The sequence below is a fragment of the Miniopterus schreibersii genome, assembly GCF_964146895.1.
Source record: "Miniopterus schreibersii genome assembly, chromosome: 13".
NCBI classification, from domain to species: Eukaryota; Metazoa; Chordata; class Mammalia; order Chiroptera; family Miniopteridae; genus Miniopterus; species Miniopterus schreibersii.
This window is the reverse complement of record NC_138113.1, coordinates 23564906-23843575: the sequence shown is the minus strand read 5'-3', so window position 1 is coordinate 23843575 and position 278670 is coordinate 23564906. Positions and strand designations below refer to the sequence as shown.

At 47.3% G+C, this 278670-nt stretch overlaps 6 protein-coding genes, 1 long non-coding RNA gene and 1 pseudogene across 11 annotated transcripts; 2 read left to right on the top strand and 6 right to left on the bottom strand.

Moving 5' to 3' along the window:
• Window positions 1–8696: 8696 nt before the first annotated feature.
• LOC308566612 lies at window positions 8697–17099 on the bottom strand. The gene is made up of 3 exons (XR_014000201.1): window positions 16694–17099; window positions 10012–10203; window positions 8697–9118 (listed from the first exon to the last, which is right to left on the bottom strand). It is a non-coding gene; the product is annotated as an uncharacterized lncRNA (long non-coding RNA).
• Window positions 17100–29732: 12633 nt separating this feature from the next.
• CRIPT (CXXC repeat containing interactor of PDZ3 domain) lies at window positions 29733–36809 on the bottom strand. The gene is made up of 5 exons (XM_081157082.1): window positions 36674–36809; window positions 34411–34476; window positions 33576–33630; window positions 30370–30473; window positions 29733–30091 (listed from the first exon to the last, which is right to left on the bottom strand). The coding sequence occupies exons 1-5, from the start codon at window positions 36687–36689 to the stop codon at window positions 30027–30029; spliced, it is 306 nt and encodes a 101-aa protein (XP_081013208.1). The 5' UTR covers window positions 36690–36809; the 3' UTR covers window positions 29733–30026.
• A 136-nt stretch (window positions 36810–36945) lies between these two features.
• Window positions 36946–52723, top strand: PIGF (phosphatidylinositol glycan anchor biosynthesis class F). Of its 4 annotated transcripts, none has more exons than XM_081156887.1 (6): window positions 36946–37018; window positions 38613–38858; window positions 39461–39552; window positions 40802–40918; window positions 46590–46694; window positions 52419–52723. In XM_081156887.1, the coding sequence occupies exons 2-6, from the start codon at window positions 38631–38633 to the stop codon at window positions 52645–52647; spliced, it is 771 nt and encodes a 256-aa protein (XP_081013013.1). In that variant the 5' UTR covers window positions 36946–37018; window positions 38613–38630; the 3' UTR covers window positions 52648–52723. The 4 variants fall into 4 exon arrangements, with proteins under 4 accessions (XP_081013013.1, XP_081013012.1, XP_081013010.1 ...); XM_081156886.1 differs by having other exon boundaries at window positions 46590–46698; XM_081156884.1 differs by lacking the exon at window positions 46590–46694.
• Window positions 49840–84849, bottom strand: RHOQ (ras homolog family member Q). Its single transcript, XM_081156888.1, has 5 exons — window positions 84624–84849; window positions 84022–84080; window positions 56720–56884; window positions 56325–56420; window positions 49840–53082 (listed from the first exon to the last, which is right to left on the bottom strand). Exons 1-5 carry the CDS (start codon window positions 84763–84765, stop codon window positions 52927–52929), a joined length of 618 nt encoding a protein of 205 aa, XP_081013014.1. The 5' UTR covers window positions 84766–84849; the 3' UTR covers window positions 49840–52926.
• Window positions 84850–98996: 14147 nt separating this feature from the next.
• Window positions 98997–99677, top strand: ATP6V1E2 (ATPase H+ transporting V1 subunit E2; the record flags this gene model as incomplete). Its single annotated transcript, XM_081156737.1, has 1 exon — window positions 98997–99677. One exon carries the CDS (start codon window positions 98997–98999, stop codon window positions 99675–99677), a length of 681 nt encoding a protein of 226 aa, XP_081012863.1.
• Window positions 99678–123680: 24003 nt separating this feature from the next.
• On the bottom strand, window positions 123681–127903 carry TMEM247 (transmembrane protein 247; the record flags this gene model as incomplete). The annotated part of the gene is made up of 3 exons (XM_081156154.1): window positions 123681–123869; window positions 126775–127104; window positions 127787–127903. 3 exons carry the CDS (start codon window positions 127901–127903, stop codon window positions 123681–123683), a joined length of 636 nt encoding a protein of 211 aa, XP_081012280.1.
• Window positions 127904–152834: 24931 nt separating this feature from the next.
• On the bottom strand, window positions 152835–187011 carry LOC308566009 (large ribosomal subunit protein uL11 pseudogene; annotated as a pseudogene). The gene is made up of 3 exons: window positions 186859–187011; window positions 186440–186560; window positions 152835–153358 (listed from the first exon to the last, which is right to left on the bottom strand). The product of its transcript is annotated as a large ribosomal subunit protein uL11 pseudogene (transcript).
• Window positions 187012–188698: 1687 nt separating this feature from the next.
• EPAS1 (endothelial PAS domain protein 1) lies at window positions 188699–267213 on the bottom strand. Its single transcript, XM_081156243.1, has 16 exons — window positions 266663–267213; window positions 223746–223936; window positions 216642–216793; window positions 216130–216214; window positions 213578–213696; window positions 213280–213485; window positions 203999–204105; window positions 198947–199094; window positions 198086–198300; window positions 196771–196961; window positions 196128–196238; window positions 194145–194635; window positions 193015–193141; window positions 192647–192764; window positions 192190–192363; window positions 188699–190950 (listed from the first exon to the last, which is right to left on the bottom strand). The coding sequence occupies exons 1-16, from the start codon at window positions 266686–266688 to the stop codon at window positions 190799–190801; spliced, it is 2613 nt and encodes an 870-aa protein (XP_081012369.1). The 5' UTR covers window positions 266689–267213; the 3' UTR covers window positions 188699–190798.
• Window positions 267214–278670: the final 11457 nt, after the last annotated feature.

The following is a 278670-nucleotide window of genomic DNA, read 5'->3' as shown; positions in this document are numbered from 1 at the left end:
ACCACCCCAATTTTTTAGAAATTACAAATGGTGCTGCAGTGAATATATATCTTTGCATATTTCAGTGTTTTATAGACTAGCAGTGGAATTAACTAGGTCAAAGGATATGTGCATTTAAAATTTATAGCCACTTTTTATTATAAAATAAAACAAAAATACAGACAACCAAACAAAACAAAGGCAGAGCTTAATGGATTGTTATACGGTAAGCACACCCTTAACTGTCACCCGGGTCAAGAAACAGAACTTGGTCAACCATGTCAGAGCCCTCCATGTGCTCTGTGGTGATCACAACTGCCTCCCTTCCCCTGAAAGTAACTGCTCTACTGACTTCTATAGAAATCACTTCCTTCTAATTTTGGAGGTTTTGCCAGCCAAGTGTCCACTTTTTAAAAACTTTGATATGTCTTTAAGATCTCTTTAAATCTATAGTTTCCCCTCCAAACTTTCCTTTTCCATACCATTTCTCTGTTGAAGAGCTCAGGGCATTTGACCTGTAGAGTTCCCTGAAGTCTGAGTTAAAGACGTGATGAAGTGTATAGGGAATAGGAGAGGATTTGTTGTTTGGTATTTTGCAGAAGGAAAGGAGGGATATATATATTTTTTTGCATGGTTGTTTGTTGTTGTTTTGAGCACATAGATAAGTGCTTAAGTGTGTACAGAAAACCAAAATTCACAAAAAGAATGCAGCAGCAGGTGAGGAATTTTTAAAGGAAAGTTCAAGACAAGTATTTGCTACAGCAGAGCTGTTTTTGTTTGTTTTTGCAGTAAGGAAGTTCATACAGCAAGGAAGTGTCTGGATAAAAATATGGATTGATGACAAACGGTTGTGTGAAATGCTGACTTGTTTATTATTAAAGAATTATGTAGACATCAACCTGGATATATATAGAACCATGGTAGTCTATCGTCTACTCTTTTGTGTGCTTATCGCCTACTCTTTTGAAAACCATACAAACATCAATACAAACGTGAACAACTAGAAAAATTCCAGAAAGGCCTCAGAAATGATTTGAGGACCGGTGGCTACTGCAATGGGTAAAGCACTTTGTAAAGTCAGACTGAACAAAAGCATGATTAAATTTTATGAAAATATGAAGTTTATATACTGTGTAATCAGGAATGAGTCACCAGATTATCCAATACTAAAAGGGGAGAAGGAACACCTGGACTTTGAAAGAAGTAATTTTAGGACATGTAAGAGGAAATTCTACTTTATTCCTTGAGTTATAAATTTGTAATACCAAGAAGTGCTAGAGACATGAACAAGATAAATGCTATAGGAATTTAGGTAAAGCATAGATAAAGAACTCAGGGAGCTAGAGCTGCTTAGGATATATCTATAATTTCTTAAAGATGATATACTTATGATTATTTATATCTTTCTACAAAAACATTTCTTGGTTTGTCTGTCAGAGTATTCTGAACGAACCTGCTAGGTCTACCTACTGTGGCATCTAGTACCTAGCACAGTACCTGATGGAAACTCAGCTACTGGTCTTTGCTTGATTTGTTGAACCCTTCTCCTACTTGAGAGAGGTATGGCTTCAGAAAACTGATGTTGTTGACTTAATATCTGAGTGTTTATTTGGATGAGGAAGTCATTTGAGCAATGCAGATAATTGTCATTAATAAATAAACAAGTTGAATGAACTGCTAATAGCAATGGGATGTGAATGTGTAGGATGTAATACTAGGTTAAGACCCCTGAGTTCTGTTGTGGCTTCTGCTACTGCCCACGAAATGGTTCATTACCTTTGATAAGTAAAATGACACAAACAAAGCTACACCAAGACAGACAGCTGCCTCATAGGCCAATTTGGTATTGCTTCATATCCATATTCTTTAAATATGTGCTTAATATTTCTTTAAAGACTGCCTGAGAACCACGGGGAAAGAGGATAGGCTCAGTCTCTTCTCTGTTGGCCTGAACAATGTAGTTCTGACCCACACTTGTACTCTCTGCTCAGCAGACCTCTGTAGTAACCACACTGCACCCCTCTCTGAAGGCCGGTGAGTGACCTTCTGTTGTTACTTGACCAACTCTCTTTGGAGTCTCCCACCCCAGGAAACTTCCGGAAAGGGTCCCAGTAAGCATGACGATCTCTATTTCGTTACCTTTCAGCACACTTATTGACTTAGCATACAGACCGAGTACACATTTCACGTACAGAATGATGCCTGGGTTCCGCCCTTACTTCAACTCTTCAGATGAAACAAAAGGAAGAGTAGCTGCTACTGCCAAGGCAGGGGCCATAGATGGTCACCAGGCGGGCACTGCACGGGGGTGGGGATTTTGTGTTGCTTCTGTATCCACAGCATCTAGCTCAGTGTGGGCAGACGGAGGGTGCGGTTACTCAGTGCTGATGGAAACAGGGCATGGGTGATTGAAGGAAGATTACACTGGGTCACTCTCCCACTCTCCTCTTTGTTTGGTCCATGAAGACACCTTAATGACCACCATCTTTTGTTATTACACTGACTCATGGTGAGAATCAATTCATATTTAGGAAAGGAAGGGGCATCCTTGGGAGAAGGCTACTCATTTCATGGTAGCCAAAAGCACAGGAATTTCAGTTTTTGAAGCCCAACCATTTAAACTATTCTGTTCTTTCTGAACAGCTCAATATGCATTGTATTAGATTGCGCTATATGAAAAAGCTTATTTTCAAACATTTTTGACCTACAAAGAGGCTAATCATAGTGGAAACTGCATTGTTTCCAGCATGACTTGGTGGAAAATAAACAAAGATCAGATTCTGGAGTTCCGAATTAAAATCCCAGTACTGAGAAACTTCAGGGAAGCCACTTAGCCTCCCTATGTCCCTGCTCATTTGATAAACATTGAGCTTCTATTATATGCAAGACTCTGTGGGGAACACTAGGATGTGTGAAACACAGTTTCTGCCTCTTTTAGGCTCACAGTTTACTTGGGGAGATAAAAATTCACCTGCAAAATATTATAATTCAAAGCAGTATATGATGGCATCAAAGTTGACTTTTTAAAATAACTTCATCCCCAGCAAGAAATTACTTCCTGCTGCAATAATCAGGAGAGAAATATAGGAGAGGACAGTTGAGCTTGGGCTTAAAGGGTGATTAAGTTTCATGAAGCAGAGAATTGGAGGAAGGCAATTCAAGCAAGTCACATGGCAGGAGCAAAGGTGCAGAGGCTGAAAACACCAGCTATTTTTGTGTGGCTAGACAGATGGTTTGTGTGGGTGGGCTGTGGGCGATAAGACTAGAAACCTGTTTCTTCCATGGCATGTAGTAGGCACTTTTTCATTTTAGCTGCTACATTGAATAAATGAAGTAAGGAAAACTGGTAGAAAGAACCCCAGAATGGGAATCAGGAGGCCAGATGTCAGTTTTGTCACCAATTCTCTGACTTCCTCAAACAAGTCACTGTGGGGCTGCGTCGTTTTCTTCTGTCAAAGGGAGGTAATTGTTTAGTCCCCTGGGTGGTTCTGAGAGTTACAAGGGTGAAATGAACAGTCGGAAGGAAAACCTTTGGAAAAGGAAAACCTCTGTGCCTTTCCCCTAACATAAATTGCTATGGATTAAAGTACATTTAGATACTCTTGGTAACAACAAATCTGTGTACCTTCTTCCTAAAATCCTTATTGCAAGGTAATCTCATTTCTCCTAAGTAAAAGAAGTTGGGGGTGGGGTGGGGAAAAGCCCAGACTCTTGGACCAACCAAGAATCCAACAAACTCTCTTAGATAGAGGCACGAACATACCCTGTGGAAATAACTGTTCAACATCAAATGAAAGGCCCATCACCTCACCTGAGAGAAGCCAGGGGAGGAAGAAGCCTCCTGGAAGCAGGAGATCAGAATATCACCCGATTGCAAAAGCCTCCTGGTGTCCTTCCAGTTGGACACCGTGCCCTTGCTCCAGCAGCTCGTGACCCACGCACAGGTTTCTGACGCAGAGCGGGGAGAGGTCTTCTTCCCTTTGCCAGTGGCTTCCCTGGAGCCATCTACGCTGGCAGCCAGCCGCCGGGCAGGGTGGGTGGGCCTCCACCCTGCGTCTCGGGTGAGTCCTGCTGTTTCCAGCCAGGTTCCTCAGCCCTAGGACTCAGAGCGGACTCTGCCAGGCCAGAGGCTAAGAACAGCCGCACATCTCCCCAGCGATATTTGGTTTGATAGGGTCTCCTCTGCTGGCTCAGAACAGGTTAGATGCCCCCAAGGCGTCCCCTAGGCAGATCTCAGGGGCATGGCTTCTTTTGGTGGTTATATGCTGTGGGCATGAGAAGGCTGCCGGTGGGCAGACCATCCAAGTGGCACTGCCACCAAAGCCGCAAGGAGGAGCAGCAGTTTTCTGGGGAGTTTTCACTGGCACTCCTGACCGGAGTCATTGCCATCTGTCGGGTCCATGAGCAGTTGAGCTCATTTCCCAAAGTGCAGCGAGTTCTTCTAGAAAACCTAGACCAAACCTCTATAGAGCAGAGCCTCAGGGACTCCGGTTTTCATCACGGAGTAGTTTCCCAGACGCCTTCCTCCTAAGCAAACCCTGGAGCCTCCATCTCAAGTTGAGCTTCTGGGCGGTTCCGGGGAAGGAAACGAGGGCTGGTGGCCACGAAATTGGGGCTGGACGGAGATGCCCGGCGTCTCTGCTGCTGCTCCTCAGGCAAGACGATCTGGGGCGCGACTCAGGTGTCTCTGATCGGGAAGACCCTGATCTCCTCCGTCCATCCTGTCATTGAGAAACACAAGTCACAAGGGGAGAGATCCAGTGTTAATGGGAAAGCACCTAACTTCGTGCCAGAGAGCAGTGCTGCTGGTTACCAGGTGCAGACAGGGTGGAGACTAGCCTTGCTCCGCATGGAGAATTAGGGCGACACTTGTTGGTACCCTCGAGAACGTTTCTCTTAAAGTTCAAGTGAGCAAGAAACATTCGGTCCAGGGAAGCTCTCCACCATGTAAGCCTCTGGGTCTGGGAAACAATATCAAACACCCCCGTTTAAATCTGGAGGTAAAAATACCTGCCATTTCCTTGTGTGCCTGTCACTTACATCAATATTATTCCGGAAGGATTGGCTGGTGCTCATGACATGTGTCAGCTACCACAAGATGGATGAGTTGCAGGAAATTATTGTTTATGGCATTTGAGAGTCTGTCGATGTCCTAGTTTCGTAAAAGAAGATAAAGGTTAGGCCTGAGGTGTGATTCCAAGAAGACAAACACAGAGCCCGGTGCTGAGCTATCGCAGGACTGGCATTTCGCAGCGGAGCCGCCATGAGCGACGTCAACAGTAATTAATAACACCTCGGGTGCCGCAGGGTGGTGTTTGGCTGCCCGGGAAGCCCTGTCAAGACAGGCGAGGGGCTGAGCCTCAGGTGGGAGATTTGCACGCTGAGATCCAGGGGGACAGGGTCAGCCCAGGTCTCTGAATAATGGGGTAAGGACGTAGGAAGGGTAAGTAGTGAGGGACATGCATGTCCCCAGAAGTCTGCAGTGTGTAGATTCATGCGTTTGATTACTCATAACTTGTTTTGTATAATGATATATATTTACAGTAGATTTATGTCATGAACATTACTAGTTTCTCCCAGTGTGGATTGTGCTGAAAATGTTAGGAAGCATGCTTTTAGCATCAGAGGTAGTTCAGAGAGTTGGGAGATATATATATAGAACACGTTTCCACTCTTCAAACAAGGCGACTCTGGGGGATTAATTGGATGTGTAAGATTTTAATTCTCTGATATTTACCTTCTAGAAATGTGTCCAAAAGAGTTTCAGTAAAGCGCAGTTCCGGAGGCAGCAGAACAGACACTGGAGCGCTTGGGCAGGGGTGTACCGGGCCTCTTGGTGCATGAGTGTTGGGTCGAAAGGGTATTCTCTCTCAGCAACTCTTCTTCCAAATTCCCCAGCCCGTTCTGTTCACCCCCTCCCTGTGTCCCCTCACTATTGACGGGCTCATTTCCTTGGGAATTGCTTCGTGCTTGCTGCTCGGTGATAATTCTTTTCCAGGAGGCCTGAAGTTCCCTAGCACTGGGACCTGCTGTCTCGTTCTCCAGGATTCTCCCAGAGCAGGACTGGCTCTCTCCCATCCATCCTTGGACACTCACCGAGCAGGAGCCCGGTCTTCACCGCCTTCCTCCTCCCCAGGCTTCTTGGAGAGGGGTCTGCTGTTAACTGATGGCTTCAGATGACCACCCAACCATGTGGTTACAACAGGACCACCGGCAAATAAGCCTTTTCACAGTAAAAAACATTCAGTCACAGCCGAAACTAATTCACAGACCGCGGAGTTGACCAGGAATTGTCGGGTGGCTCATCCATGGAGCCTGCCCTCCTCTCTGTTCTCTCACATGCCCTCCCTGCCCCTACCCCTCTCTCTAGCTCATGCTTATTGTCTGTAAACTAGTCAGAAAGCCTTGAACGTGGAAGAAAATCTTCTACATCTGTCTTGTACATTTTGTAAGCGCTAAAATAAACCAAAACCAAAAACGCAAAATATACTGCCCTGGCTGGTGTGGCTCAGTTGTTGGGGGTCAAGGGTTGGACTCCCCGGTCAAGGGCACCTACCTGGGTTGCAGGTTCGATCCCCTGCCTGGTCGGGGCGTGTTTAGAAGGGAACCAATCCATGTGTCTCTCTCACATTGATGTTTCTCTCCCTCCCCCCCCCCTCTTTCTCCTTCTCTTTCTCTCCCTCCCTTCCTCACTCTCTTCCACTCTTTCTAAAAAAAAAAAAAAATCATTGGAGAAAATATCTTTGGGTGAAGATTAACAACAACAAAAAAGCAAAATCTACCATGAAGCCCTGACCTTGCCCTTGAGTCTTTGTAGTCAGTGGGTGGTGCCATAGCTCATGAGCTGATGAAGTTGGGAGGTGAGCATGGGTGGGGGTGGTGACTGGACGCCTATTACAGAATGTCGGAGCCCTCCTCTGAGCTTCACCATATAGTATAGCCCGAAATTATTAGGATCCGTTTTGGGGCAACTGCTTGGCCTGGAGTTGTCCCCTGAGTGCTTTTTTTTTTTTTTTAAATGAATTGGCTGTATTTAGCAGAGTAGAGTTAGTGTTTTTAATAGCCTGAAAAATGATATCCAGATGCTTCACACAAAGGAGGGAGCCCTTCCTCCAATTCCGAGCCTGCCACAGTCATCCCGACCCTGGTCCCTCCCACTGGACAATTGCCCTGAGCTCCCTGGGGGTCTACCTTGGGAGACCGCCCAGGAGCTCCAACTGGTCCCAAACCCAAGGAAGGAAGGAGAACCATCTGGAATGCATTGTCCAGATTGGCTTCACATTGCCCAGGCACCCTGACAGCTTTTTGGGACTATTGGAGGCTTGGATTTAATCCATCAGACTCTCCAGTCAGAGGCCTCCAGACCTCTCTTTGTCTCCTTCCAGAATCTGGATTCCACAGAGGCACAATTAGACCTGCTAGTCACTTCCAAGTTTGGCCTTCTCAGGGAAAGGACCAAGGTGTGCTCTGAGAGACACTTTCCAGCAGTTCTTGGACTAGGAACAAATAAAAGAAAGGGAATGGGTTCAGCAAGAACATTTTCCTCTCCACTCTTTCTATTCCCACTGCAATATCCTGCCCATCACTAGCCCTGATGATTGACACTTGCTTGGAGAGGAGAAAGAAAACTTGCCCCTAGGTTCCAGCTTCCTATTCTGTCATTCGTGCTACTCGAACATTCTCCAGGACCCTCTGTGTATTTGTGCCTTCACCCCCGGTATCTGGCAATTCTTTTTGCAGAGTAATTTAGCCAATTCTTTGGCTCATTTTAGACCATGCGTTTGGAGCATCACCTTCATGTGAAAAGGGGACTCTAAAGTACTATGTGGATGGGTCAGTGTATCCTGTCCCCATGCTGGGGAAAGACTGCAAGTGCTTGCCCTCTTTGACATCTCTGATCTCGCTTGGCAAATGAAGGAAGGTGACTAGGATGAGATGGGGCTGGGGAACTGATCCAATGCAGAAGTTGGCTCTGGAAGTGCCAGTGTAGACAAGCATCCCAGGGCCATGGAAATCTCAGCTTTGATTTCTTACCAGGACAAGCCTGGGGTTTCCAATTTGGCAGCCAGAGTGCAGCCTTAAAGAATTCAAGGGAGATTAAAGATGGCAGTGAACTGAGTGGAAGCTACACTGACACTCTCCCGGGATCAAACTGGAATTACAACTAAATTATAGAAAAAACATCCTGAATAAAGAATTTGAGAGGCAGTCGGTGCTCAGAAATCCTCTGGCTGAGCAGACAACATGTAGGAGGTTTGCCCATGGGCTGCAGGACCCAGCCACCAGGTTTGCGTGTAGGTCAACACTCCAGCCCAGGAATGGGACCAAAAGGAGCACAGTTCCCCACCACTGGATGGACATTCTAGTGGAACTCCAGCCTCAGGAGGGGACTTAGGTGGTAGGCAGGGTAAATGTCAAACACCAAGGTCAAAGATCTGGTGAACATCTATGTGGAAAGAGCTATAACTCAGGGCCAATACGTACAATCATTGGTCACTGAAGAGGCCCCAGATCTCCAGTTTGTTTACCAGCAAGAGTATGAAGGGAGTAAAGTAGGCACCAGGCCTTTGGGAGTGGGCACCTGGCTGTGGGAACAGGCCCTGATTCTAAGTCCCACTGGATGATGGGGTGAGTGGGCTGGGCTGAGCTATTTATGTACGGAGCCAGCAGGGCCAGTGATGTTGGACTGGGGAAGGCAGAGGAAGAGTACACAATGTAGAGGCTGGTAATCTTCAGCCATAAGGGATAACATGTTTATTATTAGAACAGCACCAGCCTGAAGTGGTGGGAGAAGCACCAGACCAGGAGTCAGGAATCTCTGTCCTAGTCTGGCTTTAGCCAATAACCAGTGTGCGCCATCGGATGCATGCTTTCGTTAACTGTTGGGCTTCAGCGTCCTCATCTGTGATGACATCAGGAGGTAGCCTAAGTCAGTGGTTCTCATCAGCGTCACTTGGTAACTTATGAGAAATGCAAATTCTCAAGTCCCACCCCAGAACCACTGAATCAGAAACTCTGGGAGTGGGACCCAGCAATCTCGGTGTTAGCAAGGCTCCAGGTGACTCTGATGGACAGCGGAGTTTGAGAAGCACGGAGCTGAATAATTTCTAAGTCACTGCATGCTCAGATGCCTTCGGATCTGTTAGGAGAGATGAAATCAATCTATCTGTCTCTGTTTCTCTTTCTCTGTGTCTATGTCTCTGTCTCTCTCTCTGTCTCTCTGTCTCTCTCTCTCACACACACACACACACACCCCTCAAGCCACACAGAACTTGGCTGCCCCTAAAATACGAGTCTCCTGATTTTGTTAAAAGCCCCATGAGCAGGTCTTCACTACATGTCCCAGAAACCCAGTCTATGTCCTTTTTGTCCTCAGCTTGTCACTAAAATCAGAGCCTCCCGCTGAAATGGATACACTAGTGTTCTAGTCAGCAGGTGGCAAATTGTATAATAAATTCCTCTCTCCCTACCTCCTGCCCAATTAGCCAGGGATGAGATAGGAAGATTTACTCCTTCCACGGGCAAGGTCACAATCTGGAGCCGTGATGGAAGCCAGCTTCCAGCCTGACGCTCGGGGCTGCCGCACGATTGGCTCGGCGGCAGCCGGCTCTGCCTGGTAGCAGGGATATAACAGGCAAACCGGGCAGGGAGGGGAGCCCAAAGGAAGAATAGCTGCGCTAAGCCTGTTGCCTTCTAGTTAAAAAAATTATACATCTATTTATAACCTGTCTTGCTCCACAAAGGATTTGAGGCACTGCCTTCTTCTTGGAAAGCCCCTGATGCCAATACCTGGCATCTGAGACTGTGGACTTCCTGCCCAGAGCAAGGGGCCAAGTTTGTTCATACGGCCTCTGTGGAGGGTACCCAGGCAGCCTGTTCCCAAACACCCCTCTACCTGCTCACCCCTTCCTTCTGCCTGCCCCCAACAGAGAAAATGTGGCCACCATGACCCTGTTTCTTTTTGTTTTTAAACCGCATAACCCGACTCCGGGCAATACGTTTTCCCATTCAGAGCAAATAAACGAGACCCACCAGGAGCGTGTTCAGAAGCCCAGTGTGAGGAGTGGTTGCCAAGGTCTATGCAGAGGGGCATTCCTCACCTTCCCCCAGTCCCCTCTTCCGCAGGGAACGCGCCAGTCGATTGATCACTCATCGGTTGGATACATTCTCAGTTGATTTGGGTTGAGACAGCAGAATTTAAATAAATTAATACATGGTAAGTGCCTAGAAGAGAGCCAGGTTCATGGTAAATGCTTAATAAATATCAGCTAAACGAACTAACAAGCAGAAATCCTAGTAATGGACATGGATTTCCTGGGACCACCTACATTCTCTTTGGGAGGAAACTGGCTGCTGCTATGGGTTCCCCTGGGTTTGTCTCCCTGTGATCCTAACGGACCCCTCTGAGTCTGAATCCCCAACCCTGGCCTGTTTGTACGTTTTCACTTATCTCCTTAGCCTAGAAGAGTAGTCAACAGTTAAGTCTCTGCTAGTGTTTCTCTTTTTCACAGTACATGATTCCAGTTCCTAGGTTTAGTACCTTCAGGATGTCCCTGGGCCGCGGGGCTAATAAAAACAAGCAGAGACAGCCTCACGTCACTTCTGACACTGGCTGAGCTTCCCCATACCAGGTGGTCTTGTTCTGGCTCCCGAGGCCTTGGCTCCTGGGCTTCACCCATGAGCTGGCCGCTGGCACCACCTTTCATCACCTGCTCTGCCCCAAGCGTCCCTCCCTGCTCTGCGGTAAAGGCTCCTCCCGCTCCTGCTGTTCATCCGTAACGTTGCCTGCTCGGGTTCTTTTCGAAACTTGACAAGCCATTTAAAAAATTTTACAGGAAAGACCCAAGAGCAAAGAATAGGCAAGACATTTTTAAAAAAGAAAAGAGCCTTACCTTACCTTATCAAGACAATAAGCTATAGAAATTAGAACTGTGTTATTGGTGCAGGAATATATTAACCGACCAATGGATATAAGAAAGAAAGTATCCAGAAAGATACCTACACACATAAATATATGAACGAGAAGACACTAAAGGTAGAGAAGGGAGATGCGGGTCTATTCAACAAGTGGTACTGGAAAATTGGTTTCAATAAATATGGGGGGAAAAATGGATCCCTACTATGTATGAAAAATAGTTTCTGTTGGAATAAAAATTTAAATGTGAAAGGGACAATTTAAAAAATCCCTTAAAAGAAATTACAGAATAACTTTATTAACTCAGGATAGAAAAGAATTTCTCAAATAAGCCACAAAAGGTACACACCATAAAGGAAATGATTAATACATTTTTCTACATTAAAATTTAAACTTTCATTCATCAGAATTCACCTTAAAGAGAGCAAAATACAATCCAGTTTAGGAAAAATACTTGTGACATATGTAACTGGTAAAGGGTTAGTGTCTAGAATATATAAAGGACACCAAACGTTCCATGCTCAACATTTCATTTGTTTTGCAATGAGATGCCTGTTTCATACCCACCAGATCAGCAACAAATCCAAGGTCTAACAATAACAAATGCTGGAAGGAATGTAGAGAAACCAGAACTCTCGAACCTTATCAGTGTGGGTATAAATTAGCACAGAGACAGGAAAGCAATTTGTCGTTTCCTGGTAAGGGGCAAGATAAGCGGCCCCTACCACCCGGCTACTTACGTCCTGATATGAACCCTGCACTGTCTATAGCCATGTCCATACCACACGTGGGACATGCACGGGAACATTTCATGCCACGTTCAGAATAACCGACCCGCATGTCCATCGCCACTGAGTGAACGCGTACGTTTTGCTGCGCTGACCCCATGGGAAAATGAACCATCACCACACACATTAATATGGAAGAATCTCACAAAGCAATATTGAGTGAGAAAAGCAAGACAAAGAAGAATACACTGTGTTGCTTCGTTTATGTAAAGGTCAAACCCCAGAAAAACTAGAAATTATTGTCAGGGACAAAGATATGTATTAGTCGGTGCTCTGGCAGGAAAGAGACGGACACACAACACGATGGCTGTGACCGCTTGTTAAAGGGCCTCCACGAAGAGTTCGGTTAGGCATGCAGCCCCCAAGGAGGGCAGCGTCGCCCCCAAGGGGGTGAAATTGGTTCTTGGGGCAAAAAATACTCTTTTCAGGTACAGAGCACAGAGAGATGAACAGTACACAAACAGATACGCAGTATAGTATGTCTGTGGCATTAACACTTCATGGTGGGGAAGACAATTAGGGGGGAAAATCTGAAAAGGCTACTTAGTGGGAGGTGATAATGGGAAAAAATGATTGAGAAACACTAGGTTTGGGAAACCAACGAAGAATGGGACAGAGCTATGGGGCCAACAAGAGTCAGGGAGCTTTCCCATCCCCAGGCCTGCAGGGCAAGAGGAGGGGAGGCGGGAACAGCTGTGCGGAGGGGGCTGCCTGCCGCTGGGAGGCTGTCCCCACCAACTGCCTTTCCGGTGGGTGAGCCAGCAGGGAGGGGGCCCGGGGACAAGCACCCCGACCTCATTCTGGCCTTCAGATCTCCTGTGGGCACTTCACTTTGGCCAAATCCACTGGGAAGCCAGGGATCAAGGGTGCCCCTGGTGGAGCACAGGGCAGGGTGGAGGAGATGAGAATGGGTCTGGAGGGACAAGTAGAAATTACCCAGCAAACACATGGGGTAAAATTCTAAGGGACAAAGGAATGATCGGCACACATTTTAGGATTGTGGTTGCCTCTGCGCAGGGAAGAGAGGGGTAAATGGGGGCTCTAATAATATTGGTGATATTCTGTTACTTAAGCTGGGTGGTGGGTTCACAAGTGCTTATTTTATCCTTCTTTAACGATACAGATATATCATTTATATTCATTTGCATATGTACTCCATTTCATACAATATTTTTAGAAAGTTAACATGGCAGTGACTAGGTAGGAAAGGTAAAATGAAAAGAAGCAGTCATTGGATCTGGGCACAGAAAGACGATTAGAATCTAGGTTTTACCACTAGCCAGCTGTTTGAGATTAAGCAAATAAGGTGGCTTCTTTAATGCGCCCCGTTAGAGGCTGAGGAACCCCAGCCCCACCTACTCAGGGATTTTAGGATTAAGTAAAATTATATGTAGTATGTGAAATCATGTGATGCACTAACTGGTGCATAACAGAATATATTTCTTCTTTCCTATTCTATCCGTACAATTCTGTCCTACTGTCTACTCTCTCACAGGTTCCTGTGCTTTAGCAACCCCGTCTCCTCCCTGACCCGGACCCTGGCCCTACGTCCAGACACAGCTCCATGCCCTGTGCCCTTCCCCAGCCTGGTCCTTCCTCCTGTCAACCAGCCTGGCTCAAGCCCTGCCCTAAGCCTGCCCCTCCAGGAGGATCTCCCTTTGGCTCCAGCATTGTCGTCTTAAACTTTTATCAACTGTGGACATTAATAAATACAGGAATTAAGATATTATCATAGAAGTTCTTATCAAATGTAATTGGGACAATTGTTGATCAGTTACTTGAAAAAGTTGGTTAGAGCTGATAAGACAATGAAACACCAGCCTTGAGTGTCTTATTTTAACTTAAAACATACGGATATGGGTTCATTTGCCAGTCTTTTGATGAGAAGCCTAGGCTTTTCGTTTGAGCAGGAGTCCCTCCTCATGTTTCTTGCATCATTTTAGTTTCTCTAAGGTGGAGCAAGAACACGGTCACTTGAGAAGCCCAAGGCTGCAGAGCCCGCAGCAGGCCTGGTACCGGAGGCCTCTGCGTTCCCGAGCGCGGCGCCTGGTTCTGTAAATGCAGCGGAGCCGCACAGCGCAGCTTGGATAGGTGCCCGCGGAGGGCTGGGCTGGGGACAGAGACTAAGCTGTGAAATGCGGGCGGGCGCCAAAGAAAACTGGGCTGAAATTACTGTAGCACAGCCTCTGGTGGGCTTCCCAGATCAAGTACGGGGCACAGCTACACTGGCGCACTCCCGTGGGCACAGACGCACGCACACAGCTTCAACCCGTCTTATACCCCGTTGCTCTTTCTGGGACTTAACTCTTTTTTTGGGGGGGTGTTGGAGGGTGGGCTCGGGAGGCTGGGAAGAAGAGGGGCCTGGACGGTGAGAGGGCCAGGAGTGGCTTCCCTCCTAAACTCAGCTTCCCTGGCATCTTTGTCTGGTCTGTGCTCCGAGGTCAGAATCTAGTCCACAGCTATTTAAAAGTCTTGCCTTGACTCTGGAATGCTGGCAAACTCTAGCGGAATTAAGAGTTCAAAGTACAGTTTCCTAGGGCTGTTGATGCGTCATAGGAGAGGCTTAGCAAATCCCAAAGGTTTACATACATACGTGCATATACATATACATACATGTGTGTGCGTGCTCATATATATGTGTGCGATCCTTCCGCCACCTAGGCCGGGTGAGTACAAGTTGCACAGGGAGTCGGGAAGTGGCTTTCCAGCTCATGGCTCCTAGAATTTCAAGGTGACATGCTGCTGTAGATTTTATTGTTTCTGATAAATATTGTCTTATTTCCCCCACAGGGGCAGTGCTCCCCCAGGGTGCAGGGGAGTCCATGCAGGTCCAGTCTGTCTGTCTTGGCCAAGCCTGCCCAGAGATGAGCATGGTGGGCCCTGGCCCTTCCCATGGTGCTGGCAGCCGGGGGGGTGGGGGGGGACACAGGCTACAGAGGGAAGGATGGCAGGGCTGAGCACACTGGCTCCAGTTGCTGGGACAGAAGGTGTGGAGGAGTCGTGATGGGGAAAGCTAGGTGATGTGGAAACCTTTTCGAGCTCGCTGTGTTTCCCACCTTTCTGCCCACTGGCAGGCCCCGATTTGGGAGCGAGAGCATGGCCCTACAGCTGCTGCCCCCTGGGAGCAGGATGGAGTATCTGACGCGCTCCGGATTAATACTCCGTGAGTACCCATCATTCGTTTCCTGTTAGTGTGATTTAGGCTCTTGAGAGAGCTGGGCTGGGCAGGAAGAAGTCCTTCCTTTAGAACAGGGGTGATTAATGACTGGGTCGGAAGCTCCTAGGTGGCAGGTCCCTGATTTCATAGATGTCCAAACTGTAGCCCAGAGAACTTCATTGATTTACCCCCGGGTCGCACAGCTCATCTGACGGCACACTTCATGAGACCTTTCTCTTTTTAAGGATTGAATCATCCAGGAAATGCTCATTAATTTTTACACAAAATGAGAGCAAATTAGCAACTGGCTTCTCTTCACCAGCCCTGCTACTTTGCGCAAGTTATTTACCCTCCGCTTCTCCCTCTGGTGGTGGGACAACCAACACGGCCCAGGCCCCTGGGAGGCCGAGCTAACGTGTGCGAAGCGCCCACCTCGGGCACGCCAGGAGCTCGGCGAGTGCCAGTCGCCTTCTCCTCCCTGCCCTTTAAACTCACAAGAAAAAAAATAAGTTCACACTTATTTCATGGACAGGCTCACCTCAAATCCATGTTGTAATGAAATGTAAATAGAAATGTCCCAGCCAGCCCAGACAAGGCAATGACATTGTGACAGGTATTGTGGGAAGGACACGGGGAGCAGGCTGAGGGTGGGGTGGGTGTGGATCTGCTGAGCAGGAAAGGCCTCCAGATGGGAGGTCAGAGATACTCTCTTCACAGTTAAAAAAGGAAATGTGCTGAAGGAGGAGAGGCCTCCGAGAGGGAAGGGAAGATGACAGTGACCACAGAGATGACTAACGATGCGCCCTTCCCTGGTGGGGACTCGGAACGCCATCCGTGGGAGTTGGATTAAGGAGGCCAGTGACGACTGAGCAGCCCACAGATCCCAGGAGGGCAGCAAGCAGGGCACTCAGTGTCCACAGGAAGGGACGGGAGTGTCAGGAAGGTGGGGGCTGCCTGGCCATGAAGGCCAAGGAAAGACCCCTCCCTCCTCTGCAGCACCATGAGCTAAGGATAAGTCTTGGGTGGCACAGGTACAGAGGAGCTGCCAACTTCATATCCCAGCCACCAAATCAGCGATCCTACGAACAGTTTTACGCATTACGCTGCTTCCTCTAGCTCCTCTGTCCGAGGCGTGTGGCAGTGGAAAGCAGACTGCTTGATCTGTGTAATAGTTACTTTCACATACGGCATGCATTAAAACAAAAACAAAAGTGCCATAAAAATATTAATCTGGTCTTTTCGTAACAGCAATAGGAAGCACAAAGATTTCATTAGCATGCTGTGTCCGATAGGATCTGTAGAACAAAACAGAACATTCGTGGAAAAGTGTTACTAAAATGTAAAACTGGACGTAGAGTCAGTCACTCGGAGCAGAAATGCAGACCCGAATGCACAGTATGGATGAATCGCCCTTCAGCCCAACTGAATCCCGGTTCCAGTCTCGGAAGCTTTCTTAGCAGAACCTTAGAGTCACATGATGACTTTAGCTGAGTTTCCCCAGAAAACATCTGTCTGTGGGAAACAAGTCAATGGCCTTTGCCCACCAGGGTTCCCAGGCGCTTATCTCTGCCCACAGAGGCCTCCCCCACCATTACCGGGGATCTTCCCGTTGCGTTCCACTCCGCCACTGGGGGCTCCACTCGGCAGCATCCCGCCCACGACCCACGACCCAAGAAATCGGGTTGAGATGCCCGGCACCAAGGTTGCCACAGCCTCCATCCAAATCCTCCACCCCGGCGAGGGGCTCCGAGGCACTGGCCTCAGCAGGGGGTAGTGTGGGCTTTGCCAGTACTAGATGCCAGTGATTTGAGGAGGGCAGCATCCAGGGGAGAAATAAAAATGAAAAGTAAGTACCTTATCCAGCCATCTACCCAAAAGGGCTCAGAAGAGGTGAAGAATCCGTTTGGAGGCCAAGCAGTGCAGCCTGGAGTAACTGCCTGAGCCCAAGAGCACAGCCCAGCCACTTTTCAGGAGATGAGAGAGGAAGGAAGGACTTGAGGCTTGGCTGGACAGCCAGTGTCCACTCAGTGTTTACTGCCCTTGGACCTCGCCCTGGAGAAGGGCTCTCGCTCTCTTTCTGCTACTTACAACCCTTACTAGGTTTCCAAAATGTAGCTAATGCCCCCTCTGGTCAAGAAGTTGGGGTGAGCTCCGGGACTGGGCCAGGAGTCGCGAGCTGTTTGTGTCACCACCACATCTCTTGTTGGAGAGACTCCTCTCGCCTCACCCATCCCTGGCCAATCCTCTGCCCTAAAGGTCCCTCTGCTTAGGGCACACAGAGTAACGTGCCTTGTCTGGAATCAAAGGGCACAGTCAAAAATAGAGCTGGAGGAGGAAGAGGGCTGATTTTAGTGAGTCGGAGATGAATCTAAATGCATGAAGCCAGAGAGCTAAGCCAGCACAGCAGTGGTTTCGAGGTGGCAACTGGAGGGCGGTCCCGGTAGGAATCTGGAGCATGCGCGAGAGCCTGCCCCTGCCCAGGCTCCCAACGGCGGGGGGCGAGGATGGACCGCCCGTAGCCACGCAGCTGCGGGAGCCCCAGGCCCAGGCTCCTTACCTGTCCTACCTGCAGACCTCCTGGAGGCGGGGGCTGGTTTGTTGTCTCTCTTAGTTCAGACAAGAAAAGCCTGGAGTTTTGGGCAACGGTCAATCCTTAAAGTCCCTTCACCATTCCCCCCAAAGGCCTACAAGGTCTCAAATAGGATCTGCAGGCCTGTCGTCCTGTTCCTGAGTTCAGGGCATTCTATGTACCCGCTCCACCCTGGACTTTCGCTGCTTTACTCATTTTGCCACTTCCTTAAACTGCCAGTTATGTTTTTGATAATTATAGCAAATAATATATGCACTGTCATTGCAGTCAGGTAAGGTACTTTATATTTAAGTATCCAGCACTTACCATGTTCTACCTTTTGCGAAGGGCTTTATATAGACTATCTCATCTAATCCTCGTCACAGCCCTAGGAGGTAGGCATCATAATTTATATCGCTGGTTTTCTAGGGCAGCTGGGGAACAGAGATGTCAACAAACCTGCTCAAGGTTCTGGCTCCTTGTGTGAGTTCAGCAAGTTATAACCTCTCTGTGCTTCAGTCTCCTCATCTGTAAATGGGATGAATAATAAAAATACCCACCTGGTAAGGTGGCTGTGAGAATCGAATGAGCTGGTATGTGTCCAGAGCTCAGAACAGTGCCTGGCCTGTACGTGCTTGCTAAATAATGAATGAGCATCTAAATGGCGGAGCTGGATGCGACCCAAGTGGTTTGATTTCAGAGCACCCATTCCTAACCGCTCTCCATTTCCTTCTTGATTGTGTCCTGTGCTGTGTCTTCTGAAAGCTTTGGCAGAGCTTTCGATTTCCGCTTTAAAAGGAGAGGGGAACAGCTGTAGACGGTGATCGGTCCAGGACGACACACAAGTTTCTCTTCCTGAGAATTACAAGGTGACACTTTATGTATTGTCCTGGCCAGGCACTGCTCTGAGCACTTTACATGTATTAACTCATATAGTTCACATGGAGTCTTAGGAGGTAGGTACTCTTATCCCATCTTACAGATGAGGAAACTAAGGCACAGGCCAGCCTGGCTCTGCTGTCCTACCTGCCCTCTACCCAAGCCTGCCCTCAGGTCCTGGAAAGGAGCTCTGGGACAGTAATCCAGGGTCTCTGCAGGAAGGTAGCTTACATTGTCCCACCTTTTCTGTCTTGGTCTATGACCAAATCCCCAACTGGACCCCGGGTTTCAAAAACTGCCACAGTTTAACTTCCATGAGTATATCAAGCTTCCCAGTCTGACCATTTCTAGGGTATCCAGCCATCATGATTTGCCCAGGCATGCCCCAGGTTTAAAGCTGAAAGTCCTGTGTCATGGGAAATGTCTCAGCCCGGTGCAAACCAGGACAGCTGGTGACCCGCCCACTGCACAGGCCTGCAGCCACTTTCTCACCCAGGAAAGTTTTGTTCGTGGTGCTGGGTAATCCTTGCATCTTCCCACAGATCTCCATAGAATAACCTCTCTTCTCCAAATGACACCTCATATCCCTTCAATTTGGCAACAACTGCATCACATTTCAAATCACAAGAGCACAACGAACATTATCAGGGAGGCTTTCTCTCCTGGTGGAGGAGATCTCCCGGGTTCACTCTTCTCTCAGCACTGATGGCGCACAACCAGCCACGGCAGGGTTTCCTCTCTGCCTTCCCGGATGACCCCCAAACACGTCTCCTAGTGGTTTCCTTTCAGCCACACGCAAGCAGCAGGGCATAGAGATTTGGGCTTGGCACTGGGGCACAGCACGGGGAGAAGGAACCACGTGGGCCTCGAAGGCAGAGCGTCCTGGGTGCGAATCCTGCTCTGCCGTCATTTCGTGTAGGTCACTTAACCTCCTGAACGCCGCCTCTAAAGGGCTAGTCTGGGCGCGGCGGTGGTGTGGGCACAGGGGCCTGTAGGGGGGCACGTGGGAGACACTCAGGGACAGTGAGGGGGCCGTGGGAGACACTCAGGGGCCTGCAGAGGGGCACGTGGGAGACACTCAGGGGCCTGCGGAGGGGCACGTGGGAGACACTCAGGGGCCTGCGGAGGGGCACGTGGGAGACACTCAGGGGCCTGCGGAGGGGCACGTGGGAGACACTCAGGGGCCTGCGGAGGGGCACGTGGGAGACACTCAGGGGCCTGCGGAGGGGCACGTGGGAGACACTCAGGGGCCTGCGGAGGGGCACGTGGGAGACACTCAGGGGCCTGCGGAGGGGCACGTGGGAGACACTCAGGGGCCTGCGGAGGGGCACGTGGGAGACACTCAGGGGCCTGCGGAGGGGCACGTGGGAGACACTCAGGGGCCTGCGGAGGGGCCGTGGGAGACACTCAGGGGCCTGCGGAGGGGCACGTGGGAGACACTCAGGGGCCTGCGGAGGGGCACGTGGGAGACACTCAGGGGCCTGCGGAGGGGCCGTGGGAGACACTCAGGGGCCTGCGGAGGGGCCGTGGGAGACACTCAGGGGCCTGCGGAGGGGCCGTGGGAGACACTCGGGGGCCTGCGGAGGGGCACGTGGGAGACACTCGGGGACGGTGAGGGCACGTGGGAGACACTCAGGGGCCTGCGGAGGGGCACGTGGGAGACACTCGGGGGCCTGCGGAGGGGCACGTGGGAGACACTCGGGGGCCTGCGGAGGGGCACGTGGGAGACACTCGGGGGCCTGCGGAGGGGCACGTGGGAGACACTCGGGGACGGTGAGGGGCCGTGGGAGACACTCGGGGACGGTGAGGGGCCGTGGGAGACACTCGGGGACGGTGAGGGGCCGTGGGAGACACTCGGGGGCCTGCGGAGGGCACGTGGGAGACACTCGGGGACGGCTTTTTAGAGCTTGAACGCAAAGCTCACTTGGGGCAGGGTGTGCTTCCTGGCTTGTCCGCGGCCCAGAAGCGCCCAAGGGCAGCGACCGGTCCCTCTCGCTCCGCCAGCTCGGCCGCCGGGCGGTGACCGCGGGCGCGGGGGGCGCGGGGGGCGCGGGGGGCGCGGGGGGCGCGGGGGGCGCGGGGGGCGCGGGCAGGGCCTCGCCACTAGGCGGCGCCCCGCCCGTGAAGCACCGGGGTCCGCAGAGGGACTCGAGTCCGCGGCCGGGCCGCCGACGCCGCCACGTCTCCCGGGCACCTTACCGCGCGCCTTCTGCAGTCCCGCGACCGCGCGGGGGGCGCCCCACGCCCCGGGCGGAGACCACGTTCCTGGGAGCTTCCAGGGAATATGCTGGCCCGGCCGGCGCCCCCGGGTCGTCAGTGTCCACGCGGGCAACGACGCGCCGTGAACTGGCTTCCGGGCCCGCGGCCCCGCCCGGCCCGCTGCTGGGGTTTCTGTCAGTTTTATCCTGTGCTGGCTGCGGGGTGCAACTCAGCCGTTAGACAGTCACGCACTTCACGGCGTGCCCGCAGTCGTCGCGGGGCTCGGCGAGGACTCCCCGCGGGGGGGTACCGAATGCCCTCCGACCCGACAGCTCTGTCCCGAGCCGCCGGTGGGAAGGAGACGATCTTCAGCTTGCCCGTCAAACAGCTCTCCCTTCAGCGCCGCGCTGCACGCGTGGGGCAGGGCGGACGCGGGTGGGCCTGCGCCCCGGGGTGTGAGACATGCGAAGGACGCGCACGGCGGAGCAGGGCCCACGCGGGGGGCGGGGCGGGGCGGGGCGGACGCGGGTGGGCCTGCACCCCGGGGTGGGAGACACGCGAAGGAGGCGCAGGGCGGAGCAGGGCCCACGCGGGGGGCGGGGCGGGGCGGACGCGGGTGGGCCTGCGCCCCGGGGTGGGAGACACGCGAAGGAGGCGCAGGGCGGAGCAGGGCCCACGCGGGGGGCGGGGGGGGGCGGGGCGGGGCGGGGCGGACGCGGGTGGGCCTGCACCCCGGGGTGGGAGACACGCGAAGGAGGCGCAGGGCGGAGCAGGGCCCACGCGGGGGGCGGGGCGGGGCGGGGCGGACGCGGGTGGGCCTGCACCCCGGGGTGGGAGACACGCGAAGGACGCGCAGGGCGGAGCAGGGCCCACGCGGGGGGCGGGGCGGACACAGGTGGGCCTGCGCCCCGGGGTGGGAGACACGCGAAGGAGGCGCAGGGCGGAGCAGGGCCCACGCGGGGGGCGGGGCGGACACAGGTGGGCCTGCACCCCGGGGTGGGAGACACGCGAAGGAGGCGCAGGGCGGAGCAGGGCCCACGCGGGGGGCGGGGCGGGGCGGACGCGGGTGGGCCTGCGCCCCGGGGTGGGAGACACGCGAAGGAGGCGCAGGGCGGAGCAGGGCCCGCGCCTCGCGGGGGACACGCGTGAACACGGGAGGGCTGGGGCCGGGAGGCCAGCAAGGCTCTGACGGGGGTCACGCCCCAACTCAGAGCCCACCTCCGGGACGCGCGCTTGGGCAGATGGCGGGCACACTGCCCCCTTCTACCAAGGTGCGCACCGAGGACCAGCGGCGTCAGTGCCGCCTGCGGCTTGTTAGAGATGCAGGATCTTGGGGCTCATCTCAGCCCCTGAACCCGAACCTGCATTTAAACAAGACCCCCAGGTGATTCTCACACATTAAAGACTTCTGGAGACTAAGTATTTGTATTCACATGTCCCTTAAAATAATAGTCTAACTAACACATTCTTTAATTTCACTGTTTAGTGATAACTTTGGATTTTGATTTGGTTTTCAAAGGATAGTACTAAATATTTTAAGCTTCTGCCATTCCTCCCTACAAGAACCCGTGGCAATGCCTAACAGTTCAAGTCTGTGCTCTGGAAGGAGAGCTCTTACCCAAAGCAACTTTGCATATATTATGCAATGGGAATCGTTCTTCAAGAAACTAGGCCTTGAAAAATCCTGAAGGATAGTTTTTGAATCACTACAGTAAGTTTACCTTATGTTCAAAATGATTTCGGTGCATTCTAGTTCTTTGCAAACGGCTCATCTACATATGGTTTATGATGGAACCATGATCACGTCTCCTCAGATCACTCCCTACCCGCCCCCACTGTCCTTCCATCCATCATTCTACGTAAATGAAAGTTGGAATCCATGAAAACTCAGATGGAGAAAGTTATATACGTAAGACACCAGCATATCAGTAACACTTGGTTTAACCTCTCGATAAGAAGTGATGGTGGCCCCATGTCTCACCGTGGTCCCATTTCTCTCACCCAGTCATGGAAGGGGAGTCCGTTCACACAGGTAGCATGGTGTAAAGAAACGAGCACTGGAAAACAAAGTGAGGAAACACGGGCTCAGGTCTGACACATGGTAGCTGGGTGGCGTCACTTCCGCGAGTCTCAGTTCCCCATCTATAAACCTGGGAGTTGGAAGTAGGTGATTGCTAAGGTTCCTTCCAGGTCTTGCATTATATGAGCCCAGTTAACTAGGGGTTAGAGCATGGTAGTTAGTCATTAAACCCAGATTATATACTCCCAAATATAAGTGGCCCACACTAACCTTACTTACATAAAAGCTGAGAAGGCTGGTTTCCATAGCAAATCACCTTCATGAAGCCATTTATAAATTCATTTGTGTAAAGTGACAATATTACATACTGGCACCTGCAAAACTCCCTGATGTTTCCTTTGCTTCCATTCTTGCTCCATGCTACGGTGCCAAGAGCTGTGCTAATCTGGAGAAGCAGGCAGGGCTCTCAAGCTGCCCGTCGGCCTGCAGAACAGAAGGTGCTGGCGGGCCGGGTGGGAGTGAAAGCAGGCCTCCTTGCAGTTGACTTATTCTGCGGCTGCCCTTCCCAAACGTCAGCAAATATTTTGTGATGTTGCAAGGTGTTACGAGAAGCGAAAAGCAAGCTGTGATTCAGCTGGTGTGAAGACTTTGCAAACAAAAAGGAGTGATCTGTTTTGCAGCAAACTATTATTTCTACCAGAGCCCACAGACTGGAATACTGAAAGAAATATTTATGCAAGACATTTCCTTCCTACATATTGGATTTTCTAACTAAGACCAATTTCAAATTAATTGGCCCAGCAGGTCCTAACCTGTGCACCGCAGACCCCTGGGAGCTGCATACCTCAAGGCATCTGCAAACCCATGAGCATGTTCTGACTGTAGACGGGATGAAAAATGTGCTCATTCATATGGATTACTTCTCAAATATGCATAGATGTTGCGATGAATAAAAGAAACTAACTTACAATGTTCTGAATACATCTTAGCCTTTTCTTGTGTGTTTTCTTAATCAACTGACAGTAAAAGTACAGTTAATATCAAACTGAAAAAAAATTTTTTTTTGATGTCCAAACGTAGCATTCACACTTGTCATCATGTGACTTCATTCTGAGCCCAGGGAATGTGGACATGGTCCCACCAGGAGAGAACCTTTCCCCCGGTTACTGGTTCTGCGCTCAGGGCATATGTTGGATAGCATCTCACCATCTGGATTCTAGAACCTCAAAACCAGTTAGGAAAACATTTAAGTGGCCAGCTGAGCCCTGCTTCTCTATGGGAAATGCCATCCTGGAATATAAGCTGTAAGCAGTGGGTACCTTTCGTAGTCCACACATTTATATAAAGAAATATAACCTGTTTTGATTTCAAGCTTCCGTTTCTTTGCATTGTCAGAAACTCTCAGTGAACTTGACTTCAGCCCCCCCCTTTCGCTAGGCTGGAGCCTAGTTCCTGGGAGGCGCTTAGAGGTGCCGAGGTGCAGGAGGGGAGGGGGAGGGAGGGAGGAATCTGCCCTCAAGGGCGTCTTCCTCCCACACTGGTATTTACTGGCCCATCCTTCACTGTTTGCCTGACTCCTCAGGTCCCCGGGCACCCTCCATTTCTCCAGTGTCCTCTTGGGCACTAGGAGACATGCTTCAGTGTCTCACTGGGGCACGCAAAACTTTGCAAACCTCCTAAGGCCACTTCAGTGGGGACCTACCATGCGCCCATTTCTTCTCTGAGGTCTTGTAACCTTCCTGGGGCTCCACTGAGGATATGGGAGATTAACGTGGTTGAAATTGAAGTTTACGTCAAGGGTCTTGAGAGATCGGAATACAATAAATAGATACGGTGGGATCAGATTAAGAAGCCTAAAATACTGGTTTTAAGAGATCAGATGAGAAGGAAATGAAGGCTGCATCTGTCCCCTTCTACCTGGCAGTCTACATTCTGAATAGTCAGTGTCTGGTGACCATTAGAAACATGCCATGGTTTTGTCTTTCATGGGTGTGATGCCCTTTAAAATAAGGCTTCAGACCCTGGGGGATTGGCAGATATTCCTAAAGGCAAGCACTGGCTTTGGTGTCAGTTTACCCTTTGAATTTGCACTTTCCCTTTGTTTCTGGCTTCTGAGGATCATCATTACTTTCTTGCCAGTTTAATTATATACATCAAAAAATATATTTTTTTATTCATTTCAGAGATAGGAAGGGAGAGGGATAGATAGAAACGTCAATGATGAGAGTCATTGATCGGCTCCCTCCTGCATGCCCCCTGCTGGGGATTGAGCCCGAAACCCGGGCATGTGCCTTGACCGGGAATCGAACCCAGATCTCCTGGATCCTAGGTCGATGCTCAACCGCTGAGCCATGCCAGCTGGGCTATATTTTAAAATTATATACATATAAAAATCTTGTATACTTACATGCACGTGTGTATATATGTATTTTCTAGGATTTTTATTGTTGTATGGTCTTGTCTAGCTTGTTCACAATGTTGTTGGAAACCTAAGTCCATCTATTGTTGTTGTTGTTGTTGACACTATTACAGATGTCCCCCAGATCCCCCCTCTATTTGATCTTCAAGTTGCTAAAACTGTAAACCTTTCAGCAAGATGGAAAACCAAGACCACCACTGCCCTCTGGTGGAGACGCACACTACTACACCTAAATGAGATCCACTCGGACTCACCTGTCTTCTCGTTCCCCCCAAATTCAGTCAACAAATCCTGCCAGGTCCTCTTTTATCAGGTCTAAATCCCCCTTCACTTCCATGTTCCTAGTACCACCTTAGTCTTGTTCCTAGTTTATTTTGCTAGAATTATTGCTTTTGAACCAGCCTCTCTCTTTAATCACTATTCTTTCAATGTATTTCCCTTGTTCCTATTGTCACACCCTACTTTTACAACTTTACATTAATTTAATGGGCTACTTATCAATTTCTTGCTTATAAGCAAAAGCTGTAGGACCAGTAACAGCACTCTGACTAGATGAGAACAAAGCAGAGTCCAATAAATGTTAGATGAATTGAAAGAAGTATTTAGAACCCCATTTGTTCATTTGCCCAGTTTATCTGGGAGGCAGCAAACGTACAGAAGTTTCCAAGTTTTTTCTGTAATAACAGACTGATGAGTGACATTTGCGTGTGTAATCCTTCTGTGGGCTAACCTAGATTTTTAAAAAAACTTAAAATTATATTTAAAAAATACATGACCAATATGAAAAATGAGAAATTATATTGATGATGTTGGGAACTAAGGTTGCTACTGTGGAGGAAGCCATAAATGTGGGATGGGGAAAGGAAAGGGAGAACCCTGTGGGGGTGGATTGGAATTGGAGATATCAATAAAACTTGTAATTTTTAATATATATGTTTTCTTGTTCTTTCATTGAAGAGGCCTAGAGGCAATGGCATCCCAGCAGACCCAGATCTCTGGCTCTAAACACCATTCTCTACTAAAAGAAACTAGGGAACTTTAGAGAAATGGCTGATTCTAGGGCTAAGTGGGAGAAAAGAAAAACAATAAGATAAACTTAGAACACTTGTGCTGGAAAATAAGGAATTTCTCAAGAAATGGTAAGAACGTGCCAAAAAGACCCAGGAGCCAGCTTGAAAGGCTTCCCACTGGCCAAATCTGGGACAATTTGACATCAAAACAAATGAGAATAAAAAGGAATCCAAGTTCATACTAACATAAGTGATAAAAAGAAAATGCTTTTCCTTACAATAGAATGCCAACTAATAAGTGTACAAGGAATGATACAATTGGAAAACCACCATTTGACAATAGTCGGAATAACAATTAATTAGCCAAGAACCATTACTGGATGCAATATAAGGCTGTGAAAGTTTGCTGAGAAATACGAGTATTCAGTCTCAAAGTATCTCCCCACAAAATGCTTAATAGAAAAAGAGAAACTTTATAGTAGAGAAATCCAGCAGATGCCATATAAAACAAGTGATTAAAATTAACACCTTGAAATGGCACAACTGACGCCATGATGGTGCACTGAAACGAACACATCACTTCTATGACATCCCTGCCAAAAATGCTAAGCTCAATCTAATCATTTTGGAAACATCAAAGGATCTAAGGTTAAGGGACATTCTATAAAATAACTGGCCTATATGTTTCATGACCTTGACATTTTTAGAAGACAGATTGAAGAATTGTTCTAGGAGACTAGAGACATGGCAGCTAAATGTAATGTGTTATCCTGGGTTAGATCCTGGCCCAGGTTTAAAAGAAAAAAAAGGCCATTAGTGGAACAACTAGTGAAATATGGAAAAGATAACAGTACTGTATTGATGTTAATTTTCTGGTTTTGATAACTGGGCTATGGTTATGTAAGAAAATATCCTTGTTCTTAGGAAATACACAAGTATTTGAGGCATCATATCTGTAGCTAACATGCAAATGGTCAGATAAAAAGCATTTACACTGATAAAGGGAAACCTCTTTTTTAGAGTAGAAGGACAACTAATAAATACACAAAGAATAATGTAGTTAGAAAAATCACAATTTTGTAAAATCACAGTAAAAATATTTTTCAGGTAAGAATCACCAAAGAGTGCTCATCTAGGAGGGGCAGGTTATTCCTCATCAAACCTTCCCCTCCCGTTCAACATGGTCTCAAATGTTCAACATGGTCTCAACAATTTCTCATGAATTAACCACTAACCGCAAAGGAAACACAATAATTACACAGCGACTGGCCACATCTTACCTAAGTGACCTAAGTGAACATTTCCAATAAGGTACAAAGGGATGTTCCACGAGTCTGGATGTGACACTAGAAGACACATCACTCAGAGTATTTCAGCCCACACTGCACAACTAGAATTTAAACAAAGAAACAATGGAAAATGCCCAAGTGAGGGATGTTCTATGCTTTAACTGTCCTATATTCTTTTTGTTGTTAATCTTCACCCATTATATTCCCATTTATTTTGAGAGAGTGGAAGGACGGAGAGAGAAAGAGAGCGAGATCGATGTGGAGAGAGACACGATTGGTTGCGTCCTGCACGCTGCAACCCAGGATGTGCCCTTGACCAGGAATTGAACCCTCGACTCTTTGGTCCACAGGCTGATGCTCTAACCACTGAGCCAAACTAGCCAATGCCCTATATTCTTCAAATACATTAATACTACAAAAGACAAAGAGAGCCTGAAGAGTCATGGTAAAACAACATATAATACTGGGCTAGATACTGTAACAAAACAAACAGCTGAACAAATGAAACTGAAGGAGGGACTGTAGATGAGGGTATTGTTATCAATGCTAAGTTCCTGAATTTGATAATTGTACTCAGTCTGCTTGTGCTTATGAAGTACAGATACAGCACTGAAGGGTAAAGGGTGTGATGTCTGCAATATACTCTCAAATGGGTCAAAAAATATATGTAACAATAGAAAATGGTAAAGCAAATATGAGAAACATTAAAAAAAGTCAAAGTGCAGAATAATATATGTACTTCTATTTAAAATTCTCAAAACAACTTACATATGTATATATAAATATGTATTTGTAGGATACTGAAATTATTAGTACTCTCCTACTTCCTAGCTAAGGAAACTTGGAGCTAAAAAGTATTAGGTGGTTGGCATGAGGCTATAAAGGGTTAAGTCTATCTCTTCTTAACCCTAGTTCCACTCCATAAGGGGGGAAAAACAGTAATAATAGCTTTCAGATGTTTCTATGTATATACCCAAACTTCTGCATATATAGTATATAGAATTTTTATATCATTTTGGTTACATATTCTAATAAGTGTTCTGAAGTGTTCTATTGATATTTAAGTTGTTTCTAATACATATTTGAATCCAGTCTGAGATTTAAAAAAATATCTCATTTCATCACTTTAACATTTACTTTAAAACGTCTGACCTTAATTCTGTCATCTTATTTAATGTTATAGTTTCTGTTGATATGCCTTCTTTTAAAAAAGTATTTTGTGTCCATGTTTTGTTTTGGGATTTTCCTTCTTATCAAATAAGTTCTATTCAATGTATGACAGTCATATTGTTATTTCAACAATATGAAGATTTATAATACTTATATTCTGATCTGAGGTTTAACACTAACAAAAATCTTCATAGCAGAGCCTATGGATCACTGGGTCATTTATGGAAGGAGGCTACTCAAGGCATAAATATGAAATGTGGGTTATGGAAGTCTAGATCCCAGTTAATACCTAAGATATGTACCTCTCCCAAAGTTGGCCAACCCAACTTTTAACGTATCTGGACCACTCTCTAACTGGGTCCTATTATGAGTCCCTTTTGTTGATTTTAACTAAAAGTCCCAAATTGATTAAAGCATAAAAAGATACTTCCTTCCTTCACAGGTATTATTATTTATTATATTTTACATTATCCTTGTGATCTTTCTAGATATTAGTAACGTATCTCAGAAATACTATTTTAAAAACTTATAAACAGTTAAACTTTATTTTCCATAATTTTTAAAATGCAATATCTATACTACGTATATCATCATATTATCTATTTTACATATTTTATAGTGGTAAGTATTTATACATACTGTACTTAGCAATAGGGAATACTTTTTTGGTCTCCCCTAGCAGACTGCAGGTTTTCAAAGAAGAAGTCCTAAACCTCTGAAGGTAGCATTAAAAAAATCTTTCTTTTAAGATATACATACATACATAAATACATATATATATTTTAAGAATCAAAACGTTTGCTTTGTTTTTTTTCTTTTGTGTGTGTCTGTGGTGGGGGAGGCAGGTTATAGAAGTTTCATTTTTGCTTCAAAGAGCTTTCCCAGAGAGTGGTGATTCATTTACATTCTACATCATCATAATGAACACTGTTCTCCTGGCTTTCATAATAGTGTGAATTCAAGGTCATGTGTGTAACATGCATTTTCCTGAAATCCAGTGTATTTATTTGCATATACATGGGGTGTCCCCGTGTTCTTATTTTCATATGAAAGGTATTATTAGCACTATGGCTTCAAGAACAAATTTTTAAAAATCATAAATACAACTTGTGTTTGATTTGGGTCTGGGCTAATTTCTAAGGAACCATTCAGCAATAATGGTCTCAGCTACTTAAATATCCTGTTAGCTGAAACTAATTAAGGGCTGCTGATTCTAAGAACTAGGCAACCAACAAGGGAATGAGGGGAAAATTATAAGTCTGGATGCCAAGTTCTGAGAAAATATCAATAATCCCCTTGTCGCTTTTGCAATATATATAAGTAAGTAGAGGGAGAAGATAATAAGAATTATAATTCTTATTTAATGTTAAATAAAAAGTGCATACAGAACTGGGACAACATTTTTGTTGTTAAATTTGCCACTTCTTCTAGTTAAGTAAGATGCTTGGAAGGCAGACTAGTTACATTGCTGCTATTCAGAACTTCTACAGAGCAAAAGAATGAATCCGTTTCCCTGCTTTAAACTTAATTGTCTTAAAACATGTTATTTTGTAATTTGAAAATCTATGATATGCCTTGAAAATTTAAAACAGAAAGCAAAATCACAGAAAGCCAGAAACTTCATCAATACATCTAGACAGATGTTTGCTTGTAGTTCTTGGTATCCAAAACCTTTTTTCCACACATTGCACAGATGCCTAAAACGAAAGAAAACATGTGAACATCAAATCACAATATCAGCTAACTACTAAGACCAATAAATATCTAATACCAATGGTTTGGTTAATTTAAGTCAATTCTGAAGCTAAAACCGTAATTTTACAGCATCAGAAAAGAAAATATATACTTTTAACGATGAACAAGTTCTATTTTGCCTTAGGAAAAAAAGGATTTGACGATTCCTTTTTCTATATTATCCAAATTAGTACCAAATAAAATAGATTTGATATGAATAGAAAAATGGTATTAAACTTACCCTTTTTGTAGGCACAGCCCTGGCAGTAATTAGAACCCGGTTGATGCACAGAACTTTTACAAATTCTGCAAGTGGAAAACTTATTCTTTCCATATGGATCAAATCTAGAGAATTTTTTTGAAGAAAGAAAAATGTATAATACCATAGAAACTCTCTTAAATAACCTCACTTAAGCAACAAATGGGATTAATCCATGCTCTCCATTTCCTCTATCAAACTCTTTCAGTTGGCTACTCTATAAAACGCCTGCACACTTCTACCCCTTCCATGCAAGCTGTATGCTTATAGAGTCAGTTGTACTTAATCCTAAACCTGTTTATAGCCAATGTATTTGTCAAGCTATGTCTGATAAAAATATTATGGAAGCTAATAAAATGTGAGTGCAAAATGAGTGACTGAGTCCATTAAAAACTAAGTGAATGCTTTAGGATGACTAGTTAAGTGTGAATCACTAAAAGTGCTATTGATTTAGGTATGGGTAAGACAACTGTTAAAAATTGGGGAAAAGGCATTACATGGGACGATCTGACACTTTGCAACTGTCAGTTCTAGCTCCACTTTAAAGATACTGGAAATATATATTCTGGTTATGAATTATATGAGGAAAATATGAAGAGCTCATACTCAAAAAGCTTTGTCCTGATACCAAATGACTGATGAGTATATGTAGAGTTATGTGCTTTAATTTAAAAAAAATAAAGTATGTGTATTTTTAAAGATTGCCTACTTTCATTGGTGTCTTCAATTAACTGATCTAATCTCTTTGGATAAAAAGGATCATACTCCATAAAAATGCCACATTATAGTGACTGAGTGCAAAATAACTTGTCACTTTACTCTCCACAAGAGAAGATAGGCACTATCCTTTTCAATAAGCTCAATTTGTTTCAGCCTGTATGTCTGAGATTACTTTTTCTTAAAACCATACTTTATCATTCTAAGATATACATTTTAATATCTCTGAAATCTTCACAATTAACTGGCAGAGCTTTTTCTTTCTTAATGATGCATCTTATAAATGATGGTATCTTAGATTCAATGCAATACAGTAGTACACTTTCCAAAGTGAGATATTTAGAGAACCCAAAAGTAATAGCTCCTTTTTAATGATATCGCAGTAAATTTGGGAGCATAAAGGAACTGCAAGTATCTAAATTCTACAATCTGTAAAAATAAAAATGTAGTCAATATAACTGAATGGTCTTAGAAGACATCAATAAATCAGTCAACAATACATAGTATGACACTGCTCATCACTTAAAAGATTACGTCTATTGTGCTATTTATGTGCCAGGCACTGGATATAATAAAAGCTTTAGTTTTATTTCTAATCCTTGGGATGTCATCAAACAGGTATTTATTTATAGCAAATATATACTGAGTGCCTACTATATGCCTGCTACTGTTTTAAATACCAAAGATGAACTTGACAAAGCCTCTGCCCTCATCAAGATGACATTCCGGTGAAAGGAGACGGACAATAAGCAGTGAAACAAACACACTTTTCTGACAGTAATACGTGTTGTAGAGAAAATTCAAATGGGAGACTGTGGCAGACACGAGGGGAAGGAGGGAAGGCATTACTGTAGATGCTGGTTAGGGACCCTCTCTGAGGAGGTAACATTTCAGCTGAGACCCAAGTAACAAGAAGCAGCTAGCTATGGAAGTTCTGAGGGGTGAGCTCTAGAAGAAGAGAGCAGTAAGCACAAGCCTCTTCCAGTGGGAGTGGGCTTGGCACATCTGATGCAGGGGCTGCTGTAACAGGAAGCCAGAGAGGTGGGAGGGGCCAGGTCAAGGAGAACCTTGTAAGAACATAGCAGGGGGCTTGGATTTTACTCAACGTAACAAGAAAACCAATGGAGGTTTTGAGCAAAGAAGTCACATACCATTTAAAGGACAGTTCTGGTTACTATAAGACTTAACAGTAGGGAAATAGAGAGGAAGCAGGGAGATATAAGGTTATTAGGTATCCACGTAGGAAAAAACAATGGCTTGGAACATGGTAGTAGCAGTGAGATGGACAAAAACAGGTCGATTCAGCTATATTTTGGTTGCAGAACCAAAGAACTTGCGGATGGGTACGGGAAGTGAGGAAAAGGAGGGAACCACTGAGGCAGTCTGGCTTTTAGGCCTGCACACCTGGACTGGACAGTGGTGCAATGATGAGAAAACTGATTAGAAGGCTGAAAGAAAAAGAGGTTACCGGCTAGACATCGACTGGATAAGTCAAGTAGACAGCTGGATGTATGTTTGGAGCTCAGAGAAGTCAGAACTAGAGATAGACATTTGAGAGTCATTAATAGATAGTTTGAACTTAAAGCCATTAGACTAAAGTCAATGAGGAGAAATTATAAATTTATAAAAGGGAAAGAAAAAGTCTAGGATTGAGTCCAGGGGCATTTGACTGAGAAGAAACAGCCAGTGAGTTGGGAGAAAAGAAGAGTGTGGTATCCCAGAGCCAAAAGAATAAAGGGTCCTAAAAATAAAGAGTTGTTAAAAGGTTAAGTAAGGTAAGAATAAAGAAGTAGACATCAGTTTTAAAGGTCGTGTGTGATCTTAGTAAGAGCAGTTTCAGGGGTGTAGCTGGGATAAAGCCTGAATAGAATGGCTGAAGGAGAGGATGGAACTTAAAGACAATGAGAAAATGTCTAGATAAGGTTTTTGAAAACTTTTGCTGTGAAGGGAAGCAAGAAAATGGGGTGGCAGCTGGAAGGGTTCATGGGATTTTTAAGACTGGATATAATAAAGCTTGGTGTCAAAAACTGTTTTTAAGGTACGAGATATTTTTATCCCCATTCTCAGATGAAAAGTAAAGTTCAGGAAAGTTAAGAAACTGGCTTAATTTGTGTAAGGTCACAGAGCTTGACAGGGATAGAGTCTAGATTCAAACTGAGGTCTGACTCCAGAACTTATGCTCTTTCCACATTTCTCTGTTGCCTAATTTGCAGGATAATTAACAACTAGAAAAAATAAAGGTCATGCTTTCTGGTGAAATTATAAAAAGAAACTACCATAGCACTAATATCTTCATGTACAGACACAGTGAGGAAGAACAGGGTGAAATCAGCAAGTTATAAGATAGCTTGGCTTTGCATGCTAGGAACTACCTGTTTTATCACAATAGAATGATGTACACTTCAGTAAGCTTAATGTTAAAAGAGTGGTAATTTTATGTATTACTGCTCTATAGGTGCTCTTATACCTACCTTGCTTTTTTTGAGGTCAAAGCTTTGTTTTCATTCAGCTTTCTTCCACCACTTTCTGTATCGAAACATACATGTATTTCAGTGAGTTATTTCTACACATTTCCCATATAATACATACCTACAATTAAAAAGTTCATTTTTTTACTTCTTACCACTAGACTAGCCTATATCAAAATTTTCAAAATTCTTCATTTAATAGCCAGGTTCTTAAGACATTACTTAATAAAAAATTATTAGGAAAACAATAAAAAAATAAAAATTTAGATAAAACACCATCATTTTATTTCTCAGACTCAAAGCAGGACTTTAGGAATGGACCTACATTTACTTTATCCACTGTAAAATCTAGAAACCACTTCTTTGGTGCCATTGACCTTAAACACAGTGAAAATGTTTCTTTCCTTCCCTTTGACATTTGCACTGTATTTAATGCTTAGGAAGGTGATACTGGATAGCCTATAATAAATTATCTTACACCAAAAAAATTATTAAGAGGGTGAAAACATTTAAGTGATTTAACAATATAAAAATCAAGTAAGGAGAAGGGGAGTAGATACCACCTGTAATTAAGCTGAGTCAAATCAATTACTATGATATACTCATTGCTTGAAAATCTAATTATTGTACTAATTCCTGCCTACAAAATTAGGAACCCCAACATGTAACTGAGAGAACTAAATAAGATATTAAATTGTTGGGGGATCGGGTATAATTTAATGTTTAATAGATGAAATATTTTGTACATAGAACATTTCATTTTACAAATAATTTAAAGCTAAAACATTATTCACAAGAAGTATTTGATCCAACTTCTGTGTTCTGAAAGGAAAAATACCTGTGGTATTCCTTGCACCATCTTTCCATGTGTCTGGAGTGATAACAGTGCCAAGTTTCTTTTCACCTGGTATAACAAGATAATAAAAATAAAGCAATTAGTATTTACTATCTAATAAATATACTATGTTGTGCCAAAGTTCACAATGGTATCAAAAGTCATATTACAGTAGGGGCCTGTTAATGCTGGGGTCGGGGCCAGTGAACTGAGACTTAAGATACTAACTGTGGGCAATGGATAACTGACTCTTAGTAAAATTTGTAGTATAATAGGCTTACAATAGGCTTCCTCTGTATACTTTAAACAAATCAGGTAAAAATATCTGGTAAGTCTGTTCATTCCATAAATATTTACCAAACATCTATAAATCATTTATACCATGTATAGACCATTATACAAAATACAGAGGGAAAAAACCTGAGGAGTTAAAGTTCTAAATTTCAAGGAGCTTTCTGATTTCTCTAACAGCAGTCCTTAATTTGCATTGTATAGGTGGTCCTTAGGAGACGCGTGAACTAGATGAAACTGTACACAAACCTTCTGTATATATTCCCTTTATTTATAGACTCTGGTAAGAGTCTATAGCTTTCATCAGATTTTAAAAGGGTTCAGAGAACAAAACAAAAAAAGAAGTTAAGAACCATTCAACAAAAATATAAGCTAGAAAATAAAAAGTCTAATAACTGAGAGCTAACATAATTTGAGAGCTAACATACTAGGAGAAATTCCATGGAGAAAGAAACACCTCAGCTAGGGAAATCCGGGAAAGTTCCGTAGGACAGGCAACAGAGAGGGTATGTGGCAATGGGGGTGTGAAGAGAAACGGAGGAAAGGAGCTGAGACAAACGAGAAAAAGGACACATCCTGGGGAAGGGCAGGAGAGCTCAGTGTACACATGAGCATGCAAAATGGTTCGGCTTGGCCCAGGTGTGAAAGGAGTAAGGTGAGTGAAAATGAAGTTGGAAAGATAAATTGTGGAGGGTGGTCCTGAATGCCAGCCTCCAAATACAGAAACCCAAAAGTATTCTCTGTACACTGTGAATTAATTAATTATTTATTTAAAGTATATCTTTATTGATTTCAGGGAGAGGGAGAGAGAGAGAGAGAGAAACATCAATGATGACAGAGTCCTCACTGATGAGCTGCCTCCTGCACGCCCCCTACTGGGGATGAGCCCGCAACCCTGGCATGTGCCCTGATGGGGAATCCACCCCCATCTCCCGGATCCTAGGTCGGTGCTCAACCGCTGAGCCCCGCCCCGCCAGGGGAGAATTTATTAAACTAGCTTGTCCATGGACAGTCTCTTATCTAATGTAAGATCTGTGATTCAAACTCACGGGTGTCTGTGTTCAAAGTTTTTTCTACAGGGAGGATATAAACAAAATGGATTATGTTAGACGGTAATCAGGACTAGAGGACTTGAAACCTTGTCACAGACGTGCCAGATGTGTCCAGCCTGGGGAAAAAGAAACTTGGGCATATGACAGTTATTTTTAAACATATAGACAGTGTGCAAGGTCAGAAAATCCTGTCTTCTAGATTGGCATTAGAATCCCTGGACGGCAAGGATAGAAGACGGAATCTTCTAAAAGCCGGTGACCTCTGCGCTGAGGCGGTGAGACTCTCCTGCCACCCTGCCTCAACACAGCACATATTCATGCAAAGCGCCGGTGGCCACTGGGTGGGACGCTGACTTCGGGTTGTCAGATAAAATATAGGGTGCCCAGTTAACTTTAAAGTTCAGATACACAACGAATACTTTGTTTTGAAAGAATGTCCTAAAAGTAAGTGCTTCAGGACAAAGCACTCCTTACAATAGTAAGGAGCAGCAAACAGAACCAAGTCCTAAATATTGCATGGAATATACTTATACTCAAAATTACTCGTTGTTTACCTGAAATTCCAATTGAATTGGGGGTCGGTATTTTTATTTGCTTAAACCTGGCAAATGTAGAAGTGGCTTTTAAGGTTCATTCCTACCTCTCGGGTCTGTGGGGGAGGGAGCCGGCCAAGAAGCTGTATGGGATGAAATCCGGGGTTGGGGGGAGCAACCCAAACAGACAAAGAGGCGCACAAGCTGAGAGCACTCTAAATGCAACACAGAACAATACGACGCTCGGGGTGGGCAGGAATGGTCAAAGGACAGGGTAGGGCGGAGGCTAGACCCAGACCCGCGCCGGACGAGGAAAAAGAAAGGGCGCAGTTCCCGGGGGCTCCAGTCAGGGGCTCCTCCCGCCTCCCGCAGGCACGGCCCCTCGCTCACATTTCTCGCACACCATCCTCCCGCGAGGCTCCCTCCGTCGCGGTGAGCGGCGGCTGGAAAACAGCAATACGGCCGGGGCCGGAAGCCCCTTCCGGGTTACACACAACCTCTTCCGGCCTCCCCGCCCCCCGCCCGCCAATCCGACACCTGGAAAGCCGAGGGCGGAATACACTCGGGCGGTAGGCGGGGCTGCTTCCTTTGCCCGCCTCCCCACCTCTGCGATTGGCTGCGCGGCCTCGGGTTTCCGCCCCATAAGCCTGCGCCTGCGCGAAGGGTCGCCGGGCCAGGCGCGCCAGATGGTGGGAGGTGGTAGCGCCCTCGCCGTCCTCCTGGCGGGAGATTTCGGTAAGCCCCGCCGAACAGTCCGGCACGCGGCCTCCGGGGGCGCAGGCGACCACTGCCAACTGCCCGGGGGCCGCGAGCCTCCGTGCCCCTGGCCCACCCGCGCCAGCCTTCGCGCGTGACCAGGGCCCCTCTGACGGACCGGCTCCGCCTTTCGGTGTCTGTCCGTTTGTCCGGGTCCTCACGCCTGGGCTGTTTCAGCTCGTACCCCGCTGCCTCGCTCCCGCTCGCTGAGCTTTGGGCGGAGTCCCGCGCGACCCAGCTTATGTTGGGGCCGGGCGAGTCCCGCGAAGTCCCCGGGAGCCGGCCGGAGGGGCCTTCTCTCAGCCCCGCCCAGCCTGCGGACCCGGGCCAGGTGTGACCGTGGACTCCGGGCCGTAGCGCCCCCCGCCCTTGAGGGGCGCCTAATGGGTGCCCTCCGCTCGCTCGCCAGGACCTGACGGGGCTGGTCTCCAGAGGGGCCACCATTTGACCCCCTCTCCTTTGTTTTGGTCCCTCTTTCATTCATTCATCCTTCCGTTCATTCATTGACTCAGTAAGCACTGGGATTTGGATACTGCTCACTGGATTACAGCCGAACCTGCTCATGTCAGTTGGGATTCTGAGAGTGGCCCAGAGAAAAATGTACGGGGGGGGGGGGTGTTTGTTGAATTAATGTATTGCAGACCTGCTTCCCCGCCCCTCGGCTGAGAGTAGGATCTCTGAGATAGTTTTCCTTTCTCCCTTCTTGGCATTCATACTCTTCTGGACCCCTAATGTGTGCTTTTATTTGAAATGCCGGTAGCAGGTGGAAGCTTACGACCTTGGGCGTGTTCCCTAACCTGTTTAGCCTGTTTCCTTATCAGTGAAATATTTGTCTTTGAAAATTACAGTGCGAATTAAAGGAAAGCTGTTAGGATAAGGCATGGGCCTGCCCTTTTGTGCTAGAGATGTAAAATATATTCTGGAGTAACCACAGTTACATGTGGACTATTACTTTAATAAGACCCTTAACATTAGTGCTATGTATAAGCTCTCTGCTAGGTAATTTATAAAGATGTGTGTGTGTGTAATATAGAAAGTAAATTATTTTCTTCCATTTGTGTGCTCCTTTTGATTGGAATCTAGCATCTGTAACAAACATTGTCATTTTGGTATTTCTGGAGCGCTAGGATCCCTTAGTTTAGCATAATGTTTTTTGAACTCTCTTGATTACACTGGCCACCATTTGAGTATTCAAGTGTGCACTTGGTGTCACTTGGCATTTGCTGGATGTTGTGAACTACTGTGATTATTAGACAAGGATCCACAATGGTAAAATTGCCAACAGGTTAGCCAAAGTGTATTCATGGGGTTTCTAGAATGTATAGGTTATATTTCCAACAGGGACAGATCATTAATCCATGCAGTTTGTTTTCACCTCTGACTTTGACCAAAAAAAGAAAGAAAGAAGAGAAAAGGAATTGCTTATTTGGTACTAGTACATGCGCTTTTTGCAGAAACTAGTCACATATTTAAGAAATTAGAAAATTTGTCCTTTTAGGCTCTGAGAGCTGTTTACCATGTTAGTCTATGTGAGCATTTATGCATATGCTCTTCTTAATTTGTTTTTCATTAGACAGCCACTAAAGAAAACATGAAAAATACTGATATCAAGAGACTGCTGTATACCCATCTTTTATGCATATTCTCAATTATCCTAAGCATCTTCATTCCATCATTCTTCTTGGAGAACTTCTCAATATTGGAGACACACTTGACATGGTTGTGCATCTGTTCTGTTTTTGTAACTGCCGTCAATCTAGTATTATATTTCGTGGTGAAACCAAATGCTTCAACTAAAAGAAGTTCATTATCATACAAGGTAAGGCTCATTTCTTGATAAGTGATTTTTAGATAGAGATAGTGTTTCTTTTAATGAAAAAATAAAGCATTAGTCAAGTACTCAGTTGCGTTATTTACAGTGACGACAGAGAACCTGATATTTTTTTCAAATTAGTAGCCTGTTACTTGCTGGAAGGCTGTCCACAACATTTGATAGATCCTTGCCATGCATCAATTGTGAAATTAATAATATAGCAAATATTTCATGTATCATCATAATAAGGACCATGTTTGTGTTTTGTAATATAGCAGTTATTGGTAAATAGTTCATAAATACTGATTAACAACATAGCTCAATACATACCATAGAAACAGAAATCCTTTTTGACTATAGTGCTAGTTGGGTGGGTAGAATATCGGGGAGCCGTAATACTTGCCTTGTAAGCTTTTCTACTGGGCTGTATTGAGTGCTGTGCACCTGACTGTGCACAGGACGTGATCTGATCTCTGGATACCCAAATCCAAAGAACATTCAGTTGTTCACACATGGGAATAAGTTATGTTTATAAATAAAATGGAAATATGTCCTGTCCTTTAGGCATTCTCTTGAGTCTTCATTCAGTTTTTTGTTTTTGTTTTTAGGTAACCAGATTTTTGAAATGCTGTATCTACTTTCTTATGTCTTGTTTCGTCTTTCATGTAATTTTTGTTCTATATGGAGCACCATTAATAGAGTAAGTCTGAAATTTCTACCTGAAGGCAATTATATTTTAAAACACCCATTTACTAAACAAAGGACTAGTTCTGTTGATTAGAGAAAGACTGCAGTGTGTTTGATTATTGGATCATGGAAGGATACATCATTGCCCTTCCTTAGTGGTGTTATTCTTTTATAAACTGAAATAACTTAATTCATCAAATGCTCCCTTTACCTAGCCTTCTATTACACAATTGCATGTGGGGGTGGTGGGAGGTAGATGAGAAACTATACTATACCAATAAATGTGTGACCCTTAGAGCCTCTAAGGGAACTTACTATAGTGATAGGGGTAAGTTAGGTACTATTAGCCTATCAGTTCTTAGTAGATGTGATTCTGAAGTGCTTGAAAAAAGTGCTTGTTTTCTTAAGAAAAGTCAGTAGATTCCTGTATTTAAATACTTAATAAGCTAATGTTTATAGTTTAAAGGTAAAATTTAACTCAACACTTTTTCAAAACTGACCAATTTTAAATTAGAGCAAATTAAATTTATGAGTATTTCTTACATAACATTCATTATAGTTTGGGAAACTTTAGCAGTGATTGATGATCATGGTGAAATGAGTGATGATATAAATATATACACACAAATATAACTATGTATATAGTTATGTGTATTTACACATCTTTTTTTATATATACACATTAAATTAACAGTTAATTCTTTTCTAGAGAAGGGAGGACGAGACCTTTGTAATGGTAAATGGATATTTCTATCTAACCATTTTAGAGTAGAAGGAATGTTTAGAGCAATGGTGCTCAAAGTGTGGTTCCAAACCAGCATCAGCATTTTATTGAAATGCAAATTCTCAGGCCTCAGGTTGTCAAAAACTCTAGAGGTGGGGTCCCCCAATCTTTAGTTTATCCAGCTTTCTAAGTGGCTCTGACATAAGCTAAAGTTGAACTGGCTGCAGAGAAAGTTCCAGAGACTATTGAGGAAGAAAGTTAATTATCTAGAAATAGGGTTTACTTGCCTTGAACAGAAAGGATCATAGGATATTTAACACTTCTGAACTCTTATCATTAAAACCAGATATTTGCTAGATTATTTTTTATAGTTTATATTTGTCATAGTCATCATTTTGGTAGGACTCATGTTACCTTTCAAAGTAAAGTACAAGAAAATATTTTTATATTAAATCTATTTAAGTAACAAAGATTATGTATTTGTGTATATGTACTCCTTTAATACTTTTAAAAAAACAATGACTTTTTTTCCCCCTAGGTTGGTGTTGGAAACATTTTTATTTGCAGTGTTTTTGTCTACTTTTACTACTGTACCTTGTTTGTGTTTGTTGGGACCAAACATCAAAGCCTGGTTAAGAGTTTTCAGTAGAAATGGGTAAGTTTTAATTTTAATTTTATATTTTAGTGATGTTTGAAAATTAATGTATTTTTCTGTTCATGGCAGCTAGATAATTGTTCCATGAGTCTTCCTCAGCTCTCTATGGCTCTCAGACGTGCCTTAAGGGCCCACTGCAGTTGGGGACTGGAGAGAGGGAAGGAGTTGTATGCACTTGAGGGGGATCCAAGCAGGGAGAACTACAGTCCCCTCCCTCTACTTTAGCAAGATCAGCTCCGCATTTTTCGGTATGGAACAATTCCATTTAGCCTTTTGTTTGAAAACAGGTTTCTGCTACCAAAGGAAAGCTTTGAAAACCACTTCTCAGGGATAATTTGTCACTGTGATAAAACTGTAACAGATAAAATTACTTCCATACATCTTATAATGTGGAATTGGGGTTGCAATCTAAAAATGTTTAGTGTCACAACTACCATTTCTTGTTTAGCCTCTTTTGTGGTGTGACATCTGAGTGCAAGTTATATAGGATTTTATTTTCTTAGCAGCCATATATGTTTTCAGCATAGCTAAATTAAAATTTTAGCTTCTTAAAAGGCATTGAGATGATTTGCATCAGAAATGGTTGAGTCGTAACTAATAAAACTAGAAAGTTCCTTGGTGCCCATAATTTTGTCCTGTTTATCACCTAGCAGCAAAAACTCTTGAGCTCCTACTCCGTGTGCCATGTTGTGCAAGCTGTGTGTGGATTCTTTGTGTGTGTGTGTCTGTGTGTCTGTGTGAATTCTGAAGTGTTAGCCATGATTGTCTCCTTGAGGAGCTTGTATGGCCAAAGGACAAGAATGAAATGAGCAAACAATGTGAGGCTAAAATTGTGTAAATCAGACAGTAAGTACTGTAGGAATCCAGAGGGGTAGGAAACCACTGAAGAATGAGCTGGAGGTGGGGTGATCTGTGAAGGACTTGGATCAGGAGTATGAGATTTGGTGAGACTAAGGGGAAAGGGAAAGATGCCTCATGCTGGGGGAATGAATGAAACCATAGAAAATGAAGTGAACATGTTTTTTGTGTGATTTGGAAGGGAATGGCTCAACCAGAGCAGAGGATGCCTGATGGGTAGTGAGGCTCCATAAGTTACTTTCTCTTTTCCAAATGAACACTGTTCCCCCTTTAGAACCATCTAGTGTTCATAAAGTCTCTAGAAAACAAAGTGTCATTATTGAAAAGTTTTCCCCACATTTTTACCACAATATCCCAAATGGCATTAATTTCTTTTAGCATTTTAGTTTGAAAATTCTAAAGAGTGAAAATTGGTTGAAACCTTATTGGTTTCGATGGGTGATTTATCCAGCTTTGAATTCTATTTCTGTGATAGTGTAACTGGGGGAAGATACCTGATTTCTATATTTAGTTCTGCTATAATATGGCATATGCAGCCCGAAAAATCCCTGCACTATGCAAACTTGAACAATAAAAAACACATAAAGAAAAATGGGAACTTAATAAAAATGGTGGGGCAGTTTTATGCATGTTAAACATGTTAAGAAAGACATAAATATTATAATAAATATAGCACTTTTCCTTGGAAAAAACCTGAAGTTTGCTTTTGGTAGTAGATGTGGGAAGGGTTGCCTCTCGTAAGCTATTATAAAGTGGTAAAGGAGGGTTGTTGGAAATCTAACAAAGTTAAGACCAGATGTGGAGGTTGTGGCTCATACACAGGAGGGGAACTGAGGTAACTGGGAGATGAACTTTTTAAATAATATTGAGATAGAACTCAAATACAGTACACTTCACTTATTTAAAGTATACAATTCAAGCCCGGCCAGGCGTGGCTCAACGGTTGAGCGTCCACCTAGGATCCAGGCGACTGGGGTTCGATTCCCAGTCAGGGGACATGCCCGGGTTGTGGGTTCGATCAGTGACTCTCTCATCATTGATGTTTCTGTCTCTCTCTCTCCCTCTCCTTTCCTCTCTCTGAAATCAATAAAGATACAGTTAAAAAATATATATATACAATTCAATGGTTTTTAATATATTCACAGATATATGCAGCAATCACCACGGTCAGCTTCAGAACATTTTCATCACCTCTAAAAGAAACTCTATACCCTTTTGCTATCACTTCCTGTCCCCTCTTCTCCATCGCTAGGCAACCACTAACCTATTTACTGTCTCTATAGATTTGACTATTCTAGACACATCATAAAAATGAAATCATGTAATATGTGATCTTTTGTAATTAGCTTCCTTTCACTTAGCTTAATGGTTTCCAGTGTCATCCATGTTGTAGCATGTATGAGTACTGAATTCCTTTTAATGGCTGAATAATATTCCATTATGTGGATATATACCACCATTCATCAGTTGATGGACATCTGAGTTGTTTCCACTTTTTGTTATTATGAATAAGCTGCTATAAACATTTGTATACAGGGTTTTGTATGGACATATGTTTTCATTTCTCTTGAGTGGAATTACTGGGTCATATAGTAACTCCATGTTTAATTGTTTGAAGAACTGCCAATCTGTTTTCCAAAGTGGCTGCACCATTTTACATGCCCATAGCAGTGTATGAGGGCTCCAGTTCCCCTACATCCTTGCCAACAGTTGTTTATCTGATTTTTTTATTATCGCTATTGTAGTGAGTATGAAGTGTTATCTCATTGTGGTTTATTTGCATTTCCCTACTGACTAATGATGTCAGACATCTTTTCGTGTGCCTATTGGCCATTGTGTATTTTCCTTGGAAAAATTTCTCTAGATCCTTTGCTCATTTTTTAATTGGGTTATTTGTCTTTTTATTATTAAGTTGTAAGAGTTCTTTATATATCCTAGATACAAGTCCCTTATCAGGTACATGATTTGCAGATATTTTCTCCCTTTCTGTGTGTCATCTTTTAACTATCTTGATAGTGTCCTTTGATAGTGCCAGTGGGAATATAAATTACTATATCTTAATCTGTAAGTAAAGGAAAACTTCAGTTTATAAGGAAACGGATTATCTCACATACTAAGCTGTGTGGTTCTAGATACAGATAGTCAAGGTGTGGCTGTACTTCTCACTGGTGCTCCTGGTTCTCATTCTTGGGCTGGCAGCAGCTCTCATCTTTGAGTTTCCCTAAACTAATTATTGGGAAGGAGAATGGGATTGCCAGTATTTAATTAGTCTAATCATCGAGGATGAGGTGAATGTTGGGCAGTTAATCATTATTACAGGTATTTCATGTACCATGAGTTATATAACTGGTTTACTATTGAAGGTTATTATCACGTTTTTGTGATTATAAATGATATTATGAAAATCTTTGTACCATGTAATTTTGCATACTTGTGCAAGGGTTTCTGTAGACTAGGTTTTTGGAATAGAAGAATAGAGTTCATAGATCAAAAGAAGTTGATAGACGCTGCCAAACTAAAGTTCTAATTTGAAGAATAGGTATACACACACACACACACACACACACACACACACACACACACTTAAGAGTGACAGTTTCCCTGAATCCCCATCAAGGCTTTTTTTTCTTTTTTTTTAATCCACACTCAAGGATATGTTTGTTTTTTTTAATTGATCTTAGAGGGATATGTTTGTTGGTTTTTTTAATTGATCTTAGAAAGGAAGGGGGGGGGGGGAGAGAAACATTGAAGTGAGAGAGAAACATCAATCTCTTGACTACCATACAAACCCTGACTGGGGATCAAACCCACAACCTTTAGGTGTGCCAAACAATGCTCCAACCACCTGAGCCCCCCCGGCCAGGGCAGGGCTGTTTACTTTTTATCAATCTACCAGGGCTACTGCCTAGTGGGTTCTGCCAAGGGGGCAGACTATGCTACAGTAGCTTCATCTGATTTCTAATGGGATGCATAGCCCTGGTCAAAATTTTTTAAAGTTTGATTTATGGAACCATCATTTATTAAATTTCAGCTGAATATTACTGATTAAATTGTAGAGGTAGCATTTCCCTTTCCCTGCCTCCATTCTCTCCTCCTCCATGTTACAGAAAACTGGTTAGAAAATAACGTACAATCCTTGAAATGCATCTTCAAGACAGGAAAAATGGTGCCAGTTAAGATGGGATGACAGCTTCAAAGATAATTCTCTCATTGTATCTGAGCAAGTAGGTGGTGTGGGCAACCTGCCCATGTGAAGTGTGAGCAAGGTGAAAAGAAATGGCAAGGCAGCCCTAAAAACTCACTTGTCAGCCACATAGAGTCAAAAGTTACCTTAGAAAATCCTTTAAATTGCCTGAACAGTACAATTCTCTTTTTACATTCAATTCACCAGTTTTTTCCTAAGCTTGGAACATATCTCTGTTCTATTGAATGCTAGTTGAAGAAAATGACTTGCATTTGTAGGTGTTACCTAAAATAAAGAACAATAAAGCCCATCAAGTAATACAAATTTGCATATATGATGATTAGCCCCAGCCTTCTTCCAGCCCCTTTTCAACAAGAACAAGCTGAAGCTCTTATTTTGTGTAGGTGAGGGAGGGGAATAATGAGATGGCCTGTTGATGGATTGGCTTATGAACTGACTTGTCATTTGGGGCTTCTTTAATTCAGTGAACATTTTGGTGTAATAATTGGCTTATTTTTAATGAAAGAAACCATCTCACAAAACATGTTTTTCCCTTGTATCACACTAGCTGAAAGAAACTGCTCTTCATAAACTTTATAACAGTCCTGCATGTTAAACAATTGAATATGTGGAGTGCACTTACTGCATTGTGGTGGGGCTTCACTCTCCTGTGACCACACTGATGTTCCACACAGCGGGCTGAAATCAAGACCTACTAAGAGACTGGTAGTTTTGTCTTTCTGCCTTCACACTAAATAAAAATGGGAAAATCACGGGGTCCTATGTTGGAAAACACACTGTAGTTAATTTTCCTGACATAAATAAATATTACATATCTACAACTATAGTGTACATGTTTAAGTCCAAGGGTCACCTCTCATAAACAGTGTGTGGCAAACAGTTAACACATGGTCACACCTATTCAGTATAAATTTAAAATTGCTATAATACATATAGAAAACTTTTCTGTGAAATGAAACTTTTCATACACACTTAATTTTAATTACACAAACATGTCTACATAAGTAAAAACAGGTAAACTAATTTGTTAATTTTTTAAAATACGCATTCAGAAAACCTATTTTATTATATAACGGACTTTCAATTTTAATGGACACCCCCTCGCCCAAATTAGTCTATTATATCGAGGTTTACTGTACTATTATAACTATTAAGGGATAACAACAGCAAAACCGGGTTTATATCACGATGCTTTGAGTTTTGTTTTGAAGGATATATACATATGTGTGCATATATGCAAATATGCATATATAATTCTAGACAAAATTTGTGCATGCATAAAATATTTCTGGAAGGATATATATAATAAGTTGGTAATAGCAGTTTGTAGGGAAAGGAACTAGTAGTGATGATAAGGGCAGGAGGAAGACTTAGATTTCACTGCAATGCTCTTTAATGTCGTCTGATTTTACTCTGTGCATATGGTTAGCTTTCCAACAGAAAAACGCTTATCTTCTTGCCAATTAATTGTTAATAGTTCATGGTAAATATATGTTAGTTTGAGGTGTCTGTTTTAAATGAACAGAATATGTATGCATAGTGTTAATTTGTGCTTCTGCAGCAGCTGAGATATATATCACCAGTGATTTACATGTTTGTGTTTTACAGAGTTACATCCATTTGGGAGAATAGTCTCCAGATCACTACACTTTCTAGTTTTCTAGGAACATGGCTTGGAGCCTTTCCTATTCCACTTGATTGGGAAAGACCATGGCAGGTTGGTTTCAGCTACTTAAAGCAACAAAATAAATGTTTGTACAATAATAAAATTGATGGCGCTAACAAATACATAGCATATATATATATATAAATATTTGTGTAAATTGTTTTGTTGTTCAATTAAGTAGTGATACCAGTTCCCTTTGTCACTGTAATCTAGGTGATTTCTTGTTGGAGCCTGTCTCAGTGCCACAGGCATCCAGACCAGTCTGGTTCTATCTTCCAGCACTGCTTTTTTCTACATATATAGGTGAATAAACAAGCTTAGGTTGTGGATATGTATAGGACTTTTTAAAAAACAGGCTACAAGTTGCAGGAATTCCCTATTTTCAACTTTGATATTCATTGCCTTTGTGGCCTTAGAGTCATATTTTTGTTAATGTGATTGATGGCCAAATTGAATGTTGATCTTGAAATATTTTTTAAAAGCATGTAGCAATGTGGGTTTTTAAAAGGGGCACATATGAATGGAAACTCATTAGCATAAGTTTTTCATTTCCTATCACAGTAAAAATAGCTAAACAAGCTAGGTAAAGCACTAGATCAGTGTTCTTTTAATCCCCATTTTACAGATGAGGAAACTGGTACCAAGAAGATATGTAATATTTTAAAGTTCACTGAGCTAGTAATGCATATATCATTGTCTTAATTTTTAATGGCTTAGTGGTATGCCATTATAGTTATTCCAAAACTTATCTAACAGATTCACTATTGACAACTGTAAACCTACTGTTGCCCCACCCTGTAGGTAACCCATTAGGAATATGAACTAAAAGATTATTATGAAGTATAGCTCACATGTGTTAGTCACTTGTCCTGTGTGCCAGATACTGTAGTAGGTATGGTTCTAAGTTCCACATAGCGCATTCTTTCATTTCGTCATTACAGCAACCCCAGGAGGTTAGTGTTATGATGATCCTCATTTTGCAGATGAGAAACCAAGGCACACAAAGGTTAGGTGACTTGCCCAGAGTCACATATTTAACAAATGGCAGAGCTGAGATTCATCCGGTCTAATACAAAAATCAGTGTTCTTAATCCCTATTCTTTACTACTCAGAATATGCTTTGAAAAATGTCAAACATTACATAGATATAGTAGTACATTTTCCTTTCCTAAAATGTAAGCAGAGTTATAGTAATGTCTGATTGGAAGAGAGCAGTGTGGTTTTCAGGGGAAATAAGCTTGTGTATTTTTGAAGTGCCTTTCAACCAGAAATTATTAAATTTTTTTAGCTTATCAGGATGAAATTGTTTTATGTCTGAGAGAGAAATAATTTATTTCCAGTTACCATGTACCCAGAACCTATACTATTAGGCCTTTGTTAAAGCTGATTATTTTACACTGACCTTTTTTTTTTTTTTTTTTTAATATATCTTTATTGATTTCAGAGAGAGGAAAGGAGAGGGAGAGAGAGAGTTAGAAACATCAATGATGAGAGAGTCATTGATTGGCTGCTTCCTGCACGCCCCCAACTGGGGATCGAGGCCGCAACCCGGGCATGTGCCCTGTCTGAGAATCGAACCCCGATCGCCTGGATCCTAGGTCGCCGCTCAACCTCTGAGCCACGCCTGGCCGGGCTACACTGACTGTTTTAAGTGATGAAAAATGAGTCATTTGGTATAAAGGGTAATAGTACACTAAATAAGATACTTTCTTCACATGATGTAGCTGTTCATTTTTTTAATGTTTTTCTTTTTAACAGTAATTTTAATAATTTCACCTAATTGCATTGTATTATCTTTTGTTATGCAACAGGGGGGGCGTTATTCTATTACGTCATTTAAACTTTTTAAAAAATATATAAAAATTGGATGAAAAGACGATTGTCATTTTGGTGGCAAACACTTGTGAAAGACTTCCTTTACATGAATGTCTTTGAGTTTTCTGTTTTCCTTAAACAAAACAAGATAATTATACAAAGCCATCTCAGATTACTACAATTGGGAGAAATGTTTGTACCAGTGCAGTTGAGTCCTCTGTTCAGTAGATGATACCATGTGTTCTTGTGTGTGTGTTTTTATCCTCTTAGGCATGAAGAATGTTAAACAGAAATATCTTTGTATGTGAGACAAGTAAATAGTTTTAAATATAAACTTCAAGATCTAATTATGAAAATAGACAATTAAGCTAGGATTGTTTGACAAGTCAATATGAATTCTGTTGCCATAGTATAGGTTTAAATGTTTTAAAACAATTATAAGAAGGTTAGTAAGAAATTGCTTGAGGAAGAATTATTAGTGAGCATTCTCCCTCAACTCCCTTCAACTACTCCTTTTGCCATTCCCTGTCTTCGTCTACAAAAATCAGGGAAGTTACCCTTGTGTAAAGAAATTCTCCTTGCCCAGCTGGCGTGGCTCAGTGGTTGAGCATCAGCCTATGATCTAGGAGATCGAGGTTCGATTCCTGGTCAGGGCACATGCCTTGCTTGCCGGCTCGATCCCCAGTAGGGGGTGTGCAGGAGGCAGCCGATTATGACTCTCTCATCATTGATGTTTCTCTCTCTCTCTCTCTCTCACTCTCCCTCTCCCTCTCCCTCTCCCCCCCCTTTCTCTCCCCCTCCCCTTCTCCCTTCCTCTCTCTGAAATCAATAAAGACAAATTTTTAAAAGATTATTTTTAAAAAATTCTCCTTAAAAAATTACTGTGTTATAATTAAGTCCCACTCAGGAAAGCCTGATCCATCACTAGGAAACAATCTCAAAGCCAGTCCAACATTTTAATTTGCTGATGGCATGGATTTCTTGAGACATTTAATAATAGCAAGTGTTCCAAGAAGCCTTAATTGCTCATTAGACAAAAACTTTAACCTATATTTATTTCACTTTTGGCATTCCACTGGAGATGAAGTATAGCAGCTGTTTAAAGAATGTGTATGTGAATGTGTGTATGTGTTTAGAAACAAAGAGCCACAGTGAAATTACAAAGTGATTAAAATAGAATTTAGTAACCCAAATTGGAATTTGGCTGGGATTCCCTAGGGATTATTACTCTCCCTACTCTTGGACAGCATGCTTTTTAACAAAGTGCAGATGCTTACACTCGGCTGATGATGAGTAGACACAGCATGAGAAACAGAGGAAAGAGTATTATCCCAAATGTTTACACAGGGTGTTAAATAAAAACTACTACGGTAAGAATTCGATGCTTTACATAGTAAACTATGCATGTTATTTTATTTGCAGCCCCATGTGTTAAGATGGGACACTGTTAAAGTAACAATCACTTAAAAAGCAACAACCAACAAACCAGTATTTAATTTGGTACTTAAAATGAATAATTGAAAATCAAATGGAAGCAGTGTCTAAAGTAACTAATTCACAATAAAAACCATAATTCAGGCTTTGCTTATGGAAATATGGTAATTCGAAATGGGCAAACCCAAAATATACCGTGAGAGATAGAATGAGGGTGTAAGTTAGCAACGTGTTAAATAAGATTTCAGGGGGCCTCTAAAATCACTTTTAAGAGCTTCAGAACTGATTATATAAAATATTAACTACAAGTTTACGTTCATTCATACATGACCTTACTGGAAGCAGTGTATCTGCACTCACTAGCAAAACTGATGTCAATAAGATATTTCTTAAGTACTTTATTTCCCAGATATCTCACTACTTTGTACTAGTTGTTGAGTGACTAGTTTGAATTTCTGTTGAGACTTAAACCTTTAATGAAGCCGGCTTTCTGAAAATAAGGCAATTTTCTACAATCTGCGTATGAATAGGAAACAAATCTTTGGTTTTTAGTTAAAGTGGCCAGAAGGATTTTGCAAAAAGAAATTTACTAAAGAACCAAAGCAATGAAAAGGCTCTTAATAAGCAATGGGAAACTCCAAACCCCATGAAGGTCAATAGAGTACCTAAGGCACTTCAGGTTCAGATGATGCAATCATCTTTGCTTAGAGTTCTAATAATCTATGTACAGGGTTTTTACCATCTTATGAATGTGAATCTGAAAAGGTAATGTCCAACCATGATTGTGCAAAAGAAGAGAATCATAAGAGTTGATATAAGGGAGTGACATTGGAGATCAACAGATATCTCCCATATATCTTCCACATTTATAGATGAGAAAACAGAGGCCCATTCATGAAACAGGTGATACCAGAGCTGTGTTTCCAGATTTCTAGTCCATTTCTCTTAGGGTAGGACAAATTCTAGATTTTGACTTTCATTGGCTAGTAAAAACAAGTGTGAAGAGTTCAGAGATGTGAATTTGAGAAAAAATAAATTCCCACCAAATCCCCAAAGACAAGTTGGAAATGTATAATACTTTACTGTCTTAATTCCTTTATACCATGTGTTGGACAGCTTAGCTAATATACTAATTGATTTATACAGTTCCTTTCAATTTTATCTAAAAATAGCAGACCAAAATTAAATGAGAACATTACATGAGATTTCATTTGAGCATACATAGGCCATGGTACTTAATGTGAACCACCACTTCAGGGGAGAAAGCAAGCATCCACTGTCCAGTTCAGAGAGGAAACTCCTGACTAGTTATCCAGTAGACTCTCCACTCTTCAATGGGGAAGGTGATACTTATGTTTTAAAAAGTCTCTACAAAGCTCACATACAAGACAGTCCATCCTAGATTTGTGACTGATAATGAGGATTTAAGGCTGTCATTTTCAAGTATAAAAGTTTAGTGTTCCATTACCCAATCAGTGCAATAGATATAGCTATAAGCTCAAGTCATGGAAATTAACAGGAGCCTACCAAAGACATAAAATCATAATTTAGGCAACAGCAAGTTTAAATGTAGGAAAGGGGGGGGATGTATGGATGAGATTATGCTTCTCTGAACTGCACTGGTCTGTTCATACTGTAACTGTCTAACACTGTGGTCTGTTGCATGGTATGTGGAATAAGGCAGATCCAAACAAGGAAGTAATTAGGTAACAGAGCTGGTAATTAAGATGGTTCACCTCTAACACAGTTCTATGGCCTGTTTCCCCCAGAGAAAGACTATAAGTGCTCTAGTATACCAGATAAGCTTCACAGGTAATGTGAACGGGGCTTTCACCTAGGGACCAACATGCACTGCTTGTGGATTATTTACTTCTGGCTTGGTGTAATATTGTGAAATGTAATATGGCTGGGGGGGAAATGGGTACCTGGAAGCCAGTATTTTGTTTAACTTACACTCTAGGTGTTTGGCTTAAGTTGTAGTTCTATAACTTCTGCTATGGTTCCAATACTGTATCTGAAAGATGGTATCAGTTTTATAATGGAAGCAATTGCTTCGTTATAAGTTCCATGTAACATGCTTGAATTCTAGGTCTTTTCTCTAACACAATTTAGTTTCTTGTGGTTTGGTCATCATACATACTTCTCATTTCATTTGCTATACAAGCCAATGTGGAAATTCAAAAACAAAATTACCAACTTCAGAGAGCTAAACTGAGTCCAAGATTATGGCAAAGTCTGACCCAAAATTTTAATTTGTAATTTTAGCATGTCTCTCATGCAGTTTGGGTAGCATCAAACTAAATCTACAGTCGCCAGAAGCCTTGTTACAGTTGAATGCACATTAACTAAAACGTGTACATTTTTAGTGTTCATGATAAATGCAGTTATGGCCTTATTACACTTTTGGCATTCTTTAAGAAAGCACATTAAGCTTTAATATAGAAATATTTAGGTTACACTTAACTTGTGCTCAAGTACTAATAAAACATTTGTTCTCTTGATCTCATACATTCTCTCCTCAGGTATGGCCCATCTCCTGTACGCTTGGAGCGACCTTTGGCTACGTGGCTGGCCTTGTTATTTCACCACTCTGGATATACTGGAATAGAAAGCAACTTACATATAAGAACAATTAATTGGAACAAAGGAAGATTTTCTTGTGCAGATTCCATAAAGACTGTGCAGAAATATATGTGGTCTAAGCCAGGCAGTTCCATTTACAGCACTGTTTTTTTTAATGTAGTTACATGATGTGATTGTACCTTTTTAAACTATGAAACCCCTGAGAGATTGTACCTTCTAGTTGAAATAAAGTATTTATAATAGATTGTGGCTTCAGATGCCGTTTACTGCTTCTTGGACCTTTAAGAAATATTCTTAATGAACTTTATAGAATTCTGGTGACAGTTGTTTTTGCCTTTCAAGTTTTGAACTGCTTCAGTATTTATAAGAGGTCTGGGTATAGGTGTAGCATTTCATATGCTTGCTTAGAGAGAAATGGACAGTTTCCTTGGCCACTGAAGATGTTTCTCACGTAATCAAACAACAGTTTATACATCTTGATCCTATTCTTTTTTTTACTGTGTGTTTCTTTGGAGTTAAAATGGCTATGATAGCCTCATCAAAAACAGTCTTCAATCCCTTCTGGGTTAAAGCTGAACATTCCACGTAGCAGCACGCTCCTATCTGGGAGGGAGAAAAAACACACAAATACATAAAATCTTCTTACACAACTGGTATGACCCAAAAACACCATTATAAGGAACATGAAATACAACTATGCAAAAAGAATGAAATCATCATAACACCCAGAGATAGCTAACTGTTAAATTACTAGTATATATCCTTCCAGACATTTTGGGCAACAATTCTTTCATCAGATATTTACTGGGTACCTGCCATATGCCAAGCACTGCTTTAGGTGCTGGGGACAATGTCAATGAACAATGCAGCAAAGTCCCTGCTGTGTGATGCTCACATTTGCTTAAGTTCTGGGGGAGGGACAAAGGAGGATGGTGGGACATGCCCTGGAGAAAAGTGAGGAAGATGGGGAGAGCAGAGGACGGTGGCGGCGGCCAGGGAAAGCTCCACAAGGCGAAGCGTGAGCAGTGAGGAAGACCCGGAGGAGGAATTTCTAGGCAGACGGCGCGCCAGGTGCCAAGACCTTGATGCAGGAGCTTGGAGCGGTCCAGGACCGGGAAAGAAGCCAGAGTGGCAGGAGAGAGGGCGCGGGGAGGGGGCGAGGGAAGGTCGGCAAGAGGAGGTCAGTGAGGTGGCCTTGAGGCCACGCTAGACTGGCTTCTGCTGTGAGAGGGGACCTATTCTTTCATTCATTGAAAATGTACTGAGCCTTTTTATTTGCCAAATGAAGGAATACAGGAGGAACAAAAGTAAGTCTCTACTCACGAAGCTTACGCTGTGGAGGGACAAGACCATGAATTAATAAATATAGAGGTAGCATGTCAGGGTAATATGGAGTCTGCAGGGAAACGGAGACGCGAGAAAGGTAAGGAGTGGGGACAAGATCAGGCAGGGTCTCACTGACAAAGTGATGCTTGAGCAGAGAGCTGAAAGGAGTAAAAGAAAGAAGAATGTTCCAGGGAGAAAAACATTCCAGGCAGAGGGAGCAGTGCAAGTTCAAAGCCCTGAGGTAGAAGACAGACGGGAACAGCAAGGAGGCCTGGGCCTGAGGAGCTGGGAGCCGCGGGCGGATTCTGCGCAGGGCAGTGACCCGACGGCGCTTACATCTGAAAGCCTCACTCGGGATGTTGTGCTGAGCACAGGGCAACATGGGGCACAGACAGAAGCAGGAAGGTGAGTTAGAATCTCCAGTACCCAGGCCAGAGACGGAGGGGCCCAAGGCCCGACTGAGACGGTATGGCGCGAGCATTTGGACTCTGGATCTATCATGAAGGTACAGCGATATGTTTGGCTATATTATATAAGAACAGCAAGGTCAAGTGTGACTTCAAGGCTTTTGACCTGAGGAACTGGGAGGACAGGCTTGGAAGATAAAATCCGGAATTGTTTTGGACATTTTAATTTTGAGAGGCTTAGCCAAGATGGACTTGTTGGGTGAACGGCTGGATGTCCAAGTCTAGAGTTAGGGAAGAGGTCCGGGCTGGAGGTAGAAATTTGGGCATGTTCAGCAGAAGATTGTTCCAACCACGAGACTGACAGGAGCTCCCCTAAGCCTGGAGGATGAGTGTGGACATAGAAGAAAAGCTGTCCGAGAAGCTGAATGCTGATCTCTGGAGCCTCCACCATTCCGAGACAGGGAGATGAAGAGACAGAGGAAAGGCAACAAGAGGGAGACAAACCAGAGGGCATTCGAGGGCGCCAAGAGGGAGTATTTCATGAAGGAGCCAGCTGTGCCAAATGCTGCGAGAGGCCTCAAAACGGGGTCATGTTGTTTTGCAAGCACTTTTTTAAACTACATAATAAATTTGAACATCTCGATATAGTAGCATAAATTTTTAATAAGTGCAAGGTTTTTTATTTTTTGCCTTTATAAACAATGCAACAACTTTGTAGCCACCTCTTTAAGCACATCCAAATAATTTTCTTAGGATAAATTCCTACACATGCAATTGCTTGATCAAAAGTGTGCATGACTTTAAGGCTTCTGCGTATCGTCAAGGCCGCTTTTACTCAAAGACCAACAGTACAGTAGCGTGCCCATTTCCTTGCACCCCTGGAAGAAGGGCTATTATAATTCATTTCTCTTTTTTTGCCAACTTTGTAGGTGGAAATTGAACTGACATTTGACTACGAAGGAGTTTAAATATATTTTCTATCTTCAATGGCAATCTGCATTTTTTCAGTGAATTTTCCATTGATATTCTTAGCCCATTTTTCTTTTGGAAATGTATTTCTTTTTCTGATTCATATGCAAGGGGTTCCTGTGTACTAAGGATATTTATTAACTCATTTTTCTGCCATATGTGTCAAGTTTGTTATATGACTTTTAATTTCATTTCTGGCATTTGATGTATTAAACTTTTATGTAGTTAAAACATCAATATTTTCATTTATGACTTTTACCTTTATGGCACTTAGAAATTCCTTCTCTCCCCAAGATTACAAAATTGAGTATGTGGAATTTCTAAAATGATGTGTTAGTGAAGCTATTCATATTTTGCGTTAGGAAAAGCTTCCTCCCAAAAGTTTTCTTCCTTTCTTCTGCCTCCTGATAGTACATTTTAAAGGACCTTATTAGAATCTGTTTCCACCAAAGTCCTATTAAAGTCACATCTAAAAAATAGAATCTAATAATGTCAGGGCCCAACAGAGCAAAACATAAGCCCAGCTTTGGGGTGAGGAGAAATATAAGTTAAAAGATATTATGCGCATCATAGTTATATATTTTTTAGAATGCTATTTCCTTTCTTTCATAAAAAGATTGGAAGAAAATTCAACTCATTTCTTTTCAATCCGAGCCATAACTTTTTTTTTTAACTGCAGGTTTAATCTGTCACCTGATGCCACTCCGCTACCTATTCCAGGAGTGTTCACTGAAGACAGAAACCTGATTTGGCACAGTACAAATGTTTAAGTGATTAAGGAGGCTTAAAGATCAGCACCTTATTCTGATGCCTCTTTCTACACGGGACTTATTAGGAAAATACTGGTGGTGCTATAAGAGTCTGGGATCTGGAGTCAGGCCCTGCTTGACTGAAACCCAGCTCTGTCATTTATTACCCACGGGGCCTTACAAGTTACCTGACATCCCCATGTCTCCGTTTCTGTTCTGTAAAACGGGACTAGTCAGACCCACCTCAGAGTCGGTGCAAGGATTAAATGAGATAATGCATGGAGAGCACTCGGCACAGTGCCTAGCATACAGTAAGTGCACAAAAAATGTTAGCTTCTAGTATTACTTTAGCTGCTTTTACACTTATTTATAAAGTCTGTAAAGGTTCCATTACCTCTTTTGCTAGTTTCTGTCCTTGTTCCACACATATAGGTTTTTCTTTCATATCATTCAGTCTTGCTAAAGTTTTGGGGTCATCTCGGAGATCAATCTAATTAAGAAAGGTCAATAATGTCCCATAATAATTACAAGTCTTTAAAGATGAATCAAAGCATGTAGTCCCACTTAATCCCCACATAACAGCAAAAGATTAAACAAAGGAACTTAATCTTTAAAACCAACTAATATCATTGCTTTCTTTCAGCACTACTTTTTCCAAAAATGTGATAGAATTTATAATAGCTTACAACTGAGCTTAAACACGTATATCATTTGCTAAGACCTTAGGGCCGTTTGTCTGAGGGCCACGCCACAGGACGGGCCAGGGAGAGCATTCCGAAGCACACGTACCTGAGTTCCTATTAATAAAAAGGGTACATTCGGCGCGTATTCCTTCAGTTCCGGTACCCACTCCTCTTTCACATTTTGAAATGAGGCTGGATTCACCACCGAGAAGCATATGAGGAAGACATCAGTCATTGGGTAAGATAAAGGCCTCAGACGATCATAGTCTTCCTAAGGAAGGAAGAAAAACCTCATTATTTCTCCTTCCATTTCTTCCGTTTACTAGTAATATGTACATTAGATTAGCTGGCCAAAGAGGCAGAGTCAGGAGTATTCCGCAAATGAAATGCATGGCCCTCTATGGAAAACAAGAGCATCCCGTTTGTTTGTGTTATTTTTCCTTTTGAAGTTCTGAACACCAGTGGGGTAAAAATATCACAAGAGCATTGACAACTACAATGAAACTTGGAGAAAATCTATCGTGCTTACTAAAACTCACTGGAAACATTTTTCGCTGAAAAGTCTGCACAAAGAATTGATTATAGCTAGATGTAGTCTAAGTGTAATCATTTATAATAACCAACATATACTTAGAGTTTACTGTGTCGGGTTCTGAGCCATATGTTCTCCTAAGCATTACTTATTAAATTCCCATAACAACATAAGTACCAGTATCCCTTCCATTTGAGTAAACTGAGGCACAGAAGTTAAATAACTTGTGTAAGGATGTACAGCCAATAAGGGAAAGAGATGGGGTCCAAACCCTGGCAGTTATACTCCAGAACCTATGCCTTACTTACCGTGCATCTTCACTAAGACCTTAAATCTTTGCTTTCCCTGTTTATACAGGTTTTATGTGTGTGTGTGTGTGTGTGTGTGTGTGTGTGTGTGTGTGTGTGTGTGGAGCCGTGGCATAGAAAGATGCCTCAGGTGTTGGCTATTATAGGACAAGACAATTTGAAGACGGAAACATACAGGGGAAATTCACAAAGAAGCCCTTTCCGTTCCAGGTGCCATCCCGTCCTGAAGCGGAGACTTCCCACGCGTGTCTCCAGCTCCTCGCCTGTGCGCGTGCACACCTGCACCCCACGCACTCGAATACCCCCCTAGACGAGGCCGTGCGTCCGCACTGCCCTGACCCTTCAGTGCGCCTCGGAGACGTCCCCAGGCCAGAGGACCTCAGCAGCCTGGGCCGCTGCTCTGCAGTCCACGGAAGGGCTGTGCCAGCGGCAGGTTAGCATCCATCACAAAAGGCGGCGGAGGTCCCGTGTGACAGAGACTATTTTCTATGACACAGATTCTTATGTACCTTCCAGTGAGTTAACAGTCAGGATCCTGTTTTGTTGGGCCAGCCCTTCACCTGGCTTCACGGAAGCTTTACTTTGGGCCGAGGCCACCGCCCCTCTTACACGACCCACTTCCCTGCTGGAACTGCAGTGAACATGGCCTAGAGGGATAAGCAGTAAGAACACCTCCCACTCAGAGTTTCAGCAGCGGAAGTTCCCTTGTGGAATGCCATCCTCTAACACCTCTCGGTGTAAGGTTCACTCAAGCACGTCACCGTCCACAGTCCTGACTCGGGAGTCAGCCCCTCCGTGTCCCCGCGATGCCTCCGAAGTGCCCCCTACCTCCTGGGGCCGTGGCGCTGGAAGGCGTCTGGGGTTGGCCACTGCAGGGCAGGAAGGGAGATGCCCTCCCCAGTCTCCTTTACCCTGTGTTTTAAAGAGTGGAGGGCTCTAATTGGTTTTCAATAAGGCAGAGCTCCGCTATTAAGAAATTAATAAAGAAATCAAGCAACGGGGCCTGAAACACGTGCTCCAGACAGTTACCGTCAGAGGACGCCTGTCAGAAACAGAGCCGTCTGTCTCTCCAGGCCAGCTCCTGAGGGCTGCGCGGGACGAGGCTCTGCCGCCCTCAGCGAGGGGCCCAGGGGCAGCGCTTAGCCTCAGGGTCCGCCCAGGCCTCCGCATTCCCAAGGGAACACTTGGCCCGGCCGGGACCGGGACACGCTCACGAAGAATCCCTCCTCTCCACATTTAGATCTCCGGTTTCAGAGAATTGGAAATGGGGGTGCTGGCTCATAGGATTATGAGGAACAAGTGAAATAATGCAACTAAATCCCTCAGCAGAGCGCCAGGTGCATAAACCCTCCGGCGCTTCCACGTCCGCTCTTCATCCCGCGGGAATCGGATTCCCCTGTTCTCCCCTAAACCCACGCAGGGTCCCAGCCGTCCGCGCCAGGCCTGTTTCTGCGTCTCCCCCACCACAGGGAAGACACTCCTGTAGTGAGAAATAAAAAGTTCAACCCTGGCATCAGAACACACAAATCAAACGCAGGCCTCGTGAGGACAGTATAATTTTCAGATTAATAAAAGAATATTATTACTGTGCTAATTAGTCACTTGGGGACTCAAGAGCCTTGTAACTATATATATATAATTTCTAAGAAAATCAAATAAGATTTTTAAATGAAGTTTTACTTTTCAAGCATGTTTACCTCATCAGGGAAATAGAAGATGCACTCTTTCTCTAGGAGAGTATTGCAAAGAATAAAAAGTGAACGCAAAATTCTCCAGATATGCCTAATAATATTAATGCAAATCTTCTACAGAACACAAATGTTGAGTGGACTGCTTTCATAACCATACTGAAGACTGACTTGCCTCATTGAGGGACATGGAAAGGAAAGAAATTAGACTAATCATTTCTAGATATTTGTTAAATTGCAGATTTTATTGAAATAATTAAAATGTGAAGGGGTTTGGGTTACAAAAAAAACAAAACAAAGACAAGTATGTTTAGAACTCCTTAAAAACAAATGTTACCTCTTCAGTTTAAGCTACCTAAAATGAACTTCTTCTGCCTGTTATTTCAAACTAAATAATTGGCAGTTATTATAAGAATGAGACCTCTCTGCTTTCATCCAGCCTGAGTAATTAGAAGTCTAATAATAGACAGCACATTAAGAAAATAAAGTATCCCTATGCATACTGTACCCTGCATGATATAAAATTATTTATAGCCACTGTGCAGTATCTTGAGTGAACTTAATGTGGAATTCTGGATTTGGGGATAAATTTCATCTTCAGCTATATAGTTTGAATTTGACAACACAGAGAAAGTTAAACGTGGAGCAATTGCCCTTAATTTTAAATAGCCATTTATCAAAGTCAGAACTTCTCAAAGCCAACTCTCTCGTGTCCTCTTAATTAACAAATCAATGATATTTTAATTCTTTTAAAAAAGATAGGCTTTTAGACATTTCACCATGGTAACTGGAACTTTCTCAGGAGTAGAGAAAACTATATTAAAGACAACTGTCTTACATCAAAACTATGAACAACAATCATGAGTTTGATCAATAGGATTACTGGGGTGTTTACTAAAAGTTTTAGTTTCTGACCAACTGGCCAAGTACCAGAAGTGTCAATTTTTTTTGGAAGTGTCTTCTGGTAGCTTAGGGAGTAAGCTCTCTGTTCTTGTCAGGAGTCTTTGATCTGTGATGATGACAACCTTAACCCTAGAAAAATATCACACACTTACAGCCTGTCAAGGATCCCCAGACAAAAAGAGACTGAATAAAAGTGCTCTGAGAGGAAAGAAAAGACCTTCAGGTGCAATAAAACTGCAGCAAGCGGGCATCAGGTGGGAGACCCCTTTTCACATACAGCTCAGCCAGCAGTGCCCATGACCATCCCTAATTCTAAACAACCTTTGTCCCCTTCATGCGAACCTGGTGCTCCCTCCTACTTTAGTGAATTCCCTTTAAAATACATTTCAGCGTGTGTATGCCTATTTAAAATAGATATCCAAAACATGGATTTTAAGCAAAACCACTCGCATTGGATAGTACCAGCCCTGCCATGCTTTGTTAACTGGTATGCTATCACACACTGGTCACTTAACATCAATTAGCAAAAATTTATGGAGATCCTACTGCATGCAAGATGTTTTAGGGATACACAGGCACAAATACAAAAAATAACCGTTCTCTGTGGAGCTTACAGTTTAGTTGGGAGTTCAAGACATATACATATAAAAAGATAGTTGTATACAATAATGGGAGAAAGAAAAGTGTAAAGTGGGCAGGTGAATATATAAATGTGAATATATAAATGCTTAATCCAAAAAACATTAATAAGCACCTACTATGTATCCAGAATAGGGAAATGAAAGAAGGCTAAGATTCAGATCATATTTGACTTATATGACACCTTATAAACATGTGTAAAGCTCTGTCTTAAGATATCTGCATGTTAAAAACAAGGCAATGAGCTTAAATGAGCAATAAGAGTACCCACTATGTGCTCGTGCACCTCGGTAGAGCTTTGCAGACTTCAAAGCCACAGCCTAGAAGAGAGGAAGAAATTGCAGTGCTGTTGGGGGAACATGCATAAGGTTAGCACAGGTGAGGAAGAATTTGACACGTGGAGAGACACACAAACATTTATAACAGTCCCTGCTCTTAGGGAGTCGATGGTAAGGGAGATAAATGTATGTGAACACTGTATTACAAGTCATAATGTGGTAAATACCAGAGTGGTAATTAGGGGAGGCTAAAAGACTTCTTACAGGAGGTGACTTTAAAGGACGGAGAGGATTGGCGCATATATGACCTCCTAGCAATGTGGCCTTAGTCAAGTCACTTCTCAGAGGCTTAGTTTCTCTGCCTGTAAAATGGGAGACCATCAGTGACAAATGCTTTGAAAACTATAAAGTGCTATAAGAACGTACTATACTCCCAAATAATCCAGCATGCTACTTTAAGAAAAAGTCATTTATCAAAACCTACAAGAATTTTCCTCTGTAACAACCTTGAAAGATAAAATGTGGGACCACAAGTGAATAATTCTTTGACAAGTCCCAGACCTCTAAAGTCTAAAACAGCTTCTAACTACTTTAAGAGATGCATAAAATGTAAGACAATGAAGATGCCCCTGACAACTGGTGGCTTGTGGTATACGAAGGAACAACTCTGCCACGTCCAAAGCACACAGTAGTAATCTCCATCTGAAACATCTGCTTCTCGTGAGAAGCCCAGAGTAGGTATCAGGCATAGCTCTTGAACAGTGGGACCCCAAAAGGGTGCTGTACTGAAGTCAAGAGGCCAAAGTTAGTTTCTGAAAAGGAAAAATGTTTTCTCATAAGTCTAATATAAATTATAAACAATTATGTTCCTACATTAATTCTTAGTAATAGTAGTCTATAAAAGATTATTTCCTTTATGTAATCATTTCTGTCCCTTTTGAGCTCATTTTATATTTAACTTTGTGAAATGAAAATATCACTTTTCACCCCTTTAACAATAATTGTGTTTTTCACAGAAGCTGGGTTGGGTATCTTTTGGGAGCATTTTGATAAGTTTGGTTCAAAATACATCAGTGATGAGTTTATTGAATTTGTTTACCACCTCTTACTTATGCTGAACTAAAGAAAACTTAAAGAGGAAAAGGAATTTTTTTAAGTGCTATAAATTCCTAAGAGGTAACTGTTTTTCAAAAACTTTTCAAGTATTTGGCTTTTTTTCATCTTCAGTTCAGTTGTGAGATGGTATTTATATACATCATCGGCCTGATTAGCTCTCAGTAAAAGAATTCTTGAAATTGAAGATTTAGCTTCCAACTTTCAGCAACTGTCATCTTGATATATTTTGATTTATAATAAGTCAGGCTGCCAACTGATTTACCAGTTATTTAGGAGCTAGTGAACCAAATCTTTCACTTTCCCATCACTATCTTCCTTTGACTGCCTGACTGGTCATAACTCCTGGGTAGGCTGACTAGAGGGAAAGGAAGGTTGAAATGCGCTATAGCAGAAAGCCAATCCGCCAGAGCACTGGTCGTGCCCTTACCCAGCCGTGTCATTATGAACCAGCACTTCCTCCTCTCTAACGGGGGCTGAGCCAGATCGCCTCACTACATGGTTAAAAATGCTCAAAAGAACACTGTGCCCTGGTGAGCAGCCCTCGTAAGAGATTTAATGTGTGAGGAGATTTAACCGACGGGGTACAAATCAAGCTTTAGGATTCCGTTGTATCTAAACTGACCCTACAACGCAGAGGATGAAGACTTAGCTAAATATGGCCCGCAGGCAAGCTGTGGTTCCCCATCTGCGAGGGATAAATATAGCATCCACATGTTAAGATAAACCAGAGCGGGCCAAGTGTTCTGAGCTCTTCAACAGACAAGCCTGCCTTTCCAAAAAAAGCCAAACCACAACTTTGGAGCCAGCGCAGTTCCTTTTGTGCCTGGTGAGATGACTTCCCTCATTGTAAAGGATTTAGAACTGAAATTCTACACTGTCTGGAGCTATAATGACAAGTCTCTTTTGCTAAAACAGAGGTCAGCTGGCCTAAGGAGCGCAGAGAGAAGGTAAATGTCAGGTCACATCTCCACGCGGTCTACTCCTTTTCTAACTTTCTTGGCACAAATTCATGTTGATGGAATATTCATTCATTCGCTTATTCTAATAAGTATCTGGCGGCTCGGGGCTGAGCACTGTGAATGCTCTAGTGCAAGACAGACAGGGCCCCTCACTGCCCCAATGGCAGTGCTACTGTGTCCCCGGCTGTTTTGAAAATATGGGAGGTGTTTTTGATTGTCAACATGAATGAAGGAGGAAAACTTGGGGAGGAAAAAGAATTCTCTTTAAGTGCTATAAATTCCTAAGAGGTAACTGTTTTTCAAAAGCTTGTCAAATGTTTGGCTTCCCCCACCCCCCATAATCTTCAGTTCAGTTGTGAAATGGCATTTATATAGCACGCCTACTGGCGTTCAGGGAGCCAGGGTGTGTGCTCGAGTGGCAAGTGTGCTGCCTGGCACTGATGAACATGAAAACCCCCGTTATAATTACCCAAGTCTAGGACTTAATTCCGGTACATAAAAAAGCATAAAGTATTTTTTGTACTGTCTTAATGAATTTTCTAGGAAGGCAATTTCAGTGCAAATTGAAGGAGAAAAATAGACTGTACTTAATTTTGTTCAAAACACTACAGGAGTTGCTTACCATTGTAGAAAACTGCACACCACTGGCAATATCTGAATTACCAATAAACCACAACTACGTCATTCAACATTTGTAGCTGTTACATTCACGGTAATTCTACCTCTAGGTGTAGGCACCCGACTACTTCATTATGATTTCTGGAGAACTCAGCTCTGAGAACTTAGGAATTTAATACTGAAATAAATATTTTGATGAATCACTTTTATTTCTCCTTCATATTACTGCTAGGATGTTATATTGATTTAAAATTATGTGTATAGAGAGGTTATATTACCTATAGGTTTCATTTGAGGATAAGTAAGGGAGAAACATTTGTTATAAAGGGGGGATGAGTTTGATTTGGTTGAGGCACTGAGCTAGGCATTCAACACATTGGGACAAAAAGGACTGTAAAAGTAAATTGCGATACGTGAGATGAAGGAAAAGATCCAGGTACTAGGAGAGAGAGTCACCAGGATGACCCCTCAGAGGGAATGACGTCTAACCTGAGCTCTGAGGGAGGTTTACAGAGCCAGATACAGGACCGCGGGCAACTGCCCCGAAGCAGAAACGCCCTGGCAGACACTGGGAAAGGGCCCGGGTGACAACGCGGTTGGAGGGCTAGCGGTCCCGTGTCATCAGAGCCTAATGCAATGGAAAGTCACTAAAAGGTTGAGAAAAGGGAGTCATATAAATTGGTGGGGGGGTTTTTGTGTGTTTTTTTCAAAAGGCAATTCCGGCTGCTTTGTGGAGAATGAATCAGAGGTGGGAAGGAGGATAAGGAGAGAATGACAATAACTCTGGTGAGAGAAGGTGGAGGCTTGGACTGAGCAGTAGCAGTTCACAGGTAAAGAAATGGTGGTTTCTAGATATATTCTGGAAGTAAACCCAGGCTTGAGTGATGGGCTGGATGCGTGGCTAGAGGTCGGGGAAGTCTCTGGAATAACCTGGGGCTCAGCTGCATGGATAACGTCTTCTTCAGGGGATTAGGAAGACTGAGGGTGGAGAAGCACACTGGGGAGAACATTCAGGAAGTCGATTTTGGACGTGTTAAGCTTAAGATGTTGAGAAAACTGTTGGAAAAGTGTACCTGAAGGAGCTCTCTGCCTCTTGAGTTTCAGGCCCCGCTCCGGACTCCTCCTTTTGGCTAAACCAGAAGCATCTCAAATTCAACATTTCTGAGCTAAACTCATTTATTCCCCCTCAAGTCTGCAACTCCACCTGTGTGCACAATCTCAGTAAAAGACATCACCACTGATGATGTCAGTAAAAGCCGGACCCCTGGAGGTCCCCAATGTCCCCAGACACACAGCACATCAGTTAACTGCCCAGCCAGTCTCACTGTCCTTTCCCTCCCACACTTTCATACCTGGGCAGACTTCAGGCTCTGGCTAGAAATCTCTTCATCCAACAAATCTTCCGTTTAGGTTAAGCACCGCGCAGTACTTCTGTAGCAGCCGGGCTTTTCCTGTCATTCCCTTTCTCACACTGGAATAGGATTGCTCTGTTATCTGTAATCTCCACAGGCCTCCCGGAGAGCGGGGGACTGCTCTTCAAAGCCGGCGCATAGTAACTGCTCACTAAATTCTTACTGCGTGAACGCGGGTGGCACGTGGGACAGTGAAACCAGAAAGGTCAGGGGCGGCCTGCGCAGGGCTGGCCAGCACCTCCTTCACCGGCGACAAAGCTGGAGAAGGTGAATCAGGTGTCTGACTTCCCCGGGAGCAGACTAATTTCTCAAGGTGCCATCACCACATTCAGCCAAGAATGAAACTGCCTCCCGTGGTCAGGGCGATTCTGCGGTGCCTCAGTGGGCCCGACCCACCTGCCTGAAGGACCGGAGCTCTGAAGGGGAGCCTCAGCCGGGCACACTGTCAGCATGGAAGCTCCTGCAGCTCTTTGCACCACTGCCTTTTTCTCACTGTCTTGACATTTATTTTACCGACATGAAGGATATTGTTGACTGTCTACTGAACACCCTTCTCTACTGAGCATCCTACTCCTGTCCTCCTTCTTCCCCAAACTGATCTGGTTCAGGCCCCACCCTCCTTCACCCACACACACCTCCCTGGGGGACCTGAGCCCACATTGAGCTAAAAGAATTCCGGGCTGGATTAAGCCAATCATGGGGTTTCGTTCCACATCCCCTGGCCAAAGTCACTGGCTCTTGGATGGACACATGACCTAAGCAGTCCATTCAGAATGAAGTATTCCCTAGACGACCCAGGGTGGCCCCTCACTCACCCCTTTCTCCTTCTGCTGTTCCTGCCTTCTCTCTTCCTCCCTCCTTTTCTCACTCAGTATACAGTTGCCATTCACTGGGCCCCCCTCTGTGGCTCATGAAGACTGTTAGGGACCCCCTACGTCAGCCACTGCTGTGGTCCCTGTGTCACACTGGAGTGCATACTACTCAGGACTAGCTATTTTAGGGGGAGGCACATATAACAACCAGGCCTCCTGCTTCCTCCTGCTTTCCAACACTTGGGCTCCTGAGGACCCTTGGGCATTGTGAATGCAGGTCTCCTGGGCTTCCCACGGTGGGGCCAGGGGAGGGGAAGGGCCAACACAGAATTGTAAGTAATGGATGGGCCAGATCTGGGGGAAACACCATTCTCCTCAGCTGCGAACTAACACCTGCCCTTCTCTGCCTCTGAGGCTGGGGAAGAGGCTTATGAAGACTGACGCCTCTCACTGGCCTGTTAATACACCAAGAAGAGGCCAAGCAGTCGGAGAAGATCCCAGGAACTACACCCTGATTAGGCCTGAAATGCTGGTTTTCTCCATTCCCAGATGAGGCAGCCAAGCTGCATGGAGGAGTTAAACCATGACTAACAAGCCCATTTGGAATCTGGGTACTTAAATCACACTCCTTGGCCAAACATACAGTGAAATCTGCCATCTGAAGGCCGGGAAGGCTTGTCAGCAGGCAAGCAAAACCAGGGTGACCTAATGCAGTTCACAAATACGCTTTCACAGGACAGACCCTTCAAAAAATACAGTTTCTGTTGGAACTCGATCAAGGTGTAGATTGTGCAACATTATGAATGCCACTAAATTATACACTGCATTTTATTCTTTATTTACTTTTTATTGATTTTTTTTTTTTTTTTTTTGAGAGGGAGGAAGGGAGAGAGAAAGAGAGAAACACTGATGTGAGAGAGATACATCCATCGGTTGCCTCCTGCATGCTGCCGACTGGGGACCAAACCTGAACCCTAGTCCCAGGAGAGGATGGCAGAAGCGAGGCAGAATACTAGCTGTGCTGCCTTGTCTTTTCTGTTTCCTTTATCTATAAAATGAATTACCAATACGTGCTCCTCTTCAGCTGTCGGAAAGATTAAATGAGCTAAGGTATGAAAGGCACGTGGCAGACGTGGTGGCTGCTAGCCTGTAACCACACCCAGCGGCTCGCCTCCACTGAGTTCCAGCAGATTTGGGGCAGAGGAATAAATGGGCGGAAAATGAAGACTGAGGGGGGAATCAACAGTGAAAAACACTCTGAGAAGTTTCGCTGGCTCACTAAGTGCTTATGTTTACATGGCAGGCAAAAACCGAAGTCAGGTATTTTATTAAGAACATAACTCAACCAATGTACCTCAAGTATATTTTTTAAAGAAATAATGGTTAATGAGACCTGGGAAGTTTAAGACTCAAGATGCACGGGGACTGGGAAGTGGCCGCCGAGCCCTGGCTCGCTCGCATTGCACACAGCCACGGGACCCTCCCCGGCAGCCCCAGAGCTGAGGGTCTCCTTCCAGTCCGCCAAAAAGTATAGGAGAACTATAGTAAGACGCCCGAATAATTTGACTACCCTAATAATAAAGCTAAATTTTGAGGATTAAATTAATGAAAATCACACCATAATAATTAGTCATCCGCAGTGTGGGCCATACTGAGATGACAGAGACAGTTGAAAACCCCCAAATCTAATCAAGGTAACTAAAGTGTAACTAAAGAAAGCTGTAACTTAACAGAGTATGTTTTGGCATGTCTGAAAAATATTAACTAAAAAGTCATTGTCTATACAGACTCTATACAGAGTCTAGCAAAGGAGAAATTGCATACTTAGAATATTAGTGTCCATCCAGCTCTGCCCGATGGGAAGACGCTGAGCCTGGTAGACACACACGTCCTGGTGGAATGGAAAGTTCGTCACGTGGTTTCAGGACCCAGAAGAAATGTAAATCTCCTCTGAGACTTCTAACTCCTTTTGCTCCAAAACCTCAATCCCTAATAGGCTTCTTACTAACTCATTTTTTGGAAGTACTGTGATGCTACGGAAAGGTACACAGGACAGCAGGCACTGGAAAGAATATCCATCCCTGTCACTTTGTTCTTCATATTTGTGTTTTCTAATTATAAAAAAAGTGTTAAATCTCAGCTGATTGAACACATGCACTTGTTTCTGATCTCCCCAAAATTCTCTAACAGGTACAGTAATCAGAAAAAGGAAAAAGGCATAAAGTCACAGGACAAAGCAAACAGGAAAGGAGACAACAGCAACACAATTTTTAGAAGCTAGAAGGCAAAAGAACAAGTTGGAAGTGATTTAGCAGACTTAGGGGGCCAAATTCTGGGCCAGCAAAGAGGGGGAAAGTTAAGAAGCACCTCCTTCCACACTGCAGAGCCCCCAAAGGTATGGGAACAGAAGCAGTGCGTTCTGCAATTGGGCTGAAGAAGGAGCCACACACAAGAGGGTGGACTGACAGTCGGCTTAGGAAGCAGTTTAATCCCAGGTCTCTTCTCTATCATGGTAAACTCTCTCCCCGACCCTGATGAAAGGCAGAAGTTATTGATTCTCTGGAAAGAGAAGAATAGAGGGTTCCCTGGATGGCAGGACATAAGGCCCAGTTGAAAATACCAAACACACAATGCCAGGATACATGAAAACTGAGACCCCTACCCTGCTTCCTCCACGCACCTCCCAGAAACTGGCAGCCCAGGGGGAATCCCTCAGGCAGGAAAGTGAAGATTCTTTTCTGGGGACTATAACCAGCCCAAGAGGAAAGACCAAAGTCTGACATTACAGCTTCCCCAAAGAAAGGCCCAGACAGATCACCCTAGAGCAGTGGTTCTCAATTGAGGGAGTGAGGGGTGATGTTGCCTCATGGGAGCATCTGGCAATGTCTGGAGAGATCTTTGATTGCCATGACTGCGGTAGAGCTGCTATAGGCATCTAGTGGGAAGAAGCCAGGGATGCTGCTAAACAGCCTACAATGCATGGGATAGTTCCACAACAAAGAATTATCCAGCCCAAAATATCAATGGTGCTGAGGTTGAGAAACCCCCACCTATGGTCAAGGCAAGTCAGCCAGCCTCACACATACACCAAGCTTCCCACATGTTCCATGACACTCTCGTAAATACCAGTAGACACTCAAGGAACTGCCATGAAAGACAGAGATCAAAATGAGAGACACACAGGGAAACATAAGCTTCAAAGAACTATCAATATCTTCAGAGAAATTAGAGAAGACATTCAATCAAAAAGCAAGCCAAACCCAACTTAGAAGATGCTGAAGAAAAAAAGAAAGGAACATCCAGAGAGCAGGAAAAGCCTCTTGAAAATTAAAAACAGAATACTAAATAAATAAATAAATAGAAGGGGTAGAAGGTAAAATTGAGGAAGTCTCCCAAAAATAGAGCAAAAGATGCAGAGAACAAATACCTCTATAAGGAAATTAGAGGACCATCCCCAAAATTGCAACATGGAAAATACTGCGAGTCTTAGTGTAATAGAAGAGATGAACTGGGAGTGAAGACATCAAAGAAATAAACCAAGAAAATTTCTCAGAATTGAAGGACACGAGTTTCTAGATTGAAAGGGCCCACAACAGCCAGCAAGCTACCACAAAGTCCATGCTTGTGAAAGTTCAGGAGGGTGAAATGGCACACCCTAAATGTTTCCAGGGAGGAAAGCCAGGTTCCTGACAGGGAATCAAGGATCAGATTGGCATCAGACCTTGTAACAGCATAAATTGAAGCTAGAAGACCATGGAGGCTTTTTTCTTCAAAGTTCTGGCGAAAAAAGATGATTTCTGATCTATTTTCACACTGCCAATCAGGTATGAAGGAAATGAAAACATTTTCAAACATACTACATGTCAGAAAGTTTTGTCTACAATGCAACTTTTCTCAGGAAATTAATAAAATATATGCTCGACCAAAATGAAGGAATAAACCAAGAAGACATTAAAAATCAATGTCATAAATAGGGATCTAATACGAGGGATATGGCCAAAAGGAATCTCAATAACGAAGAAGGGAAGTCCCAGGATGACAACTGTGTGGCAGGCCACACGCAAGCAACCAGCCCATACTGGAGCAGGTCTGGCTCAGGAAGGATGCCTCCAAGAAGAAACCGATAGAATACTTATATGCTGGGTCACATGGAAAAGATAAACTGTTTAAAAAAGCAAATGGCAGCAAAGAGAACAAATATATAACCACTGCCCAGTGACCAAACTGCAATATAACTACTGGGAAAGAGAGGATGGGAAGTGGAAGGTATGTGTGAAAGAGAGCTGAAGCCTCATCATGCTGGTTTAAAGTCAATAGAGGATATTTTTTACCAAAATAAACAGCTAAGAACTGGAAGTGGTTGCCTCAGGGGAGCGGGAAATGACTTTACTACAGGGGAAGTGGAGAGGGAACTTTTGTTTCTCCAAAATAGAATCATAAAATTGTTGACTCCTTAAGCTATCCAAGCATATAACTTTAATAAAAATAAGTGGCTTTTTTTTTAAATGGAGGAAAACAAAATAATGTATAAAGAAGTAAATTACTAAAAATATTCACTATCACCACCTAAGCTAACCACTTGAACATTTTGACAATTTTGTTCCGATTTTTTCCTTGCACATTAGACAAAATGCATATTCTTCAAAGTTGTGATCATGCTATATGTAGTTTTGATTTCTGCTTTTTTCATTTAGCACATCATTAGCCTTTTCACGTATGTTTAAATATTTGTTGAAAGCAGTTTTTACTGGCTGCGATTATTCTAATTCACATGCTATCATTTAACAAATCCCTTTTTACTAGGTATTAATGTGTTTATAAATTATCACTATTATAAATATTGCCTGGAAGAATATAATTTTATGTAACTATTTGTGTACTCTGAATGTTTTGGCATAAATTCAAAGAAATGGATCATCAAAAGTTTAAGGGTTTTTGCTAAATTAACCTCTGTGATATTGAGATTCATAAGAAATACATATTTGGTCTTGATTCCCCTTTCTGGCATAGAGCCCCTAAAACCTTTGACATGTCCTGAGTGATGACACTATAAAGGTGTCGCTTGTTAGGTTAATGAGGTAGCCTCTGGACCCCACCTGAGGATGGGGGCCAGTTCCAGGAGACCCAACCATATGATTGGGGGGTTGGAACTTAAGGGGCTGAAGTTGAACCAGTTACCAATGGCCAATGATTTACTCAGTCGTGCCTTGCACTGAAGCCTCCATAAACACCCAAAAGGACCTGTTTGGAGGCATCGGTGTTGGTGAACTCGTGGAGGTGCTGGGCGAGTGGCAGGCTCGGGGGGGCATGAAAACTTCGTGCCCCTTCCCACATACCTCGCCCTACGCGGCTCTACAGCTGGGTGTTCCTGAGCTCTGTCCTTTGACAGTAAGCTGTGATCTAGTCAGTAACATGTTTCTCTGAGTTCTGTGAGCTGCTCTAGCAAATTAACAGAACCCCCTGAAAAGAGAATCATGGGAAACTCTGATTTATAGCCTGTTGGTCAGAAGTACAGGTAACAACCTGAACTTGAAATTGGCAACCTGGGCTGGAGGGCATCCTTGGCACCTCCAGTCTGTAACTGGTTGGTCAGAAGCACAGACAGATAACCTGGGCCTGAGACTGGTGCCTGAGGTGGGAGGGGTGGGGAGGGTGGAGGGAGAGTCCTGGAGGACTGAATCCTTAACCTGTGGGATCTGACGCTGCCCTGGGGAGGTACTGTCAGAGCTGAGCTGAATTCTCAGACAGCCCTGTTGGTGTTTGCTTACTGTATGGCAGGGAACACCTGCCCCCCTCCACACACACTCACACTGAGATCGAGTCTCAGGGCCCTAAAAGAACCTCCAAATGCTTGGTGCCCTTTTTACTTCCAACAGTGGTGCACAGAGCCTCCACTTCCCTGGCTCCTAGGTAACAATTTTTTTCCATCTTGTCCAAGATGACAGGTGAAAAAAAAGTTTTTATTTGCATTTCTTAGCATATTGTGTGTTCGTCCACTGACTATTTGCTTTTCTTCTTCTGTGAGCTATTGGTTTATGTCCTGTGTCTATTTTTCCACAGAGACCAATGGTAAATTAATGGTAAATTAATCCTTTGGCAACCTCATTTATATCTGGATCTCTTATGAATCAACACAGATCAGACTTGAGGACCGAATGATCCGTGAGTGTCTTGATAAAATCAAGTTTCTGAATCTAGATGACCCCACTGAGGCCCTGCCGATCTGTGAGGCTCTGGGCGAGTAGCCAGGCAGTTGGGCACCTTCACGACACTCCTCACACTTCACCATTTTCACCTTCTCATGGGATGTCCCCTTTTGTACTTGCATTTTGGTCATTTCCTCTCCCACTGGGCTCTAAACTCCTACAGGGGAAGAACCCTACTTGATGAGTCTTTATGTCCCTCACTCACCTCCCTTGTGTTTAACAGATACCCATGGATTTGATGAGTAAAGATGTGAGGGGGTCAGAGGCAGGGGAGGCTATGAACAGAGGCACCGAGAAAACTAGAAAACTGGAAGGGCAGAGGGGAGACCACGCCCAGCCCTAGCAAAGGCCGGTGACACAGCACCAGGTGCGCATGACCAGCAGAACCTCGCCCTCGGCCTCAGAACCTGGAAAACGGTTCCCAGAGCCTGCGGCAAAACGTACATGAAATAAAGACTGACAAAAGCAAATAAAAAGGCAAGACAGGGATTATTCAGTCATAAAAAGAAATGAAGTATGAGACACGATGACCCTTGAAAACACGATGCTAAGTGAAAGAAGCCAGGCACAAAGGGTCACATGCTCTATGATTCCATTTATATGAGATGTCCAGAATAGGTAAATCCAAAGAGACAAAAAGTAGATTAATGGCTGCCAGGAGTTTGGGGGAAAGGAGAACAGAGTGACTGCTAACAGGGTTTCTTTAGGGGGTGATGGAAATGTTCTGGAATTAAACAGGGCTGATGGCTGTACAATTTTGTGAATATATAAAACCCCTGAATGTGAGTTATAGCTCAATTTTTAAAACAGGAAAGAGGAGCAGACTTATACATCAAGCGGTCTGGTGCACCAGGAATTCTGAACGATCACTTTCTCCAGTACACCAGCCCGCCCAGGCGTGGCTGCTTCCGCACTGGCCTGCTGGTCAGGCAGCAGGATGTCAGGGCTCCTGCAGGGCAGCAGGCGGCGCGCGGGTCGCCCCTCTCATCAAGGCAGAGTGAGCCTGTCAGCCCATCCTCTGCACCTTCTTTCCCTTGCTTCCAACAGAAGGCCACGGGACACCCAGAAGGGGCACCTGCCATCAAACACACTGAAGGATCCCTAAAGATCCGGACTTGCTAGGGAACAATACACACCCTCCTTCCAGACGAAGCCCTTCCCCATCCCTGCAGGGTGTGTATTGTTATCCAAACAGACCGGGCAGCCTTTCTACTAATGAGCTCCACAAGTGAAGAAATGAGTGTTGTGCTTAAATGAGCAATGCATTAAAATGACCACCTACGACCTGATTTTTTTATTTTTTAAATTTATTGATTTTTAGAGAGAGAAAGGAAGGGAGAAAGAGAGAGGAACATTGATTTGTTGTTGCATTTATTCAATGGTTGATTCTTGTATGTGCCCTGACCAGGGATCAAACCCACAACCTTGGCATATCGGGACAACGCTCTAGCCAACTAAGCCACCGGGCAAGGGCTATAATCTGATTTTAAAGATCTCCAGGAATGCCCAGAAAGATCAGGATTCCCTTCACAGTGAGCTAATAAGAAAGCCAATGTGGAGATGACGTAAAGTCATGGGAAAGGCTCTTTCCATAATAATTTTTCTGACAGATTCCCCTAAATCCAACATAAACCTGATTTCTTTTTGGGACCCCTCAAATCTTGTGCTAAGTGCTATGTGCCACATTACCATCTAGGTGCGGAGTAAAGATTTACATGTGAATAAAACCAAATGCTAGACTATAGGCAACACACAATTTGCTCAGTTGAAACTGAAAGAAGGGGTTCAACCTCAGGAGGGCTGGAGTCCGGGAGGAGGAGTGCCTCAGCCTCAAAAGGACCTTCTCACTTTCTGCAGCTGGATGGAGACCAGAAGCTACCTCCTTCCAGACGAAGCCCTTCCCCATCCCTGCAGGGCCAAGGAGCCCGCAAGAAACACTGTAAGGAAGTACATGTGAGCCCGAACCAGCTTGTTGGGGGGGAGAGCCCTTTGAAAATTAAGCTGGGGTAAATGGAGTTTTAATTGAACTGGACAATCAGAATTAAATGCTCTTTCTCAGCAGTGGCTCTTAGAGGAAGCATACTTTGAGCCAACTCATTTGTAATCCCAACCATTATGCCATTTGAAAGAGGATGGCTTTTCTACGCTGGAACAGTCTGGAAGAGAGAGAGGGAGATGGAAAGAAGAAAGAATTTTAGAGTGGGGTATGTGAATGTGTGTGTGCATGTATGTGCATGTATGTGCGTGTGTGTGCATGTGTGTGCCTGTATGTACAGGAGAATGGAGGACGACACACAGAAAGCTTGGATCTGCCAGATAAGTAATTCCTGCCAAGATGAGTGTCTGAGTAACAGCCCTTCCTCCAACCTTTCCTGGTGACCCGCCTGAGGAGTTTTAATACCAAAGGACCTCATTGCCCATCTGTTGCTTTGGAACTAATTTAGCACAAACCACACTGGCATCTTCCTCAGGGGCAGGCCTGTCACCACCCAGAGTGCTAACCTCAGCTACAGTGAACAGAGAAGGGCCCAGGCCCCAATCTGTCTGGTTGCTTAATGCATAGGCGAGAAAATAGCTCATCAAAGAATACACATGGAGCCTACTGTGTGCACAGTCCTGGGACCGACAGCATGTCAATGGAGCCCAGGGAGGCTCAGAAAGTTCTACTTCGGTTTTTTTCTGAGAGTGCCTTGGCCCCAGCCCCACCAGGAGAGCTAGGAAGGCAGAACCAGTGGCTGAGTGCTTCAAATTATTCCAACAAATATGCAGGGTCAGAACCATGCGCAAAGAGCTACAAAGGAGGCGTGTTTGGTGGGGCAGGGGTTACAAATGAATAAATCACATACTCTAGGGAAGTGTGTACAGTGAGGGTGCGTGGGTGTGGGGGTGCGTTGCGTGTGTGTGTTGCAGGAGTGGGGAGGGAAGGTGGCTTGCTAAGAGGAGGTACGTAAGTGCGCAAATATTCATTAACTCCCTCTGTAGCTCTGACATCTCCACCTGCATCAGAATCACCTGGAGAGTTCATTATAACAGAGGTGTCCAGAAGTTTCTGATTCAGGTCTGAGGTGGAGCCTAAGAATACGGACTTCTAACAAGTTCCCTGGAGATGCGTGTTGAATTGCACATCGGAGAGCCAGTGTAGTAATTCAAACCCTTCTTAAGCATCTAGTATGTGTAAGAATCCATATCTGAGCAACTTTCTCTATCAAAAATCAACCTGGATGCCCGGCCGGTGTGGCTCAGCGGTTGAGCATCGACCTATGATTCAGGAGATCAAGGTTCGATTCCTGGTCAGGGCACATGCCCAGGTTGCGGGCTCGATCCCCAGCAGGGGGAGCGTGCAGGAGGCAGCCGATCAATGACTCTCATCATTTGCGCCTCTCTCTCTCTCTCTCCCTCTCCCTTCCTCTCTCCGTAATCAATAAAGACATTAAAAAAAAAAAATCAACCTAGAGAGAACCCCTTGGTCTGCTTAACTGTTAGGAGCAGTTCATCTTTCCTTGGAAGGAAAAAAATGGCCTCCTCTGTAACCCCAATGAACAGGCACTGCTCCCCCCCCATCACTCACTGTTGGCCCCTTTGATGAACTGAGTTCCTGGGGGCACAGCCTGCGCCTCACCTGTCTTGTAAGCCCTGCCCCTGGGGCACGCTCAGCCCAGATTTAGAGCTTGGTGCTGACTGACTGTATGAATATTTCCATCTGGTTCTGACGGCAGAGGTGGTGCCGATGGAAGGCAATGGAGAGCCCGGGAAGGCAAGCAAAATGAGTAGCAGGCGACAGAAAACATTTTGGGTGCATCCAGGGCATATTCAAATGGGAGAGAGACAAACAGATTTGAAATGGCAGTTTTCACCTAAATAAGAAAACTCCGGAGAAAAAGGTTTGGAACAGCTGTTTGGGAGAGAAAAGACACCTGTAATTTGTAGGACAATGTTGTCCTGCCAGCACCCCCAAAAGGCAAGCTAATGTCAAGCAAAGGCTGGCAGGCAGAGCAAGGGTGAGAGCTTAAAGGTCAGGGAGGGAGCCCTGCCTCCTCCGCCTGAGGAGAGTCAGCTCATGTCAACACAGAAGGGTCCCGGGTCCTCCTTCCTGGGAAGGGGCTACACCTGCACACAAGTGGCACCCAGCCTCTCCCACACCCTCATCAGCAATGTGGCCACTCCGGCAAGTCTCTTTTTAAGCAAGAGTCAAGGTTAATGAACAAACTGACAAAATACCCTTAACTTCCCAGGTGGGGGGGCATTTTTCCAGAGCCATTTTAGCAGCAGCCCCTACTATCCCATCTATAGATACCACTCCACCAACTCTTCCGTCTGCAAAAGCCATGCATTTTTCACATGAATATTCAACAACAGAATATTTACAATTAAAGGAGACACCGAACACTGTCAAGCTGCTTAGTGTGAGTAATTTAACATAAAGAACCCAGGACTCGCGTTGGACAGCCTGCCTGTAACGTTGGTGTTGCCTTTTATCAGCTGTGTGGTCTGAAGCAAGTCACTCAACCTGGCAAAACCTACAAAATGAAGCAACCACTTGCTAACCGCTCTACTTGTGGAGCAGGTGAGAGGCCTCAAGTGCAACATGCTTTGCGATCTGTAAAATGAAATGTGCTTTGCACTCTGTAAAAATGCCACTCAATGACCAGTGTGTCATTTACTAAACCCAGATTCTAACCTGAGCCTGGAAGGGCTGGAAGTCTGGGGATGGGCTGGTTCACTACGCCCACCAGCCACCCGAAAAGAAACAGCAGCAACTATAAAGGCCCCTTCCCCCACTTTTTGTTCTTTTTATTTAAATCAACAAAGCAACACAGCTCCAGATTAATATCTCCTAATTACTAAGGTGTCAGTTACTGGATGAAAAAACTCCATAATTTAGTTATCAACCCTACTCCACATGCTGACACTGATAGCAGGGATCTGAGATCCATCAAAAGACACATTTGGGACATTCCCATGCCTGCACTCCCTGTGCTGCTCCTCCCCACCCAGAACATGAGCTCCCGTGACCCTCTGCCTGGCCTGATCTCATTTAGTCCAATGTTTCCCAAGCTTGCACTTCATGATACAGAGGAAAGAGTTTGTGTTCAGCACACAGCGGGTGGGGTGGAGGGGTCATGGGTAAATTGCCTGAGGTTGGACTGCTCAACTCAGGAGGGACAACCTGAACCCAGGACTTTGTCCCAGGCCCTACCCAGCCGCCTTGAGCCTGAGAAAGTCCATTATCTGGGAGCTGAGGCGCTCTGATTTCATCCAATGACTATAATATACAAATAAAGAAACTGAGGCTTTGAGAGGTCAAGCTCCTTGCTGGGAACTGGGCCCTGGCAGGTCAACGTGGGGCCACAGAGGTAACCAGGATCCTCTACCGCCTCATCTCTTCCAGAAAGCCTAGATCTTCCAAAAAGCTCACCCCGCCACCCCTTCCTAGTTGGGACCGCGCAGCGCTTGTTTTCACATAATGAGCTTTTCCAGTTGCACAGGTGGACCTTTCTGTGATCTGATCTCCCCCCCCCCTTCTTCTCCACAGAAGATCAGAACACAGAGCAGGCACCAAATCCACACCACCTGAAATGAAGCGGTGTGGGGCTCCCCAGGCTGGTCGGAGCCATCACTCTCAGTCACCACAGGCTAAGCACCAGGCCATCCACGGCAACTACAACTCACCTCTAACCCTCACAGCAACCCTGCAAGGCAAACATTGTCTCCTGTTCACAGGGAGGGCAGGAGCTCCCAGAGGTGAGCTGGCCCACAGTCTCTCACCTACAGAGGAGAACCTGGGATTCAGCGTTGGCCTGGAGACTAAAACCCACACTTTCACTGCCAAGATGCCTCCTCAGGAGATCTGAGACTGAGAGGTGTCAGGCAAGAGGCAAAGGCCTGAGCCTGAGAGACAGCTCCGGGGGCCCGGTGGTGACCACCCTGCCCCAGGTTCTGGGTGGGGGTAAAACTGTGCCCCGCGGCACACCTCCATACCACCCCCCCTTTCAACTCTGTAGACTTCTACTGGATTAACAAAGCTTTTCTCAAGAAAGGGGTTGTGTCTGAAGCTATTCTCTAATAGCTATAACCCTAGGCTTTGGTTAACCTTGTAGCAAAAACGACTTGACGGCCAAATGAGAGTCAACTCCATCTAAGGAATATGTGCCCTCTGCCTTCCACACACCAGGCTCCGGGCGAAAGCTGGAAATGTGGGGAAAACAGACACAGTGGTCTGTCCTCGTGGAGCTTAGAGAGCAAGGGCTGGCCCAGGAGGTGCTGGCAGGCAGCGGATCTGGGAGATCTGTACTGCGATAGCTCCGACAACCCAGCCACGGCCAATCTGCCACCCCCTGCAGCCTCCCTGGCTGGGTGTCCCCTCGCTTCCTCATGCAAAGCAGCTGCCTGCCCAAAACTAAAAGAGGAAGAGCGAAGTGCTGAGGGCAAGGAAAGCTGCTCCTTGACCCTACCATGCCAAAGTAGGGCAAAACCAACCCCCTCCGAGTGAAAGGAAAGTCAGAGGAGGCTCACGAATTTGAGTTTCTTAAAAAGACATGTGCAGCCCTTGGCTATTGTTTCTTTGTAACTGCTTTTCTTGTCTCCTCCTTGCAGTATTGCTATTCTGCATCTCAGGCCCCTTGGTAGGGCCTGCTGCTGCCAACACATGTGTCATTGCTAGAAACTGATACCCCCTGGAGAGCTGCTTTGTTTTGTTTCCTTTTAATCCATTAGGTCTCATCTCCTGAAACCCCAAATTCCACAACAAAACCACAAAAACCCAGCTCCTCATTAGGCCTCTGACCCAGGAGCTTTAAAGCCATGCTCCCCACCTTTCTGATGTCCTGGCATATGCAGAGAATGGCCCCATGACCATTGCCCCACCCCCAGCAGCACTCCAGTAACATCCATTCCTGATACACCTGCTGGAAAACTTTCCCAGAGTGTAAATGTCATCAAACCTCAAGAGAATCATAACAGAAGTGGAGAAGCCGGATGGATCAGAGTCAGGAAGGGGATGGACCCACCTGAGGCACAAAGAGAAACCAGGTCCCTGCCTGCCTATCTGAGCCAGCACATCCCAAACCCACATCAGAGTCCCGAGAGAGGGAAACACAGGGCAGTCAGTCACTGCAACGGCTTTGGAGTCGACAAAGGCCTCTACCTTCCACACAGAGGAGGAAGCCAGCATTCCATGTGACGTGGTGCAGGCAGAAGATATAAATAGCTTCCAAAAAGGTTAGCAAAATGCACAGATGACAAATCTACAGTAGGTTACTAAGGGAAACCAGGATGCTTAGTGCCAGCATCTCACCTGTTGCAGCTGATGTCTGGAAGAAACCCTGTGGCTCCTCCTAAACTCTGCTCCCTGGGCCACTTATGGATGTAATGTGGGGCTGCAGGGAGCTGGAGCCTGGGTGACACGAGCGGGCACTTCCTAAGGCCTACAAATGGTCCCTGCAGGCCCCCTCCAAAGTAAAGAAAACTTTTTTCCTAATCACATCTCTGTCTGCTTTCCATAAGCCCACTCACTCTCAATTTCCTCATCTGGGAAAAGTCTACCTGGGAAGGTATCGTGAGGATCACTGCCTGAAGGTGGAAGGAGCTCGCCCTGGCCCTCCCCTTTCCCCCTCCCCATTATACAGGGCCCTGGGGTGCTGCCCCATGAAATGCAGAAGGCGGGGCATAGCTGGGAATTCTGAGGCTGCCTCCCACGGAGACTTCCTTCTGGAGGGGAAGTGCTTCCCTGGGTGCCCAGAGGGCTTGCAGGGCAGCCACAGCTGCTGGGCTATGTCAAATGAGAAACAGATCTTGCTTGTCACTAAAAAAGCAACCCCAAAGAATATCTGAATTAAGGGTATTTATAGCGCTCATGTATGCGCCCTTGAACTTGTGTGAGTTTAAGTTAACAGACATAGCAACAGCATGCCCAAAAGCACACATATGGACTTCCACACACAGTGGCAGTGGCTAAATCTGGAACTCTAGGGAACCCAAACTCACCCCAACACACCCTCCTGAGTGTGTGTATTCTAGGACCTGGGATAAACTGGGCGTCAGTCCCCTCTCTTCAGTGTATCAAGTTCTGCCTTCCTGCCAAGGATTAAGAGATCAGCCTGGAGCCAGCAGCTCAAGAGCAGCTTGCCAGGCAGGTCCCCACCGCTCATCGGCACAGACTGAGAGCTCTTCCCACTTCCCATGTGCTTCCAAACAGTGCAGAGGCAGGAGGGAAAGTCTCATCTCTCCAGCCCCTCCCTGAGCAGACAGTGGGCTGCTGCAGAGCCTACACAGAAGTCCTGAAAGCTCAGCAAGAAAGGAGAAGCTGCACAGAGGCCCAAGAAGGAAGCCAGGCCCCTGCAGAAGGCACCAGTGAGGAGGAAGGCACTGCCCTCACTGCCACTCCAAAATGTTTGGCAGTCAAAATGTCAGCTGCTCCTGGACCACCCAGGGGCTCAGCCAGGAGACGGGGGGCCCCCTTTGGCAGTTATGCTAGTAAGTGTGTCGAGGATGTTGAGGGATGCCCCCAGGCAGAGCATGTGATGGGGACTAACAATGCCCACCACACTCACTAGCATTCATATTTCTTCCTCTCTCTCCCCCCACCTCCAGTAGCAGCAGAGGTCAGTAGCGCAAGCAGCCTGCTCTGTCTTGCCTTCCATTTGCACAAAACGCACTATCTGTAAGGCACAAAAAAGCAAAGCACAATGAAATGAGGTATGTCTGTACAGTCATCTCCTGAGTTCCCTAATACATAAATTGGGCAAATGTTTGCTTATGGCTTTGAACTTCACTAGGGTCAGAGGCCAAGAAGAATAAGCACATAGACTAGAAGTTCTAACCAGAGGGAGGTAGTATTGCTGTTATTCAAACACAGTGAGTGCCCATGTGCATGAGGGAAGTTGAGAGCAACTGCTTTCCAGGGCTGTGAGCAACCCCCTCATGCCATCTCCCCTCCCAAAGTGGAATCAACTAAAACCTATACACCCCACTGGTTTCTCAAATTCTACACTGAACTCTGAGTTTTTCGAAGAGTTTCTTTTACATCACTGAGGGTGCAGGCTCTGATTCAGAAAGAAAACGATATGACACAACAGGGCACTTAGAGCAGGAGCACTCGACTATGTCCATGGGTCCATGATGGGCACTGTGGGAATCATAAAGTGCAAAGCTGGCTCCACACCTCTGCTGAGAACAGTATAAGATCTGGAATCCTAGTGGAATTGCTGTCAACTCCAGGCATAATGCACTGTCCTCTTCCACCTGCGATCCTTTCCTCCCACAAAGCTGCCCAGGGTGGAATACAATAATTTTTCATAATATATGAATGAAGTACAGTGTCCATGCTTTTACTATATTAAACAATATAAGCTGACCTAAAACACTGCAGTATAGAGTCTAATTATCCATATTTTTACTAGATCACAAAGACGGAAAATAACTTAGCTAGAACCACATGACTAGTAGAGGAAGGGAGAGATCTGAGCTCCAGCCTCGTTGGTTTCAGAGCTCATGGGCTGTCCTCTACTGCCCACCAGGCATGGGGTCTTAATGACCAAACACAACACAGAAATCTCCTACATAACATGCATAAACAGGCACCTGATCCAGGCACTCTCCCCTGTGCTGTCATCAGCCATGGCAGATCCCTATCATAAATATATTCTTTTGACCTCCCAGGTGCCTAGCACAGTGCTAGGTATACCGTAGGCACTTGCCATCTAATCTCACTGATGATTACTTTGCTAAGATTGCTTATTAGTAATAAACCCTTAGATGCTGAAAGATGACTTATCACCAACTTTTATCCAAAGACAAAAGTCTCAGACATTGAGAGAAGCATCATCTTAGCCAACCGAGGAGGTGTCCCACCACTGGGCAAAAACAATAATATCTGAACCTCACTAATAGGTTGATCTCACTTGGTATGTATCTTACAATCTCCACAGGAAACAGCAATTATGATGACATATGGAAAGCCCTGGTTTTGTGAGTGGGCCCTAATTTGGGGTGACTCTTTGGATCTTGGTTCTGTACTCTGTAAATGCGGCACACACCCCCACCTAGAGAATGGCTGTGAAGATTCCACATACTACGTCTACAGACACACAGTCAACCCAGGTGGTCTCTCAGCAACTCCCATGGCTTTCTGTGTACATAACCACCTCCAAGTAGGGTAGATTAAGCCCCATGTCCTAAACCCAGCAATACCTTTCAGTAGTTGTGACCTTAGGTCAGCAACCTCGCCTCTCTGGGTCCCATTTGAGTTTCCTCATCTGCAAAGATGGAATATCACCTATCTGCAAAGATGGAATATCACCTATAAGGTTGTTTTGTGGAGAAAGTATAATAATATTTGAATGTTGTCACCCCATGCCTGATATACAGAAGAAACTCAGTAAATATTAGTTGGATTTGAATGTGCACAGAACAACTCTGACATATGAACATCCTGCTGAATGGGGCTCGTGGTCAAAAGCTGGTCATGGTGACAAGTAAAGGAGAAAAGGAAAGAAGGTATAGTACAGAAGTTAAAAATAGAGACTGTATTTTAAAATCTGTCTCCTTTCAACTAATAATTTCATCCTGTTTTTTAAAAGTTAACTGTACTGCTTTAAAGTTGGTCTCCATGCATTCTGATAGCTGGAAGGAATAACAACTATAAGACAGGCAACCAAAAGGGGCCCAGAAGAACTGGTTGTACTGACTTGGGTCAGTTTGGGGAAAGGGGGCAGCCTCAGGCACTGCCCAATGCAACAGTTTCTGAAACCTCAGGTCTCCTCTAACTTAACAGTTTAGAAACCAGAGGTCACATCAGGGAACCCGCCCCCCCAAACAAGACATTTTTCAGAATCTAACCTGGTACCACAGTTTTGAAATCCCAAACTAGAAAAGCCACAAAGAACAGCTCCGCTTTATTGAACACCTACCTAGTGCGTGCCAGACTCAGTGCTAAGCCCCATTTTACAGATAAGAAAGATACTACTGGACATCCCCCAAAGCCCCTCACTAAGCCCCTCAGCTGCTCACATGTCCTGGAGGACCCAAGTCTGCATGACATGTGGAAACTTCTACCCAAGTCTTCAGGTCTAATCACAGGGCTGGATTCTGCAAAACTTCATCATACAATCCAGCCCCACAGCCAAAGTGGGTCTGGGAAGAGGGTGGAGCTGGGATAGAGGAAGAAAGAAGAGACCTTAATCCTTTAGGAGCCACCTCTAATTTGCAAATAATGGTCAGAGGCTGCCAGGAGAAGTGTTCATTTTCTTTCTACACAATAAGCTATCCCAGAAAGAAGCCAGTCACCTGGCCTTCCTCAGACAAATAAATAAATAAAGCCCTTCTTCCAGGATTCACACTGAACTCCTAACCCTTCCACGCCCTCCCGGCCGCAGGGCGTGGCTAAATGGTTGTTGTTTCTTTTCTTTTTTTCCCTGCGGTCCCCTGGTAACACCACAAATTATGTTTTCAGGGACTCCGGTCCCAGGGTGCAGTGATGTTGTAATGAACACAAGCAGGACCCAACGCCTTCCCATCATATTAGATGATGCCATTTCCCACCAATCAGGCGCCTCGGGCAGGCCGCCCACTCGCCAATGAGGGGCCCGACGGAGGCTGCGAGGGGAGCCTGGTCAGCGGCACCAAAAATAGGGGCGCTTCCCGATTGGCTGCTGCCACTTTGCAACAGGAGTTGGGACCCACGCACCGGGCACCGTACGGAAGGCGCCGGCAGGCAAAAACTTTCACAGCCCAGGCGTTCCCACGGGGGCACTGGGCTGAGGTTTGTTGTTGGGGTTTTTTTGCGTTTCCTAATTTGCTGACTTGAAAAGAGAAATCCAGACTGGACCCCGGGCAGCCCCTCGCGGACACGCCCTCCCGCCTCGGCACCCCCGCGGGAAGAGGCCCTCCCCGGGCGCTCCGAGTCTGGGAAGGGAAGGGGGCAGGGGCCAAGGCACTCACCTGTCCCGCCGTGTCATAGAGTCCCAGGAGGTACTGCTTGCCCCCCACGGTGACGCTGACTGCAGGGCAGAAGTGGGGGCGGGGAGAAAGGCCCACAGTTACTTAGACTCCGGGACAATTTCGCGCCCCACCAGGACCTTCCACTCCCAACCCAGCAGGAGGGCGCACGAAGGGAGATGTCACCCCTTGGCTCCTGTGCCCAGCTCCCTAGGAAGTGGCGTGAGGTCGGGGTGCGATGTGGCCCCCAGGGACAGCCTACTCCGTTCTCCCGCGTCTCCCAGGCCCCGGTCCCCCAAATGTTTCCCCGGGGTCTTAGGGCAGTAGGGGAGGCGGTTGGCAGGGAAGGTCAAGGAGGTCGGCCCGGGACGCCAGGGGGTTGGGAAGCGTGCGAAGCGGGCCCGGGTGCGGGGTAGGGAAGTGGGGTGGGAAGGGGGTCCAGCCCGCGGCGGAGGGGGCGCCGGAAGCTGAGCCGCGGGTGGGCCGGCGGCCCCGCGGGGCGCGGGGGCAGGGCGGGGAGCGCGCGGAGGCGCGAGGGGCTCCGCCAAAGTTGCCGCAAAGTTCGCGGCCGGGAGCAGCCCCGAGCCCGCCGTTCCGAGGCGTACCTGCGTAGTGGTCGAAGACGGTGGGCACGTACTCCTCCGGGAAGGCGTCGTTGGCATAGCTCATGAGTAGGCACGTCTTGCCCACCGCCCCGTCGCCGACCACCACACACTTGAGCATCAGCGCGCCGGGCCCGTGAGCCATGCTGCGGCCGGCCGGCCTCCGGGCATGGTCCCCCCGGAGCCCCCGCCCCGGCACGCGGCTCAGCCCCAGCCCGCCTGGGGGGCCCGCCGCCGCCGCGCCGCGCAGCAGGGCTGTGCCCCCGGCCCCATGCAGCGGCGCCCCCGGCCCCAGGGGAGGGGGCGGCGGGCGCGGGGCGCTGTCGCCGCCTCGGTCGCTGCCCGGATCCCCGCCCGGGCTCCGGCCGCCGCACCCGTCCGCCGCCCCAGCCGCTCGGCGCCCGCGCCCCGTCCCCGGCCCGGCCTCCCCTGGAGGATCCGCTGGATCATAAGACTGTCGGGCCCCGGGGGAGACCGCAACTTTGGGGAGGGCAGAGGGGAGGGGCCAGGCGGCTTTCCCCGCCCCTAGCGGGTCCCGGGCCCTCCCCGCGGCCCCGGAGGAGGGCGGGCCGAGGCGCCTCCCCCGAGTGCGGGCCGCCCGCCCGCGCCGGCCCGCTCGCTCCCGCGCCCCGCGCGCAGCCGCCGGGGCTCCGCCGGCCGCCCCGCTGGACTCCCCGCCGGGCCGCGGCGCGGAGGCGAAGGGGCGGAGCGAGGCGGGGGGGGGGAGGGGGGAGGGGGCGCCGGGGAGGAGCCGAGGGCTCGTCGCGAAAGTGCCCGCAGCGCCCGGAAGCGTCCAAAGGCCCCGGTGCTGGGAGAAGATGAGGCCTCTTGGGGAACAACGACGACTCCGGCGATGACGCAATACTCATGCAAAATTATACATTTATATTTAAACTCCACCCAGAAGGCAGGATGCATCGGCCTCTGAGTGCAGAAAAGAAATAGAAATCGGAAGAAAAGAAAGACCAAGAGGGTTAAAAAATTTTTTTATGGCGCGTGGAGTGACGGGGGAGGGGGGGTGGTGGTCCCTGGGTGGAAGGTTAACTCCAGGTAATGCCCTGCGCCCCCTTTCCACAGCCACCCATGCTGTTCACAGCAGAAGCTTGAATCCTTTACTATGAAACTGGTGACTGAGGGAGGTGCAGCATCTTCAATCACTGAAGCACCCCATAACCAGACAGAAAAGGGAGACGTCGCTGGCTGTGAACCCCACAAATGTACCTTTGTTCCCCCTGGAGGAGACTTTCCCTGAGGCCCCCTGGTAGTCCCCGGTGCCCCTCAAAGGTGTTAGGTAGTGATCCTTGAGGAGTGATGCGCTGTGGTGCTCTAAGCCTGGTCTGTGACCCAGGCAGCAACCCCTGTCCCCCTGCCTGGGCAGAGCCGAGAAGCCCCTGGCTGCCCAGGTCCCATTCACTGACCAGTGGTGCTGCTTTGAACATTAGGCACCGCGGGAGAGGGTGGAGGAGAGTGGGTACACTCCACACTGACACTGCACCCCGCCTCTGCTGACACGCGATAAACCACTTCCTTTCATTGATTCGCAGGGTTAGAAACGCTGTGTTGAGAGGCAGTACAGAAGTCGGCTGGACCATCTTTCTTAGACTCCCTTAGGCTGTAGGTAAGCAGCAGACCTAAGGAGGTGAAGCGGTTATACCAAAGGCTTCCAGCTAATTTCAGCACTCAAGGACATTTCACTTTGGGAAATGTTCATTATGTCCCTGTGCCTCACTTCTGAGGCCTCAACTCTCAAACCCCAAATCTGATTTCTATGGTCCCAGGAGGACTTTCTGGATCATTGGTAGTTCCTTGTGGAATCACACTCAAGATCTCACCAGACTCCTCCAAAAGCGTCTAAGTGTGGGCGGGCATTTGCATCGCCTGCTGCTGTAGTTGATGCAGTGAACCCTGAAGACACTTTGTGTGCATGACAAGAAAGGCAGCCTTGAAGTCAGATCTTGGTCCAAGGCCACGTCTGCCACTTAAAGGGGAAGAAAGGAGACTTGCTCCCTTTGCCTAGTGGACCATTTCTTCGGGCAGCATTTGCTGGGACCAGTATTCAGAAAGGAAGTTCTATTAGAAGAGGTTAGGAGCTACTGGAGTGTACTGGGCCAGAAGAGTGCATTTGGTCCCAGCTCGGATGCTAGTTAGAGGCACACTTCTCTGGGCCTCAGCTTTCTCATCTATAGATGTGATTGCATCTGTAAGAATGAGATCAGGTCTCACCCTTGAGAACTCGAGTGCTTCAGAATGTGTCATGAGAGCTCCTGGTAACAGCTTTGGAGCAAGAGGAGAAGCAGTTGCTGGAGACATGGGGAAGGCCTTTAGGAGAGATGACAAGGTCTGTCCCAGGACTGGAGGAGAGAGGCATCCCCAGTTCTGGACTCTGGCCTTTCAGTTCTTATTAGGGCAGACGTTTACTAGGGCTCCAGGGAGCTGGAGGATCAGTTCCAGAACCTTGAAAAACGTCAGGGACTCCAGGTTCTGGATGGTCTGAGAGAAGCTCTGAAAATGTGAGAGCACTTCACGTGGTGAACTGATGTCAGATGAATCATGCAGCGGTGACTTCATTGGTGATGGTGACTTCATCCCTTTGGCCCACAGAAAAGCCAAAACTGACTGCCAGGAACACTTAGAGCTCTGGGCTGATTCCACTGGTGTGTATGTGGAGTGCGAGGGGGGAATTATCCTGGATGCCCCAGGTTAGCCCACAGATGGGTTAGCTGGAAGGGCCAAATAGATCTTAGCAGAAATCTCTTTCCTATGGGCAAAGAGGATAATGCCTGAAGTGGTAAAAACAACAACAACAATAATTCTCAAATTTCAGGGATTTGAGAGACAGAAATCAACTTTGTTTCTAAGCATCCCATAGGCTCTGTGTTTGCTTTTCTCCTTTTGTGTCAACCACGTATGTCAAAACACAATGATCTGTGTGAGAGCAGTGAAATCTCGACTTAGCCTTCTCTTTTTCCTGTAGTTCCTACTCTTCGTTGATTCATCCAGTACTTTATGTAACAGGCATTTATTGGGGTTTATAGATGCCAGGCTTTATTCCTGGGCAGGGGACAAAAAGCTGTAAAGCCACAATCGCTGGAGGGGGAGGCGGAAAGGAACTGATGAGCAAATAGATAATTACTCTATAATGTGATCAGTGCTGTGGTACAGGATAAAGAACAGGCTTCTGGAAGTGCAGGGGAGGCTGTTGGTACCTCGCTAACTCTGGGTGTGCTGTGGGAGGACTTGCAGAAGGGTGTCATTGGCCTTCGGTATAAGAGGCCAATAGGAGTAAGATAAGAGTACCTGCGAAAGACAGCCCCACACCAGGGCAAGAAGGAACAGCACACAACTTCTTGGGAATGGTGAGCCATCTAGGGCGGACAGGGTGCAGGATTAGTGGTGCAGGAGAACTAGTTGTATTTAATTGGGAACTATACTATTGATTGTGCTTCATGCAGAGGCTCCCATTTCTGCCATACCCAAGTAACTGATACTATACCTACCTTCTGTCTTTGTTCCAGCTGCTATATCAATACATCACAGACGGGGTAGCTTATAAACAACAGAAATATATTTTGCATATTTCTGGGGGCTAGAAGTCTGGGATCAGGGTATCGGCATGGTTTGGTGAGGGCCCTCTTCTGAGTTGCAGACTTCTTCTTGTGTCCTCACATGGTAGAAGGGATTCGGGAGCTTGGTCCAGCCTCTTTATAAGGCCACTAATTCCATTCATGAAGGCTCTACCTTGGTGACCTAATCACCTCTGGAAGGGCCCACCTACTAACACCAATACTTTGGGCTTCAGGTTTTAACATACAAATTTAGGGGTGTACATATTGAACCCATAATACCTTCCTAATGTAAGTAACTTGAAAATTGCACAAAATATATGAAACCACTGTTTCCAGAGATTGAACACCACATAGCATGGGACTGTGATTCCTGAAAGAAGAGAACAAATGAGGCAAGCTCTACTATCACCCTAACTTTCTGTTGGAAGTACTTTCTGAATTGTAGCATAGTGAGGGGGAACCGAAGTAGACCACAGTGACTGCTGAATTGAGAAGATAACTGAGAAGACTTTTCCAGATGGACAACCAGAGTGGAGGAAGGATAGCAGCATGATCCTCTTGAGCCTGCTGATGATACCAAATTGTACATTCCTGGAGTGAAAACTCCACAATGCTAAGCAAAGAACTGCCAGGGAACGTGAGCTGGTTGGTTTCCAGGGCTCACCCAGAGCTGGGAGTTGTTTGAGTTTCAACAGGTCAGTAGGAAGAAACCTTGTAGAATGTCCAGAGGATTCAGTAGAAACTCCAGAAGGGTTATGCATTTGAGGAAGGGCTAAATTAGCCCTACGGTAAAAGTAACTCTAGATATCCCCCCAACAAAGTTTATAAACAAGTCTCACAAAGACCACGTTCATCCACTATTACCATAAATGCCAGCAAAATGAATTCCATCATTTCTTAAAGGACAACAAAATAGAGGCATTAACAACATGAAATTCAGGATGTCAAGAACTAGACATGCAAATAAGTAGGAAAATGTAATCAGGAGAAAAATCAGTCAGTAGAAGCAAACCCAGAAATGAGAGAGAATGGAATTAGCAGATGAGGATTTTAAAAGGCATTATAAATATACACAAGGATTTAAAGAAAAATGTGAAGATGGGGAGGTGGGGAATGGAAGATATAAAGAAGAACCAAATTGAACTTCTACAATTGAAGAATACAGTACCTGGCAGGAAAAATTCACGGGCCCGTGTAGGTAGCAGATTGAACATTGTAGAAAAAAAGCTGTGTGACACTGAAGACATAACAATAGAATCCATCCAAACTAAAACACACAGAGGAAAAGACTAAGGAAATCAAACAAATAACAAACACAATAGCTGTGTCCTAACCTGTGCATCTTTAGGCCTATTGTTAAAGGTAGGAATATCCAACAGGCTCCATAGGGGGCAGGGCTAACTTTCAACCCCTTTACAACAATGTAGGAGGACAGATTGTAAAATAAGTGAAATAATTTTAAGTTGGTAAATGCTTCTTGCCCTGAACCCTCCTCCCCCAGGTGCCCCAGTCGCCTCAGGCCTTTCCCTGGTTCTCTCTGACCTACTGATTCAACATAAAGGGCTAATGCCTGGTAGAGCAGGGGGCCTTTAGGACCCTGTTGCAACTGAGGCGGGACTACTCTGGTCTGTTAATTATGTTGAGTGTCATCTCTGATTACAGGATATGTTAGGACTATAGGAGCCTTCTTTGGCTTTTTAAATTTTTTTTTAAAAAACACATTTTTATAGATACATACACACGCACACACACAGAGGGGGGGGGAAGGGAGAGGGAGAGAGAGAAACATTGATGTAAGAGTGAAACGATGCCCCCTCCCCCATGGAGCCCACAACCCAGGCATGTGCCCCAAACTGGGAATCGAATTGGCAACCTTTCAGTGCATGGGAAGGTGACCAACTGAGCCACACCAGCCAGGTCCTTCTTGGGCTTTCAAGTCACCTTTCTGAGTAGAATAGACTCAACTAGAGGATCCGGGGAAATTCATTCAAATAACTTACATTTTTAAAGTTCTATTGAGCTCTGTGCTCTAGGAGTGTGGTCAGGACAGGAGGAAGTATCCCTCTGGGGCAGGCCATTGCAGCACTCTTCCCATCTTCCCATTCCTCTCTCTCTCTTCTGAAAGAGGGTTGCAAATCCCTAAAGTTGTGGCAGTCTATAGGGGAGACCATGCATCTGTTCATCTATAGGTCCAACTATAATTATTACTAAATGATTGCTGTGTTCTGGACTCCTTGGGAAGTATTAAGATGAGTAAGAAATAATACTTTCCCCAAATAAGGTCATTCTGGAAGTCTCTTTACTACGGCGAGGGACAGAGTTGGATGGATGCATTGTCTTCCTTGTGTCAGGCGTTGAGATGTGTCTCTTAGCAGTTGAGGCCAGCCAGGACCTATCACAGTGAGAATTAAGTCAACAGTAAAGCAGTTTGGCATCTGAATATGTCCCCTGAGCTGAGGACTGCGTGTTTCTGAGCAACCAGAGCATCTGCAGTCCCTTGGGGCTGTTCCTGCCCACAGTTCACGTGCTGGAGGACTGTCCTGGGGCTCCTTGCTGACCTCATACCTACTCTCAGCCTTCAGGAGGCTTCCTGGGCTCTGGCCTGGACCCACCTACTCGCAGGCAGCTTGAGGACTGTGGTTCTAGGAAGGGCAGGATGAGGACAGGGTGTTTTTTGAATGGCATCTGACATTTACCTAGCACATCACAAAGCTTGTTCACTCCTTACATCATTTGGCTTTCACAGCTCCATTGAGAGGGCGGCAGAACTCCTCATTAACATCCTTATTTTACAGATGAAGCTTTGTGTCTTTATCCAGATGGGATTCAGGCAGATTTTAAACCTTTTTCCAGATTGCCCACCCTATGAGTGACCTCAGGACCCAAACCTGAACAGAGAGGGAGGAAGGGAGAGAGAGAGCAAGAGAAACATCGATATGAGAGAGATACATGGATCCGTTGCCTCCCCTATGTGCCCTGACGGGATCAAACCCGCAACCTAGGTGAACCTGAAACGTAGGTATGTGGCCTCACTGGGAATAGAACCTACGCCTTCTGGTGGACAGGATGCCGCTCCGACCAAGTGAGACACATGGGCCAGGGCAAGGTGTGAATTCTTAATGTAAATTATTTGAGGAGAAATGTTTCTTACCCTGCCTCTGGCCCTACAGGCGTTAGTTTTCTCCTGCCCTGACCAAAGCCTGCTTTGCCACTGGGGGTGGAGTTCTTGGATTAATATTGTCTGTGTCCCCTTACTCATCAGCACTGAAAAAGAGATGAAGCTTTCTGGGCACTTTTGCTTTTCTCTCTGGGTGTCTGTTTACTTCCAGACCAAACGAATCCCTGGCTCATGCTTTCCTCCCTCAGCTCGCTCTGGAGGCAGCAGGGCGCATGGTCCCTGCCTCCCTGCGTCTCACCAGGAGCCGAGCCGCTGGGCTGTGTGAGCTGCAGCGCTGCGGGGCCTGACCCTGACTCATCAAACCCGCCAGCTGGCTCTGTCCCACATCTCCTTCCAGCCCCAGCGCCGTCCTCGGGTTCCTGTCCAAGCTCATCCATGCAGTCTCGGCCTGGCATTTGGCTTCGAGCCAGGCTCTCCTGCCTCTGCTAATCCTCCTAAACCAAGATTTGGCCAAGATCCAAGCCCTGCTCAGAAGCCTTTGACGGGTCTCCTTTGCCTAATGCCCCGATCTCAGTCTGACATCTCCGACCTTCCCCAGCTGAACGCCAACCGTCTTTCTGGACACTGCCCACTTCCACGGCCACTGCAGGCCTGCTTGCTGCCACCAAACCAATCTGCTCTCTGCACCCAGGCTCCTACACATCCCCATCCCTGCGCCTTGGCCCAGAGCATTCTCCCCATCTAGCCGATCTCTCGATTATCACCATGATCGGTCCCTCAATTTCCGTCTTTACTCCTCCCTCCTAGCTTGACCCCTTGCCCCAGGACCACTCCTTCAGCTGAAGCCTGCAGCCACTCAACCTGTGCCTTTCCTGGCTCTTATCCTGTCCCGTGTTGGATGCCAAATACTTTCCACATTTCTGAACCAAGTTTCTCTCAGGAAACCCCAAGGTACTGCATAGAGTCACATATCCATAAAGACTCAATCGATTCTTGTCTATTTGGATAAATTCTCCTAAATGAATATTACCAACTTGCTACTTTTGCCAGGTGACTTGCCTCCAAGTTAAGGCATCTGTTGTCAACGATGGTATGTCTCAAACCACCCACTACAGGGTTTACCTGTCTGTAGGGCAATGCATTATAAGAGTCCATGATGAACATGGAATGGGACTTAGAAACTGGATCCCTGCATTCATCTAGTTTCCTTGAAACTGTCATTTCCTAACACCCCACATTGTCAAGTGATTACCTGCTTGCTGGTTCCTCTCCCCCATCACTCTGTGGGCTGGGTGGAGAGGCAGGGCTGGTGTCTGACTTGTCTCTCCTCTATCTCCAATGCCTATACAGTGCCTGGCACATAATATATGGTCATCAAGCATTTGCTGAGAGACAAAAAGGAGGATGCCCCCTTCCCACATATTTAGCATTTGAAATCCCCCAAAAGAGTATTCCTCTAAATTTCTTCACCCACTTCCTGGGGTCTGTAAGCTGCCCCATGCTCCAGGCTCTGGAAAGCCCCCTCCCTTCCTCTCTCTGCAATCTCCAAGTGCCTGGAGGCCCAGGGGTAGGAAGCCCACACCCAGACGTCTGCCCTTACACATGCTTACAAATCCCAGCTGGAATGAAGACCAGTTGCTTCTGGGTCTGGGCAGGGCTCCAAGTTTACGGACACATTTTGCCCACCAGGAATTCCTGCCAGCCCCTCCTCCCTCAGTGGCGGTGTGGATTCACACTTCCTTACCCAGGCCTTACCCAGGCTCACTAGGTAAGGGTGAGGGCCAGAGAAGAGAGACTTCCAGGCCCACACTTCCTCTAAGGACCCCCTATGCCCACAAATACAAAATCATCAGTTTTGAAATGTCTTCCACGAGTCATAAGGAGGGGCTTCTGGGGAGCTGGCAATGTTCTATTTCTTGATCTGGATGGTAGTTATAGGATATTTGTATATCTTAGTAAGTCATTAAGCCATACATTCACGTTCTATACACTTTTTCATATGTATATTATATTTCACACACAAAAAAGACCAAAAAAGAAAGAAATAAAAGAAAGGAAGTCCTCCCCCTTCCCCAGCTCTTAATCTGGTCAACCCATTTTGAACCCATGCCTCTCGGCACCCAGCCCCTGCCAGAGGAGATACTTGTCTTCGAGGAATTTCTTGGAGAAAGAAAAGTCACTGAGAAAGCAAGACACTGAACTCAGCTCTGATTCTATCTGGGAAATATCCATGTTGTCATTATTTTGAGGAGGAGTCCAGAGGTCAAGGAGGTGGTCGGGCTCAAACTGGGCCTGAAAATATACGTCAGATTTAGGTAAAGGGAGAGCAGCAGAGGAGGGCATTTTAGCTGAGAGAATGGTCTGAGCAGAAGGTGGTAGTTAGGTGCAGCAGAGCCTGATGTGTTTGGGAGGCAACGAAAAGACCCTGGTACTGAATAGTTTATGGGCAAAAGGCTGTCTTAAAGAGCCCTAGATGGTGCCCCCAGTCCCCAACGTGGGCGAGGTGGATGCCGCTCACAGCGCAAGCCTGCCTCATCGGAATGGAAGGGCATGGGCTCTCACGCAAGAGCAGGCGTGTGGGATTCACATTTCTCGGTTTGTTTTTGTTGTTTTGCTCAAGCCACAGACCCATGTAGCCTCCTAATCCCCATCCCAGACAGACTAAAAGTTACATCTGTCAGACACATTACACGGACACCCACACGCCTGCAGAGACACTTGCTCAGTCCTGATCTAACCCTGCCCCACCTTGCAGCTGCCTTCAGGTCCCTGCACTGATCAGCTGCCTAGAAACAGGCGTAGAAGAGGGGCAGGGAACTCAGAACTGAGGTTCAGGACCGTGATTCCACCCAGCCTCTGAGCCCTGGATCCGGGAACCTCACCCACCATCACTAGGATGTGACCGGCCACCTGAGACTGCGGGTGAAGATGCTATGAAGGGCTGGGAGCTTCCCAAACTCCAGGCAGGGCTACTAAGTGTACTACAAGGAGGCAAGACTAGGCTGTGTTTGCACTTCCTTTAGGGAGTGGAAGCCAAGTCAGTTACAGGCACTCTGTGTTCACAGAGTGATTGTGAGGAGGATGAGGCCCTAAGCAGAGAAGAGAGACTAATAATAGTACGGTAGAAATGATGATAATAACTACCAATTATGACAATTAACTATATGCCTAGCATTATACTAAACATTCATTTCTTTTATTTCATTGTCACAATAATCCTATGATGGGGATGCTATTGTTTCCATTATACAGATGAGAAAACTGAGGTTTCAAGGGCTGAGCTGCTTTGGCAAAGTCATACAATGGAAAGTGCGGCACTAGGATCTGACTCCAGAGCCCATGCCACGGGAGCCCGCGACACCCAGGTCAGCCTCGCACGGGCCTAGGCGGGATGTCCTCCCTCGCCACTGGAGCGGGCCAGCCCCTGCAGTGGGTGTGGCCCCCTTAAAGACCATCTGGCAAATTTTGCTTGCTCTGGTTTCTCATTAAACCACTTTTGGATCGCCTTCCCACGTGACTCACATACAGGGGGGAAAAGGCCAGGATCTGCCAACACGACAGCTGTAATTCTCATTAGTAAATTAATAAGCTGGCTGCCCGGTTCACACACATATCCATCTCTGATGGCTTTGTTCAGGTGAGCCCATCCCAGACCTGAAGCCCACCATATGCCAACTTAATTGAGATTCTGAGCACGCAGGGGGAGCCCCCAGCATGGCCTGTGTGCCAAGGAAATCCCTCTTGGCCTCCTCTTGCCGACTTGGCCAGCCTTCCCCAGTGACAGCCTGGCTCTTTGGATCAAGCTGCCTGGGCAGCCTGCGAGGGTCGTCTGCACAGAGGAGAACACTGCCAGGTCCCTGTGTGTGTTCCAAGTTCCACATTCCGCCTGCAGACTCCAGGCGCCAGAGCAAAGGCTGGCCCTTGGCAGCGGACTGGTAAGGGTTCGTCTGGTACATTTTCCCTTCTATACACATAACCTTGGGCTTCCTAGATCTCCTACTCTCTCTACTGCCATTGACAAGTGGCTCCCAAAGCTGGTGACAGCAGGGTTACCCAAGGAGCCTTTTAGAAAATTAAAGAACAATTTTTTTTTAATCCTTGCCCCGCGGATTTTTTTCCATTGCTTTTCAGAGAGAGTGGAAGGGAGATAGAAGACCCGATGTGAGAGAGACACATCGATTGGTTGCCTCCTGCATGAGCTCCGACCAGGGCCGGGGATCAAGCCTGCAACCGAGGTACATTACATCATGCCCTTTGGCCGGAATTGAACCCGGGACCCTTCAGTCTGTGGGCTGACACTCTAACCACTAAGCCAAACCAGCCAGGGCAGGAAGCCTTTTATTTTTCTAACCATTTAATTGACCTGTCTTATTTAGCAGCAGAGCATGTTTTGCTCGTTTACAGAAGTGCAGTTTTTAAAAAATTACATCCTAAATTAATGAGACAATTTTCTTTTTAACTTCCAATAGCAGTTTGCAAGGCTGAACCCAAAGTCCTGGTCTTTGTCACCATCACTGGGTCATTTTCCACCAAGCTTGGTGAGTGGTGCATCTTTCTGGGACAGCATTCTATTATTTTTATTGTGTTAAAAGACATAACATGAAATCTACCGTCTTAACAAATTTTTAAGTTACAGTACAGTATTGTTAGTATTGTAAACTGTATGCTCATTGTTGAACAGCGAATCTTGAGAACATTTTCATCTTGCACGACTGAAACTCTGTACCAATTGACATCAACTCCCCAACTTCCCCTCCCCTCTGCCCCTGGCAACCACGATTCTATTTTCTGCTTTTAAGAATTTGTCTACTTTAGATACCTCATGTAAGTGGAATCATGCAGTATTTGTCCTATGACTGGCTTATTTCACTTAGCATAATGTCAAGGTCCATTCGTGACGTAGCATGTGACAGGATATCCTTATCATATTTTAAGGCAAAATAATATTCCATTGTATGTATATAGAGCAGTTTGTTTGTTTTTATCCAGTCAGCTCTCAGTGGCATTTAGGTTGTTTCCACCTCTTTGCTTTTGTAAATAAGGTTGCAATGAACACGGGGGGAGGGGGGCACATACCACTTTGAGGTCCTATTTTCAGTTCTTTTGGATGAACACCCAGAAGTGGGATTGCTGGATCACATGGCAGTTCTATTTTTAACTTTCCAAGGAACCTCGGTGCTGTTTTCCATAGTTGCTGCACCATTTTACATCCCTACCAATATTGCACAGGGGTTTCAGTTTCTCTGCACCCTACCCAACACATTATTTTCTGTTTTTTGGGGGTATGTGTGTGGAAATAATGGCCATCCTAACAAATGTAAGGTGATATATCATTGTGGTTTTGATTTGCAGTTTCCTGATGATTAGTGATGTTAAGCACTTTCTCATATACCTTTTGGGCTTTTCTATGTCTTCCTCGAAGAAATGTCTATTGTTTAATTTTTTTCTTTTGAGTTGTAGGAGTTTCTTATATATTTTGGATATTAATCCCTCATCAGATCTATGATTTGCAACTATTATCTCCCATTCCATAGGTTGCCTAATTGCTATTCTGATCATTTTCTTTGCTGCATAGATTTTGAGTTTGATATGGCCCCATTTGCTTTAGTTGCCAATGCCTTTGGTAACATGCCAAGACGTCATTGCCAAGACCAATATTATGAAGACTTTCCTCATGTTTTCTCCTAGGAGTTTTATAATTTTAGGTCTTATGTTGAAGTCTCTAATCAATTTCAGTTGATTTTTTTGTATGTAGATATTTAATTTTCCCAATGCCAATTGTTGAGGACACTATCCTTTCTCCACAGTCTTGGTACCGTTATCGAAAATCATTTCACTGTATACGCATGGGTTTATTTCCAGGCTCTGTTCTGTTCCATGGGTCTAATATGTCTGTCTTTATTGTGCTATACTATTTTGATTACTGTAGGTTTGTAATGTTTTGAAGTCAGGAGTGTGAGGCCTCCAGCTTTGTTCTCTTTCAAGATTGTTTTTGACTATTCAGGGTTCTTTGTGGTTTCCATATGAATTTTTAGGGTTGTTTTTTCTATTTCTTCAAAAGATGCCATTGGGCCTTTGCTAGAAATTGCATAGAATTTGTAGATAGTTTTGGGTAGTATGAACATTTTAACAATATTGTCTTCTAATCCATTAACATGGGATGTCTTCCCATTTATTTGTGTCTTCTTTAATGTCTTTCAGCAGTGTTTTGTAGTTTTTAATGTACAAGTATTTAGCTTCCTTAGTTAAGTTTACTCCTAGTATTTTGGTTTTTGGAGGTGATATTGTAAATGGGATTGTTTTCTTAATTTCCTTTTAGATTATTCATTGTTAATGTATAGAAACACAACTGATTTTGTATCCTGCAACTGCAGAATTTATTAGTTCTAACATTTTATTTTTGTGTAATTCTTAGGGTTTTCTAGATGTAACATCATGTCAATTAGGAATAGAGATAATTTTACTTCTTTCTTTTCAGTTTGGATGCCTTTTATTTCTTTCTCCTGCCTAATTGTTATAGCTGGGACTTTTAATACCATGTTAGTAAAAGTGGTGAGAGTGGGCATCCTTGCTTTATTCCTGATCTTAGAGGGAAACACTTTCAGTTTTTCATTGTTGAGTGTGATGTTATTTCCTTTTATTCTTAGTTTGTTAAGTGTTTTTTATTATGAAAGGGTATTGAATTTTCTCAAATGCTTTTTCTGCATCTATTGAGACGACCATGTAATTTTATGCTTCATCCTGTCAATGTGGTGATCACATTGATTGATGTTTGTATGTTGAACCATCCCTGCATCCCAGGGATAAATCTCACTTGTTCTTGGTGTATGAACCTTTTAATGTGCTGTTGAATTCAGTTTGCTAGTATTTTGTTGAGGATTTTCACATCTGTGTTCACCAGGGATATTGTCTTGTAGTTTTCTTGTAGTGTCTTTGTCTGGCTTTGGCGTCAAGGTGATGTAGGCCTCATAAAATATATTTGGAAGCATTTCCTCCTCTTCATTTTTTGGGGGAAAAGTTTGAGAGGGATTGGCATTAATTTTTTTTGTTAGTTTTTGGTAGAATTCTCCAATGAAGCCATCTGGTCCTGGGCTTTTGTTTGTTGGGAGGTTTTTAATTACTGATTTAATCCCCTTACTAGTTATAGGTATGTTCAGGTTTTCTATTTTTTCATGATTCAGTCTTGGTAGATTGTATGCCTCTAGGAATTTACCCATTTCTTTTAGGTTTTCCAATTTGTTGGCATGTAATTGTTCATAGTAGTCTCTTGTAATTTTTATTTCTGCGGCATCAGTAGTAATGTTTCCTGAGTATTGAACCATCACTGACTAGGAAACTTCTGGACTAGGTCTGCCCTAATTGTCTCATTATTATTTGATGACAAAAAGGTGGTGAGTTAATGAAGAAAGAACTGTGGGAACAGAGATTCAAGTCTTTCTTCTACGGTGTGCCCTTGGGGCAGGTTACTTTCCCTCTCTGAGCCTCGGCTCCCTCATCCGGGAAATGAGAGGTGGATAGGGGGTCTCCAGGCTCCCTTCCCTTGGATGCTAACTCTCCCCCCCCCCCCCCCCCCCGCGCATTCCACAGCTAAGGAAGCAGAACTGGAGACTCTCCTGAAACCCTGCCCGAATCGAATCGGAGCAACCAGAGGGTCTGCCAGCTCGCCCTCCACCTCCGCTTCCAGGAGCAGCCATGGCCCTGAGTGACGCCGATGTACAGAAGCGGATTAAGCACATGATGGCTTTCATTGAGCAAGAAGCCACTGAGAAGGCCGAACAAATAGATGCCAAGGCTGAGGAAGAATTCAGCATTGAGAAAGGACGCCTGGTGCAAGCCCAACGACTGAAGATTATGGAGTATTATGAGAAGAAGGAAAAGCAGATAGAACAGCAGAAGAAAATCCAGTTGTCCACCATGAGGAACCAGGCCCGGCTAAATGTCCTGAGAGCTCGCAATGACCTCATCTCGGAGCTGCTGAATGACGCCCAGCTGAGACTCGCCAGGACTGCGGCCGACCCAGAGGTCTACCAGCGGCTGCTGTATAAGCTGGTGTTCCAGGGCCTGCTCCGGCTGCTGGAGCCCGAGGTGACTGTACGCTGCAGGCCGCAGGACCGCCTCCTGGTCGAGGCTGCGGTGAAAAAAGCCATCCCCGAATACATGACAGTCTCCCAGAAACGTGTGAAGGTGCAGATCGATCGAGAGGTGCACCTGGCTGTAAATGCAGCGGGAGGTGTGGAGGTCTACAGTGGCAATCAGAGAATAAAGGTTTCCAATACCCTAGAGAGCCGACTGGAGCTCTCAGCGCAGCAAAAGATGCCAGAAATACGAAAGGCCTTATTTGGAGCCAATCCCAACAGGAAGTTTTTTATATAACCTCTGGGAAATGAAGCTCATGTTGAACCACTGAGCCATAAAAGCATAAGTTATTAAGGCAAAGGACTACTTATGTTTCCTCCTCTTTGTTGCTCTGATATTATTCTATCTTCTTTTAAGAAATACCCTCTGAATAGCTAAAGGCATTATACTTTGGAATAAAGTCTGACTTAATGCTTAGAAATCTAATTCCAGTTCATCCATACATGCCACAGATCTGGTCAGTTCTGTGGTCTGGGTTGAAGGGAATAAAGACGAGACATCTGTTCTTTAGCTCATCCTCAAGGTGAGATGTCTGGTATTTTTGGCTTATGGATCTGAGTGCTCTGAATGTCTTTAATATGTATGTGAAGTGTGTTTTCCTTCTTTTGTTTCAACTTCTTGTACTTATGCTGTTTAAAGAGATTTAGGGATATTCCTAGTGTGTACAGGGTCAACTCCATGGGCGTATGTAACCAGTGTAGTCACACAGGGTTCCATGCTCAGAAGAGCTCGGTGCTTGTGGTTTAATGCTCTGTAGCCACTGCCTTGAAATTCTTAATTTAAGTTTGAATGTGTGTTTTGTAAGTGAAGCCCCATGAGACTTTGGAGCATGCACCACCTGCTTGGAGCCTTGACTCACACATGGTGCCAACTCCCAAAGCCTCCCTCCCTCCCTAGGGTTCTTGGCCACCACCACCCAGCACCCTGTGCCCCAGCCTTCCTCTCCCTCACCCAGTGAACCCTGCTGTACTCTGACCCTAGTGAGGGCCTGGTGTGCATGCAGGGAGGGTCTGGGTGAGGTGTGCATGCTCTGCAGAGTCCTATGACTGGGCAAAATAATAGTGGCCATCTGCTCCTTGGCTGGCAGCTCCGTGACACATTCAGCAGGTGACTCAATGAGAGTGAGTATCTCGCCCACTAGAATCTGAGCACATCCTGGTGTGGAGGCTTAAAGACCCTGGGGCTCACTTGTCTGCTGTGGGGTGGGTCAGCCAACCTGCTGTAATGGCAGATGCCTAGCTGGACCCCTCAACCCCAGCCAGGGCATGGCGTGTAGCTCTGTGGGAAGGAGTCAGCAGTTGTCAAGCATGCTGGGCCTGAGTCTCAGGGCACGAACTTCAGAAGCTTATGAGGGTCTGTACTTGCCCTGTAAAGTATCCCGTGCCTGACAGAATTCTCCATCAAACAGCTCAGTCAGTGCCCCAGGAGACTTGGGCTCATCTCTTCCCTCCAGCTTGATGAATATTCCAGGAGAAGCCAAGAAATGCAGACTGTAATTTTGGTGACTCTCCATATGGGCATTGCACAATAGATAAATAATAAAATTCATGCTTATGATTTAAAATTTTAATTTTTATTTACTTAGACATTACATAGCAAATAAACACCATGACTAATCAAAAGAGAGACTGCAGAAAAAAGGAAAAAGCTTTATAGTTAAGTACCTTTCACTGTACTTTTTGAACAAAGGAAACCACATTTTCATTTTGCACTGGGCTCTGTAAATTGTGTGGCAAGTTCTGCATGGGTATGGTAATTTAAAGTCTGATCTATGCCCCTGTGTAATTTATGTATTAAAATCAAAGTGTTTTGAAGAGAAAAACCCCAAGTAACTTTGCCAATGGCAGAGGTTGGCTAGTGCGGTAAGGACTGTATAAGGAACAGAAATTTGAGGACAGGTTATTGCTAAACAGGGGTGTCTCCCAGAATCTAAGGACAGGACTCTGTCATGGTCTCGGGAGAGGTTGTACTTGGGAATCAGAAAACCATCTGAAATTCCCTGTCGGGCCACTTCATTTTCTTTCTTTAAAGAGTGACTTGCTCTACTGTCCAGTTTAAACCATGTAGTAAGCTTGCCCACAAAGTTCACATTCCCAAGTTTACATGTTGTGGTTCCAGAAATAAATTTGCTTCTCTTGGAATTAATTCCACTTTCTTGAGAATCCATTTGGCCCAGTTCAGGTCAAATGTCTACCTATGGTCCGGTTGGTGTTTGGGGGCAGTTCTCAGAGAAAATGGGTCTTGGTCAGCTAGACAGAGTCCCTGAGGGTGTCTTCTATGTGGGCCCTTTTGAGTTACAACTTCTGTCATTCAATAAACATTTTCTGAATGCCAACAATGAGCTAGGCCCTGTGCTAGGTACTGGGCTCCAAAGAATGCGATCTGGCCCTATCCGTTCACTAGTCAGAAACATAAAGAGATGAGGATCGTGGTAACGATACGACGTGGGAGGGCCGGCCTAGTGCTATCTACGAGGTACTGGGGGAATAGAGCAACAGGAAGAGATGGGCATAGAAGGCTTCTGGGGCGTTGGCAATGGGCGGAGTACTCCAGGAAAAGGGGGAAAAGCACATGCAGAGGCCCCAAGGTGCGAAAAGCAGGTGGTGTTAAGGGAGCTGTGTGTAGTTCATTGTGATGAGTGGGAGGGCTGAGGGAAGGTGACCACGGATGAGGCTGGGAAGGGGGACAGAGCCTGATTACATGAGGAGCATGCCCTGCTTAGGATTTACACGAATTCTGGTTTCAGGGGTGTGAAGGGTCATTGAAGGACTTTAGATAAAAATGAACCCATGGGAACTGGACTTTTCAAAGATTATTTTAGTGTCACTGTATGTGGAAGACACATTGGAAGGAGGGAGAGACTGGAGGTAGAAGCCCTGTCAGGGTCAATTTATCAGCCCAAGTGAGAGGTGGTAAGTCTCTAGCCAGCTCTTTTGTGAAGTCGGTCAAATTCATTGGTACATAGACTGGAAGATGGGGGCCTGCACTGTAGGCCAAGGATGGTGCTTGACAGGAAAATCCTTCTCTACTGCTCCCAGCAGAAGGCTATGGGTGGGCCGAGCCTGAACTCAGGCAGGACTGTGCCCCTGCCTCACCTGGGTCGGGGCTTGGTTACCCCCTGGACAAACCTCGGGCTTTATTGCATCTCTTCCTCCCTCTGAAATAAATGGGGGAGGAGCTTAGCTTTGGGCGTGGGTGCAAAATTAGGGGCTGGGTCATCCTTAGGGGCCTCAGCCATGGAAGGCGAACCTTAGCCCTGACCTTTCTGTAGCACCCAAAGCTAGTCACCATTCTGACAGCTGCACTCCCGAAGGGGCCTCTGCCTTAGGAATGCACATTAGTTGACTGGTACAAACATACAGGATTCTTTATTAGCATGACTCTCCTATGCTCAAGAAGGCACCTTCCTCCTCTAAGCTCCTCAATCCCCTAGAGACAAAAGGGGCAAACTGTTAACCGCAGGCAGGCCCAACCCTTCCCCACCGCTCTCCTCATTAACACTTCCTCCTGAGGTGCGAGGGAAGCCGTTTGCTGCTCATGCAGACAGATGCTGGGCCTGGTTAGGGAGAGGCTGCTTTGGTAGGTTCACTCCCCGCTGGGGGAGGGCTGGCTGGGGGGGATCTGAAAACCCAGGCAGGGCCCCCTCGCTGAGGGTCCACCCCAGGAATCCTGTTAGCAGGGGTGACTCGGTGGAGGAAGGGTACAGAGTTAGTTCTGGTTTTGAGCTGCTTGGAGAGCCAGAAACAAAGGGCTTGCTTTGAGCATGGGCTACCACCTCAGAGAAAGGGAGAGCAGACCAGCCTAACAGAATGCCACAGGGCTTCCTCTCCGTCCCTGGGGTCCCAGGACCCTGGAAGTAGGTCAGCAGGTCTACTCTGGGCCAGTCAAAACCCCCCGCACCTCTAGAGAGCAAGTGCAGTCCCACACGGAGCTCTCCAGGGGAAACTGCTCAAGTCTGCGCCTTCCTATGCTTTCTTCTGTGTCTATCCCTGGACCCTTCCAAATCATTACCTCATCCTGAAATCATGTCTGTTTTTGACAGTACCGGGAAAGGAGCTTGTCCTCCCACCCCACCTTTCTAAACTGTTCTAAAGCACCGCAAACTTTCACTCTCATAGCACCCAAAGCTTTTCCTCACAGCTCACTCAGCGGCCTTTTCCTGCAGGCAGCAGCCCTTTCATGGGGCGGCAGGCCACTCCACTTTCTCTGCAGACACAACTAAAGAAAGTCCAACTCCGAGAGACAGTCCTGGCAGACACTTAGCCCAGTCACCGCACCCTCCCACACACCCTTGGGATGATCGAATTCAGCACATTCTTTTGTCACTGGGAGACGAGCCCATAGAGGGTGATGCTTAACTCATCCTGGTGGCTACGAACCTGAGTGGATTCACATTCTGGAGGCTCCAGAATGTTTAGAACTCAAAGGGATCTTTTTTTTTTTTTTTATTAAATCCTCACCCAAGGACATGCTTAGAGAGAGGAAGGGTGAGAGAGAGAGAGAGAGAGGGAGGGAGGGAGGGAGGGAAAGAAATCGATGTGAGAGAGAAACACCGATGGGTTGTCTTCTATACTGGGGATCAAACCTGAAACCCCGCAGAGCACAGGATGACACTCAACCAATTGAGCTCAAAGGGACCTTGAGAGCCAAAGGTTCATTTGAATCTGAAGCCCAAAGGAAGCAAGGATAAGGTCCAGGGTCATTATCAGCTAAGACACTTGAGACTGCAAAGAAAAAACCTGAAAAGACCGTGTCGTTATTCATTTTATGAAAAACGTACTATATAGAAGCTCCAGAACCTTGGCTCCCTGCAAATGCATGGTCATAGCTGGATCCTTGGAGAATCCTTCATTTCTCTTTCCCAGGGTATTCTGGCCTTAGGGCTCGGTCATAAAGAAGGCCCACAGAGAAGGGGTACCAGTGGATGACTGCACGAGGGATGTGACTTGAGAGGACCCAGGGAAAGACTGGGACCTCGTGGGAGGTCAGGGCACAAGGGGAGTGTTGGGGAGCAGAGTGGCTAGGAACGTGGCACAGTACCTAGGCCAGAGCTGGCACAGAGCAGGTGCTAATGGGGTTCTGTGAAAGAGAGGAGGGGAGGGAGGGAGGGAGGGAGGGAAGGAGGGAGGGGGAGAAAGTGGAAGCAAGATGCACTGGGGCTCAACTGGAGGACAGGGAACAATGAAGAGTTTGAAGATTCTTGTCTTTCTTGGTTTGGCATTTGAGCCCTGGGTATTCACTTGGTTCCATTCCAATCAGCGGACCTCTCATTCATTCACTCAATTATTCACTCATTCACTCACTCATTCACTCTCTCACTCATTCATTTGCTCATTCATTCATCCATCCCACACATATTCGAGTGGTTATCAAATGTCAGGCGCTCTGCCAGACAGCTGCATCCCTTGCAGTGAACAGGCCATTTAAGGCCCCAGCTTTCACGAGGGAACATTCTAATGTGGATGGATGGAGGAGGGCTGGGGGAGGCATTAGGACTGCGAGGATACACCAAACAAGTAGATAACGGGTGAGTTCTCAGTGCTATCGCGAAGTCAAGGGCTATGGGCAGTGAGGCCTTCCCTGACCCCTGCTCAAGTAGGGCCTTGTGCACGTAATGCCTGAGAAGGAGCCGTCCATGCAAACAGCAGGGGAAGAGGGTGGGAGCGGGCAGAAGGGAAGGACATTCTGAGCAGAAGGAGCCACAGAATAGGCAGAAAAAGGTATTCCAGTTTGAGGACAAGAGAGGGCCAGTGGAGCTTCACTAAGTGAGTGATGGGGAGAAGGAAGGGCCAGGGCCAGATCATACAGGGTCTTGTGGACGGCACTTGAGGAACTTAGATTTATTCTATGTGCAGTGCAAAGCCATTGAAGGCTTGCAAGCATGAAAGGGTCATGACCTCATTTTACTGTGTAAAATGCACCAGCTTCTCTGTTAGGTCCCCAGTATAGCACTTGACCGTCCCCTTTTGGCACAAAGGAAACCACACTGACCCCACAGGAATAGCAAAGCAAATCAGCTGTCATAAGCCAGCTCAGACCAAAGCACAGGTCTCTTCATAGGCAACACTTTTTCCCCAGAAGAGCCCCCTGTAAAATAGCATTTGGGGCCAATGACATCCCTTTTCTTACAGAAAATACCATTAACTTCACTTTATCTTTAGTAGCAGGAGCTGCTAACATTCAGGTACTCCATGGTTTCCACTCCAAAGTGGGAACAAACACTTAAATGCAGTATTTACAAAAATCACTCCATCCAGTCACTGCCACCTCCCTTTCTCCTTATGAGGAACCCCCCTGTCATTGGGATCGGTACACCTGGGCTTAGTTCCCCCTAACTTTCTGTGACATTGTCATACCTATTCAACCTTTGGGTTTCTCTTAGCTCTTTATAGAAAGTCCATCTTTCTGGATCACTCAAGTCCTGCCTCTTCCTGACTCCCTGCCTCTGGAACCGTTCCCGACCTGGCTATGGAATCCTTGGACTTGGACACATCCTTGGACTCTCAGCTCACTGGTTTGTTCCATGTGCTTTGGGGTTTGGGTTTATTTCCCTGGAGAGAAATCTGCTCTCTTGCCTGTGATGTCTCATATTTTTTCCACCTTGAACTATGGGGTCACTTGATCTCCAAAGGGGGTAGAATTGGAGATAAGGCACTGGCTCTAGCCCCATGAGAACAGAAAGATCTGGTGAGCAGGGATGGCACTAGGTATGTCCAACAGAGGACAGAGCCTGGTTCTGTGGTGTCATGGCCTGACCTTTGATTCCCTGGAGTTTGGGATTGGGCTCACTCCTACTCTCTCTGGCCATTGTGTGACCCTGGCAGGTCACACTTCATCTGTTAAGTGAGGGACTAGGGCCTGATGACCAACTTCTCAGGGGTGCCTCAGCTTTCCAGCTCCCCGCTGCTGGCTTCACCCATTGTTGCTGACCTTTGACCTCTTCTGATCTCTCTTTCCAGGCTTGCTTCTCTGGTGCCCACCTGGTTTGCAACTGGCCTTTGACATATGCTGGCCTATGGGGTCCCAGTTCCTCTTATGAGGGCTGTGAGCAGGACTGCACCCTAAAGGGAGTGAGAGAGGTAAGCTGCAAATCTACTGGTCTTCTCTTCATCCAGTGGCAAGGCGCATTTCCTGGGGGCCTGTTTCAGGGACAAGGCAAGCTGTGTGTGAGTGGGTGTGGGTGGACGGGTTTGGAGGGTGGATGGAGAGAGCCTTAGGCGTTCCCACTCTGAAGACAAAGAGCATAAATCGGGTATGCTTCCTGCTTCCAGGCTCTCGGGCATTGGAGAGAATCCACACTTGGATCTCAGAGTATGGGGTCTTAATAATAGTAGCCTGTATTCTTCAGGCAGCGCCATGTAGCCCTTTACTTAAGGTAGGTGTAGTTTATAGGCCAGTGCCCTGGGTGGGAGATTCTAGTCCCAGGGTTGCCATTCATTTGCTAGTTTACTCCTGGAAACTTACCTTCTCTTTGCCTTAACTTTCTTATCAGTAAAATGGGAAAGAGCCTATTCTCATTGGGGTGTTTTGGCAATGGAATGAGATAAAACAGAAAGGCAAAATAGATTCCCATGCGTTTCATGCTAATTTTGATTTAAACCTTAACTCAGTGAAAATATTTTTGTTATACAAGAAATAGAAAAACACTGTAGAAGTTTCAAAAAGTCATAAAATTCACATATAATTTTATCATCCTGATACAGTATGCCTCCCATTATATACCTTGATCTTTCACATAATGGTATTACTTGGTCTTTGTTAACTTCATTTCCAATACCTGCAAATAATTGCACCTGTTATGTTTTATAATTTATTTAACCATTCAAACAGTAATTGACATTTGAGCTACTTTCAAGTGTTCATTATAATAAATAATACTGTAATTGGCACATGGCTTTTTTAGTGGAATTTATCTATCTATAACATTTTGTCTACTTGTTAAATTAACACACACCCACTGTAGAAAAATTTAAAGCTCTAGAATAGTGTAAAGAAAATTTAACTCACTGGTAATTGTACCACTGGAAGATACCATCATTGAAATGTGGAGTCTGTTCTTCCATTTTTTTTTCTTTGCACATGTTGTGTGTAGGGGCGTACATGTGTATACACATTATAGACTGGGTGGTGTGTATTTACATTGTTGCATCTTCATTCCTATAAGTTATTGTGGCAGGCAGCTGAGAGCATGGGACTTAAGAGACTGGATTCTAGCTTCAGATACTCTGCCACTTACTCCGTTAAGCCCTTTGAATAAATTCAAAGCCTTCATTTTCATACTTCAATAGCTAGCGAAACTTAGGGAAGTTCTTTCTCTAGGCCACAGTTTTTACATAATAGTATCTGTCTCCTAAGGTTGTAAGACATGATCCATATAAAGCATTTAGCAAAACATTTGGCACATAAGTAAATGCTCAACAAATACTCCCTATGGCTATTTTTCATGCCTTTTCCATATCATGAAAAATTCTTGGAAATTCACCATTTATAATGACCGCCAAATATTACATTGCTCTTTTATGCCATAACCAAGTCGATCTCATCATATATTTTTTTAGGTTCGATAGCAAGGCAGTGAATTTTGTGTGCCTAAGTCTTTGCCCTCCTTTGGATTACTCCCATGGGCAAGCATCCTAGAACTAGAATGGATGGGTTAAGGAGTATGGCGATTTTTAAAAGCCTCCAATACACACGCCAAACTGCGCCGCAGAAAGGTTTCAAAGGCCCGGGGTTTTCCAGCGGGGCCGCGAGCGCCGCCGCCTCGGCCCCTGCCCCTCCGCCGCCTCCCCTTCTTCCCGGCCCTTCGCTCGCAGCGTCGGAGCCACTCAGGGTCCGAGACTTTAGAGACGGTCCCTGGCCGCGCGAGGGGCCCGCGGGAGGGGGGGCGGGGTACCAGTGTGAGTGCCACCGCCCCGAGCGCTCGGTACCTGCGCGCCGGCTGCCAGCTGCGGCGGCGGTCACGTGGCGCGAGCATGACCTCACAGCCCCGGCGGGGGCTGCCCCGTGCCCCCGGAGCGCGCCACCTGGGGGAGACCTGGGCGCTAGGTAGGCGCCCTCGGCGGCCCGGGCGGACCCGAGCCGCCGCGAGGCCCGGCCTCGGCCGCCGGAGGGCGCCCCGGCGGGGGCGCGGGCGGGCGCGGGCGCGGGGCGCGGGCGCGGGCGGGCTGCGGGGCTTGGGGCCGCGCTCCGCAAACGCCGTCCCCCAACTCTCATTGCCCGCGGCTCTTCCCGCCGCGGAAAGGGACGCGGTGACCGGCTGGGAAGACGCGCGGGCCCGGCCCGCGGGGCGCGGCGGTGGAGCACCGACCTGGGACCCAGGCGGTGGGGTCCGACTCCCGGTCGGGGCGCAGGCCCGGGCGCGGGCGCCATCCCCAGCGGGGGCGTGCAGGAGGCGCCCACAGTGACTCCCTCTCCCTCTCCCCTCCTCTCTCTGAAATCAGTAACAATATATTTAAAGAAACAACTTGTGGCCTAGCTTGGGAGTGAGGACCAGCCCAAAGCGAGGGGAAACTGGAGGAAACAGCGGGTCGCAGGCCGCGAGAGGAGCGTTGGACTGCCACCAGGACGCGGGGGGGTCCCACCTGCCCAGAAAGCTGCTGGAGGAAAGGAAGGGCCGAGGCCGCTGGGGGAAGGCAGAACGGGTTTCACACAGACCTGGTGATGGGGCGTCTGCGGTGGAGAGCATGGGATTCTCGAGGACTGCTTGAAAGAAAACAAAGCAAAAAAGACCAGAGGAAAGTACTGACACGATGAAGGGGGAGCTTCTTGGCCCATTTCCCACCAACTGGGAACCAGTGAGAGTCCTCCTCCCCCTTTGCAGGTGCCCACTGGTCCCCAAAGATTTAGGGAATATTCAAAGCTGTTGATTTTGCGTTTATGGTAGCACGCTCCCCTCGCAAGCAAGAGCCAGGCTCGGTGGCCCTGGTGCTCTAAATGTTTTTCTTGCAAACTCCTAAAAGAATCTGGAAAATCTATGTACCTGTTTGCACATTTTTAGAAACAAACATTCAAAAATTTTCATAGTATAAATACTTACATAGGGCGTGCTTCCTGATATATGCAAACATTGACATTTTCAGTAAAATCATTTTAGTGCTCTGAAAAATGCCTCTAGATGAAATACTATGATTGGACACCCACCATCATCCTTTTAAAAACTACATGAATTTCTTCCTTAAATGTGGAAAAACTTTCATTTTTCTTTTTTTCCCTTAATTTATATTTTCATTCTACTTCCCCTACAGAATTTTATCTTAACATATTTTTATGATTGAATGTCTTTTATGTATCACCTTTTTATACTTCTCTCAACAAAGCTATGTATATAAAATGAATTTATTTTTTAAATTTCCTGTGACCATAGATCTAAATGTTAGAGAATATTTGTCTGAATTTGTACCATGACTAGTCCACAATTAATCAAAACAAATGCTATTATAAATTCTAATAAATACTAAAAAAGCATAAAAAATAAAGCTTAATTGGAAATGCATCTGTTAATGAGATAAAGCTATTTTCCCCCGCACACTAATTAGTTCATGTATTCTTGGGTGACTATTACTCATTGCTAGGAAGGGGTCAGGGGTCAGTGTTCTAATTCTGTTTGTTGTTTTTCAATAGATATGAGAGCTGAGCTCAGAAACCTTTTCACATACATAAGTACAAAGGCATGTAAGGAGTTTTGTTACAGCAGTGTCACTCCATTTTACAAACTCCTTCTGAGGTGTATGCCAAAGATCACAGGTGGATCATTAAAAATCTATCAGTAAACAAGTAGAATAGATTCTCCTTCATTTGAATTAAAGCAGAGAATTGGAGGCTGGTTGATTTTCCCAGTCATTAGTCCCTCTGTTTTTTCAGCATGGATACCAGGATGTAGCTTGTCCCTTTGTGGCACTGTATGCTCCCCCTCCCCCCATCAATGCCCACGGTAGGATTAGGGATGGGGAAGAAGTGGACCCTTCCTCCGGGAAGTGGGAGGAGGGTGATCGGAGAGGGGAGGTAGGCCAGAGAACCAGCAGCAACCCTCACCAGGTGCTCAGACAGGTCACCTGTGAGAGAGTGCTTGCAGAAGTGGAGGACTTGCGCCAGGCTCTTAAAGACACCCACACCAAAATATGTACCCTTTGGAGAGTCTTCATGTATCCCCAAGAGCGCCTGTGCCTTCGTTTGATCTGGCCCATTGCTGGATTGATGAGCAAAGGAATGAAAGGTAATGGGGTGAGGATTCCTACAGGCTCTGAAGGCCTATGTGTAGGAGGGAAGGTGCTCTAGGCAGAGTGACCTCCCTGGGGTCACCACCTCTCTGCAGAGCCTTTCTGCTGAGGGGGCAGAGCAACAGTAATCTGAACCCCAGGTACACCGGGTGCCGCCTGTCTCCTGGTCCAGACTCTTCTCCCAGAGCCTGCCTTCTCCTCTGGGGTCAGCCTGCTTGAGCTCCTGAAGGAACTTGCTTCTCATTCTTCCATGTGGGTCTCCGCAGGGCAGGGTGGGGGGCCCCGGGACCAGTCAGAACGGAAAGGAACATAGAGGGGCCAACGAGGGCCGGAGAAAGCTAGAGGCCTCAGACCCTGACAGCGCTGGCTCCTTTGTTGGCGTGCCTCTCCTCTCCACCCTTAGACGCGCTCCTTCTTGGGGACTTGGCTGGCCTCTGAAGTGCCTTTGGGTCATTAGAAAAAGATCTCCTCTGGGCAGATGCAGCACCGTGAGCCTATGAGGTGGGGAGCACAAGACACCTTGGTCCTAAGCAAAAGGCTCCCCTCTGGACAGACAGCCCAGTGCCTGGGGCGTGGCCTGGCCGGGGAGGGTGGGCCGCAGCTGGGCACCTTTGGGCACTGCACAGCTGCCCGGCCGTGTGGGTCTGCTGCTGGTTCCGGCTCTGCCTTTGAGCATGCTGTTTCCCTGCCTGGAGTGCTGGCCTTCTGGCCAGATCAGCCAGTCTTACCCAGGCTGGGAGGCCCAGTTCGGGCACTGCCTCCTCCTTCAAGAACAGGCTCCTCCCCACCAGCCATCTCCCCCTCCTCGGGCTTCCTGCAGGACTGTCAGTCTATACGCATCTGTTACCCGGGCATGGTGGGGTGCTACACTAGAGCAGTGGTTCTCAGCAGGGAGCAGTTTTGACCCCCAGTGGACAATTCGCAGTGTCTGGTGACATTTTTTGTTGTCACAACAAGGGCAGGAAGCCTAGGTACCTAGTGGGCAGAGGCCAGAGATTCTGCTAAACATCCTACAATGTACACGACAGGGCCCCTTCCCACCTCCACACATGAAGAATTATCTGGCCCAAAATGTCAGTAGTGCCAAGGAGAAACTCTGGACGAGATGACCTCTAGTCTTGAAAAGACTTTATGTCACACCCTAAATGACGTGGGCTTTTTTACAATGTGTGTTAATGACTTCAGTGTCAGTGTTACTTCCTCAACCAGATGGTGAATTCTTGGAGGACAGAGACCATGGCTCAAGGGCACTAGCACCGGATCCCTCAGGGTTTTAGGCTGTCAGGAAGATGTAGAAGATGCTCTCAGAGTTTTCTCATGAGCTTCTGCTAGAATTTCTTGCCAATTAGACTCTATTACAATATATCTTAACAAAAACAAAACAAAAAAAGAGAGCCAGACAGACACAGAATTTCTTAGAATGGCTTATACAACCACCCCAGTTTTCAGCCCACACCTCATTACATGCCTAAACCCTGGGATCAGCTGAGAAAATGTTGAGAGAAATCATTAAACTTCAAGGTTATGGGCAGGCATGTGTCAGCTTTCTCTTTAGCCTGGAGTAAGGAATCCATGAACCGTGTTTCCTAAATCCATAAATGAAGCCTGGGAGAACCCCACACCAGAATTCATTAGGAAGAAAAACTCTGATAGATTTCTCTCTTAAATGCAGCACTCCCCAGCAGGTCACATGTTTCTATTTGTGGGGGTCTAGAGCAAGAGGACAAATGGAGGTCCACAAATCCACAATCCATGTGTTTAAATATCTTATAACTTTAAAGCTAGCTAGCAAATTGTTCAATGTTCTAGTCTCCTATCTTGAAAAAGCTTATCTTCATAATGGCCTGGAAGGTAAAGTTGAATTGAGAATTTCCATACTCCTTACATCACCATGCTGGAACACGGTGATTGTGGAGAGAACTGGCCCCAGACCTCCCCTGATCCTATACTCATGACATACGGCCTGCCCCTTCCTTCTCTCCCCTGGCTCTGCTTCATCCTTTGAGAGGCCTGATAAGGACATTCCAGCCAACATATCCAAGTTCCAATCACACCTCTTGGATGCTCACCACCTATTCAGTCTACCCTGGGGAGGATAGACCTGGGGAAGAGGCCTGCAGGCTCTAGAAACAGATTTGGGACCTTTTGGGCAAGGAGTTCCTATATACCCAGGGTCTAGGAAAAAGGTGTGAGCATGGTGGACACATCCACTTGGCCTCACAGACTCCTTACCTGAGAGGAAGGGAGGGACCAGGGAAGAGTCAGAGTGGGGCCCTCTTAGAGTGGCAGCCCAGCAGGATGCCCCTCTTATCAGATCTAAGGGCAAAACTGCGTCCCAGAGTAGCAGCAGCTACATGATATGCCCTGGGCCTTCTGGAGACCGACCCCCACCCTTACCTCCACCACATGCAGATGGACAGGAACCTCAAGACCCTCTTTTTAAAAGAGATATAACTCATATGCTCATAATTTATCCACCCATTTAAAGTGTAAAATCCAGTGGCTTTTAGTATATTCAGAGTTGTGCAGCCATCACCACAATCAATTTTAGAACATTTTATCATCCCAAAGGAAACCCTGAACCTTAGCTGTCACCTCCCAATCCCTCCTGCCCTAGGCAACCACCAATGTACTTTCTGTCCTATAGATTTGCCTATTCTGGACATTTCATATAAAAGGAATCATACAATCTTTGGTCCTTTGTGATTGGCTTCTTCCATTTAGTGGAATGTTTTCATGGTTCAAGCATATGTAAGTGCGTCATCCCTTTTTATTGCCAAATAATATTCTACTGTATGGATATTCTTCATTTTAGTTATCCACCCATCAGCTGATGGACATTAGGGTTGCTTCCAGACCTTTCCCGATCTTTTCATGGGCCCCCTTCTGGGCGCAGCACTCTGTAACGTTGGTCGTGCGTGGCATATGCTTGTCTGTGGAGTTTCCCACTGGGCGCCCCCTCAGTCGAGCCATGGGGCCACCTCCCTTAGCACTGTCATCAATGGCTCCACCCCCATGTGCCAGAGCAGGGCTGTTTTCCCTCAAGAAGTGGGGAAGTGGCTCCCTTTTCTGTTGAGGGGCACATGAGAGAACTCCACTTCTTCGCATGTCTCCCAGACACCCTTGTTTAGTTTCATCCCTGCGGCTTCCTCCATAGGTCAGGCTGGGAGCAGATGCCATGATGCCTCCTCTATTAGTCATTGCTGAGCCCACATTCCAACTCCTGTAATCGTCTCTCTTTAGCCAAATGGGAAAGCCCTTGCGTGATTTAGAGCTCTTGGTTCCAAGTGACAGAAACCCAATTCCAATCAAATGAAAAACTTTAAGATATCTTATTTTAGGTGGATCCAGGGGCTCAAATCATGCCAATAAGGGCTCATTTTCTCCTCTCCCTCCCTATCTGTGTCTTCTCTTCTTTTTCTAGTTCTGCTTTTCTCTCTACTGGTTTTATTCTCAGGCAGGCTTTATGCAAGTGGAACATAATGGCCACCAGCAGCTCTGGACATATATTCTATCAGCTTAGTACCCAGTGGAAAGACAGTTTACTTTCCCAAGAGCTCCAGCAAAAGTCTTGGTTCTGAGACTCATTGGTCCGGCTTGGATCACGTGACAAAACATGAACCAAGTATTTTTGCCAAGAGATGGGATGCTCTACTTGGTCAGGTCTGGGTCTTAGGCCCACCCTTGACTGGAAAGTCAGCCCACCTGCACCTCATGGACAGAGACGGAGGAATAAGGCATTCCCCAAAAGAAAATCAAGGGAAAATGAATGCTGGACACATCCAGCAGACGTCACAGAACCATCCTATGACCTGGCCTGTCTGGGGTCTGACCTACGAGTTTATCACCCATGTCCAGATATGCCTGAACCTGAGTAGTAAACTTTCCTAGGCTGCAATTGAGATCCCTGCTACATGTGATAAACTACTTTCTTATTAGTTTCTAGAAATTGATATTCAAGATATTACCTTTCCTAATGATGGTTAGTAATTGAACACAAACAAATCCTTAGTTTAAGAAATTTTGCCCTAATGGTAGAATTATGGTGGAACACTAAGAAAAAAAAGGTTTTTTTTAAAAGATTTTTTATTGATTTTTAGAGAGAGAGGAAGGGAGAGGGAGAGAGAGAAAGAGAAATATTCGATTGGCTGCCTCCTGCACACCCCCTACTGGGAATTGAACTGGCAGCCTTTTGGGGGCAGGGGACATCGCCCAACCAACTGGGCCACGCCAGCCAGGGCTGGAGAAAATATTTTTGAATTCAAGAGGCCTTTCGTGATCCAGAGGTTCCCATCCAGCCCACCCATGTTTGAGATGGAAGTGTCTTTGATATGATTCCGTAGTAATTTATGCATGCCAGGGATGAGCCAAGTCAGGTGGGGAGGCTTTAGAGGGCCAGGGAGTCCTGAAAGGCGCCCGGTGGAGAGGAGAGGGCTGGCTGTGGACGGCAGCACAGTGTAACTCTCCTGGGGGATCCTCCCTCGCTCTTTCCTCCTTTCCCTATTCCTCTGTTGCCATGGCAACCGATGATGCTTCCTCCTCCCGGTCCCCTCTCTGGCTGTTCCTGGTCCCCAGGCCCCACTGCTCTGTCTGGCCAACCTCACAGAGCTGCTGCCAGCCCCTTTCTACATTAACGCCACCGCCAGGGCACCCAGCTCTGCCCTCCACCCCAGCACTCTCTCTCTCCTCATTTCTGTGCTCCCAGGCCCCATCTTTAATCCTAGTGCAGGCTTGAGCTAAATTCCCATCTTTCTTTAAGAAGTTGTGTAGAAAAATTAGATTTTTGCCACTCTAACCTGATTTGAAATGCATTAAGAGGCCTATCTGTCTCTTAAAACACCTCAAGGTGAGGCAATTTGTGAAGAGAAGAGTCCCTTACTGCTGCTTCTGTGCTGAAACCCTGGGCTAGAGAGAATCACATTCTATTCTTGTCCTAGGAGTGTGTTCTGTTTCAAGAAATCCCCCAGCAGGTCTCTGAGTGAAACAGACTCTATCATAAGGGAAATCATATCTCAAGTTCAGAGACTGTGAGCCGGTGGACCCACAGTCTTTTGTTAGGTACGGAGAGTTGCTGCGAAACTGAACCAGCAGTTGAAAATCAGCAGGTATCACATAAAAAGATTCGATCCCTGGCTGCCCTTGAAACCTGTACGTGAGGCCTGTATCCTCACATGGTCAAGATGGGCAGGAGGGAGGCGAATAGGGGCTGCTGCTTTCACATCGGCTCTTCCTTTCCTGTTAGCCACACCTGGCCAGTGTCCCTCTTCTACCTGCCCCTCTGGGCCCTCCTGGCATCCCAGTCTCGGACCCCGGCCATAACCCATCTGTTTTGAGCATTGGGCTTGCCCTGCAGTGTGTGGTTTGCTTAGGGCAGTCATCTGAAGTTAGCTTGGTATCTGAGGGCAGGTGAGCTTTGTATAACGTTAACTCTGCTTCCAATCAAAGCACATCATTTTCTAGGAACCCTCTGGGGCAACTCTGATACCAGGGGGCTTTGTGCGTGGGAGGATACAGAGGCTGACCAGAAGTGAAAGTCAGTGAGCGTGACTGTAAGATTTCTCTCTGGGCCCAACCATCTTCCTCTTCTTATACCTGCCATAGTATCCTGGTGTCCACAGAGAGAGCTAGGTATGGCTGATTCAAGAGGGAAGACCCCCAGGCCAGCTACCGACCCACTCACCTGACTTGAGGGACAAAGTAGAAGATTCTGGGTGGGGTCCAGAGGAAGGTCTCCAGGGCTTTGAGTGTGGATCTCCCGCGTGCTTCTCAAGAAAATGGCAGGGGGATGAAACAGGTTGGGTCAGTACGTGAGGACTTACATCCTTGCCCCCCTGAAAGGCATTTCCCTCCACAGCTTTTGGAGGGAGGCTGTGAGAGATAATGGGTAGAATAAAAGGGTAGGGTTTTAAGTCAAACACCTGTGAATCTGCTACCGCTAGGTGTGCAGGTAGAGAGACACACAGTGGGGCTGCACAATACCATTTGAAATACAGCAACAGGACCCTTCACATGTTATCAAAGCAGCTCTGAATCTTCATCCACAAACCCAAATAGACAAGACACATATTTCTTTGTTTAAAGTATTTAAAAAATATATATTTTGATTTCAGAGAGAGGAAGGGAGAGGGAAAGAGAGAGAGAAACGTCCATGAAAGTCATTGATCAGCTGCCTCCTGCACGCCCCCTACTGGGGATTGAGCCCGAAACCTGGGCATGTGCCCTGACTGGGAATTGAACCCACCATCTCCTGATTCATGAGTCAATGCTCAACAACTGAACCGCGCCAGCTGGGCTTTGTTTTCTTTAAATCAACTTTCAGCTCCTTGCCACACCCGGTCTCTGCCACCTTCCAGCTAAGGAAGCTCAGGCTGCTCTCGAACCTCTCATAGTCTGCTTTCTCCGCTGCAAAGTTAGGGCAGTACTGGTGCTCCTTAGGGGGGTGGGGTGGGGTGGGGGCGGGACGGGGGATGGAATGAGGGGGCAAAGTGCATGGACAGATGAAATATGCAGGAGGTTTTGTGTGCTCCCTTCTCCCGTCTCCAGGAGGCCTTCAGAGCACCTCAGCTCACAGCGCCTTGATCAGGTTGCCTGTTGCATCCTTTTGTTTATTGGATTGTTCATTCATTTATTCCTCAAGCACTGATGCAGCCCCCATCACTGGGTGCTCCCTGCAGCCAGTTGGGGAAGCTCCGGGACCCCCACCCCAGCCTCCCCACCTCCTCAGCCCAAAGCTGCCTTGCTCAGCACTCTGCCCAGCTTCCTGGCGGCTGGCTTCCAAGGCCTGCTTTCCATCCCAGGCCCTTACAAAGGCCCCTTTGATGAAAAGTTTGAGGCAAAGCGACTGTGTCATTTGATACAAATGAGGCTCATGGGGGTACAAGTTGAGCTTTATTCTTCTGTTTTTTTATTTCTATCTCAGAGCAAAATGATCAGCTGAATGGGGCCAGGGGCAGAAGCCAGGAGGGAGGGGAGCCTCGGAGGAGCTGGGGAGCTTGAGGCTTGTTAATTAGCCCCGTGATTAGCAGCTGCAAGCCCGGCGTGACCCGCACGCCGAGAGGTGCCTCCTGCTGTCAGCTGCTGCTTCCAGAGCTGGGTGAACCAGGCCCGCTTTCCCTGGGACGAAGCCTTGCATCCTCCGGCCCTGGGTGTACTCCAGGGGTCCCCACCCCCTTTCAAAAGGTACAACCCCTGCTCCCCTCCCTCCCGCGGATGGGTGTCCCAGGACATAGTCTCTCAGGTGGCATTTGAGAGGCACCACAAAAGCCCCTTACCTCAGGGGGTCTCCTTCATATACCCCCAAGGCTGGCCTCATGGGCTGACCATCAGGGCAGTGGCACCAGGCCCCACGCTCAGGGGGACCCCTGCGATCAGAGGGACCCCTGTGCTGGGGGGATGCCCAAGCTCAGAGGAACCCTGCATTCAGGGAGGGGCCACACTTGGTTCCAGGCTCTGCTGTCATCACCCTGAAATTCTCCATATTTTTGAACACCTGCATTACCCTTTGGCACTGGGCCCCACAAATTCTGGAGCTGGTCCTTACACCTTCCCCGCTCATCGCTTACTAACACCTGTCATTTGTATAACTCCGCATTTACCTGCACCCCCTTATCATATTCACCTGTCACCACAGCCCTGTGAGGCGGTAACATCCGCTTGTGGCTGAGGAGAAGGTCATTTGTGGGGATTTGTCCCATGACCCCAGGCCCTTTGATGCCACCCCTTTGTTCCCCTTGAGGAACAAAAATGCCACATCTATAACCCCTCCTACTGACTCGTAGGAAATTTGCAAGTCCAAAGCAGATTCTCCACTTTGCTCTTAGAAGCCGACCAAGCCCTCTGAGGGTGCTTAATAAATACTGACTAATGAACCTGCAGCTGCTGCTCCTCTGGCTAATTAAGTCTAAATAAGTCACAGACTTTAAATTATGCAACAAGGCTTGGCCAAAACAGCTTAAAAATGCGGGAGCCCCAGCTTTTCTGCTCTGCCCTGTGGAAAAATCCCATCTTTTAATCATGCTTAACCTTCCTGAAGGAACAGTGGCGGCCTTTAAATAATGAATGAACGTATATTAGCAAGATTTTCCCAAAGCTGCACACATCAGAAGTGGATCAAAAAGGGGACAGAGGCACAGGCAGGCCCGGGGGGATTCCCGAAGTTTCCGGTGAGTCCTGGAGTGCTGGGACAAATCGTTTGGTTCCTTAGAAGCCCAGAGCAAGGACTCTGAAGGCACAGAGGGAGGCCAAATACACTGCCACGCTGGGCTGCATTCAGTGCTGATGGAGGCTCCCATAGTTCTTCCAGGGGTGACGAGCTCAGTTAGCCTCTCTTCTTGCTTCCACATCTGTAGCCTCCCTCCCCCAGAACCCTGGAGCCAAGAGCAATGTCTTCACAGCAAGGCATAGGTAGAACCGAGTCACACCACCTAGAGCCCAGGGCTTCCCAGACTTTCTGAGATGCCCCAGGCAATGCGGATGCAGCTGGTCCTCAGACCGCATGTTGAGTAGCAAGGATTTGGGTTTTGTAATGTGGCTGCCCAGTGCAACCAATGGGGCACTTTAAAGGCTACCAACACCCCTGGACACCATCGCAAGTCAATGAAATCCAACCCTAGGCGTTGCTTCCTTTTAAATTTTTAAAAAATGGAGTTAGAGTCTAGAAAACTTAGAGGTCACTCAAATGAAGCCTAGAAAGCTTAACCAACTTGCTGCAGTCAGTCATCTGCTAAAGTGGGATTAGAAACATACATAGCAGGGACGTGGCCTCTGGAACCAAGCCTGCTCCCTCTCCCCTCGGGCGGACCTCAGCAGTCTCCAGGACTCTAGTCTTGTCCTTGATGTCCATGTGATTCCATTTGGGGAGCAGGAAAGATGCTTCCATCTTTCCCTAAGCCTGCCTGAAAGTTTGCTCTGAGTGCTTGACTGTTTGGGTGAAAGCTGAGTGCAGTGTGCGGCTCTGTTACACACGCAGCCTTTAGGAGCTCGGTGTGAGGGGGCTGACAGACAAGCTGTCGAGCTGTCGGGAGCACTTCTTCCTGTGGGATCTGGGACTCAGAAGGCAGAGGGATCTAGGAGCAAGCTTGCCGCCTCTTGCATCTTTGCTGAGGGTACCCAGCACAGAGGAGCATGCCCTCCTAAGTCCTCAGGCACGGCTGCTGTCTGTCTGGCTGAGGTCAAGGGGCCTCAGGAAGAGGTCAGGAGGGTGAAGGCAGGACTCTTCTGGTCACATATCCAGGGAAAACCATGACCTTCCTGCTGTGGTATGTGAATGAGGTCTTAAGACAGAAGCGGGCCAGGCCCAGATTGGCTACAGCTGTGCTCCACCCAGTTGTCTCAGCCCCACCAGACTCTGGCTCGGCGCTGGGAAGTGAGTGGGATCTGGGCCTAAAGAAAGCAGGGTACGTAGACACAGTCACTTATTTGGTATCCACCCCTCCCTCCCCCCATACTACCAGAATCCCAATTTTGTTAAATTCTGTAACAGTGTCCAGGCAAAAAAACCCCTACCATCTCAGATGCCCTGCAGCTAGGAGCAGCCACGTGACCAGTGTGGGCAATGAGATGTGCGTGGAAGTCTCTAGGTGAGTCTTCCTGAAAAGTGTTTAGAAGGTGGTCCCCTTTCTTTTCCCCCTCTACTGACTTAGAGTTGTGGACCTGATGCCTGGGGCTGCAGCAGCCATCTGGAGATCACGAGGCTGAAGGCCATAGGGCGAGGAAGATAGCAGCTGCGCGCTCAGGATGGTAGAGCAAAAGCAGCCTGCGTCCTCTATGACTTCCTAGAGCAGTTTCATCAGTCTTGAGCTGCCTTACCTGGGACTTCTTAGCACGTGAGAAACATAAGCCTTTGTTCTGTGGGGCCACTGTGGCTGGGCTTCTGTTCCAGCTGAATGCAATCCCCACACACAGGACCTTAGGAAGAATGTTCCTGAATTGGAAATGGAGGGAACATTCAACAAAATGAAGAGACGCTCCAGGCCAGCACATGGTCCCCTGAGAGGGGGGAAAGGGGGCTTTCCCCTCCCTTTTGCGAGCAGTCACTCTTTCACTCTACAGTTTTCTGGGATTCTCTGTTTCCCAAGGGACTGAGTTCATGTTCCTTAGACCAACATTCAGGCCTATAAAATTTGGTCCCAAATTAATTTTCCGGGCCTGTTGCCTTTTACACCATTCACTGGAGCAGGGATGAGCCCTCTTTTTCTCCTGGATACAGCGTATCCTCTCCCATCCTTATCTCAGGTCCTGTGAGTTCTCCCTCCTTTCCGCCTGTCCCAAGCTTACCTGCCCTTGTGGGCTACTCTTTCGAGAAGACTTCCCATTGCTCTGGGCTCCAGGGACTTCTCCGCCTTTGATCTCCTTCATCACTGACTGAGAGCATCTTCACGTTTTCATGTGTCTTGGCCTCATCTCCCCAGCAAAGCTCTGAGATCGTCTAAGGCAGGATTTTGGGAGCACAGTAGTGTAGAGAGATCATATACGTGGGAGTCAGACTTGAGATCTAATATGATTTGGGTATGTAACTGAACCTCTCTGAGTCTCAGTATCCTCCTCTGTGAAAGGGGGATACTATCATTTCTGCCTCCCAGGGGTTGGGTGAAGACAGCCTCCACAGAGCATTTAGTGAAGCGCCTGGCACACTGGAGGTGCTCAAGAAGTGCTTGTATGTTGACTTGTTGCCTGCTTGGTAACCCCTCCGTGGTTCCTTTTTCCTATCCTTTGAATCTTTCTCTATCTTTGTCTCTTCTTTCTGATTTTCTGTTTTGCACTTAAACTGGGAGACCTGCACCAGTTTGAGGAGTGACCCTGAACTGTTCTTATTCTCCTAGAAGAAAGATCTTAGGCTCCTGGCTTCAGTCTTCAATTACAGTAGGAGGCGTAGGGGGGCAATTTCATGCCCATGGCTGAGGGGGTGAAATGAAGTGCTAATTTAACTGCTCAAGAGAGTTAACTAAGTCTTTCTCTGAAGACTTGTAAAGGAAATGGATGTATTAAAGCCCAGTTTTACCTGGCAACAGGCGATGGACTAAAGGACCTTATAGCACTTGGTGTTTTTTACAAACTCCCAATTCCATTGCTGTAACAAGGTAAACATCTGAGCCTTCTTTTTTTGACATCCTGATTTCCTTCTTTGGCCTCAGTCCCACCCCAGAAACTCAGGTCAAATAAGATGGTTGTGAGAAGTGACCCACAGCAAAAACCCTATCATTGAGCATTTAATGAGAAATGACCGCTTTATTACTTCCAAGTAACCTGTCCCGTGGAGCTATCAATGGGGATGGATGTGCTGAGTTGGGCGGAAGGTGAGGAGTCACCATAGGCTTAGATGGCAGGATAATATGCACCGATATTACATCCTGTGGAGGCTGTCATTTTTCATGTGTTTGCCACTGAGCGTCACTCCTAGCCCGAGACAGAAACTTACTCTTTTGTCCTCGTAAGGCAGAGCCCTGTGCCTGGGCAGAGCAGGGTTCCTCCAGGTCTCACTGCCCGCCCAGCCCCCAGCCTCATTCGGCCTGCTGCTTTGTCCCCAAGTCCCCAGGACCTTCCCAGTGGGGCCGGTGCAGCCGGCAGTGGGCCAGGGGGGTGTGCCATGGAGAAGGGGTGAGGTGGGGCTCGCGATGGGGGAGTTGAAGTTCTTTCCCTTGTTACATATGCACCAGGCAGCTTCATTTTGTGCCTCCTGCAAGTCCTCTAGTGTCCAAAGTCTGCTCCTTTAGGCTGTGGCCGCTGTTTATTTGGGGTGGAGGGAAGGTGTGTGCAACTCTATAGCAGTCAACTGTTGATTTGCTGTCTCTCTCTCTCTCTCTTTCTCTCTCTCTCTCTCTCTGCGATTTGAAGGCTGGGCTGTGTGGCCTGTTATTTTTCTTGCTCTGGACCCAACCATGCATTCAGTTCCTCCTTCCCAATGCTCCCGCCCAGATTTTGCTACCCTGCTTCGCCCAGGCATGCACTGCTCAGTGATGGGGACACCCTTTGACAATCAGATCCTGATAGGCCTGACCTGGGCTCCCTGGAGCTTCAGCATCCCTCTTTGTTAACTGTGTGTGGCCTGAGGGTAGGCTCCAAGCCTGCATGACTCGCTGTACAGTCCTGCTCAGGCCCAGTGATACATGGACACTTACCAGTGGCCTGGTGATGCTATGATGACATGTTTGCAGAACTTGGGGAGTCTCAGGTCCTGTCTGTATCAGTTTCCTGTATTAGTGTTACTGCTATAACACATGGCTACAAACAGTGGCTCAGGGCAACTCCAGTGTATTCTCTTCCAGTTCTGGAGGTCAGAAGTCTGACATGGATGGGCAGGGATGCATTCTTCCTGAAGGTTCTAGGAGAGAACCCATCTTCTTACCTTTTGTAGCATCTAGAGGTTGTCTGCAGTCCTTGGCTCGTGTGTCCACATCACTGCAACATCTGCTTCCACGGTCACATCTCCTCTCCGATCCTCGCCTTCCTGTCTCCCTCTTATCGGCACCCTTGTGATTACATTGGGCTCGCCTTGATAACCCAGGACCATCTCCCTATTTCAAGGTCCTTCACTTAATCACACCTCAAAGTCTCCTTTGCCATGTAAGATGTCCACTGAGACATGGACCTCTTTAGAGGGCCCACCCCAAGCCTGCCACAGCTCCCCACCCCTCAGAGAACTATGAAAGCGAGTAGATGTGATAGATCCAGAGCCAGCCTGGTCATGGCATGATTTCTGTGATTCTGGAAAGGCTTTCTAAGCTCTTTCTTTCTACAGATGCTTCCCTGACCTGCTAATTTGTGAAATTGTCCTCTTAGTGGACAGAGCGTCTCCACCCTCAGTGAGAACTCAGGCTCAGTACAAGACCTGAACATGTCATTCACACTAAGGTGTAAAAGGCTGACAGCAAGCGGTTTCTAACACCCAGGTCTGATTGCAGGGAGGCAGCATGTTGGGGCAGGAGGCGCCGGGGAGGGAGGGGGCAGGACGGCTTGGGCTGACTTGGGTCATGTCCCAGTAACACTCTAGCAGGAAGGTTCCCAGGGATGGAGAGAACAAAGGCACTTAGAAGTATGACCATAATATTTTAATCAAACAGAGCAAAATGGCCGCGATGCAGAACAGGTAGTGCTTGGAGAAGAGAAAGAAGATCATCTCCTTGGCGACATAGATTATGTGTATAAAGACGAAGCAGTACAGGAACATGGCAAACTGGTTCTGGGGGTGCAAGAGGTCCTGGAAGCCTCCTGAGAACTGTGGGGAGAGAAGAGAGTGGAGCTGGCAAAGCCAGGGAGCGGGTGCCAGGCAGCCCCGGGCTGCGGTCCTGCTCCTGCACCTCCCTGAACGGGAGCCCTGCAGGCCTAAGGGAAGGCAAGTGTCCACCTCTCAGGATTACTAGGAGGGAGAGGCAAGAAATTCGAAATTCCTGGCAAGGTCACTGGCACATAGAGGGCACTTGTGGGCATTTACTTCCTGAGCCTGCTCTTGCCTCCTGACTCAGCCTTCCCGTCTCTGTGCCATCCTGCCTGAGTCACACAGGTAGGCAGTCTCCTGTCTCTGAGACCCCAGCTCTGGAGGCCAGGCCTCGGCATGTTCTCCCATGATTTGCCCGAACACTTAACAGCTTGTTTTCTGGACAGTAGCACAATGAGAGGGTATCCTTTGGGTACAAATGCCTGTTTCTGACTCTCTTGGTCCTGGCCCATGTCACATGGGGTCAGTCTGTGGTGCTTCAGCCCAGGATTTGGTCTCTCCCCTGGACAGGTGGTGAGAGCTGGGTGGTGGGGCCTCCCTGAGCCCTCGGGGTCTTGGGCGTAGGGGAAAGCAGCTTGTGTTGTCTGGCTGATTCTGCCTGTGTGTTGTTCTTTTCCAGAATCTATATAATTGAGGTTTGACAAAGCCCATTTTAGCATCGACATATAAGTAAGGCAAAAGCTGATACAATATTTTGATCTGTAGTTAAGATACCAGCCATGGTTTATTCTTTAAAATATCTTTTAAAATCATGCCACTTTTTTGGTAAGCAGGCAGATGGCAGGGAGTGTGTGATTCCTTAAACTAGCTAGAAACACACTCACAGAGGTATTTTTCAATAAAGTGAAATTTATCTACCCACCCATCCGCCCAGAAAAAGAGAGAGTGGGGAGGAAGTTTAAATATCAAGCCAGCTCTCCACCTTTCTGTGAAACTATTTTTAAACTATTTGTAAACCTTTTGTAAACTATTACTGGAGACTGGGGTTTTGGACCCAGCATTGCTGAAACCACTACATAAAGTGCAAGGGCAACTAAATCCAACCAAGGGGAAGAAAATGACTCCAGGAATGCCCACTCTAGGAGGAAGGCTGGAGACCCGAGGAGGAAGCCGAGTGCTCTGGCGGGACGGAGGGCTGGACCGAGCTAGTGTTTTCCTGCAGGCGCCGTGTGGCCCTGGATCTGCGAACTTACCTTCCCGCCACCTTCTGTGGTCTGCATCAGTTTTCACTCCGAAATGCTGATGGGTAATACGTATGATTTTGATAACAAAACATGCATTTGTGAAACCTTTTAGACTTTAGAAAGCACTTTCAATGGTCTATCTTTTGAGTAGAAAGCAGATAGGACTCTACACCTCATCCAGTGAGGAGAAAGATTATCCAACCAAAAAGGGAAAGTAAATATGGTTAGGAGGAGCCAGCAACCCAAGGCGCAGTACCACACGTACCTGCTTTCAATACCAACTTATAAAAGATTTTATCCCAGGACACTGAGAATAAAACCACAAGTTTGGAAATGGAACTTATTTGTGAGATGTCAAAAATATCAGGAAATGTGCCAGAATCTTAGAGATGGGCAAATATTTTCTAGATTTTTTAAAAGAGGGGGTGAAAAAGATGGATTCTGGAAATCCCCATTCAATTAGCTTAACTTGGCTCAGGAAAAGCACTTAGTGTACAATTAAGGAGGTGTTTTGTGAGCAAGAAAAAAGTGATCATTGCTAAGAAGTCAGCGTGTGCTCTTTGAGAACAAATCATGCAAAACGAACCCCATTTTCTTAAAACAAGGGGGGAAAGCTACAGGTAGTGTAATGTCTTCATTCTGGGAAACCATCTGACAGTGTGTGTCTCAGACTGTTTTGGACAAAGTGGAGAAAGGCGAGCTGGGTGGCTGTAACCGGGCGGTGATGAATGGAGCCTGTGGGGAGATCTTCAGTGGTGCTTCCTTTAGGTCAGACCCTCCCGGCGGTTATAGCAATGACTTGGACAAAGGCAGAAGGCAAGTTTCTCAGAACTGAGCATGACTCAGAGCTGGGAAGCGTAGCTCATACATTATATTCCAATAAAACTGAAAAATGATGAACGTTGCATTTGGGTCAAGGAGTGAATTGCATGAGTACATAAAAATGGGAATAGCTAACATTTATTGAGCGCTTACCTAAGGCGCCAGGCTCACCGCAGCGCGCCTCACAGGCGCTCTCGCACTGAAGCCTCACAGTGACCCTAGGAGGTAGGCACTGCCTTAGGGATGAGCAAGCCCGGGCTCCGAGACGCTTAGTAACACGCCCAATGTCAGTGTCACACAGTTTCTATGCGGTGGAGCCAGGATTTTAACGTCCGATTCTAAAGCCCAGAGGACACTGCTCTAAACAATACCAACTGTCATTATTTAACGCTAACGACGGCCCGGTCGGTCACAGTGCCGCGCCCGTCACATCCCGTTCCATCGCGGGCAGGCCATCTCGTCCCCGTTTCGCACAGACCGGGGGAGAACGGTCCCTCTCTTGCCAAGATGTCTAAGTTTCGGCTGACAACAAGGCAGAGTGACCCAGCAGAGTGCGTGCAGCCCTGGTCAGGGAGGCAATGGTTTTATCAAACCCCCTGGCCGGGCTGCAGGGGGATCCCGGGTTTAGCCCAAGCATCGCAGCTCTTAGAAGAGACGCAGGGGCATGGAGAGCGGTGGAAATGCAGCCACAGGGGATGCTGGAGACTGTCCCCAGAAGGAAAGCCGGGGCAGGTGGCGGTCGAGGCCGAGCCCCTTTCAGGGCCGGCCCTCAGCGTGAGGCTCCAGGGCAGTGAGCGCCCGGCTCCGGACCGGGCAGGATGCAGCGGTGAAGCCCGTGGGAGGGCTGCAAGGCCGGAGGCCCCTCGCCCCCGAGTCAGGCCCGGCCCTCGGGCACCTACCAGGCGGGGCGGCGCCCGCTGCTGCAGCCGCTCCATGGCCGCCTCGTGCAGGCGCTGGCGCTCGTTCTCCTGGTGCAGGCACTTCAGCCGCGTGAGCTCGAACTCCATGCGCGCCTTCTCCAGCTCCACCTCGGCACTGCGCGCGGGTCCTGGGGCCCCCTGGGCCAGGGGCCACTCTGTGAGCTCAGGTCCGTCGCCCGCCTGGCCCTTGGCGGTGGGGACAGCCTTGGGGGACAGCGACTTAGGCGCCCCTGAGAAGCCTCTGTCTTCACAAGTTTCCATCTCCTCCAGGTAGTCGTAGGAAGAGTCTGGCTTAGAGGACTCTGGCTCCTGAGGTGGGGCAAGGGGAAGTGGAGGGATGGTGAGGAGTCAGAATGGGGCCACCCAGCCCAGGGCACCCCCAGAGCCCCAGGCCGCAGTGGACCGCAGTGTCTGAAGGAGTGCTTGCTGTGAGCTGTAAAGATCTAGGCTGAGTTCTTTCTAGAAATGCACTTACACAGAGTTATCAGGACCTGAGCTAAGAAGAGGGAGAGGGCAAACTCGCACAAAGGAGTGAAACCCTACAGTTGAAAGAGGAGGCACTGCGGAGCTGAGGTAACTTCCCCAGCCCCTACTCCACCCACTGCAGAGAAGAGCTAGACACCCAGTCCTCTGGGGGCTACAGTGGGAGGAAGAAACCCAGAGTCTGTGTTGAGAGAACCTGAATATATGGGGACCAACAAAAGGGCTATGGAGTAGCTGGACCCCATACACGGAGGGAAGAAAGGGTCCCAAACGGGGAGGTAGATGGGAAAGACCACAGTCAGCTTCAGGTGGCTTCACAGTCTTATGCAGGGCTTCCTGGCTCCTGGTCACAGCTGGGTGCCGGCTGTGGGGATGGGGCGCACATCACCTGTTCTCCTTAGCAGCTCTCTGGAATTTCATCACACTCAGCTCCTATCATATGTCCTCACAGTACTCTCCCTCCCCCTGCGGGGACAGGCTGGGGCAGTGAAATGAGGCACCCCCTTACCAAAGCAGCCCTCAACTTCCCTTCAGACATGGGGTCATCAGGCACCATCTTGGGGATGGTTGGGCAGCTTTCTCCCGCCCCCCGGGCTTCCATCATCTCCCTGTCCTCTGTTGTCATCCTGAAAACCACAATGCTACCAACTGGGGCCAAAGGACATCTTTTGAGGGACTAACATTTGGCCTCACCAGATTCCACAGCCTGGTCACCATCACAATCCCCTGTCCTCATAATCCACATTCTACCAGTTGCTAGGGCCCCTTTGACAGAGGGTGTAACACCTTCGAGGTGCCATGATTAAGAACTGCAGGCAGGGCCTTTGCCACCTCTAGAGACTGCTTTGAAAATGAGGATTCCAGAACTTGAAATCCAGAATTCCGTCATTCGAAACCTCCTCCCTTGGGGTCATTGATTCTGGAGGCTAAGAAGTGGCATGATCTGCTATCTACAAGTAGGAAAGGCAGGAAAGCCATCTAAGTCCAAAGGCCTGATAACCAGGAGTGCTGCTGGTATAAGTCTCAGTCTAAGGCCGGGAGCAGACCAATATCTAGCTCAGATAGAACCAATTTAGCTTTCCTTCACCTTTTTTTTCCCATGTGGGCCCTCGAAGAATTAGATGATGACCATCCACACTGTGTAGGGCAATCTGCTTTCCTCAGGCCACCAATTCAAATGCTGATCTCTTCCAGAAACACCCTCACAGACACACCCAGAAATAATGCTTAGCCAGATATTTGGGCATCTCATGGACCAGTCAAGTTGACACATTAACCATCACAGGCCTGGGACAGATTCTTTCCTCATGGCCTTCAGAAGGACCCAAGCCTGTTGACACCTTGATCTTGGATGTCTAACCTCCAGAACTTGAGAAAATAAATTTCTGTTGGTTAAGCCACCCAGTCTGTGGTACTTTGTTATATCAGCCCTAGCAAATTAATCAATCCCTGTTATTCATAGAACGGATTGGGGGGGACCAGCACAGAGATTGAGGGGCTGGGGAATACACTTGCCATCTTCAGTTTTGTGAAAATCACATCAAACAATTTTGGTAGCAGGGTTGTATTATGGAAAGAGAAAGGGGTAAGGATTTAGCTCCTTCTCTACGTTACAGCACTGTTATAAAAATAAGATGTGTATTTGCCCACTACCTGCGTACACAGGGGCTAAGTAAATGGTAACCATCATATCATTATTATAAGGGGTGCATTTGTCACTAGAGAGAAGAAAGTGCTCAAGATCTACCTTCTTGCAAATCTTTAACTGAACCATGACTTTCCTCTCCCAGCGTTAGGCTGGTGTCCGAGGGAACTATCTCGTAGCTATCATGTAAGATGTTGTTCCTGCCCCAAGCGCTAGGAGTAGGCTTGCCAGATAAATATAGGGCTTCCAGTTACATTTGATTTTAGAAAAATAATTTTTAGTATAAATACATTCTACAAATTGCATGGGACACACTTGTACTAAAATTATTCATTGTTTATCTAAAATTCAAATGTAACTGGAGGTCGTGTATTTTTAGTCACTAAATCTGGCAATTTTAACCTGCTCAAAGAAACAAAGAAATCATGAACTGCTATTTGAATCACCAAGAACAGAAATGTACAATTAGTGCTACGGGTGGTTACGGCCGCTGTATATCAAACCACCATAGAATCTCCGTGGCATACAGCAGGGCACATTTGTTTAGCTCGGGCACCTAAGAGTCGGCTGAGCTCGGCTGGGCTCACCCAGGGGGCTTGGCCAAGGCGGCTTTGTTCCACACGTCCCTTGTCCTCTTTTGGGAGCAGGGGGCTAGCCTGCGCGGGCTTTTTTTCATTGCAATGGAAGTAGCCCAAGAGGCCCTGGAACTGGCATGCCATCGCTTTTGGCCAATAATGTAAGATGTTTATATGGCCAAACCCAAAGCCAGAGGATGGTGAAGAGAGGATGGTGCCCCTTTAGTGGGAGGAGCTTCAGAGACCTAGGGCGGTAAGTGTGGCTATCGGATGGGATGAAGGGCTGGGGCCCAAAAGGCAACCTGTCATCATAGTCAAGAAGGTCGGCACCGTGTGGTTGGAGCAGCTGGGGAAAGTTTGTTGGATGAGGCGACATAAAGGGTGGGGGGAATTTGGGCAGGAGGAAGGATCAGCATGAGCAAAGTCTCACCTGATCATCATTTGCCTCTTCATTTCTGTCTCTGCTCTCCTCCACCCTGCCCTTTCCCTAGGAGGTGGACCTCCAGGCAACTGCATTCATTCATTGAGCAAAGCAATATACTCTAATGCAAAATGGACTTTAGGATTCTCGTTTCCCCTGTCCCAAGGTGAGATTCTCACACACCTGCCCTTAGGGGACTCTGCAGGAAGCTAGGAAGGTAGGTCTCATAAGCGTGGGGTTGGTTTGGCACTCCTGGCAGCATGGATAGAGCCCCCCCTTCCTCCACTGAGCCCAGAGGAAGGGACATTACGGTAAGGCCACACGAAAGAACAGTGGAGACAGGACAGGGACTTGGGTAATGGGGGACTGTGCGGGATTCGGCAGCCAGGGCTGGTACGCATTGTCACAGCTCAGCTGGCTCTGGTGTTTCCGCTGCTCTGTGTCCTCTCACTTCTCACCCGCGTCCTTCCTGACATTTTCCTACCTCATGGCTTCAGGGAATGTGGATCTCTGCCTCTTCCCAATGGCAGCTTCTCATGGCCCTTCATGGGCCTGGCCGCATGGCCACTCTCTGTGTGTTCTGTGTCGTGTCTGTCCTAACTCTCTGTTTCCTAGTAGACTTTTCCAAGGGCAAGAATCAGAACGACCTGGTTTGCCTCTTTTTGGGCAAAGCGTTTCGTTCTAGCCATGGGCAGCCTACTGATCAGGAAGGTGCCCAGCCCAGTCATTGGCCTGGAGAAGTGGAAAGACGGGGACATACGGTGCAGTGCACCGCAGCCTGGGTTGTGCGTGGGGTCAGTTTCCCTAGAAGGGGCATTGGATGCAGCGGGCACCATGCTGAAGGTTGTGGGCACATCCATAGAGCAATATGTCAGTCGTAGCTTTGGCAAATCACCAGAGGAGAGACTTGTATATTAATACAGCGCTCACAGGCTTTCATGTACATGAGCACATTTGATTCTCAGGATGCCCTTGGGAGGTCATTTAAAGCAGGTACAATTATTGCTGCCTGGCAGGCAGGAACCTGAGTCATACAGAGATGAAGTGATTGGTGTCCAAGTGCAAAGGACCTTCGCGGCTGAACCAGGACTGGAGCGCAGGTTTTCCATCCCCTTTCCTGTCGCTGTTGTTTTAATACCAGACCATGAAGATGGCTTTGGGGGCTCCAACTCTAAGAGGTGAGACGATTGTCTACCTCAAAAAAAGAAAGAAGGCAGTATTTACATAGAGGTTTATTACAACACTGTAACAGCAAAAGACTGGAAAAAAATGAACTTTCTGCCAGAAGGGATCTGGTTAAGTAATTAGCGCTGTATTAATTTCAAGAATAGAATGCAGATTTTAAAAAGAATAAGCTTGAAGAAAACATCCAAACAGGTAGATGCATCAGTGCAGATATAGAATGCTCTCCAAAATACAGTGCTCAGTGGAAAAGCAAAACAGTGCTCCCATATATATTAGAACATAAAAACATATATATATGCCTGGAAAGACACTTAAGAATGGTTCGCGCTGGCTGCCTCGGAGCAGGAGAGCTAAGGGGTTCGGGGTGTGGGGTGGGAAGGGGACATTCTTAACTGCATAGCATTTTGTACGTACCCTTTGACTTTTTAAAAAACAATGTGCATATGTTACATTTTCAATTAGAATTTTAAAAAGGTGTCTAGGAGAGGCCTTTGCTCAGTATGGGTGAAGGAGGTTCAGGATGCCGTTTGTTCGAGCTGAGGACAGCAGGCAGGCATCTTGGAGCCACCGAACCGCGTCCAACCTACACCTCCCCTCCCCTCCCCTCCGCCCCCACCCACCCAGGGTAGTCTTCAATTGGGGATGAGGGTCTTACTGCTGAAATGTCTTCTTCCCTCCCTGGCTGCCCAGCTACGGACTATTGTGGTTTTGGGACACTTCTGCTCAGATGTGCTGGAGCGATCAGAGGATTATAATAGGAACGCTAATAATTTACACTTATTGGTCACTAACCGTGCACCAGGCACTGGGAATTTTTCATGGATTACGTTACGTAATTTTCGGAGGAATCCTATGAGGTGAGTACTATCATTATCTCTGTATTAAGGAGTGGGAACTGCGTTTCAGAGGCAGAATCACCTGGCCGCAGTGTGAAGCCGAGACAGCGCCAAGTCCCCGTGTTAAGTCCCTCCCTGCGTGAACGCTGAGAGCGGTTTCTGTTTTCCTGACTGAACGCTGCTGAGCCAGGGGTGTGGAGAGGGGTGACTCGGGGTGCTCAGAGGTTAGCGGGGGCAATCCCACCGAGCTGGAGCAAGGAGTCGCTGGAGGAGCCCTCGCCCCAGCATTTTCAGGCACATGTGTGAAGGCCTGTGTGTGAGGGCTGGATAAGCCCACTTAGGAGAAAGGAACCACTCTAACTCCAGCAGGGAAGGCGGACTCTAAAGAATTATTAACGACTAACAGGAATTGGCTGCTTAGTGGTAACGAGAACTCCAAATACTACAGAAAGGAATAAATTTGGGAGAGTGTCCTCTGAGGCTGAAATTCGGCTCTTGTTGGGGAGGGTGTGGCTGAGCCTCTGGATGGTGTAAAAGCTCCCTGAGGTCAAAGTCAGGCAGGTCGGGGCTTGCGAGCAGGAAGCTACTCAGGTGCCAGCACAACTGCCCAGGAAGCTGCCCAGGGGGTGGTGTTGAACTTGCCAGAAGTCACTGAAGAGAAGCTGCCCTGGCACTCGCGGGAGGTGAGGGCCACTGGGTTTGCTGGCCAGTGCTGCAGCCTGAGGGAGTGGAGAGGAAGGTGGGCGGCCAGAGCCAGAGAGAGGCCCCGTCTCCTACTGGGCTTGTTGAAGCAAAGCCCACCTGTGGTGCCTTCAGAGCAGCCTGAATACAGGTGCCTGTGCTCTAACCAGGGCAGCTCCTAATGGGAGGAATATTCCAGCGAAGAGCCTGCTTAAGGTTGGAATCCTGGGCTCGTCGTCCGAGCTGGAAGGCCCCGTGGAGACTCCAGCCTGGGCCACAGCGCCTCCCAGTAGCCACTTCTGATGAACCCATTTGCCGTCAGAGGGGCGGCCCAGCGGAGTGCAGTGGAAACTGTTGTGCGCCGGTTCTGGGCCCTGGGGTTCTGGCCCCAGCTCTGCCACAGTTAAGCCAAGGCCTCGGAAAGTCGTTGAAACCTCCAGGGGTGCAGCTTCTGCGTGTGAGAAGCTGGGGCAGGTAAGGCTGCCGCTCCATACAGGCCTGTTAGCATTGTTTCTACCTCGCGATGAGTGTGCTTGGAGTCCCGCGGTGCACTTGCCCTAGAGCTGCCCCACCTGGCCTTGAACGTGAGCTGGTGGCAGCCCCGTCGGGCTCAGCTAGATGAGGTATGACATGGACATTGTTGAAGCTGTCCACAAAAAAGCCTCCTTGAATGCTTTATATGACGCCCCCTTTTCACTTCATGTAAGTTTACATAAAAAATAAATGTATTCCCATAAAGAACTACTCTCTTCATCTTTGCTGCTCCGCCCTGCCCTCCCCTGCCCTGCCCTCCCCTGCCCTGCCCTGCCCTCCCCTGCCCTGCCCTCCCCTCCCCTGCCCTGCCCTCCCCTCCCCTCCCCTCCCCTCCCCTCCCCTCCCCTCCCCCCCCTCCCCTGCCCTGCCCTCCCCTGCCCTGCCCTCCCCTCCCCTCCCCTCCTCTCCCCTCCCCTGCCCTCCCCTCCCCTGCCCTGCCCTCCCCTCCCCTCCCCTCCCCTCCCCCCCCTCCCCTCCCCTCCCCTCCCCTCCCCTCCCCTGCCCTCCTCTCCCCTCCCCTCCCCTCCTCTCCCCTCCCCCGCCCTCCTCTCCCCTCCCCCTAGGAAGGCTACTGGCGGCTCTGTGAAGCTAGTGTTGGCCAATACTGCCCTCTGGTGGTCTGGCTCGCCCTCACTGGGAGGCTTTCAGCCCAGGAGTTTTTCTAGATTCCTGCTCCTGGCCATTTGCAGAATTATCAGGTCACCCCAGAAAAGCTAAACCCACAAGACCCTTGGAGGGGCTCCAGCCCAAGAGAATGCCTGGTGGCAACCCAAGTCTGCAAAACTGGCTTGTGGAGGTCTGTGTTCTGGGGAGGAGGCTAAGGTGGAGAGGAATATGTCACCAACAGAAACACCTGGGGACTGGCCCAGACAGAACGACCAGAAGGAGGTGGAGGGTGGAAGCGGCCACAGGAGGGTCATTTGGCATTTGGACATCTAGGAGGTGCAGCTGGCAGCCCATTCAGCAGGCAGGTAGAGCAGCCCCCCCGCCCCCCCAGGCTCCCTCCAGCCCGCCAGAGAGCTGTGACAGCAAACAGCTGGGTTCGTCCTGGGGCTTGGGGTAGGACCCCCAGTCCTTGAAGGGGTGTAGGGCTGCAGATCTTGGGGGAAAGCAGTGGAACGACTGGCAGAAAATTAAGATAGGAGGAGGGGAGGGCCTGGCAGGGAATCAAGTTCGGGACTTAGAAAATAAGGTGGAGGGACAGCAGTAAGCAGGCACTCAGGTCTTGGAACTGGGTAGCAGGGGGTTCAGTTACCAGAATTGGGGGCCGGAGAGAGCAGGCCTGGCCCTGAGTCTGACCCGTGCCTGTAAATGCTGTAATCACGCAGGTTACTACAGGCCTCGGCACAGATGGAAGTCTCTAGGGGGTGGCTGAACGTAGGGGAAAGGAATAAATGCCTTTAGCTGTAGGTGGGGGGCTGTCATTTCGGGCCTGGGTTTAGATTTTCATAGGATTCCATGTAAGACCTGAGCTCGGTGAATGCTGAAAGAGCTGAGCTTGAATTTCTTCTCTGCCTGTCCCGGCAGGGTCCTGCTCCCCTCGGCAGCCAGGCCTGCCCCTTCCCTCGGCTTGCGCACCTGCTCGGGGTCTCAGAGTAACCTCCTTGCCAGGAAAACACGGCTGCCACTGGAGCTGATACCTGAGCGGGGCCCCACCTACTGAATCACACCACGACTGGTGGCTACCGGTGGCTCAGCAAGCCCCTCTTCCCAGGCATAGTTGCATTTGGACCCAAATGATGGAATTTTACGTGCAGAAGCAGAATGACGGGAGAGGTGGCTGGGAGTTTGGGGAAAGCTGCTCAGAACCACTCGTTGCTCAGAGAGACGATGAACACCCATCAGCTTAAAATCCAAGCACTTATAGTGGGACCCTCCTTCAAATCCCACATGTGGGCCATGGCTATGCTGGCTAAGAGGCTGCTTTTTTAACTGGTAGGATCAAGAATGGTTCACTCTGACAGGGACTGTTGGCACATGTGTCTTGTCAGCAGTTGATAGGTGGCTTTGCTCTCAGGTGTCATCTCCCCGAAAGCCAGTCCTAAGGGATGCACATGAAGGTCAAGTTTCCATGGGGGAAGCCTGTGGGACCAGGTGAATGAACACACAGCTCTACAGAAGAACCACACTAGGACCTTCGCGTCATCTTGACCCTACCAGAGCCAGTCCCTTAGGGGGCCGGTATGGGTAAAGCCTTGGGCTGGGCTCTGCATGAGTTGCCTCATTTACTTCCCCCCAGGAATGGTTGTTATTACCACCCTGATTTATGGTGAAATAGCTCAGAGAGGTTAAGTGATTTGCCCAGGTCACACAGCTGTTAAATAGCAAGGCTGAGATTCAGGTTTCTTTCCCCCCTCTCTGGATGCCCTTCAGGTTCCCAGTGACCAGTGTTCCCCTAACAGTGTCGCTGACCACTGTGGGGGGGAGGGAAGTGGTGAGAGCTTTTGATTCAACAACACTTAACTGAACCTTCCTGCCCCCGCTTTGTGCTGCTTACCAGCAGTCAAATGTTCTCTGTTCCCAGGGACCATTTCTCCTTTCCTCCCAAGCAGACTTCCTCTTTGGGGGCCTGTAGCACGTGGCACCCCCCCCCCCCCGTGGCACTACACATTGAAGTGTACTATGGGCTCACGTGTTCCTGCACCTCTGGACTTCAGGCTTCTTTTCTTGTAAATGTATTTTTATTTATTTATTTTTGGGGGCAGGGCTGCCTGAGTCATCTCTACTCCAGGACGTAACGGGACGTCTGGCCCATAGTAGGTGCTCAAGTACATGCCACACTGGAAATGACGAAAAACAACAACCGTGAAGAATGCATCTTTGCTGTAGAAAGTAGAATTTGTTACAGGTGTCGCACGTTTATCGCTTGGTGCTTTAGTGAGCTTCGCAGATGTTGGCGCTTCCCAAGCTGAAGGCAGGACCTCCACCAGCAGGATGACGGCTGCTTTGCTGGGAGACTGGCCGCACTGCTGTGTTCTGGAATACCCTGCGTATCTCTGAGGTAAGCCTATTCTGTTTCCTTGGCCTTGAAGAAGGATTTTCTTCCCCCCACTGCCCTTCCCTGGTTGAATCGCAAGGCGGCTCTAGAAGCCTCTGCCCCGAAGCCGCTCCCTGGACGCAGTCCCGCGCTTGTCCCCGAGAGGGCGGGCGAGGCCGCGGGACCCTTCCTGGGAAAGGCGCAGGCCCTGCAAACGCGCCGACGGGCGGAACTGGCCTTCGGGGCTGGCTGGGGCCCCGTGAAAAGCAGCCTTTCCGAGGCGTGTTTAAAGGGCCAGCGTCACAGTGTGTCTCTTGAAGCGCACTTGCTTTAAAATCACTCCGTTCCGTGGCCGTCTCCCCACCGGGGAGCTCCCCGGGCGCCCCATCCCTCTGCACAAGTCTGCACGCTCCGGACAGATGCGGAACTCTGTGACCTGAGCTGACTGGAAAGGGGCGATGGTCTCACAACGCGGCCCGGGGACTTTCCCGTGTGATGGGAGGTGGCCACTGAGGCCGACCGATACTTTCTCCTCCAGGGAGCCACGGGCCCGAGGCCAGGCCAGCCAGCCCCTGCCCGGGGCACAGGTGTGACTGGGAAGAGGGGAACGTCTTCCCCATCCAGTTAAAACAGAGTTTAAGGCGGCAGCACCCCCACCCCCTTTCCTTTCTGACCTAAATTCTCCCCTGAAGCCGAGCTGGGCTCCGGGCCAGGGTGGCAGCCGTGGACAAAGGCGCCCTGTTTGGAAGGCCTGGCTGCTGTGTTTCCTACACAGCCTGGCAAGCGCGTGGGACTCCCCCAGGCAATGTGATAACCTAGAAATATGCAAAGATGGCAGCTAGGCCCCCTCCCGCCCGGGATCAGAAACGCTGCCCCGGCCTTCCACCTGCGGCCGCGGGTTGTTCGCGGGAAGCTGCGGCGCCGGCCGGGCCTGGCTGGTCGCGGGGACACTGTCCCTGCTGGAGGCTTCCTCCCCCAAGAGCTTGCCCTATTTTTCCTGGATGACTGGGGAGCTGCCCCATTGCTCACGGCTTCTCCCCAGGGTCTTTGGAGCGTGACGAGTTCATCTCCGCCACCCCGGGGCCCCTTCTTCCCTCCTCCTCCCAGCACCCGGGGGCCTCTGCCTCTGGGTAGGGAGAGGACCGGCTGGGCTGGGGCCCAGGACGAGCTCTGCCGAAACTGCCCATTGCTGTGCAGACTTGGAGACAGAGCTTTTAGCTCTTTAGGCACAGTTTCCGCCCCTGCAAAATGGGATAAAACCTGGGCGCCGTCTAAGCTGCCAGTTGAATGGAGGCCGCGTTCATACAGGTGGCCCAGATGACAAGCGGGGTGTGCCTCCAAGACGGACAGGGCTCTCCGTGGCCTGGGAGGCGAGGGAACAAGGGAAGGTCGAGAGGATGAGAGGGATTAGGACGTGTGCACATTGTGGGGAGGGGGGGAAGTGGTGGGAACAATGACACAATGACAGGAGCCATGGGACAGTTCCTAGGGATGGTGGGTGTATCATTCTGGCGTAGTTGAAAGCTCTGTGTGTGTGGTGTGTGTGTGTGTGTGTGTGTGTGTGTGCACGCGCACGCCTGCACATGTGTACACAGGCAAGTGTGTTCATAACGAGAAGACGAATCTGGAAACTTGGTGTGAGGCCCAGCTATGGAGCGTCTTGAAGTCCGGCTCATTCCTTGGGGGAACACGGCGCATTTATGAGCAAGGAGCACATACCAAGCAGCGAGAGAAAGATTAATGTGGCTGTTTGTGTATGAGAGTTGGAGAGACCAAGGGGAGGGGCCCGTTTAGGAGGCCGGTGTAAGTTCTGGGTCAGAGAGACTGGTGTGGGAGACTGAGATGGCGCCCAGGGGACAGATTTAAAAGCCATAATGCAGAAAATCAACAGGACTCAACTGAGTGCAGGCCTCAGAGACTAGGAGGATGGTGGCACCGTAGAAGAAACAGGCAAGGCCATAGAAGCAAAGCCTGCTGAGGGGAGAAATTTCAGCTTGCAGGGGATTCCACCTGGGGTGACTGGGTTCATTTGGCCGAATATAAGCAGAGCCCCACAATTGATAGGACTCCTCCGACAGACTCTCCCCACTCTATAATCGTATCTTGTCAGGACCTGCTTTTCACCGACCCTGCGTCTTGACTCAGCCTCTAGCTACCAATCAGTTTAAGAAACTGGGCCTGCAGGCCTGGCTCTCTGATGAGATCTCACCTTGACCAAGGCAGAAACATCTCTGGCTACGGCTGGACTTCACCTCACCAGGGGCTGGTGTTCCTCTCCCTGCAAGGCCAGGCCTCAGCTGTTTTTGCTGCATAGGGGGAAAGCTTAGCCACATCGGGCAGGCCCTGTCTGGGGAGTCAAGACCCGGAGTTCTGTCTAAGAACAGGGAGAGAAACAACGAAGGTGGTAGATCGTTTTCTGGGAAAAGCACAGGGCAGCAGGAGGCCTTTTGTTCCTCCAGTTCAGGTCCTTGCAGACAGCTTCTCATATGATTGATGGAGACACTTATTTGCTGCAGTTTCCTTGGCATCACTAATCTCTAGTAAATGCTCAGCAGCCGCAGAAGAACGCTGCTAGCGCGTGCGGTGTGCATTTTGATTTGAAGGGAGTTGCAGATGCAGGCAAGTCATGGATTAAGTATAGAACGGGCAGGAGGTGATGGGTGTAAGTGTCCCCACGAAGGAGCTGGGTGGGGAGGGAGGGCCCAGCTCTGCGGCTAACCAGTCCCTTCTTCTCCAGACCTCAGTTTTCTCACCTGTAAAATAGGACTCCCAGCTGCAGGACTTTCTAGCTCCTTTTGTACCCTTTGTTCTGCGCCTTATTTTGGGCCACTGTCCCAGCCTGGACCTGGGTTCTGTGGGCAATGGTGGAGAAAGATGCACGAACTTTGTCATCCGGGAAAAGCCACCACTGAATCGATCATCGCAGGCCCCAGAAAGCATTTGACTCAGTCTTGACCAGCTGAGCAGACTTCTGGTCTTGTGGGCCAGTGTCACACCTCATGTTGCTCAGGGTTTGGCTCCTCCCAAAAGCCGGTTGTGACAAATAACTTTTATGAGAGATGGTCAAAGACTAATTTTCAAACATTTTAAAAGCAATTAAAGCCCCTTTTCAAAGGGGATTTTATGTAGACTTCAGATAGCACAGGTAACACTCGGCTGTTGTGGTGGGAGGGACACAAAGTCCCAGGCTTCCCTCGGACCTGCAGGCTCTGAGGAGCACGGTTTGAAAGTGGCCCACCTACGGATCAGGCTCTAAGGACAGACACAGGGACGAGCAAGGTCCCCGGTTCCATGTCCACATTGTGCCTTTGCATTTTAGCAAAAGTCACTGGAAAAACTAGCCCACGAATGTCCCTCCTGCCTTTCGTTGGAGACACTGTCCTGTAACATCCTGTAACGTCCCCCGTGGAATGTCCTGCATGAGAAAATGTCCAGCACTTCGTAAGAGGAAAAACTTGATCTTTTTGCCAGCAACTGAAATGTCCTTCAGTTCTTTGTTCTAAAACACATAAACAATGAACACGCAAACAAGCGCTGTGTCCCCTGAGAGGGCCTTTGCCGTAAAAAGATGTGTCTCTTCGTGCAGTTCTCTCTTTGTGCCTTGGGCTGGATGACCTGGATTGGCACTTGGCATCCTTTTCAAACTCCTTCTATGTGCCTTCCTGTACCTGAGAGGCCGGGAAGCTAAAAATGGCATTTCCCAGACCCCCCTGGACCTAGGATTCTAGGTTTAGTTTCCGTCGTTAGATGCGCTAATGCAATACCTGGAGGGGGGTGGGTGGAGGAGCTGCGCTGGCTCTGCTGGCAACCAGAGCGATTCTGGGTGTGAGGCGCACTCTGTGTGCAGCCCTGGCTGTGTGGGTATCGCGGCAAATGGGTGGGGTGGCAGTGCCTCCCTGAGCCTGAAGTTTTGGCAGTGTGCTCTTGATTTCTTTGAATCTGCGTGTCGGGCTTTGATCCTCTGCCATCCTGATTAGGACAGAGGTGGCAGCTCCCCTGGTGGGCGGTCGGGTGCCAGGGTTCTGACGGGCATTTCTGGTGGCTCAGCCTAGAGTCCCCTTCTCTTGCTCTTTCCATGATCCATCCTGTAAGCACCAAATTCCTTAAGTTACAAAATTGTTTTTCCAGCCCAAACCAACCCTTCGCTTATTGACTGTTTACAGTGCAGTGACTTTGTATCTTAGCTGGTAATCAAAGAAGGTTATGTATTGAGTAAGAGAAGACATAATCTCTTTTCTAGATATATCACTTCTCAGAATCTGGGCTAATTCAATTTTAAGAACTAGAGTTGCATCTCCTGGTACTACGTGGCAGTCGTCACCTCAGAATTGTTGTTGAACAAATAAGAGTGGATTCTGTTTCCCATACTTGAACCCTGACCCATGCTCCTGAGATACCAGGTTGAAGTCTTTTTGCTCCTTGTTGAAGCTTGAAGTTCCCTGAGTCTTAGTTTTCCATCTATAGCTCCGTGAGGGTAATAACCTCGCTGTAATGTATTGTAATTGTTCGGTGCCTTGTATCTCTCACTCCTGGCTCCTCCCATCTGTGTGAGGCCTTAGAGCTTACCCGGCCCTTTCCCCTAAGAGCGTGTGACCCACAGAGCCATGGAAGGTCAGTAAGGACGGTTTGTTATGATTACAGGACTACCTGATGATTGTCACGGGGGAGGCACTTACAAAACAGGGCTGAGAATGAGCAGAATGCTTCGGGTTCCCTGAGGGGAATCAGACAAGGAGGATGTTATGCCCCAGCTTCAAAAAACAGAATATCTAAGGACAGATAGGGAGAAGCTCGAGGCATGAGCAGGCAGATTGTGAGCGAGATCAGGACTGTCAGGCCGGGGAGGGGGACCCACAGGAAGGGCCCGCATTCCCGCCTGAGGGGGCTCACATCTTCCCCAGCCTGTGCCTGAGAGGCAGGGCAGCCACCCGGCTGAGTGACCACACTGGGAATTTAGCGGGTGTGCTGGAGGGGGAGGCTCTGAGCGGCCTGTGCTGCCGTTCACAGTAGAGGGGACTGGGAGATGGGGTGGACACAAGGCCCTGCTCAGGTGCGGAGGGGTAGAGAGAGGGAGTGATCTAGGACCACACCCAGGTTTCTGGCTTGGACGGTTGTGCGCACAGTGTTCACTGAGAAAGGGAACTCTGCAAGGCGAGCACTGTTGGGCACAGTGAGTTTCAGATTTTCTGGTAACCAGATGATTATATAGACCTGAAACTTAGACACAGGCCTTTCTGAAGGTATACATTTTAGATCAGTCAATGTTCAGTTTAAACCTTGAGTGGATGACCTTGTGTAGGGAGAATGTGAAGACTAGAGAGGACTGAGGATAGAGCTGGGAGGACCATTGCTCCTTGAAGGAAGAGAAACCGCAAGCGGGCAGGGAGGGGTGGCCCGAGATGTGGAAGGAAAATGAAAGGAGGTGGGAGCTTTGAGGGAGATGCAGTGGTCCACAATGTTAGCACTGCAGGGACATCCAAAAAGGCGAGGGCTGGGAAGTCCCTTTAGATCTGGCAGAAGGTCACCAGTGACCTTGGTAGTTCAATTCATTTTCAACCAACATATACTGAGTGCCCACTATATGGCAGGCACTGTTCTTAGAGCTTGGGATATCTTGGCAAATAATTCCATTCTAGTGAGGGGAGACAGCTAGTAAAGAAAGGACATGACAAATAAGCCTTTTTATAGCATGCTAGAAGCTGGAAGAGCTATAGATAAAGAAAAAAGTTGAGCATGTTAAAGATTCATCAGGAATGTTGGGCAGGGGTTGCAATTTTAAATATGGTGGCCAGAGAGTTACATGTGAAAAAAGACTTGAAAGTGGTGAGAAGTGGACCATGTGAGTACCTGGGGAGAAAAACATTTCAGGCAAAAGGCATAGTCATCAAAAAGGTCTCAACGTGGGATGTGCCTGGCATGTTCTAGGAATAGCAAGGAAGCCAGTGTGGCTGGAGGGGAGTGAGGGAGGGAAAATAAACAGATAAAAGTCTAGGAAGTAAGGGGTAAGGGGGACAAATCTTCCAGGTTCTGGTAGACCATTGGAAGGACTTTGACTTTGGGGAGTCACTGGAGTGTTTTGAGCCAAGGAATGGCATTGTATAACTTATGCTTTAAAAAGGATATTCTGGCTACTGCATTGATAAGAGAGTATAGGAGGGTTAGGGAGACCTGCTGTTGCAGTAATCCAGGCAAGAAAGCATGGTATCTTGAGTCAGGATGATGGCACTGGAGGTGGTCAGAAATGTCGAATTCTGGATATATTTTGAAGGTAGATCCAACAGCATTCCTGATTGGATTGGGTGGTGGAGTCTGAAAAAAAGAAAGGAGAAAGGGATTACTTTGAATTTCTTAGCATAAGCAACTGGAAGGCTGGCATTACCCTCAAATGAGTTGGCAAGAATTGTGGGTGAAGAAGGTTGGGGTTCAGAGATCAGAAGTTTAGTTTGGACATGTTGAGTCTGAGCTGTCCGTTGGACATCTAAATGGAGATGCGGACTCGGCGTTCTCAGTGGCATGAGAGGGGTGGAAGCCAGATTATCCACGCTGGGCAGCGGGCTGGAGGTGAGAAGGTAGAGACTGAAACTGTAGGCAGCGAGTCTGGCAGTGAAAGAAGGGTGTTCTGACCCTGTGGTGAAAGGCCGGAGGGACGGGTTGAAGGAGATTTTTTTTTTTAAAGAAGAAGCATGAGTTTGTTTATAGGAAGAAGTGAAGAATCCAGTGGGAATTCATAGGCTGATGATCATGGGAGAGAAGTGGGTCCTGGTGGAGCCAGGTCCTTGAGGGAGTGGATGATGTCGGATACATCCAGATTGCCTTTTCCTCCGAGGAGGGCCAATGCTGAGGGTAGGTGCAGTGGTGATGAAGGGGCAGGGAGTTGACATATTTTAATTTATATTTCTGTAACATAAGAACGAAGGTCAACAAAGAGAGAAAGTAGTTGAGTTGGGAAGGAAGAAAACCATACAAGTTAGAAGAGACCCCGAGGGAAGTGGGAGAAATCGTGGAGTTGCTGAGGTGATGAGGGTGTAGCTGATGCTGTAAATGTGTGGGGCACATTCTTCATTGTGGTGAGGTTCTTTCCAGCAGCCCTACAGGCAACCCCGGTGTAGAAGGTGGATATTTAGATAAATCTAGGATTAGGAGTTTAGGGGGTGGATGTGATAGGAAGACAAGCACATGATAAAGCTGAGGTGGTTTACAAGAAAACAATTGAACTGAAACTGTACGATCTTGGCTAGATAGGGAGGAAATGAAGTCATCGATGCTGATAGATAATGGAGATCCAGGTAGAGTCAAGAGCTCAGAGGTGAAGGTGAGGTCAGAGGTAGGTGTACAGAGAGAACCGATGAGCGCTGGAGGAATCAGAGGTTGTGATCTGGGAGTGGAATATTGAGGGTAAGGCTTCAAAGTGGAAAGGAGGTGAAGGTCACTGGAGCTGAAAATGTCAAGGACCTAGAGACTGGAATGTTAGATATCATTTAACACGAATGCAAAATTCCCCTAAGATGATTCCAGGAATTGGGTGAAAAGGAAGTCAGTGGGTTTCTTCAGCCTAAGTTGGGGAGAATTCGGCAGTCCCTAAAGAATAGTGATAGTGGTGGGTCAGGGACAGTGTGGTGGTTGGCTTAGCCACCAGAGAGGGAAGGGGTTTCATGCCAGAGCTGAAGAGGATAGCCTGAAGTTTGTTCTTCTTCCTGAGATCCCTCTGCATAATTTTTGTGCCTCTATGACAGCCTGTATTTCATTCGGCCTCCTCTTCAGAGGCAAACTGAAGAGAAGTTAGGTTGAATGGAGGTAAAGAGACTAACCTTTCAATCTCTTTCTTTTACAATATTGTGAGGTCCTTAAGGACAGGCGTAGTGCACTTGAGGACATGTATAGTGTACTCTCATGTTGCAAATACTTAATAAATGTTGGTTTAAAAATGGAAAGTTGGCCAGATTGTGACTTATTTGGGTACATTACCTGAAACAAATTCATGAGAGCTTTATTTCCCCCATCAATGCGTATTTCAACATGAACATCCCCTAAATTCAAGGTCAGCATGGTTTGACTCTCACATGGAAAATAAGAGAGATGTTAGATTCCCATCTCCTGGGCCCCTGGGGTCTGAAAGTGTCCTTGAAACCTGAGTGTGCTCAGGCTCCCTGTGACCTGACAACTGATGGGGAAACACAAGAAACTGGAAAAGATGCCAAGCCCAGAGAGGCTGCTGGAAACCAAAGACTCTACCAGAAAATCAGTTGTACAATGAACAGCAAACTGTATGCAAAAGCAAATATTTAATTTGAGGTGGAGCTTTATTTTCCTTATATCAGAATAATACAGACTTTGGATCAAAGCCTTGGGGACTAATGTCAAAAAAATTAAATTAAGTGTAATTATATGCCACTCAAAGACTCCTGGGAAGACATTCAAATATGCAAGTGTCCTTTGTGAAAGGTGGAGTTAGTTCTTTCTGATTGAGAGAGGCAAACTGAAGAGAAGGTGGGTTGAGTGGAGGTAATTATATTTGATAAACTCAATTACCACTCCTCAGCAACTGTAATGGGTTCTGCTCAAACAATGGAAAAATGATTATATGTTTTATCCCTTTGATGATGCAAGTGAATAAAAGAAGAAATAACAAAGTTTCTAGAGCCTGGCGACTTCAAGGCAAGACCAGATCCTAAATTATGAAAGCTACTTCAGGACTCATTAATGCACAGTGGACTGACCCCTTCAGCCTGGTTAACAGATATTTGAACGCCAGGGACAGAGGGATGTTGGTAGCCCACTCCAGGCAGGTACCGTGTTTAATACTCTCGGGTATTCTCCTGCACAGGGCACAGGCTTTGGCCATAGCTGGTTCGGGAATGCTCAGTTTTACTCCCCTGAATAAGGGGACTTGCTGGTTTTTCTGATACAGTTGGCCACAAAGTTTTCTCTTTGAGGAAGATTGTAAAAGGCAGTTCTAGTTCACACATTGATTTCATATTAGCCCTTAGAGACTGAGGTCTCTAAAAATTAGCAAATAAAAACCAAAACAAACCATAGCTTTAGCCAAAAACTAGCTGAGTTTAATTGGATTAACACCGTTCTTTTCATATCGTTATAAATGTTAATAAATGTTCTGTCTCCCCAATTTTTTAACGCCTATCCTTGTTCTAACCTTCAGTTTACTGACCGCTTTCACGGGCGCGTCACATACAGCCCTTCCCTCCTCCCCACTTTGCCCCCCACTGTTCTCTCCAGCGCCCCTACCCGACTCCTCGCCATAACCTAGGGCCACCTTCCTCTCTCGGCCGGTCCAGTAGGTACTTCCTTTCCCCAGCTTTCCTCTAAAATCTGACCTCTTTTCTCCAGCTCCAGGAACACAGCCTGGCTCGTGTCCCTGTTACCCATTACTTGGATGGAGATAGCTATTTCCCAGCTGGCCTCCCTGACTATATCTCCTCACAGACCCATCTGCTGTGTTGTTGCTGGAATATACTGTGAAAGACGAGGCAAGCAAAACAAAACACAAAGGGATCACACTGCACGTGGCATAGTGGTTGCGAGCACCGACTCTGGACTAAGAGGCCTGGGTTTGAACCTCAGCTCCACCACTTCCTGGCAGGATCAGATGGAATAGTCACCAGAGATCACACATAGTTAAGAATAGTATTTAAACCCAATAGCTAGACTGGAAATCTCATTGTTTATAGGGTCTTGGTTAGAGTAACTTAGAAAAGTCTTCCCTTGGTGATGGGGAAAATGAGCCTTAGACTAAATGCTGTTCAGTGCATAAAAGAAAGGCCTGAAAGGATCAGTGTTTCCAAATAACTGTATCTGAGAGCAAAGCTTAAAAATGTTTATAGGAATACAAAAATGTTCAGCACCCAACAAGACAGAACTCACAATGTCTGGCATCGAATAAAAAATTCCCAGGAATGCAAAGAAAGAAACAAAAAGTACCAAAAAAAAGAGAGAGAGAAACATTAATTAGTTGAAACTGGCAAAGAAATGACATAAGGAAGAGACTTAGTAAACAAAAATTGAATAATTGTCATTATAATCACGTAAGTTCAAAAAGCAGGAGAGAAGATTGAACATTTTAAGTAGAGACATGGAAGACATAAGATCTAAATTGAAAACTGTAACGTCTGGGGTGAAAAATATACTAGATGGAATTAATGGCAGATTATAAATTACAGAAAAAAGATTAATAAAATTGAGACAGTCATGGAAACTATTCAAAATGAAACTGAAAAGACTGAAAAAAATGGACAGTATCAGTGAGCCGTGGGACAACTTCAAGTAGTCATTTGTATACGCATTTGGTATCTCAAAGGAGAGGAGAGAAGAAGGGACAGAAAAAAAATCTTTAAAGAAATTATGGCTTAAAAATTTCCAAATTCAATAAAAACTATTGAATTCCAAGTGAGTGTGCACGCTTACATGTGTTCATGGGCGTTCTCATGTGCAGGATATTTTGCACACATTTTCTGCAATTAAAATAATTTTCAAGCTTCATGAAAAGGAAACTTCCTTTCCATGAATGCCAAATGCTGAAGGGAAAGGTCTGTCCTTCTGAGCTAAGATGCAGGTGGAGGATTTCCGAGGACAGTATCTGGAGATTTTAAAAAGCAAATCTCCAGATTTGACATTCTTTTCAGGTGTTGGGAGGGGTGAGGAGTGTGTGCTGTGACTAGCCCTCAGCTGTGGATAAAACACAAGTACTCACGTCCTGAGGGACCCTCCAAGGCACATGAGAGGGGCTGAGTGGGCACAGCGACTTGGAGACCCCCGCCCCCGGGGTTTCTGCTTCTGCCCCAGGAGGGGCTTTCAGAGCTGAGGCTGAGGCTCTAGTGTACGGAACGTGGGGCAGCTCCCCCTGGGATTCTGAACAACTTGATCTTAGGACCTCTTAGTCTGTCCACTTCAAGCTTATGGACCGCCTCACGTCTAGAGGGCCACTGGCTGACAGCTGGAGGGTCACTGGAGACTGGAAAGAGCTCTCACCTCTGTTACCTGAGGACAACAGGACCCTGGCTGGAAGAAGGGGCCCAAAGGAAGACTCCAAAGGACACTGGCAATTAGAGAAACGGGAGAAGGGGAGACACTGGGGTGAATGGGGAGACGTGAGAGTGGGCTTCAGGAGGCGGTGCCCCTGGGTGCTGTGGCCTCACCTGCAGCAGGTGCCCAGGAGGCAGGGCCCGCAATGCCTCAGTGCGGTCCACTACTCTGTTGCTTACACTTTTAACATCCTTCCGTAGTTAGAGGGCTTGTTCTGTATTTTAGATTTAGTGGACATTTTGGCAAAGGGGTGTATGCCTGCCACCCACATCCCAGGAGCAAATACTTGGGGGGATTTGCATGACAAATTATTTTATTCAAGTGTTACAGATAAGCTCATGGATGGCATACCTATTGGATTATTAAGGCTACTCAGGGTGTTTGGAAATGCCTCAGTTTCAAGTTTAATTCCGTAAGTCCCTAGTCGGCACATGTATGTGTCCCCATCCAGCACTGGATCCCCTGGGCCTCGGTTCCAGGCCCTCCCAGCAGGAGCTTTCAGTCCAGGGGAGGAGACAGGGCTAGTTAGAGGAACATCAAACAGAGATAAGATTGACCTTTGGAGTAAGACCACAGAGAAAGCGCTCAGGCACCTGTGGAGGCAGGGCCGTGGGGGCTGGAGGTGGGGAAAGGGCCAATCTTAGTCTGAGTGGAGGTAGAACAGACGCCAGAGGCAAATCCTGGGCTGGAGGCTCTCTTCAGCCAACACAGGGTGACTTTCCCGCATTATGCAATGTTCAACTCCAGTAAAATTGATATGATTCATAAACCTAGTAAAATCTTGTGTCTAGGTTTAGGATTTAAGGGACTAGAAAAGCCTATGTATCTCTATCTGGAAGGATCCTTTGGGATCACAGTACTGAGGAGACATTGGGGGTGTGAGCAACGCAGGGCCCCTGTGCATGATTTCCCGGGACTGTTTTCTCCAGGGAGGCTGGAGAGAGGGGTGCACTGGCCTTGCAACATCGCAGTTACGGGAAGTTCTTTAGCTTTCCTCAGAAGTGGGGGGATCCCTCCCCAGCTGTCAGATAGTGGGGAATGTTTGTGTGGCAATAACTCAGGAACACTGTGGGGAGAGGGCCCTATTTCAGTCCTCCTGCGGCTGTGTGTTCGTTTGTAAGAGCTGAGGACACCAGAACACAAGGATGGGGTCAGGGGCCTGCCCTCTTCAGCAGGAGAACTCGGCTAAGCACATGGCAGTCGTGGGCCCCATTCCAGGGACGAGCGGGCTCCACGCCTCATTCCCAGGGTCTGTGGGGTGTTAGGCCTTGAATGAGCATCAGAGTACCAGCTGTCCCCAAGGAAGACCAGGCTCGGAGCCCCCAGAGGGGAAGCCAGCATTTTGGGGTGGGTATTGCTGTGGGTGCCCGTGCCCCCGCGGGCAGGCCCCTTCCTGTTGTGAGGGATTTAGAGCTTTTCCTGGCTGCGAAAATGAAGCACAAGGCTTATTGCTCTTTCCTTACAAGGTTTCTCCCCGGCATGTAGCTTCCCAATGGACAGGCTGTGGCAACTTCAAATAAAAATCAGATTAATCACATCGGCTCCAGTTTACACATGAGTGTGTTTTGGAGGAAGGAAACTGGTTTTCAAAAGGTAGTGCTGGAAAAAAGGGGTAATATTTGTTTACGTATGTTGTTTGTTTTTATTATTACTCTCCATGCAGCCACTCTTAAGAGTTTAGTAAAAAAGTTAAATTGGGGGAGAGAGAAGAGAGAGGAGGGAGAACCTACCCTTCAAATAAGTCTCCCCCGGGGTCATTTCAACTATTTGCCTTACACGGTTTTTGTTTTTACACCATTGTACATATGCATGCATGTTTGGTAGAGTTATGACCCTGCAACATGTACAGCTTTTCCGCTTGCCTTGGCATCTTTACACACTGCTTCGTGGATTTGAGGTTTGCTCGGGCAGAGCTGCATGATATTGCAATGCATGAGAGGTTCAGGGCTTAGTGAAATATTCCTCTGACATTGGAGAGCCAGTGGGTTTCTGTTTATAGACAGTATTTCCATGTCAAATTTAATGCTTTCTTGAAGAGGAATGTTTTGGGTACAAATTAGGGAATGATTTAAGAAAGGAAATCTGAGCCAAGGATTCCAGAAGTGGGCAAAGAAGCTTGAAACCGGTGCAAGAGGGGCTCGTAGTTGGTTGCCCTTTGCCTCCCAGGCTGACACTTGAGGCGGTGTGCGCTCCTGGATGCTTGGAGTTTGCTCTGAATGCCCTGCACTGCCTTGTGCTAGGCTGGCTCAGATGTTGTGTTGGTGACTGTGTTTATTCTTCTCTGACCAGCATGAGAAGGGTGGGTCCCTCTCTGTAATAGTCTAAACAGAAAAATGCAAACTCATAGCACTTTTCCATCTGAGAAGGGATAATTGGCTTTACAAAACCTTTAACTAATGAGTTCTATTGCACCTAATATGTTTTATTTCTGATCACGTAGGTGGAACTTCAGATTGGAAGAGGAGATGGAAATTAGAGAGCTTCAAACAGAAAGCTTGGGGGTCCCTGCCCCCTTGAATATCGATGGAAAAGCAGTAAGTACAGTCACACAGCACAGGATCGGTTTGCAAGAATTCAGGCAAGTTAAAAAACACACCAACAGCTAGAAAGTAAGGCAAACAACATTTGGTCAGCTTCAGTCAAGTCTGTGGTGGGATCAGAATCGCAGCCTTGGGAAGGACCCTTGACCCTTGACCCTCTCCCTGCTGAGTATATACTCTGAGGTCTCCTGGCAGATGGGCATGGAGCTTTGGGCCTAGAACACTTTCCCCATGGAGAGGTCACTACCCCCATGAGATACCCTTTAATGCCTCGCTTGTGGGCAAGCTCTTCCAGTGGTGATGTCATCTGCCTCCCCCGGAGCTTTCCCTGGTGGCCCTGCACTCGCCCTGTGGAACAGCGCCGAACAAACCCAACCTCTCTGTCCATCTCTCTGTCCATCTTTCAGCTGGTTGTAGCTCTCATCATGATTCTCTCAGGTCTACTCTTTTCCAGCCTAAATGCCCTCATTTCTACCTGTTCCTTATCAGGCAAAGTTCCCAGACTCTTGCCATTCTAGTGTCTCCTCCAGGCAAAGGCCAGTATGTCAACATCTGGTTAGGACTTGGTGGTCAATCCCACTTAAAGCTTTGGTGGGTAGAGAAAACCTTCCTGCAGTGACATTTTCTTCTTTAGTGGGACAGTGAGAGTAACAAATAGAAAGACAAACCTAGTAATTGCACCCAACTTTAGTTCTTCATTGGCTCTCTAATGATGGGGACAGTTGCTTGTCTGAGTCATTAAGGGTCGTGGGGGGAGAAGGGGTAAAGGAGCATCAGAAAAGAAGAGTTGGCTTGACTCTCCCCTTCCCAGCACAGAACACAGGATCCCTTTTATTTGCAGTCCTGGGAAGTAAGAGCTGCAAGAGTTTTAGAGGTCACTTCCATCAACCTCCTGATGTTCATATGACAACACTAATGACCAGAGAAGTAAAGCGACCAGCCTAACGTCATAGAGAGATTAATGACAAGCCCTAAAGCAGAGCTCAAATCCTGAGGGCTGTTTCCATCAGTTTCTGCTGCCTCGACCTCTCTCCCTTGCCTGCTCTCAGACTCTACCTTTCTACCTCCCCCCAACCCCCTCTGACCATTATTTTTACCTGAAACCTTCATTTTAAAAACACAAGAACCAAAGTCAGAAGATGCCTTGGCACCTTTTCTTTCCCCCCATGAGAATCTTTTGCACTGTGGTTTGTGGAGGAAGCTGACTAGCAATCTAGGTGTTGTGGTGGTTATCAAAAAAGAACAGTGGCCGTTGAGATAATGTATGGGTCTAAATATGTCAGCAGGTGTAAAAGCTGTCTTGTCCCACTGGGGCTACAGGAAATGTTTTCACCCCAATATGCAGGTCGCAGATAGGTCAGAGAGATAGTACAGTACCAGGGTGTCAGACCAGCCACAGTGTGGTTTCTACAGTCATGTGGCCTCTCTAGGGCCAGGGGAACAGACATGCCCATCTCTAGAAAATGTCTGAATGTTCACATGGGCACCCATAGGGAGAAAACTCCTTTAAAACAAAAGTTCTACAGAGTCAAGGGCCCTCTTTACTGTTAATCTGGGGCCTACTCACCGCTTCTAGAACATATCTTGGACATTCCAATGTGTTCGTTTGTTTCTCTGTGCTTTCTGTGCATTCATTTTCTCATTCGATAATTATTCTTGAGTGCTTCCTTTATGCCAGCAACTTTCCCTTTTTCCCTATCTGAATTCTTCTCTGAATTCTTGAAGATTCAGCTGGAATCTCCCGTCCTCTGGGATGCCTTTGTCGTCCACTCCAGCCCGCATTTTCTCCCTCTGTTGTTTGCACTGTCTACATTTGTCATCTGCTTTGAACACAATGCTCTCACATGTAGGCTCTGCCTTACCAACTGGACAGACAAACCTAACATTGTTTAGCCATTTGCAGCCAACCAAGTTCATGTGTATTTTTACATTTCAGTCTCACAACATTAGGTCGATAGTATCATCATTCCCGTGGCAAAAGTGAGAAAGCTGAGGGCTCAGACAAATGAAGAAATTTGCTTGTTACATGGTTGGGGTAACAGTGCAAGAGTCAGAACTCAGGTTGGTCCGTCTGACTTTAAAACTTCTGCTTTTTTGTCTTCCACCCCACTATACTGTCTTAAACTTCCTTTTATTTTCCATTGAGTCTTACACATTGTCTGTGATCAACTACATTCTCATTGGTTGAATTGCTCTAAAGCTTTCTGCTCCAGTTTGATAGAAAATACACATTCACTTTGGAAACCATCACAGAAATACGGAAATGTTGGATTGGATTGCGGCATTTTTGTTTCTAGTGTTATCTTAATTTCTTGGGTTGAGCCTGGAAGAAGATGAAGATGAAATAAATATGTCACCACTATAAACCAGCCTATTAGCACACAGCTATCACATCCTGCCCTACCCTCCAGAACAGAATTTAATTTCTGGGGTGGAGAAGGAGAGGGAGAGTGCTACTGAGTTGGCCTAAACAGAAAAGGTGACTTGATATTTGACATTTAGTGAAATTCCTCACTTTTCATCTAAGTGCCTTAGCATCCATATTAACTCAGCTCAAGTTTGCTATTTAAATTGGGAGTTTGGCTTTGTGTGCTTGTTGGTTTGTTTGTTTTTTATATGGGTTCTGGCAGTTCTTTACTCTAGCATGAGATTAAGAAATTAGTTTCACTCTCTTGATTCAAATTTAGGCTACCAAATTATTAAGGGTCCCTCCAATATTGGGTGCCGTGTTCATCTATTTACACAGGCAATCATGTTATCTGTGAATGAAGACAGTTCATTTCTTCCTTTCCCATATGTATACCCCACACCCCCCTTTTCTTGTCATATTTTAGCAGCTAGGACTTCCAGTGTGATTGTGAAAAGGGATGGTAAGAGTTAACATCTTTTCCTTGTTCTCGATCTTGGGGGGCAAGTCGCCCACTTCTCACCATTAAATATGATGTTAGCTGTCCACTGGGGTGAGCTGAGTGAGCTGTGGACAGTGGAGCTGAGGGGAAAAACAAAAGAGAATTCCTTAGAACTTTCTTTTCACATCATCAGAAAACATTGTGGGGACAAGTATCTATCTTTTTTTTTTTTGGTTGTGAAATCATCTTTAATTGAAAAATTTTTTTTTGTAGTTCTTAACTAGCTGGACATTCCACTGCACCACTGTTGATGTCATCTATGATGTCATGAAGGTGGCGGCCATCAACATTGCAGCCTCCAGACTGGGCAGTCCCCAGGATCTCTTTATGGTTCCAGAGAGTCCTTTAGCTAAAGGTTGGTAGTGCATCTATCAGGCAATGTTGACAATCCCATCAAAAGTGATATTTCCACTGTGCTCAATGTTTCTTTTGCTTCTTTCTGTCTCTTGGCAGTTCCTTGAGGGCTTTGATGATCAGGGCAGAGGCAGGAGGCACTGCCTCAGCCTGGGCCTGTCTGTTCTGGATGGTCAGTCTCACTGTCACCCTCAGAACCTGCTGAGCACCGGGTGCTTTGGTGATGGCATCACCAAACATTTTTGAAGACAGCCCAGGGGGGCTGATCTTGGGGGCCAGAACAGACATGGCACTGATTTCCCCGCCAGGGCACCTCAGCTATATGACTTTGATCCTACTGGGGTAGAACTTTAGTGGCACGTTAGAGGCAGCTGGTGTTGGATGAGCTGGATTTGGGAGGACCGAAGAAAGTCGCACCAAAGCCCCTTCAAGTGGAAAGCCTAAAAAAACCCCAACAAGTATCTATTTTAAGACAATAATTCATAGTGATACACAAACCTTTTTTTTTTTAACATTGGTATTCTCTCCCCCTTCTTTCTCACATTAGCACCCTCATTCTATGACTTGTAAAGATAACTGTAGAGCTTGCTTTGGTCAGGCTACGCAGTGGTTTTATCCATGAACTGGCATTAAGATTCTACATGTCCTGGGAACTTTATTAAATGTTTGTGGTTTTGGTGGGCAATCGGTAACGGTTGCTTTGAACATTTCCTAGGATAATATGCAGTGACTGGCTCCGTGACATAGAGCTTTGGGGCTATGCCACAGGTTGGAATAGATGCAGAATTCATTCCTGTGGAAACTTCACTGCTTCTCTTGGCCCCCGTCTGTATGGAGGTTCAGCAGATTTTAATGCTGGCTCCAATCCTGATTAGGTCCTTAGCTTGGCAAGAGAGGACATTGGCCCTACCTTACACTTGGCTTATGGCCAAAGCATAGCCAGTCTTCCTTGAATAGAAACAATAGATTATAGAAACCTCAAGCTTTTGCTTGATAATATATCATCCTTGGGTCAAAGAATATCATCAGATGGTTGAAGACATGGACTGCATTTTCCTGGTCTTTCAAATAATTCATTCTGATGAGTTGAACTTTGACTTGTGCCATTAGTCTGTACTGAAGTATAGCTCCTGAAACCTGCTGTTGTATTCATTGTGGATTATTACTGAAGGTGGAATTCAACACACTACATTGGAGCAGGGAGGAAATTCTCTCTAGTTTCAGTATATGTACACCTGTGCTTTGCCTGGGCACCTGTTTTTACCTTTTAGAAACCAGGAAACTTATAACCAATATTATGCTCTGTGCATTTGCCCTGGGAAGCGCACTGTCAAATGTGGTCTTCTCTCTACCTAGGATTTGTATCTTACTCCTTGCTTTATTGCCTTTGCCTACTTTATTTTTCCTTCAGGACAATATTCTCATTGAAACAAAACTCTAATTGTACTGTATGGATATTTGAAACTGGCACAAATCCCTTTCTGAGCAGGTCAGGGCAAGTCTGAATTTGTAAAAGCCTCCTCTCCCTTGATGAAGGTCAGCATGGTATATGGAAAATTCCAGAGGAAAGAGCAAAGGGGAAGCATATCTTTGAAGAACACAGGCCAGCGTCTGTTTACATCTCAGTTCTGCAAAACACTCTTCTAACTTTCACAGGCAATACACTCAGGTCACAAGGTTCAGCTTTCTCAGGAAATCATGGAGATGTTCCAGAAATGAAAGTCCGGGCCTATCGACCAGAAATGCCACAACCAAAACCAAACACACCCTTTGTCAAGACCTCATAGCACCAGTCTGCCTCATCTCAGAACACACACTGGGCCCCATGGCAGAACCTCCAGAATTCATGCTTCTCTATGGCCCTGTTCATATCTGCAGGTCTCTGATTAATTGTCTTTATTTCACCCACTAAAGAGTCAGGTAGGCTGGTGAGCTCTATACAACCCCTTGGAGAAGTCATGGACTTCTCAAATTGAGAATGCCTTCCTCAGCCATGGCCTCTCCACTAAAGATGTCCTCAGGCTGCACTCGGTGCCCTTTGCTCAGCCTACAGCAGCCTGCTGGGTGCTACACATCCTTCAAGGCTCACTCAAGTCCTTGAAGTTATCTCCACACCACCAAGAGTTATCCCTCCCTGCCTGCAATTACTGCAGCCTTAGGTTTGGAGCATGTTTGGCCCTTAAATTCTGCTGTCCTTGTGGCTAGGCCTTTTTATTTGTCATGGCTCCTCTCCAGCTAGTTTTAAATGCCTAGAGGAAACACATATATCCTAACCTTGGTCTTGTATTTCCCAGGCACCAACATGATTCTAAGCCCAGAACGTCCTTCTCTCCCGTGGCTCTGTATTACCCTCCTTCTTTCTATTCTTCCCGCTTCTCCTTCTGTTTTTGAGTCTCTGTTAATCAGTTTTGCTGTGGTCACAAGTAACCCCCAAGCCTTGGTGGCTTATAGAACATAGATTTTTTTTTCTGTGTCATGAACACGCTGGGTCAGCTGTGGCTCTGCTCCATGTGTCTTCTCATGTGGGATCCCCAGTGAAGGAGAAGCCCTGATTGGAAATGAGTCATGGCTGAAGGAGAGAGCTAGAGAACTGGGAGAAACCTGCACTGTCTCTAAGGCTTTTCCTCTGTTCTTTCCATTCATCCCATCGCCCTAAGCAAGTTATGTGGCCAAGTCTGGAATGGCAGGGATGTGAACCCCACTTACAGGAAAGCACTTAAGTCACATGGGAATGCTGGAATGTATAATCATCTTTCAAGGAAGGAGGCAAGATTTGGGAACAGTGAAACATTTTATTGCAGTAGGTGGCTGGCCCTTGCTGGGAGCATCACCTAAGGCAATGAATGCTCGTATCTAGGTACAGTAGTTTTATGGCACGTAACAATTTTAGCTCTGTTTTATAGCAAGGCAACAGAAGCTCAGATAATTGAACAACTTTTGAGTAAATGAATGAATGTCAGCATTTCTTTCAGCTTTTCTAGTTCACTACTCATGCCCAGCACCGTCAGCATCTTCCTTCTCCAGGTAATGCTCCCAGTGTTGCTCTCACCGTTTTCCACGTGGTCTATAGAGGAACGTTCAGTAGATGTTAATAGATTACTTGTTTTCTATCCAGATTAAGGTATGTGGATGTCTCAGTCACTAATTGTGAGTCTGATGGTGGAAACTTTAAACACCACCCACAGGTAGGACTAAGGGAGCCTTGTTAATAGTACATGTTAAGCCTCTCTTAATATATGTTCCAAATGCTAGTCTCAAATCATTAGGGGCTCTTGACTTGAAATCAGTTTAATGGATCATCACAAATATATATTTTTAAATGAAATAAAATAGAATGAAACAAAAAGTATCAGACTTCATCATGTGTAACAAGGATGTTTCATCAAACTTATGTTTCAGTTATGTGTGTGTGTGTTGTACATATACAGAATTACAGTCTAGAATATGTTTTTTATTAGTTGCCATCAAAAAAAGTTTTGAAAGCCATTGCTTTAAAAAATACCCCCTTCAGTTCATTCACTGGGTCTGTCCTTTCTGGGATCTGGTTCAATGAGTAGCCTTGAAGGCTGCAGTCCATCTTCGTGTCTCATCTTGCCATAAGGGGCTGACCTGTTTGACAAGGATGGGCTTTCCCTTTCTTCCATGACCAGGGCCTAGAACTAAGCATGCTGTAGGCTTCCAAAACCAAGATAGTTGATCAAGACACTTTCTGTAAGGCCCCTTTCAGCTCTATGATTCCATGAGCCTATCTCTTTTGTTGCAGAAAAAGCAACCCACCAATATAGCTCATTATTTTTTTATAACATGAAACCATGAAACCCCAAACATTTGGGGCTCTGTCTTCATACCTCACTCCTATGTCTGTGCCATTAGATGATATCAGATACTCAAGTGTTTGCCAATTCGTGAGGATAGTGGTCATTGTTGTCGTTTTGTCTGGCTAGCCCTCTTTCCTGCCAGTTCTGTTCCTACTTTCTATCAACGGCATTCAACCATAGCAATTGGGCCAATGGATAAATGTGACATAGCCATTAGAAAGCTTCCTTGAGATTTTCTCTAAGGAAGCTGAGATAGCTTTCTCTTTCTCTGGACTTATAGCTGGGTACTCAAAAATGACGTTAAGCCTAGAGCCTTTTCTGCCCCTCATCTGCACGAGGAAGCTATGTGCAGGAGAGGAGGAGGGCCACGCTGGGAGAGTGGGTGAATGAGAAATCACAGAACACACCTGTAGGTTGAAGATACCATGGTTTGACTTCTTGGCTCCATCTGACCTGAGGTCAAATCTACTCCTATTTTTTGAAGTCAACACGTACCAATACATTCTTTTCTTGTGTAAACTAGTTTTAGTTTTGTTCACATACCTTTTGTTAAAAAAAATTACATTCCTTCTTCCCCAAAGTATTTGTTGATCACAAAAATATGTCATGCACAGAGTTTTATCTAGACAATAACAATTGCAAATCATACCTGCAGCAAGTTCTGCTTCAAATTTTTCCAATTTTTGTTTAGTCATTTCTCCCTCTATTGGGACAACAGAAAATGTCTTTAGACACTGCTAAATGTCCCTTGGGGGTGAGAAGTGGGGCAACATTGTACCTGGTTGAGAGCCATTGCTGAATAATATTGCTTTGACTTAACACCACAATTTTCTAAACCAATCCTCTATAATTTGGATTTTGAGATTACTCCCAACTTATTGCTATTACAAATAATGCAGAAATGAATGCTCTATGTATGTACTTATTTATATTATGAAATTAATATCCTAAGAATAAATTCATCAAGGTCAAGTGGTAGGAATGATATTTATTGCCAAGTTGCTTTTCAAAAGAATTTCATCAGTCTCCAGCATAAGGTACAACTTTAATTAACTGATTGTTTCCACTCCATGGTGCCAGTATATAGTCTAACATGTTGCAATTTCAATGCAATTTCAGGTTCACGTGGTGAAAGGAATCTAGAATTTGGAGTCAGACTGGTCTGGATCAAAACCCAACATTAGTACTGATAGGTTGACCTCAAGTACTTTCTTAATCTCTCAGTCCCATGTCCTTATTTGTACAATTGGTCTAGCAGCCCCTACAAGGGTTGTTTTGCTCAAAACTATTGACTGACATTGATCTTTACTACTTTGGATGCCCAAAATGCCCCTGCCTGTGATGTCAGCACTGAAAAATACCATTTGTGTTTCTAAAAGCCTGGAGAGGAGGAGAAGTTGACCTCAATCACACAGGACATCTGCGTTTCCCACAGAGGCGGAGGGTGTTGCATCAGGGAGGCGGTTGCTTCATATCAGCTCTGTCTACGCTGGGTGCCTGCCTTGCTGGAGGCTATGGGGGCCATCCGGGCAAGAGGAGGCAGAGATTGCTGGCACCTGGGATTACAGGAGCAATAGGTACAGATGACAAAACTGAGGGCTGACCTGGGTGGAGCCTGCAATAAGGGCTGGGGTGTGCTCAGGGGGACAGGAGTACCGGGGCTGTGGGGTCGGGGGAGAAGGCTTTATCAGGGCTTTGGCTGGGCTGCAGGTAAGCGCTACTGAGGTAGAGAAGACGAGGGGGTGGTCAGGGAGGAGCCCCGCGGCGTGAGGAGCCCGAGGTGAGCAGGAGCGTGCTAGGAGCAAGCAGCGGGGAGTAAGGGAGGGCAGGGTGGGGCACAGGCCGAGTCAGGACAAGGTGACGGCACTGGCCCAGCACCCCGGCCTGCTGCTGCTGCTGGGGTGTCTCAGAGCAGGTATTTGCAAAGGAACTGATGGGTTGCTGAGTGGACCAGAAAGCTGGTCTGAGCCCATAACAGCTGGACTCTTCTTGGTAACAGTCACAGGAATACAATACATACAACTTTAAGCAAAAAAGATACTACTGTTGGTGATTCCTCACAAAGTGGAAAGAAATTCCATACGACCCAGCAATTCCATTTCTAGGGGTATTCCTCCCAATATTGAAAACAGAGGCTTGAACAAAAACCGTATGTGCACGCTCAAAGCAGCATTACTCATAAAAGCTAAAAGGTGGAAACAGCTGAAACGTCCATCGGTGGATGGCTGGATAAACACAGTGTGCTATGTACAAAAAATGGAATATTACTCAGCCACAAGGAGGAAAGAAATCCTGTTACATGCTACAACACGGGTGAACCTTGAAGATATTATGCTAAGCTGAAGAAGCCAGGGGCAAAAGTCACATGTTGTATGACTCCATTTATAGGTAAATCCATAGGGACAGAAAGTGGGCTACTGGACACTAGGGTTGGTGGGGTGTGGCGGGAGTGACAGCTAAATGGGCCTGGGCTTTTCTTTTGGGATGATGAATGTGTTTTAGAGTCAGAGGTGGTGACTGAGCAACATTGTGAGAATGCTAAATGCCACAAAATAGGACATTTTTAAGTCGCTAGTTTTATGTTATCTCATTAAGGGGAACTGCCGCAGACTCAGGAAGGGTAAGCACACCGCTGGGCCTCAGAAACAGCTGGAAGTGGGATTCGAAGGCCTGTCGAAGGCTTCCCTCAGCTGCTTCCTGGGCACCTGCATCATGGTCCCTCCCTTCTCATGGGGGACGTGTGGCAGCTGAGAGCTCTGAGATGCACGGAGCCCGTGGCCTCCCAGGCGCTCAGTCTCCGTGACAGTGCTCCTTGCTGGTCCAGCGTGGGTCAGCTGCTCACTCCTTGGTCGCTCCAAAGCAGCAGGGACAGGGTCATACAGCCTGCAGGGACTGGGGGGACAGACGGAACCTACATGCTGAGAGGAAGTCACTCGGGGCCTTTGCCTGAATGGATCAGATTCCAAAGGAGAATGAAAAAAGCTTGCTAAGCAGGTTCACCTCGCAAATGTAATACGGATGTTCACAGTAAATGCCACCTTTCTGAGGAGCATCCACCTCCAGCTCCCCACCCCAACTTATTATGGCAAATGATTCTCTTTCAGAGAGTCCAAAACAGATTTACGGAGGTGGCTTTGCTTTTGCTGTCGCTGGAACCCCACAGGGTCAGCCGCGCACAGAGTAGGTCCTCAGTACGTGCCTGATGCTGCTCCTGATTGCAGGCCTCCAAGGACTCATTTCTCTCCCTCATTCCCAGCACTTCCTCCGTCAACAAGTCTGGTCAGCGCGACATCTATCATACATCCTGGCCCCTGGGCCCTCTCCTCAGAAGGCGCCTCCTAGTGCCCCGGCCTCTGCCGTCGCCCTCCGCAGTTCACTGCCCACAGGGCACCCACCCGACCCCTGAAAGGTAAAGATCGTGCCACACTTTCCTTAAGCCTTTCAATGCCTTCCCCTGGAATACTTTCTAGAATTGCTGATAGCTGGGCTTTCCGCAGACCGATCAAATCAGAGTCTCAGGGCGAGGGGACGGAGGGCTGGGCAGGAATGCTTTCTGGAAGCCGCAGAGCGGGCTCTACAGTGCGGCCAGAGTTGGGCGCTGTGGCCCTGTGCTCTGGTAGCTGCCGCCTCCGAGTTCTCCTCTGTCACAGGTACTCTCCTCTCTGATCACCTCCTCTCTCAGTTCTCCTCTGTCTCCTTCGCACCACATTCCTGCCACACTGACCTTCCTGCTCAAGCCCACACAAGCTCATGCTGACTTCAAGTGTTTACACTGACTCCCTATTGGGCCTGGAACGCGTCACCTTCAGGTCTTCACTTGACTGGCTCCTTGCTTTTCTGATCTGTGCGCAAATCTTACCTTCTCAGAGTCCTTTTGACCCTCTGTTTTATCTGAAGTTGTTTCCACCAGTTGTTTTCCACCACGTTAATCTGTTTTCCCATCTTCACAGCGCTTGTCACCATCTGAAATGAGCTTAAAAAGAAGTCTTTCATATCCTGTGTCTCTTACAAGAATGCCAATTCCATGAGAGAAGGGACCTTTTTTCTTTATTCATACTTTATCCCCAGAGTCTAGAATAGTGCCTGGCATTTAAAATAGGAACCCATGAATCCTGAATTCCACATTTTTTAGAAATGGGCTGTCCATTTGGCTACTGAGCACTTGACATATGGCTAATTTGAATCGAGGTGTGCTGTAAGTGTAAAATATACACTGAATTTTAAAGAGTATAAAATGAATGTGAAACACCTTGTTAATAGTTTAAAATGTTTATTACATGTTGAAATGATAATATTTTTGGTATAGTGGGTTAAATAAAAGATTATTAAAATTTATTTCACTTTTTATTTTTACTTTTTGTAATGTGGTTATTAAGAACTTTTAAATTACAGGTGGGTCACATTAAATTTCTATTGGCTAGCTAAGGAGTTGAAAAGGCAGGTGACTCTGTCAGGGGTGCATCCCCCCCAGCTCCCATAACTCCATAGCCCCTACACTTCAAGTTTCGTTTCTAGAAAGGTTTGGTGCCCTTCACGGGTTTCCTATGTATGCAGACAACATCCCATGGAATTGCCAGGCTAAGCACCTTTACTACACTGGTTTGAGCCTCTCTCTGCTGCTGCTTTTTCTTCCCTTCCTCACCATTAGTCCATCTTGGTTCTCTTCTTGAGCTTTTGCTGTAATCTTATGAACAATTGATATATGTTGTTTGGCAACCATGCTTTCTGATTTTCATTACATCTTTTCTAAGAGACACAAAAACCAAAGGTAGACTCAGAAAAGGAAGGAGGCTTGAGCCTGAGCTTAAGGGATCGAGGACATCTACTTGAAGCAACTGATTTGCTCCCCCGTGATCCAGGACCACAGGATAGTGGCTTGCCCAGATTTAGACAGTTCTCAGAGGGAATCAGTCATCTTAGCATCCAGGGGTTCCTCAGCCAAGTCTGGTATTAAAATCCTTACTTTGTCAAGCTCATTGGATTTTTCTATTCCAGAAAAGCCAGGAAATAAAGTCATTCATTCACTCACTCACTCACTCACTCACTCACTCTACAAGGACGCGTGGAGAACCTGCTGTGTCAGGCACTGTAAACAGTTGAACAAGACACAGTCACCTGGTACCACTGGGAGAGGTCATCTGAGAACAAGTCAGCAGAGTAGAGGTATGGAGAGGACCTGGTCCTCCATGGCATCCCTGCACTTCTGAGTAAGCCAGCCCTGCAGTTTGATCTATATTTGGATTTTCTTCTTTTAAGACTTTTTTTTTTTCCTTTCAGGATTCCTATTGCTTGCAGCTGAAGTATCCTACCTGATAGGACTGGATGTTCTCGAGGTGACATTTCTATTCCTGGCTGTGTTCATTACATCACTTCAAGATCAGCCATTGCCTTTGAGTGAGATAAACTATAGAAAGGTACAGAATTAGATGAGAAAGATGAAGACGTAGTTTGCCTTGGGACATCCATTCCATTGATCCCTTTTCTATCTCCCAACTCATCAGCACCCCTTCTTTTTTAAAAAAATAAATATTTTTGCTGATTTCAGAGAGAGGAAGGGAGAGGGAAAGAGAGGTAGGAACATCAGTGATGAGAGAGTCATTGACCGGCTGCCTCCTGCACGCCCCCAACCGGGGACCGAGCCCACAACCCGGGCATGTGCCCTGACAGGGGAATAGGACCAAGGAGATCTCCTGGATCCCAGGTCGATGCTCAACCACCAGCCACACAAGCTGGGCATCGGCACCCCATTCTTCATGTCCTTTCTTATCCAGCTTAGATACCATCATCTGTCATTTCAGGACGGCTCTTGCCAATATCCCCAAACCCCATCCTGCATAATTTTTCCTGTCAACTGTCTTTATACATTCATGCTTTCCAATCTTAAATCGGCTCTCAGGACTGGGCCAGCTGCACCATGTTTCTCCCGTCAACTCACTTCCTTACATTCCACAGGGACTACCTGAAAACTATTTTTGCAAACTTCCATTTCATTCCTCGATATCTCCCATGTTGCTAAGAAAATTGAAGTTATCAGTTGGGAACCCTCTACAATTCCCCTGCCAATCTACAAACCAACCTATATTTACACCTGCCTTTTCTTTCTGTCTTTCATTTTTATAAATGAGGTTGTTCCTTTTTCTTTCTAAAGCCATTTCTTCCGCCTGGCTTGGATTTTACTTCTTGTACCAATCATCAACCATTTGTCAATTTAGTAAGCATATTTAAGTCTCTCCCATCTTTAAAAAAAAAAATCCTTCCTTGATCCCAATACCCTACTCTAGCTATCACCCTATTTTTCACCTCCCCACACAGCCAAACTTCTAGAAAGAGCTGTCTGTACTTGCTGTGAGACTGTTGGCACTGTGACTGGGATTGTACTGACTCTAAAGATCAATGTGGAGAGACATGATATCTTTAGAATATTGTCTTCCAATCCTTGAACATGGTAAAGCCTTTCATTTGTTTTCATCTTTAATTTTTCTCAATAAGGTGTTATATTTTTCTATGTGAAGGTTTTGCAAAACTTTTGTTAGATTAAGTCTTAAATATTTGATATTTCTTTTTGCTATTATAAATAGTCTTTTTAAAATTTCATTTTGTTTTTTGTTTATACGTATGTAGAAATATAATTGAAACCTTTTTATTGACCCTGTGGAGACAATCTTGCCTAATTCACATATCAATTGTGGTAATATATCTGTAGATACCTTTGGATTTTTTTATGTTCACAATTATATCATCTGCAAATAACGCTTATTTCTTGCTTTCATTCCTTATGGAGTATGTACTTATTTACTACCTCTAATACAATGGTGAATAGAGGTAGTAACAGTGTGAAACTTCTCTCACTTCTGACTTTAAAGGGAAAGCTTTTAACATTTCCCCATTAATTATAGTGTTTGATATAGATTTTTTAAAAAGATAAACTTGATTAGATTAAGGATGTTCCCTTCTATTCTTGGTCACTTAAAAGGTATAGATTCTTTTAAATTATGAAGGAGTTTATGTTAAATTTTATCAAATACTATATTTTTTTGTACCTACTTATAGACTCATTTTTTTCTTATTTTATTGATGTGACAAATTACACTGTCTAGTCAATCTTATATTCATGTAACAAAATCAATGTGGTTATAATTTGTTGTGTTTTAATATATCACTACATACAGTTTGCTAATATTTTATGTAGGAATTTTTCATCTATGGACATGAGTGAGATTGGCCCATAATTTTTCCTTTCTTAAAATATTCTACTTAGGTTTTGGTAGCAAGGTAATGTTTATCTTATAAAATCAGTTTTGAAGCTTACCTCTCTTTTGGTTCTAGGAAAGAGTTTGTGTATGACTGATAAATATCTTCACTAAATGATGGGTAGAATTCACTTGTAAGAATCTGGGCCTAGAATTTCTTTGTGGGAAAGTTTATAGATTAACTTTTTTAAAAAATAGGGTGTCCCCAAAAATGTATACATACTTTGAATAATTATTAATTCCAATGTTTCTTTCTTTTCAGATTTAACCCACTGGAATTAATAATTATTCAAAGTGTGCATATATGTTTTGGTGACACCCTATAGTAAGATGACTAATTGGATTTTTTACTTTTTCTTTTGTCAGTTTTGGTGCATTTTGTTTTTTTCAGAATTTGTCCATTTCATTATAATTTTCAAATTTATTGGTTTTAAGTTGTTCAAAATATCTTTTCAGATACCAAAACTTGAGTAGAATATTTTAAGAAAGGAAAAATTGATCTCTTCAGTTCCTATAGGATCTGTAGTGATACCCCTGTTTTACTCATAATATTAAGTATCTGAGCTTTCTTTATTTTTACTTGAATAATCTCACCAGAATTGATTAATTTTATTAGTATTTTCAAAGAATCAACTTCTGGCTGTATTTATCCTATCCCAGACATTTGTGGAGTCTGAGGCAAGAGTACACATGGAGGCTTATATTACATATATTTATAATATATATTTAAAATAACAAATATGTATTCTTCATTAACTAATAAAATTATGTAACAACAAAACTGAAAAATATGTGAAAGATGTGGTTTTTATATGGGTAAAGTTGGTAAAAAATCAGAGATAACAATTTAATTTTTATTGGGCATATCTGAGTGTTCTGTATATGAAGTAATACTTTTAAAATTAAACTTTTATTTTTCTTCTTTGAAACAAAATTAATAATTATGTCGTTGTAATCTAGGCTTTCAGGTAACTTGTATTTGATTGACAGTAATGCCAAATTAGACATTCTTGAGTCTTTGTAGTTCTTAATTTTTAAAATTAATTTTAATTGGAGAAACTTTTCTCTGCGGAAGCAGTAGCAACTGAAATGGTCAATTAGATACCTAAAGCATTAATCAGTTTGGAAATGAACCAACGATTTCAATCCAAGTACAAATAAACTATTGTTAATATAGAAACATAACAAAATATTTTGATGGTATTAAATAAATCTTTAAATTAAATCATTTGAAAGAAAATTTAAATTCTTGTCACTGTAAATTAAAGCAAAATCTGGATCTCTGTAGTATTCTTTTTTTTTTTTTAAACTGTTAAGACAATTTTTGTGCTTTTACTGTATCATGAGGCATTAAGACGTCCGAACAAATCAACATCTGGGCGGTGAGGCATCTACTTTCCCCCTTCACTTATTGCGTTACTAGAGCAACTTGTCCGATTGAAAGAAAAAGCAGCAGCTTTTGCGGCACTCAGGTCTTTCCGAGGCCGCGCTGGTCCCAGACAGTCGGGAGCTGGTCTCGCGCCCGAGCATCTCGCACCGCGGGCAGAGCGGCTCGCGCGCCCGCCCCCCCCCGGCCCCCCCAGCCCTCCCCCGCCCCCCCGGCCCCCGCCCCCCCGGCCCCCGCCCCCCCCGCCGCGCCCGCCCCCCCGGCCCTCCCCCGCCCCCCCACGCCCGCCCCCCTGGCCCTCCCCCGCCCCACTGGCCCCCCCCCGGCCCCCCAACCGCGCCCGCCCCCCGCCCCCGCCGCGCCAGCCCCCGTGGCCCTCCCCCGCCCCCCCGCCGCGCCCGCCCCCCTCCCCCGGCGCCCCCACCGTGCCCGCCCCTCCCTCGACCTCCCCCCACCGCGCCCGCACCACCGCGCCCGCCCCACCGGGCCCCCCACCTTGTTGGCGGCCCTGGAGCGTCTGGGGGGCGAGAGCGGTCCCGGGGGCGGAGGGAGGGGAAGCGGCTCGGGGCGGCGCTGGGCGGGTCGGGAGCGGGGCAGGGCGCGGCCGGCCCGCCATTGGTGCAGCGCCGTCGATGTCCTTCGCCGGGAGGCCGCGGGAGCCTGCAGTCCCGGCCGCCCGCGCTGGCCCGCAGCCGCCGTGCCCCGGGGAGTGGCCCTGTGGGCGCGGCGCGGCGCTGGACCGGGCGGCCCGACGGCCCGCGGCACAGCTTCGCCCGGACAGCCGGCCGCCCGTGTGCGTGCCGTGAGCCGTGTCCCGCTGGGGTCCGTCGCCGTCGAATGAGGGGCAGCGGCGCGGGTGGAGCCGTCCGCGGGGCTCGGGCCTTGCCCGGCCGGCGCCTGGCCTGGGCGGCACCCCCGCGGCAACCCCGCCGTCGGCTGCGGTGTCCGTAAGTCCGTCTTCTCTCTTTCCGATTCCCCCGCGTCACCGGGAAAAGCAGCGGCGGTGTCCGTAGGTCCGTCTTCCGTCTTTCCGATTCCCCCGCGTCACCGTTGGCTGCTCAGCCGTTTTCCCCGTTTCCTGCCGTCGGGGTTGCAGTTTAAACCGTAAGGGCCGGAAGGTCCCGGGTTTCTCCGCGGGGCCCGCCCGTGTCCGCGCAACGCGCCCGTTTCCCGCGGCAGCCCCCCCGCGCGCTGGGTGCCACTGTAACTGCACCGCGCGTGTCTCAGGCGTGTTTTTTCCGCTTGAGTCACTGTCCCGCGGAGGCCGGGTTCGGACCTCGGGCGCTTCGGGCAGGAGAACCGTCCGCGTGCCCCTCGCCCCCTCTTTCTCCCCGAAATCAGTAGAAACACGTCCTCGGTGAGGATTCAAAAATAAATCCCCTCCTAACAGCCCGGCGTCAGGCAGAGCGTGCAGGCGTCTTGCACGTTTGTCCGGAGGGAAACGAACGTTACTGGGCATCAGGCTGTATTTTGCGTAAACGATGCGCTCGCTGCGGGAAGGTGCGGGTGCCGTTTCCAGGGTCACCTCCAGTTAGCAAAGTAAAGCCGTTTGTTAGTTTAATGACCATGCTTTCCTTGGCTGGACGGGAGGGCCGAGTTTACGTGTGGCTTCTGAACAATCAGGTAAGTTCTTTTCATTGCTATTGGTTTGAAAAGCGATCGAATCTTTATTAGGAAGTTGTAAGAGTTTCATCTGATGTGTCCAGATTGTAGAGTTCACAAGAATAATTTCCTTGCTTGTTTTTATTGTTTTGTTAAAAAATGAAAGATTCGTTAAGTAAAGGTACGCTAATGTCTTTTTCTCACATTCTTTTTTGGGTCACCTTTGACAGAAAGCTGTTTACTTTTATTGCTTCTGTTATCTAGAAACTTAAGTGGATCACCACTTTGAATATTTTTCTATCACTTTTTTCTTTACAACTTTTTTCTTTCCGGAGTTTTAACTAGCTGTTTTAAAAAATTAATTTATCTTCCAATTATAGTTCACATACAATATTATTAGTTTTAGGTGTACAACGTAGTGATTAGATATTTTTTTTACCTTATGAAGTGATCACCCTGATAAGTCTAGCATCCATCTGACATCATACGTAGTTATTACAATATTATTAACTGTATTTCCTATGCTGTACTTTACATCCCCGTGACTATTTTTATAACTGGCAATTTGTATTTCTTAAGCATGTTTACCTTTTTCACCCATTCTTCCTACCCACCTCCCATCTGGCAACCATCAGTTTGTTCTCTGTATCTATGAGTTTGTTTCTGTTTTATTTGTTCATTTATTTTTTTAAATTTTTTATTGAATTTATTGGGGTCACATTGGTTAATAAAATTAAATAGGTTTCAGGTATATTGTACTGTGTGTTCACCACCCGAAGTCAAGCCTCCTTCTGTCACCATTTATGCCGCCTTTACCCTCTTCTGCTTTCCCCTTACCCCCCTTTCCCTCCGGTAATCACCATACTATTGTCTGTGTCTATTAAATTTTTTTGTTTAATCCCTTTACCTTTTTCACCCAGCCCCCCCAACCCCCAGCCCCTCTAAGAGCTGTCAGTCTATTTTCTGTATCTATGAGTCTGTTTCTATTTTGTTTGTTTATTTTGTTCATTAGATTCCACATATTTTGATTTTTAGATTCCACAAATAAGTGAAATCACATGGTATTTGTCTTTCTCTGTTTGAGTTATTTTACTTAGCATAATGCCCTCTAGATCCATCCATGTTGTTGCAAATAGTAACATTTCATTCTTTTTTATGGCTGAGCAATATTCCATCACACACACACACACACACACACACACACACACACACACACACACACACATATATATAAAAAACATCTTTATCCAGTCATCTATGGATGGACACTTAGTTTGATTTCATATCTTGGCTATTATAAATAATGTTGCAGTAAATGTTAGAGGTACATATATCTTTTTAAATTCATGTTTTGGATTTTTTTCAGATAAAGTGGAATTACTGGGTCATATGGTAGTTCTATTTTTAATTAAAAAAATTTTTAGGTTACAGTTAAAATGATTTTTATCTGAAATTTTATGAAAGAACAGAAGCAAACCATACAAATGTTCATAACCATGGTGACCATTTAAAAATTAAATGGAGCAATGAGAGTGATGGCAGAGCAATGGTAGCATGGGAGATACCCTTGGCCTCTCCCCCTGAAATTTCAATAAGTTTACCAGCGATAATTCAACAAAGAATTCCCTACTCAACACTGAGGCACACCTGAGAGACCCACACATTGAAGCATCTAAAGGTGGACAACCAGAAATAAGCAAGGAAACGAGAAGGGAGAAAAGCTCAGATGGCCCAGACAGCCCACAGATGCAGCCCTGCAGCCAGGAGCCAGATGAGCGGCCGGGAGGGGGGGAAGCTGGTGGTAGCAGGCGCTGCCTTCAGCTGGCTGGGAGGAAGAGCGCTGCAGGGGAGCAGCCCAGCAGGGCTAGCAGAGTGAGCACTGACTGAGCCAGCAGACACCTGACAGAGCTTAGGGTTCTGCCACACAGATATCCACTGTCAGTGGTGGTGGTTTTGATGAAGAAAGGAACCATAGAGCCCTGCCACCCCTTGGACTCACCAAACTTGCCGCCTGTTGCCCTTGGTGTTGGGACATTTTATCTGCAATCCAAGAGCTATTGCAGTAGAACCACTGTTTCCCTTTGTGACTGATCCCTGGGTTTGATGCTTGGGGCTGGACCCCATGGAAGTCAGGAGATGCCATTATGTTGAGGGCAAAACAAACCCCACACTGCCAAACAGGGTGGCTGTACTGCCTTAGGGAAGCCTGTGGAAATCAAGTTTGGGAGATTGCAGAGGTAAAAAAATCTTGAGATTCAGCTCCATCCACTGGAAAAGAGTAGAAAGACCTCTTCAGAGAACGCTGCTATAGGAGGTATATTTATGCGTAGATAAAGGAGTGGAGCAAATACCATGAACAACCATGGTAATGAGGATCATCAGAAATAAAATGAAAAGTCCCCAGAAAGCAAGCTGGAACACATGGAAATATGTGATATAAATGACAGAGATTTCAAGCTTGCAGTTCTGAAAATACTCAGTGAGATGCGAGAAAACACAGGCAATTCAGTGCACTCAGAAAACAGATCAATAAACAAAACAAGAACTTTACCAAAGAGATTGAAACTTTAAAAAAGAACCAATTAGAAATCCTGGAAATAAAACATGCAATTAAGGAGGTTAAGAATGAGCTACTGAGCATAGAAAACAGAGCCAACCAGATGGAGGAAAGAATTAGTGATATCGAAGATAAGAATCTAGAAATGACACGGAGGGAAGAAGAGAGAGACTAGAGCATAAAGAAAAAGGAAAGAGCTCTATGAGAACTATCTGACTCCACAGAAAAAGCAATATTAAAATAATAGGCATTTTGGAAGAATAAGAGAGGGAGAAGTGAGCAGAGAGTCTATTCAAACAAATAGGGGATGAGAACTTCCCAAACCTATGGAAAGAACTAGATCCTTGAATCCAAGAAGCCAACAGAACACCTAGTTACTTCAATCCAAAGAGGCCCTCTCCAAGGCACATTGTATTAAAACTGTCAAAAATTAATGACAAAGAAAAAATTCTCAAAGCAGCCAGGGAAAAGAAAGAAGTGACCTACAAAGGAATACCCATCAGAATGTCATCTGACTTCTCAGCAGAAGCCCTACAAGGCAGAAGAGAGTGGAACCAAATATTCCACCTTGAGAATATTATGCTAAGTGAGGTAACTCAGCCAGAAAAAGCTGAGAACCATATGATTTTACTCATATGTGGGATATAAAACAGAAACTTGTGGACACAAACAGCAGTGTGGTGGCTGCCAGAGGGAGGGGGTGGGGAGCGAAGGAGGTCGTAATATGTAGTGACAGGAGAAGATATGACTTTGGGTGGTGGGCACACAGAGCAATATACAGATCTTGTAACATAGAAACCCACACTTGAAACCTTTATGTTCATATTAACCATTGTCACCCCAATAAATTTAATTAAAGAATAAAAATTAAAATTAAGTAATAAAAATAAACCTATTTTTAATTTTTGAGGAAACTCCATAGTGGTGGCACCAGTTTTAGCTATTTTTTATTTCTCCCATGTTCAAAGATTTAACATTAAAATTTTAAATGTATTCAAATGAAATACAAGTGTTCAAATATATAAAATTTGACTATAGTTTACCAAAATAAATTATAGTTACTAAAAATTAAAATTATTTCATGTGTTTCAAAAGTTATTTTTTCTAAACTATGCTAAATTATTTACTAAAAATAAAAGCAAAATACAAACTATAATTGAGCTATCAAAATTTTAGATGAAACTTATATAAGTAAACCTGAGACATTTAAATATTTTATTACTTAAAACATTAATTTTTTTATTAAAAAACTATTTACAATTCTAACATTTAATGTTTATCTAGGTGCCTAGATGAATAATCAGAATTACATTTTGTGCATGTTACATCTAGTCCCACATATATACAAATTTAAGAATAATATGAGTGGTTTAATATTGTAAAATGCTCTTCAGTCATCACGAGCAGCTACTGTGAAATCTGTAGTAATATGTGAATACCTCCAGAACCATTAATAGGAATATAAATGAAGCAACAATGTGGACACTCAGCACTACTGGAAAAAGTAATTTTTGATGCAAGAATGTAGTGAATTATTGCTGAGTTAGGATTTGACAAGTTAATCAGTTTGTCTTTCTTTCCACCTAAGTGCTTTGTTACTTAAATCCTCTGCATCTTTGATGTTGGCAGTGGCAAGACCTATAAATTTTCCTGGCCTTCTGACGGGTGAAAGAGAGTCTATGAGAGTTTCTGGGAGCCTGCATGGTGTTAGTCATGAAAACGAGCGTTTAGATTATGCACTGTGTTGGCACTCAGTGCCGGATCCTAAGTAACACAGGTGACCGTGTGTTCTTTAATAAATTGTGTGTCTGTGTGTGTTTTGTGTACTGAAAGGTATGGATGGAGATTCACTTTTTCTGCTTGTGGATATCCAGTTGTTCCAGCACCATTTGTTAAAAAGGCTATCCTTTCTTCACTGATTTACCTTTGCATTTTTGTCAAAAATCAGCTGACCATATCTGTATGGGTCAATTTATGGACTCTATTTTATTCCATTGATCTATTTTTTAAATCTTTACACTGTCCTTGTTATTGATATTTTTTACATCTTCATTATTGTAGTTTAGTAATGTCCTGAAATTAGGTCATGTATATCCTTCAACTTTGTTCCTAGTTTTCAAGGTTGTTTGTGTTACCATTTGAATTTTAAATTCAACTTAATTTCTAAAAGAAAGCAAGCTGGAATTTTAATTGGAATTGCATTGACTCTGCAGGTCAATTTGGGAGAATTAACATCTAACTAATGTTGAATCTTCCAGTTAATGAACATGCTGTCTCTCTGTATTTACGTTTTCTTTAATTTTTTTCCCAGTTTGTCAGCACATTATTTAATTTTCAGTGTATAAGTCATGAACATCTTTTGTGAAATATTTTCCTAAGTGTTTCATATTTTTGATGCATTAAATAGTTTAAAACTTTTATAATTATTTATGGCTATTATATAAAAGTACAACTGATATTCTTGGATGTTGACCTTCAACAGTCTTTCTAAATTTATTTATTAGGAGTAGTTTGTTTGTTTTTTTGTAAACTCCCTAAGATTTTCTACTGAGTTAATTATGTCATCTGTGAATAAAACTAGTTTTACTTCCCCCTTTGCAATCTTGATGACTTTATTTGTTGTTGTTGCCTTATCACAATAGCTAAAACCTCTAATACAATGTTGGTTAGAAGTGGTGAGAGCAGTAAACTCTGCATTATTTATAATCTTAGGGGGGAAAATATTCAATCGTTTGCCATTAAGTAAGATGTTAGCTGTGGGTTTTATGTAGATGCCCTTTATGAGTGTAGGAAGTTCTCTTCTACTACTAGTACTGAGAGTTTTAAAATCAGGAATGGATTTTTAATTTTATCCAATGCTTTTTCTGCATCTATTAATATGATTATATGGGAGGGTTTTTTGGTGTGTTAAAATAATGAGTTATGTTGATTGATTTTCAGATGTTAAGCCAACCTTGCATTCTTGGGATAAACAGCACCTAGTCATCATGTCTCATCCTTTATATGTACCATTGGATTCAGTTTGCTGAGTGTTTGGAAGAATTTTACACCTGTGTTCACGAGAGATACTAATTTATGATTTTTGTTTACTTGAGTGTCTATCTGGTTTCGGTATAAGGATAATGCTGGATTCAAAAAATGAATTGGGAATTATTCCTTTCTCTTCAGTTTTTAGGAAGAGTTTGTGTAGAATTGATGTTATTTATTTTTTAAATGTTTGGTAGAATTAATCAATGAAGCCATTAGGGCCTGAGGATTTCTTTAAAAAATATAAAGCTGTTGCCTGACCGGGCATGGCTCAGCGGTTGAGCGTCGACCTGGGATCCAGGCGATCGGGGTTCGATTCCCGGTCAGGGGGGTTGTGGGCTCGATCAATGACTCTCTCATCATTGATGTTTCTACCTCTCTCTCTCCCTCTCCTTTCCTCTCTCTGAAATCAATAAAGATATATTTTTAAAAAATATATATATATAAAGCTATTCTGGTTATTTCTTTCTTCTTGAGTCAGCTCTAGGTATTTTATGTCTTTTAAGGGATATGTCTTTTTCATATTAGTTTTTGAACTTATTGGCATAAAATTGTTCATGATATTCACTTATTACCCTCTTAGTATATGTAGCATTTATAGTGATGTCACCTGTCTCATTTCTGATATTGGCAATTCATGCCTTCTCTCTTTGATTCCTGATTCATCTGACTAAGAGTTTATCAATTCTATTGATCTCTAAGAACCAGCTTTTAGTTTCATTGATTTTCACTTTTGCTTTTGTTTTTCTTATTTTACCGATTTCTGCTGTTATCTTTCATATTTTTTTAAATCCTATTTACTTGGTTTTAATTATTTCTTTTTCTAATTTTTAAGCTGAGATCGCTGAGTTCAGACATTTCCTCTTTTCTAATAAAAGCCTCTCAGTAAGCACTGTGATGTAAAAAACGTAACAACAGTTGCATTTCCTTCCTCCTGACCTTTGTTGTGTTGTTGCCATTTTAGTTCTACAGGTTATAAACCTTGGAACACGTTGCTAATATTTTTGCTTTAACTATTTAATTATGTTTTAGAGACTCTAAACATAAAATATACTTTTAAATATTCAGCCACATATCAATCCTTTCTTTATTTCTTTAAGTATTTGGCATATTTTCCTTTTGCCTAAAAGGTTTCATTTTACACTGTTTGTTGTGTTTTGTTTTGTTTTTTGTAATGCAGATCTGCTGCTGCTGATTTTTTTCATCTTTTGTAATCTGAGAAAGTCTTTTATATTTGGTTTTGAAAAATTTTCATTGGCTCTAGATTGCTAGGTTGACAGTTTTATTTTTTCTTCAGTGTTTTGAAGATTTCATTCCACTGATTTCTAGCTGGTACTGTTTCTGATGAAAATTCTGATATAATTCTTATGTTTGTTACTCTTTATATAGTATCTTTTTTTTTTTGGTCTGCCTGAGTCTAAGATTTTCTCTGTCATATTAGTTTTATGTCATTTAATTACAGTGTTCTTTGGTGTAGTGTTCATTTTTCTTTTGCTTGGGGTTTGTGGAGCTTTCTGTATCTTTGGACTTATGGTTTGCATATTTTGGGAAAGTTCCTTCGAATAGTATTTCTGTCCTTTCTCCACCTTTCCAGCGCATGAATTTTGTCCACTCAGTTCACCGATGCTCTGTTGTTGTTTTTTCTGTTTCATTTGGGTGCTTTCTATTGCTGTGTCTTCAAGCTCACAAATCTTTGACAATGTCTGATTTCTTGTTAATCCTATCCAGTGTTTATTTTATCTCAGACACTGAAGTTTTTATTTTCAGAGTTTAATTTGGGCCTTTCCCCCCCCATATTCCATGTTTCTACATAACATAGTCAGTCTTTCCTCTACCTTCCTGAACATATGGAATATAGTTATACTAATTATTTTAATATTTGTTTTATCTACTAATTTTATTATGTGTGTGATTTTCATATCAGTTTCTATTGATTGATTACCTTCCCCCCCATATGAGTAACACTTTCCTGCTACTTTGGATGCCTGGTAATTTTTATTGGGTGCCAGACATTATGAGTTTTACCTTTGGGTGCTGGATATTTTTGTATTCCTCTAAATAACCTTAAATTTTGTTCTGGGATATAATTAAGTTATTTAGAAATAGTTTGACACCATTGAGGCCTGCTTTAAGTTGGGAGGGGATCTTTTGTCTAGGACAGCCTACCTGATACATCATGAGTTAGGAGATTTTCTAACTTGGCTGATGAGAAGACAAATTGCTCCTAGCCCTCTGCAGATCCCCCCCCCCCCCCCCCCCCCCCGCAGCTCTCCCCTCTCGCTCCTCTGCCAGAGAACTTTGCTTCCTTGGACTCACCAGACTCCCAGCTCTTCCTGCTCAACTCGGAGAGTGTCCAGGCTCTGCCTGGCTTCCCCGCCCACGCCGTGGCCTGTAAATGCTCCCTAGCAGTGAGTTGGGGCAATAGTGCTGCTCACTTTGTCCGATTCTCATCTCTTAGGGACCCCTGTTCTGCATTGCCTGATACCCAAAATCTGAAAACTGTTTTTCCCCCAGCTCTCTTGTTGTTGTTGAAGCTGGGAGGGTGAATCTGGTCCATATTACTCTATCTTGCTCAGAATAAGAAGCTCAACCTCTCTTTTGAACTTAATGGGTATTGCCTTTCTACTTCCTACAATGAATTGTCCCAAGCTTAGCACAATACTCTAAAAAACATACAGTAATTTGAGCTAAAGCCTATTTGAAAATTCTCATTGCTCCTAAAATTGTAGGTATACAATAAATCCATATTGAACTTCTTAATATGCCATTAGATTCATTCACTGTTGACTGCCTGCCTACCGTGCAATATGCACTGGTCTAGCTACTGGGAATAGAGCAGTGAGCAGATCAGATGAGAATTCATGCCCTCTGGAATTTATATTCTACTGAAAGATTGATAGATTTGACCATGCAACAGCTAACATTTATTGAGTGATTACTATATGCCAAGGATTATGTTAGGCTCTTAGTCATATCAATTTAATTCATTCTATCCTTCAATCAACCCTACGTGATAGGTACCATTATTATGCCCATTTTATAAAGAAAAGAAGAGGTAAATTACATGCCCAGGGTGGCACAGTTAGAAGGGGGCAGAGCTGAAATTCAAATTTCAGAATCTGGCCTAAGCACATGCTACACAGCCTTTATATAGTAACTCAGAAGGTTTCTGGGATTGACTATGCTTTTTGAGTTCAGATCTCCATTAGTACATAGCTTTAAAAATCAAGGTCAATCAACTGCTCCAAATTATGCAGAACTCAGACCATTCTCCAACTGGTTCCTATTTTCTTGCTAGTAAATACAGTGTCACCTTGAGAAGAGGTCTTGCCCCCAAGCCATTTACGAGCTGCTCAGAATGTTGGGATCCAATCTCTCCTTGCCTTTATCATCTCTATAGAAGGCAGTTCTTTACCCCCTGAGTATTGCTTCTAAAACGAATTCCAGCTTTTGTGCAATGAATCTTCAGTTGGGGCTTCTTGGTCCAATGTTTTACAAGAAGTGCAGGCAGGCTCCAGGCACAGCTTTTCCACTTTACAGTGCATTTTCACACCTTCAGGGGAATCAGGCCAAGAGTATTAAAAATGGGGTATTTGATTCTGGACTGGACTCAGTTACGATATGGGGCTGAGTGGCTGGCCAGGACTGAAGAAAGAGACCATCTGAATTATTTAGCTGATGACTTTTAAAGCTGTGGGTCTTGTGCTATATTATCTTTTATTTAGCTTAGACTACCTGATTCAGATCACAGGCTTCTTGGGAGTTAAATGCAATCAGCATTTGCTTAAGGAAAGAGCACTTTGCATGTTGTCTGTCATATACATGACAATAACTGGTCCCCTGTTGTCTGTTTACATGGCTGTTTAAAATGCTAAATACATAGACATGGAAATAATTAAACATTGCTTGCTGAATTATAAATTATACATAAATTATATAGTTACAAATCAATTAAAATAAAAAATACTAAAGACAGTACAACTATTTTGGACACCATTGTCAACATAATGTGGTGATGTGTTGGTCTCATGATTTGTTTTATGAACTATCAAAATAACTTCGGGCTTAGAAAGTCACTCTAAATCTGTAACTTTTGTTTGAAAAAAATCATAGTTTTAATGGCTATATATGACTTGGAACAGCTTTTGGCCAAAACCACATGTCTCTCCCTGCCCAAGTAAGGATATTTTAGCCTGAAATTGAAGGAAAATATCAATATTTGGCTGGGAAGTAGAGTTGGTTTATTTGTTATTTGCACACTGGGCATATTTCTTTTATTTTTATGTTTTAAATCAGGAGCAGGAGAACGCTTGGCTTTATTTCTTCCTGCCCACTTTGGGCTGTTCATTTTTGTGCCTGGCAGAAAAGAGAACTTGGAGAAATTAGTTGCCCAAATGTGTGATTTCTTGGTCTGCCGGGACTGGGCACAAAGCAGGCTCTCCTGGGACCTTCGCGGGTTGTCCAGGGTGTTTGTAAAGGGGTGGGAGGTGCCCACCCTGTCTAGATGTAGCAGTAGCATTATTTCCCAGTGTCCTACGCGCTCTAGCAACCTGGGCAGGTCCAGATCTTTCCAGTTCTCTGGGACAGATGCCGGCTGTTGGTGACATGTGGGGTCGACAGTTACCGTTGAACGTGGAGGTGAGGGAAACGGGGACACAGGCAGTGCTGCGTAGCCTGCAGAGCCCAGAAGAGAGAGTGGGGCGAGTGCTGGGGAGCCTCCAGAAGCAGATGCAGGGTTAGGCTCATGGGCAGGGCAGGCTCTTCCAGTCTTATCTGGAGCCTGTGTAAAGTAGGGCCTGAGTGGGCATTGAAGGCCCTTCGCTGTGTCCCTAGCTGGTCATGGGACAAACAGTTTCTTCATCTGTAAATGAGAGGGTTGGACTAATGAGTGACCTGTAGGGTCCCTTTGAGGACACACATTCTATGTGTCATGATCCCCACTTCTCTGTGTATATTCTCACTCTTTCCTGTCACCACTTTGGGGCCAAACGTTGGCCCTGTATGTAATTGGAAACAGAGTGGAGGAGGGGTGTCCTTTGAGGGCGGGGTCCGTGTCCCCTCCTCCTCTGGCCCTCCCTCTCCCTCCTTTGTTCGCCCCTTCCCCCTAAGGTGGACGTGCTGCGGAAGGCCCAGTCATTTACGAAGCTCGCTGTGTGAACTGCTGAACCAGCGCAGGCTCTTCCAGCTAACTCTTAGCTAGGTGAACTGCTGAGGTGTCAAGAGGAATCAGGTGAACTTGGCTGGCATTGGGGTGACTCGGGGAGCTGGTTCCTGGGAGGGAGCAGAGTGTGTGTGTGTGTGTGTGAGAGAGAGAGGGAGAGAGAGAGCGCGCGCTCACCTGAGCCAGTGACACGCCCGAACGGGCCCTGCGCCCTGGCTGGTGAGGCTGAGGTCAGCTCCTTGAGAAGCTTTCGTCAACGGCATCTCAGTGCTGTCTGCGTGTGGACTGGGAGTGTGGGGCCTCCCAGTAGCGCAGAGTGGGTTGGCATTGCCATACTTCCACTTAGTACTCAGTTTTACCTTCAAGAGCTGAGCCCACTCCTTTCAGGCCGCCCCTCCCGGTGCCCGGGCAGGCAGGTAATGCTGCGCTTGTCTCAGGCCCAGGGAGGTTATGTAACTGGCACGGCCCGGCAGCGGGCCAGCCCTGCCTGTGTTCTCTCTGTGGGCTGTGGGGAGCGCCTGCAGGGCAAGGGGCCCAGTCCTAGGACTGGATTCCTCCCAGCAGGCCGGGGAGAAGGGAAGGGAGGGTGCCTCCTGGGTCCTCCAGGGGAGCTTCCTGACTGCTGGACCTCCCCAGGACCCCAACATGTCAGAGCCCCTTTCTCCATGTCCAGCCCTTGCCCTTCCCCCTCCTCACTCTCATTCTCTCCCTAAGATCTCATCCCCCCACGGCTCTAACTGCACCTCGCTTCTGCTAAACAATAGACACACGACCAGCATCTCAGGGTCGTCGTGGAGCAGAGGGGTCAATATGCAGGCTCTAAAGACCACATCATGGCTCGGGTGCAGCTTTGCAATCACTCTGTGCCTCGATTTTCTCAGCTGTAGATGTGGATAACAACAGTACTTTTCTCAAAGGGCGACGTGAGATTTAAATGAAATAATTTATGTAAAGCTCCCAGATCAGTACCCAGAACGTATTATTTTGTTATTTCTCTTATTTACCCTCCCTCCCCTCCAAACTGGCCCTGCCCCAGTCTTCCTGGTCCTGACTGATGGCTCTAAGATGACCCAAGTCTTCCTGGGCTCTATCTGTCCCTCATCCTGCCTCCAATCCCCTCCAGGCCCCAATGATTCACCTCCTCTCCCCTCCTGCTGCCACTGTGTTAGTTAGGATCTCTTCATTCCTCTCTCTTCTTTTGCAATAGGCTACCTGTTGAGATCCTCACCTCCAGTTTCACTTCTTCCAGTCTAGCTGCCTTGTGATCCACCCAGCCAATCCGACCCTTACAAGGCCCCCAGTGGCTCCCAGTCAGCTCCAGGACCAAGCCCACAGTCTGTGGTGGGCACAGCCTGGCAGCGTCAGGCTTTTGCCTACCTTTCTGTCTTCATTTTACCATGTGCCCCATGTAGTGACCAGGCCCAGCCCCAGCCCCAGCCTCTCCAGGCCCAGCCCCAGCCCCAGCCCCAGCCCCAGCCCCAGCCCCAGCCCCAGCCCCAGCCCCAGCCCCAGCCCCAGGCCCAGCCCCAGGCCCAGCCCCAGCCCCAGCCCCAGCCCCAGCCCCAGCCCCAGGCCCAGCCCCAGCCCCAGCCCCAGCCCCAGGCCCAGCCCCAGCCCCAGCCCCAGCCCCAGCCCCAGGCCCAGCCCCAGCCCCAGCCCCAGCCCCAGCCCCAGCCCCAGGCCCAGCCCCAGCCCCAGCCCCAGCCCCAGCCCCAGCCTCTCCAGGCCCTGTTGGTTGCTTCCCCTTCTGTGCTGGTGACTACTGTTCCTTGTCACAGTGTCCTGTTGCTTTCTCCCATGAGCCTCTGGAGATCAAAGACCATGTCCTGTTCATTTCTACATCCCTGTTGCCCACAGCGCTGGGTGCCTACTACCTATTTTTTAAATAAAAACCAAAGAGCCAAGGGAATGACTTGCTTCCAAGAAGCCTCTTCTGGTTGAAGCATTCCTCTCCCTTGCCCCCGACTGTGCATATGGTCAGCTCTTGGTTGGTCTCCGAGGAGCCACTAGGAGCCACCCCACCTGGGAAGATCTTTGCTTTTCTGCTTCTCTCTGGTTTGGGAGAAGGAGGCTTGGTGGTCAGATCTTGCCCAGCCGGGGGGAGGACAGAGTGACCAAGGGGGTGGGGCCGAGAGCTGGAAGCAGACCAGCAATGAATCCTGCCGGGCCATCCCTCTGCCATTGCAGCTGCCCTCTCTCCAGTTTCACAGAGAGCAACAAGGAGCCCAAATGCAGAACTAGGGCCCATCCTGTCCCTTCATGACTGTAATCAAGGAACCCATATACAGAATAAAGGAAATGTCTTTCTCGCAAGTAATTAATTCATTCTGAAACCAAAACTGTGAGTCAGGGGCCAGGCAGGGCACGTGAGTCCAATGCAAAGTCCCCAGAGCACCCAGAAGCTTCTCTCAGTCCAATGGCCTGTGTCTCAGGGGTGCTGATGGGGTGGCAGTGGGCAGCTGGGGCCCACCACTGAGTGAGCTCCTCGTGCGTGCACTGGGTGCCCTTCACACACAGTCCTCACTGAGACCCAAGAGCTGAGATCATGCCCTTGGTGCAGAGAAGGAAACCGAGATAGCAATCAGGTTGCCCACCCCGAGTGTCCTTTCCCAAGGATGTTGGCAGCTCTAACGTCAACCACTCAAGATTTTGGATACGATTCTTCCCTTCAGTTTAACCCATGCAGTGGGATGCACACCCCAGAAGAAGCTAAGGTCTGTGAGCTTTGGCACTATGGGCTCTTCCTCCAGGAAGCCTTCCCTCTTTAAATGTGTTTTGTTCCCAGATGCTTCCTGCCACCTCTACCGCACACTTCCTGTGGAAGCCGAAGCGCAGAGAGGGCTTGGAGCATTCTGTCAGCCGCCTAGATATAGCAGTTTGGTGTGGATGTGTCAAAATAGCCCTGTCCACATGTAAAGTCATTGGTTATTTTTTAAGTTATCAAGTACTATGTCCCTACTTCATCTCTCCCTACCTTGATCCCCACACTCCATCCCTGACTCCTCACCATCCCCCAGCCCTTGCTTGACCCTCAGATCCCCAATGATGGCGGGGGTGGGGAGCAGGGAGAGAACAAAGCATTTACACAATACTTTGTAATTTTTCTAAAGCAAAACATTTAGTGTGCCTAGTGTTGCTGTGTTGGTTTCAGCTGACATTAAAATATCCCCAACATGAGTACTGAATCTTGGGGATGTCCCTGGGAAGTGCCCCTGTGGCCGATGAGGCCTCCTGGTCGCAGCCTCAGATCCTCAGACCTGGCCAGGCCACAGGCTAGTTGGACCGTTAGTGCTCTCGGCCCTGGGCCCTGCTAGCCCCCTTCTCGACAGTGGGAGGGGTGCTAAGAATCCCATAGGACACGGCGGGGCTCAGTGCACACCGGGCAGGTCACCGCTGGGGCTCAGCTGGGGCCCTCGGGGAGTTCGTCAGTCCGGGTGGAGGCCACAGGGCCCGGCAGGAGAGCGCTCAGCTGAGAGGGGTGGGCTCTGGAGCCAGGCGGCTGAGCTCCAGCTTTGCCGTCCCCCGGGTGACCTTAGGCCAGCTCTCTAACCTCTCCGAGGCTCCTGTCCTTATTCACAAAAGGAAGGTAATCATATCTGTCCTTTGAGTTCGCTGAGTCACCGGTAAATACCAGCGCGCTGTTCTCATGGTCCCATTTCTCAGAATTCTCTGGCTGTGCCCTGGCCGCACTTGCCTTGTTCCTGACGCTCCGTCACCCCCCCCCCCCCCCCCGTCACCCTCCCTCCCCCCAGCCCTGTTAGCAGCATAGCAAAGGAGCAGCAGCCTTTCTTATTTCCAAAAAGACTCTCTCTCGAACAGTGGTCTCCTGAAGATGGGGAGAGAAGGAAAGAGGAAACTTTTGGGGTGATGGAAATATTTGCTATTTTGGTGATGGTTTTGTAAATATATGTTAAAACCGATCAGTTTGCATGTTTTCAATATGTGCAATTTATTGTACTTCAGTTATGCCACAATGAATTTGGGGAGATAATTGAAAAGATGTATTTGAAATGAGCACAGAGAAAACTGTGCTTTAATGCTACAAGCACATTTTTATCACATCATTTCAGAGTCTCTCAAAATCTGGATCTGTCCCCAACTGTGGGTAACTGTGCCCACTGACCATTCCAGGAAATGACCCAATGTCCCTGATAAGATGAGAATGGAGTTGTAGGTCAAATGTCTCTTCAGGGTGTCTGCCACCACACCCCTGTGCAGGTGTGAGCATCCTGCCGTGCTGGGTAGAGTTGTGTTTAAAGACCTGCCTTTTCTTTACAACATGGTCCCTCAATGTAGGCCAACTATTCATCTAGTGTTCATCCAAAGAAACCACAATTGTTCCGCCACTGGAGGAAAAACTGGCTGTGCTGGGCTGGCTGAGAGGTGGGGTGTCCGTTTCCAGTGTGGTCACACCTTCTGTGGGGGTTCTCAAGGGTAGTTTTGCCTCAGGTGGTTTTTGCTTTGCACACTGACTTTAGCTATGACTCCACAGTATCTCCCAAAGACACGCAGTAATTCTCAGTGACCACACAGTATAAACCATATGAAGAAAACATTTTTAAAGTCTAAATTCAACATAATCTGTACTTCGTTCTGCCCATACAGGAGAGAACACTCAAGGGGCAGTGCCAGATGTCCTCTGCTTGGCCTGGGTCCCATGTGTCCTGTGTGCCTGATGACCAGGCGTTCTCCACACAGAGGCCTGAGCAAAGGTTTGAAGTGACAGCTTTTCTTGGTCTTCGCTAGGTGTGTTGCATGGCGTCACCCTCTACATGGCCTTCTTTGGTGATTAGGGGAAAGCTCTTCTCTCCCTGTTGTACTGAGCAAGCGCACACTGACCCTGGGGGCGGAGTTTCCTCTTGAGCACACTCGTGTTGAGCAGAACTCTGTTTTACCGAACCTGCAGACCTAGTGCTGTCCTGCAGGGCCACCCAGAAAGTCTCCACTCTGTGCTTTCGTAGATATTTGAAGGTGGGCTTTTGAGCTCCCCCAGTCTTATTTCTTCCAGGACAAACTATCTCAACTTCTCCAGTCAATTGTTATGACACAGTTACAGGCCTCATCACCATTTTGGTCACCTTCAATATGTCTATTAAAAAATGGTGCCCAGAGAGGGACATAATATATTGAGGTTGCTGCCCAGCCAGTGGTATTTGGAACTGTCAGGTCCTACAGCTCAGTGAAGCTCAGAGTTGGAGCTTAACCTCCAGGTCTTTGATATGGGGTGGTGGGCATAACCAGCCTTCATGGCAGGGCCCCCTGGTCAGCACAGCAGCAGGAGAAGACACATCCTCTGGGATTCCCACATCCCTCGGGGCCAACCCGCCCCGGTCTGAGTCATGTCTCTCACCGGATTTGAATCTTTAGTTGCGAGTCCTGCCTTGGCCTTTAAGCAGGGCCCCCCCAAATGATGTCAGTGTTCATGCTCAGGGCCCTCGCCTCAGCCAGCTAATGAGGACGGGAAGACGTCCCTTTGTTTCAGGCCAGTGGCCCTCCAACTGCAGCTGCCTGCCTTTGTTCTTGCAAATGCTGGGCCCACCCACAGGGTTTTATTTTTATTTTATTTTTATTTTTTTAATTCTCACCCAAGGATACCTTTATTAATTTTTTTTTAGAGAGAGAGAGAGAGAGATCAAACCCACAACCTGGGTATGTGCCCTGAATGAGAATGAGACCTGCAGCCCTTCAGTATACGGGGTGATGCTCCAGCTGAGCCACACAGGCCGGGGCCCACCACAGTGTTTAAAACCAAGATTCTTGCAGGCAGAGAGGGAGAGCCCCCCCCCCCCCCCCCCCCCCCCCCCGGGCCTCAGAAAGCCACAGCCCCCCCTTACAGACAATGAGCTCACTTGTGCGAACGCCCCCAGGCGCTGCAGGGTATAAGGAGAGTCCCGCAGACGGCAGAGGAGCTGTTTTACCTCCCTGCCCTGCGCCAGCCTTCTGGTTTCACCTCTAAGAGATCCTCAGGCCGATACTCCGTTTCTTCCACTCTTCACATCAGTCACAAGTGGCAGACCACGGCCTCCAGGTCCTCTGTCACCACCTGGCCTTTGTCCCCGGACAGGTCATTCTCTCCCGTCTCCCACCCATCCCCACCCTCCAGACCCTTCCACTGCACTCTCTGCAGCTTCGTCTGACCTCAGCCACTTCCTAGATCTTCCCTTCTTTTCTGAATGTGCTGCACCTTCCTTTTTAACTGGAGCCCCATTCTGCTGAGGGCCCCTGCTCCCTGCAGACCTCAGGGAGAGGCCAATTTCCCTCTCCCAAAGGCAGCTATCAGGCAGGGCCCAGAGGTGGAGGGATCCTTCTAGCTTCTCAGTGCTGCTTCCAAACCTCTTCTCCCTTTTCCTCCCACTCATGTCATTGAACCTCTTGTTTCTCCTCATAGCTGTCAACCTTGACCTCTGGTCACGCCTCCTTCAGTGATTTCAGTTCCCAGCTCGTATCTCTCTCCATTGCTATGCTCAGTGTCATTGTAACACCAGTTTACCAACCCTAACAACATGCTGTGTCCCCTAATTCCTCAGAGCTCCTTCTCCATGTTATTTTAGCCACCTCTGAACTCTCAAAATTTGCTTTTTTAAAAAAAATTAAAATAAGGTTAATATACAGTCTTATATTGGCTCAGGCATATGAGATAGTTGTCCAACATTTATATACCCAACAAAGTGGTAAGCATAAGTCTGTAACCACCTGTCACCATACAAAGTTATTACGATTTAGTGACTAGATTCCATAGTCTGGACATTACATCCTACTAACGACAGCAACAGAGAGAACCGGGTGCAGGAGCTCACAGCCTGGGCATGTGCATGTCCCTGTGAGGCAGGGACTTTCATCATGCTCTTTCACAGGAAAGCAGACACGGGCTCTCAGACATTAAGGGGCGCTCCCAATGTCACAACTAGAAGCTGCAGAGCCAGGATCTGAACCGGGTCTGTCTGGCTCCAAGCCTGCGCTATGAGTGACCAGCTGCCCTGCCGCATTCGCCCTCCGTCCCAGCTCCTGCCCTGCTTGGGCCCCGGGCTCCCCTGCATGTGCTGCTTAGTCTGTCCTTAGGCTTTTGCTCCCCTGGTTCACTTCTCCTCGAAGGATCACCGGTGCCTCCCCCACTCCGCCTCTCCAATCCCCTCCCCTCCCCGATCTGGTGGGGGATTTCTCTGCTCCTGCAGCCCAGGTTGATCTCTCCTGGCCGCCTTTGAACACCCATAGGACCCAGAGTCCACCCTAAGGCAACTGGGGGCTCATTTACATCTATGATTTTCATGCTTTCTGAACCCAAAGTGGGGTCTTTGGCCCAAGTAAAGTGCCCACTTGGGGACACTGAAGCACAGGATCTGAGTCTGGGGCTGCCTGGGAAAGTGTGGGCCATGGGCTTCCATTATTACATACTGTCTCGAGGGGTCTGAGGTACCCATGGTTACTTTTATTTTGTTTACTCCACTGGCTGGTAAGCTCTTGGAGAGAGAGGTCGTAACTTCACCAAATAAGTATCATTTTAAAAAAGTGTGTGTATGTGTGTGGTTGGGGAGTATGTATTTTTGATCCACAGTTGGGAACCTGTACATGCAAAGGTCTGATTCAGTTATATGTAGATTTTCGACTGTGCTGGTGGTCGGCACCCCCAACCCCTGTGTTGTGCAGGGTCAACTGGACTTCAAAACCCTATGTTCCTGGGTCCTGGGAAACCAAGGAAAGTTCAGTCTAGAAGTGAAAGAAATGATTTAGACTTCACCAAGGTCATAGTGAGGCCAACAGTCCCTATAGGGGCCACTGAGTTCAGAAGAACATCTTGAAGAAATGCGGGTGACTGTGATCATGATCATTTTGGAGGAACTGAAAGTGCCCTGAGGGAAGAGGCAGGAAGTGGCTGGAGACCTGTGAGGTGGTGGCGGTGGTGGTGATGGTGGTGGTGAGGTTGGTGAGAACTGTGTGTGGGGGGGAGTCTGTACATGGGTTGAGAAATTGAGATTGATGTCATGGGCAGAGGACATGCGTCGGGGCTGGGACATTGGCCCATTTCAATGACAGTGAGTTTGGCCTCAATCCCTGTGGTGCTGGCCTGGGTTCTGTGCCCAGCTCTGCCACCCCTCACTGTGTGACTGACTGCAGGCAAGTCTCCTTGGCCTCCCCGGGCCTCAGTCTCCTCATTTCTAGGGTGAGGAGATTGAAAAGCTAAATGGTGGCGTTGGGCTACATCATTCCTAGCTCTCCCTGCTTCCTTCAGGTTTTGTCTCAGGTAACCCAGTTGATGGACTTCAACGCTCTTGATTCCGTATTTTACTTTTCCAAATGCAGGTGCCTTAGGAGTAGGCACCTACTCCTGTTCTGCGTGCTGAACCAACCTGGGGAAACACACCCAGCCCCGGCTTACTGGGGTCACCGCAGCCTCTAGAATGGAAGAGCCAGGTTAACCTAATCACTCTCATACTATCTCCTGATAAAAATTCTTTTTCACAAAGAGCAGAGGATGGGCAAGGGCAGAGGAGAGCAGGGGTGGATGGTTGACTCTTACATGTTGTGAAGGAAGTGGGCCTGCTTTCTCTAGTAAAGGCCACAGTTCAAGCTCCCACCCCCAGTGTGAAATGTGTATCAGAGACCGTGCTTCAGGAGAGGGTAAGTTTTGCCCCGTATGGATCAGAGGGAGCCAGGGCTGGCCCTTCACCAGCTGAGGCTGCCTCCTTCCTTAGCTTGGGGTCTGAGCGCCCCCCATAGACACTTTTCATCTGGAGACTACCAACCAAGACAAAAGCTGGGAAGGTGTCACCTTGCTGGGGCTTGTCTGCCTGGAGGAGAACATTAGAGTCAGGAGGAGCCCCGGAAGCTGAAGGATTAATTGTACCCAGGGGCCTGCCTCTGTCCCTGCACACCTGCCCATGTGGGCACATACCTACCTACTCCTAAGCCACCTGCATTTTGAAAAGTAAAATATGAAATCAGGAGCATTTTAGTCTATCTTCACTGGACCACCTGAGACAAAACATGAAGGAAGCAGGGAGGGCTTGTCTTGAGTTTGAGTGCTTCTAGAGGCCAAGCTCCTGTAATCCATCACTGGGGACAATGGCCTTAGTACAGTCCTCCCACCCCCTTGCTGGACTTGTAAGCAAGGAGCTTGGAAGACACAAGGCTGGAGGACACAACCACTGTCTTCAGGTGGTTAAGGCCAATGGCCTTGCCCAAGGATGCTTTGTAGACCCACAGCCCACTGAAGTTGTTGGGTTCCAGGGTGGTGCCCATCCATGTCTGAGTCCTGAACTTGCCAATGCTCAGAGGTAACCCTGCTGTTGAAGGCCTGGCTGAGGTGTGTCACTCACAGAACAGCTTCAGAAAAAAACAGTGAGGTTTTCAGGAAGTCTGAGTTGGAGGCAGAGGTGAGTGGGAGTCAGGCAGAGTCCAGAAAATCCAATCTGAAGGTCTAGGCACCAAGTTTGGGAAGAGAAGAGGTGAGCAGAGTAAGCAAAAGAACCAGAAGGAGGTCTGAAGGGTAAAGCAATAAAGACAGGAATATTCTATTTGGCAAAGAAAACAGCCAGACGGACCTGGGTTCAAATCCTGACTCTGGGGCTTCTAGTTGTGTGACATCGGGGAAGCTCCTTAATGTCTGAGAGCCTGTGTCTGCTTTCATGTGAAAGGCGCATGAGAACAGTCCCTACCTCATAGGGTTAAGGCTGAAGATAGAAATTTGCCCATCAACAGAGGTAAGTTGTACTTAACTCCATGAGATTGGCTGGAATATACCTCTGAGATGAGGGCAGAGAAGAGGAGAGTCCTAAGAATGAGCCCTGGGCCAGAGGGGAGGAGGGTCCTAAGAATGAGCCCTGGGCCAGGTACGTGCTGGTAGAAATCCGATAAGGAGAAGAATTTGGCCCTTGGGTTGGGCAACATGGAGATTATCATCGATGTTGACCTCAAAGTTTCGGTGGAGAGCTAAGGACATTAGCTGGAGGGGAGTAATTGAGAAATAGCTGGCTGGGGTGGGGGCATAGAGACCACAGCAATACACAAACTCTTTCAAGAGGTTTCCCCGTGAAGGGAAGCAGGGAAGTGGAGTGGGGCTGAAGAAAGGGGTCAGGGAAGTGTTCTTATTGGTGTGAGAGGAGAGAAGCACGGCTAAGACTGGGCTCACGCTTCATTCTCCCACCGATAGGGCATGACTTGTGGAAGCCACTTAATTTGGCTGTTTCATCCGTGAATTGGGTGCTCACAGGACTGCTCAGCTTGAGGATCAAGAGAGCTAATAAGGTACATGGGAGACCACACTGTGTGGACTGAACTGTCAGGCAAACCAAGTGCATGGTTGTGAGCAGAGGCGGCTGGGCTCCCCCCAGCCCCGCAGTCACACCGTGGAGAGCTATCTGTTCATAAGCAGATCAAGCTTCGGAAAAGTAAAATTTGAATTAGGGAACCCATCCTGCCCACGTCCCATTTGGAGCTTCCACTGTGCTCTGTCTCTGGCTGAGGTTTTGCCTTTGCCCTTCCCATTCCCGTTCTACCTGGGAAGACCCCACTTGAGCCCCGGCTCCTCGTAACTGAAGTCCTCTCCGACTGCTAGAGCCCAGGTTCCCTTCACCACAGTGCCCAGAGTGTCCACACATACGGGCCAGCCCAGCTCTCAAAGTGCTTCTTGTAGTTTTCTGACAGCAGGGACCATGCCTTTTCCCCTTGGGTCCCCCATCGGCTACCAAAAGGGCCTGGTGGCAGATAGAAATGTGGATGGTGTAACATGGCCTCCCAGTCTCAGCAGTTGCCAAGTATTAATATTAGTCTCCCTCCTTCACCCATCGTCCTGCCGGCTGGCCTCAGTTGTCTCACAAAGAACAGTGCCGATGTCCATTTTTGGGAAACTATTTAATAAATACTTTGCTTTCTTTCCGTCGGGGTGACCCATGGTGTATCCCCAAGAAACACAAGCCACCAGCAGTAGTAGGATCAGAATACTTTAATAAGATATCAGTGTCAAAATACATTTCCTTATAAAGTTAAGCTCCCATACAGTAATAATGTCAGTAGGAATTCAACAAAATAGTAACGTACATGAAGTCGTTAAGTTGACAAGTAAAGTTAATATTGAAGCTTGGAAGATTTTTCAGAGTGTTTTAGTAAAACGGTAGGGTGAAGTCCCCTTAATGCTGAGGCAGTGCACACAGGACCCACCACCAGCACTGACCTGGCAGTCACCGTCAGGCCCTGTCACCCAGCGCGTGGGGACAAAGCTGTGGTGCTTAAGTATGACTTGGGCAACACACTGAATAGATACTTTTCCTCATATAACTTAGATTTCTTTTGAAATTTAAATTTGGTGTTGTTTTTGGCAATAAGTCTATCCAGGCTTACCCAGTTCTTGGCCTGTTGTGCTTTAGGTGTATATGTCTAGAAACTTCATTGTACCCAAGCTAGATAAGCTCTGTGTGATTGGTATTTAGAAACTGAAGGTATAGTTCCTCTTACCCAGTGAGTTAAAGTGCTCTGAGAACACTCCATTTCCAGTGCTTCCTACCTATACAGGTCACTTCAAGTGACAGACCGACCTCGGGGGGGCCTGAGGCTGGGCCGCCCCAGGTTTGCCTGCCGTCACCGCGGGGCGCTGCACCTCGGGCAGGGTGATCTGAGGGCAGGCTGAGGGCGCCCGGGGCGCCGGGCCGCGCTGCTCGGCACAGCTGCCCCCACGTTCTGCACCCGCTCGGTCCCGCTCCATGTGCTCTGCGGTGGTAAGCTGGGAGGACATGGGCTGGGTCACTGCCCCGTTTCTGAATCCTTCCTTTCTCTCATGAATTCCCATCTAAACCATCTCACGGTAGTTCTGGAAATATCCAAATGTGCCACGTGAAAGCCCAGTAGAGTCACATAGCTCAGTGCACTTGAAGGGCTAGCAACAAGACCTTAAGAAAAGTTAAAGCACTTCCTGTCCCTTAGATTGGCCCACTCCCACACCCCTACCCCATGATGTGCCATCAGACCCTCTTGGCAGCAATAAAAATATATACATACATACATAATACATATAGAACATGAGGAAAAGACAGCTTGCAGCGCTCCCACTTAATGATTCCACTCCTTAGATTGTTTGTCACCCTATGGCAGACCCCAAAGCAAAAGCCCCCAGAGGACCCGTGAGCAGTGTTAGCACAGGCCCGTGGGAGCGCCGTGCAGTTCTGCAGTGCCAGCAGGAAGAAGGAAATGACCAGCCTGGAAAAGATCTTAAAGTGATTTTGTGAGCAGGATTCCATTTCCGTTTCTAAGTTTTTAGATATTACAAAGTACCCATATATATGATAAACACTTAACCCAGATATAAATTTAAAAAAAAGCTCAGTTAATGGTTTTGAATAATAATAATTAAAAAACAATCCACCGAATGCGGGGGGTGGGAAACACCAAACAGTTTAGGAAAAGCCTCACTGTACAACTTTCACGGATAAGCACATACACTGGAGTTCACCCTTCACATTTCTTTTTTTTTTTCCCCAAAAGTCATCAAAATTAGAGCAAAGAGTTGTCTTTTAAAAAAAGGCTAAAATTTACAATATGGTGATTAGTTTTAAAAAAGAAAAGAGAAGGGCCGTGAGAGGGCAAGGCCACAAATCAAGCTTGGAAAACAAAATTATTTTGTTTCTCTTTGGCAACAACAACAAAATCTTTTTAGTTCAGTGAAGCCAAAGCTTTCCCTACAGTAGAACAAACATACACCCAACTTGTTAGTATGAATATTGTGTGTGCATAAGAGAGGCCTATGGATAATATAAATTATAAGTAATTGAAGTTGGGGAAAAATCTTACAAAATTTAAGAACATTTTGATTGACAGAGTAAAACAGCAGGTAAAACAACTGTGTATTTCAAAAATATGGATGATTACGTGTCTTCAGAAAAAGGCCATTACTTGGTAACCTGGGCAAGTCTGCCAGGTAAGTACATCTTGTAAAAAGTGTGTTGGTGTTAGAGATACCTAGTTGCAAAAATAGATGTAGAGAGTGAAGGTGGCAGATGGCGTGGCAGGGATGCCAGCCCCGGCCGAAGGCCCTGGTTCAGGTGGCCTGGTCCAGGGCTCTGAGAAGGTCCCCGCCTTGCAGGAGCGTGGAGCTTCCTGGCACGGGAACATTCACCTCGCAGTCATATCTGGTCAACTCGGGCAGCAGGTAGGGCTCAAACGAGGGCCCGAGCAGCCGGCTTGCCATACCTGAAAGAACGGTTGGTACCATATTTTAAAAACTAAATCGAACATTCGGTAAAGGCTCTGCTCCGTAAGAGGCAAGCAGGGATGAAGACACGTGTGGAGAGCTAGAGGCATTTCCAGTTCTCATGACTAGGGGGTCCCGGTGGGGCAGCCCTAATTTCCCCGTTTCTCCAATGTCGTCTTACATGGGTGACCTACTGCATGTGGTAGGGTGGGGCCCTTCATCGAGCCCCTTTATGGAGGCTTCCACTTTCCCTTGGCTTGTGTGCAGCGCCCCTGCCCAGGGCCCCCTTTCTCCCAGCCCCTTCCCATGGTCCACGCCACCTCGCCCACTCGCCCTCACCCCCTCGTGGGCCGGCAGGGCCCGCCCTCTCTGAACCCCCCAGTAGCAATGGACACTAGCTCACGCTCCCCTTCTATTCCCCCTTCTTTTGCGTACCTCCCCCTGGTTTCTAAGGCTCAAGGAAACGTCTGGGTTCACAGCAGGAATGACAATGCGGGTTATTATTTACTGAATGCAAACCTCTCACTTAAAGGTGGGGCTGGGAAATGGCACAGCTGGAATTTAAGCCCAGGGCTGTGGGTGGCTCAGAAGCCTCGATTCTGATGCACTGAACAGCAATTTGCCCCAAACCATATCACTGAGGAAATGGCCCCCTTTCAGGGCAGGGGTCTGGTATGTTCCACCACAACCTCGAACTGTGTTTATGCGACCTTTTTGTGACATCTACGTTTTGCAAGATGGTAACAGACTAATGAGGCCCGGGATAGAAGGCGGCCAGGTGACTAAGCCTCCGGAAGGTCCAGCAGGGTGACTTTCCCAGAGCCGCCCTCCCCCAGCAGCATGTTCTCCTTGCACGTCCTCTGCTCAGCTCCCACCTGAACTCAGTGATGCCCCAGGGAGTCAACAGCGCATTGGGCAATTTGATAACATTAAGAACTGAGTAAAAGACACAAGCTCAAGGACTGTCTGGATCAAAGGAGCCCTGGATGTCACCTGATTGTTGGAAGGTCCCTTCAAAGCCCTGTAGACAGATGGCCTTCCAGCCCCTGCTGCAATTCTTCTGGGGAGGAGGGCTCACCCCTCCTAAGATAGCAGCCTTTCACGGCAGCAAGTTCACCCTCGTACTGAGCGGAGACCTGTCAGCCTGTGACGCCCATCCCCTGGCCCTCCCCCTGCCCCTGCCCCTCCCACACACTTCAGACCCTGGCACGGAGGCTCTGGTCCCTGAGTGCGCCCACCTGCCGCCTTCTGAGCTGATGGCAGGCTGTAGTCCTGGTACTGAAAAGCGCAACACTGCGGGGCGAAACTGCTCTTGGCGTTCTCCTCGGGGCCCATGGCCGACGGTGGCTGTGGTGGTGGCAGGTGTCTCAGAGGCTGACTAGAGCCACTGATGGGATTTTGGGTGAACTCATCTGAAAGATCAATGTTGGAGAGTGAGGGCAGTGCCAACCTGAGGGAGGGGAGAGACTGCAAAGCCCCCCACATCCTCCCTCCTTTCCAGCCCCTCTAGCGCCCGGGGCCTTGAAGCCCAGAGATTTCTGAGGGTGTTGTTTGAGCCAGAGTGGAAAGGGGACGCTGGGTGTGTGGAAGGTGGGTGGTGAGGGAGTGGAAGAACCAAGGTGGGTCGCTGAGCCCCCAGCCCTTCCACCTGCAGTCACTCCAGCCCAACCCCAGGAGGGCCAGCCTGCTGCTCACCCCTGGGGACATTCGCACTCAGCTGCTGGTCAGGCATCGAAGGGTAGTTCCCACAGTCCCTGAGGCTCTTCATTCTTTTCCACATCAAATGTGAAGGGGTGCTTCCTGGAGGGTCCCCCTGGGTGTGGGAGGGCAGAGAACCAGGTCCTCAAGCTGAGTCAGGGAGAGTGGGCTCAGAGCAGCTGGGCCCAGAGTAGGGCTGGCGCTCCGGCTCTCTGAGAGGCCACGTCCCCACCCCGCCCTGCTGCCCTGGCCGGCACCCTGAGCCTCACAGAGCATGAGAGCCTCCTGCCAGCCTGGATCTCTGCGCTCAGCCCCGGTCCCCGCCCAGCCTGCCCCAGGGCTGCGCCAGGCAGGAGGTGGCTCACCCCACTCATGTCTTGGAAGGCTTCCTCCTCATACTCCAGCTGTCGCTTCAGCTTCAGCTTGTTGGAGAGGGCTACCACGGCCGGGCTCATCGCATCCGGGGCCTGAGGCCTGAAGCCCTTTGCAGATCTGTCAAGCCCGAGAGAGGGGCCCGTGAGGGAGTCTGGAGCCACACACCACCCAGTGCCTTCGTCTCAGCCCCCGCCCTTCAGAGGGTCCTTCCAGAACTACTACTGACCGCGGTGGCTCTAAGACCCATAGGGCAGAGTTTCAAGGAAGGGTGTGGGCCTCGGGGCCTGAGCTACAGCTCCGCTGCCCTCCCTCAGTCTCTTCCACCTGCTGAGATGCTAACAGTTCGAGTTACCTGCGCCTGCCCAGCTGCACCCAGGCAGCCTCCAGGCCTGACCTGGTTTGCAGCTGCTCTGCTAGGTGACATCAGTCTTTAGCAGGGTTTCTTCTGCCCCATCTCGCCCTGCCTGAACTGCTCCCACCCAGGGACTGGTGAGGCTGCTCCCTCAAGGGCATGTACCCTGGGAGGTGAAGGTCATCTACCCACCATGTGCCTCAGCCTAGTGAGCTCCCAGCTGGTTGAAATGGAGCTTGTGGGGAGATTTGAAGGAGCTGGGAGAAGGCAGGACAGGGAGGGCAATGCTGGGCAGCCGAAAGGCAGGGATTTGAAATGCAGGGGCATCTTTTTACTTTTATCAACCAGGGTTCCATTAGGGAACTGAGAAAATCACTCAGATAACTTTTTGTGTTCTGTGGCTTAGATAATGAATTCTAGGTAAGTGGGGTGCTCTAGAGGTGCTCTAGGGGTACTCTCATGGGAGAGACATTGGTGTTCAAGGCCTGGACAAACTACTTCTCTCCCTTTTCCTTTCCTCAGTCTCCTCTTGGTGCCCTGATGAAAACATTCCCGCTTGAGGCCTCCCAGACTTCAGGGTGACCCCCGTAGCCTCGGCTCTTGGAGTTCAGGGCAGGGCTAACTGGGAGATCGGCCACTGTGGAGTGGGAGTTGGTGATGGGACAGGGAATCTTTCCGGGCCCCAGATCTCCCTCTAGTGGATGCCCATCTGTTCCCCCCCTTTTCAGGGCAGCCTTTGCTGAAGCAGCCAAGGGTCATGCCACTTACCTCTTCTGGAACATGGAGAGAGGCGGCAAGGTGACTGGGGTCCCCAACGGTGATGCCCCCAAGGCCTCGGCATGCTGATCTCCACCAGCCCACTTTGTGGGCCTGAAATGGAATGGTGGGTCGGGGGGCCACTGTGTGTCGAATCTACCCCCCAAGGAAGAGAGAGGGGTGCTGGCCTGGCCACAGCACGATGGCAGGGACACCTTGCTCCCACCATCAAAAAAGAGGGAGGACATGGGCTGGTGCTCGGGCTCTATCTTCTTGCTCTCCAGCTGCTGCTGATACTTGTCCAGGAGGAAGGGGCCGTGAGAGGCCATGGGCGCCAGTGGCTGGAAGATGTTCATCATGGTGCTGAAGCAGTGCTGGGGGACGAACTGAGGGTTCTCGGGCGCGAGCTTCTCCTCGGGGCAGATGGGACTCAGCTGGAAGTCTTCCCCGTCCATGGGGATGTAGGGCGCCAGTGTCTCCAAGTCCAGCTCATTGAAATCCAGCTGAGGAGACAGAGCAAAGGCAGAGAGGCTCAGCAGTTGCTGCCGCCTCCCACCCTCTCCCATCTCAGCCCATCCTCCCCCCAGAGTCAATCTTAGGCACCATTTGGCAGCGGCACTCTCCTGCTCTGACTCCTTTCTTGGCTCCCTCTGGCCCACCAGAAGGAGAACTCAGACTCTTTTTCTAGACTTTCTGTGCAGTTCATCCCCTCAGCCTGGGCCCCACGTCTCCACACTCCACTCAGACATCCCCTCACCCCCCCACTGGTGTCATTGCCCCGCCCAGCCCAAAATGATCTCCCCTCTCCTTTCTACCTGCCCATACCCTGCCTTCTCTCACGTGACCTGGGCAAGCGCGCCTCTTCCACAAAGCATCCCTGCCTACTCTGGCCCACAGTGACTGCCCCGTCCCTGTCCTCATGGGACACGTAGGACTGTGGTGCAGACAGCGGCTCCCGGAGAGGCAGGGGCCGCTTTTCCTCCTCTTCCTCATGTGCCCTGGCACAGGCCTAGACACACAGTCAGTGCCAGGCACATCTGTATGCTCAGAGAGAGCCAGCCCCAGGAGGGACTTGCATTCCAACCAGCAAGTCCTCAGAGACGGCCCTTAGGTCCCAGTGTCATGCTGGGCACCAAAGGGAATGCTCACAAGCAGATGCAGAAAAAGTTCCTACCTTTAGAGAATGCCACCTCACTGGGGGGGCGCCGCTTAATGTATTAGTGATTACAACTAAAGAAAATGGTTAAAGACAGCGGACAGTTATGCCTGGGTACCAGCTAATGACTCCTACTGGAGTTCAGAGGAGGGAGAAGGGAGGGCCGAGAGTGAAGGGCAGGAATAGGGAAAGTTTGGCAGAATGGCTGGAACTGGTGCCAGGCAAGATAGAGATACAAGCTGAGGAGCAAGGTAGAAATCTGAATAACCTAGGTTAGGACAATGGCAATTAATGATTTTCCTTTGGGTTTCATGAAACATGCACCCATCCACCCACCTCAGTCCTGTTTACACAGTTTGTGCAAGAGCATTTGGCCTATGCAATAAATGCTTTCCAGAAAAGTTATAGGAAAATGAAAATTTATGAATCAGGTATTTTAAAATGCATTTGAAATAAAATAGTATTTCAAAGACTCCTAAGATGATTAAGTTTGTGAGGTAGTAATTGTTCGCTTTGCTGGATGTACTTTTTAAATGTTGGGCTTCCTTAAAGAGAGGTTCAGTCGTAGGTGTGGTCTTCATGTGCATTGATAAAGCTCTCTTGGTAAGTAGGAGACAGAGTGAGAGTTAAAAGTGGAAGAGCTGAGTGTGACACAGGTAAAGCAGAGGGCAGAAGTGGGAGAGGGGACCTGCACAGGTTTGACTTCCCTGCACCCTCAGGCAGTGAGGGACCATGGCTTTGGCCAAGTGTCTCCACTCCCTGCCAGACAGACGTGAGCCTTCATCACCATCAGCTGGCAGGCACGGTGCACCATGCTAATCTTCTCCATGGCCGCCTACCTGGGTGCCACACTGGTCCTTTGCCTCTGTATCCATGGCAAAGAGTTTCTCAATCACTTCAATCTTCAGATCATCATTCAGAGACGTGTAATAGTCCTCAGGGCTGCTGGGCTGGGGGCCAGGAAGGACAGTGACTATGTTAAGGGTATGACACTGGTCTCCCCAAAATCCACGGTAGAAGGAGAAATACATTCTTGGGCCCACAGATCAACTCCATTCCACTCAACAAGTACTTGTAGAGAGGCCCTCCCTACAAGCTATATGAATGAGATCAATTCATCAACCTCTCTGAACCTCGGTCGTCTCCTCATAAAATGAGCCTGTCTAAGGAGCAGATGGGATAAAGGTCGTGGCCAGCCAGGCCCTGGAGACTACAGCTCTATGCCCTGAGCAGGGACAGAGCTGGGGGCTCAAAACTGTGTGACTCAGCCTCTGCCTTCCAGGAACGTATCATTTAGATAGGGGTGGGGATTCAAGCCAACAGCTCAAATACCTGGCAGGTATGTGTCACCACCCCTCTAGGGGACTCCAGGATAACTTGAACAGGAGGAAGGCAGTGTTTCTGTCCAGACTGACCAGCCATTGGGCAGTGACCAGAAGGAGAAGCCCACCCTTTCCATGGCCTCACTACAAGGGGGCTCACCGTGGAGCAGCTGCTGCTGCTGGTGGCACTGGGGCTGGTGTTCCCTGGGGCAGCCACCTGGGGCATGGTAAAGGCGGGCAGGCTCCCGGCCTCATTCTGGGCAATGTGGCTCCTCAACTCCTCAGCCCAGGGCTGGTTGGGGGCCAGGATGGTCTCACCAAAGGCTGATGACTCCTCAAAGTTCTGGTTCCCTGTGGAGACAAGGATCTGGCTTGGTTAACACCCACAACCTCTGGGCTTTCTCCCAGGGCAGAGAAAGCGCACAGGATGCACAAGAAATTCCTACAGGGTCTGGAAATCACGCCTGGGGCTGGGCCCTCAGCAATCAGGTGCTTAGCTGGGACAAAGGGGCCTTTAACTGTGGCTCTGACTCAATGTACAGGCTCCCTTTCAAGAGAACACCCTCCTGGAGCATTTAATTTTGAGAGACTAAGTGTATTAGGTAGGAGAGGCTCTTCGTTGAAGAGCAATCAGAATGTAGATGAGGTTATGAGAGGAGAGTTGGGCAGTTTGCCTCAGTACTCCCACGAAAAGGGAAAGCTGCAAGACTTCTCCTCCCAGCCCTGTCATCTCTGCTCCTCTAAAGTTGCTGTTCTCTTGTGGCCTCTCAAGAACACAGCAAAAGGGGCAGAGACAGTCCAGGGCAAGCACAGGAGCTGTCCCCATTCCTTCAGCAGCCATGGCAAGGCTGCGGGTCCCACACTGGGGAGGAGGGGGCCCCAGATACACATTGAAGTGCTTCCAGCAAGGGAGCGGGGAGGGCCTACCAACTCTGTGGCTACAAAGACAGTCCCTGTGGGACAGGCACATGTTTTAAAAAAGTAGTGCCTATGGGGCTAAATCTGGGCCTGAATCTTTTCTCCACCCATGTTTCTGGAGTCATTTCTCCCAACATTATTTCAGTTGAGCCCTCTGCCTGAAAAGCAATTTGTTCTTCAAGGCCCAGTAGAGAGCCGTCTCCGTGAAACCGTGCCAGCGGCCTTGGAGCAGATCTCCGGCTGTGCCCCTCTCTCATCTCAGGCCCCTGCCCCCGTGGTAGAGATGGGACTCCTTAGGGGGCCCTCCACAGCCCTCCTGGCTCCGCACTCTGCGAGGTCAGCGGTAGTGCAGTCCTACTATGTGGTGGCAGGTGCGTGCGCTGTTCTTTTGCGCCCAGCACAGAGTCTAGCCACTAACAGATGATTAATGAGACTCAGGGAAGGAACAGGGGTGTCTCTGGTTAAGGAAAAGCTGTAGCCAGGGAGGCCTGTTGTGGTAATAACCTCCCCACCCCAAGAGAGTTCAGTGACCCCCAGCTCAGTGGAGAAGCACCCACCGAAATCCAGAGAAATGATGGCATCCCCTGCAGTGGGCGCCAGCTGGGCCAGCTCCTCCGGCTCCTCCTTCAGCTTGGTGAACAGGAAGTGGCTCTTCTCAGACACAGCCACCTCGCCACTGCTCTCGAAGATGCTGTTCATGGCAGTCAGGTGCGGCTTGAACAGGGACTCAGTCTGGTCCATGGAGAACACCACGTCGTTCTTCTCAATTTCACTGAGGGGGCAAGAGGGCGCTTTAGACCTTCCATTTCCTACCAAAATCCTTTTCCCCAGACGCAGGGACACCCTGATGGCGAAGCCTCTCAGCCAAACACGTGGGTGTGCACACTGTGTTGTCACTTTACAAAGACCCACAGAATGGAAGTTTGGAGTTGAGGTAGCAACGTGGAGAGTGCTCTTGGACTAGGTCTGTATTGGATGCTGTTTTAGGATGAGACGCTGCATGGTGTGCAGGGTTCGAAGGTTTCTGTTTGTTTCACTCTAGCAATTACTTTATCCGGCTTTCTCCCCGGGTACTGTAGAGTGAAGGTGTTGCATCTTTTCTCAAAACACACTAGTGTTTTTCCCCAGTCACAAAATACTTAAGTGATAACTTAGCTCCATCTGCCTCCGGACATGGGTCAGAGGAAGGACATAGATGACAGACCAGGGAAAGGGGCAGAAAAAGCACTGGAAAGGCAGAATCCCAAGTGTCCCACTGCTCCTGGGACATCCACGGAAGTCCTCTGGGTCATAAGGTTCAGCACCACAAAGAGCACACAGAGCCCTTCAGAGAGGCCAGGCTCCCTGGGCCTGCCATCCTCAGTCTGGGGAGTTCGGGCCCCCCGGCACCCTGTCCCCCACGGGCCTCACACGCTCACCTCAGGACGTAGTTCACACACATGATGCACTGGGGCTGCAGGTTGCGTGGGTTGTAGATGACTGTCCCCTGCGTCTCCAGCCATACGTAGCCCCCATGCTTCGCCAGCATCCGGTATTGGCCACTCACCACCTGACCCTTGGTGCACACTACGGGAGGAGAAAGGGAGCCTGAGGTCAAGGAGGTAGGGGGTGGGGGCCCCACGCGAGGGCAGCCCGCGGGGAAACGGAAGGACTAGGCATCAGACCATGAAGACTGGAGTTTAGAGATCATTTCGCCCAACTCTTCATATTAAATACGGGGAAAGGAGGGCCAGAGGGGTTAAATGACTTGCCCAAGGCTGTCCGTGCCAGGAAATGGCCCATTGCCAGTCCCTTAACAAGTCCGCTCACCCACACTGGCTCTGCCCTACTTGCCCCTCAGGGTTCAATGACAGGAAGCCTCCACAGGGCACCGGGGGGCCCCTCCTCTGTCAAGCACTCCAGGTTGGGGTGGGTACTTGCAAGCAGTGTGGAGAAAGCCTATCCTCAGGGCAGACCTTTGTAGCAGACCCGCCACCAATACTAAGCTTGTGAATAAATGCAGTTATTATGAAATGATATCCTTGATTGTTCCAGGTCATCTGTCAAGCCTCTCACCACAGGGCCACAGGGTTTGTGACCATAGCAAAGGCAGAGGGAAGGGGCTGAGGCTGAAGAAGGGCTGGGCCCCCAGCAGCCTACACTCAGCCTCTTCAAAACCCTAAGTCCTTCCCATTCCTCCTCCCCTTGGCTGCCCAGCTAGGCTGCCTGCTTATGACTGCCTCCCAGTCCCAGATTGTTCTAGATGTTCACTTAACAAGCACCTCGAAGGTGCAGGAAATACCATAACTTGCATGTGTACAGTGCTTTGTAGTGTTCAAGAATATCTCATAAGAAGAATTCACTTCTGCAAAGCAATTATAACAGTACCTGTCCATATAAGTCTTGTCATCACCTCATTTAGGACACAGTAACACCACGAGGAATCTATTACTATTCCTGTTTTACACCTGAAGAAACCGAGGCTTGAAATTATCGAGTGGTTTGCTGAAAGCCCCCTCAGTGGAAACAGTAGATAAAATTATAGTCCAAATGAAAGACTCCTAGTCTAAGCTTGTTTTTGTTTAAAGTTGACTTGGGTGAGGTTTAATTTACCGTCAGTTAACAAATGCACCATTGAAGCATATAGTTCAATGAGTTTTGACAAATGTACACACCTTTGTAATTATCACCACAATCAAAGATATGGTGACTTTTCCATCATTTCCCTCCATCAAAAAAAATCCTTGTGCCTCTTGACAGTAGTCAATCCCCATTCCAACCCCTGGTCCCAGGCAACCCCTGATCTGTTTTCTGTCACTAAATATTGAAATGCTCTCTTCTCCGTTTTCATACAAGTGGAATCATACAATAGTATGTACTCTTTTGTGTCTGGCTTCTTTGCACTCAGTGTTTTCCAGATTCCTCATGTTGTTGCAGGTATTTGGAGTTTGTTCCTTTTCATTGCTGAGTAGTGTTCCATTATATGGATGTACCATAATTAGCGTATCCATTCACCTGTCAATGGATGTGTGAGTTGTTTTCAGTGTTCGGTTATTATGAATACAGTTGCTATAAACATTTGTGTACAAATGTTTGTACAGACATACTTTTCATTTCTTATGGGTGTAGCTAGGAGTGCAATGTCTGGGTCATATACTAAGTATATATTTACTTTATAAGAAGCTGCCAGACTATTTTCCTAAGTGGTTGAATCATCCTAGTCTAATCTTTTTTAAAAAATCCTGTGCTGTAGGGAAGATAGAGATAATCTTCTTTTAACATGAGGAAACTAAGGCCAGAGGATTGTGACCTGCTTGACCTCCCCTGGGACAATCGCGACTCTGTCTGCACTGGACGATGGTCTTGTGCTCCTAGTCTCGCACTCTCTCACTACTTCCCCTGAGCCACAATCCACTGGGAAATCTAAACTTGCTGTTGCCCCTGTCCTGAACTGTCGTGGACTCTTCACCCCAAGAAATAGCTTCTGTCCTCCCTGGTTTCACTTTATCTGTACCACTGAGGCTCCCCTGCTGCAGCGAAATGATTCTTGCACAATTTCAAGTGGCTGGAGTTAACTTATTTAGACGGTTCTTAATGCAGACAAAATTCAGGGCTCTTATTCTTGATTAAACAGCACAGCGAGCAAAGGTTTTAACTGCATTTCTAGCGATTGCAGGCGAGGGCCTGCTCTGTCAGTAGAATATAATTACGCCTGCCTTCTAATCATCTGCTCATTAGTGCCAGCCTTGGTGAGGGGCCTGCTACTTGGTAGATAGGCTTTTTATGACCTTTAATCTTGTTTTCCTAAGAGCACATAATGTCCTCACACAACAAAGAGAAACCAATCCCCCCAACCCCTCCCCTCTGAGAGTAACAATGTATAAATTACTAATCCATTTGGAAATGATGGCTTTCAATTATCTGAATCTGGTTTGAAGGCTGAGCTTCCCCAGCAATTTCAACCGTGAATGTTCACAGGCTAAGACATATACGTGCGGAAATTCGGGAGGCTGGTGTGTCAACGTGGACCGGCCTCAAACCTGGGCCTCCAGCTATTTCACAGTATGAGTGTGGGTCTGTGGTGCAACCGTATTTGCACAAACCCAATGAGAGAGAGAAGGGGGGTGAGGAGGGAGGGAGGGAGAGAGAGAAAGACTGATTTTGGTTTTAGCCAGCATTACCCCAGTTTCTAACCCATGCGGATTTCCCTTTGCTGGGCTTGGGCTTGCTGGCTGGGTACAGGCCTCTGAGCACAGAGCAGCTTTACTTGGTTCCACCAGGGGAAGAAGGCAGCCTGTGATTTCCATTTGGGCTGTGAATTACCTTTAAGTGCGCCTAATGCTTAAATACACAGATTCAATAAAAAGTACCATGTTTTCCCTGTAGTCAGCAGAAAACTGATGTGACAAATGATTATCCCAGCTCTTTTTTTATGAATCTGAGCTTTTCGAAGAAGAAAGTAAAAAAAAAAAAAAAAAATTCCCTTCTTATATGCCTAGAGAGAAGTCATCATTTTTGTTCCCTTGGACAGCAGTTTCTTTCCTCTACTTTCCCACCCTAGAAAATAAAGTATAATACTTTCTGCCAAGAATTCCCAGAAACTCTCATGTTTGCCCCCTGCTATGACTTCACCCTTGGCTGATGAGAGAGGCTGGACTTTCCCCCGATTTTACATCTATAGGAGGGAAGGCCCAGAAAGCCTGGCCCAGGGAATCCATGGGGCAGCTGGGCTAGAGCCCAGTTCCCTGAGTCCCAGTGTCAGGAACAGTCACGGACCAGAAAGTTATGGGGAACCCCAAAGTGAAGGCTGGAATCACATCCTACAGTTTCAGAGCTGGGGCGGGCTAGGGCCGGATCACCCCCATCCTTGTGGGCTGGGCACACAGAGCGCCTGCACCTCCCTCCGCCAACCCTGGGTCCATAAATGGGGCTGAGTTTAGGTCACTTGTTTATTTATTTGCTGGACAGCAGAGTGAGAAACTTCTCTGCGATATAAAGGGCCCTGCTTCACTGTCAGATCAAACCCAAAAGCCACGAGGAAGCAGCAGAGAAACCCAACTGGAAAGAGAAGACCTCATCCTATAAGAGAAAATTATTGACTGTGCTCAGATACTGCTTATGGGGTTGCTGGCCTGTTAGCTGCTCTGAACTTCAGCTATCTGACCTTGGGATAGATGGACGGATTTAGGAACAACGGACAAATAACTATACTTCCATTGTCTTCATGGCCACTCCAAGCCACAGCTGATCCTGGGAGTTCAGGACCAGCAGAGCCACTGGGAATCTTTTCAGACCTACCCATTTCCAATCCTGTAATCCTCTCGGCACCTCTGTCTGCACCTCTGTGGGCACTTATTTTGAAGTATTCTTTTCCAAACGTGTTTTAGACCTTCGGGTTTATCATTCATTTAGTGCCTGTACTGTATCTAACAGTAGGCTAGATACTGTGGCTAAAGGTATGAGCCACCTGGCTCCCTCAGAGCCCCCAGCCATCCTTTTTCCTCAGAAATGAGATTCCTTAGGTCAGGGATCAATGCCATCAATTTCTATCTTCCTCAGTGGACCAAGCATAGGGTTACAAACCCAGAGTCCTTGCATGTTGATGGGTTGCATGGACTCAAGAAAATTGTCTTGGATCACCTGAAAATGGGAAACCTGAACTGGGATATGGCCAGGTGAATGCACTAGAACTGCCCTGTCCAATATGGTAGCCACTGACCAAGTGTAGCTATTTAATTAAGTTTATATTAAAAAATTCAGCTCCTCAGTTGCACTAGACATATTTCAGGTACGGCACAGGTCACCTGTGGATATAGAGCATTTTCACGGTGGAAAATTCTACTGGACAGTCCTGCTCCAGAATCTTTTCATGACTGGTTTCTTCAAGCTGCAGAGCACAGTTTCCATCGGCCATCACTGGGCTGCCTGACAGTCTCCTCCAACCGAATTCTCTTGACCCAGCACGCAAGCTCTCAGAGAGCCATGGCCTACCTCACACACCTGTCAAGTTTGTGTCCTGCTCCCTTCCCTCTGTCCTTCAAGGAGTTTGACTCAGGCGTCCTGTCCTGTCCTCTCCTCCCCTGAGCTTCCCAGCCCTCCCCTTTTCTGAAGGCATGTACTTGCTTCTGTAGCACATAACCCAGAGTGGTTGCATGGAGTCTTGTGCGGCCCACTACGATGTTCCACAGGGCTGTGCAGACCGTGGAGATGGTATGTGGGGGCTGAGATCCAGCCCACCTTCTACTCTCTGAGCGCGGGGCTTGGTGTGGGTGTGTTCCCTGGAGGAAGGGTCCCTTTTTCTCCTTTGCTTGAAGGTGTCATATAAGCGGCCTTGGTTCCCTAACCATCCTGAGGGTTGGGTCTTTCTGCTGCCCAAGACAGTGGTTCTGGGAGGGAAGTGACCAGGTCGTCTCTTGCCTCACCAGTCATACCCACTCAAGGCCAAATTCCACAGACACAAGGGAGCCACACAGGGCACTCCAGGAACTTACGGTTCTGGTGACTTTTGGTCATGTTCTCTGAGTCCAGTGCATGGTAGAACTCATAGGCTGAGCGGCCAAGCAGCTCCTCTGGGTGGTAACCAATCAGTTCTGTGATTCTGAATTAAAAAAAGAAATAAGGCATGTGGGGAAGAGAAACCATGCGATTGTGGGCAGGGGCTCAAGGAGCTAAATCCAGAAGGTAAATCAAATGCACACGTTCAGATGGAAACACTACAGGCTTCCTGTTCACACCATTCATGCACACAAAACACATGGTGGTCAACCTGCAACTGTGGTCCACCCAACCCCCACTCTTCCTGCCCTTCCTGCAGTCATGTTTGGGGGAGGAAGGAAAAGCAGCTCCTCAGGGGACTCCCTTCCCCCAAGCCCTAATATACACTTATGCCTAGTCTCCAACAATCATGGGAGGGGCTCTCACATATCCCCCAGTTTTTGCAGATATGGGAGTAGAGATCCAGGGAGGGCAGACAATTCACTGATGTCCACACATGTGTCCTGGGACAGAGCAAGAATGACAACAAGGGCCTCCTGATTACTAGATTGAGCTTATTTTAGTAAAGGGCGATATAAATGAAAACTGAAAATCGTGCGGCCCAAGTGGGGAAAGCATGGAGATGACCTTTATCTGTGTGAACCACAGAGTGAGGATGAACCTGGGGCAGGGAGAACCCCAGCTGTGCTTAAAGCTTCACTCCCCTGGGTACTTCTCATGTCCTGCCTAGTGACCTCAGAGTCCTCTTGGACATGGGGTCTGCCTTCCATGGGTTCTTCTACTTGTCTCTCCCTATTTCCAAGGAAGAAAGGAGGGCAGGAGGTACTGAGAGGAAGAAATATAAAATTACAGCCATAGAAACGTGCCTTCTCATTACATTCTTCGAAAAATGCACAGCTCTGAAATGACAGGGCTCGGCTGTCCTAACTGTCCCTCCCTTCCTCCTGTAAGGTGTCTGTTTCTGATGGGAAGTGGGCCGAGAGAAGGCAAGTATGGAGAACCATGAAGGAACCTTTGCTCTGTGCTGGGGTCATTAAAATAAACCAGTCCTGCCCAAGAACCACCAGATTAGCCACATCCCCACGTTGTACCTAAATGTTATTTTTCGTAACTTTTGTTATCTCACATATTTTTTCTAATGGGCTCATTGTCTCATCAATTTGGCCTATCGTGAGTTAGAAGTGATGCTATTCTCACCATTCCAAGCTCTATTTCAGAATGCATGACTTTTAGGTCTGGCCTTATCATTTATCTATGTGGGAGATTAATAATATGGAGAGGAAAGCAGAAGCAGTGTCTCTACTCTCCCCCTCCAAAGGGGTTTCTATCTATCCATCAGAATAAATCATCATAAAATATTACCTCCGTCCTGCCACTCCCCTATTTAAGCATCTACAGCTTTCCCTAGTTCTAGCCATATCAGGAGTAAATAAACTCTGCCTAACTTCCAAGTCCTCCCAGAACCTAGTCTCCATCTCCTAGGCAATTTGGTTTTCAACTAAGCTTCAGCAGGCCTTGTACCCTCGGCCCGGGTGGACCTCTCTCCTCCCAGCTCCCCGTACCTGGTAACCTCATTCTTGCTGCAGAACCTCGATGTCTTCTTTCCCCTCTTCTCTAACTCCTGACTCTTGCAGGGCCAGCTCAAGGCCTCACCTTCTCCATGGAGCCCTGTCCAGTTCCTCCAACCCTTACCAATGCCGCCTCATGAAGTTCTTACAGGCAACCACAATTTCACAGAGAATTATGTATTTGTCCCTCTGCATCCTACCTAGGCTGTCGGCCCCTGAACTCAGGGACCACTTTCTCCTCTGGCCTCCCCCACCTGGGCATATACTTGAGTAGCTGACCGGTGGACTGAGTCTCTCTTGGGACCTAAGATGCAACCAGAGCCCTGTCTGTCCTAGCACTGCTAAGGAATCTGGGCACCGATTCTCTACTTTTCCTCCTAGAACACAATTAACGGCCTCAATGCATGCTGGTGCCCAGGCACACGCACACCCAGCCCTCAGCAGAAACCCCGTGACGTCCAATCCACCCTTTCTTCATTCTGGAAGGTGTGTCCGGTGTTGGCATGGGCAGAGAAGAGGCAAGTTCTCTGCCTAGGTGAGACTTGGGGATTAAAGCCTTTGTCAAACAAGGGACAGCCCAAGGGGGCCGAGAAGCTCAGGCCTCCACTGACTTAGCCCAGAGCAGATTTCTCCAGTGAGATCCCAGGAGCTCTCTTGCGCCAGCCAGCTGGTCTCAGGCCAGGAGGATCTGCCCCCTCACTTGGCCTTGAGGAGAGTCTCTGAACTCATCAGCCATGGACATGTTCCTTGTCACCCTGACCCCGGGGCTGGTGCCCAACGGCACCTTAGCCAAGGTGGAGATTGGGAGAGAACAAGGAGACAGTAGAGCAGTGCTGGCCCTTCCTTTTCTACACCACATATCTTTTTTGTCAGGTCTAGTGCCTTTCTTGCTTCGCCTGGGAGTCAGAATTGTACTGGGGGCCCTGCTGACAATGGGCTGGCCATTTATAGGCACACAGATTTGCCAGAAAAGCTGCTTTCCCTGGACAGATCTAGAATTTTAGAGAGACTCTCAAAAATGAGGCTATTCTGGGAAAGATTTGACTACTCCCTGAAGAAGTTAAATTTTCTTTCAAGATTAGAATCTCTAAATTCAAATGTTCAAAGCAAATGTTTGTTATAATCAGCCTCATAATAAAATATGCTTAATCTAATTAATGTCCCATCCATTCAAAGGCACACAATGGGCATGTTTGGAAGTAGACAAACAAACCTAGATTTCAGAACTGCCAGCTATCTTCCCAGTAGCAGCCTTCATTTATCTTGTCAACTAAAATAAATATTTAATGTCTCCTTCATTCCTTTAAACAGACTATAAAAACTGGGAAATACGCACACCCCAAACACAATTGACGAACATTCAAGTTGTCAGGCTTCACAAAGCCAGGAAACCCCAACTTAAAGCTAATGGTCATTCGCCTCCATCTGTAGGCACACAGACGCCAGTGGGGAGGTTGATGAACCCAGCTTGTTTATAGGGTCGCTCCTGCAGCACAGAAGGGCCTCCCCTGCTGATTTCCCGGGGTCCCCACAGCCTCCGAGCTGGGCTGTGATAACTTTCATCTGCTCTCTCCGCCAGGGGCAGGGAAACTTTTTTTTTCTTTCTAATTAAGAGCCCCTGACTCACTGGGGGGAAAATCAGCTTGGAGTCACCGATACATTTAAAAAGTTGACTCAGTAGGGCTGCTCTGTTCTGAGAGGAGGGCAACGTAAAAGGGCTCACCCTGCGGGGTTTCAGGAGTGAGGCCAGAGGCCAGGCTTTAATGATAAAGTGGGCAGAGAGGCAGCCGGGCGAGGCCACGCAGGCGGCCACGGGGGCAGAGGAGGAGGGAGGAAAAGAGAAAACAAAATAGAGGGGGAAATTAAATTCTGAAGTTAGCGTTACCCCAAGTAAATCCGTGGTCAGACCAGCAGGGGCTGGATTTTGGAGTTAGGTAGCTTTGCCTTCGCAATGTAAAGTGACAGCTACTCACTGCTCTTCAGTGGCTCCTTACCCTTGAACATGTTCAGAGGCCCTTTTCAGCGGGGACTACCTGTGACCGGGGGCTGGGAGGAAAATTACTCTCGGCTACGGTGCCGGTGCCATCGCCTCGAGAGGCAGGAGAAGTCCACGGGGACTGAGTGGCTGCTCCTCTGCCCTGTGACACTGCCGGGCTCCCTGGGGGACATGGCGGAAAGCTCCCGACTCCAGCGGCCGCTGCCTGGAGTCAGACGAGGCCTGGCGGCAGTTTTTATTCCTGTTCCCACACGAGTAAAGGATTTGCTAAGTAAATTAAACCATGTAAACAAGATGGGTAAGAGTATTTAAATTACTAAAGAGGATAGAGTTTTAAGTACTTTATAACCCCCTACTTGTTTTTCAAAGAATGTATTTGCTAATAAGCCACACTTCTATTAAATCTGCTTTCTGTCTTCCCACCCACCCTTCCGGCAGCGGCCTCTCCCGGGCAACACTTGGTTCGCTTCATGTTGTTTTTTATAGGTGCATATCAGCTTTGAAACTGCATTTCCTCATACCCAGACTATTCACTAATTCGGATTTCAATGCCTTCTGTTTTAATATATTTTTATCCTGATTTTGTTTTAAACAATAGTACTTTTAGCCTTGTGCTTCCCTCAAATATTACATGGTTATGTAACATCTATACAACCGGCTCTGTAGTCAGTGAGCAATCAGTTTCCATCCTGTCAGTGTGATGTGTTAAGGGCCGGGTTAATTTATTCACAGGAAGGTCACCCAGGCTCAGTCCTCGACTGAAGCTGCTCTGAGGGCCACCAAATGCCATGCCTGCCTCTCATTACCTTGGAACCCACACACAGGAAATTCGCCTTGAACTATATAGCAAGAAAACAGGATTGTGTAGAAGGAATACCCTTTGACTTGCGAGGCCTAGTAAACTTTGATATAAATGCCAAAGAGAATTTGTAGAGCTGCCCCTTTCGGGGAGTATCTCTAGTAGACTAGATTAGACGGGATAATAGATTCACATTTCTCATACATATGCTCAGGCTCTGTTAGCCTAATTTCAGGACTTTGCAGGAGACACAGATGCACAAGGGGAGCATTTAAAATTTCTTCTAACTCAGGGATTTCAAGAAACACACTATATCCTCTTGTATAAGATGTGTAGAGAAAGGCTAATTAGGGAAAAGGCAAAAATATTTAGAATAGACTATATATTAAACTAAGAAAATTACATGTAGTGTATTAATCTGAAAGATCACCTTGAATTTAAAGATGCCACCCATCTTCTAAAAAAAGTAAAAAATAATACATTAACTGTATCTCAATATGCGTGAAAGTATATAATCTTTCACTATGTGCCTGAATGAGCAGCCTATTTTCTTCCTAGACATCGGTACTTCTGCCTTCCAGGTGTACTGATGTGTATCTATTTTATAACATGTCTCTTTATAATTTTCTTCAATGACATTCTCTGTATTATCCTCACTGTTACCATCTTTGCTATTCCCACTTCTTTGCATAAAAAAATCGTAGATTTGACCCTCAGAATTTGAAATGCAAGCATCTTATTAAACTTATTAAGCTTCTGACAGTATTATGCCTTATGCTGCCTTAATTCAATAACAAAGCAGGACTGCCCTCTCACTGCCTACGGAGATTACATGGCCCTCTGTTCATTTCAAATATTTACTGTCATTTTGATGCCTTCCCCCCACTCCCACTCCAGTAATACTGATCCTAGCCACGTAATTTACTTTTAAGATACAGGAAGACCCATAAAACTGACAATACCACGGTGGGATTACGTAAAATACAGATTTTGCTGTGCCCTCCTTGACGGTTTGGCTTCCTTCACAGCTACTCTCTTTCGCCACTAGATGGCATCTCCACCTGAATCGAGGAAGCACCCCATTTTAAAGTTCAACTACTTGGGAACACACTTTGCCTTCCTTTGGGTGCATGGAAGGCTCTATTTTGTACCAGTCACTGTGCTTTCAATAAGTTGCTCATGTATCAAACTGTAAACTCTTCGAGATCAGGAACCATCTCTTTTACCTCCTTACTATAAATGTCTCCGGCGCAGGGTTAGATGCGTAGCAGATGCTCAATAAGTAAGAGTTCATTAATCGGTTGCTCAGTATTTTCGGAAACAGAGTATAAATGAATCCTCAATGACGCTGATAACTGGGACAGTCTTCCTTAGCCTCGCTGCCCGACTCTCCCCGTCTAGAGCGGTGGACCACAGACACATAAATGCGACTGACATGTGAACTGTTACAGAATTCACTTTCGAAGCGTTTTCCGTGTTTCAGATAATTCACACAGGACCTAATCTTACTCTAGTCCTCTGGCCCTTTATTAAAAGGAGAGGACAAGCGCGTTTTGAACCCTCAGCGCTCCTTCACTCAGTTTCAGATGTTTCAGGTGGTTTCGGGGTGAATTGATTTTGGAATTCTGAGAGTTAAACACAAGATTGGTGTCCACTTTTCTTTCCTCTTTCCTTTTTTATTTCACTCCACCTTTTCCTCTCTATTCTCGCTTCTTTTTTCCTCCGGGACTCTTTTGCTTGCTTGTTCGATTATGCCCGTGATCTCAGGACATCTAAGAAAAGTACCCAACGGTCTCAAAAGTGACTTTGTGGATTCTGATTGCCTTACATTTTCATCAGATTCTTTCTCATTTTCCTTACGGGAAAATAATTCCCTTTGTGGGAAATCACAGCCCTTCATGTGTGTTAGATGTCCCTAAATCTAGTGAATTCTACGATTAAAATGGAAAGCCCCCTCCCCCCATTAGCTATCATATCCAAGCTTTGGTTTTGAAACATTGATCTTGGAAGGGTATTGGGGGGGGGGACGACACTCTGAATATCTTTTCCTCACCCCAGTACAAACAATGAAAACCATACAAGCTACCAAAACTAAAAAATAGCAGTCCTCATCAAAGCAACCGAGAAATAACACTTAGGGATTAAGGACTTAAAGTAGTCATTTTATAAATGGCCTAAGCCACGTCTGTGCCCTTGTCAACTAATCTGCTAATCGGTTAAACACAACTTCTGTGTAGCACAGCATTTCACGGCTTCACACACCTCTGCGTTCATCTCCCCGGCACCACTGCCTTCAGAGTGTGGGCCATGAAATTAGGTTTCGTGAAAGGCAAGGTTTTGCTTAAAAGTGCAGTGTGTCCAGCAGAACTTACATGCAGTATCACCTCCACACTGAGTCACAAAGCCCGAAACCAGATTCCTTCGCGCCAGGGGGACTCTGCCTACCAGCCCGAGCCCAGCTACCAGTGAGCGCAGGGTCCTCCCCTTTCTGTGCCTCTCCTCTCCGGCCCCTCTCAGGCCGCCAGTTCCTCATGTCCCCCCGCCCTCTTTTATCCAGAGGTGGTTTGCTCTTAGGAAATGACCTGAAATGCATTTAAAACAAGATAATGAATAAAGAATAACTCCGAATTACCCTTTCCAGAGGATTCTTTTTTTCCCTTTACTGTACCAATAATCAAAGTCTTAAGCTTAAAAAAAAAAATCTCATCATTATCGAGGAATGACAAGTTCTTTTCTAGGGCAGCAAGGTTTTCACAGTGCATGTGGGGTGACACTGGGGACGTTCTGCACTCACAGGGGCTACCGGGAGCTTTCACTGTCACGGAGCTGCAGCAGCTCCGCAGCTCTGGCGATGGCTCCGGGGCACCGAGGCACCAGCTCGCTCTGACGCCAGACCTGGGCTCAGCAGCAGAATGTCCCTCCTCATCTGGGAAGACTGTGCAGAGGGGTTCACGTTACAAAACTGTCTTCTGCCAAGAATGTTTATTTGAATACAAAGACTCCACCTGATAACTAATCTTACACGCACGTGGATTTCTCTGGTGCCTGCCTTTGGAGCAATCTTTCCCTCTAATCACCACCGTCATTACAATAATGACAGTGCCAACAACTGTAATTAATGCTGACTGTGTCAGTTCCAGGGCAAAAGTCTCCATCCACGACATTTTCTCTCTGTGAGCTTAGAGCACTTTTTTCTATTTACATAATTCCCACTACCTCCAGGAGCCAGGAGCCCTGGCACCAGGGTGGCCAGAACTGGGGGACAGAAATGACTCAAGGATACTCTTGCAAACATTTAAAAATTGTCCCGGAGTGGTGGCCAATTGCAAGAAGGGGCAGCAGCCAACATCAGGTTAGTCTAGGATCCGGGGACAGAGACTCAGCCTCGCCTGGCAATGGGGCCCCACCCACAGAGAGAGCCAGATGCCCCTGGATGAGAGGACGGTGGGCGGGCCGGGAAGGCCGAGCAGGAGCTCTCTGCTGGGGCCTGGTGGCTTCCTGCGGGCTGGGAAGGCGAGGCAGTTTCTTGCTGCAGGTCTCTCCTTCCTCCAGGCCTCCGGCAGTGATCCTGACCCCTTGAGTTTAGGGGGGGGACTTGCTTTTGGGGAGGGACAGGACAGGGAGCGTAACATTTTGCCTCACGTCAGCTATGGTGTTTGCACTTTTCAAAGCGCTTTCATAGCCCTGATCTCACTGTGCAATGACCCTGTGAAACAGGCTGAGAACCTGCTACCGTCTCCATTTTAGACGAGGGGAGGCTGAGACCTCGGGGTTTGTTGGGAAACCCTTGTGGTGAAGGGTTGCCACAAAAACCATGACTCTCGAAAGAAAGGGTGACTCTGGATGCTGCGGAAAGCTGGGGTCGGGTTGAGAGATCCCTGCCTGAGGGGCACATCTGGGGGCACAGCCATCAGTAAGCGCAGCCGCATTTACTCGATCGGGGCGGCCCGGGCCAGCCGCTGCTTCTGGATTCCCCTCCCTTCCTGACGGTGGTCCCTGCCCACGGCCTCTGTTCTCCCCTCTTCCTTATTGTGTCTCCTGATTTCCCCCCACTCCCGATGCCAGGGCCCAGAGGGGGGCAGAGGGGAGCAGGGGCGAGGCCCATGTGGCTTTGACACCCCCTCCCAGACCTCCCTCGGCAGCCCCAGCCTCTCCGCCTGTCTCAGCGTCACCCTGAGCGAGGAACTAGAGCTGACCCGGCGTGCACGTGCAGCCTTAGGTACTCTTCCGACAACGCTAATGAAGAAACCACTGGAGGTGAGAATAACTGAGCATTTCCTATTGCATGTGAACCTAGGCCTTCTCGCCCGAGCGGACACACTTAACCTAGGAGAGTTTCCAGCTGGGCCTGGCTTTGGGGGTTAGAGTCTCACTTAGGTCTCTTCATTGAAAAGCCTTCAAAACGAGGCTGGACAGTGGTCAGAACAGAGGAGACGCAGGAGGAGCAAAGACCGAGGGAAGAGCTCAGTGACGGAAGAGAGTAAACGCAAGCCATGCGGTGGGCGGTCCCCCAGCCAGGGCCCGAGCTCCCGCGCCTCTGCATTGAGAGTGCTGATGGAAGCCTCTTGCCACTCATCTCCTGGGGAAGCAGAGTGACCTGGAAATCTCCCCAGGAGCCTCACACGTGGAGGGATGTACACATCACCACAATCAACAATAACAGTTGCACACCAGAGCAGCTCTGCAGTCAGACCCTGACCCTCCATCAGTGGGCAACAGCCAAATATGGTATTGGGCATCCCTTAGCTGCATGGGTGGAGTGAAACGGTGACACAGGCCCACAAGCTTGCACCCAGCAATACAACATTTATGCCCCAGACCCACACCTTTATCACAGGCACAACTAACACACACACACACACACACACACACACAAGACACTCTGCCCACAGCGCACACACTCCTAGGCCCTACTTGTCGTCGCAGTAGGTGAACTTCATGTCCATGCTATGGCGGCTCAGGAAGGTCCTGCTGTCTAGAGGGATGTCCATGTGCGATGGGTGCTGGATGGGCTCACACATGATGATCAGGCAGGAGAGCAGGGGCTCCTTGTAGCCACAGAGACCGCCGTGAGGGGGGCAGTTGTTGTAGACCTTCACCTGGCCAGTGCAGTGCAAGACCTGGAGGCCAGCCATGGAGGGTCAGACGTGGGGCTGAGAGCACGGGGCAGGGGCACATCTGGGGCTCCAACCCATGCCTGGTGTGGCCCTACCTTCCAGGTGGCCGACTTGAGGTTGACGGTGCGGCCTCGGTTGGTGACTGTGCACTTCATCCTCATGAAGAAGTCCCGGTCTGTGGACAGGTCTTTGCTTTTCTTCCCGAAACCAGAGCCTGGGCGAGGAAGGGTGGACAGAACCGGCTGAGTTTAGCTTTTCGTTTATAAACAGAAGAGGGACCCAGTTGCAGTGCTGTCTGTGCAACACATTGTTTGCATGTCCCAAGATGTGCTCTCAGCCCCTGCAGCTGTGATGAACACGGTGCCATCTTGGCCTATGGACTAAAGCTTTCTTGTCCCCAGTTGCCTCTCAGCTGGAGTATAAACACCTGAAGAGTAGGGGTGTTACACTGTTTTATTTCCGTTGCACCCGGCATGTGGTCAGGGCTCCCCTCAGAGCAGCAAGGCAATGAGTGAGCATTTGCCACAATTTCAGCAAATCTCTGCTGGGGCAGGTCCAGGTTCCCCAGGAGGAATTCCAAGGGACAGTCTAGGAGAGGCCACAATTTCTCCAAGGGGACACACCTCTCAGATTAGAAATGTCCCTCAGACACTCCTGTATTTTCCTCACTCCTGTCCCACAGGAATCTGAACCTTCCTGTGACCTATTTTCAACCAATAATGGCTACATTCAGGATGATGTGTCATCAGCTTTCTCCCTAAAGTGACATATGTCAAGCTGAAGAGAGACCTCTGGTGCAAATCTCCTGGGACTTAGAGAGCAAGTTCACTCTGAGAATTAACTCAACATGGATATCCTTTCTCAGCCAGAATTAAATAAATCACCAAGACAAACAATATAGCTTCCTTCCTTATAGTCTCCAAGTAGCCTGCCCATTCAGAACTTTCTCCACTGTCTGTAAAACAAAGTGATAAATGCAGGAAGTGTCATCGGAATCCCCTTGTGCATGTCTAAATTCCGCCTAACCCACCATCCCCATCCTGGGTCTCTAAGGTGCATGCCTGCCTCCTGCCCAGCACCAGAGAATAATCCAGAGCCTTGTTTCGAATCTCACACTCTTCCCTCCAGGCATGGCCACCAGCCTCTGCACCTCCAGAGGGCTGTGATTTATTTGACTCTCATATCCCCAAAGATCTGTCTGTCCAGTGAATTGTGTCCCCTTTGACTCTGTCTTAAACATTACTAGGAGAGCCCACTAAGTAATGCACTAAATCGTGAATCTTTTTTTTAAAGAAAGAATATTCCTCCATCATGATAATAAAACCATGCCTTCCATACTTAATGATGTTTCTTTCCATTTTAATTTTCATAGGTGGGGTTGGCATATCATGAGATATTCTTGTACCTTGGGGCCTGGACCCACCACCAGGACCAGCGCAAGTGCTGGAGATGCGTCGGCTGTAGCTTGGGTTATTGTTATCACGGCCTCCTAACTTGTTAGCCTCTGGATTCTTGCCATTATGCCATTTGATTAATCTTTCTAAACATAGCTCTAATCGGATTACTCCACCCCTGCTCAAAAACCTTCAGTAGCTCCCGCTGTCTACAGGATAAAGTTCGAAGCCCTCCACCTGGCCTTCAAAGCTTTTCACAATCTGCCTCCTGGTCTTATCTTCCTCTAGGTGCTCAGACTAACCCTTTGCTTCCAGATTATGAGTCCACTCAGGCCGGCACCTTCAATAAGGATCTGCTTGCTGATTTATTGAGTTTGATCCCAAGTCCTCAATACATGGACCAAGAGACCTAAAGTTTACTCCGATAGAGTAGGATCATGCTGTGAATCATGGCACTGGAAAGCTGGAATGTCCTAGACTTTGCCTGGTTCAATACTGTCAATCTGAAAAAGAAGACTCCAAGGAACCAAGGAGAGTATTGACTTGGTTCAGGTCACGTGGTCAGACTGAGACTAGGGTCAGTGGTTGAACTGAGACTGAGAACCCAAGGACCAAAAGGTTTCTGGAGCAGAGAAGATATAAGAGACTTTGTTTCTTCAGGCTTCAAACACCTGCTTTAGAAAGGGATTCAGAAAACCTGCTAGCCCCCTCCCCATGGAACCAGGCAGGACTTTCTCAGCAGCACAGATAAGACACTGAAGAGCCCATGGAGGGCTCTCCAGACTGTGTTCTATAGGAGCTTGGTGGTCTGAGGCCATCAGGTGAGAGCAGAGGGGTTGTCTGAGAGGTCAGTGGGTGGGTGGGGTGGTTGGAATTCTGCATTTTGCAGGCCCAGACTGCAAGCTCAGTCTGTAACAAGGGTGGAAGTGGGCCAATGAAATGTTTGCTTTTGCAGTGTGTACGGTAACAATAGCCAAACCCTGCAGCTTAACCCTGCCTCTGTTACTCAGGTTGGACAAGCACACCTCATGGCAGTGACAGGTGAGAGATGTTAAAGGGGGTGGTTAGACATGGGCAGAATCTGCTCAGGGCAGTGATCTCGTCTCAAAGGCTCTGCTGGATTTTTTTGCACATTGGTTTTTTCTGGATCATGATACTCATGAGCCATCTCTACTACATTCGTATACAAAGGCAATACAGATCCCCTCCAAGGGGCACCAGAAGGAAGGAGACACACAATAAAGAATACTTACCATCTTTGAGACTCAGGTTCTCACGGATCTCCTCATGGTCACAGGGATGAGTAAAGTCAAAGATACTGTGTCCTGTTAACTCCACCTGTTTCAAAAACAAGGTTGGACTTCATTATTCCAACATTGAAGTAGAAGATTCCAAGAGGATGCTGAGCCACCTCCTAGATCTGGAGATAGGGAAGAGACTGAATCAGTGCTCATGTTCCCAATTCAGTGTTAGGGCCACAGACAGGGATGTAACAGGACTGCCGTTGGTGCCAGAGACTTGATACACAAGGGCTGACCTGTTAGTCTAGCCAGCAGAGCTGTCCACCAGGATGGCCACCAGCAATGCCAAACCCAATGCCAGGGGGCGGAAGTGTGATCCTGAGGCTATGGTCTGGGATCAGAGAGGGGGCAGGGTAGGTACATGCAGGGAGGGGTGAGGAGGGATGTGATCAGAACCTTCCACTAATTTTTGTCCCCAAGAGAAATGTTTTCCCTTTTTGAAAGAGCCAAAGAAGGGTAGTCACCTGTGTGAGTCCCATGAACTTGCTGACGTTTTCCGACAGAAAGATCATGTCTCCATCTTGGGTCACCACAGCAATGAAACCCTCCAAGGCTTTTAAGTACAGGTTGTCCATCTGCTGGTCAGCCTCAGCTTCAGACTCATTTTCAGAGCAAACTGGGAAGACAGGGGGGTGGAATGGCTTGCGTGAATGTGGTGCTAACCCAGATGCGACTGGCATGGACAGATGTCTGCCAGGATGGCACAAAGGCATCAATTGGACTTTTCTGGAAATACACATCGCCAACCATCTAAGCATCTGCCACATGCCCACACAGAGGGCCTGGGATGAGCACACAGGGTCAGCGAAGGTACCAGAGTCACGGATGCTGCTGTTTCTGCAGAGGAATAGAACAGGCCCATCTGGGGACAGGCCAGCCTTTAGAGTCAAGAATTGGGCTGTACAGAGTAGTATCCTGGTGGCTTTCCCTCTGTTTTGCTAAAGTAGTGGAAGAAAAGGAGGGAAATTCTTTCCTCTGCACACTCCGGTACAGATGGCTAGCTTATGGGAAGGGGGAGCATCTGGGAATGAATGATCTTGTACCACACACATACCCACACTTGACCACTGCGTACCTGGTGTCTGCCAACTAACTAGTCAGCTAAACTGATGATGATGCACTGAAGGCCAGGAGAGGGTGCCACCTCTAACAATGTTCAGGCTCTCAGTTAACATCTACATTTGAACAGAAGCTTTAGGAGAGACAATGACCCAACTCAGTGCCTTCCAGTTTCAGCAGGGACCAGAATCACCTAGAGGGCTTGCAAAAACAGGGTTTCTGGGCCCAGGACTGCTGTCTAATTTGGGGGGCTCGGTGCAAAGTAAAAATGTAGGGCCTCTTGTTGAAAAATTAAACCAGTCCCAGGACCCTTCTAAGTGTGGAGCCCAGCAGGACTGTATAAGTCACACCTGCAAGAAGCGACCCTTGAAGGGACCCATCCCCAAAGTTCCTGATTCAGGAGGTCTTGAGTGGGGGCTGAGCATCTGTTTTCCTAGGAAGGTCCCAGGTGATGTGGAAGCTGTTGGCCCCAGGACCACAGGTTGAGAATCCCCACCTTAACTCAAGGTCCTACGAGTGACCCTAATGCTGAGAAGATCAGCCTGTTTTGGCAGGTGCTGACCTATTTTGGGATGAGTGAGGAGAGGTTTTCAGCACTGTTTAAATCACACCAGGTAGGTGATCCCTTCTCCAGACAGCAGAGCCAGCCGTGTGCTTTCTGGCCTATGAAGGAGGTTTTTTCTCTTTAATTTCTTTGATCTCAGTGGCAACACTGACTTCAAAATCTGGAGTAATACCAAGACAACCTTATTTGGGTTAACTAGGCCCAGAGGAAATAGTTCTGCTTAAAATTTCCTGTTTTTAACAGTTCCGGCAGAGCTCAACTGGTTTCCATCCATGCCCAGTACACTTGCTTCCAGGAGGTGGCGAAGTTGGCTACAGCAGCCAGCCAGCTGGCCTCTGGCAGGGAGGGAGAGGGGCATTTGGGGGGCCATGAATGGAAACAGAACGTCTTGGAACTGAAGTCACAATGGCTGGAGGACCAGGAAGCCAGCAGGCTGGGCCCCTGGGGACCCTGGGACAGCCGGGCCTCTTTCCTCTGTGGAACCATTTGCTCCCACAGCACCTGCTTACCCTCCTGGGGGCTTCTGAGGGGCCCTGGCCGGCTCCCTGGCAGCTTGGAGCCGAGGGTGAAAACTGCGGTAGAGGCAGACCTTCACGCAAAGGCAGGGGTCGTGCACATCCCCCCACCCTCCCCCGCTGAAGACTTTGCTGCCGTTTTTCCTGCTCTTTTCTGTGAGTATTGTGTCTCCCCTAACGTATCATCAATCCCCAGCTCCGTGTTAGGCACAGGGGAAATTAACTACGCAGTTATTATGCCCCTACCATGTAGGTGTCTGCCCTGTGCTAGTCACAAAGCAGGAAATCAGGTATCTGTCGTCAAGTGTCACCTACTCAGTCCTGCCCCAGGGAATAGAGCACAAGGATGTGAAGAGGTGTGAGAGCAGCCCTGTCCCTGCAGGACTGTCCAGTGGTGGTGGAGACAAAGATAAGCTGCTGTGAGGTTACACACACTGGAGAAAGACCCTCGGTGCCCAGTGGAGAGCACCACAGTAGGCACCCAGTGGGGGCCTTCAGACTGCCTTGGGTTCTTGGTCTCAGTTACTTTCTTCCCAAGACCTTTCAGAATCTGACCCCAAAGAAGAGGGCCAGGTCACCAAAATCAGAGGCACTTTGCTAAGCTGAAGCCTGCTCAGCCCAGGGAGCACAACAAGATTCTTTAATGCTAAAAATAGCCCCTGTAAACAGGCTTTGATGACTCCCCACAGCCAGGATATGCGCGGGCTGAGGTTTCAGAGCACTTTTTCCGGAGCACCACTCATTTCCTTCAGGCAGCACCGCCCGGGTGGGGCGGGACCCCTTGGGCAGCAGGAGCTGGGCGTCTGGGGTGAGTGGTAGGGTGGCAGGGCAGATACTCCTGACCAGGTCTCTGAGACCAGGCTGTCACAGCTGCTGCTGCTAGTTAGGATGCATTTTTATTCCACCAGGGTCGTCTTCCCTCGTCTCCTACTCTGAGAGGCTCCAGCACTGCTTTAACTTCTTATAAAACCATTCTCCTGTGATCTTCCCGGTTCAGATGTGCTTGGCTGACAGTCACCACCTAGTTGTCATCGCAGGGGCTTTCTTTCCTTCTAAACCGATTCCTCTCCTCCAGCTCGCCCAGGGCCACAGACACCCCCTTCCCCCATTCCTGGTGTACTGACTGCAAGAGCAGTCTCAGTCGCGACAAGGAAATTATTTTCGGATTCTCACTGGATCATTAGCTATCCTGTAAACTCGACCATCCCCAGATAGTAGGCTCGGGCTACCCTCACGTCTTTGGCAGAAGGTACTGGTTTTACCTAATCTTTCTGGCCTCCCAAAAGGCCTTGAAAATCCACCCTTAAAGATTCATTCCTTTGTTCTTAACTTACTATCCTATCTCACCTCTCTGCATTAACCTTCATAAGCCGTGGTATCTTACCTCTCTGTATCAATGCTCATAAGCTGTAGCACAGGACTGGGGTTAGCAAATACCTACTGATTGACCAGATCCCTCTTTGGTTTAGGTCTTAAGGAAATGATCCGAACAAGGTCAGTATCTCTAGAAGAGATTATACATTAGCTACACTTAGACATTAACATCCTAGCATGAATCGGCTTATCAGCTCCTCTCCAAACAGGACAGAAAAGGGCCTTGGTTTGGAGGGTGAATGAGGCAAGGGGTGGGGCAGTGAAATAGTAGGAGGTGAAAACCTAGGAAAAGAAATCTGAAAGTGATCATAAGAAGGCACCAGAACCATATCTGCCTCCACAATTTCCCCTTTGGTTCCACTTTTCCTGCATGAACAGGTCATGGTAAAAACTTTACTTGCCCCGCAATTTAATATCTTTCCCTTAATAGTCTAAAGATCAGGAAATCAGAATCTCTTATTAAGACTAATGCCTTCACTAAGCAAATGCCAATGAATCAATAATCAACCTGACATTCCTCCTTAGAAACCTTACTTCACATTCACCTCCAGCTCTCATGTAAAATGAATTTGCTTTCACCGTATATGAATGTGGGGAAGTAAAAAATGTGTTTTACGGTGAAAAGCTAATTTTGCATATTTACTGTTGTTCAGTGCCCTTCGAACGCAGAAGTGACCCTCATTTAGTCACAGTTTGCGGAGCTCATCTTGAAAGGGGATTTAAGACAATCAAGTGGTATTTCCATCGATGTTCCCGTCAGAGTGTGTTCTGTTCTCGGCCCAGCGTGGAAGCTAATATCATAAAGCTATTGTTTCAGTTTGCTTCCTGTGATACAAATCTCAATCGGCAGCCCAGACTCCTAGCCTGAATTTCTTAGTGTTGAGGTTTCCTCTCCAACATTCCCACACAGAACAGCCTACTGTGAAAATCAAAGGGAAACGTGTTACTAAGTAAAGAAGAAACTTCTCTAAAGCAAAAACCTGGTCTTTTTTAGCCTTTTGAACTCTGAGGTATGCAACCAGCTATTTCCTATTATAAAATGAACCAACATCAGCGCTCACCTTTGTTAGAAATGTTTCAATAATGGGTCTGTTTTGACCTGGAAAAGCTTGGCAACTCTGCTTTTTGACAGAAATTGCTGAAAGGTAGGTAAGAGGATGGCATACTTAATATATATTGTTTATGTATACTTATTATAAATCAACTTGCTTGTTCATAGTAATTTTGATTTCCAAACTATCATTTATCGAGGGCCTAATATGTGGCAGGCAAGAAGATAAGGGCTTTTACATCCATTATCTCAATCCTCCAACAGCACCGCTTAGAAAGTCAAGCTCAGAGACAGTCAAGAGAGTTTCGCAAGACTTCAGGGAAAGTAGGCAGCCAGCGTGAGGTCCCAGCGCAGGCCCATCCGCCCACAAATCCGTATTCCTTTTCATTGAGCCACGTGTTGTTGGAAAAGCAAAATATGACTAGACATTAAAACGATCCCGCCTCCCACGCAATTCCTGGAAACAATTCCAGCAACTGGTTGAGGGCCTGTGTGGAGGGAGGGCAGAGAAAGGGGATGCTGAAAGCCATCCATCCCTCCCCCTCTCCGGGAGAGGCTTGTTTTATGAGAACTGCTCCTTCGAGGACTCCAGGGCCAGGTGGCTTTGTACCCTTTTCTGTTATGGCTTACGCTGGGACAGAGAGGACCCGACCCGACATGCTGAGGACGCTGGCTGGTCTGGGGCTGAGCCCAGCCAGAGGGCAGGCAGTTTGTGTTCACAACTTGCAACGCTCCTGAGTGGAGACGTGTACGTCTCGCTGTGGCCACTCTGGTCCCATCTCCCTTGGCGTGTCTGGCACGCAGGGGGTTCTCGTCAGTACACAGGCAAGACGTGCTCAGACGCCCAGCCTCTGATTCCTGGTCCTTTCCAAGTCAGCCTCTGCACCATGGGGAGGCTCATGCACGGGAGCACGTGGAAAACACGGCCCTGCACAAGAGAGAGGCCAGAAACAACTCACCCAACATAAGGTCGCCCCGAAGCACCTCCATTTAATTCTGGTTCCCCTGCCTTTTCCCTCCTCTTCCCCACACACTCAACCCCTTTCAGCATCTTCGCCTGACCAGGTTTGCAGAATGCACCTGCCTTCCTGTGTCTGTCTTTCCCATGGACCAAAATTCAAAACGACTTGAATTTCAGGTGCAGAATCACCGTGTGCTAAATGTGTGACTTTGGGCAGCCCTAGCTTTTCTGTGCTTCACATTTCGTCATCTGTGAGATGTTCCACAGTCAAATTCAATCAGAGATATCCCGGGATTAATGTATCACCCCTCCTGGGATTCTCTGTTGGTGGAGGAATGGGGGTGGTTGTGGAAAGAAGCAGTGATTAACCCAAAGGAATTAATGTCTAAGAGCAGAATTTCAAGCACCATTACTGGGCTGTTGAGATGTTTCAGGGCGTCTGTGCATATGTAAAGGTGATTCCAACACTAGCAGACACAGACCTCATCTGTCCAGGAAGATGAGCCTCTTTAAAAGAAAGAGGCTCACCCTGCCGGGCGTGGCTCAGCGATTGAGCGTCGACCTAGGATCCAGGCGATCGGGGTTCGATTCCCGGTCAGGGCACATGCCCGGGTTGCGGGCTCGATCAATGACTCTCTCATCATTGATGTTTCTATCTCTCTCTCTCTCCCTCTCCTTTCCTCTCTCTGAAATCAATAAAGATATATTTAAAAAAAAAAAGAAAAAAAGAAAGAGGCTCACATATTCCCTGAGACGGCTCCTCCAGACCTGCCCACTGTTCCCTCTTTCTATAGCATGTATGACAATGAATTTGCCACTGCTTTGTGTTGTTTCTTTGGAAGTATTTTATAGAGCATGTCTTTGCCCTTGGTTGTCCCTGTCCCGTCTGTACTTTTCCAAGATTCTTTAGACTTACAGTACAGGGTTAGCCCTCCAACCCTTGGACCCACTGAGCTGTCATCCTATTTTCTGAAAGTCTTTCCCCCATATCCTTCCTGTGCTCCAGGGCCCAGAATAGCACGTCGGTCTGGCCTCCCAGGCTCACATTGGATTCCCTTTGCTCAGGGTTTCTTTCCCAGAATAGCCACTTCATAACAGGATGGCAGCATCCACCCAACTCCAAGGCACCCGACTCACTCAGGAAAACTGAAAACCAACCACAAAAGGACCTTCCCTTCCCTGCCGGCCTCCCTCACACCCACTACCTTGGGTGCTGCCCACCTGTAGCACCACAACAGGCGAGGAGGGACGCTTCCCAACGCCCCGTTTCCCTATGAAATCAACAGACTAAACGGGACTGTCACATGGGAATCTGAAACTGGGAAACTCCTCGGGCCACCTCTTTCTGGTCAAGACTAACAGGAAATGGCTTTATGAAGAATGTAAACTCTGAGAAAAAAAACGTTTTGTGAACTCGAGTCTTGCAGAGATACCAGGGAGGGTGAGCATGAGCTAGTTCCATGGCGAGGTGGTTACCTGTCAAAGACGCCCCAGCGAATGAGTGTTGCCGGGTCAGGTGCCTTACAGACAGCATCTTGGTCGATCCTCAAAGACACCCTGTGCAGCAAGTACTTCTAACTGCTTTTTACAGTTGAGGAAACCAAGAGCAGAGACACAGAATAATTAGCCTGGCATACTGGCTAGTGAGAGGGGAAGACTGCCTGGGCACACGGCTGCCCTTTGGGAGAGGTGGCTGGAAGACAGGCACTAACACGCGTCCTGAGGACCCAGCCTAGAGGGACTGTGCTTCAGACGGCCAGACGGAAAGGCAGCCGAGACGGCAGCAAATGCTGCTTTGCCCTCCCAGCCCCCTCCTCCTGCGCTTCCAGGCGCCCATGCGTCTCCTTGGTCCTGTCCTCGCCTCTCATCTCCTGGCTGCGTTCACTGTGAAGGTCACGGCTGGGAGGGAGATGTGTGACATGAAGGGATGAAGCACCGATGACGGTGTTTCTGTGGGTGGAAGTTTTGCAGAATGGGGAGACCTTCCAGTGGCCTCCTAGCTCTGGCACAACAGAGCCTCCCGGGGGCGTTTACCAGCCTCACCTGAGGACAGGAGCTTGTGTGTTCGCAGGAAGCTGATGGCCAGCCGCATGATGGAGGCCTTGTCCAGGTGGGAGCTCACACTGTGAGGCAAGGGCAGCTCGTGGGCCAGCTCATAGAAGACCTCCGTCTCCTTGCTTCTCCGGGACCTTGCTGCATCCCGGGACTTCTCCTTCCTCCTCTCCGAGCTGCTCCTAGGTAGAGAGAGAGCGGTTAGTCTCTAAAACGTCACCGTCATCCGGTCACACCCCTGATCAAGACACCCCAAGGGCCCCAACCCATGGCACAACCGAACTCTCACACTGAGCCAATGTGGGCTCACACCAGTCGTCTGAGCCACACGCCCATGATGTCCTAGACAGGGCTTCACGGGTGGGGTTTGAGCAAAGACTTGCCAGTTAAATTCATCCACTGGCAATGCCTGGGACCTGGGCCTGGTTCTCTTGGGACTGAGGTGAATGTGCTGTGATGGGGAGGGAAGTGTGAGGAAGCTGTGGCCAGTGACCCAGGTGGCTGTGTCCAAAATTCTGGAAAACCAGATGAAAAACTGCTTCAAGTTTCCCTTTCTGGATAAAAATGCTCTTAGAAAAAAAATTAAGCCCAGTGCTAGACCTTACACCCTATTTTGTATCAGAGAGTGATTTCAATGCTAAAAACTGAAAATGTCATTAGAGCCCAAGAAGAATAGTCAGCCAGACATTGGTCAGTCTGGTGTCCCAGGGTGCACACCTGCCAAGGGTTGCAGAGGAGGGAGCGCATGTTTTCTTCCTAATCCCACCAGCATTTTCCTCTTCTTTGCAGGACAGAAGAAAAGATGACACATCCATACCTGCCTCTTTCAGGAAGTCCTGACAAGATCCTGGACCTTCCTATATATCGTTCTAAAACGGGCAAGTTTAAAAGCCAGACTCTCCGTATTTAAATTCTAACTTCTCCACTTGCCAGCTTTATACACTCAAATTGCTTTAACTGCTTAACCTCAACCTCAGTTTTCTCATCTGTAAAATGGTCATAATAGTACTTATACCTCACAGAGTTATAGTGAGGATTAAGTATGATAATTTATGTAAAATCTCTAGCACCAGGCCTATCCCAAGTGGAAGCAATCAATATTAGCTAGTATTAATAACAAATATGTCCATGAAAAGATGATCATGAGAGTAAAACATTACAGAAGTGTACAGTACAACCTGATTTTCACAGAAATATAGCTCTTGCATGTTACGTTAGAAAAAGCCTAGAAACATAATAATAACTATTATTCTTACAGCTGTCATATATATATAGTGCTTACTATATTCCAGGCACTGTTTTAAGTACTACTACGTTAGCTTCTTTAATTCTTACAAAGAAGTCATTATTATTATTATCTCTAATTAACAGATGACGAAATGGGTCCATAGAGGCTAACTGGTCTGCAGCTTCTCGGCAGGTAAATGGGGAAGCGGGGCTCCAGGCGGGTGAGCCCCGAATCCGGGCTCTTGCCATTGATGACTGCCTTGTCTCGTCTCTCTGCACACGAAAGTGTCAGCGGTTTCAGGGTGGTGAGGTAAGGGGCGATACTTTTTCCTTTGTGCTTATCTGTATTTTCCTATGTTTCTGAAATAACCTGTGTTGCGTTTTTAGCAAGCAGGTTTATTTCTCTTTTTGTTAAAGCGCACAGTGCAGTTTGGCCCCGCGGCCTCACCCGGCAGCCTCAGCTCCCCCCGCCGAGGCTCCCGAACCAGGGCTGTGCCCCTCTTGTTTGGCTTTGGAGCCTGCTATCTGGACAGATAACCCGTATTTTGGGATTCGTGGAATGCTTACGTGCCTTTCAAACCCTTCAAGATCTGGGGCAGAGGCAACTGTTTTGACTTTGCAACATGTTTCATTTTTAAAAAGAGAACATCCAGCCCCATTTACTCAGCCTGCAGAGGGAACGTCCAGTGGCTGCTAATGGTCAGGAGGAACCTTCAGGAAAACTACGAAATGGGTGACACCGTTTTTTCTTGCCTATCTCTCTTTTATGTTTCCTTTACCTAATCCCTGCTCCCTCCTCGCCCCGCTTTCAATTCCCAGAACTCCCCCTTGCGCTCCACCCATCGCCACCCTCTCAGATCCGCCCTCATGACCACGTTGCTTTTGCATCAGATCTTTAATGACAGTTTATAAATTAGTTTCTCCCACTTGCATTTTAATCCTGACCTCTGATCGTGAAGCAAACGCAGTTGTTCAGGGCTTGCAGGCATCACGACACAGGAAATAAGGGTGGGAAGGGGACAGAACGCTGAAACTGTACACATCACGCCTACGTGTCACGAAGGCCAGCGTCCTGAAGACGCGGATTCCATTCTCCAGCCCCAAGCCTTGCCCACCCGGCAAGGGCAGTGTCAACATGCAGCCAGTCAGCGAGGCACCTAGAGAAGCCATCCCGGGGTGGGAAAGGTCCCCAGGACAGGCCGGGCGTTCACGCCAACATCTGCGTGCGCAGAGCGGCCCTTCGCCGTTGCCCCTTCCTGGGAGTGGACGAGCAGACGCGGCAGAGAGAACCGGGAAGGGGAAAGGCAGGCTGGGCCGACGCCCTGTCTGGCGAAGGCATTTGACATCTGGGTCCTACCGTGTTCCCTGGGACTGCAAATATTCGTTGACACCTACGTTTGTGCCTGGCGCTGCACCAAGGACCTTACATATATCACCTCATTACGATCCTCCTAACAGCGCGATATGGTAGATATTGTGTGCACAGTTTATACATGTGGAGACTGCGGCTCGGACATAACATGCAACTTGCCCAAGATCACACAGCAAAGGCCTGCATAAGCCCTTGGGAATTGTCAGTGAGCAGACACTTAGAAGTCCTGAGACACGTGGGTGCTCCCTGCCTGATTCCACCCTCACCACCTACATGTGAGATGGGCAAGACAGGCATTGCTGCTCCCCCCATTTCACAGATCTGGAAACTGAGGCCTGGCCCAGCTAAGTGACTTACCAAGAGCCATCCAACTAATTAGTGGCAGAGCTGGGGCTAGAACCCATCTCTTCCTAGGCCAATATGCTTCCCACAGCTGAACGGTAGAAGGTAGTGGCTTTAGCAAGAAATAAAGAAATAGCAACATCTTAACATTTAGAAAAAGAAAGATGACTGGGAATGTCAAGCAGCCTCTTGGTTTGAAAGTCATGAGCTCCAGTTTAGCTACCTTGGTTTTAGTTGCACTCTGGGGACCAACATGACTTTAATTAAATTATCTAGTTATATTTGACACAGCCCAGAGATATCTGTCTAATGTTGACTCTTGGAAGAACAGACAAAAATGTGTAACTCTGCCATGATTTAGTTAGCGACACTGAAGAACAGGTACAATTAATGCCAAGTGTGAGCGTAAGATCCCCTGTGCCCAGCAGATGCAGGCACCATCTACTTCCTCACACAGTTTGTCAGGGTTAGGTCTCTTAGCAGATTGAACAGGGGACTGGAAGTTAGGAGGACTGATGTTTTAATATATTGGACACAAACTATCCATCTGATTTTGGACAGGAAAATGCATTCTTTGTTCCCTTATAGCCCCACCTGTAACGTGGGAGGGATCTCACGCCTCGTTTGTAAGGATCACGTGAGGTGCGTAGAGGGTTGGAAGCACAGGTGTGCCTCTCTATTCTGTGCTTCGCATTATTGCGCTTTCACCGATGTTGCGTTTTTTACAAATTGAAGGCAAGATCCTCCGCAAGCAAAGACCACGGCTCCCTGTACTGTGGTGTCCTGAAACCGACCCGCAGTGTCCCTGAGGTATGCCTGCGCTAGAAGGCTCTCCACAAATGGAAGCCGTCATGACCGATGATAATGATTCCATTATCTGGCTAATGTGAGTATTAGTCACATTCAGACTTTGGCCACAACAGCGTTCTTCATCACCAAACCACTGCTGTCTCAGGGCTGGAGACTTATTTGGGGTCAGGCTGATCCTGACCAGTCCTTTGTGTCATGTTGCTGAACCTTCTTTGGTCAATGAGGCTTTATTTCCTAAAACACTCAAACTTTACTTTCTCTCCCTACAAGGGTTCTAGAATTAATTGCAATAGACCAGAATTTCTTTAAATGATAATTCTAGACATGGCGTGTTAGAATTCTCTGGTTTCTTGTAAAAAGATATTTTATCCTAAGTTTTCTAAATCACCAGAACGGACTCAGAAATTTATTCTTACTCCACATTGCTCTTTCGACAAAGTTCCTGCTCCTGTCTTTCTTGACTGCCCTCCGGTGAGCACAATATTTTGTATACGGAACACACAGCATAAACCCGGCCTGGGTACCGGGCCCACGTGCGGCGCAGGGGTGTTGACTGAGCTCTGCGCCGGGCCGCGTGTTAGGAACTGCGGAGGGGATAAGGCAGACATCCCTTGTTTTCAAGGAGAATGCAGTCTAGTTAGGGAGCCAGCAACTTGAAACATTTCTATTAACTACAGAAATAAGTACAAACAATAAACACCATAGGTGGTTTAGATAAGAAACACGCGAGTATGAGTAAACAGGGTCAGGGAGGCAGGATTTCAGCTGATCCTAGAAGGACAAGTAACAATACCGCTGCGGTGTTTGCAGGGTTCAGAGAGCACTTTTTGCTCCTACATGTGTTATCTCATGTGAGTCTCACATCAGCCCTGAGAGATAGGAACTAGTATCCCCATTTAATAGATGAAGAAGTGGAGATTCAGAGGGATTAAGTAGCTTGTTAAGTTAGATATTGTCTCAAACCTAGTTCCTCTGGGTCTCCAGGATCAAAGGTTTCTCCACTGGCAGCAAAGAAACTGTTACCTATTGTAAGCCTTCCGAATGCACTGTGAGGGTTAGAGACTTTCCCACATATTGGATGGTCATGTACAGGGCAGGAGGAATAGGTTAGATTGGAAAGAGAGACAGTGGCATACAGATTCCGTGGGGGGTGACGGGAGGCTCTGTCCTTAAATGAGCTCCCACTCACCTGGGGAAAAGACCCACGCCCTAGGAGTAGGATTCAAAACCAACATCGGAGTTCAAACGGAGTGTGAGCAGGAAGAAGGGGAGGCGGTGCTGTGGGTTTAGCAGGAGGCTGCCTCCATCCCGCAGGGCTGGGGTGGTGTTATCAGGAGTGGCTCCTCAGTGCTCCATAAAGCTGCAGGTCCAACCTGCATGTATGTGTCTCTCCATGTTGCCAGCGGAGAACAAGCAGTTTCTGTCTTTTTTTTTTTTTTTTTTTTGACACCTTAATATACACAAATTTATACTTAAGTCCCAAATTGGAAACTCAAAGTCTGAAATATTGGATCCCAACTAAGGAAAGTAACCACTTAAGGACCAGGCAGTCAGTCAAAAGACAAAACTGGCCTAAAGCTCCAGCAGGTAAATGCTACAATTCAACCAGGAAAAACTTCTTGGTCCAGAGCTTCGCTATCTTAAAAATGTCTCCTTAACTTCTGGGTCATTGCTCCAAGATGGAATCATTATCAGCTCTTGGGCAATAAGCTCCTGGTTTCTGGCTTCCAGGTGAATACAGCCCGGTGGGGCCTCCAAGATGTCACCAGCTGCACCAGTGGGGTTGGCTGCTTACTTAGTGACAGTCTCCTGATGTTTAGTGTGATCAGGACTCCCAAGTTTAATGCTTGTGGGCCATCAGGTTATCAAAACCATATGTCCATTACTTATGAGGTTAGAGAGCTTAGAAGCAGAATGGATTATAGGTCAGGGAGGGAGGCTGAAGCTAATTAAACCATCTTAGATGAATCTATTGGTTGACGGTGAAGTTCTAAGCAGGTACCAGTTTGCAGGAGCTGTGAATGGAGGAAATGAGATAAAATGCAATTAGGAGGAGCTCTCATGAGCCCTCACTGAGGCTGTGCGGCTGTGGACAATGCTGCCCGAGGGAGAAACACACCGGCTTCAGGTCCCAGAGATCAGGACAAGTGGCTGACCCACACTCCTCGGGCGTGATTGCCTTGCGGATTAAACGAGAGCAGAACCAAAGCCAGCGCGTCTCAATCTTGGCCACTCACTGGAATCATCAGAGGAGCCCTAAAAACTGATGCTTTGGTCCTTTGTGGAATCGCCCAGAGATTCCCATGTAATAGGCCGGAGGCACAGCCTGAGCATTGGATTTAAAGCTTCCCGTGTGATTCTTCAGTGCAGCCAGGGCTGGGAACCACTGTTGCAAAGCAGTCAGCTTTAAAATACAACACCCCCCTCCCCTTTTTATTTTTGGTGGAAGGCAGAGGAAACTGATATTGATTGAGCACTGGGGGCTAGGTGCGCTTCATAAACAACTTCACCTGACCCTCACTTAAAACATGCAGTGTGTTTGGTCTGGCTTTTGCTTAGCAGTGGTTTTCAACTTTAGTCTATAGCAGAATCACCTGGAGGGCTTATTAAACCATAGGTTTCTGATCGTGTGATCACATGTCTTTGGAGGACTGACACCCAGCCTGCTTCTTAAACCTAGCCACACGCTTTCCCTCTAACGGGCAGTGTTCACATTCACTATGGCCAGCAAATTTGGAGTCACCACCAAAACCCAGTTATTCATCTGGGAGCTCATGTGACCATGCCTGTACCAGATGCTGTAACTGACAGAAAGAGACAAAAATAAGGAGGCAGAGATTTGAAAAGATGTCACATAAAAGGCAGATGCCTCTCAAAACTGCCACCTTGGGAGAAGGTACAAACTTCACTCCTGTGAAGTGGTCATTGTGCTAAGTATTTTGGGAGGTCTTTTTAGAATTCACTTCAGAGCTACACAAGAAAATCAGTCATAACACTTCATAAACCACGCTTCATTTTAAATCCCAAACAATATTATCCTGTTTGCCCATCCCCTGTAGTCGCCAGGCTTGGCTGTAAATGGAATTTGGTTGTTTGAAAGAATAAAATGTGCCCTCAAAGATAAGGCCTTGCCACAATTGAAGGTTTTCAAAAGAATGGTCTTTGGCTCTGCAGGCAATTTGAAAGGAGTGGCAAAATGTTTTAGAAGAGGGCGGTGTTCTGGTGACCAACTTTCCGGGGACATTCTGATGGCTGTCCCAGGGCAGTAGTGATTAATGGGGGAAGCTGTTATAAAGGAGAGGAAAGGGATCAGCATGGGCCAGTCAAAACAGAAGAAATCTAATTAGCAAATTCCGGAGGAGCTGGGCAGATCAAACCACCCTGGACAAGGGGGAAAGGCATCAATACACTTCATTCAGTATGCAGACTGGTGAGGGGAATGGGTTGGCCCTAAAGAGACCACAGCCCACCTGGGAGATAACATGACCACAGACCAGTATATTGAAAGTCCTAAAGAGGGGATACAAAGAGGAGGTGAGGGCTGGAGGGGCTAAAATAGGAATGGATGTTTTCACTCACTCCTTCCCTGAAGGAGGAATCCTGAAAAGTGTCTCATATCTCAGCCTCCCAACCTCCCTCCTCTGGGGCTGAGCCCCCAGCTCCCTGGCTCACTCGGATGGCCTGTGCCCCCAGAGACAGGGCCTGGACTGCATTCAGAGCTGACAGTAATGTCGGAGGCCCACCCAACATGGCCCTCTAATGGTCAATTCTGCTTGGGGCCCACTGGAGATGCTTATCTGGTGGCCTTCTCTGCTCCAGGCAGCCTCGAGAAGAAAGCAGCAGATCCAATTACTGAGCAGCCCTATAGGTACAGCCCATCTGGGGCTCCAGATAACCCAGCTCCTTACATAATAGGACATGTGCAGTCCCCAGCCCAGCTGGGAGAAGCGGTGCATGTACAGGGGTAACAGTTGCAGACTGTCCCTCGGCTTAGCTTCACCAAGCCCAAGCATTAACAGGTTTCTCTTTGTTCAACATATGAATGAGTAATACCACTTTAAACTTGTATCCCTCATTACAAAGCACTTTATTAGTAAATCTTACCCAGTAGAATAGAAAGAGCAGATATCATGATTCCCATTTTAGAGATGAGGAAAACTGAGGCTCAAAAAGGTAATGGGAATGTGTGAAGTTGGAGCAAAATCCCTGAGCCCTCTCCTGAGGACATAGACAGAGGACACTGCCAACCAGCACTCGACGTGTCACGTAATTGGAAATAGACCGTCAAGCATTATCACCTCATAGCCTAGTTTATCTTAACAGATAATTTCCTTTTTTAAAAAAGGTTATGGTAGAAATAAGGGTAATGCATATTTAGGTAGGCAACTGTGAAAATACAGAAAAGTACAAAGAAAAAAATTGAAATCCCATTGGATTTATGGCTTTTTACTTAACATTTTATCACATTTTAAAGAATTCTTTAAACACATTTATAACAGTCAGCAACATTGTGGTGTGTGGGTGGATCACAATGCACTTGACTATTGTTCAGTATGGTTTCTGATTTCTAGCTGTTATAAATAACACTATGATGTCTACCTTTTTATCAGGTGTGTTTTAATTCATTTTTTTATAATAAAAGATGACAGGTATCCAGCTTGCTGCCAGCTCCCCACAGCTTCCTAACAGTGATCTCCTGGGAAAGCTGAGGAGGCGGATTTGGCAACACCAGCACCTTCAGGACTGTGGCCACGGTTACTGAATGTGGGGCCCGGAGGTGGTGAAGCAGAGACAGGTATTGGGGGAAGGGAAGCACTTGGGATGTACGCACCGTCTCAGCTACTTTCCCTGCCCAGTCACCGCCCCCTTAGGCTCCCTTTAGCCATATCCAGGCTAAAGCACCTGAACAGAGATGACCAACTACTGAAGTTAGAGAATCCAGTTACTTGGGGATGGCCACTCTTGTTCAGTGTTTTTTTCCATCTATTTCAATCTCACTATACCCAGGGCACTGCCAAAGGAGACTCAGTGGCACCTGCACCCACAAACGGGAAGACAGCAAGCAGCCACGGTGGGCATTTGCCTGTATCTCTTGTTCTCTCTGGCCTCTGATGCCTGCTAGCGCCCGGCCCCTACACTGCACTGACTCCAGCTGAGGGAACACTTGAGCCCAGCAAGCTGAGACCGCTGCTGCAGCTGGGAAAGAACCGCATGCAAGGCTCGCAGACTGACGGAGACCTCTCATCACACCGCCTCTGATTTAATCCTGAAACAATCTCATGAGGGAGGTATGGTCTCATCCCTGTTTTACGCATGAAACAGACCCCAAGGATGTTAGTGACATGCCCAGTGTCACCCCATGATGGAGCCCGCACTCACACCTATCCTTTGACCCTAAATCCCATATTCTTGATTGAAATTGGGCAACTTTTCCCAAAATGACCATAGGCAGGTCCCTCTTGCAGGGTCACAAGGTTTAGCTGAGCTGGGTTTATCGGGGTGAAGCCCTCTAAGGACACTGCTTGATGAGCTCTTGATCTGGGAAGCAGCAAAGGAGATACCCTGGTCAGCCTCTTGCTCTGGGTCAGCACCCAATGGACTAACCAGGCCCAGCGGAATACTATTCTAACTCTTAATCAGAATGAAAAGTTTCCATCTGGGGAGAGCCACAGTGCAAAGACCCTCAAAGACGCTCGAGTGTGTGTCCCCAACTCTGAGTCAAATCTGGGATCTGAACTAGAGCTGCTGACAATTGCCCGTGGTCAGACAGTCAGCACTTCTCCCACTTTGTGCACAAAAATCACCTGGGGTCTTGTTACGATGCAGTTTCTGACTCAGGAGGTCTGGGCTGGGGCCTGAGGGTCAGCATTTCTAACAACCTCCCAGATGGTGCTAATTCTACTGGTCTGTGACCAAACTTTGAGTAGAAAGAGACCAAGGGACTCTTGAGCTCTCGGGACCAAGGACACAATGGAGATGCCAACAGCTGGCAGGGTTAGTGCTCCCTCATGCCGTCCTTATTCAAAGCCCCCTAAAGCCTAACAAGTCAGGTCTCCTCGTCTGCCAGGAAGAGTCTTACATTTTATATTTCTTTATGGGATTTCACTAAGCCCTACTTCGATGTCCCCTCCTTAGCATCTTCCCCACCTCTAGCACCTAATCCCTTCTTATTTCTAAAACTCCATCCTTGGGGCCAGTTCGAGCTCTACTTCCCCCAGATGTTTCCCTGGCCACCCTCACTTTCTTCTCCAAGGCGCTTCCTTCCCACATTACTCATTTGCCTTATTAAAGGCCTCCCTGTCTGGCTGGCTTTTCTATGCAAACCTCCAGCTGCTATAACTGGGTTCTAAGTAGCTTGGTGCCTTGGGGGAACAGGGCACAGACACAACCTCTACTTCTGTGCATCCATCACTGGACCTTTGGGCCATGGCAGACAAACTGGGTAAATATTTGCTAATTGATTGTAAGGACAATTCAAGTGTGCCCTTCCCCTCTCAGGGAGGAAAGAAAAAGTGACCCCAGCTGCCTTGGCCTCGGTCTCCAGCCCAGGGGCCTTGCTGCTCCCCTGGGAGCTGCAGCGGGCCAGCTGAGATTTCAGTTCTCTGCAGCACCTCTTCCCTTCAGTGAAGAGTTAAAGCATTGGGAAGGCTGCTTCCCACTTGGAAATCTCCATTTCCTCATGCAGCGTGAACAAGAGAACATCTATGGGCAGAGGGCGAGCGAGCCAACTGCACAGGGAGTGAACTCACTCTGAATGGGGCTGTTCTAACACCCGCCAAGTCAAGTCATTAAGATGCCATCCCTGAGGTGCAGCCCCCAGCGTCACCTCTAGATATCCCCTGAAGCCTTGCCGGCAGAAGGGATGAATGGTGAGCACAGAGCCTAGTGAAAGCGAGCTCTTTCATGGGCAGGGGGAGAGGACCCCTGCGTTTGCACTAGCGTGGGGGTTGGGTGCTGCAGGAGGCAAGAGTAGAGGTCCTCTTCTCTTCTACCCCCCCACCCCCTCACCACAGTGAACTCAAATTAACTCCCTGATTTATGCAGAGTTGCCAAAACAATTGCTCATCAAAAGGCAACAAAGGTGGGGGGTGGAGGAGGGGATGATAACATTAGAGAAAGTATGTGCAATGCCAAAAATAATCATCGTGTCATGAGAAAACAGAACTGGGCCTCCTCGGGGGCCAGTGCTGGGTATATTCAGGAAGGAGGGGGCAGAAATTCCCCTGGCAGTGTCATCAGACATTCTGGGTGACAAAAATTAAAAAGCCATAACTGGAATTGGCAGTTGTCAGAGAGAGCTCTTTTCAAGTACAGAATATGATTTTAAGGGTCAGTTCTCTGTTCTTTATTTCAGACACTTTAATTTCAAAGGAAGTAATGTTCGTTTCATCTCTTAATCGGGACTGGCGCTTAATCATATGCTAATAGTGAAATACCCTAGGATCTGCCTTACTAATCCTAATTTGACGCCAGAACTTCTGGTGCCTGGTATTTAAAGAATTTCCAAATGCAGGAGAAGGAGGTGGGAGGGGCGCACAGGATCTCTCACTTTCCTCCCCCCATCCCTTAACCCCTTCTACCTATTTAAAAAAAACAGAGAAAGAAAAGGAAAAGGGATAGGGAAAGAGAATGGAGAGAGAAAGGAGCCAGAGAATCTCAGAGACCCTTTCTCTCCTGGGCTCCCTTTAGAACCCTGATTTCTAGCCTGTTTGCATGGTCACAGGTAATCAGAGCTGTGGGATCTGATTCACGGCCACAGAGAAAGCCCGCACTTTCTCCCAATTCTGCCCGTCATACCACGATGAGCCCTGAGATGTTCATGCACATTTAGGAAGCTACATTCCATTCCTTTGTAGAGGAGTCATCAAAAGCCATGGGAAATGCCAAAAGTCTTCCCCAAGTTACTATCACGCTCTCAAATGATAATATGGAGCAATTTGGGACATAGGGCTGTTTTTCCCCCAGCAATAGCTTTTCTTCTCTACTCATTCAACAAATATTTATGCATACCTCTTTATAGGGCTATAAAAAATGGAATGAGACATGGAACAACTATTCCTGACCTCAGGGAGGTTGCAGAGAAGTGAAGAGTTAAGTCCTGAAGGTCTGGCCTGGTGTCAGTGATGCACTGGGAGTTTGAGAGGAGAAAATCTGCAAGGCTGGACAATCTGGGGAGAGGGGAGAGCTTGGTGCTGGGGACAGGGTTTGAAGAAGGAACAGATAGGGGGAGGCAGCCAGGAGGTCAGGAGGCATGAGAAGGATAGAGATGCTGACAGTGGTCAGGAGACAGGCTGGAGGACAGGGTGCAAGACAGGAAAAGTCAGAGTGGGGAGAATGCATTTAGTCAACAAGCACCACTGAGTATCCACAAGGTGCCAAGCACAGACATGGGCCTGCAGTGACAAAAGGCTGGCAAATGAAATCAAATGATCTGATAACCGTGTATGCCATTGATTAGTTAGTGGCTGATTTGCCAGGTGATGGGCAGGGCAGAACCCAGCCTGGATCCTTCTGCTGGTGGAGCTTTTGCCACATTGTACATCAACTATGAGGAGCCCTCTTATTGGCAACAAAGCCAGGGGAAACGAGTTCCTTTGCTAGGAGCTCTAAATACGGCAGCAACCCTTGGGCCACCACAGGTTGGAGCTTTGGCTCAGCCCACAGAGACCTCGGCGAGGCATTCTTGCTGAACAGAAAAGCAAACTTCACCAAGGGCACACGCCTCCTCTGGCACCAGGAGCATTTTGTTTATTTTCGAAGACTTTAGCCCCGGTCTTCCAGCTGTTTCCCCTTGCCCCTTGCCTCCTTGACCTCTGATCAAACAGAATGTAATTCCAAACAGAACCCGGGGAGACGAACAACTCACCAGTCCGTGCGCCCTTACCCCCAAAGCATTTAGGCATGTTACTCGAATTTAAAAACAGAAGTGGCTTCCTACTTCCCTCATGATGAAGTCCCACCTCTAGATGCCCCATGAGGTCTGCCAGCCCTGACCTTGCTTTCCAGCCCGAGCTCCCACACCGGCAGCACCCTACCTGCTCCAGCCAGCCTACACTCTGCTCCGACACCCACAACTCAGCACTCCCATCTGCCACCCAGGTATTCCCCCCACAACTGGAAGTGTGATCCTTCCTTTCCTACACTCCAAACCCTTTGCTTTCAGAACAACGCAGGCCCTCCGCCTCCACAGAGGTTTTCCTGATCACTCTACCCAGCCCGCACTGGTCTCCCCCTGCCCTGAACACCTGCAGAACTGATCGAAACCACTTAACTGCAAGGGAGCATCACTTCATTATTCCTTATGTCCAGGGTCTTCTCTGAGGGCACAAAATGTCAAATTTCTTATGTATCTCAGAGCCCAGCACTGTGCCTTACCCCAATAATAGCAGTTTCATCTAGCTCTTTCAGATACAGTATGGAGGGCTGGAGTGAAGGCTAAACCAGCCATGCCCCCAGCTGCGGGATCAGGATTGTGGCGTTAAAATGCTATGGTGCTTTCCAAAGAAAAGCACCAAAGAAAGTGGGTTAATGAAGAGGAGTGGTAGTGGCTGCACTCATCACCAGGTTACCTAACATCCTGTGACTCCTCACTGTCCCCAGGAAGCTGATCCCCATCCCCTGAGGATGTTTTCATACAGAAGTTGCTGGCTGTGCCTGCTGCCCTATCGCAGGGGGTGTTCGCCGAGCCAGGTGCCAGTCAGCTTTCACTGACACTGGTGAACAAGCCCGGACAGGGGCGGCCCCTCCCCACCCCCTGATGAGATCAGGGAGGTTTCTCCCTCTGATTCCGCCTCCTGACACAACAGAATAATCTGTTGCCCCAAGCCACCCATTGCCCAAAGCCCACAAATCACATGTGTAGATGCCCTTCTTGGAGTCAGATTTCTGCCAGAGAGGATGCCAGGGCTTGACCAGGGTTGCACCCTTTGGTGATGTAACATGGAGGTGAGAAAATGAGCCAAAAAAAAAAAAAAAAAAGCCGCTAAACACAAAAACCCTAAGGAAAAAAACACCAAACAAATTAAAAACCTAATGACAACCATAAAGATCAACAGGTCAGGTTCAAAAGTGACCCCCTTTGGAATAAACACTCTCCATTGGCCCAAAGTTCAGTGTTTAAAAATCTAGTGCCCAAACCACAACCCTACCTCCCAACACACAGCAGACCAGGAAGGGGTTAACAGAACCCAGCTGCTCCCCTTATCTGCTAACCTGCTAATGGCAGATCTCTGCCACTGAGATTCTATCAGTGATTTCTGCAAATCACTTTTATTATAGATAATGTCATTTTTACTTCATTATCCAGCCCAGCAGTCAAAGGGAAAACGAGTTGATATTTTTTCTTTGAAATGCCAGTTATGTCCATTAATGCTGACGGTGACAGCAAACTGAAACTCTAGGCCACACTTTTCAAGAGGTTTTGGTCAATTAACCCTGCGCAGTTAGGCCTCTGTTTCCTGGGCCGAGCAGAGCACCCTCAGCAGCCTTTTCCCCGGTGACGTGAAAGCAAAGGTTGGTTTGTGTGGGTGCCACTCGCTGCCCTGACTGCCCAGAAGGGACCGTGGTTACACGGCGGCTGTCCTGCATGCTCGGGTCCACCCGGCAGATAAAACGCCTGTATAATATCCAGGCAGGCGGGCGCAATGTTAATTCTACTTTGTGGAAAGCAATAATTAACATGTGAGTCAGCAGCAGAGAAAGACTTTAAGCCCAGGGAAAAAGCCCCAAAGTCCCTGAAGCCTCAGAGGCCCCGCTGTGTTCAATGAAACAATTGACAAGATTAGCCTGAGTGTGAGGAGACTTGAGGGGAGGGTGGTTGGGCCACTCTCGGGAGCTGTCTTTCAGCTGTGCCGGGGACACTCCACGTCCCGCTGCCAGTGAGAACAAGGAGAAGGTTCATTTCTCCAGAATCAACTCAGAAATGCTCTTTTGGTGTCCCTGCTTAGTTCTTTCTCCTAATTATTTTTATAATGCTGGATGTAGCTTTGGTTTCAGTGGAGCAATTTCTCATTGCCTCGAAGATTGTGACAAATTTGTCCTATACCCACGGCAGCCTGCTCCCTCCCACAACTCTGTGGTGCTAGAAGAGAGTTCTGAAGCAACCAGAGTTCTAAAAAGCCATGACTGAGCTAAAAGAGCAAGCACCCCTTTGCATTAGAACCATTTTGCAAGAAGTGAGGCTCTCTGGAATTAATATCCCATCTGGTGCTTATGTTGGGTGAGCCTTAGCTTCCATCCATTCAGCGTTCACTGAGTGTCTACTCTGTGCCAGGCACTGGGGAGACAGAAGGAAAGACAGGTCTCTGCCCTCAACGAGCCCACAGCCTAGTGCTGGAGACAGACAAGCAGACCAGGACACGGAGCCAGATGGCCTGCCTGGGCTTGGAGGCTCTGACCCTTCCTCCATGACACGGGGCAAGTTAAGTTTTTCTGGACCTCAGTGTCCTGTAAACAGCTACCCTAAAAGCTCCTGCCTCCAGAGCTCTTGTGAAGACTGACTGATGTCTACACGTAGCCTTCCTTCTACCCTGCCCAATGGGTGTCACCACTTGGCCGTGCTGAAGCTGTGGCTGCAGGAATCAGGAGCAAGTGCACTGGGAGAGAGCGAGCCTTATGCCCGGCTTTCCTGGTGAGATTCTAAGGACAAACGGCAATAGCCAGGACAAAGAGGTAGTGAAGGGGTCCCAAGGAGGTGGCGCAGAATCAGGCATGTGAGGCCTGCTAACGCGGCTCGCCGCTCAGGTTTAGCCGCACAGGCCTCACCAATCAGGGCTGACTTCCAGAACAACGGCTGGGACCGTCCCTCCCGAGGTGTCCCAAGCTGCCCTCAGCCAGGAGCCGAATCCTGGGTTAGCTGAACCGCGGGGCAACCCCGTTGTGGCATTTCTTCTGTTTTTGCATTCCTTGGGCTTTGACAATGAGATGATTGTGTGGATATTACAAGAGGTGATTATCTCCATGGGCACTGAGCCTATTTTAGCGCAAAGACCTTGCCTTGCCAGAGCCAAGATTTCTGAGGTCACAGCTAAGTTGCCAATTCTAGAAAACCTCCGACAAACCCCAAGGCCACCAGGGAACCTGCTCTTTGCAGGATGGCTTATTTTAAAAGATAAGAGGCATGGACATGGGGCTGTTCACTAAGCATCTCTGAGTGCCTGGCTTCGTGTGCAGGGACTGGAGGGCAGAGAAAGGCAGCCTCTGCCATGAACGATCATGAGCTCAAAAATGATTGCGTGTGTTTCTGGGTTCCACAGGCTTTTCCCCTGAGACCTCTGTGGGAGCAGGAGGATCTGGCGCAGTCCATGCCGTCACAGGGGTGGGGAAGCGCAGAGTTTGACTCTGCCACAGTTAAAAGCATTAAGATGGAAATTTGGAGGGAAAATTTCAAGAAAAGAGAAACAAAATATTACTGGTTCTTCTACGTATTATAACAAACACAGGGCGGCCACTGATGTTCTGGGACCTCAATCAGAATACGTTCAGCAGTTACACATTCTTGGTTGTATTTAAGTCATTCTGTGCATGATTCATCCTGAGCCTATAGGCAAACTTCCTGGCTGTGAGGGGACAGATAACTAGGGCAGTGAAAATGTGTAATCTTCCACATGAGGCATGAAGAGGCTGTAAGACAGCCAGTGCTATTTTATCTTTAGGAAAATTGTTTTGGTTTGTTTTTTAAAAGAAATTTTGCTATTCTCACTATCCCTTAGAAGAAGAACTAGAGATGAGCATGTGAACTGGCAAGGGCTCCAGGAAAAAGCGCTGGTCTTAGAGGAAGCATTCCTAGTCCTGTTACCTTTGAGCTGCCAGCTTCCCTTGAGTATCTTTGTGCTCTTTTCTGGGTCTCCCCTTACCTTAGACTAGGAGAGCCGAGATGCTCCTCTCCTGCCCTGCAAGGATGGCGAGAATAGAGGCTGAGTCCTAGGAAAGAAGGAGCATTCTAGAAACGGCACCTCCTACCCTGTTGCCTAGCACCCAGCTGACAATCCCCAGACGAGCGTCAGCAGCAAACCATCGGTCTCCACTTTTGGACATGGCCTAATCAGCCAGGAAGGATTTCTAGAACTGACCTTATTAAGGAAAAAAAATGTAATATGTAACATGACTTAAAAAATCCAGGAAGCTCTGACACTCTATCAAGTTCTTAAGACTTTTTCTTTCCTCCATAATCCTAGGCCAAGTTCAAAGGTGAGCACTTTCCCAGAGACTCATTAGGAATAATGTTTATTTCATACATTTGGAGGTTGCAAAGTTTGATCCCATCTTGGGGAAAAAAGTAACTTTTTGTTGTTTTTATGAAAGCAGAAGAGGGGGAAGGGGGAATGAGACGAAATCTGGGATAGAGGAAAGGTGCTTAGAACACTGGCCTGGAAAGTAGACCGGAGTCCTGTTTTTCATCTCTGATTTTCTCGGAAGGGTTCTAACGGCAAGTCACTGCACACCCTGCTGAACCTCCACGACCCCGTCTGGCCTCCCTGCCTTTGTGGGTGCTTAGGTAAAGGTGTGTTTTGATGGCAAATATGATATGTGCTTGCACCTGCACAGAGGGTGCTATACAAATAAAATGTACTGACAAGCATGGCCAGGATTTCTGGCTTCCTGACTGTGGAGGAGATTCAGCAGAGAGCTCTGTGAGGGTTTGTGGTCGGCTCCTCTGAAGCCAGGATGCTACGAACTAGCCTGTCAAGCCAGATGATCGCTGAGAGCGTCGGTGATGGGTGGGAATTCTCAGTTACCGGTTGAGGCCAGGGAGTTCATGCTTGTGCCTCGTCTGTCATTTCTGTCTCATTTCTTTCCTCCAGAATAAAGCCCCAGACCCTATCTGATGATTGGTTACTGAGCAGCAGCATGCGGGGTACTCCGGGCTTCACTCACTCTTCAGGGTCCACTCAAGCCTCAGCCCCCCCTTGCAGGTGGTGTCTTAAGTGGCCAGGCTGGGTGACCTCACTGTCTACACCACTCTTCCAGCATGCAGCAGTCTCTGCCAAGCATTATGAAGTCTCTTGTCACCTGGGTAGGCCAGGGTCACTAATGGCTCAAGCTGCATGTCTACCTTGAGGAACTATGGGATCGTCAGGTTGCAGGAGAGATTAGAGGCTATTGCCCAGTTTCCTCAAAACCTAAATTCAAACCCTGCTGGGAGAAGAGGCCCTGTAGACCCTGAGGTGAGGTGGAGAATCCTTAGGGAGCAGGAGAACTCATCTTGATAAGGAGGGCTCAGGAGGCATGAGGTGACAACACTGAGCTCTAATAAAGCTGCGGCTGGCACTGGGCGGTGTGGCTCAGATGGTTGGAGCATTGTCCCGTACACTGAAAGGTTGCGGGTTCAATTCCCTGTGAGGGCACCTGCAGAAGGCAATTATTTGATGTTTCACATGGATATTTCTCTCTCCCTCTATATTTAAAAAAAAAAAAAGTTGTGGCTGGAGGGCTCTGCAGGGCCACCTCGTGTGCTGCCCTCTAGAGGGGGGGCTGAGAACACCATCAGAATGTTCAGGGCTGTTTAAAGCTGAACCGTGCAGAGCACTGGGATTTTCCACCAGTCATTCAACAGATGAATTGTTTTGTGCCTATTTTGTGCCCAACACTATGTTCTACTGGAATAATCATCCAGGAATTCATGAAAAAACACTGTAAGCCTCTCTATAGTTTCAGGCCATACTACTGCTTTGGGCAAGGAGTGTCATAGATCTTGGCCCATTTAAATCCTATGGTAACTGTTGTTTTTCTATAATTAACTGTAATTTAAATATTAATTCAATGTTCCAAGCTTTAGAATTCTGGGATTTGGTAAACAAGTCTGTGCTCCTGTCTGTGGTCTTTGCGGTTCTATAGATTGGATTTATGGTTGCTATCAAATCTCCTGACTACTCTGGTCCGCTCTAAACTCTCTATTCCTATTTTCTTACTATCATACAACCACGCTTTAATTTCTAATATTCCTTCATTCTCTAATAGTCTCCTGAACAGTAATGGTCTCTCCTCACTTAGATTATAGCTTCTTGAGGGCTGGGACCACATATTCTCCTTTCTTTTTTCCACTGTGCTCAGCACAATACTGGACACACAGCAGGCACTTAATATACTCAGTCACAAAATAATTGCATTTTAGAAAAAGCGAAATGTTAGCATTTATCCAGTCTCATTAATGTACAGATGAGGGAACTGGAGCCTAGATGTTGTCAGTCACTAACTCAAGCCCCTCCTTTCGGCACAGCCCCTCCTTTCTCTCCTTTCTGGTCTTGGAGCTAAGACCAACTTTATGAGCCTTAAGACACACCCTCTGATATAGATACTATAATGACCTGCATTTTGTAGTTGAGGAAACAGAGAGGTACAGAGTGTTTGAATAACTTATCCAAGATGCATCAGCTAATAAACAACCGAGTCAGGACTTGAACCTAGGCTCTCTGGCTCAAGGGCCTACAATCTTACCACCACTCTACCCCATTTCTCCTCTTCAGAACCCCCTTGCACCACTTCCCCCGCTTCCCTATCACGGCATTTACCATCTTCTGCCTTGACTGTGAACACCTGCCTGCTTGTCTTCCCCCTACCCAGCCCCCACTAGACTGTAGTTCTTATGGGCAGGAATAAAGGCATCTGATTTTCCTTTAATTCCCCGGGGTCTCCAGCCCAGTGCCTCCCCTGGAATGGGTGTTTGTTGAATAAAACTCTAGGAAGGTACAAATAAAGTATGCTAGGCTAGGTAAGACCGTCACTTTCTTCCTCCTAAAATGCTGTGCAAAACTTTTAACACAGCCGTACCTTGGAGATGCTGTGGGTTTGGTTCCAGACCACTGCAATAAGGCAAGTATCACAATAAAGCAAATTGTAATCTTTTGATGATGGAGGGTCTTACCTTGAATTTGTAAAAAATGCAACATCTGTGGAGTGCAATAAAGTGAAGCGCAATACACCGAGGTTTGCCTGTACTTGTTTTCCCCACGGGGGAGATAGGAATCTACTAGGAGCACAAATGCCTTTGCCAAGGCCTCTCCACCCTGGCCAAACGTTGCCCAACTCTTGCACAACCATGAAGTCACATGGGAGATTCATCCCACAGGCAGGTGATGCAGCTACTCTTTTCTGCAGCCTATTCATGGTTCTAATTTTCTTATTCTTTCACTCTGTGCAGAAGACTCCATCCTGGCCCCCATACTTAAGCCACGCCAACAAGTCTTATCCCCTTGTTATTAGGCAGCTGGACTGGAAGTTAAGTGAAAAGCAGATTCGCCACTCCCCCAGCTTCTCTCAGGAGCACAAGTTGATCCCCTGCTGGTGGGAGAGTCAGCAATGACTACTGGATTCCAGTGTTTCCCAAACCCAGACAGGAGAGGAAACTGGGCTATCCCCAGGGGCAACTGATGCCTGGAGGGAACTGCCCCAATGCCAGCAGCATGGACTCAGTTCCATTTCGCATTGAATGTCACCCTTTTCTCAAATATTCAAAATAGCATCCATGCTATTCCAAGGCTGCCTCTTATGAAGACTAACTGGGCCCCATAATTACAGTTTCTTTGCAGGAAGTAATCGCTACAGCTCAGCTATTTTCTCGCTTCAGGATTTAAAGGGGGTGGAGGTGAGGGGCTCTCACCAATTTTGTAGATAGCTGTTTTCTGTTTCTTCTATATTTTGTGTCCTGTTTTTAAAAGCAAAAAGCCCTAACATGGATTCTGAAAAAAGTCATGGTAGTAGAATTTCAGTTTTTTCCACCAAATTTTTCATCCATGCAGCAGCTCTGGGTAAACGTACATAAAACTTCCTGGAAGTGAGGGTGCTCGTCTCAATGGAGTGTTTCTGTAGCAGATGCAGGAACAGAGAAAACGGTTATGGGACTCATCCTCTAACATCTGCCCCACACCGCGGCCCACAGGCCCGAACTCTCCTGTTGAGCAACGGAAGGGCTGACCAGCTACCGTATAATTGCCCTCTATTGATCGGATTCACCTTGAATCTCAGCTGAGCTACCGGGAGGTCAACCGCCAGAGTGAACCGTGTCATCTTTCACCTGCTCGCAGGACATTCTTACCCTGAGACTATTAGGGCTTTTACTACAAGGGAAGCACACCCTTAATGTCTCTCCTAGTCCTCCAGGCCCCAGGAAGCACCCACGTCGGCAGTAATTCTTCTATACAAAGGGGGTCTCCGAGGTAGGGACGGTCAAGTACCACAGTCTTCCCTCTCAAAATAATCAACCAGGCAAAACCAGTGAAGGCTCTTCAAGGTGAGAAACGGAAATGCTCCCTGTAACTGCATCCTGGTTTGGCCAGACAGCTTTGGACAGTCTGTGCTCAGGGTTACTCCCCACCTTCCAAGTATACCTTCCCTGTTGAAGCTCTTTTCAGTGCTGGCGCATGACCTCGGCTCCAGTCTTCCCCTCAACCCCATTAGGTGCCCAGTTCAGGTCTGACATGCAAAGTCACCCAGCATTTAAAAAAGTACATACACACAAGTGCCAACAGACAGGTGTTCACTCACTCTCATGTCAGACATACAGGGTAGATGGAGACACACAAGCACATCTTACATGCTAGTGAGAATTACACTGTTTCTTTCCCCCAAGGTTTTCAAAGAAGATCTGTACTTTCAGATAATAAATATTTATGGAGCATCTACTACACATAGGCCTTGCTAAGTACTGTGGGCACTTGAGACACATAAAAATATAATTCAGCCTGTTCTTGCTTTAAACTGCTTACAAACAGCAAATGCTACTAGATAGCGGTCTGTACACACAATTGAAACAGACTAAATATTTGTTGTTGGTGCTGACGTGGGCCCTGTGTGGGCTGGCAGAAACAGCAAAAGACGGTGGTGGGTTATTTCAGAAAACGGGAGAATCACACCTGACACAGTCAGTTTCCTTTAATCACTCAGGTGTATAGTTTAGAAGACCTTTGACCTTTGTAAAATTCTGCTTCCATTAGCGCCCTTTGGAAACCTATAAGCAAGGGTCTGAGGAACATAACCATGGCAATGCCTGATACAGTTCACAATTTTTAGAGGGGAAAAAAAGAATTATTCCTTCGATCTGTCTGTTTGACTAGGTGGTTCTAGCTCAGAGTCTTAGGTGATAAATAGTTCTAAGAAATCATTATTGTGTTTATTAGAATATTAATATCCTTTGAAATTCTTAGTTAATTTTTTTGGGGGGGGGGAGCTGTTTTGTCCCATACATTGGAGTTGAGAGAGGAGCATGTGAAAAAATTCTTTTTTAAACTGAGTCACCATTGTGTCTCTGCATGAGACTTTCAACCTCATAAATGGCTTCATGGAAGGCTCATGCAGTATTCTGGAAAGACTTCTTGTCTCAGGATATATCGTTGGCTGAAGTTTCCTTCCTCCTTTTGCCAATTAGGCTACACAGGAGGTCTTATTTAACAAAATAAAGGAGATCATGACTATGAGCATGCTCATATAGAAATGGGCATTAAGAATGTGCAGAGAAAGTTAAATTTTTAGAGGGAAAAAAGAATTATTCCTTTGATCTGTTTGACTAGGTGGTTCTGATGCATGGAACTCCTGCTTTAAAGAGTCACATAGTAAATCACAAATCCTATAGGAGTTATTTTAAAGACTGAAGTCATGTTTTCATCTGTTACATAGTACTAGCAAAATGCTCAGTTAGTTCTAAGTTCTTTCCTTTTCTTGTCAAAATACAAGTAGCCAACACAAGAACCTAGGGGGTGGGGAAGAGGAGGGGGTGTGTATATTGTTTCAGGTGGTGGAATTAGATAGTGAGGTAGTTTAAAGACCTAGGAAAACTCCTTGGCAAGATGTCTGGGGGATTTCCTCCCCAGGGAGAGGAAAGAGGATGGGCTCGGGCTTCTGTAGCCGATGACGGACAATGATTATTCACGGGGAAGAGGGACACTTCTGCCCACACATCACGCTAAAGCAGGAAGAATTATACAGGGCAGGCCCAGCCCACAGCAGGCTTTCTTAGTTAAAGCTCAACCAAAGAGTTGCTGTTACTCCAGCCTCTGTTTTAAAATATTTCCACTTGCTCCACCGTACAAACTTCGAAAACAGGTCTACTGAGGTGCCTGTGTTGTATATAATAATCGCGTGGTGCCTCCCTCGCTTCCACCTTTCCTCCCAGTAAACATCGCTGCACTGACAGTCTCATTTGCCTCACAGGTGTAAAGAGTGGGGCAGTGATTTCCATTCCCTACAGGCCATAATGGAAATATACAGGGTGTCCCCGAAAATGTATACACACACTCAAATACGTATTTGTATACCCATGCTCCTAGCAGCATTTGTCACAATAGCCAAAGGTAGAAACAGCCCAAATGTCCATGTACAGAAGAATAGATAATACAATTGACTATTACTCAGCCTTAAAAAGGAATGAAATTTTGATAATACTAAATGAATAAAATTTGAAAACATTATAATAAGTGAAATGAGCAGACACAAAAGGTCAAATGTTGTATGGTTCCACTTTTATGAGATACCTGGAAGAGTCACAGTCATAGAGAAAGTAGAATAGTGGTTACTAGGGAGTTGTTTTTAATGGATACGGACTTTTCAATTTGAGAAGATGAAAAAGTTCTGGAGACAGATGGTGGCAATGGCTGTGCAACAATGTGAATGTACTTAATGCCACTGAGCTGGACACGTAACATAGTTAAAACGGTAAATTTTACATCATCTATGTTTTACCACAATAATAAAAAAAAAGTTAACCATATGCATCCCATCACCACCACCAAAGGAAAAACAGCACAATGTAAACCTAAACTCTCGCACAGGTAACATCTTAAATAAGAAGGACCCCAGAACCTCTCCATGCTTGAAATCTAAAATGATATTGGCAGCTGCACCCTTTCCAGACAAACACTGTCCCCGCTCGCTTCTGCCAGCCACGCTCCAAGCGTATCTGATGTGAACGGAGGACACTGGCTGTGGCTTTCCAGTGTGTGCACCGGGTGGCTTCAAAATCCCCATCCTTCTTCCTGTTAATGAAGGTTTGCTTCGACCTTTCCATTAGCCCACAAACTACTATTAAAAAAGCCATTTATCAGATTAACACTGAGTACTGCAAAAGTCATCTGCCCGCGGCGTGCGCTTTTCCACGTAGGGGTTGCCATGCCAGCAGCTGCTCCCGTTCACTGTACAGAAGTATCCATTTCAACAAAGTTCTGCTTCATAATTCTCAGGACCAACTCAGTCATATTGCCCTCCCCACTTCCCAAACGTGTACACGTGGCAAACACCCCACCGAAATCAGGTAAGGACCAAGAAAGGGAGCAATTACTGCGTCAGCTTGCTAAAGGCCTCCATGCCAAAAACACTATAAAGCAGGCAAAGGTGATATTTTCTCTCCTTAACTCTTATCTCCCCCTAATTCCTCAAGAGTACAGTCGAGAATTTCATGCAATAACTCTGGCCAGTGATTCTAGAAAAAGGAGTCCTGGGTGAATAAATTGAAGGAGCAACTATAATTATGCAAATTGTCACAACAGGCTATTTTCCTGGAGATAAACAAAATGGGGTAAAATACTTGGATTCTACTGATGCTAAATTCTGTCACAAATTTTTGTTTTAAATGATGCCTGAGAGCTTTTAAATAAATATGTTGAAAATGACTAGCATTATCATGATTTTGATTTAGAAGAAGAGTCTGAAACAGCCCTAGGAAACAAAAGTAAACCTAACAAGCAATTTCCAACCACAGACAAAGCCCTAGCCTCATACTAAAACTCTTGATTAAATCAAAGAAATAGCCAATCCAACTTAAAAATGATTCAAAGAAGGCAAGCAAATGCTATAGATGCCTGGCTCCCAAATGTACAGGAGTCATCTTTATGTTGAAGTTTACTGTAAATTTAGGGCACACTTCTGACCACGATCAGCAGAGGAAAAAAAGTTCATCACAACCCTTAAAAATAAGTAGCTTTCAGAGATGGGACAGAAACATTGTATTGATAGCATCTATTTTGGCTAAAAAAATTTGTTTAGATCTTCTAACGGTAACAAATATGAATGATACTGAATATGCATTAAAGTTTTCAGTATAGTGAATACACTACTGTGTAAATAAGAAAGGGAACCTCTTAAAAGATATAGATTGTCACAAAATTGAGGAGGACAATCACCAATTAAAATTTCGAATAGAGCTTATTTAAAATCTTGGGCACAGCAATGCCACTGAAGAAAAGCTGTGCCCCCATGAGGCTTCTTGCTCAAAGCAGACACATGGGCCACACCGGGAGAGCCAGCCCAGCCCTGACAGCCCTCATGGCCACAGCCTGCTCTCTGTAATCCCGTGAATTATTCTAAGCCTAGAGAAAGGCCCACATGGACACAAAATCTCTTAATTTGTAGTTATTTCTGGGGCACCAGAACTAATGAACACATTGGTCCGGCACATAGAAGGGGTGCTGTTTCCAGGTTTGAGGATAATCTTTAGGCTGGTTAGAGCTTGTTTTCTGAGCCTGGACACATCAATGAATAGGGGTTGCATTAGGATATATCTATGCATAGAACTTAAAATACAGCTATATTAAAACCATGTACCTTGATAGCCAGAGATAACTCTGATATATTGCTGTATAGAAAATGCATTTTCACAACAGCATGTAATATAAATATCTGTAATTACATATCCATATTTATTATATTGAAGAAGTATGTTCACCAGAGTGTTAACAGTGGTTACCTCAGGGTGATTTTTGTTTTTATCTGGATGCCTTCCTATACTGTGATTTTTTTTTTTTACAGAGAACATGTATATTTTTTATAATCAGAAGAAAACAACTTAGCTGCTTGAAAAATAATTTCATAGGAAAGATAACTTATGAGGACTGGTGTGTGTGTGTATGCTTGCACAGTCTCCCTAACTACCCTTATGCTAAAGTCTTCTGCCAAGTAATTTGGGGAGCCCTGTCCCTCCTGCCCTCCATCCACAGGGCCCAGCGCACCCCTGGGTGACGTTAGCACACCCCGTCCTCCCTCCATATCCTGCTCCTGTCCAGCAGCGTCAGGGAGCTGCCCCCACACTGGGGGCAGGCATTCAAGAAGCAAGGAAATATTATGCAAGAGCACAGGAAGTCAGAGGAGACAGGATTCTGGGCAGGCCTGGCAAAGAGTCTGTGTGAACTCCAGTGAACAAGCGGACTTTGCTCAGCGGGGCCGAGGCCAGCAGAAAGCCTTCCCAGGGCGGCCAGGGAGGGCCGTCCACCTCAGGTCTCTGGCCAGTGGGAAGCCATCCAGAACTTGATGTACCTGATGAAAGGCAGATAAACCCAAGTCCCAATATTTCTACTTTTTTGGCACAATTTCAAGGTGACTCCCCAACAGTCATGCACTGTGACTCACCTCTGTCCCACAGAGTGCTCCCCCTCCTCCCCGACACAGCGCAGCTCCATTCAGTAATTTTCAAGCCTGTTCCTCTCAAGGCCACCGGCTTTCTAACCCAGTTCCTTCTCCCTCCCCCCTTCTTCCTCAGATCAAAAGACCGTCCTTTCAGGTATGTGTCAGGGTTGTGTCAATCATCTCACGTCAGTATCAACCCCGAGCACTCCGGCAGGCCCACTTCTACACACATAAATATATATACATGTGTACATAAATCACAGCAGTAATAATCCCTTCTTTCGTAGCAGTTTATGTTTTCGAAGCCTCAAGCCAATTGGAAAGGTAGCGAGGGACACGGCCGTCTGACAGATGTGGAAACCGAGGCTGAGAACGAGTCCACGGCAGGCTGCAGCATGGAGCCGGAGTGGGGAACCAGGTCCCCTAGTGCCCACTGTCGCTCAGCCAGCAGCCCGCTTCCTTCTTCCCTGGCATCAGGAGACCAGACACTGTCCCTCCTGATGACACAGCTGTGCCTTTGGTAGAAGCCACCGGGCAGCGCCCATTCTGCCACACCTCAACCCACGTCCTTCTCAAGGGTGGTCCTGCTGCTGATGTGGTAGAGGGCCCAGACCCTTCTCTCTGGCACCATGCCACACCCAGTGGTGGTTTCCAAGTCTCTGCTCACTCCACGTAGCAGAGTCTCCTCCTGCAGAGGGGGGAGTCACAGGGGAATTGGGGAGGCTTCCTCTAAACCTCCGCGGATCACCTTTCACCTCCCATCTTCCTTCCCTAAGGAAGCACCTGGAAATGGGAGTCAGAACCAGGCTCCACTTAGTCTTTACTTCACAGTGGAATTGGAACCCTAGAAGGGATGTTTGAGTTTATCTTGTCTGGTTCCCACCTTCTGGCCCATTTTAATGATGGAGAAACTGAGGCCCAGAAGTCACCTAGCTGGTTAGCACGCCTCTTTCCTTTCCACCAGGCCACAGGAATTCCACTAGACACATCAACAAGACATTTTCCAAGTAGAAAGGGCCTAGGTGTGTATGGTAGGATAGACGAAACCAGGCAGAAGTGGGGCTGCGGTCCTAGGATCCCCACTCCCCTTTGCCACTGCTAAGAGCAGGCAGAGCCAGCCACGTAGGGGATGACACCCACCCAGCACTACCCCTGGCCTGGCAGTTGCTAACTGTGGTAAGGACCAACAGTGGCATTCTCCTGGGACTCTGTTGTGTATTTCCAGACGCCACCAACATACAATGGCTCCTACTCCTCTGTAAACACACTGCCAAGTAAGACAAACAATAACATCACCACGACAGGAAAATAAGGTGCCTGGAGAGACGGCACTGGCCAGTGGAAAGACACTGGGGTCGGGATCTTTAAACATGGGCTCCACCACTCTCTGGCTTTGGGATACCATTTTTGTGCCTCGGTTGTTTCATCTGTGTGATGAGAATGACAAATACGTTAATTTACATCCTGAGCTTTGGCAAAAACAAACACCGACCAAACGTAAGAAATGATAATGCCGAGTGGAAGACAAAGACCTAAAAACACTGGATTAATAATTCACTTAACCTATATTTAAGGAGCATCTTATATGTGCTCAGTGCTGCCCCAGACACTAAGCACATGGCGGTGAGCAACTCAGCACAGTCCCTGCCCTCGAGGAGCTTACAAACTAGAGGGGGGTGACAGACAGTAAGCAGGCAAATAAATTACAGCATGGGGAGTGTTGTAGGAAAAAAGGACAGAGATGGAGGGATGGAGGTTAACCGAGGGAGGTATAGAAAGGCTCCCTGGAGGAAGTGACATTTAGGCTAAGACTGAAGGCCCAGGTCAGCCGGCCAGGCTCAGGGTGAGGCTGCGGGAAGGACAAGCTCAAGGACAAGAGGTGTCAGGGGTGCTGCAGACGATGGACCTGAGGCCAGAGCTGAGTGACCTGCCAAGGCTCACGGTCACTGTGGCAGAGCCAGGCCCTTCACAACCAAAGCCTCTTTTCAATTCTAGCAACTCCCGTAGGTCCAGGTATCTTCTAGACATTGGCATGCCCCTCATTTCTAGATCTACCAATAAACTGTCTGACCTCTTGAAGACCTTGGGTCAGGGACTTAGGGGACCTACAATGACACCTTGTATGTGAGATGAAAGCAACAAGTAGAACCTGAGCAGCTGTAATGTGGATTCAGCCCTTTCAGTCTAGAGATTTGGGGGTGCTAAATCAAAGGGCAGTTCCCACTCACGACAGGATGGCAACTGGCAAGGACCCTCGCAGGTGAGGGGAGAACAGGCCAGGCATGGGAGGGGCACATCCGGGGTCAGAACATTTCTCAGGAGTCCTGGAGGGTCCCTTGGTGGTGTCAGGTTTCCCTGAATTTCAGAGTGTGGGGAAAATGTAACTCATACCCTGAAATCACTATTGGAAAGAGCCCGTAACCCTGAAAAGTCCAGCCAAGGGGTAGAGATGGGAGGTGGGATTTAAAGGCCTGAGAACAAGCATCTCCTTTTGGATTTTCCTAAGACTCCCAACTGCGGACAAATCACTCCAACAGGCAATGAGGTGCCAAATGATTATATTGCCATGCTTAATAAGGGTGCCTTAATGGGCTGTACTTTAAACTTTTCAAAGGTCTTCCTAGTGAGATAATGGTTGCAAAAAGATTTTAGAAGTGTTAACATGCTTTTTAAATGCATGGTTTTATTGAAACTCTAGCTCATTTCAACCTTATAATAGTCCTTTTAGAAAGCAGTTACTGTGTCTAACCTCCAATTAGGAATGGGAAATGTGCAGAGAGGTTAAATTATCTGTTCTAGGTTTCACAAGTCAAAAAAGGATCTAGAACAGTCTTTTGGATTCCTAGAGCCTTCTGAGAGCACCTCTGAACCTCACGCGCAGGCAGGTTTTGCCAGGGACCCAGAAGAAGGTGTCCCCAGGATCTGTTTGGCAAAACAAAGGCTAAGAAATATGGAACTCTTGTGGTCAGCCCCTGACACTAATTTTGGAGGAATTCAAGTGGGTGAAAGTTTGTCTTTTTCCAAAATAAACATGTACTCTGCCTTGGCCCGGAAGATCTAACTCAAGGAGAATTAAGCTGTCTTCATTATCCTCTTCATATTTGGAGCTACGGGTGGCCCAGAATTGTAAGACTTACGCTGATCTGAATATAGAAAATGTTTTTTAATGTGTTCAAATGAATGGTTCAGAAAAGAAGGAATCAGTGTTCACAGTCATTCCACACTCCTAATGCCCGACTCCGGCCAGTGGCTGTGGTGACCATACCACCCCCAAGTGTGCCCTGGTCCCATCACCTCACTAACTGGGGTAGGGAAAACAGTTTCCTAGGAGTCCAGTAGAGACAAAGTTGGAGGTTTCAAAAGGAACCTTTACTTTGGAAAGGAAGAGAAAAGAAAAAACACGGTAAGTTTACAGGTTTCCTACCCTAACAGTGTAGTCACAGATCAGCTTGGTTAGGACACTTCCTTTGCCTTCCCGAGGCCTGTCAACAGCTGTGGGAAGGTAGATGCTGGACTCAAACGTCTAGCTTTGGCTAGATTCAAGTGAATACCACTTTCTAGCCTATGGTTTCTTAAGATGACACTGGATCTCCCTGGGGAATGCCGAAGGCCCCAGGCAGCGTATGACTGGGCTGGGCTGCATGGGCTCTGCAGAGCTCTGCCCCCTGAAGTCCTGGAGGAGGAGAGATCTTTCCACCTGGCTCCATGGATTTAGGTCCAATGTTCAGCATCCTGCACAGAGTAGCTGCTTAAACGGTTACTGAGCATACCACTGAATAAAGCAGTTCTGCCTAGGCTGGGCTGGGCATCAGCTTCCCAGTTCTATGACCATTTACTGACTACAGAGGGGACAGAAAAGGAATGAGATGAGACATGCAGCTGTTATGATGAGATTAAATTCCAAGCCAAGCATTCAGGAGCTGCAGCCTCCCTCGAAGTACCACTGGACAGGGAGCACTCAAGTGACTTGCTTGGCCTTTGCTGGTGTGGGATCTTCTCCAGTGATTCAGGATCTCTGGCCAAAGCCTGCTTGCAAGTGTCCAGCCATGACCTTAAGAGCTTCTAAATACTTCCAGGGGAAAGGTGAGACCTGTTGGGGGAGGGGAAAAGCCCCAACTGCCCTGCACAGGTGACTCCAGAAAGAAGGCTCCTTTTTCTTTCTCTTCTGGCAGCATCTGGCCAAGAACATCAGAGCTTGGGCCACAGGGAATAGTGTGACACATCATAGGAAAGGAGAAGGCCATGGAACAGCGTGGCTGCCAACAGTTATTGGTAGAGATGACAAAAGGGATGGTCAGACCTGGACTAGGCCTCCTCCCTACAAATAGGGGAATGTTGAGGAGATAGTCCTATCTTTCTGCAATGATAAGATTAAAAAGTCTGGAATCTGGAGTGAGAAAGGGCAGGAAGGGACAGAATGAAAGTCCCTAGCAAATTCTCAAGGGCATAATGAAGACTTCTCCATGAAAATGAGAGATGGGATGAGGGTCACTGCACCCGTCCCCAGAGCCTTTAGGATGCTGTGCTAGAGTATGGTAAGCTGTCCCCTTCCAGCCCCCCCTCTGCACACTTGGAGACATTTATTACCCTGAGGGGTGATAAATAAATAAATAAATGTGTGTGTGTGTGTGTGTGTGTGTGTGTGTGTGTGTGTATCCCAGAGTGATTCGGGGACATTTTCAGGTGAGTGATTTCCAAAGGGAAAGAGGGGGACATTTTCAGCCTTTGAGGTCCTTCGTACAGAGAACAACCATGGCCTTCTCCAACCACCCCTTGGTGCTCACCCTAGAGGCAGGCTCCTCGTTGAAAGATGATGAAGGTGCTCTGAGCAGCACCCTCAGGTGCCACTAATTCCTAAGAGAGGCATGCACTGCTCCCATGGCCCCAAGGCAGCCCAAAGATTTCATCATAACATGACTCAGAGAGGATTGTCCCTAAACTTCCCAGCACCAGCCCAGGCCTGGTCCTCATCTCCCACCCATGATCAGAGCTCCAGATTCAGCTCTGGTAGGAGCCACTCAACAGACCTCGATTGCACACCCTATGTATTCCTGCCTCCTCATTTCATTCAAGCTGTTCACCCCAACCAGAATGCCACAAGCCCATCTGCCTATCGAAATTCCACCTCAACTTCAGGACCTAGATCTTAATGCTCTTCCATAAACCTCCCCCTAATCTATGCTGATCTGTTCACAACACATAAGATCTATTTCTCCTTATTCACTCTCACTTAATTACTGCCAATCTTCTACCATTTGCTGTTTTATCTGAGATAGTTTTGACTGCCTAACAAGATAGCAATATCTTAAAGATGGGCCTAGGGCATCCATTAATAAAACCATCTTGTGATGTGTTTTAAGAAAGGAATTTTAGGAACTTCTTGACTCTCCAACTAGACTATGATCCTCCTGAGGGCAGGGGGTCCATCTAATGCCTCTTAGTAACCTCACTGCATGGCATGGCACCTGAATTTGGTAGTAACCCACAAATGTTTACACATAGTGATGATGCCAACATTCCCACAAACTCACTACATGCATGGTAGGTGACTAAGGAGGAGAGCAAAGGTGTCTGCCTGTGCCTCTAACCCTCTGCACTCAGTTCCCAAAGTTTCTGACATAGAACTACTGAGTTGACACATAATTACTGGGCACCTAAATGTAGGCCTCTCTTCTGGGTGCTATGGGGGGAAAAAACAAAACAAAACAGAAAAAGATGACTAGGTCCCTGCTCTTGGAAGGTTTACCACCTAAGTGGTGATCATGGACAGATACACATACACACTCAACAAAAGCAAGTTGTAAAAGCATCATACAAATAATAAAATACAGACTGAAGACCATATAAATACAGGGGTAACCAGTGTGCTGCTAATTAGGAAGGGCTCCCCAGGGAAGATTACTTCTGGGCTGAGAGGTGGGACTCTCCTGCACATACTTTCCTGCCTGGCTTTTTAACTTTGAGATTCAGCTGGAGCACTGTGCTTGGCTGTTCCTTGCCTGGGTGTACTGGGCATTTTTGAAGTGAAGCATTGGCATAATATTAGCCTGATGTTTGCCTTTGTCAACAAGACCTGGCTATAGTCCCCTTGATTTTTTTTCTTTTTCATTTTCTTTTTCTTTCTTTTTAAAGCAAAAAGAATAAAGGGCACAAATCTACATGAGTGAAAACAGCAGAGACCAAGAGGCAGGATTTCCAAAAACCCAAGGGACAACAACAAAACAATTCTATAATTTTTTTAAATTATGATTTTAGGGATTCAAAATATGCAAGGTATTCCAGGACACATCAGAAAATTAGACATCCTTGCCCTTAAGCAACATGCCCTCTTGTTGGAAAGACAAGAACACGTAAAATGTCATTAGACAACAAGGAAACATAATCAGGCAGGCTCTTTGGCAAACATAACCAAGAGTTAGAAACCAGTGGATGGGGAGGTGCCAGCATGCGAATTATTATAGAAGGGTTTGCAGGAACTGGGGGACTTGGACTTACGCTAGGAAAGTGGGAGATATTTGAGTAGAAATTGAGGAAAGGAGCATCTGAGATGGAGGGATTAGGGTGAGAGAACAGAGGTGGGAACAAGTCCTGTGGGAACACAGGGTGGGAACACAGGCCTTTGGGGCAGAGGGAGGAAGTCTACATATTTGGAGCTCAGGAGGCACGTTGGGTGATGGTGAATGGGGTGAGAGAGCTGGGGTGGGGTCCCTTATTGTCAGTGAGATGAATTCCCACTGCCCTGTAGACGGCCCTTGGGGAAAAAATTGGACCAAGGATCCATGTCTTCATTCAGGCTCTGAGAGTGTCTAGCTAATCCTTGAAGATCCTTTAAGAGAAACCTCAAATCCACAGTAGACACCCCCTTCCTACCCTGAAGACTCTGTGCTCTGAGGACATGACAACCCTGCCTAAAATAGGCCTAAAACAGAGGCAGTCTCAGTACCATGCAAACCCCTTCTGAGGGGCTAGGAAAGCTATTCTAGCAGCCAGAGTGCTTCCTGGTTGGTCAGACAGCAGGGAAGTGCACAGGGCACGAATGTCCAGGGAACCAGAAGACTCCACAGACAGAGGAGGCCACAGGGTGCATTAGGACTTCCCCCTCACTTCTTGGCCACCCCAAAGGGCCTCACCAAATGGGAGGGGCACACCAGGTTAGCCAGGACATCTAGATGAAGCAAGAAAGCAAAAACACTGGGAAGGACCGCGACTGGCTCCCATGCCCCTCCCACCACTAATTCCCCTAAGCCCCAGGTATAGAATAAAAGACAGACTCCTGCCGCATGGTGATATGGTTACATTTATAGAAGCTCTCTTGTCACCAGTGAAATGTGACCTTCATACTTTTCTTATCTTAATATCTGGGTAAACATCTGTTGTGCAAGCACACAAATAAAGGTTCTAAAGGTGAATGTGGTGTGTCCGGTGACACCACACTGCTCCAAACCCGGCACCAGAAAGTCCTTTTGGCACTGCAGATGACTTCTCTCTCCCTTTACCCTGGGCACCAAAATTAGCTTCATCAACCTTGGCCAGTGCTGGAGTGAATGCTGCCATTCTAAAATAGCATCTGAGAACTCTTGGAAACATGGGAGAGAAATTCAAGGGTACAGTGCTTACAGACACTTACTGAAGAAAGCAATTTCACTGGAGTGCTTTTCAAACCAAATAAAAGGAAATCAGCATTATCAAGATTTATCCCAGAATCTCTGTAAAGTAAATTTTATACGTCCTGTTTTATACCATTAAGCCAGATTGTTTTCATTCAGAAAAATAACGTAGAGGCCATGTGTTCATAAAAGAGTGTTCATCAAATAACCTGTGCTTTAACTCAAAATTTTACTTTACTAACTTGCATAGTCCTGTTATTTCTGGAATACTCTCTAAAAATATCAGGAAACATTGTGTGTCACAAGCATCATTTTTTGTTGTTTGCACATAAAATTCATAAACAGAGCCAGGCAATAGATTTTGTGTGTGTGCTTAGAGCCACTCTTTCTGCAACTGTGTATGACGTATTTTTCCAGGACAGTCTTTCTCAATACTCCAAAGTGCTTCAGCAACAGGAAGTCATAAAGGTAGGAAGGAGGCCTGTAAATATTTGCTGTAATTACTCATTAGTAATGAGAATAGTTAGTATTAAAGTTTGAGTCATCCCCTTTGTGCTCCAGCCTCTTCATTACCTTGTCAAAGGAGCCTAAGGTGCTACACAGGGGCCTCGGCTTACCAGGGACACCAGGGGACAATTCTACATTTCACTGCAGATGGTGTGGTTTGTTTCTCTCAGCAGCTCAGTTTCACAAATATTAGGATAATATGCTGCCTTTCCTTCCCTCTGCCCCTTACCTTGAGGTGATGAAGACAAATCTTATGCAAAGTGGTCACAATATGAAAATTATTTTAGCAAGAGTAAAATATGTGTATTTGTTAGTATAAATATGACATCAAGAGACACAGAGAGCACTCTCTAGCTAGGCACACAACACAGAGATTTAAATGATTACTACCAAAAAATAATCATACACTGTCATTGATGTATTTTAAAGGATTTATAAAATGCTTTTGAACTGTCCCAGATCGAGCCTGTATCCTCTTACTCATAGCAAAGCACTGGCTCTGCACAGTCACAGGTGAGCAGGGCACTTGAGACTGAAAATGAGACCAAAACAGTCAACTACAGCTATGATAGAGTTGGTTAATTTCTAAAAAAACTAAAATATTGGCTGTACCCCAGCATTGTGGGCAGTGGGGGTTAAACTCCAGCATCATAATCATGAGTGAAGCATATGGAGTCATTTTCCCCTCATGTGTTTTATTACGCAGCCTGACCCAATACAATCCCTAACTGTCATGATTCCTCGTACTAACCTCTCAGGTTTGGTTTTGTATTGGAGGGTCCACGGAGAGGTGGTGCATGGAGGGGACTCGCTGGAGGACTATAAGAAGAAAGTTCTAATAATCTGCTTTTGCGGCTTTGTAGAATTGAGAAAATGCTAGGTGGATGAATGGCAAATAAATGTATTTTTTAATGAGGTCATTTTCCTTACCAATGAACCAGGCTTTCTGAAATATCTTTCCACGTGAGGAAAGGGACTGTTTCCCAGAGTTATTATCTTGCACAGAAGTTACTTGTAACTTTAAAATTGAAAAATTTTTCCATTTAAGGGTAAGGGTGGGGGCGAATTTGCCTTCTGGGAACACATGATGTTTCTGTTGCTCATGCCATATAATAAGAATTTTGCTGATGTACGAGTGGCCTCTAGAAACACCTAGGGCAGGCAAGCAAACCAGTATTTCTTGAGAAATCGAACAAAAAAACAAAGCCACTTAGAAGGAGATAACATTCCAGTCCATTCCACACCTGCTTCCTCAGCTCCAGAGATCTTCAAGGGCCCTGCCACACTTCTTGACTTCACGCTTGCAGATCAGTGCCGTGGCTTCCGATAGCAGGACCGACAACCGGCACCAAATTACACCCAGCCTCTGCTTGGCCATCACAGAGGTGTGCACGGCATGCACCTCTGCGTGACTGCCATGCATACAGTGATGCACAACTGCCACGTGGCTGGCTTCTCTCTGTGTTTTATATGTTGGTGCAACTGTTTCACAGCACTTCAAAAACTCAAGAAGACTTCTAGATTTACAGTGCAGAGGCCAATGGTGTAAGGCTGTGAAAGCTCGGGGCTCATGAGAGAAGGGCTCTATAAAAATGCAACGTTATTGTTGCAACTATCATAGCTATTCCCTTTTCTCCATAGAAACAGTGGAAGTGAGGAGGTGGGGGGGCGGGGAGCGAGAGAAAGAGAGAGAGAAACATCAATGCGAGAGAGACACATGGATTGACTGCCTCCAGCATGCGCCCCTACCTGGGCTGGGGATCAAACCCGCAACCCAGGTACGTGCCCTTGACTGGGAATCAAACCCATGACCCTTCGGTGCTCAGGCTGACACTCTAACCACTGAGCCACACCAGCCAGGGAGACCACAGCTATTCTTTACTCTCCCATCCATTCTTTCCTTCCTGTGCTTGCAATTTCAAAAGATCAAAAGAGCCAGAGGAAGTCTTGTGCATCTTGATTTGGAGGTGGTTCTTCAGAAGCCACATAGGAAGGCTTCTAACAGGTTCTGCGGCACAATGGAGTCCGAAGGCTAAAGTAATTATTGAAGTCTTGCCACCAGTAAAGGGCGGGAGGTGGAAAGCTTTGAACTTCTTAAGGGCAAGAAAGAACTGCCTCCTGCCAGAGTTGAGGAAAACCCATGAAAAATAAGAATTTCCAGGACTGCCAAGTCCACCTTTCAGATCTCCAGTCCCTGTCTGAGTGTGAGGTTCAATACAAGTGATGAGTCACAAAAGGGAAAAGTAATTATAATAATTACGAATCCAACAACAAAAGCAGTTATCATTTATGGAGTACTTACCACGAGCCAGGAATGGTAATAAATACTTTATAGATATCTTAAAGAAGGTAAGGCGGTAGGCATCACCGCCTAAGAGTATAGACTATGGAAACGTTTTCAAATCCTAGCCCCGCCCATTATACAGATTTGACCTTTGACAATTCTCCTTTCTTTTTTCTTTTTTTAAAATTTAATTTAATTTTTCCCTATCACCATTTATCCCCTCTGTGGACTCTTCAACTCCACCCATACCCCTCCACCACAATCACTACACTGTTGTCCACGTCCATGAGGTCTCTCTTTTTTTTCATTTTTGCTATACTTCAGTTTTCCCATCAGTGAAATGGGGATAAAAATAGGACTTATCTCACAAGGTTGTTATTAGGATTAAGAGCTAACCCACGTAAAGTTCTAAGGACAGTGCCTACACAAATAAGACTAACTGTTCAGGATTTTCTGTTTTACCCCCTTGTATATATGATTTCTACTAGGACACACACATGCATTCCTAGAGTATAAAATGACCTCCACATAACTGTGCAGGGCCCTCAGCTCCCCTTCCTTCCATGACTGAGGGCAGACATGGGTATAGATAAGGTTAAATTGCACCCCAGAACCCTTACTAGATGTACACACCAACCTGCCCCCCATCTCCAAGACACTGAGAGACACTAGCAGTGAAACATTGGAACTGTTTGGGGCCCAAACAGAAAGAGGCTGAAATGTAAGGCAGTCGCCGAGTCAGACATCTAAGAGCCAGGGCTTGCCTTTTCCAGATCATAGAGCCTTTGAAAGGCTATTAAGAGTCAAACAGACTTCCCTGGGGGGAGGGGAGGATGCTTATATACATGACACTTTGCATGGAATTTCAAAGGCTCACAGCCCATTCTCTGAAGCCCATTCACAAAGCCCAGTTTAAGAAGTTCTCTCTCCCTTAGCCTCCCTGGAGTCGTAGCTGCCTCCACCATTATCCTCAGTGGGACCAGAACCTCCAGCCCTACCCCTCCTGGAGCCCTACTAGATGCCTCCCTCTGTGCCCAAAGCAAGCGTGTAGAGAAAGCAAGCATTCATCCCTGGGGCCTTTCTGACTATGGTGTCCAGTATGTGGCAATGAATATTCTTGAACCCTCCCACTTTTTCTTTCCTCTCATTACCCCCGAGTTTGACCTGCCCTCAGAGCAGGTCTTTATGTTGGTGGTCAGCACCTACTGTGGGTGATTCGAGGGAAACTATGAACCAACTCTCCCACCCTCAAACACACACAGTACTTTTTAATAATTGTGTGTCCTTGTGTGTGTGGTTACTACTGCCTGAAATGCTGCTGAGAGCTTCTTATCTTTAGCTTCAAAAGATTTGATCCTAACAGAAAAGTCACCTGTATTTCTAGTTAATCTTCCTTATATGTCTTCCCTCACTCCCCAAACTAAGCAATTTGAAGACAAGGACCACATCCCCTATTTCTTAGTCTCCTCTTCAGTATTTATCCAGAGTAGGAGTAGGTGTTCAATACATATTTGTTGTCTTATTGATTTACATCACGATGTGAATGGCAGAGCTGGTTTTCATCGTGAGAACAGACAGCATAGTACTGGGGAGGGTGGGGTGCTAGGGGCCCAGTGAGCAAACTTTGATAACTTTATTGGAAAACGCCTGACCTGTTATGAACTGTCAGAGATGGTCAGTACTAAAAGCAAAAGGGAAGATTCAATAGGCTAAATGAAAAGTTGGTATGGAACAAAACTGGGGCAAATACGAAAAAAGTAAATACTACTGGACAGATTGAGGTAATTAATGGCAGCAAATATTTTCAAATGTATTGGGCTTAAATCCTGGAGCACTAAGATGATCTAATCAGTTTCTTCTATTTGTAAATATTTTATACGATAGATTCCTAGAAAGGTGAGGATCACCCTACACACACACACACACATACACAGATTGATTGATTGATTTACATTCGAAGTGGATTAAATAGTTTTAGTCTTGTGGTTTTCACTCCTAGTGAAAATGTTGCCTTACTCAATATAGGAATCAATCTAGTAGCTGCTTGAATGTCTCCTCCGACAGGGAGTTCTCTATTTCACAAAGCAATCTGCTCCAGTAGGGAAAAACCCTTGTGTTGATTTTGTTTAATGAGGTCCACATATAAGTAAAATTTTTTCTAAGTGAAATAACAGGAGAGCACTAAAGCAATGAATTCATACTTTCCATGGTTTACAGACACTGGGACCAGCATCAACTCTACTTCTGTTGTGGGGTTTTTTGCATAATCAAACAGAATCACTCCTGGTGCAGCCTGAAGTCTTTTATAATCTAGCAAAGCAAGTCTCCTCTCTATAAGGGTCAGTGTTTGGGGGGAGGGTGGGACTGTATCCTTTGGAAGTGTCCAGACTCTAGAGGCACTTCAGGACTGCCAACAATAGGATAATATATACTTAATTGAAAGGAATGAACCAGGGTTCTGATTCTTACCAGAGCGAACTTTCCTTGTGACTGGAGGTCACTTAACCTCTCTGAGCCTCAGTTTCCTTATTCAGAAAGGGAAACATTAGACTAGAAGATTTCCACAGTCCCTTGTAAAATAATTCTAAGCTCCCAGCAGCGACACTGAAAAAACCTGTAGCCACAGCATTCTTTCGAACTTCATGAAAACTGTATGAATTAAATGTTAAAATACCTGAACCTACAATGTGTTATATTAATTCTTTATCCCTGAATTCTGGTAATGCAACAGAGACAGATCGAATGTTGAAGGAATACTTATAGAAAATACAAGTAAATTGAGAAAATCTGTCCAGCAATATTTCTGCCTTAAGTATTGGAAAAAGATGAACTTGGTTTTTATTTTAACAGAGGAACAACTAACTACGTCCAGCTGGCAGGGAGGTGAGGAGACAGTTTGAGAACTTCTGATCTAGATGCCTCTGACTCCTTCCACCACCGGCCCCACACTAAGTGATATAAGCCTTCCTTGAAGAAGGTGTCCTGCGCTGGGTCTGGCTTTTGGGAATGGACTCTGATCCCTGATTATCCAAGGATCTCATTTCCATTTATTGGAATCACTTTCCAATCTCTATGTACCTAAAAACTTCCATACTCTTTTCTCTCCCAGGGAAGAGATTCAGAAATTGTCTTATTGGGAAGTTAGTCACCCAGACACTTTCCAGCTCTTCATGCAGCCAGGAACCTTGATTAGTCAGGACCCCATTTCACTCCTGACATATCAGTGCAGACAGGTGAGTGCAGCACCCTTACCCACTTCAATTTGACCATCTCTGATAGCAACAGGAATGCCTCTGCCACCAAAAGAGTGCACTTTGATACCTTCTATCAAGGCCGGCCAGCTAGCCAACTCTTAGAAAGCAAACTCTTTATTATTAAACATTAACATATCCATCGACACAAGAACGTTTTGGAACAGAATGATCCTGCCCACTTCTTGAAGGGCTGTTAGAAGGAGCATTGCAAGTATCCATGCATCTTGAACTTGGGGGAAGAAATGGCTCTGCTGAACCATAAGAATCAAAACTCTTAAGAACTAATGGGCAGAATTATCATCTGAGAGCCCCCTTGGCCCGCAGCACACTGCACTCGTGAGGCACTGCAGGAAAGCTAAGGACAGCCACTTACATGTTACAGTAACTTTCAATGTATCGGTTCACATATTTTAATTACACCTCTGTCCTGCAAAGAGCCTCCACCAGCAAACAGAGCCAGACACGAAAAGTAAATATGTCTCGAAACAATTAGCCCAACGGGAACTGGACAATCCTCCAAGGCACTCTGGATGGTGAGGGGCATGCTGTTTGCCCTGCCAGTCTGTGACACAGAAATCAAGGCAAGTAGCAAAGGGCGTGTGGCACTGGGCGCTGCAGCACCAGCAGGGCAGCGGCCTCCTAGGCAACTCGCAGGCAATCCTGGCAGCGGTTCTCACCAATAATTCAGAGTCTGATTACCCCCCCCCCCTTCTGCCTCCCTCTGTCTTTAAGGAAGGAGGCACTACTGCCAGGTATGTGGAAATAATTTCCCCTCTATCCCCAAGTTTCTTGCAACCATTAACACACACAGCAGCACAGACCCGGCGCTGAGCCACGCGAGGGAAGCTGACACCTCACACATGTCAAGATTACGGACACGCTGCGCCTCCGCGATTGTGGATGCGCAACGAGTTCCCGTCCCCGCTCCGGGCGCAGAGCGCGCGCAGGGAGGAGCTGACTGTAACTTTGCTTTTGGGTTGCTCGGTCATTATTTTTGGTGCTATGACGCAGGCTACGCTGGTTTTACAAAATGTGTTGGAATCTTAAACTCTCCTTTCTGCTTCGCTGCCCTTCAAAGACAATGACCTCCAGGGCTGCTCCGTGGCCCCGGGGCGAGCGCCGAGGGCCCGGGGTGGCCGGGCCAAAGCTCCCCGCCCGTCTCAGACCTGGGGGCGCCACGGCGCCGCGGGAGGGGGAGAGGGAGCGGGGCTCAATCCCCTCTCCCCAGCGGTCAGAGAGGGACGGGTCCGGCACCAGCCCAGAGCGCGCGCGTTTCGCTCTCTTTTACCAAATCGTTATCTGTGCCCCGAGGTGGGAACCGCGGCTTTCAGCCAGAGGACACGCGGTTTCTGGCTCGGATCTCCAAGTGGAAGTCAGGACAAGAGCAAATCCACACAGGCGCCGAACTCCTCGGGCCCTGGCTCCAGGCCAGTCACCCCTCCCTTTGCGGCTGGGTTCCCCCATCCCCGCGCCTCCTCTCGGCAGCCCCACCGCTGATCGACGCTCAGGCCGGTCAACCTGCAGTGCCTTCGATTCTAGTCCCCCCCGCCCCCCGAACCCCAAGCCTGCAAAGCTGCCGCCAAGCGCGGGGCTGAAAGTTCCAGTCGCGGGGGCAGTGCCAGTGGACAGAAGTGAGGACCAGGAGCCGAGCGGCGCATGACCGCCGGGAGCAGAGCGGTACCCGGGTCTGGGTGGGGAGCAGAGAGGCACCCGGGTCTGAGCGGGGAGCAGAGAGGTGCCCGGGTCTGGGCGGGGAGCAGAGAGGCACCCGGGTCTGAGCGGGGAGCAGAGAGGTGCCCGGGTCTGGGCGGGGAGCAGAGAGGCACCCGGGTCTGAGCGGGGAGCAGAGAGGTGCCCGGGTCTGGGCGGGGAGCAGAGAGGCACCCGGGTCTGAGCGGGGAGCAGAGAGGCACCCGGGTCTGAGCGGGGAGCAGAGAGGTACCCGGGTCTGGGCGGGGAGCAGAGAGGTACCCGGGTCTGGGCGGGGAGCAGAGAGGTACACGGGTCTGGGCGGGGAGCAGAGAGGTACCCGGGTCTGGGCGGGGAGCAGAGAGGTACCCGGGTCTGAGTGGGGAGCAGAGAGGTACCCGGGTCTGGGCGGGGAGCAGAGAGGTACCCGGGTCTGAGTGGGGAGCAGAGAGGTACCGGGTCTGGGCGGGGAGCAGAGAGGTACCCGGGTCTGGGCGGGGAGCAGAGCGGCGCCCGGGTCTGAGTGGGGAGCAGAGAGGTACCGGGCCTGAGTGGGGAGCAGAGAGGTACCCGGGTCTGGGCGGGGAGCAGAGAGGTACCGGGTCTGGGCGGGGAGCAGAGCGGCACCCAGGCTGGAGCGCGCGGTGCGCTCTGGCCCCGCGGGGAGGCCGCGCGGGGAGCGGCCGGGAGCGGCCGGCAGGGGCGGAGGGCAGCGAGCTGGCCGGAGCGGCCTCTCACCCAGTGCCTGGGGCTCGCGAGGGCAGGCAGGTCGCGGCTGCCCTTCGCCGGCCTCTTGCGAGAGAAACACCGGGACCTGGGGAGCGCCCGGGGTCGCCATCACCTGGCCGCACAGCAGGACACCTGCCCCGCAAGGCGGCCGGGTCCACCGCCCGCTCTCTCCCGGGGCGTCAAGGTGCGGAGGGGTCGGGAGGGGGTTTCTCCAGGCTTCGGGGGATCTGGAGACCCGGAGTGGGGGCCCCTAGCTGCGTCCTGGCCCCTCCGCGCCGCCGCGTCTCGGGGCCGCGCCCCGCCTCCGACCCCTCCCCAGTGTGGGGCGCAGAGAGCGCGCAGCCACTCATCTGGAGAGACCCAAAGGGTCCGAAGTGGATGCTGCCCCGCACGCGAGACTTAAAATCGAAAGTTGACCTGCGTGAAATCAACCTGGAAAAAGCATTTCAACCTGCTGGCGCGGGCGTTCGGGGCAGGCGCTGTGTGGTTTCGGGAGCGGCCCGGCGCACCCCGACCTGCAGGGCCGTGTCCCTCGGCCCCCGGCTGCACCGCCGCAGCCCCGGTTCCCTGGGGCCACAGAACCTTCACCGCGAGGCTGCAGCCCCGCTTCCCCCGACGGAGCACCTGCTCCCCCCTCCCGCCACCCTCCCGGTCCGTCGCGGCTCCGGGACCTCCGCGCCCCTCCCGGCCCCCCGGGGCGCAGGGGCCGCGACGCCGGCCCCCCGCGGACGGCCTCCGAGCCGGCGCCGACGCCCAGTTACCTCTTCTTCTCCTTGTCGGTCGTCATTGTCGCCGTGGCTCCGAGGCTCCCGGCCCTCGGGCTTCCCGCCTGCGGGGCTGCAGCCGCCGCGTCCGCCGTGGCCCTTGTCCGCTCCCGAGGTCCCCGCCGCTCTTAAAGTCCCAAGCGCTCGCTGGCCCGAGAGTGCACGGAGTCAGGTGGAGGTTGCGGGAGGCTGTGTAGGTGCGGGGAAGGGGGTGGAGAAAGGTGACCGGGAGGAACCTGCGCGGGAGGCGGGGTCAGGGAGGGGAGTGGGCGGAGGCTGTCAAGCGCCTAAAAGAGGGCAGCGAGAAGGGGGCCCAGGTTCCTTCTTTCCTCAAAAAGGCGTCGCTTTCCCGGGTTTTCCAAAAAAAAAAAAAAAGTGTCCCGACAGCAGTGAGCAGAACCGGGCGGGCGGCTGAGAGGACCATACAGTCTCAGGACACTGCCGAGGATTGTACGGCCGGCTCGGGGGCTGGCGGCGCGCCGGGACGCGGGGCAGGGCGGCGGGCGCGCCGGGTCTGGCTGCCGCGGCGGCCTCCCCACTTTAAAAACTCCGGCGGCCCACGCGAGGGAGGGCACGCGGGTGCGGGCCGGGGGCGGGCGCAGGGGAGGCCCCGCCCCGGCCGCCGCAGCCCCGGCAGCCCACTGGCCCCGGCCAATGGCGAGGCACCGCCCAGCCCCGGCCCCGCCCCCGGCCCCGCCCCGGCCCCGGTCCCGGCCCCAGCCCGGGGGCGCCGCGGCCCGCCCACCCCGCCTCCTCCCGCGGCACTTGCGGGAGTTGTTTATGGGGTGGGCAGGTAGCGAGGTGGGACTCCGCGCCGTTTGGGGGGTGTGCGGGCCAAGCGACAGCAGTCAGTGGGCCCCGGGAGGGCTCCTCCGCGCGGGCGCCCGCCCACCCCCGCCGTGCCCTTGGGGCCGGGGCAGGACCGCCAGCGCCGGGGGTCCCCCGCAGCCCCGCCCTGCCGGGACACCCCAGGCCCGGTGGGGACAATTCCGGGGGCCCAGCTGCCGCGCGCGGGCCGGGGCGATGCGCTCCCCCCCCTCCCCCGGCAGAACGCCCTGACTTTGCCTTTTGGTAAAAGAGGCAGGGACACCGATCACCTGCTCCTGCCGGGTCTGGGGACAACGTGCAGTGACCCTGTGGCAGGGCTGCGCCTGTTTCCCTTCCGCAACTGGCGCGTGGGGTGCTGGCGGGGCCGTGCTGGGAGGTCTAGGGGTTTTGCCTGGGATGAGGGAGAAGAGGGCCCCTGCAATGTCTGGCCTGCCACACTCCGCTCCCGACGCCTGGCCACATGGCCAGTTCCGAACCGGACAAGGGAGTCTGGCTTCCCAGTATCATCTTGGGAAAAGAGTCGACACCGTGGTCTCCAACCAGGAGATCTCAGGCCTGCCCGAGGTGTCTCCAGAGTCCGGCTGAAGCCCCAAGAACCTGAAGGCTGCAAGTGCTGGATGTGGGGAGAGGGGACGTCTAAGGGGCACGTGGTTAGAGCTCAGGGATTTCTCAGCTGTGCTTTAACTGCTGCCTCCAGCACGCCCCGCCCCTGCCCCCTGCCCCCTGCCCCCTGCCCCCTGCCCCCTGCCCCCTGCCCCCTGCCCCCTGCCCTGTGCTCAGCCACTCTCCCGCCCCGTTGCCTACCTGGATTACCCGGGTCCTGCAGGGCACCTCAGGGAGGCCCCTAATCTCCGGCGCTCTGAGAGGGCCCACGGGCTTCACGGGTGCGAGCTGGAGAGAAGGGAAAGCAAGGGCCGGGGAACTGACCTCCCTAGGACCCGAAGCTTTGCTGTACCTTTCCCCCCTTAGCCTCACCACCGCAAGATTCCACTCATAGGGAGTATCCGAAGTAGTTATTCGTAGAAACAAAGTAGAAAGGTGGTTACCAGGGCGAGGGGGCCGGGGGACTGGGTTTGAAAAAGCGTTCAATGGCTACATAGTTTCAGTTTTGCAAGACAAAAAAAGTTCTAGAGATCTGTTTGCACAACAATGTGAGTATATTTAACTATTGAACTGTACACTTAAAAAACGGTTGAGATAGTAAATTTAATGCTATGCATTTTTACCACAACACAAAAATAAAAATCAAGAAAACATAACCTACCTAAGTGGAATTTTGGCGGTATAGTTTTGTGTCACCACCAAAATACAAAATGAACATGTATTTTCCCTTTGCACATGGTAGCAGAGGCAGGGATATCTTTCAGGAGCCTTTGGAAAGCAGAATTAGGGAGAGATGAAGAAAACTTGCAAAGATTTGAGGAATCAGGCAGGTTTTCTCATTTTCCTAGAGCCAATGAGCACTGTGCATGGGGACTTTAAAATCGAGTGTCAGGTGTGACCGTGAAGAGATTCAAACAAAAATTGCAAATTTCTCGAGGTAGCCATTTCTTGGGGCTGGTGGACTTCAGGAATGGGGTGATTCCACGCTGGGCTTCTCCAGCCAGCCAATCCTAGTGGCCACATATATTTATCTCAATGAGGAATTCAAATTGGTAAGATATGGTTCTCCCTTAATCAGCAATAAGCTTATCCTCTCAGTCGGGACTGGAATAGAAGAAGAAACAGGTTCTTTGCCTGCTTCAGGTGCCCAAAGCCTTTCACTGCCAGAGCAAGGAGAAACTGCGGAGTCCTGGGCTGTGCTTGGAAGTCACAGAGCAACACCTCCAACCCTTACAGAGCATTTCTGCAGTGTTGAGCTTATGAAATTAGCTTTTTAGATGTTAAAAAAAGAAAGAAGAAAGGTAAAAGGTCACTGAAGAACACATCGGCCATATTAATATAGCTCCTTCCCCCTGGCCAGCCTGCCCATCTTTCTAATTGGGACTTTGCCCTCTAAGCGAAAGGTCCTCAAGTTAAGATAAACAATTGGACAGATTTTGTGGAAATCCCAGTGAAGAACTTTGAAGTCTGGGATTTTGGCAGTGTCTGGAGAGTCACCAAAAGCCTGTATAATTCCCAGAAGTCTTGGACCCAGCCTTGCTTAGAGCAGAGCCTAGGAGCCCAATGACCTCTTCAGATTTCTTCCAGGATTCGGTTCAACAAACTTTGCAGGAAGGAGCTGGGAGTATAAACCAGACAAAGGCTTGTGGCTAGAGTGTCCCATTTTACTTTTTAAGCCCATGGAGAACTAAAGGAGAAACCCTTTAAAAGATGATGGCAGGGAGAGCTGGATCCCAGGACTTAGAGTGTCTCTAGATACATGGATTTTTCTAGCCACAGAGGGCAGCAGAGGGCACCGCTAAGCAAAGCTCCCAGGCTGCTTAAAATGGGAATGAAACTGCCCATCTCCCAGCAAATCTCTCCACCTGTCTCCCAGCTCTAGACGGAACTGCTTGGAGACAAAGGCCATGGTAGCAATGAAACACCCACTTGTTTTAACAAAAGACAAGCCTGGGTCTCTAGCTTCCTCTCTTCTCTCTAGAGAACACCCTTAGGAGGACTGGATAGAAATAAGGAGATAGTTTACAAACTTGGTAGAGAGCAGGCACCTGGGGTGAAGTGGGAAGGTGGGAGAAAGAGGGCCTCAGTAACCCCATTAATGTACAGATACTACGGTCCAGGATGTGGTTGGAAATCAGGTTGGAATGGGTGGGATCCAACAGCAGAGGAGATCTTGGAAGACGGGGGTATTTCTTTAGTGTTTTACAACTTAGTGCATTGAAACAAGGCAGGCTCCTGGGGTGAAAAAGGGGGACCTTATCGCCAGTCCCTGCACTGGTCCTGGTCCCACCATGTATGTTATCTCCAGGATTACCCATCTGGCCCTGGCCTGGCCATTTAGCTGCTTTGAGGCTGGAGAGAGTATGCAGGCCAGGGAGCAGAGGTGGAGGGAAGGACAATCTGACAGAGGCCGTGGCTCCTCCTCTATCAAAACGTTTTTACTGAGTCACCCCTTTCCTCACACTTGCATGTCGCTCCCCCTAAACAAAACCGACTCTTAAATTGTGACTTCCCAAAACCTATCCTCACACTCCCCACCACTGAACTCCAGGACAGGAAACCATTCCCCCTGTGCTTGGCTTCAGGCCAGAGCTGTGGGATATTTCACAGAGACATATGCTGTAGCTACTACCATTAAATGTTGTGACTTTTGATGTCACAAATCCAGAATTTGTTATCTTTCAGAAAGAGTTCTGTGATTTCTATTGAGAAAAGAGTCAAGCTTTTCCCCCCTACTGATAAAGATCCAGTTTTCAAGAACCACAGCTCCGCAGCCCCTCGTATCTGGATTATCAATAACATAGAGGCTAACGTCTTCCATTCCTAGGTCTAGGGATGCAGTTTTGGTCCATGAAAGGTCTTGTATGTTTATCATTCTGTCATTCAACTAATAGTGAAGGAATAATTGGTCCTTGGCCACCGTGCTGTGCTGCTTCTGGGAGACTAGAAGGCATCCATGTGCTGGAAAAGAGAGCCAGTGGTCCCCACAGGAGGAAACAATCCAGTTGTATACACAGCATTTCCCAGATTATGACATAAACATTTACATACTTTTTAAGGCTTCTGAAATTAATAAGCATCTTTTAATGTAGTAATGATTCCAAAACTATTCTTTAAATTCATATGTACAATTTATAGATTCTTAATTTTAAAAAATATATAAAAATTGAGAGCAAAATCATATAGTTTAAACATCAGCTGTTGTAAGAATTTTGTGGTGGTGGGTGGAAAGGTGGAGTGAATGAGTGAAAAAGCAGAAAAAGCTACAGTCCCAGCCATGTCCACTGATAGGAGCCAGAAAAGCCTGACTTGGACTGGCCCGTCTGCCAGGCTGGTGGGTGACATCTCTAGGGTGTTAAAATATCTCACATCTGAGAGGAATGGCCAATAGGAAGGACATACCAGCCCCACCTTAGAGAGAAAAAAGGCATCTGCAGGAGAAATGCCCATCTAGGATTTTTAAGGGGGTCCTTCCATGTAAACTCCTTCAAATAGATCTCAGCAGAAGAAGGTGGAGGTGCCATTGGAGGTAAATCACAAATATCCAGCTGAAGAAGAGCCTTCTGGAGCCATGGGGGCTGCAGTCAGAGGGACCAGCCAAGGAATATTCAAAGAACCTACTAAGACACCGAAGAGGGAAACAGCTTCCACGGCCAGAGAAAACCAAAGAGAAATTACACCTATATTAGTAAAAAACCACATCGTCAACAACAAACCTTTCTTACTCCTTAGGTAGACTATCAGGAGGATGGGAGCAGAGGTGATAGGTGAGAAAATATCTTCATATCCTTAATGCCTAGCAGGGCACCTGGCAGAAAATGGTCACTCTGTAAATGCTGACCAAATGAATGTATAAACAAATGAAATAATGAATGTATCCATCAAGATTCTAGGTTGCAAGTAAAGACACCGTCTCTCCTCCTGTCCACACAGCTGAAGGAGGTCTGAGTTGGGGAAGAGAGAACTTTAATTTGGGATGAAGCTTAGAGTTTTCACTATTTCACCGGGCTTAGACTTTTATTAAGTATGAGCAAAGGAATGTCTATTTTTATTATTTAAGAGTGATTAGAAAATTCTTGGGACCTAAACAAGGTTTTATGCAAAGTGGGAATGCAATAACCCATCAAATAGTCTACTGAAAAGTTTAATGGGGAAAGGAATAATGTTGCTTTCCAATTGTACCATGCGAATCCTACCTGTTCAACATGACTATTTCAGGGCCCTTTGGACCCCTTCAAGTCTGTGCATGTGGATGATGTCAGAAGCCACAGCAATGCTGGTGACTCATTGGAAGGAACTCAAGAAATGGCCCAGAAAAATTAAAAAGATGGGCCCAGAGGCTGTGGCAAGGATACTGACCCAATTTTGAAGGAGGCCTTAACTATGGACATCACAGGAAGTGCTGTGGAAGATTGGGAAGCAAACGGCAGCTACAGACAGAAAAATGTGTCAGGGACTCCCAGAAATAAGTGGTGGGGAGACTGCCAGGGGGAGGGACATTTTGCTGCAAGAGTCAGTGAAATGGGGCAGATAGAGGCAAGAGTCGGCCACATGCACAATGTACTAACATCATGCTCCGTAAATGTCTTGATTCATTCATGGTAATGGGCATCTTTCTTTCTTCTTAGCCCCTTAGCATCTAGACTTTGGAATCTTTCTATGTTTGGGGAGTTCCTCACTTGCATTATGAAACAAAGCCTTCCTTTCACTACAGAAAGTGAAAACACCAGATATTCTCGGCCTCCTTGGAAACCTGGGTATGGACATGGACCCAGGTTCTTGGAATCAGATACATCTGCCCAGACTTTGAATCTTGTGATTGAGGGAAACAGGCACCTTGCAAATTGGGTGCCATTTTGGTGGCATCAGCATCCAGAATCGTGAGTTTGTGGGTTGGCCATGCAAACTACAGTCATCTGCAGTGGCAACGATGGTGTTCTCTTGGTTCCAGCTTGGGGCTTTATTCCTGGTTGCTGAATCTCTGAGCCTGGCTCTCCAGCTATCCCGGAGATCTTGTGAGATACTCAGAACCCTTATTAATGAATCATTTCTTCTCAAACTAGCTAGAGATAATTTCTGTTACTTGAAGCTTAGAATGTTGTCTTATATATTCATTCATTCATTCATTCATTCATTTATTCATTCATTCATATATTGTATTCACTTGGTCAGCATCTGTTGAATGTTCCCTATATGCCAGGTGCTCTGCTAGGCATTGGTAATACCAAGATCAGTGAGACATACTCTTATTTGTCAAGGAACTGGAATGAGTTTCTTGAACATTTCCTTTCATTTTAAGGGAGAGGGCTGGATCTTTAGAGTTCCTTTAAGCTCTGACATTTGAATACTCTGCTTCATTGAATTCAGTAGTAATCTCTGCCCCATTAGCTGATAGAGATGTGAAGCCATCTGTGGACTGCTTAGGGTCAGGCCATAAACTGTGTCATCAGGGCTTCCATTTCCTACATGAGAAACTCACCACTCTGGGCATCTTGTCTAGATAGATGTTCTGCTGAAGTTTGACTTGGCAGGAGTTAGTCTCCAGCATCTTATTGCCTCACCTTCTCTTGATTGCCTCATTTAGAATGGTTCTCCTGCCAGCCTCAAACCACTCTTGGCAGACAACAGAGCACCCAGCAACGACCTCAGGGGAACTTAGGTACTGACAGAAGATCACAGTCACATCTGGTCCACTCTCCAGGCTTAAATCTCAGATTTAAACTAATAGAAGTGGAAAGGAAAATGGGAGGGAAGGGCCTCACAGACTCAAAAATGGTTTTCCCCCAAGTCATCAGGTCTCCCCAGCAAACCCCCTGCAGATTATAAAAGTGGTCTGAGATAGCAAGACAACAGAGGCTTTGGACCTGAGTTCATTGAGAAGGATGGTTACCTGGTATTTAAGGGCTCTAGATACTGCAGGAGTTTGATTTTGAAATGCATCAATATACAAAGAATGAGGAAAATGCCTCTTTATGATTTCCATGGTTGTATAAAGGCCTTTTCTATATGCATCAGTCTGGGAACTGAAGTTGGGTCCTTCTGCAGTGTGAATGTTAGAGGGGAGAGCTTCAGGGGCAACTTCTAAAGCACACATTAACATACCCCAAATACACTTGCACATACATATATATGCACATGTACCTACCCAGGTGCCAAGCCAAGAAATAAGTGGGAAACACAGACTTCATCTTAAACTTTTCATTTCTCTCAAGTACATATCTTTGTCTTTCCTCGTTGAAGAAAACCAGGGATACAAGGCTGAGAATGTACCTGTATATACTTAAGATCTTAAATGCTGAGGATTTTCTCTTGGTCTCCCTCAAGGGGTTGTAGTCCTGGTGCATGAATGCTGGGGTTGCAAGAACAGCTGTGGCCAACGTGCTCAGTGATCTGCCCCAACGGGAAGAAGAGGAGGCCCGGGCATTTCAACACCTTTAGACAGTGGGTCTTGGCACGCTCTACCTTAGTTGGTTAATTTTATATCATAGCAGATTAGCCCTCCTAATTATTCTACCTCGGGCTAAATTAAAGTGGATCTTGACCAGATAGTAATTTATGGTAGAGAGATACCTTCTGACCGGAAAGCATAGCAGCGGTAAAGCTCTAAGCAGGTGACTCCCAGGCAGAGAACCCGGAGCTCACTGTGCGCAAGAGCATTACGGAGTGAAATATGCCCAAGGATTAATAACCAAGGCCACAATCGGAAGAGTGCTGGAAAGACCCACAGACCATTCCAAGCTAACTTCTCCTGTTGGGAGTAGAAGGTGCATTTTTGAACTAATAAAACGATAGAGTTTATAAAATGCAACTTTCCAAATTGCACTGCACTTGAGGCACCACCCCTTTGACTGAGTAGATCCTAATCTGTGCTTAATATTCCCATCCACTCACCCACCCATTCTTCAGCATTTATTGAGTGTCCGCGTCATCAGTGCAGTTGAAGCTCAGCTTAGAAAGATAAAATAAGACACAGCCCTACCCTTTAAAGCTCACAGTCTATTGTTGGAGGTAAACTTGTAAACAGATAAAATACCACATCTAAGAAGTTAAAACCCAGTTTCCCTGGGGGTTCAGAATGGATAATGATTCTGTCTGCCTGCTTAGGGGTGGAGAATATTAGAGGGAGGATCCAGAAAAGGTGACTTTTTGGCTGGATCTTGACCAGCCAAGCGTGACCAGGAGCTTGCTGGTCAGAGAAGGAGCAGAAGAGCCCTCTGGGCTGAAGGTAGGGACTAAGTCCCCTCTCATCACCCTCAAAGCAAAGGACAGGGGTACAGAAGCAACACAAAAGATCCTTCAAGGAAGGTGAGTTGTTATTGTCCATCCGAGATTATCAGCTATTACTGGCTCTGCACAGCACTTAGAACACCTGAATTGGTGCCTGATCGGGTGTTTTGAGGATGGCAGTGACACCTGTGCTGGTGAGGAATGGGATGTGACCCTCATCTTTTAGCTATGACACTCCAGCTTCCCCACCATGGGTTTGTTCCCAATAATTAGGTAGTCGTCATGGTAGTAATGACACCAAAGTACACTGGTGAGTATTTCTCTGCAAACTGTAGGAGCATCTGTGGAACAAAGCACAGATGTCCTTGACCTGGGCGGCCTTTGACTCAGCTTTTCACCAGAACAGTTTACCTTCCTCGTTCAGTCCCATTTTTAGAAAACTTTCATGCTTTCTTTATACTGAAATTTTGCACAATAATCATTTGGATCAGAGAAAAATTTCTGTGGATTCTGGAATCTCCTGAGGATGTCCCCTCTGAACAAGGAGCCAACTATTACAGGCCTGAGATTGGAAGAGACTGGTTTCTATATATGGCCCTGGAAGTATAGATGGGTGGCTGTGGAGGCCATCACAGCTTAGGGATGTGCAATAGGGTCAAACTCTCCCCCACAGTCCAACTCAGGGCTTATTTAGCTGTAGGCACGAGGAAATCCCTACAACTGGGAAGAGTGGACCTAGAGGAAGTTCCCCAGCCCTGCAGGTTTCCACTCAGTTCTTGCCTTGGGCAGTCTCGCCCCCGACCTGCTCTCTGTGCACATTCCTTTTCTTCTTTTTCTCCTCTCCATTTCTTCTTTCCCCTTTGCTCTTTCCTCTTTCCCAGTGAATATATAATTTTTCTCCAGAAGTTTCTCCTGACTTTGAGGTTTGCAATGACCAGACTTTTCCCAACCATGGTCATCACAGGGATAAGGTCTTTTCCATTAGTCTCTGCAGACGAGAGAGCAAAACTGATAAGGCTCCTGTCTGCAGGCCTGGCTGGAGTGCTCATGAGGAGCTGCAGGGAAAGATGCTCCAGCTGGCTTCTGTGGCTGGAAGTCACTCAGGCCAGTGCCAAGGAAGCCAGCACCATGCTAGGCCTCGGGGGTGGTGCTGGGGAGGGAGTGGGAACAACAAATGCTCAGGAGGTATGGCAGAAAGAGCTGGAGAGAAGCCATCAGGAACAAAGAGATCCCATTTCCCATTTCTTCCTACATTTATTTTTCTTCCAAATTAAAGGAAATTTACCTTTATTACAGAGTGAAAAATTGAGACATGGGATGGGAAAAGTCTAAAGCCCTACATAATGACTGAACTGGGTCTGTGTGAGCTAAGGTGCTCTGCACTGGGGTGAAGCTGGAAGAGGAGGTGATTTAAAGGTTTCCCTTTTCTCCTTTGGGCCCAGAAGTTTCTATATAGGAGGGTGCTGTGGAGCCCACTGGGTGGGGCTTGGGGTCTGAAGCCTGGAGCCCAGGTTATGATCTCTACTTCTTAAGTGACCACTGACCCATTCAAAATCTGAGTCAACGCCTTCCTCATCTGCAAGATAGGAATACTAATAATCCTACAGGCTTAGGGACAGGATCAGATGCAATACGGTGCCCAGACACACCTTATAAACTATAATACAAATGTGGTTAATATTCTGTCAGTATCATAGTTTCTTATATCATATGGATTAGCAAGATAGAACAGTCTCAGAATAGACTAAAAAAACTAAGTCTTGCACACTAAGTTAATACCAATTCTGTATATTTCAAAACTTAGTTTTTATTTGAAATCATTTAAAATCAGTTCATATTAAAGTTAAGATGCATTTTTCTTAAGAGTCAGGAAGGACCCCTCTCCCCTGCTCTCTGCCATTACTAAATGAGCCTGCTGGAGGGAAGGGCCCACTTTTCCCCTCCCCACCCACTAAGGTAGGGCTGTTTAGGTAAACTTCCTCCCCTTCTCCCTGAACAGATGGGTGGGTACAAGGTAAGCCTCTGGTTACATTTTTAAAATAGTGTTGGGAGAGAGAGGGAGGAGAGGCCCACCTGACAGGAAGGGCAGGTTCTGCCTCCCTCCCTGCCTGCAGTCTCAAGGCAGGCCAGGCAGCTGAGTCCCACACCCTGTCACCTTGTCACCTCAGAGGAGCTCACCTTAGAGGGCACTATACCAGCCCCCTGGAGTCTTTCCACAAGGGGCCCCCCCCACATGGGTAAAAATCCCTCCTCCTAACACAGTTCCTACACCCAGGCCCCGGGAAAACCTCAGTCACCCTGCCAGTCACCAGCTGGGAGCTGGCAGTGCTGAGACGATGGCCCTGTAGGGAAAATGTATGGTGGGGGCCAGGGTCACCTGGGCCAGCCTGAGATGCAGGTACAGGCTGTACTTGGCATTCCCAGTGGCCCTGCCCTGGCCTTCTATGCTCCCTTCAGGGGCATCCAGGGCCCCAAGTCCCAGGCCCCAGGAAGAGAAGCAGTCAGGCCCTCTGGCTTTCCCATGGTGACAGCTGAGCCCGTGGCGTCACCCTCTTCCACTTTCTGCCTCACCTTAAGCCCCTAGTTAGCTCCTTCCTCAGTGGCTGGCACTGTCCCCGCACTGGGCATAGATGTGGCTGTGTCCTACTCTTGAATCAGTCTCAGGTTTGTACACTTCCTGCCTCCCCTGCCGGACTTCTAGCCCAGGCCCTCACGTGATGTTGCTGGATGACTGGTTATTTGTCTTTTGAAGGACTGAATGACAAACCCACCCCAAGAGGTCTAAGCTTGCTCTCAATCATCTCTGGCCTGAGGGGTTCCCGGCGTGTCTGGAGCAGCAGCCTTCATGGAAAGGATAATGGAGAATACTGAAGGCCTTAGGACCGTGAGCCTGAGCACTGAGGACAAGGCCTTGGAACTAGGCTGACCTGGGCCAACTCCCAGCTCTGAAACTCATCTGATACCCTTGGACAAATCCACCACCCTCCCTAAATATCAGTCGATGATACCTACTTGGAGGGATTATGCGAGGATTAAGTGAGCTTTAACACATCTACAGTGCTCAGGCTAAAAATCACCGAAATACCATCCAATGTGTACATGTGAATGGAGTCTGGCTTCTTACATTTTTGTTTGCTTGGGTTGTTTTGTTTTTTGCTTTGTGCACAGGTGTGTTCAGAAAAATTCTCTTCTGTTGGAATTCAACCTGTGGGGCAGGGGTTGGGCGCAGGGTGACATGTGTCATGTGCATTCTTTCCCAATCCACTGACAACAGGGGCAGTTTTCTCAGCAGCAGTAGCAGCACAACTAGCCAGTATGTCCCCAAGGGATTTTGTTGATTCCACATC

What these genes read in the sequence shown, in the direction of transcription:
- CRIPT (XM_081157082.1), bottom strand. An exon ending in TGGTGCAAGGAATACCACAG is followed by an intron (nt 33,631 to 34,410) that starts GTATTTTTCCTT and finishes GTTTCGATACAG; the next exon opens with AAAGTGGTGGAAGAAAGCTG. An exon ending in TTGACCTCAAAAAAAGCAAG is followed by an intron (nt 30,474 to 33,575) that starts GTAGGTATAAGA and finishes AAAATTCTCTAG; the next exon opens with ATTTGATCCATATGGAAAGA.
- PIGF (XM_081156887.1), top strand. Translation starts at nt 38,631, where the DNA reads ATGAAAAATACTGATATCAAGAGACTGCTGTATACCCATCTTTTATGC. An exon ending in TATGGAGCACCATTAATAGA is followed by an intron (nt 39,553 to 40,801) that starts GTAAGTCTGAAA and finishes TTTTCCCCCTAG; the next exon opens with GTTGGTGTTGGAAACATTTT. An exon ending in AGAGTTTTCAGTAGAAATGG is followed by an intron (nt 40,919 to 46,589) that starts GTAAGTTTTAAT and finishes TGTGTTTTACAG; the next exon opens with AGTTACATCCATTTGGGAGA.
- RHOQ (XM_081156888.1), bottom strand. Translation starts at nt 84,765, where the DNA reads ATGGCTCACGGGCCCGGCGCGCTGATGCTCAAGTGTGTGGTGGTCGGC. An exon ending in TCTATGACACGGCGGGACAG is followed by an intron (nt 56,885 to 84,021) that starts GTGAGTGCCTTG and finishes TTCCTTCCTTAG; the next exon opens with GAAGACTATGATCGTCTGAG. An exon ending in TTTTATTAATAGGAACTCAG is followed by an intron (nt 56,421 to 56,719) that starts GTACGTGTGCTT and finishes TTTCTTAATTAG; the next exon opens with ATTGATCTCCGAGATGACCC.
- EPAS1 (XM_081156243.1), bottom strand. Translation starts at nt 266,688, where the DNA reads ATGACGACCGACAAGGAGAAGAAGAG. An exon ending in GAACCTGAGTCTCAAAGATG is followed by an intron (nt 213,697 to 216,129) that starts GTAAGTATTCTT and finishes TTCCTCGCCCAG; the next exon opens with GCTCTGGTTTCGGGAAGAAA. An exon ending in TCAAGTCGGCCACCTGGAAG is followed by an intron (nt 213,486 to 213,577) that starts GTAGGGCCACAC and finishes GCTGGCCTCCAG; the next exon opens with GTCTTGCACTGCACTGGCCA.